Here is a 219314-nt window from a genome sequence, read left to right as displayed (position 1 = left end):
GACTCTACAACCCACACAAGTGGCTCAGGTAGTGCAGCTCATCCAGGATGGCACATCAATGTGAGCTGTGGCAAGAAGGTTTGCTGTGTCTGTCAGCGTAGTGTCCAGAGCCTGGAGGCGCTACCAGGAGACAGGCCAGTACACCAGGAGACGTGAAGGAGGCCGTAGGAGGGCAACAACCCAGCCGCAGGACCGCTACTTCCGCCTTTGTGCAAGGAGGAACAGGAGGAGCACTACCAGAGCCCTGCAAAATGACCTCCAGCAGGCCACAAATGGGCATGTGTCTGCACAAACGGTTAGAAACTGACTCCATGAGGATGGTATGAGGGCCCGACGCCCACAAATGGGGGTTGTGCTCACAGCCCAACACCATGCAGGACGCTTGGCATTTGCCAGAGAACACCAGGATTGACAAATTTGCCACTGGCACCCTGTGCTCTTCACAGATGAAAGCAGGTTCACACTGAGCACATGTGACAGAGTCTGGAGACACAGTGGAGAGCGATCTGCTGCCTGCAACATCCTTCAGCATGACCGGTTTGGCAGTGGGTCAGTAATGGTGTGGGGTGGCATTTCTTTGAAGACCATCCATCATCTCATCAGGAGCATGCCCAGGCGATGTAGGGAGGTCATACAGACACGTGGAGGCCACACACAATACTGAGCCTCATTTTGACTTGTTTTAAGGACATTACATTAAAGTTGGATCAGCCAGTAGGGTGTTTTTCCACTTTAATCTTGTGTGTGACTCCAAATCCAGGCTTCCGTTGGTTAATAAATTTGATTTCCATTGATGATTTTGTGTAGTTTTGTTGTCAGCACATTCAACTTTCTACAGAACAAAATATTCAATGAGAATATTTCATTCATTCAGATCTAGGATAGGTTATTTGAGTGTTCCCTTTATTTTTTTGAGCAGTGTATGTTATGAGTTATCCACAGCTGCAGTTTTAACCCTGCCTTTATTGTGTTTTCACTCTGAGCAGTGGCACAGTTTTTGCAATAATGCCGTTGTGGATGAGGTTCCACTGCTGTATCAATATGCTGTTTTTCCAGAAACATTAAAAACAAACATATTTACATAATAATTGATCTAGATGCATGGATGGAATGGAAGGTTGATTTTGTTAGCAGGGGGTTGAAAGCATTAACATTGACTGCGCATGTGAATAAACAAGATAAATCTCCAGTGCAAAACAGATTGATACTGACTGATAGAAGAAAACTAGGATGGAAGTGAAATGAATGTAAATTAGAACCTCTATATGAATGGATTGGATTGATTTAATTATTTCTATTGTAGATTTTAATCGGACCAGCTTGTCTTGTAATGCCACTCGAAAATTAGTTGTGAATTGGTGCTATATCATCTATCTATCTATCTATCTATCTATCTATCTATCTATCTATCTATCTATCTATCTATCTATCTATCTATCTATCTATCTATCTATCTATCTATCTATCTATCTATCTATCTATCTATCTATCTATCTATCTATCTATCTATCTATCTATCTATCTATCTATCTATCTATCTATCTATCTATCTATCTATCTATCTATCTATCTATCTATCTATCTATCTATCTATCTATCTATCTATCATCTGTCTGTATGTCTCAGTTAACACCAGATTAATATGTTTTTGTTGCTGACATTTCCAATAAATTTCAAAATAAAAAAAAAATTATGTGTAGCATTGCTATTGATAATAGTTCTGTTGAGTCAATGAATATTAATCACGTTTTCACGGACAATTAATATATAATTAAAAACGATCAAAATAAACTTTTATGGAAGATTTAAAAAAAAGTCTGACTCTGCCAGTGCACACTGCAAAGCCTTTTATTTCTTCCAGTGGGTGAAATGATTAATATTCCCCGTTCCGTTTGGCCTCCCCGGGGGCACTTGAAACACTCTCTAAGGACCAGTTGACCCAGTTCGGATCCAGTCCATGCATTTGTCATTATCCCCTCCCACTCTGGGGCAGAGCGGGTCATGTGATTGGCTGCCTGCGCTGTCTGTGCAGTCTTGGCCAGCAGGAGAGAGGAGCATCCTTCAGTTAGGCGCTTACAGAAGGGATGTACACCTGTCGCATGGACTGCCCGCTGTCAGACATGCACAGACCTGGTGGAGACAAGTGAGATAACCCTCCTGCAACGATATTCAGGGTCCACGAGGTAAGAGATCTGATTGTGTGTTTGGTTAGAAATCTTTTATGTGAAATAACTTCATTGCATTTTGTTATTTTTTTGTCATGTACTTGTATAGTCATTGCAATTCGGTTTGTTGTTGCTTTTAGTCTTTTGTATTGTTGGGTGAATTATGAGGATAGAAAACACAAATGCATAAGCATCTATCTATCTATCTATCTATCTATCTATCTATCTATCTATCTATCTATCTATCTATCTATCTATCTATCTATCTATCTATCTATCTATCTATCTATCTATCTATCTATCTATCTATCTATCTATCTATCTATCTATCTATCTATCTATCTATCTATCTATCTATCTATCTATCTATCTATCTATCTATCTATCTATCTATCTATCTATCTATCTATCTATCTATCTATCTATCTCTCTCTCTCTCTCTCTCCCTCTCTGTCTGTCTGTCGGTCTGTCTGTCTAGATATATGCAGGTAATGGGTACACTTCGGGACCTCCAGTTTGCACTGCAGCTAAAGATTGAGGAGCTCCGTCAGAGGGACACACTAATAGATGAGTTAGAGCTGGAGTTGGACACAAAGGACGAACTCATCCGCAGACTTCAAGAAGAACTTGATCGCTACAGGACTGCCCTGTCCCTCCCTGGACCCTCTACAGCCGTTGCAGGTATACAGAAATTGATGAGGACCAACAAGTGCCACAAGCTTTAATCCTGACCTAGATTTCTGACATGTTGAATCTTTTTTTTCTTCTCCTGTAGCTTGTGCAGCTCAAATTGAGGACAACCAGAGTGCAAAAAGGCAGACAGTCATTTCAGAGCCCTTCAATCCAGACCCAATGACTTTCACAGTGCTTTCACACAGAAGCTGTGACAAAAGCCAGGAGTAAGAGCACGCACTGTTCCCTCAATTCACACCAGCTCTGAAAACTCTCACTCTCATTGACTGCTAATCAACAAGTATCATTGTCAGACCTTCTCCAAGCCTCCACCAGACCGTATTCAAGGTGATTAATGTGCAACCATGTGACATCTGTGTCATATCTTAATGTCCTCAGATCTCGAAGGCTGATTCAGGCAGCATTTTTGAAAAATGACTTGTTTAAGAACCATGATGAAGAAGAAATCAAGGCCATCACTGCATGCATGCACCGAACCACCATCAATCAGGGCTGCTTTGTCATCCAGGAGGGGACCTCCGGGGATCAGGCTTTTGTTTTAGAAGGTAGGTAATTTTCTTCTTAGGATCAACAACATTCATCATAATTCAAGTTATTTATCAGGACAGCTGATATTACAGGTGCTCTAGTACTCCCAGAAGTGATCAAATTCTTATCATTTTAAATTTGCATTCTCTTAATGATTCTCACTCAGGCTTTTGATTTGACTGGACTAGATCGAATATCGCTCTAAAGCACAAATACGAGACTGACACAGACCTGTGATAAAATGATATGCAGCCATACTGTTGTTCTGAGTTGAAATGTTCACAACAATTGAAGGAGTCAGCATAAAAAATTATTCATTGCAGTTCCTTGAAGAGGAGCCTACATTTGTAAGGTGGCAGCTATTGGAAATGATCAGCTTCCTGCTATTATTCTAGTCATTTACACCATGTGCTGAGTCTATGTTGCACCTCTCCCACCTGAAGGCAATAGGTTATTCAACACAAAAGCACACAGCAAGTATTTATTTGACTGTTCATAAATAAGGTGTAGCCCTTAAAGCTCTTTCACATTTTGTCACATCACAGTCACAATTTTCAATGTATTTCCATGCGACAGGCCAACACAAAGTGGCACATAATTGGAAAGTTCAAGAAAAGGATAGTTTTGTAAAACATTTTTTACACATACAATTGTGAAAAGTGTAGATTGCATTGATTTACCTAATTAAAATCCAGCATGAACAATTGCCTTTCTTTAGTAATTTGTGAGATAATCGGTAGGTTAGCTAATCTCAGTGGTTTAAACCCATAATCGTTTTTGCAGTTTGCAAAAAGCCATGGAGGGTGGCACAGCAAACATGGGGAAAAAGATGTTCAGGTCAGAGGAGACCAAAAATAAACTTTTTAGCCTACAGGCAAACAATGCTCGTCACTCAGAACACACCATCCCCTCTATAATGCATGGTTTGGTGCCAGCATCATGCTGTGGGATGGTTTTCTTCAGCGGCGACATGGAAGCTGGTCAGAGTTGATGGGAAATTGGATGGAGTTATATTCAGGACAGTCCCAGACACAAAATCTGTTAAAGGCTGCAAAAGGCTTGACAGTGGGTCAGATGTTCACCTTCTAGCAGGACAATGACTTTAGAAATCGAAGCATCAAAGCATATTCATGCGTTACAATCACCTTGTCAAAGTCCAGAGCTAAATCCAATTGAGAATCTGGGATAAGACAAGAAAACTGATGTTCACAGATGCTCTACATCCAATGGGATTGAGCTTGAGTTGCATATATTTTAGAATCTGGATGTACAACACTGGTAGAGACATACCCCGAAAGACTTGCTTACTGCCATAATTACAACAAATAATGTTTCTACAACGTAGTGACTCAGGAGGGCGGAATATACAGGTCCTTCTCAAAATATTAGCATATTGTGATAAAGTTCATTATTTTCCATAATGTCATGATGAAAATTTAACATTCATATATTTTAGATTCATTGCACACTAACTGAAATATTTCAGGTCTTTTATTATCTTAATACGGATGCTTTTGGCATACAGCTCATGAAAACCCAAAATTCCTATCTCACAAAATTAGCATATTTCATCCGACCAATAAAAGAAAAATGATTTTAATACAAAAAACGTCAACCTTCAAATAATCATGTACAGTTATGCACTCAATACTTGGTCGGGAATCCTTTTGCAGAAATGACTGCTTCAATGCGTCGTGGCATGGAGGCAATCAGCCTGTGGCACTGCTGAGGTCTTATGGAGGCCCAGGATGCTTCGATAGCGGCCTTTAGCTCATCCAGAGTGTTGGGTCTTGAGTCTCTCAACGTTCTCTTCACAATATCCCACAGATTCTCTATGGGGTTCAGGTCAGGAGAGTTGGCAGGCCAATTGAGCACAGTGATACCATGGTCAGTAAACCATTTACCAGTGGTTTTGGCACTGTGAGCAGGTGCCAGGTCGTGCTGAAAAATGAAATCTTCATCTCCATAAAGCTTTTCAGCAGATGGAAGCATGAAGTGCTCCAAAATCTCCTGATAGCTAGCTGCATTGACCCTGCCCTTGGTAAAACACAGTGGACCAACACCAGCAGCTGACACGGCACCCCAGACCATCATTGACTGTGGGTACTTGACACTGGACTTCTGGCATTTTGGCATTTCCTTCTCCCCAGTCTTCCTCCAGACTCTGGCACCTTGATTTCCGAATGACATGCAGAATTTGCTTTCATCCGAAAAAAGTACTTTGGACCACTGAGCAACAGTCCAGTGCTGCTTCTCTGTAGCCCAGGTCAGGCGCTTCTGCCGCTGTTTCTGGTTCAAAAGTGGCTTGACCTGGGGAATGCGGCACCTGTAGCCCATTTTCTGCACACGCCTGTGCACGGTGGCTCTGGATGTTTCTACTCCAGACTCAGTCCACTGCTTCCGCAGGTCCCCCAAGGTCTGGAATCGGCCCTTCTCCACAATCTTCTTCAGGGTCCGGTCACCTCTTCTCGTTGTGCAGCGTTTTCTGCCACACTTTTTCCTTCCCACAGACTTCCCACTGAGGTGCCTTGATACAGCACTCTGGGAACAGCCTATTCGTTCAGAAATTTCTTTCTGTGTCTTACCCTCTTGCTTGAGTGTGTCAATAGTGGCCTTCTGGACAGCAGTCAGGTCGGCAGTCTTACCCATGTTTGGGGTTTTGAGTGATGAACCAGGCTGGGAGTTTTAAAGGCCTCAGGAATCTTTTGCAGGTGTTTAGAGTTAACTCGTTGATTCAGATGATTAGGTTCATAGCTCGTTTAGAGACCCTTTTAATAATATGCTAATTTTGTGAGATAGGAATTTTGGGTTTTCATGAACTGTATGCCAAAATCATCCGTATTAAGACAATAAAAAACCTGAAATATTTCAGTTAGTGTGCAATGAATCTAAAATATATGAATGTTAAATTTTCATCATGACATTATGGAAAATAATGAACTTTATCACAATATGCTAATATTTTGAGAAGGACCTGTAAATGCACAACCCACTTCATAATAATGGACCACTTTATGTTGGTCCTTCATAAAAATTCTTAAAGATAAACTTTCTCGTGTGTTTGTAACATGACAAAATGTGGAAAAGTTCAAATGTTGGGAATATTTTTAATATGTTTATTTTGTTGGCAGAAGGAAGACTGGATGTGACAAAAGATGGACAGAAAGTGCTCACTTTTGAGCCACAGGACATGTTTGGAGAGGTGGCGCTTCTCTACAATTGCACCTACAGCTACTCTGTCTCAGGTAAGCATTGTGTTGACATCTCAGTTTTAAAATTAAATACATTTATTGCTCGAACAATGCCATACGGAGACCTGATGGGGTCTTATTTTGATTTGTTTTGATTTGGATGGAATATAAAAAATTATTGTGAAGATCACAAGCATGCAGAGTTCTGGTGTGGTGTGAGACAGAGGACGTCTGTGGAATTTAAAATCAAAGATCCTTTTGAGATCATAGACACCACTGCAGATGCTCATGTTTTTTTCTCAGGGATGTGGGGAATTTCAAACATGTACTGCTTTGCTGCATAAGCTAGCAGTCTTTTCACTGCAAGCCTACATCAGTCAGATCATGTACAAATAATGTGCTCTCACAACATCCTTAACACCCATGTTTTAAAAAATGTGAGCAATTCCCTTTCATTTCTTCGTCCCATCCGATTTCATAGCCCTGTGGGAAAACCTTTTCAGCTGTCACCATGGATATCTAGCCTGGTTTCACAAATAAACATAAATTAGCTGTGGGTAAACAGGCTGTAAACACGGCAAGGATCAGTGTAAATGAGAAAAATATTACTTTATTTGCCATCACTGAGCTTCTAATTCTCTCTTCCAGCTGCTTTCTTTATCTTGAGAGCAGCCAGCCATTCCAATTTACCACTCTCCGCTATCTGTCTGCTCTCTGGTAACAATACCCAGCTCGCAGTGACAGCCTGTCCTCCTTTGTTCCCTGCCCATTATTGTCATCCCTTCCCTTTGGATTCGCTCAGGGCTCACCATGCTTATCTCCTTCCTGACCTGAAAATAGTTTCTCTTGGCGTTTGATGCTGTCAGCGAGGCTTTGGTGTAGTGATATGGGAGCAGGTGATCCCAGGAAGGCATACAGGTATACTATGACATCTAAAAGTATTAACTTTTTTTACATTTCGTCACATTATTACCACAAACAATGTGTCTTCATGAGATTTTCTGTGATAGACACAAAGTATTGTAGAATTGTGAAATATACAGAGAGGCATTGTACACTCCGCCTGTCTGTCATAGAGACACAGGACAAATAATCACACACACACACACACACACACACACACACACACACACACACACACACACACACACACACACACACACACACACATCAATTTTTTGCTATCTTTATATCTGTTCAGTAACTTTCATTTCTACAGCCTAATCCTGACCCTAACAATTAGCAGTGCATACCTAACCATAACAAAAAATACAATTTACATCTTAGTCCTAGGGGGATGTCATCCTGACTCTAAACCCACCCTAACTGAAGAAAAGCATTTAGTGAGGACCAGGAAAATGTCATCACTTTCAAAAAATGTCCTCACTTTGCTGGTAAAACCCGAAAAATGGTTCTCATTCAGCAGCAAGTACAAGTACACACACACACACACACACACACACATTTAATAATGTTGCCTGTGGCCTGCATTCATATTCAACCTCACTTGGTCAATGCCTTGTGGAGCCAACCTTTCTCTGTAAATTGCAGCTGTAAGTTGTTTTAGTGTATGTCTCTACCGGCTTTGCTCATCTGGAGAAATAATAAGCTTATTTCAATATATAAACACCATCGGTGAGCATCACTTTTTTACTCTTGCCACGGATTCTCAATTATGTTTGGACTTTGACTGGGCGACTTGGTGGTATGTTTGGGGTTTTGCACTGGCAGGGTGTGAATTTTTCCCCCTGTCTGAACTTTTCTGCAGACTATAGCAGGTTTTCATTAGGTATTAATGTGTATTTAGCTTTATCCATTCTTCTTTCAAGTTTGAACAGCTTCCTTTTTCCTGCTGAAGAAAAGCATCCCCACTGCATGATGCTGCCCCCACTATGTTTCATAGTGAGGATGGTCTGTTCAGGGTGATGTGCGGTGTTAGTTTTCTGCATTCAGGCCAAAGGCTTAACCTTGGGGAGGGGCCCTAACCCATCTTTGTTTTATTTACGTGTCCTTTTGCAGCATTTCAGGCATGCTATATAGAGAAGTTAGTTACCGATATTTTCCAGAGCGAGAAGCTTTAGTCTCATCTGATCAGAGCACCTTATTCCTGTTTTGTTCCATACCTTGTTTCTGGCAAACCAGGCTTCTTATGTCTCTGTCATTTTTGAAAAAATGCAAAGCAATGGTTTCATCCTCAACATATTCCCCTGCCTGAGCTACAGAGTTCTGCAGCCCCTCTAGAGTTACAAAACTTCTTGGTTGCTTCTTTAATTAAGACTCTCCTCTCCTTGCCCAGCCAGTCAGCGTAGGTTGGGAATGCATGTCTTGATTGAACAGAGCTCTATGAGATGTTTAAAGCTTGGTATATTGTTTTATATCCTATCCCTGCTTTAAATTTCTTCACAGCTTTAGTGTGTTCCTTGGTCTTCATGATACTGCTTGCTCACTAATGTTCTCTAATAGTCCTGTAAGGCCTTCAGAGAACAACTGGGTTTATATTGAGTTAAAATTACACAGATGTGGACTTTATTTACTATTTTATGTAGGAGCATCAGATTAAAGGGGCCTGAACAGAACCTAATTTCTCTCTTTTCAGATATTTACTTGTAAGACATTTTAAAATTCACATATATTTTACCCTCCTCTTCACAATTCTGCGCCAATCTGTATTTGTTTATCATACAAAACCCATACAAAATAAAATACATTGCAGTTTGTAGCTACATTGTTGCAAAATGTGAACAAGTTCAGGAGGTATGAATATCTGCAAAGCTTTGAAATGAAAAACAGTAGAGATAAAGAAGATGTCACATGGTGATAAATTAGGAGCAGACAGAGAATATTAGAACGGGGAAATTAAGATATCAGGGATGCACCATCTCATTAGATACTGGATGTAATTAGAGTGTCTCGAGGACATCTACTTCCGTTTGCAGGAAGCTTCCGAGAACCAATCAATATGGGTCATTATTAATTTACACCACTTTCAAACTCTATCATAAAGAAAGAGGGTATTTATGGTAGAGGGAATTAGATTAGATTTATCTTCAGTGTCATCTGTGAGGGAAAAAAAAGGCAGACATTTTTAATGCAGCCTTGACCTAAACTGTCTGAGTGAACGGATGAATCTCAGCTCCTCAGCCACAACCACTGCAGGCAGTATGTGGGTCTTTGTTTCTTTCTGTAGTGTTTATATCCGATCTTTTGTGTCACTTACACAAACTTTATCATTTCCTCTTGCCTTTGTGTTTTGATCTGCAGCACAAACAGACAGCAAGCTGTGGACAATAGACCGCAAGAGCTACCAGTGTGTGCTCACACAATGTTGCCTCAGCCGCCTTTCTCATTCAGTGGAGCTGCTGAGAAGGTGAACATCAGACTGATACACTAAATATTGTCTGCTCCTTTTTTATTCTTCCTGGATCTCTATTGTTATTTTGTGAGACAGGTATATTTTGGGACTTTTTTTATTAAAGTAAAATCTTATTTTTTTAAAACTTGTTATTGTGTCTTCTTTGTGTCTGTGTGCAGCATTCCCTTCCTTCAGTCGTTACCAGACGATGTCATCAGGAAATTGTTTGATCATGTGGAAGAGGTACAAATTGGTTTCTTTAACAAAATCCAGTAATATTTTCAATTTTGTGCTTTCTTTGTGTCACATCTGTGAAAATGCAGGTGCAGCTATTGCCTCAAGGACATCACATTTTCTTTTCTTTTCTTTATTTTTACTTTTGTTTTACTATAGGCAAATTACACAGATGGTGATTACATCTTTCAACAGGGAGCCATTGGAGACACCTTTTATATCATTTGCAAAGGCCAGGTAAAGTAAAATGCCCTCTAACAGCTTCTCAGATCAAGAGAGACTTTCAGAGAAATAGATTTAGACTGAGTCCAAATGTCAGAGCAGCTATAGTAATAATTTTATGATGGGGATAATAGACTATGCCCATTTTCTGCAGTCTTCATCACCATTTTCTCTTTAGGTGAGTGTGACAGAGAAGAAGCCAGGCCGTCAGGAGCAGATAGTTTTGGCTGAGCTCAATGAGAGACAGTGGTTTGGAGAAAAAGCTCTTTGGGGGTAAGAACAACACAGTGGTATTTTATTAACCATGACAGATGTCAGTATATACATAAGGCAAGGCAAGGCAATTTTTCTTTATACAGCACATTTCAGTAGAAAGACAATTTAAAGTGCTGTACATGAAAAAAAGAGAAAGAGACATAATAGGAAAAGTATATTACAGTGGCATAAAGGTAATTAAAGGATTACGAACACAAATAATTAAAGAGAATAAAAATTAATGATTAAAATGATAAGATGATAATAAAAAAGATAAAAAATGAAAAATTAATCATACAATGATTGATAAAAAAATGAAAGGAGTGATGGACTGAAAACTTTACTAATAATGTTTAGATAGCAGAGTGAAAGGCCACTTTAAATAAATAAGTTTTAAACTTGATTTAAAGTAATTTAGGATTTCAGCGCTTTCACAGTTACTAAAAGCTGCTTCTTTATGTTTGGTTCTGGTTCTGGGTATGCAGAGTAGATTTGAGCTAGAAGATCTGAGAGGTCTTGATACACTGACAACAAGTCTGTAATGTATTTTGGTGCTGAGCCATTCAGTGATTTATAGACTAACAAGTATTTTAAAGTCTATTCTCTGAGCTACAGGGAGCCAGTGTAAGGACTTTAGAACCGGGGTGATGTGCTCCACTTTCTTAGTTCTAGTGAGGACGTGGGCAGCAGCGTTCTGGATCAACTGCAGCTGTCCAATCAACTTTTTAGCAGACCTGTGAAGACACTGTTGCAGTAATCAATTCTACTAAAGATGAACACATAAACTAGTTTTTCAAGGTCCTGCTGAGACATTAGTCCTTTAATCCTGGAGATGTTCTTTAGGTGATAGAAGGCCGACCTTGTTACTGTCTTTATGTGCCTCTGAAGGTTCAGGTCTGAGTCCATCACTACACCCAGATTTCGAGAAACTGCTGATCCACTCGAATTTTCATGCACAACTGTCTTTCAGATTTACAGAGAATGTTTAAAAAAGGGGCTGCACGGTGGCGCAGTTGGTAGCACTGTTGCCTTGCAGCAAGAAGGTCCTGGGTTCAATTCCCATCCAGGGGTCTTTCTGCATGGAGTTTGCATCTTCTCACTGGGTCCTCCAGCTTCCTCCCACAGTCCAAAGACATGCCTGTTAGGTTAATTGGTAACTCTAAATTGCCCTTAGGTGTATGAATGAGTGTGTGCATGGTTGTATGTGTGTTGCCCTGCAATGGACTGGCGACCTGTCCAGGGTGTACCCTACCTCTCGCCCATAGACTGCTGGAGATAGGCACCAGCTTCCCCGTGACCCACTATGGAATAAGCGGTAGAAAATGACTGACTGTTTAAAAAAGAGAAAGTATTGTCTTTACATTTTCACCATGTGGACAAAAATGCCTTGTTCAATTCAGAGCTCTGAGGAGAATGGACAGACTGGATAATAAGAGGTTGGAAAAATGTTGCCTGGTCTGTTGAATCTCAATTTCAGCTGCAGCACTCAGATGGTTGGAGCAGAATTGGGTTTAAACAAGATGAAAGCATGGATCCATCCTGCCTTGTATCAAGGGTGCAGGCTGCTAGTTGTGGTGTAATGTGTGGGGGACATTTTCTTGGTGTGAACTTGACAATGGCAACATCTGATTCCAGTAGAACACATTTGTGATGTGGTGGACCAGGACACTTATATCATGTATCCACAGCCAACAAATATGCACCACTAGATGATGATATCACATCCATATGGATCTCTGAACTCTCTGAAAAGTGTTTCCATCACCTCCCAACACTTGTGATATGTAATCAAGATTTGTTTTGTTAACAAATAGCACCTGGAATAATTTTGACTGGATATATTTCACCACTCCTCTTGGCAGAATTAGTAAAGTTCATTTGTTGCTTTAAACCTCTTTATCTTAAAGAATTGTTCACAAATTTTAATAGGGTTAAAAACTGCGCCATTCCAGAAACTCAATGCTAAGATTTTATTTATTTGGGATAATTGTCCCGTTGGAACATTCAGTTGTGCCCAGGTGTCTAGCTTTTCCTTTATTCCATCCCCTTTTTGCTAAGCACCAATACCACTGGCAGGAAACCAGTCCCACAGCATGATGCTACCATTACCATGCTTTGTAGTTGGTACTGTGTTATTAGGTTTGTGAGCCCCACATTGACTTCTCCAAACACTTTTCTTGACACATGACCAATCTTTGTTTCATCTGACCATAAAACCTTTCTCCAGACAAGTTTCCAATATTAGTGTGAATATTAGTGTGAGTCTACTGTTTTCTTTCTTTTACTTTTCTACTGTTTTGAGTATTGGTCAATCCAGTGAATGCTGTCAAACAAAGAATTTTATCCCGGCAAAGACAAACTTCCAGTAGCTATCAGCATTGATAACTAATAAGAAAAAGGCCTGGCCTTGTCAAATTTAAAAACATCCTGGAACATTCAAAATCTCTTGTTTACAGATATTCTGCTTATATTTGAGGTCCTCCGGATCATTTTGAGCCTGTGTGGAACATCCAGAATAAATTCTAATCTTAAAAATCATAAAACCCTAAAGATTAATTAGACATTCCTGCTGGTGCCTCAACTTTTGAACCTAAATATAATTAAGGTTAGTAATGGAAGTCTTATGATTTTCTTTCATTCTTTCTGCCTTCAGAGAAGCCATTCGGCCTGTAAATGTGATGGCTGTTGGAGAAGTGACATGTCTGGTAATAGACAGAAGGTAAGCTGACTATCTGGACTCACAAAATAAAGTGCATTTTGACTGTATTAACTTCAGTTTCTATGCTCGTATGAGTTGTATACCTACTGTGACTATTTTTATCCAGAATAATGAAGAACATTCACTGTTTGTGTTTTAGGACCTTCAGAGATGTAATCGAAGGTTTAGGATCTGACAGCCCTCCAGAGTTGCAGCAGAGCAATGAATCAAAAGTCGAGTGAGGAGCAATGCAGCACCATCTTATTCTACGTCCATAAAAAACAGGAAATATCACTTTGTCTGTGTTTTCCTCCTCAGACATAAGGAGGATCCTGCCTGTCTGGCATCTTACACCATAAGCGATTTCCAGATTATTCGTACTCTGGGAGTTGGGGAGTTTAGTCACGTAGACTTGGTAAAGGGTTGATCTTACAGCAACTCACTCATAATCACATGGATCCCGGGACTCCAGCCTCATTGATATTCCTTGTTTCCACACCACTATGTGTTGATTTTTTCTCATTGCTTTCAGGTGCAACTAAAGGGCAACATCAGATGTGTTTTTGCCATGAGGGTCCTCAAGAAGAAACTGATTCTCAACAGTGGTCAGCGTGAGCACATTCTGAGAGAGCGCAGCATCCTGATGGAGGCCCGTTGTCCATTCATTGTCAGGTATCTCTCATTCAGCAACAATTTACAGTGTCTTCCAAAAGTATTTAAACCCTTTAAACCTTTTCACACTTTTTCACAGTACAACCATAAACCTCAGTTTATTGGGATGTTTTGGGATAGACCAACACAAAATTGCACATAATTACGAAAACATACAAAAAGGTGGTTTTCAAACTTTTTTATTCATAAAAATTGGAGTTCATTTGTATTCAGCCCCCTTAACTCTGACACCACTAAACAAATCTAGTACAACCACTTCCCCCCAAACGTCACTTGATCAGTAAATAAAGTCCACATATGTGTAACTTAATCTCAGTTCCAATAGTTTGTTCTATGAAGGCCTCAAATATTTGTTACAGAACAATAGTAAACAAGAGGCATCATGAAGACCAATGAACACAGCAGACAGGTCAGGAACAAAGGTGTGGGGTTATGTAAAGCAGGATTAGTTATGTTAATATCCTGAGCTTTACACATCTCAGGTGCTTTTTTCAATCATCTGAAAGTGAAAAGATTATGGGGCAACTGCAAACCTACCAAGACATGACCATTCACTTAAACTGACAGGCAGTACAAGAAGAGAAACAGCCAAGTGGCGCATGATAACTCTGGAGGAACTGCTGAGATCCACATTTCAGGTGGGAGGATCTAACCAAAGGACAACTTGTAGTAGTGCAATCTAAAAATCTGGTATTCATGGAAGAGTAGCTATAAGGTAGCCATTGTTGAAAAAAAAACTAAAAGAGGTTTTGTTTGCTGTTTGCCACAAACCTTATGAAATATGTATAACAAGTCCTCTGGTCAGATCAGACCACTACTGAGCTTTTCAGCTTACATGCAAAAACATGTGGCAGCAAAGTAACACTTCACATTGCCCTGAAAACGCCATCCAAATCCAAATTAAAACATGGCTGTGGCAGCATCATGCTGTAGGGGTGCTTTTCTTCAGCAAGAACAGGAAAGTTAGAGTTGATGAGAGGATGGATGAAGCTAAATACATGGAAATCCTGGGAGAAAACCTGTCAGAGGCTGCAAAACACTTAAGACAGGCTTGTTCAATAGGACAACGACCTCATATATAGAGTCAGAGCTGTAGTGGTATAGTTTAAATCAGGGCATACATATATGTCAGAATATCCCAGTCAAAGATCCAACCTAAACCTGTTAGAGAACTTTAAAACTGCTGTTCACAGACTCTTCCTGCAATTAACTGAGGTTGAGCTTTTTTGTAAAGGAAAAAAAAAAAAAAAAAAATATATATATATATATATATATATATATAAAATAAAAATGGGCCTAAATGTGCAAATCTGCCAGTTACATACCCCCAAAAAGACTGTCATGAGATGTGGGATTGGACTCAAGAACAGACAGGAAAAAGGCTGACTCATATTGATGAGGATGATAATTTATTATAGTAAAACTTACAAAATAAGAAACAAGCACGAAGGGAGCTGGAGGACCCACAAAAGGAACAATGAAGAAACAGGAGCATTGGAAAACTGGCATAGATGGGAGGATCTGACAAGGAGGGAATGCAACAAATGGAGGTGATTCAGTGAAAAGAGAACCAAGTGAGATTAATCAGGAGAATGCAGAGCCGCAAAACTGAGAAGCAGAGAGAAGCAGAGAGAAGTGACAAATTAACATAAATAAACACCAAGGACACTAAACAGGAAGCAAAGGGATCTAACTAAACCAAACGCTTAAGGCTAGAACACAGAAAGAAAGTAAGAATCTCAATACAAAGGACTGAACACTCTTTTTATTTACAAAAATAAACAACACAGTATAATTCAAATATAAAGCCAAGTGACAAACAAACCACAAAGACCCACAGATCATAAAAAACTGTAAAAGGTGTTTTTACAAAGTGTTTTCCTTCAGGTTCACAGTTATGCACTGCTTGTGGTTGTCTATCACATAAAACCCAATTTAAATACGTTAAATACAAGTCAATTAAAGTGGTTGTAATATGAAACAATGGGAAAACATTCATGGGGAAAGGCTACTTTGCAGGGAAGTTTTAACAATTTTCTATACTCTGATTACAGACTATACAAAACGTTCAGAGATGCTGAGCATCTTTATAATTTGACAGAAGCTTGTCTGGGTGGGAATTTATCTTGTCTACTCAAAGAGAAGTAAGTATGTTGAAGTACATTAACCTGACAGTCAGGTGACTTTTTTGTTTGTTTTGTAGTCTGCTGTTTGCTTTGCTCTACAGTTCTGGAATGATTTTAAATATTTTTAAGGTTTTTGACTTGTGCTTCATCAGTTCTTTTGTTGCTATATTTAATGTATGCGGCTTTGGTCAATGACACTAGTTTTGAAGATATTTTATAAAAAGATTGACTTGACTTTTATTTCCTTAACTTGAGAACTTCTCCATTATTTTTCAGAGGATATTTAGATGACAGCAGTGCCAAGTTCTACACAGCTTGTGTTGTCGAAGCGCTGAGTTTTCTTCACTGTCGAGGAGTCGTCTATAGAGATGTCAAGCCTGAAAACGTTGTTCTAGACGAGCAGGGTTATGGCAAACTGGTAACGACAAACTGATTCAAGCTCCATGTTTTGTCTGCTGAATTTTATGGGTGGGTGATGCTGATTGTAAGGATGTCTACTATAGATTGGCTCGAGATGTCTGAGGAGAGTTGAGGTGGGTAAGAAGACATGGACTTTCTGCGGTACATTGGGCTACATGGCACCTGAAGTCATCCTGAGCAAAGGCCACAGTACATACGCAGATCTTTGGTCACTGGGTGTTTTTATGTTTGAACTTCTCAGCGGTAGGTAAGCTATTAATGTTGGAGAAGTCATGCTATGTTTAACTGTTGTTAAAGTAAAGTAATATGGAGTATGCTTGTCAATAGAGTTTTTCACATTTGGTCAGAATGCAACCACAAACTACAATGTGCTTTGTTGGTGGAAAGTGGAATGTAAAGAATACATCCTTTTACATGATTTTACAAAGAAACATTTAAACTTCTGGTTATGTATATATATTCAACTCCTTTACTCTGAAGAACTGAAAATAAAATCTGGTGGAACTTTACAATTAGTAAATGAAGTCCACCTCTGAGGTATGTTAGAGAACATGGGCCTATGAACACAGCAGACAGGTCAGTGATTAAATTGTGGAGAAGATTAAATGAGGGGTTGGTTTTAAAACTGTTTCATTATTAGTTATCCAAAAACAGGAATGGTATTGAACAACTATAGGTCTACAAAGACTTGGTCATCCACCTAAAGTGAGATGAAAGCATGGATCTCCTCTGGCCTGGTCAAGGGCTGCATCATGCCGTGAGGATGCTTCTCTTTGGGGGAAACCTAATAGCTTAAGAGGGCAATGCTAAAAAACTGTTGTAGGCTAAAAAAGATTTGGGACTGTGGTTGGGGTTCACCCTCCAGGAGGACGATGATAATAAACATTCAGTCACCACAATGGGGTGGTGTATATGAGAAAATATTAATGTGTTACAATGTCCTAGTCAGAGTCCAAGCCTCAATCAAATTAGGAATCCGTGGATTTGAAAATTGTTCATGGAAATTCTCTATCCATTCTGACTGAGCCTGGACTATTTTGCAAAGAAGAAATAAAGCAAAGAAATGTAGTAACATTTATCAAGCAAGGCAGGTTGTGCAAAGCTGGTAAGCATACCTCAAGTTGTATTTACAGCAAAATATAGTTCTGGAAAGCATTGACTCAGGACTGAACACAAATATCAATAACCATGTATTGACTCTGTTTCCCGTTATTATTTTGCACCACTTTTTTGTTTTTCTGTCACATGAAATCCAAATAAAAAACACAGAAATTTGTGGTTGTAACAGGGCAAAATGTGGAAAGGTTCAAAGGGGCATGCATACTTTTGCAAGACACTGTAGATTGAAGGTTCCTGACTTAATTGTGTTTTTTTCTCCAGGCTCCCCTTTGATGGCTCTGATTCGTTGAAGATTCTTACTGCAACTGTTCATGGCATCGATGAAATCGAATTTCCAAAATCATTCTGCAAAGATGCCTGCGATCTCATAAAGAATCTTTGCAGGTATAAGTATGACCCAATAAGGCTAGAAAAACCAAAACCAGTCACTATATTGTGATGAATTTTAGCGTTTCTTCATCTTTTCCCCACTTACTTGAGGGCAGGAAGCAAGATAATTTATTCAAAGTTTGTTGTATTTTTGTTTTGCTTTCCATCACCCAGGGGCAAACCTTTAGAGAGATTGGCCAGTCAGAGAAACAAGGCCAAGGCCATTCAGAAGCACAAGTGAGAACAAATTTATTTAAAGATTCTGAACTCTGGAAACACTGTTACAGATTATTATACTGTTAATTTTCAGGTGGTTTGATGGATTCAACTGGGATGGACTTTGCAAAAGAAAGCTGACCCCTCCACTTATTCCCAAAGTATGACATGATCACGTTAATACCATTAATTTTATGTTTTGTGATTAATCTTTAGTTTTTATTTTACATTGCTGTATTGCCTTGCAGGTTAACCTTCCTCTCCAACATGCTACATGTGCTCTTTATTCTGCAGAAGGAGTGGAGCTGTGCACTAACTGGGAGGATTTCTGATCACAGTGTTCAGGCAAAGACCCATTTTTTAGAGACAGTACCTCCCGAGACATTAACTGCTCTCCTACACCCTAAAGCTTAGACTGTTTCAGAGTTATAAAACCTGTATCGATTTACATGCATAAGAAGTCAGTGATTTTGCTGCAGTCCAAAGAAAACCAATAAACAATCAGATAGTTTGAGATTCTCATTCTTTCCCTCTTCAGTGCTTGCAGAAACATTCGTGGGGTGGTGTCTTCCTAAAATGCACAAGTGGGCTCAAGGGCTGACGTTTGCTCCTGCTCAGTCTTGCATAAAAACTCCAAAAGCAAGAAAAAGGAAATTTGCGTTGTAACTTCAAAATAAAATAACGCAAGGGCAAGAATTGAAGAATGCGCGATTTAAGATGAATTTATCCTAAAACGTGTCTTTTTATTCTTTATGTTACCTTCATTTCCAACATACTGGTTCTTCTGTTAAAACAAAAATGATTGAACAAACGACAAAAAACAAAACACACAACCCAAAAAGCAATGCATATGAATGTTATATTGCAGAGAGATGCAGTCACTATAAGTCATGCAGATTTTAGAAGCTTGAAGAATATTCCGGTTTACTTTGTTTGATGTCAAGCCAAAAACCTTATAGATTTTATTTGACTCAAACCAATTAATTTGCATGTAAAGTTCCTCAGCATAACAGAAGTGCAAAGATTACTGAAGACAAATTTGTCTCCCACTTATGATTATTATTTGTCATTGGATAATTAGATATATAATGCTGAAAGTTATGTATATATTTTTAAAAAGCAATAAATACATACATTTATCTTCTATTTTGTTTATTGTTATTTGACAAAGCAATCATTTCTGTTATATTCTGCAGCTTATTGCAACTGCCAAAGGACCTTTACTTTAAAGGTTTAACCGGAAATACATGCATTTTGTGTCTTACCTTGACGTGAAAAAAATCCGATGGAAACCCTGCAGGAGCACTGAAAGTCACGGTGCAATCAAAGTTCCTTCAGGTCTGCTTCTCACCCAGGTACGTCTCCTCTGCAGCTTCGCACCTTGTTGGCTTGTATTTAGTTTGATAAATACACGTTAACTTTTATTTTGGAGGCTCCGTTTTCCAAGCAGAAAAGTTTTGCAGCAGCAGAGTGCCAAGACTTTTCCCAGACTCCGGAGCTGAGAGCCCGTTGAAACTTTTAGATCTCGTCGGAGATGAATGGACCTGTGTGCAAACGGTCGCATTAGGTGTACATAAACGCGATGTAGGGTCAGATTTTTAGAGGAATCAATTCTTTCTGTGTTCTTATATTTTAAGTATTTATGGGGGTGCTTTGCTGAAAAAACACCGTAGTTGTAGTTTATAATCCTGCAGAAATATTTAATTTATGTCAGATGTTGGTTTTCCTTTCCTTATCCTGTTTTGTGTCTTTTTGTGAAAAAATAGCTTTTTTTTTTAAACATGAGAAATAGTTTTTTTTTACCGATAAACATAATCATCCACAAAAAAAATCTTAAGTAAATACTTTAAAATCATAACATTTTTGCTTTAATATACTTAAAGATTTGAATTTATTTCTTGTTTGGTAATTAGTTTATTTATAGGCTTTCTTTAGTGAACAGCTAAAGTTTTTTGTTTTTAATAAAAAGAATAGAATCGGACCGTTGTTTTAGATTTAAATTCAATTCAAAAATACTTAATTAATCCCAAAGGGAAATTAAATGTTGTTGTAGATCATTATGAAGGTTTCTTCAAAGAGCCGTTGTAGATGCTGATGGCTGTGGGCAGGAAGGATCTCCTGCTCACAGTCTAACAGACTTATAGAAGATATGCAGCATCTTGCTGCAAACACCAAAGGACCTAAGCTTCCTCAAGAAGTACAGTCTGCTCTGCACCTTCTTGTAGATGGCTTCACAGTTGCATCTCCACTCTAGTCTGTTGTCCAGGTGAACACCGAGGTATTTATACTCCTCCACCACCGCCACTTCTTCTCCCATGATAGAAATAGTTTTTGACTTATTCCTGTTTCTCTTAAAATCTACAATCAATCATCTCCTTTATTTTAGTCACGTTCAAGATGAGATGGTTGTTTCTACACCATGCCACAAAGCGGTCCACCACCTTCCTGTACTCAGCTTCTTGTCCATCTCTGATCCACCCCACAACTGCAGAATCATCCCAGTATTTCTGCAGATGACAGGAGTCTGTCTTGTACTGGAAGTCTGAGGTGTACAGAGTGAAAAGGAATGGTGAGAGTACAGTCCCCTGTGGTGCTCCTGTGCTGCTGACTACCTAGTTAGACTCATAACCCTTCAGTCTCACAAACTGTGGTCTGTTTGTCAGGTAGTCTTTGATCCAGGAGATTATTGAGGCCTCCATCTGAGTCTTCTGGAGTTTCTAACAAAGCAAATCAAGTTGGATTGTTTTAAATGCACTGGAGAAATCAAAGAACATGATCCTCACAGTGCTGCTGGCTTTGTCCAGATGACAGTGGGTTTGTTGAAGAAGGTGTATGATGGCATCTTCAACTCCAACTCCACAGAGATAAGTAAACTGAAGGGGGTCCTGATAGTTTATTGTTTGCTTACTCAGGTGGGCCAACAGGAGTCTCTCTAGGACCTTCATGATGTGGGATGTCAGGGCAACAGGTCTGTAGTCATTGAGGACTGATGGGTGAGTTTTCTTTCGTACCAGAACAAGACAGGAGGTCTTCCACAACACTGGAACCTTCTTCTGGGCCAGGCTAAGATTGAAGAGTTGCTGCAGAATCCCACAGAGCTGCTCTGCACAGCCCTTCAGGACTCTAGGGCTGACATGATCTGGACCTGCAGCCATATTCCGATTCAGTCTCTCCAGTTGCATCTTCACCTGACTTCTTGAGACACACAGGTGGAAGAGGGAGGCAAAAGGAGCATCAGTCTCTTCTGATATGGTTGAAGGTAAACATGTAGAAGCAGAAGGGTCTAGAGCTGAGGTGGAAGATAAAACATTTGAGGTGTTACTGGGCAGCTGTGGGTCCTGTGGGTCAAAGGAGGGTGGGATGTCTGTTTGGCTGTGAGCAGGAGAGGAGGATGCTGAGCTTGTTTCTGAACTGAACCTCTTGAAGAATGTGTTCAGTTCATTGGCTCCATTCAGACCTCCATCTGTCTGATCATCCTTCTGCTTGAAGCCTGTGATCTTCTTCATCCCTGTCCACACATCTCTGATATTGCTTTGCTGGAGCTTGCTCTCCAACTTCTTCTTGTACACCTCCTTGCTGTCTCTTATCTTGACTTTAAGTTGCTTCTGTAAACTCCTCAATAATTCTCTGTCTCCCTCTCTGAAGGCTCTTTTTTTCTTGTTAAGCAGGTCCTTCAGGTCACTGGTGATCCAAGGTTTGTTATTGGGGAAGCATCTCACGGTTCTGGTGGGGATTATGTTATCCACACAGAAGTTTATGTAGTCGGTTACACACTCAGTCATGGCATTGATGTCCTCTCCATGTGGCTGGCACAGTGCGTCCCAGTCTGTAGCCTCAAAGCAACCTTGCAGAGCTTCTTCAGCTTCCTGTGACCATTTTCTCACAGTCCTCTTTATTAGAGGTTGCCTCTGAACAAGGGGCTTATATTTCGAGCAGAGAAAAACAAGATTGTGATCTGATTTGCCTAGAGGAGGTCTTGCTGTAGAGATGTATGAGTCCTTGACATTTGCATAAAACAAATCCAACGTTTTGTTTTCTCTGGTAGAGCAGCTGACAAACTGTTGAAATGTTGGAAGTGTAGCAGAGAGTGAAGCATGGTTAAAATCACCCGAAATTGCCACAAAAGCATTGGGGTTTTGTGTCTGTAGCTTAGCAACAACTGAGCTGATGGCATCACGTGTCGGCAACAGCGGAAGGTGGAACATAAACTGTTGCCAAAATAACACTGGTGAACTCTCTGGGTAAATAATATGGACGAAAACTTACTGCCAACAGTTCAATATCTGGACTGCAGAGATGACACTTCACAGTAACATGTCCTGGATTACACCATCTGTTGTTCACAAGTACTGCCAGTCCACCTCCTTTACATTGGCCGCTCCTCTTTAAATCTCTGTCTGCTCATATGGTTAAAAAGCCCGGCAGAGAAACGCTGGAGTCGGGGATATGATCCTGCAGCCTTGTCTCAGTAAAACACATAATACTGCATTCTCGGTACTCTGGCTGGGTCCTTTGTAGGACTTGGAGTTCATCCAACTTGTTTCCCAACAATCTCACATTGCCCATCATAATCGACGGAAGAGATGGTTGGAACTTCCTCCTTCTCTCTCTTCTCTTAGCTCCTGCTCTGCATCCACGGTGTCTCCTTTTCAACTCATCAGGGATTTGCGGTTGTAGTTGAAGTATTATTTGAGCTTTTGAGATATTAATCAGCTGCCCCCGGTTGTAAGAAACAACCCCATTGCCATGGCAATGCCTCATAACAAATGTCCAAAAGTAGAAAAGTATTGGGAAAAATCCTCCAAGCTGCACAGCATTCGACACCAGAGAGGACAGTTGTCCAAAAAAAATCAACTGTATCCACCACAAGAGGAATAGTTCCCAAAAAAGAATCGATCAGAATCAAAAGTAACAGAGCTACACCAACCTCCTGCCACCTTGAGCGGCGCAATTCTATAATAAAAGGAAAACAATTAATAATAAAGTAATAAATAATAAAATAATAAAGAAAAAAACAATCTAACAGAAATAAAATAAGAAGCTAAGTTAGGATTGAAATACTTGCTGTTAGTATTTTTTTCAAAGTTCTTTGAAGTAGTAACTCCCAAAATCAAATACATTTGTCATTTTTCCCTTTCCAACTCACTCAAGTCAGATCAGTTTTATGGCTCAAGCGTTTTTTCTTAGCTCTGTGATCACTGTACATTGTCAAGTTAAATTGCTTTACCATTCAAGCTAATTACTGCCATCTCCCCTGATCTTTTACCTGACATTTAGCTTTAAATCATTGGTGCTAGTGGAAATGTGCTGGACCAAATTAAAGTTCATTGTTGGTTTGCTCAAAGATTGGACATTTGTCACTGAAATTCACTTTCTTCCAATCATCCACAGCTTGTGGCCACTGAAACTTGTCATTTCACCTGCAGTAATAAGTTCAATAATTTTTCCTGCTGTTTTAACTCATAGCTGTCTTGCTGGCACCCTGCTTCCTGCTAATTGGTCAGAAGCAGCTTGTTAAGATCTATCAGCACTCATGCACATCTGTACTGATAAAAGTATTTGTTTCAGGAATAGAAATCACACATGTATCCCATATTTTCTCGCCTCATATTTTCTTTATTTGCCTTGATCAGTAGTCACTAAAAAATATTTTCAGTAAGTAACCATACCCCCTAAACTTTTCACATTTTCTGACATTACAACCACAAGCTTCAAAGTATTTTACTTTGTCTTGATCTGTTACCAAAAAACCAAGTAGTAAATCATTTTAGCCGCATGAGCAGGAAAACATACTCTTTTCACTACAAAAATCTAAATATTGTGGCATGCTATATACTTAGTCAACCTGCGACAATATTTTGTAAAAAACACCTTTTAAACTTAAATTTTATCAAATTTGTTTGCATCCTGATTAGATGGAGAGCATCTGTGAACGTCAATTTTCAGGTCTTGCCTTAGTTTCTCAAGTGGATTTGGGTTTGTACTTTGAATAGACCCTTTCAACACGTGAAAATGCTTTGATCTAAACCGTTTTATTATAACTCTGACTATATGTTTTGGGTTATTGTCCTGTTAAAGACAAGTATACCCACAGTATGATGCTGCCACTACCATGTTTCACCTTGTAGTTGTGCCAAACTCGGTTCGTTTTCAGACAGTGGATTGAACACTACTGGGTGAACCGTTGAAATTGTGTTATATAACCTAACCCTGCCTTTAACCTCTTCACAACATTCTCCCTGACCTGTCTGCTGTGTTCCTTTTTTGTCATGGTGCTTCATGAGGAATTCACAGAACAGCTGCATTTATACAGAGATTAAATAACACACAGGTGGATCCTATTTATTTATTAGGTGATTTTAAAAAAAAAATACTTGGTTGCAATGGCTATTCTTTAGGGGTATTATAGTAAAAGGGGCTGACCACAAATGCACGCCACACTTTTCAGATTTTATTTGTAAAACAACTGAAAACCATGCATTTTGTACTTTCCAATTATTTGTACTTTCTCACAATTATGATGTACTTTGTGTTGATTGCATTTATAATATAAAATTCATTTTGGGTTTGTGGTTGTGACATGACAAATTCTGCAAGACACTGTATATATTCTGTCAGGTGAAGAGCCATTACTGGATTTTCAATTAATTTCAACTAAATTTAAGCTAATTAAACATCGAGAGCCCACTCCATATACTGGCACAAATTAATAACCTGCAAAATTAATATAGGTAGACAAAAGAGCCAGAGAACAAAATCCACATTGTATTTAAAACCAAGAACATGTTAGTTTATGAAAGCCCTCTCATTTTGACCATATAAAATTTTTTGCTGCAGTCTTTGTTGATGACTCTAAAATGTGCATTTTGTTCATATAATCACTTCTAACAAGACGATCACTTTGCTTTTGGGACTCCTTAGGGAAACATGTAGAATGGTTTTGTTCAACGTGTTGTTTGTTGCAGTAGTGGAAGTAATTTTAGTTTAACCACTTATTCCCTAGAATGTAAGGGCATGGCAGATTGAATCGTGAACTGCTTTGGCTGTGGGGAACTCGGCAGGTACTGTGAACATTTAGGGGTCGTGTGTTTATTCGTCATATGTAAATGCATGATATTTTTACATTATCGATGTTAAATTTCTGCTTGCTGTTTCTGCGCAGACCTGCAGCCTGTCTTAATGGAAAGACTATGTAGAGTTTTCCATGACAAGATATGAACAATATATGCATTGTATTTGAGTGAATAAAGCTATAGACCAGATATAAATCTTCTGAAGCTGCGGTTGACTTATTTTTTTGAATGAATGACATTTAGTTCCTGGCCTCACTGCTGTATTACTTACATATATCGTTTTTCGGCCTCATTGTGCATCGGGGCATTGGTCCTTGTAGAGGGTTTGTTTGGTGCATTGACTTCTATCTAGTTTTACTGTGAAGAAACTGGGTGTTTGTAAAGTCCAGAATGTCCTGATCTGCACAAAAAGCCTGTTTAGGTTTGAAACATTTGATCACATTTACTGTGGCCTTGCCTCTGGCTCAAAGTTCTATATCTGCACTGTATGTTCTAATTGTGTAACCATGTTGATTGCAACTATTTCTGGTTGAATAGCAAGTTTTCACATGGTGGCCATCAGTTTTAGTATTTATTTATAAAAATTAAATCAATTTAATTGGAAAATCGTCAGCTTTACAGTAGCCTTTTCTAATTCATCTGGAAAAATGTTATACAGGTCCTTCTCAAAATATTAGCATATTGTGATAAAGTTCATTATTTTCCATAATGTCATGATGAAAATTTAACATTCATATATTTTAGATTCATTGCACACTAACTGAAATATTTCAGGTCTTTTATTGTCTTAATACGGATGATTGTGGCATACAGCTCATGAAAACCCAAAATTCCTATCTCACAAAATTAGCATATTTCATCCGACCAATAAAAGAAAAGTGTTTTTAATACAAAAAACGTCAACCTTCAAATAATCATGTACAGTTATGCACTCAATACTTGGTCAGGAATCCTTTTGCAGAAATGACTGCTTCAATGCGGCGTGGCATGGAGGCAATCAGCCTGTGGCACTGCTGAGGTGTTATGGAGGCCCAGGATGCTTCGATAGCGGCCTTTAGCTCATCCAGAGTGTTGGGTCTTGAGTCTCTCAATGTTCTCTTCAGAATATCCCACAGATTCTCTATGGGGTTCAGGTCAGGAGAGTTAGCAGGCCAATTGAGCACAGTGATACCATGGTCAGTAAACCATTTACCAGTGGTTTTGGCACTGTGAGCAGGTGCCAGGTTGTGCTGAAAAATGAAATCTTCATCTCCATAAAGCTTTTCAGCAGATGGAAGCATGAAGTGCTCCAAAATCTCCTGATAGCTAGCTGCATTGACCCTGCCCTTGATAAAACACAGTGGACCAACACCACAATCTTCCTCAGGGTCTGGTCACCTCTTCTCGTTGTGCAGCGTTTTCTGCCACACTTTTTCCTTCCCACAGACTTCCCACTGAGGTGCCTTGATACAGCACTCTGGGAACAGCCTATTCGTTCAGAAATTTCTTTCTGTGTCTTACCCTCTTGCTTTAGGGTGTCAATAGTGGCCTTCTGGACAGCAGTCAGGTCGGCAGTCTTACCCATGATTGGGGTTTTGAGTGATGAACCAGGCTGGGAGTTTTAAAGGCCTCAGGAATCTTTTGCAGGTGTTTAGAGTTAACTCGTAGATTCAGATGATTAGGTTCATAGCTCGTTTAGAGACCCTTTTAATGATATGCTAATTTTGTGAGATAGGAATTTTGGGTTTTCATGAGCTGTATGCCAAAATCATCCGTATTAAGACAATAAAAGACCTGAAATATTTCAGTTAGTGTGCAATGAATCTAAAATATATGAATGTTAAATTTTCATCATGACATTATGGAAAATAATGAACTTTATCACAATATGCTAATATTTTGAGAAGGACCTGTATATGTACAGTCAAAAGTATTTGCTCACCTTTCCAAATCTTTTTATTAAGGTGTTCCAATCTCCACAGGGATAGGAAAACCTAGGGTTACATAAACATTTTCAAATGAATGGGTTGCTCAAGTTTGGAAACCAAATGCCACATGTATGAAGTCAATTTCGTAATAACAATTATCAGGAAAGGGCTTCAAATTTAAACTCTAGTTTTAATCTCTAGTTTTAACTCTAAGATGTTAATATTGAGATTTATTTTCAAAACCTGTCCTAAACACTAAATTCCCTTAACAATTAAATTGCGTTTCTTAAATAGCAATATAGTGATGAACAAATCCCATTAGCAGCACTTTTTAAAAGTGCAAGCAGAAAATGATGCAAATCAAGTTCACACCACTGTTTGTAATCTCTTCTCCATCTTGTAAAAATGCTTAAATAATGGTGGCTCCACATGCTGCCAGTTGGCCCCCATTTACTGCCTGTCTTATTGAATTTTAAAGCCTATCTTAATCATTGTTAGTGACATTTAATGTTTCTCTATGAATGATTAAAATTGTTTTATTGCCAAGTGGAACTAATTTAAAGTCACCAACATGAGAAGAAAGTTGAATGTAGGCATATTGTACAATGTAATGTTAGAATCTGGTTCTTTTTAGTTGCGTGAAAGTTAAGATTAATGTTTTAGAAGGAAAAAAGGACAAATGTTGCATTGTTTGTCCTGAATGGTTTCAAGTGAATTTGTGACCCGGAGAGACCCGGTTTTGTCCTTTGGAATATCAAGGAGCAAGATGTAAAGCCTCCCTCATTTAATCTTCCTCTTCCTTACCCTGAAGAAGAAGAAAATGGCATCATTATGATGTACATTTTCCAGATTAGGTTATGTGTGACTGGAGATCAGTTGACAGCAGCGTGATCGGACCGCTTGCCTCTCTGTCTGCTTGTCCTGTTGTGTTGCTACAGAAAACAGTGGTGTTTCTCTTTCCCTTTTAAAAACCTCTCCCTCCTCATGTCACCTCCTGGAGCTTTCTGGGTCATTCCCTGCTGTTGCTCAGATCACCGCAGAAGCTTACTTAGCTGCTGCACAAAGCGTTTATTTACACTTCATGGCATTCGTGTAATGATGAAAAAGTTTGTTTCAATGAAACATAATTAATTCACCTAAAACATCGCTGCTTTGTTTCTGTTTGCCAGTGAAAATAAGTTTTTCTTTGTAAGGCATGCAATGTGTTAAAAGTACCCTTAAGTGTTTGTTTCCTCACAGTCTTGTTGAGTATTTCAGTATTTGAATAATTTACAGCTGCCTGTTTTAAATGGAAGATGGAGTTTAAATTAAACCGACCCACCTTTTGGAAGGTTTTACCATCTCTTTTTTTCCTATTTTACAAGCTTTACAAGCTGTTTCACAGATGTTGCCCAAAATACATTCCAGAGTCTGCTGACAATAATTATCTCACCACAAAACACGTCTGTGGTAAAACTTTTTCATTAATGAGCCAAAAATATTTGTTTTAGAGAAAACGATCAAAGAAAACTGATTTAAAGTGCACAATTATCATACAGAAAATTCCCTGCTGATTGGATGATCTTGTGCACTGTGTGTGGGGTCGTCCTGTTACAATCTAAGACCTTCATGACATTTTTAAAGCTTTTGGGCCTGATTTTAAAAAAAGTTTAAAACTATCTCCAAAGTATAAAAACAACACTCTGCCTTCAAGTGGTGGAGATTTTAAATAGGCAAGAAGAAACTATTGATTACGTCGTGACATAGTGATGCACAAGCTTGCCTGAACATGGAGCCTTTTACCTCAGGGCCTAATGTCCCAATGTCACTTGTCCAGCTTCTATTCATTCCATTTTGAAGACACAAACTAAGTAGCCCGCCTGCTGTTGTCTTTTCTTTGTCACTGTGTCTTCTTCTTTGCATCATTGGTGGCTGTGGCTCAGGAGGAACAGTCATCCCGCACACAGACCTTGATCGTTTCGATCTGGACCGTCCACAGCCCACATGTCGATGTCTCCATGGACAGGATGGCATGGAGTACCAACGTGTACTCCAGTACACAATGTGTTCCTCATGTGTCAGCCTTGATTACCATGGGTAAAGATGTGTTAAATTCTTCACATTTAATAAGGTTGGAGCGAACATGGAGAGGGATCTTTGAAGATTCATCTTTGCGCAATTTCTTTAAATTATCCCGCGTCCTGGTTTTTCTCTTATATGCCCCCTTCTCTTCTGCTAACTGAACAGGTTTCCTATAGGATTTAGGTCTGAGGACTGAGGTTGGCATGGGAGAAGGTTGATTTTGTGTCTGTTGGACCATTTCTGTGTTGATTTGGTCATATGATTTGGATCATTGCCATATTCAAAGACAAAATTATGATCAATCTTTTATTTTTTGTTAGAGTCCATCATTTTAAGTTTTTTTTTTATGTCTTGGTAGTTTGAAGAACAGGCCCAGAGCATCACAGATCCTCCTCCGTACTTAACAGTGGGCATAAGGTGCCTTCACACTTCTACATCTTTGTTTTAATCCTGATCCATCAGGAGTATGTGTAGCAAAACGTCTCAATCTTAGTGCCTTCTGACCAATAAAAGCACACAGGTCTAGTTAAAGTCCTAGAATAGTTTAGCAAACATAAAATTCCTGTTTGTGATGGTAGGACAGAAAAGGTTGGCAGGGAGATTTTTTCTACCTACTTTACCATCCTCTTCATTGTGTGTGGTGTTGAGATAAATATGGGTACTAGTCCAGCCTGCTTTGTCACAGATACAGGTGTTTTAAAATAATTATTGCTCTGACTGTAGATACGGGCATGTTTAGACCTGAAAATGTTTTCTCGAACCTGTTTCCTAACTTTTGTAAACCTTGTGTCTTTCCTATTTTGAAGAGTAGCTAAGAAAAAAGTCATATGTATACCTCAGCAGAACAGTGAGTAATAAAAAACGCTTCAGTTAAATTTTTTTATATACAGGTCCTTCTCAAAATATTAGCATATTGTGATAAAGTTCATTATTTTCCATAATGTCATGATGAAAATTTAACATTCATATATTTTAGATTCATTGCACACTAACTGAAATATTTCAGGTCTTTTATTGTCTTAATACGGATGATTTTGGCATACAGCTCATGAAAACCCAAAATTCCTATCTCACAAAATTAGCATATTTCATGCACTCGATACTTGGTCGGGAATCATTTTGCAGAAATGACTGCTTCAATGCGGCGTGGCATGGAGGCAATCAGCCTGTGGCACTGCTGAGGTCTTATGGAGGCCCAGGATGCTTCGATAGCGGCCTTTAGCTCATCCAGAGTGTTGGGTCTTGAGTCTCTCAACGTTCTCTTCACAATATCCCACAGATTCTCTATGGGGTTCAGGTCAGGAGAGTTGGCAGGCCAATTGAGCACAGTGATACCATGGTCAGTAAACCATTTACCAGTGGTTTTGACACTGTGAGCAGGTGCCAGGTCGTGCTGAAAAATGAAATCTTCAACTCCATAAAGCTTTTCAGCAGATGGAAGCATGAAGTGCTCCAAAATCTCCTGATAGCTAGCTGCATTGACCCTGCCCTTGATAAAACACAGTGGACCAACACCAGCAGCTGACACGGCACCCCAGACCATCACTGACTGTGGGTACTTGACACTGGACTTCTGGCATTTTGGCATTTCCTTCTCCCCAGTCTTCCTCCAGACTCTGGCACCTTGATTTCCGAATGACGTGCAGAATTTGCTTTCATCCGAAAAAAGTACTTTGGACCACTGAGCAACAGTCCAGTGCTGCTTCTCTGTAGCCCAGGTCAGGCGCTTCTGCTGCTGTTTCTGGTTCAAAAGTGGCTTGACCTGGGGAATGCAGCACCTGTAGCCCATTTCCTGCACACGCCTGTGAACGGTGGCTCTGGATGTTTCTACTCCAGACTCAGTCCACTGCTTCCGCAGGTCCCCCAAGGTCTGGAATCGGCCCTTCTCCACAATCTTCCTCAGGGTCCGGTCACCTCTTCTCGTTGTGCAGCGTTTTCTGCCACACTTTTTCCTTCCCACAGACTTCCCACTGAGGTGCCTTGATACAGCACTCTGGGAACAGCCTATTCGTTCAGAAATTTCTTTCTGTGTCTTACCCTCTTGCTTGAGGGTGTCAATAGTGGCCTTCTGGACAGCAGTCAGGTCGGCAGTCTTACCCATGATTGGGGTTTTGAGTGATGAACCAGGCTGGGAGTTTTAAAGGCCTCAGGAATCTTTTGCAGGTGTTTAGAGTTAACTCGTTGATTCAGATGATGAGGTTCATAGCTCGTTTAGAGACCCTTTTAATGATATGCTAATTTTGTGAGATAGGAATTTTGGGTTTTCATGAGCTGTATGCCAAAATCATCTGTATTAAGACAATAAAAGACCTGAAATATTTCAGTTAGTGTGCAATGAATCTAAAATATATGAATGTTAAATTTTCATCATGACATTATGGAAAATAATGAACTTTATCACAATATGCTAATATTTTGAGAAGGATCTGTAGATGTGTGATGGTGTTAATAAGTTTGACAACAGTGATGTTGTTGAAAGTAACAAAATATGAGTTTTTTTCCCCCACTGAATGAATGCACTCAGATTTAATGTCAGATTTCTTTACATGTCTTTTTGGTTGTTAATAATTGTGGAGGGTGCTGTAAATGTACAGATGTAAATGGAAATAAGTTTGTCACAACCAGTTTTGTTCTTCAGGTGGAACTGTAAAGTTTGGACAACTGGGTTACCTGTTTAATACAACTCCTCTGGAAAGTAGACCGTTGGTCCTATCTGACGTTTTGAGTATTTTATGGGACCCAAAATTTAAAAAAAGTCCAACAACCCCCCAGCTCTCAACATTTGACTGTTACTTTTTATGCCATTGTTGACTGCATTCCAAGTTTTTCTTAAAACCAGTTTGTGGTTGTGGATTTTTCCACCTGTCTCTTACTAACTCTTAAAGGCTGTGTTTCTGCTTGTTACCTTGTGCATGGACATGCAAACTGCCTCTGGCTTTAGATTACATACCTGCCTTCGTCCTGTGATCAAGATTCTGCTGCTTCACAGCTTTCTGGGTGCACTCCATAGTAGCATGTTGGCTAACTTTCAGATTATCCTAATTAGAAACCTCTGTTTTTCTCAGCTGGGATTGTTTAAATCTCTTCTCTAGTTGCATAAAAATATTTCTTCTCTCTAACTGAGAATTTAGTGATTTTCTAAAACTTTGAAGTCTTTTTTTTTTTTTTAGCAAAAAGGAAAAAAGCTCACTTTTGTTTTTAAAAGTGTGTTTGTCACTTCTTTTGTCTTATGCCTATGGGTTGTGAAAGAGTGTGAGCACAATGGTCCTTGTCTGAGCCTCTATGAAAGCCAGTGAGAGAGGAGGGATGGGGGTTGAGGATAGACAGAAGGGGGGGCTGCAGGAAGCTCTCTTTGCTATACACCATCATTTTTTATGTCACATTCTGTCAAGTCTTTTGTTTTCCATTTGTTTACCTCATGAAAGCCCTCAAGGGGATCACGAGTGCTTTGCTGCTTCAGCAGGTGTAAAGTGGAAACTAAACGGCTTTAGCTCGCATAAATCGCTGCTTTTGAAAAGATTATAAATCCTCTAAGGGACAAGTGCGGCTTCACTTTACCCAAGAATAGGAAAAGGAGCGGCGCAGCACAGGGTCTGGTGAGAAAAGAGAGGGGAGGGAGGAGTGAGATGTCACTGGTACTCCCCTCCGCCCCCTGATTGGGTATTGGGGGAGAAAGTAGGTGAGAGGTTGAAGGGTATTCGAGAACCGGAGTCAAAGTGGCCGGTGGAGGGATTTATTCAGTGAAATTAATGTGTTTTCTGGTGAAAGATTAAATAATTTTGCCAGAGAGGGTGACATGATCTTGTTGTTTGTGAACACTGTTATAGAGATTGAGTGTAATAAATCAAACTCCAGTCACCTTTCTGTTATTCATTCAGCTTTGATATGAGCAGTGGAGCCTGGCCATGAATCATTAGGGTTGAACCTTGTTGATCCTCATTTGTCAGCTCCTTACTACTGTACTCACCCTCATTTAGGTTTTTGTTTCCTCTCTCTTTCGGGTGAAACAGTGGCAGAACATGACTGAGAGTAACCTCAGCGCCTGTTTCTGTTGAGCCAATCATTATTACTTCCTGATGTCTCTCCACCAGCCCTCCCTGAGTGTGCCCAAGCCTTTTCTTCTCCTCCTCGTCTCTCTCTCTCTCTCTCTGAACACTGCCAAACCTGGGTGCTTAAACTCTCTGACCACATTGTCCAGGCTGGATTTGACACTTTCACATTTTCACCTGTTTATTTATTTATTTTTGTCTATTTAAGGAAGGTGAAATGATCTTATTTAATCCCATGTTCTCCCTCTGCACAGTCAGGTTATGTTAAATGGCTTTTTTAATTTGGCCTTGGGGGCGTGTGTGTGTGTGTGTCCTATATGTCTCTGACCTGCCCCTGTGAGGGACAGGAAACCTGTCCAGGGTAAGTATTAGCCAGTATGACTTTGATACCGTGGCATTTTCATTTAAGGTTCTAAGTATTTCTCTTGTACTCTCAAACGTTTACACAGCTCTGTCAAATTGCCAGGTGATTGTGATAAAAGATAAAGAGACCAGGATACGTTATTTTAAAACCCTTTTCACAGAAAATGTGATGTTTGTTCTGAACAAGTTGACTGGAAAACCAAATAACTCAGTTTGCTGCAGCATCTTGGTTATGTAAGTGTGAACACCCTTAAACTGAGACTTTGTTAAAGCACCTTATGATTTAATTTCAGCCTGCGGTCCTCTTGGTAGGAGTCTGATGGCATCCAACAGCTTCACTTAACAATATTTCCCTGCTTCAGCTTGCAAAAGCTTTCCAGATCTCCCAGATGGTGATGACAACTCTTCCAAAATCTTGATAGCTTCCAAAATGTTACTGTCATGAAGTTATTATTTTGTTGATTTTGGTTCACATTCACAGAGAGGCTGAAATAATTATCTGTTTATCTTCCGTTTTCTAGCAGATACCTGAAGGTTTTGGTCCCAAACTGACTGATATTTGGTCTGTTCATAACTTCATCTGCCTCAGCATAAACCTCAGTCCTTTTTGAAAAGTAACACCAGAGCATGAGACTGCCTCCATCATGCTTCACTGTGGGTATGGTGTTCTTTTGATGATGTGCAGTGATGTTTTGGATTTGTGGCCAAAAGTTTGAAAAAAATCTGGATTCATCAGACCACAAAAACCTCTCCCACAAGGTTTTAGCATATTTCAGCCATGTCTATATGTTTTTTTATTAGAAGAAAATGATTCTGTCTTTCAGCTTTCCTTTAGAAATTTAGAAATAGGAGCTTTTGTTACACCTGGAACTCTGGAACCAGCACTAATCAGAAATCCCTGCAACTCCTTTGCTTTTGGTCTCTTGGCAGCCTTTTTGACCGACAATTGTTGAGATTTAGTAAATTCACTTTTGTCTCCATATTCTCTCCAGTTGTTGGTGAGAGCCTTCACTCTGTCACGATGTCTTTCTGTTGAGGTATTGATATTTTGTTTATTTCTCTTGACTGGTTTGTACAATGAGATCTTCTCCAGCTAAACAATGCAAAAGAGCAGGTTTTAACAAAAAAATGGTGTCCTCCTTGGACACCGTAACCTAATCATTTTGTTTGTGGGGCAGCACATGGGGTACCAGTAGAGCAGGCAACCATATCTGGGGACATTTGGTCCTCAACGCAACAGTCCAGGGTTCGATTCCTGACTCTTTTGATGCACATCTTCCCTTCTTCTCTCTCTGCTCATTTCCTGTCCGATTACTGTGAATAAAGGCCAACAGCGCCACAAAAACCTTTAAATGAAATGTTGTTTCTCGCCTTAATTGTACAGGATAAGTGTCACATTATACCTGGAAAAAATCTTTTTAAATGATTTGTTATGGTGTAATTTTGTTTTACATCGCAAAAACCTGACATTTGAACATGTGTAAAACTTTGTGACCGACTGTACACAAAAACAATAACAATGTCTACAACATCTCATGACTTTGATTTAAAACAGAAGAGCAACATTTTCCAACACTGCTAAAGTACTTTACGTTATTATTTATTACAGTTATTATTAACATTTAAAACATTCAGTTATTATCATGCATAGACTTTTGATGCATAGACTTGAGCAACAATATTGAAATGGGCACCTGCTAAATTCAGCAGTTTTAAATGCTTATAATGAGGAATGTTGTATTGTACTTGTGTTCTGCTCTTTATAGAGTAACACAATTATAACAAGATCATCTTATCTGGTTAATAAGTCAGGCTATTTGCTCAGGTAACCAGCCTGCATTTGGCTTCTTAACATAACTGTTTTAAAAGCAATAAGTGACGCTCCTTTATTTTCTGCAGTCATGGCTCTGTGCCTTTTTGTGACTGAAATCTTTTTTATTTATTTCAAAAGGCTAAACATGTATTTCATGTAAGCAAGGGAAAATTGTTGTAGCCTTCTTTAAACCAGCTGATTGGCGGTGTGCAGCAACAGGTTGGGAAGGGGCTCTAAACTGCTAGAATGAAAAGGTTTGCAGTTTTGAAACCTTGGTATGGCTTGAAAGTGGAAATCAGCCAATGCCTCATCCATCTACCTATCCATGGATGGATGCAAAGTGTTAGCATTAGTGTTTACAATTCTCAGAGGATGTAGTTTAAGATACAGCATCTGAGAGTGTGAAATTACAAACAGGTGAATCCAAAAATGTTTGCATCTTGGGTGTCAAAAGCACCGGTTTTAAACATGTCAACATATTAAACGATTAATGGTAAACTGACAAAAATGTAACAAATGTCATTAATTTCTGAAGAATTACTCTTTTAAGTGAATTCTTCTGCAACAGACATCATGCTTTATGAGAGTGGCAGCAGTGGAAAAAGGCTTAAAACAATGGTGTCCAAATCTTTTGCCACATGTGCCAAATCAAAATGAAAGTGCGACAAGACACAGAAGAATTTTTTTTTATAGTTTTTCCAAATAAAAATGCTAAATATTTTTTACCTGTTCAACAAAAAGCTAAAAAAGTCATATTTTAATGAATCTAGCAGGTAGTTTGATTTTTGTAGAAAAGGGACCTGTAAATCAACGTAGATCTGAAATATAAAATCGATTGGAAAGCATTGGATGTTTGCCTTATTGAGAGAAAAAAGTACAATTTGCACATTATTTGGGGTGTAGATTTTTATTATTATTGTTTCATCAGATTAGAACAACAGGAATGGGATATAGGTCACTGTTTCTTTGAAAACACCTGCTGTTTTTAACCAAGTGAGCTTCCAAGTCTGCTTTTGAGTAAATACTTTTTGTTTTACCCAAAATGTTCCGTTTTAAGAATACTGTTAGTCGGTGAAAATCGGTGGGTGGGTAGGTAGGTTATTAATCCCTTGAGGGATTAAAAACGCCTGAGGGATTAATAACGAAATATAAACCAAAATATAAAATAATATATAATAAATAACAATTGGAAGGATCAGCCTGTGGCTGAAAATTTCACCCTAAAAAAATGTGCTGCCGGCGCTGGCGGGACAAATTTCTACCGTTGATTTGCAGGGAGAGGGGGTAACGCACAAAATCATTCCAAGGGTTGCAAATGACCTCGAGGCTGAATATTGGACAACCGTTCTGTAAAATGTTCTTGTGTGGACTTGAGCCACCAATGGATCGTAGAGGATGTTACCTTAGTGCATTTATTTATTTTTATTTTTAGTACATCACTAATGTTATTTTGAAACATTCATAAATTATATATTTCTTACAAAAAAAAATTAATATTTTACTATAATAAAGCACATTACATAAATTTTAAGGCTTTTTGTTAAATTTCGCTCATTTTCTGTGCTACACAGACACTGGGGACAGGGATGAAAGTTACATCAGAATAAAAAAAAGGGCGACTCATGGACTACAGTGAAGTCAAATAAATTACAAAATTGCCTTCGTCTCTGTGTTTGCTATCGTGTGTTCTGCAGCCGAACCTAAACCTCTGCTTGTGCACCCTATCATTTTCTTGCTTGTCTCTGGTGCATTTCATTTTCTTCTGTTCTTCCTCTTCTCGCAGCTATGCAGCTCCCGGAGTGGTTGCGTTCACTTTGCTCCCATGCAGGACTCAAAGGATCTGAAGCTGAGGAACTGTGGAGTTTCCTGCCGTCCCTCTCCCTGTCGACTTCCTCTCTGCTGGGTTTAGGAGCGCTGGCGTCCCTTACTGTGTACTGGCTGCTGACCCGTCCTCGGCCCGTTCGTCCTCCTTGTGATCTACAAGCCCAGTCTGTTGCGGTTGATGTGAGTGGCCTACCATTGACATTTAAGCAGTTGGATATGTGTTAATGTCATCATGGTGGCAGAGAGTTCAGTCGCTAATAATTATTTGATCTGTATGCAGGGAGACCCCAGCTGCAGGAGATCTGCTCTCCTTAAAGATGACAATCTGCTGGAGTTTTACTATGACGACATCAGGACGGTCTATGAGATGTTCCAGAGAGGTCTGAAGATCTCAGGTGATGGATAACAGAGATGTTCCCACGATGCTTTGCTAAATGTTTTTATTATGATTTTGTGTGATGGATCAACACGGAGTAGCGGATTTAAATTGTGTTCAAGGTCATCAAAGTGCTGCCCCAGTCTCAAGTATTTCTCAGACTCTTAATAGGTTTTTCTTTGAAAATTGCCCTCAATTTAGCTCCATCCATCTTCTCATAAATCTGACCAGCTTCCCTGTCCCTGCTAAAGAAAAGCATCCCCCCTGCATGATGCTGACACCACTGTGTTTTATCGTAGAAATGGTGTGTTCAGCGTGATGTGCAGTTTTCCACATCTATAATGTGTTACTTGCAGGCCAAAGAGGCCACATTTTATAGAATGCAAGACAGTTGTCCTCTTAACAGATACTCCCACCTAAGCTGCGGATCTTTGCAGCTCCTCAAAAGGTAACATGGTCCTCTTGACTGCTTCCCTGAATAATGCTCTCCAAGGGCAGCCTGTCAGATTAGGTGGACTGCTGTGTCTTGGGAAGGTTGCAGATGTGTCAAACGCTTCCCATTTTCACATGACTGATTGAGCAGAACTCTGTGAGATGCTCAAAGCTTGGGATTTAGTTTTAGAACCTAACCCTGCTTTAAACTTCTTCACACCATTATCTCTGACCTGTCTGCTGTGTTCCTTGGTCTTCATGATGATGTTTTGTTCACTAATAAACCCCTGAGGCCTTCACAGAACAGCTGGATTTATACTGAGATTAGACTTTTGGCTCTATTTACTAATTTGGTGATTTCTGAAGGCAGTTGATCACATAGTTTTTATTTAAAAGTATTGGATTAAAAGGGGTTGAATAACATTGCACACCACAGCTTTCAGACCTTTATTAATTTTCTTTGAATTAGTTTATTTTATATTTAAAAATTATGAATTTAATTTGTAGGTTTTCTTTTACTAAGCCGTTTTGCTATATTTTGTGCTGCTCTATCACATAAAATCCCAGTAAAATACATTGACATTGTATAAAAATGTTTTATGAAGAAAAAAACAATCAACATGAAAAGCAAACTGATCTGGGAAAAGCTGGTCTTTTGTAGGATTACTGTGTAATGCTTTAGTTAAACCTGTAACGTTCAGATAGAGTACTACCACTGTTACATAGGTCTTAACTTACTTGTGGCCTGCAGGCGATGGTCCATGTCTTGGCCACAGGAAGCCAGGCCAGCCCTACGAGTGGATCTCCTACTCTGAGGTTAGACTCAGCTAAAGTTTGATCTCTCTGTCACAGTAACCCTTCTGTGTAATTTCCCAGTCTTTACTCTGCATTGATTGAAGCTCTCCAATCTTGCAGGTGGCTCAGCAGGCCCAGTGGATGGGGAGTGGCATGATTGCTAAAGGTTGCCAGAAGTTTGTTGGGGTTTACTCTCCTAACAGGCCAGAGGTAGGAATTCATGTTTTTTACCTGAGCTTCAGGAAACCTGCTATTCAGGGTAAAACCCAAATACTCTCCAATGACAGCATTTAGTCAACGTTTAATCCCTATAGGGATACATGATAAAGAGGTGTGAAATTGGGAATGATCTCACAGAAGCAGTTGTTACACCCCTGCAAACCAGTTTCAATTCAGTAAAACTATTCAGAAACGGAACATTTAAAACTATTCTCCCAATGGCAGGTTCACCTAAAGGTCAGAGAGTGCTCAGAGAAATAACCTAAAAGCTTCATTTAAGGCTTTACAGACCTTCGTTGACTTCTTAAGGGAAGAAGTCTGAAGAATTTTGTAATAATTGCTGAAATAAATCCTTTCAACATCACTTACCTTTGCAAAGTAGCAATTAACAACACTTCTGGAAAGATGTCCTGCGGACAGATGTGTAAAAACTGTTCGACCATGACAGACTGCACTTTGATAAAACAAAACACTTCAGCACAAACACCTCATCACCTGTAAACCATCATGGTGGTTCGGGCTTAAAAACATAGGTTTTTGTATCATAAAAAATTCTGTCTTTTAATTGGGGTCGAACAGGAGCTACCACCTTTTTGCAAAGCAAGTTAGATTTAAAATAAGAGCTGACACCAATGAAATCACCACATAATTTACAAATCAGCTAATAAAAAAGACACTTATGCATGAGCAGTTACAGTATTGTCTGTCTGAATTAAACACCTTTATTTGTCTTCCCCAGACAGTCATCTTTAAGAGATTTCAGTTGGGGAGATTATGTTTATGTAGCTGAAAACAGAAGCTGATTTTTATTATTATTTCTTTTTTTAAAGTAGCCATCGTTGGATCTCTTATTTCTCATGTATACAAAAGTAACACATTACTTCAGTGAGATACACAGATATACATTATCAGATCAACATTGTATTTAATGATGAAGAGAAATTAATATTGATAAATTATAATTTTTTTTTTTTGTCAGATTTTTTCCTTTAGGATGCTGCATTTCCCCTTGTTTGTGTAATGTAATAATGAGATGACATAAAATGTCTTTGGCTGTTTTTGACTTGAGATTATATTTTTCTTCATAAACCTCATAAACTGTTATTATGTCGTGGAAATGTCAAATCCTTATTATTGAAAGAACGTGGGATTATTTATTAATATTTATCAATCATTATTTATCACTTTGGTTTACTTCCTGACTCCTATTTGTGTAAAATATAGCTCCTTATTTTATATATAGCAAAACATATAAATGAACAATATGCCTTTTGTATAATCATCTACCATAAATGCTCATCAATGTGTGAAGCTGTGAGTTGGTCTAACCATGCTGCTTTGTCTCCCTCTGCTGGTGACAGTGGGTCATCTCAGAGTTGGCCTGCTACACCTACTCCATGGCACTGGTGCCTCTATATGACACGCTGGGGATCGAGGCGATGGTCCACATTCTCAACCTTGGTGAGAAATTGTCCCTGAAACCTCCAAGATTGATTCACATCCCAAACCCTGAGTCTTTATTGGAAAGGAAGAACCTTAGCAGAACAAACAAGATATAGTCAAAAAACACTTGCAATTAAAAATATGTATGAAGTGTACAAAAACAAATTGTTCATTAAGCGAGCACTGAAACATCAGCTTGTGCTTGATAAAAATAGTCTGGGACCTTTCCTAAAATCTTTGTTTGTTTAAATAAACTGTTCTCTGTTCCCCTCGTTGGTGGGACTTGAGCATTCCTACTAAATTTAAATGTTTTAATGTATGTAAAATTTGTGGGCTAACTATTAAAAGGGTGACTTCACTTTCTTTAAAACTTTAAAAAGAGGAAGAAAAGAGCAGCTACAGCACAAGACATCAAATCAGCTGAAGTAAATATAAAGTACAAACTGGTTTACTTCTGACGTTCAACTAAATTCAGTTCCTTTCACCTCTTGGTCTTTTTCTAATGGCAAAAAATGAATAAATAAAAACCTGAAAAGTGATGTTGTCCATTTGTATTGAGCCCCGTTTACCCTGACAACCCTTAATAAAATCCAGTGGGACAAATTGCCTTCAGAAGCCAACTGTGAGTCCAACCGTGTGTAATGTAGTCTCAGTATAAATCTAGCTGGTCTGTGAAGGCCACTGAGGTTTATTAGAGAACATGAGTTAATAACAGCATCATGAAGACTAGAGAACACGGCAGACAGATGAGATGGATAAGACCGCCCACCTTAACTAGCAAGTCAGGCAAGGACAGCATTAATCAAAAAAGCAGCCAAGACGTTCATGGTTACTCTGGAGGAGCTACAGAGGCTTACAGCTCAGATGGGAGAATTTTTTGATGGGAAAACTACAGTTGTAAATGAACAAATCCAACTTTTATGGAAAAATATGCTAATAGAAAGCCAATTTTGAAAGAAAGTCCTGTTTGCACAGTTACAAAAAGCCATGTTGGGGATACAGCAAAGACGATCAGATGAGACTTGAGTTTTTTGACTAACGTGAAAAATGCTCTGCGTGGCAGAAATCTAACACTATACATCATCCCGAACACACCATCTCCACAGTGAAGCATGGTCTTGGCAGCATCATGCTTTTCCTCAGTAGGGACAGGAGAGCTGGTCAAAGTTGATGGGAAGATAGACCGAGGGTAATCCAAGAAGGAAACCTTTTCAAAGTAGGAAAAGACGTGAGACTGGAGAGGCGGTTGACCTTCGAGCAGAAGGCTCAATCAAAGTAAAGGACCTAAATCCAGCTGAAAATCGGAGGCAAGACTTGAAAACTGATGTTGAGGTGAATTATATTCAAGGCTGTGTTTATGGCTCCATTCCATCTGATTCAGCTTGAGCTGTTTTGCAAAGAAGAGCAAAAACAGTCAATCTCTATTTGTGCAAAACTGTTAGAGGCCTACAGCAAAACACTCAGCTGTAATTACAGCAAAAGGTGGTTCTAATCAGGGACCTGCATACACTTGCATGCCTTTTTAGAGTTTTATTTGGATATTTATGAAAAAACGAGAAAGCCACTTTGTGTTGGTTTGTCACATAACATCCCAATAAAATACATTAGGCTCAGAATGCGATCATTTTCAACGGGAAGAAATATTTTTGTAAGAACTATTGAGAACATTCTGGTATGAACCGTTTTGTGTGTGTCCGTTTAGCTGAGATGTCCCTGGTTGTCTGTGACCGAGAGGAGAGGGCAGCGTTGTTGCTGGAGTGCAAGGAGAAAGGCATGACTCCGAAGATCTCCTGCCTGGTTCTGTTTAACGACTTCAGCCAAGCCTTTGGAGAGAGGGCGAAGAAGTGCGAGGTGGACGTTCTGAACTGGGTGCAGCTCATGGTGAGTGGGTGCAAGCACTAAATGGAGACTTTTTACAATATACATGCTTTTCAATTGCTCTAGCAATGATTATGTGTAAACTATGAACATTGTAGGAGCTGGGAAAGCAGGACCTGAAAGATCCCGTGGTGAGTTTGTCCTCTCAGCTGCAACATCACCGCATCAAACTGATTCATAATTTCCTAAATACCCGCCTGATGGTTCTGTCGTTGCCCCTGTCCAGCTAGATATCATTAACACTCACTTATAAACCAGACCGAGGGCTTCCTCCTCTCTAAAGCTGAGTCATGTTCTCATATTTTTTGCTGCAGCTGCCCCGGCCTCAGGATCTGGCAGTAGTTTGCTTCACCAGTGGAACCACAGGTACGTCTGATCTCAGAGGTCTCTGGGTAATTATAGCCCGTTACCATCATTAGAGGAACGTCCCTCACTGCCCACTTACAGCCCTTCTTTGTGGCACCGCTGTAGGTTCCTTTTGCCATGCAGGGCACTGCAATAATTTCATGTTTATTTATCCAGGGAAGCCCAAGGGAGCCATGATCACCCACGGGAACATCGCCTCCAATACTTCCTCTGTCATTAAGATCCTGGAGGTCTGTCTACACTTCCACCTCTTTGTCTAATTGAGAACAGCCTTGCAGCTAGCGTTGCTGTCCCATCTGCTTGTATCCCCTCCCTGCTGTGTTTAATGACATGATTAATAGGATATTTGATTGCCCCTGTCGCTGTGAGGTACTTTAACTAATTGCCCCTGTCTAAAGATTCTACTGTCTAGCTGCGGCTAAAAAAGCGTGTTTGATTGCCAGTGGGGCTTCGCCATATCCCGCTGCCTGAAAGTAATGTCTCCCCCGAGGTTTGCTCATCTTGTTTCCCGTTGTCTCTCAGGGTTCGTTTGTGATCCAGCAAGAGGATGTGTCGATCTCTTACCTGCCTCTTGCCCACATGTTTGAGAGGATGATCCAGGTGGTTTGTCCTCTTCACAGATGTTTTTCTCTGACTGTTTCTTTGTCAGCAGCAAGTAAAATCCCTTTCTGTCACAGCTCACAATGTACTGCTACGGAGCCCGAGTGGGATTCTTCCAGGGGGACATTTCTCTTCTTATGGATGACATTAAAACCCTCAAACCGACCCTCTTTCCTGTTGTGCCTCGTATTCTTAATCGCATCTACGATAAGGTCAGTGAAGCACTCGTTCTTCTCATTCTGCCCAGCGCTGACGAGGCTGCTGAGAATGTGTTTCTTATGTCTTACATTTTCCTCGAAGATCCTGGGTTCTGTGACCTCTCCGTTTCAGCGGGCCCTGCTTCACTACGCTGTCAGGAGAAAGCAGGCCGAGCTCTGCAGAGGGATTGTGCGGAACAACAGTCTGTGGGATAAACTGTTGTTCAACAAAATTCAGGTCAGAGTCTGAAAAACATAAGCAGCTCCTCTCTCAAGTCAGTTTTCTGGCATTTTTTTACATCAGGGTTTTCACTTATTACATACAACAGTAAAGCAGTCTGAAGAGTGTTCTGTTCATGGGTTAAGGCAACATATGTTTAAAAGTGTGCTGGATTAATGCTACAGGTAGATCAAGGTGTTATTTAAATTGTAAAGTCATCATATTCTTTTCTTTAGAAACAATAAGTGATTTTCTCTGCCTTCATTTATATATTTATTCTAACTAATGGTGTCACATTTTATATTAACATGCTATGGTGCTATCTGTACATTTTGTCTTGGTATTTTTTCCACTTAGGCCGACCCATACAATGACATTACCACCTTTATGCTTCAGTGTATCGACAATAAAGCCCCTCAGTGTGTTATTCTGGATTTTACTTTAGAGACTATAACTTTTTGCTCTTTATGAATTTATTTAAGACTTATTCTGCCTGTTTATATTAACATGATTTGGTGCTATCTGTAAAATTAGTCTTAGCCCCTGTCTTGACAGTCATAATATTGACATATTACTATAGAAACATTATAGATTTTTTGGGAATTTCACAATTATTTACACTACAGTGCTGTCTCCAATATTAGTCTTAGCATTTCCTGCTGTCAGGCTACCCCATATCATGACACTGCCACCTCTGTGCTTCTGTGTTAAGAATGTAGGGACCTCAAGGTGTTCTTGTAAATTCATGGCAGGCGATACAAATGTCATAAAACGTAATATTTTTCTTTAGCAACTAAAAATAATTTAGTCCGTCTTCATTTATGTGTTAATTCAAGACTCAAGGTATGCCAGTTTATACTGATATGATATGGTGCTATATGTAAAATTTGTGTTGGCATTTCTTCTAATCAGGCTGTCCCATATCACGACACTGCCACCTTTGTGCTTCAGTATTTAACAATACATGCCCCTCAATGTATTTTGATTTAAGTGATTTGTCTGGCAAGGTTTTAGTTCTAATATTTTTTCTTTAGAAACTGGAAATATTTCCCTCTGTTTTCATTTAGGCATTGATTTAAGACTCACTGTGTCACATCTTCTATTGGCGTTCCATCTATGGTAGTATCTGTAATTATTTCCTGCAATCAGGCTGTCTCATATCTCTACTGTGTTTTATAGTCAAAAATAGGCTTTCAGTCTATAGCGACAGATTTTCTGTAAAGTTTTTATCAGTTTTATTCATTTGTGTATCACTTACATTAAATCGCTTAGTGTTAGTGTTTGTATTACCTGTGAACAAGTAGCCCCTCAAATCGCACCAATTCTGAATCCAAGCTTTTCAAGAGAAGCACAATTGTTCCAGAAGCTGATGCCAAAAATCACCAGCAACATATTGGACCTGTGGGAGTTTATTGAAGAGGCATTCACACATGCAACGCAGAAGTGAAAGAGTTTGGCTTGCTGCATCGATTCAGATGGGAAACTGAGACCAAGGGTGATAAAAGTTCAAATGGAAATGAGCTCAGATCCACAACACTTTTAACCATTTTTTTTTATGTAAAATCCCTGTGTTCTACTTTGTGTTTCAGGCCAGCCTAGGAGGTAATCTCCGGTTTGCCTTGACTGCCTCAGCACCCATCTCCTCCACTGTTTTGTCCTTTCTCAGAGCCACTATGGGCTGCATGATATGCGAGGGTTATGGACAGACAGAGTGCACTGGAGGCTGCACTTTCTCTTTGATAGGGGACTCCAGCACAGGTTTGCATATTATTTCACATCATTTAAAATGCCTGTGTAGATTTTTCTTTTCTCAGCAGATAAGTGAATGTTTCTTTTTTCAGATCACGTTGGCGCGCCTTTACCATGTGCCATGGTGAAGGTGGTGGACATCCCTGACATGAACTACTTTTCTAAGAATGGAGAAGGAGAGGTGAGCTTGAGGAAAAAGGTTCAGTCATGCTTCACATGTTCCCAGCATGCATGGAGCCTGGAGATACCTCGCTGTCCTTTGTCTTGGTAGATTTGTATCCGTGGCCCCAGTGTGTTCAAGGGTTATCTGAAGGACCCGGAGAGGACAGCAGAGGCCTTGGACAGTGACGGCTGGCTCCACACTGGGGATGTAGGCCGGTGGCTCCCAGTAAGATTGAGAAATAATCAGACTATGGTTGAGGGACTCCGAAAAGAACTTTTCATGTTTGGTCTCAACAAAATTTTTGATTGCGCAAAACAAAGTAGTGCTTAGTTTTGAAGTCGAGGGAAAAAGGTACATGTTTTTCTTTTGGAAACAAAAATCTGAAAAGTGAGGCTTGCATTGGTATTTAGCATACAGTCACCTTTTGTTTCGTTTACAGCTGAAAGTCCTTTTTGGGTATGTCTATCTCATGATTATCTAAACCATCCCGATTATTGTCCTGCTGGAAGATTAGAAGTTGTGCCTCACTCTTTCCTTTTTCAGATGATGGCTTGAGCAGTGTTCCACGAGATGTTTAAAGCCTAGGATGTTGTTTTATGACCTAACCCTGCTTTAAACATCTCCACAACTTTGTCCCTGACCTGTCTGCTGTGTTCCTTGGTCTTCATGACGATGTTTGTTCACTAATGTTTTCTAACAAACCTCCGAGACCTTCAGAGAACAGCTGGCTTTACACTGAGATTAAATTACACACAGGTGGACTCTATTTAGGTAATTCTGAAGGCAGTTTTATTTCAGGGTGTTCAAGTAAACAGGGCTGGATACAAATACACGACTCACTTTTCAGATGGTTTTGCTTTTTCCTTCCACTTAACAATTATGTTCTACTTTCTGTTGGTCCGTCACATAAAACCCTTCATTGAAGTTTGTGGTCGTAAGCCGACGAAATGTGAATAAGTTCCAAGGTTACTTTTGCAAGACATGTATGTGAAATAAATGTTTTGTTTAAATAAGGAAAGGTTTGTGTAACTACATCTCTTGCATCAGAATGGCACGCTGCGCATCATCGACAGGAAGAAGCACATCTTTAAGCTGTCCCAGGGAGAGTACGTCGCTCCGGAGAAGATAGAGAACATCTACCTGCGTTCTGCTCCTGTGCTCCAGGTGTTTGTGCATGGAGACAGTTTACAGGTAAACCACTTCAGCAAAAATGAGGTTGTTAGTAAAACGCTACCATGGGCGCATGTGAAATGTTTGACTTTCTGTTGTTTCATGTCTGCAGTCCTATGTTGTGGGGATAGTTGTGCCTGACCCAGAGGTGTTTGTTGAATGGGCTAAGGAGCGGGGCTTTGTGGGGTCCTACCAGGAGCTCTGCCAAAACCCTGTATGTCAGATTCATCTATTTCAAATGTCTTCATCTAACAACTAAAAAAGGATTTTAAAAAACAGTTTATTTTCCTCTCCAACAGGATGTAAAGAATGTAGTGTTAGAAGACATGAGAGCTGTGGGGAAGGAAGCAGGGCTTAAGTCCTTTGAACAGGTGAGCTGTTTGCAACATTAAAGCTGATCTCAGATCAAGTTTAACAGCAGCAAAGTACACAACAGTGATTTCACCCTTGTGTCTTCCTCAGATGAAGGATATCTATTTACACGCGGAGATGTTCAGTGTTGCCAACGGCCTTCTCACACCCACCCTAAAGAGCAGACGCTCCGACATCCGCAGTGTGTTTCAAGAGCAGCTAGCGAACATGTACAAGACTCCAGTTTAACTCCAAAACACCTTAGGGTCAGCAATGTCTGCAAAGGGAAATACTGTCATTTTACTTAGATGTTTTGTGGCAACTGTGTATCTGGTCAGTACATCCAATCATTAGCCTAAAATGTTCTTTCTTGATCTCACTGTACCCAGAATTCATTGCAGATTTGTTTTTGGGAGACAAATATAGAAATACAAATGTCATCTTCAGAAACAGAGTGGTGCATTTTTTTTCACGATGCACTTCTTTCCAGGAGATTTTAAAGAGACAAAGTATTCTGTGGCGACTGTGGCTCGGTAGGAAGAGTAGTCGTCTTGCAATCAGAAGGTTGTTGGTTTGATTCTAGCTTCCTTCCACCTTTTTCTGTCGTCAGTTTTTATGGCATTATGGACATTTGATTACAAAACCCCACATGTCATGAAACAACATTGCAGAAATTGTCATCAGTCATAATCTATAATACCAAGAAAAATATGGACGGCATTATGGTAGATTAAATACATATAACTTCATTTTAATCATGAAATTCATTTCTTTGTTTGACATCTCAACGAAACTCATTTTAAGAACCTTGGGTCTATTTAACACTCTGAAGTAAATGGTTCTAGAAGCTTATCTGCATTTATCTGTTGGAGTCTGGACATGTAAACATTTTCCATATTGAAATTTCTTTTTTTTCCCCAACTTTATCCAGATTTTGAAAATGATGAAATCAAATTCAGTATTTTTGCCAGCTTTTTCAGACTGTGTAAGGAACCTTGAGAGTAGTGCGTAACTTTGAGGTAAAAGGAAGATGATACATGGTCTTCATTATACAAAGAAAATCTGAAAACTTTGGTATGCATCTATATTTTGCTGCAATGTTCTGAATACTTTGCTTCAACACCTTTAGCTATGATTATTCTTTGGTTTTTTTCTGCCAGCTTTTTGCTCCTTCTTTGTAAAATAACTTCAACACAGTCAGATTGGATGGAGAGCGTTTGTGAACATGAGTTTTAATGCCTCTCCACAGATTCTTAATTAGATGTAGACCTGGACTTGGACTAGGCCATTCTAACAGATGCGTGTTCTTTGATCTAAACCATTCCATTGTAGCTCTGGCTGGATCGGCTTGTTGCCCTGCTGGAAGGTGAAACTTCGCCAACGCCTCTAACAGGCTTTCTTCCAGGATTGTCCTGTGGTTCAATCCATCATATAAAATGAGCACTTTGCATGTGTACCTTAAAGAAAAGCAGGCCCACAGCATCATGCTGTCACCACGGTGTTTCCAGATGGGGTTGGTGAGTTTAGCGTAATCTGTCTTCTAGTTTCCTCCACACCTAGCGTTTTGTATGTAGGCCAAAAATGACAGGATTTTATTTTATTGGTATTAAATACTGAATACATACACACACTTTACAGATTTGTAATTTTTTTTAAATGGCAAAAATATAATCTAACTTTTCTTGAGCTTTTCAAATATGGAATATGTCATATTGATGTATCACAAAAAGCCCAGTGAAATATGTTATTTGTGGTTGTAACTATGAAGGGTTTAAGGGGTTTGAATACTCGTTCGAGGATTTTCTCAGCTCAGTGATCACACCTATGAAGATATTTTAAGCTAGACTTATTTGTTAGAAATAAAAGATAAATGGTTAAACTTGTGTAGCTTTCATGAAACACTTTTGTTTACACTTGTAGACAATAAATGAGAAAGCAGCTGGTTCCTCTACTCAAAGTTCATTTACTTCATTGAGATCAACATTTGACAACAGTAACATTGCAATAACAATCCTAAGAAAGACAAAGAATCCCCTTAGTTGCCTTCATAAAAAAAAATCAACCATTATAAAATTATTTAACTGCTGATTAGGAAAAGCACCTTCATTTCAAAAAGTATTTCTGTGCAACATAAAACAGCCTACATGGCAGAACAAAACTAAAAAAATATATCAAAAACAGAGTAAAAAACATCCTAAGATACACAGTAAAGAAAGAAAAACAATGTGTGTACATAACTGTATAGTTTAACGTTCATCCCAATAGAGAGAAAACAAAGCAGTACAACTTCACCCAAAATGAAAGGAGGCCAGAAACAGAAACTGGCTTCCAACCCTGGTGCTGAGGGTGAAGAGAAGAGACTTTCTAGCATGCCAACAATGTGTGAGGCTCTTCGCTAACACATACTCTCACCAACAATAGAACAAAGGATGGGTGCTGTGAACAAAAGGAAAGTGGGTGCTGTGATTAGTAATGCCCACTAGAGGGAGTACAAGCATCTTTCTTGGTGGAGACTGTTCATCTGTCCAGTCTGAGTGGATAACCTTTCAGCACCTTAACGCAGGTATAGGCTCCCTTTCAGACCTTCTAAAGTCAGGGCAGAGTAGAAACATTATACAGAAGGGATGTTAAAAATGTTTCAAGCCAAAGGAAAAGCTCTCATTCACGACGGAACAAAAGTAATTTAAATATCACGAGAACATAGTTTTTAAACTCTGTTGTGGTTTCAGTCCTGCAGAGTAAAAAATAATTTACACTATTGATTACTAAAACATTTCTGTTTAAATGTAGCTTTATACAACAAAATAGCTCTAAAACAACGTACTATAACCTTATAATTAGCCCAACAAAACCCCATTCCATTACTAGAAGAAAAAACATAACATATTGGCTTATAAAGTTGCACTTGGCTGATGGCTTGTTAACATGGCATTCAGCTGATGAGTTACTGTCTTTGCACAGAGAAAAAACCCATTAGGACGTAGTGCAAATTAAGTGGGGCTGCAATGGAAGAAACTGTCAATCATTTGAAGGCCATGGCTGTCCGTCTGAACTCCTGAGGAGCTTGGAGAGAGTAAAATCCATTCAGGGAGGCATGAAATGAGCACATCCCAATCCTCGGCGTTCCTGCCTCAGTCGTCAGCGACAATGGACAGAGAGCGCAACTCGCTGAGCTTGGCCTCGGTCTCCCTCTGCCTCTGCTCATCAGTCAGCCCGCCTTGGTCGATCTGGTCCGTTAACTCGCTGAAGATCTTGTACATTTCAGTGAAGTAGACCACCTGATGGGCAGAAAACATACAAGAAAAGATTGTGTCATGGCAGGAAAAATGTAATCCCATCATTCCTCACAAACAAATTTATTCAGGGGTCAATCCACTGACCTTTGTTAACCATTAAAAGCGCAGTCTAACCATTCTTTAACACAAATCTGAAGCTGCTAGTCTCATACGTCTCCTAATGAGGAGCGATCTAAAAAGAGGGAGCCTGCAGAACTCAAACAACTCTGACAAAGCCCCTAAACCCCAGCACTTGAGTGGATAGTGACCCTGCTTTTCTCTCCCAATCTGAACAAGAGATAGTGTTCACTGAAAGCTTTCTTGACACTTCCCACCCCTTCTTCTTCCCCCTTAGTGCATGAGTCAGGCTCCCTAGAGAGTTGCTTTGATGATTAATAGACTTTAATCACATTACAGGACTCCAAGAAGAGTAGGCAGAGAATAAAAGTACTGGGAAATGAAACCCCCTTGTAACCCACAAGCATATCTCAATATTTATTCAAACAGCAATGCAAACAATGCCACGTTCTTGAGGGGACGTATAAGGTATCTGTGAAACAGAATATATTTTCCACTGCAGACGGACGGGAAAGGATTTACTTACTAAATCGAATTATTTGTTGACTCTGAGCTTTGTCAGAAGTAGAATAAGGATTTCAGGCCAAAAGGAATAATGTCAGGTCTCTTAACCACTTTACACAGGCTCTTTTAAGTGTACAGTCTGAAGGACATTGCCTGTTTACACCAATCTGTGCCACCTAAACCACATGAGTGGGCTCTAAGTATTGAGTTACAGCTGTTTGTAGGGGGAAAACGGATACACTTTTTTCCCCCCAAAAGTGATTTGTTGAAAGGGCACATCGGAAATGTCCATAAGAACAGTGATGATAGTATACCAGATCACTGTACCCTCTGCGCCCTAAACCACCATCACAATTACTCCGGTCACTGCTGGGAGGAAGCACAGCCACACCATAACTGTGGCTACTTAGGACACAAAGACTTTACCCTGCTTGGAGGACTGCAGAACTTAAAAAAGAAAATGCAAGAGAATCCACAAAACTAATGCAACTGGGATGTGCCGATATATAGTTTATACTTTGTGAAAAATTTAATATTGGGCCCAGCATTGGTCATCCTGCCATAATAAAGTTGTAATAAACCAATAAAGACAAAGATATGGTTGAGTTGATTAAGTTTGCTGTTAGAACTTTATATGTACTGCTGGACCCCTGTTGGCTTTAATAAATCCTATGTTTATATTTCAAAATATCGTGGAAAACAACTCCTGGGTACTATTTCGCTGTACAGTTTCCTGCCAAATAATGGGCAGGTATATTCCTACTCCTAGCTATATGCAGCTGTATGACAGATTTGTAGCCAAGAAGACATAGAAAAATTACAAAATACCTTTTAGTGACATTTTTATAGTCATCATAATAATTACAACAAAATACTGTGATAAAGATTTAAGTCCATCGCCCAGTTCAAGTATCGCCCATCTCTAATCTGGAAGTAACAATTTGTAAATCTCTCTCTGCATCTGGTATAAGTGGACAAGCAGCAGCTCATCCTAAACTGCGCTGGCTACCGTTACTAAGGTTTGAAAAAGGTTTCAAAACCACAAAATATGCAGTTCCTATGGTTTAAAGCCCTTTTAATGAGACACCAGAGAAAGTGCCAAAGGTTAGAGATGTTGGCTTTGATATAAAAAATTAGGATAAGCTTCGAGTTTATTCATTTTCTGTTGGAATTAAAAGTAACCGTTAAAGAACCCCCAGCAGATCTTTTCTCTAAAGTGTTATAGTCATAAGAAAATATAAGTGGAACTGGATAAAATGGGAATCCCCAGATTGAACCGAAAGGAAAACCAGAAATTTGTGTCAGGCAAAAAAAAAAAAAAAAAAAAAAAAAGCCTGATGGGCGCATTTCAAACATTTTTAGGTTATTATAGGTTATTATTCTGTGAGAAGCTTTTACTAGGCTTTGCCTTCTCTGAAGTTGATGGTGCACAACAAAAGCAGCCTTAGTGCCTTTATCTGACACGGCGGAGAGGAAGAGAAGCTCAGGATCAAGTCCACCTATCTTCCTTCTGTGGGTGCTTGTCTAACTGTTGGCTCATAGCTAGCATCACAAAAGAAATAAAAACATGTTGAAATATTTTAATTTAATCTCATAAATAAGTCATTTGTGTATATATTGTTTGTTGGGGGTTGGTTTGATGTTGCATTTGCAAGTTCAAAGTGCATCAGCAAACTCCTTAATTGCCAAATAAGTCTCAGATAATCCAATTTACTCATTTGCAGTGCTAGTGACTGTCCCAAAGAGGAAATGACATCGGCCAAGCAGGTCTGTGCTGGGGGGGAGGGGGATGTGGCGGCGCTAACTTCAGACACTCAGCTGCTTAAAGGCAAGCTCCAGGTTGGAGGAAGGCCTGCAGCGGAGCCAGACAGATGAGGCCTTCCTCAAAGCAGTGTGGGCTGTCACTGGGGGTTAATCACATTAGGACCACAGAGAGGGAGACAGACTGCCTGAGTTAAACACACCCATCATCAGACACTTTATCCACTGTTAACAGCTCACTGATGGAAGGGTGTGTCTGCAGCTGCAAGAACCTTCATGGGCCTGCGTTTCTGGGGAGGTTTACTAACCTGCGCCCGGATGAGAGCCTCAAAGCTGGGCTGGAAGTAGTCGATGCGACTCTGGTAGAATTTGGGCATCTCGTCCAGCAGTTGCTTGTTCTTGGACTCGAAGTCCTCCTTGACTGGTCGCAGCTCATCTTTCGCCTGGAGTGTCGAGGAAAGGCAAAAGAAAAAAAAAAAAAAAACACAAGTCAACTTTGGCCTGCCCTAAATGTAGAAAATACAAGGTTCTTGCACCCTTTTAATGCTGCAAATTCCCAGAGAGTGAAGTCCTTTCTTTCTTGTTTTTAAATTATAAATACAAATGCTCACTATGAAAGAAAGGGACATTTTTCTGTAGTAGCCAGGTTTGACATAATGGAACCTTAAAAAAATACTTTGTAAGATGGACGGATCAATGAATAAATGAATGAATTTCCAGAGTTTTCCAGATTGTGTATGAACCCATAAAATGGTACATCAGTGTCGGTGCACATTCTCAATCACTCTTTCAAGAAAATATATGCAGGTTGCAGATCAGTAAAACCAGTGCATGCACACCCTGACACAAGTTAGTTTTGATTAAATCCATTACTTGAGCTGCCATGAGTGATATTTTTCTTATTGTTATGAAATATATTTGCCTAATTCCCACGGAGATGCAGTGCAAAAAAGGCTGTAATCACGACCACAGTGAGGAGGAGTGGGTAATGTGGGCAGACTTGGCTGTGAGTGGACTCCAGCACCACTGATCTCTGTGTGAATGTATTAGTGGGTAGTCTGCTGTAGGCATAGAGTTACAGAATGCACAATGAATAACTGTGAGAGGGTGAGAACTTTTATTAAGGGGGACAGGGGGAGTTGCAATAATCATACAGTAACATATTGTTTATTTGCTGCATTATGATAAGTATGTCTCGCCCCATTGAATTTGCAACATATGCCTGTTGAAATGGCCAACAAACGTTGAGTGTTGATCATTTCTTTAAGTGTGCAGGGATTCAAAGGGCAGGGATGTTGGGCCTCTTCAAGGCTTTGTTCCCCTGACAGTGCTTTTCTCAGTGTGTGTGGGTGGCTCACCATGTGAGGATGTGTTAGAGGCAATAGCATAGGCAGAAACTGTAACATTATCTGTGAATGTGCACGCTTCTGTAGTGGCCTCGCGGTGCGTGTATGTGTGTGTCTACAATTCTCAATTACGTGCCTGTAGAAATGCAGCAGTGCCTTTTTTGAAAAGACAACTTGAGAGAGCCTGGCAGCCTGCGTGGGTGAAGGAGTGCACATGTACTGTATACATGTGCTAAACTACTTTATTCATATCCAGTCAGCATTTGTGTCTTTTTACTCTTATGAAGCTCCATTCTCAGGTGAACCGTCCTCCTCTGAACTTGAACGAGAGTTTCAGAGAACCAACATGTGCATTGATGCAAAACCAACAGTACCTGGCATAGTTTGACCATAACCGGCCCAGTTTTCTCTTTCTCTTCATACTTCTCCACTTTGGATTGCAAGCGCTTGTAGTCCTGCAGAGCCTGTTCCCGGCGCTTCACTGCCATGTTGAGGCTTGGGAATACACCGCTGTACCTGAAACAAATCGGCAAACAGACACATGAAGCAACTAGGCAATACTCGTGATAAGAAAACCTTTTCTTTTTAGATTTTCAGCAAGACTGAAGGAACGGTAACTGAACTTACTGAAAACAGTGCACTACATCATAAAAAGGCGTTATGATTTAATAAAATGGCGCTCCTCAACATCCTATTGTAGAGCTACTCCCCATCCCCCAGAGGACGGCTCTGGATTAAGTTTTCTCTCATCTATTATCTAATTACTATAGTTCAGGGTGGCATGAAACAATTCATTTTGTGACAATTATCATATTTCAAATGAAAATGCATTCTTGCAACAAGAATCCTGGACTTGTGCACTAAAAATAGGAAAACATTCATCTGTAACTTAGCAACAGGAGTCTGAGCTTCATTCTGTGACTTGTTGCACTGGTTGTGTTGCTGCTTTTAATGGAAAACAGGAATACTGTACACAAATATCTACATGTCAAGCCTCATAATATTTTTTGAAAAAACTAAAACTTGAACTAATGAGTAAATAAGTTTTTTTTTTTACTTTTGAAGGTATAAATTTGCTAGATCTAGTTTTAAATGACAGCATAGTGTGAAACGGATGGAAAATTTCAGATTAGGTTAAACTTCCAGCCATTTCTAAGGCTAAACCTAAACAACAACCAGGGAAAACTGCAGGCTGGATGGAAATAAAAACAGTAATAAAAAATTTAGATAAACCTATTCTGAATGAGTCATTTACAGCATTTCATCAGCTGTGTAGGCATAATACTACAATCGCTTTTTTAACGTGAGCCATTAGGTGTAGCGTTATTAGCTGCAAATTGTGTGGGCTACATAATTTGTGTCGCTCTCCATGCCAACCCTTGCCCTTCTATGTGAAGCAGATGAGGGAACCACTGAGACCCTGTAAACGGGTTGTGAAATCCTAGATTAGAACTCTGTCTGGTGCTGCGCCTTAACAGAGGCTGCCTGGTTAAAAAGGGGAGGCGCTGAGGATCTCTTTCAGACAAGCAGGGATTGTTTCCAACAGGAAGTTAAGCAAGGAGTGGTCTAGTAGTGTTTGAGTGACATCACGCAGCCCAGCCCAGCCCCACGGCCCACGCTCTACCACTATTTATAAAATCCCACTTTGGCCCAGTTTATGGCAGGGGTGGATGCCGATCCTCAAGTCTACTATCTGCTCCAGCGTGCACGTAATTCAAGTGCCAGGGGATTATGTAACTGGCCTCAAGGCATGAGTGCTTTCCAACATAGTTCTTCTGGTTGATGACAACGCAGCAGCAAACCAGCTTCACTGTGACACAAAGGCTAATAGAACATTTCCCCGCCGCTGTTCACCTGGTACCATTTTCTTCTGCCAAACAAAAACAGACTGCTGCTTGCAGCCAGGGATCGGACAGTGCTGCTGTCAGCACACAGAAAAAAAGTAGACATAAAAGCAGATTCTCACCATTCCCATTCCTGTTTTTCCTATCCTAGATGCTGATGCTTCTTTGTAGAGTTTAAGACTAGGGGCGTTCAACCTGCATCTCTACAGCCAAAGATGGGCCTTTAGGCCCAGCACACTGGCTCTTAATCACTTACAGATGTATCTCAATAAATTAGAACATCATAAAAAGTTAATTTATTTCAGTAATTCAATTTAAAAAGTGAAACTCATATTTTATATAGACTCATCAGTAATTTAAGGGTTTATTTTTGTTAACTTTGATGATTAGAACTCACAGCTAATTAAAAGAAAAAATCTGTTTCTCAGAACAGTATAACAAAAATAATATTACAAATGACAATAAGGGAAACCGATAAAAAATGAGTTTTAAAACAGAAATATTATGACCGCTGACTTGACAACTGTCCAGCAGATAGTGACTGAAGACACAAAAGAAACTGTCTGCTGAGTGCTCCATTAAATTAAAATAATGGAAAGTTAAGTGGATGGAAAAAGTGCAGTAGAAAAACAGTTAAATGCAGCCTCGAGAAGATTGTGAAGAAACACAGAAATGACACAAAACACTTGACATATTACCCCATATGAAATGAATCTGTACACAAGTTTTACTTCTTTAAATTGAATAACTAAAATAAATATACTTCTTGATGAAATTTAATTTTTTTTCCTTTTATGCATAAGTAACTGTCTATTCAAGATCATTTTGATTCTCTTTTAGCAAAGGTTTTATAATTTTAAATGTTTTACGACCTTAAAAAAAAAAAGATTCTTTAACAATTAAACAAGCACATTTGACATAAATGGTGGAACGTTTCCCTTGATGTCCCAGTCTTGGCTGAGCAGCTAATGGTCAACCAGACAAGGTCTGCATTGCATTCCTTCTTGATGGCTGGATGCTACATGAGGGCCAAGGGCACGCCACGATGCATGAGACCGGTCAGGCTGTGGTGAACAGGCTGAATGGAAATAGCTTATAGAGCAGAGTGTGTTTATGAGCAGCTGCCAATCCACAGGCAGGCCAGTCTGAACCGTCAGCCAAGCCTAAGTCTGGTCTAGACTTCCTCAGTTTGGGAGGCTTGTTCTCATTGACTTTCACAATCACATAACTCTGCTTTACCGCTGTGAAGAAGATACAGAAATCAGCTGAGAATATGAAAAAGTGAACTGTTCCCTCAGAATTTATGACAATGTTGAGAGCCATAAACCATGGGAAATCGGAAGTGGTGCACCTGCAGACTTTACACTAGAGCAGGTGTCTGTCCACAGTCTTTACAATCCAAAGAGCTGCTTTTCCTCTTGCTCCTAGGGCGCAACAGTGAAAGATGTACTTGTTTTATTGTTAGGAATCTATTTTGTTTCAAGGAAAAAAAAAAACATCTAATTTTTACAAAAAGAGAACGAATACATCTTGAATTTTACACAAAATTAGGGGAAGAAAGCACATACTTTGCTGCCAAATTTACAAAAAGACTGAATTAAAAAAGCATTCCTTGAACCATTACTGTCAACATGTTGAGATTTGTAGAAATGAGCCCCCTTACGTAGTTCTTCTGTTTTTGCTTTTTTGTCATACTTTTATGTTTTAGATCATCAAATAAACTTCAATATTGGCTGAAGATAACCTCAACAATTACAAAAAGCACTTTCAATTGATGACTTCATTCCTTAACTGGGAAAAAAAGCTATCCAACCCAACCTGGCAACCTACGAAAAATTAATTGCCCTCCTTGTTAAATAAGGAATTAACTGTGATTAAACTCAATTTTTTAGAAAGCTGAGTTCAGTTTTACAAGCCACACCCAGGCCTGATTATTACTTGACCTGCAGACAGAATATAAAATCATTTAAACAGAACCCCGCTGACAGCTGAAAGATCTTAAAAAGCAACACAGCATCTGAAAAAAATCGGAAGAAAAATAAAGTCATTGACATCTTTCAATCTGGATAGGGTTCCTAAAGCCATTTCTAAGGCCTAGGGAGGCCTTTGCTTCTCTAATGGTGCGTTCATACCGAACGCGGATTCTGCAAATTTTTCGCATCAATTGTGTGCTGTTGCTCACTTGACATTTTGCATGCAATCTGCGTGGCCAAATGTCAACAAACGGCAACGCTTCGCCGCGTCATCAAATAGGAGGAGCTTCCATCTGCTGCTTGCTGGTTTCAACTGAACATGGCGGACATGGATTTCACGGAAAATCACGGTGTTTTACATGTGGAGAGCCGAAAAAACGCCGCCAACGTCCCACCGGATTCTTCAGGGACAGGAACAGTTCGGAGAGTACCACCACCACCTACGCCAGGAGCTGCGTCTGGATGACGGTCGATTTCAGCGGTACTTCCATCTATCCAGGACCCAGTTCAAAGATCTGCTGTTGGGAGACGAATCAGCCTCCGGGACACCAACTACCGGCGCTGTATCCCCGCTGCTGAACGCCTGTCCATCTGTCTTCGGTGAGTAAATAAATCTCAGCCAGTTAGTTGAGTCATACCACTCTGGCTTGCCGCACACTGAAAACAGCTTCTTCTCCGCTGCAGTCCTTCACCCTACATCACAGCCACATCCAGTCCCTGATTGGTTGACGTGACGCGAATTTAGAAAAAAGTTCAGATTTTTCCACTCGTCCATCGCTCTCGCTTCGCTCGGCGCGCCATTCGCACCGCGTCCTTTGTACCGCTCCGCTCCTGAACCCACCTCTACATAGGGATAACATGTAAATCGGCCGCTCCAATCGGTGTGAACGCACCATTATTCAGTGAAACACCCTACATTCCTGCACTGCATCCCTATCCCTGTCACAGGCCCAAACAAATACCACATGGCCGACACACACCCCAAATCAATCCCATCATACGGGCAGATTCCAAGTCTGTTACATACATAATAATTTCACTGCAGTTGGGATACAATACAGTCATATTTGGTTCCACTGCAACAGGACTCAGAAAACTGATTTAGGGAAAAAAGATCTGTTTCTAGCATTTTGTTAATCCGCATTTAAAACACTCACAAAGCTTTGCTCTGCAATGCTCTTCACAAAGTAGGGAAATTACAAACATGTGAAAGCTTTACAGTCATAAAAATTCATGTATGGCCCCAGCCGTCTTATAGTCCCTCTAGCTTGAGCCCTTAGACCTGCATCAGGAGGCTCTTCCTATGATACAGAGGGGTGATGGAAGTTTTTCTGTTCAGTCCAAGCACAACCCAGGGCAAAGGTCTCCAAACAGGCCTGACTTTTGTCTCGCCCAAAACAACAACAGAGCAGAAGGGCTACATTAGGGAGCCCTAGATAACAAATGCCTCCATGCCCACGCACTCCCCTCCCCCCACACAAACACAGTGATGTCACTCAGTGACCCTACTGAGTGGATGAAACTTCCAGGCGGCTCTGAAGGAAAGAAAAGAGACGGCTGAGGGTGGAGGAGGGCTGTTTTTACATTTGTTTTTGGTGCAGTTTACGAGACTAAAGGATAACGGATGGATGCCAAAAACTTAAACAGCAGTTACAGAAGGACAATGTTGAGTAAGCTAACAAAGAGTATACACACACACACACACATATTGGTATATATATCGTTGTGAGGACGTTGCTTTGACTTCGATTAATTTTCTATTGATTTCTCTGCCCTAAACCTGAACCCAACCCTGAACTTAACCTAAACTCAATTCAGACCTTAGCCCAAAACCTAAACAGCGTTGGTCTACTGTCAAGTTTTGGTCCTCATAACAATGACTATACAAACACACACACAACAACTACTAAGTGAGTCTTCCATTAACATTACAATCATATTTTTAAGTTTTTGCCAAATGTATTTAGAATGCCACAAGATCACAATCAAAGATATTCAGAGACAAGTAAACAAAAAAATTAATGAAGCACTAATGGAATCCTAATGGAAGCTTTACACGGGGTTTGTGTCTTAGCTTTTCTATGGACAACACCATTATAAATTAATGACTAGAAATGCTGCCTTTTAGGGAGAGTAAAAATTAAAACAGGGAGGTCAGCTCACTGGCACTGAAATTAAAACTTGCTTCCACTGCTCTATTTTAGAATCATGTTAAAGCACAATTTGCTTAGCGCCCCACCCTCTAAAATCTGGGCTGCTGTCTGCATGCTTGTGTGAGAGTGTGTGCTGTCCTGAGACAGTTCTCTTACTCAACCAATCTACGGCTCTGGGCCCAGGAAGCTGGGCCTGTGCCATATTCTGGGCCTACCCACACGTCCGCCTGCCGCCCACCAGGAAGAGGAAATTAGAACCATTCCATCCTGTCATTGCTCCGCCACCGGAGCACAGGGGGGAGAGAGGGATGCACATACACTGACACTGACCTAACCTAGTCATGTTTTCACAGCACACTCACTTCAAATAGGCGATATCCCCCCTCCCCGAAATGACATCTTTATGGGGGAGAAAGGTCAACAAAAATTTGCTGTAGAAAGAGTCTGCTTATGTCCTCTTAGCACATGTTTAAAATAATGGGAGGTGCTAACAGCAGGAAGCAATGCCTTAACTAGCAGTCCGGAAGTTGGCTGGGATAACCCAGCCACTCCTTTTAGTAACTTTGCATTGCATTCATGTGTGCATGTGTGTGCACATGTGTAAAAGTAAGCAGAGGGAGGTTTAAGAAATGGAATAGCACTCACAGCATCTCCAATGGGGGCGAATATTAGGAATGGGAACCAAATAAAGTTTCTTCCAGACACCTACTAACCACAGAAGCTCTGCTCATTCCCCAGTTAATTTTTACAATCTGTGTTGTTGGGCTGAAGAGCTTCCTTTGGTACTGCATAGCAGTGTTATTTTCTATCCTGGAAGAATGAGGCAGGTTTAAACAATAAAACTGGTTACGGCACTCGTCCTAAATGAACGAGAATGGTGAAGGAGTTTGCAACCTATGAGAAGCCACAAAATGAAACCTGATTTCCCTAATAATACTTTGAAAAAAACTAGCATATTGTAAAACAATTCAGCCTCTCAAACCAAATTCACTACACTTATTTCACCCTGAGCTAGAAAAAGAAAACTTGAAAGCACTTCAACACAGAATAACAAATAGAAAAATGACCCTTACTTTTTTAGAGGGTCGATGACGGTCTTCTGAATCTGGTTAACCTGTAATAAAAACAGGACATTGTTAACAAACCAATACACAACATGGTAGAAAATGCCATTCATCATCAATTGGATGGATGGATGGATGGATGGGTGGATGGATGGATGGGTGGATGGATGGATGGATGGATGGGTGGATGGATGGATGGATGGTCTAACAGATGTGTGAATAAATGAATCCTGGAATGACAAATATTTTTCCATACTCTGTTTCCCCATAGCTATCCAGATCTAGAAACTACATAAATCAAATTCCAGACTTTTCCAGACTGCATAAGAACCGTGAACTGAAGTCAGACCCAAACAGCTTCTACAGCTTTTCCTAATTAGTAGCAAAGTAACAGTGCAACACAAACACCAATAACTCTGTGTAGCTCAAAATGAGCAAACAAAAAAAAAGAAAAAATAGGGGAGGGGGGCTGGCAAAGAAACTTTCATGACGTTGACTCTTTTATTGTACGCAAGCCCTGAGGAGAAAACCCTGAATATTCATTGAGTCTGCGATACAAAAGGATGGAACTGTCAGGGGACGGACATGAAAGCAAAGCCCAACTGATTTGAAATCCTGTGCAGGGTGGGCTGCCTTACAAGATGAAAGTTCTTAACAAACAAACATTTTAACAATAACAGTTTATATTTTCAAGCATTCTCCTTCTGCTTGTCAGAACCGACAAGGGAGGGAAGGAGGGGTCGGGGGTGTTAAATGGAAGTAAACGAATAACACATTATAAGGCCTCCAAGCTGAAAAAACCAAGTCTCATCAACAGAAGTTAGTGCACAATTAATGAAGTTTTAGCATTATTTACATTGAAGAAATAAAATGACTACTGCTGCAAGTAAGGTAAGCATAATGGAGCAGTGCCAGCAAGGTAATCAGCTCAAGTGGCGAGCATGCTAGTAACAATGAAGAGGGATTAAAGGGAGATATGTGAAATGACAGCTGCATGAGAACAGTGAGCTGCTGCAGTAATCATATGTTCGCTTTCTATTGGAAGGACAGTCAATCACACAGCAGCTAGGAAGCAAGATCCGAGCTGTGCTTTGCAAAAGTGTCCTGGTGATCTCTGAGAAAACACAACACACTGCTTCACACAGGCAACTACAAAATGGTTGATAGTGGTTTGAGGGAAAACAGAGAACCAATAACAAATATGTACATGGGAATTCACATTTTCTTTGTTTTACATATTCACATCAACACCCCTCCCCTCCTTGACTTGAGCTACGCTGCTGCTTTTAGGGTGAGAACATGCAGTGAGGAGGGAGAATACCAGTAGCAGATTTGCTTAAACATGCTGATGCCCTCTACCCTCTGCCCCTTCCCACAGTGAGGAGGGGTGGGGGGGAGCAGAGCAATTCCTTGGAGGCCCCACAAAAGCCTGAGGCCTGATGCTCAAGCAGCAGTCTCCATCAGTGAGTCACGGGGCAGAGGCCATCCTGGCACACAGGGCTCCCAAAAATACACACAGATCGCTGAGGAAATCAATATCCCTCCAAACGGAGCATCCTCCACTGCGCTGCAGCCATCTACGCTGGGGCTCGGCTTTGGTAGCTGTGTGCCGGCGGGGCTGAGCGCCCTCCTCAGCCCCAGAAATAAACACACAGACCTGGGCCACTGCTGCCTTCATTATCGCTGCACGTTTTATCTGCTGGCTTTCTCACTCGCGGGCCCTGCGGCGAAACATCTCGTCTCAACATGGAGAAGAGCAAAGGGTGGATGCTTTTGTGTCTGTTTTGCTTGAGCAACAAGGTTTGCTGTTTGTGCCGTCAGAACCAACCGGCAGCTTGAAGGGAGAAGTCAGAGTGGAGATCTAGAGAGCTGCGCTGGATTATAAACACCTTGCAAACCTAGAGGTGATGCACACTCTGACTGACCAGAAAGTTCTCGCTATTTTGCCTTTAGCTCAGTTCCAGGATCTATTCAAAAGAGTAGACAAGCAGCTCCGGTGCAAATCTGGAACACAACCATGACATACAGTATGGATTTTCACTTGTTGAGCAACATAGACAATAATACAACTGTGCCATCAAAATAACACATTTCACTTTTGGGTTTAAATAACATAAAAAGAATTAAGTAAACATCACTTAACCTTTTCAGTAATTAGTTAGTGCTCATATTTATGTTAGAAATAAAAACAAATGCAGAAAAAATAAAACTGTCATATCTTGGCTGAAAAATAAAACCTTAAGTACTTTGTTTTGAAAACGGTCCCAAGCAGGAGTGCTCTCCAGGGCTCTCTACCAAGTCGAGTCCTGGGACGTTTGCACATCGAGATCACAAACCACACTCTTAGTCCAACCTACATTTTACTTTGTCTAGTCACTCAAAATGGCTCCAGTAAAGTTTGATGAAGTGTGAGTATGGGCTGTCTAAAAGACTAGTATGGGAAAACTGAAGCAGCAAAGATGGGGACAAAAGTGACAGCCTCAGAATAGTTTGTATTTCTGGTGTCCCCACTTACTATCTACATGTTTAAAACAGGGAAAAAACGAAATGTTTTCGTTGTAACACTGGAGCCACTTCTTGTTTATTTGGAACCAAATAAACCAAAGAAACAATCGTGACATTTTGACATTAACTTTGGGTTGCACCTAAAAGTTAAATCACATTACTCAACATGCTATGTGACGCAACTCCAGGGTTTCTGCAGGTTTTACTAACTTTAAAAGAACCATTTTAACATCAATACTACTTAAATTTAAGACACAAGTTAACCTAGTAATTATCATTAGCTTGTTAACTTAATATCTAATTTCTATACTTCATTTACTCGCTTATCTTAAGGAAGATTGTTGATGAGTAACAATAACAAAAACTGGTTTTGGATATCATAACAAAAACATTTAAACACAGAATATGTCAGCTTCATCGGCTGGTTCGCTTGGAAGCTACAATGTCTGTTGAAAAATGCTTTCCTGCATCTTTTATTTTGTCAAAAAATAACACCTGAAGTCTTCAGTCACAACTACAACACACTTCATGCACAAATCCAGACAGCACTTTTTCCCACAATAATGCCTATACAGTTGTTTTACTGTCTTTTATCTTAATGAGTGTAGTTTATTATGTTTTATGAATCAGTTTCCCTCTTAGTAGTATCTAATCTTATCAGTTACTGTGTAGTTGTATTGCTTTGATGAAATAATACTTTTTCATTCTTAATTTTGTCTAATTATTGCTGTACAGCAACTGCTCATGCAACTATTTTTTGTTTAAAGTGCTAAATAAATGAAATTGATGCTTTTTAAGGCCTAAAATTAAAATGATTTAATTTTTGCATTTTTAAGATTTTTAAGGTCATGCAGAAACCTTAAATTACAGAAAGAACTTCTAAAATTAAAGTGTCTGCTTTGTAGTACTGTTCTGTTTCCCTCAAATATGTCATCATTGGTTTGGTCTTTCAGAAACTAAATCAGTGGGAGAACAAATGCACCAAAAATACATTGTACCATGCCCTCAAAAGCAAATATGTACATTTCCAGGTGACATATGGGTCTGTGGTTCTTGTATTACGTGATGATTTTTTTAGTAAGAATTAAATTATCCATTATCTGCAAAAATATTTTATTTCTCCCTGTGGTTTTCCACTGCAGTATGAAATCATTGTGGCTGACAGTAAAATATGGAAGAAAAAGGAAATATTTTAAGATAACAAATATGAAAAGCCCTGAACACCTTCTGGCTGGGCAACGAGTCAAGAAACAAAGCTTTAAAAAAAAAAAAAGTCAGTCAGTATATACCTTTCTGTGATCTCCCCTTTTCTCCCCTGTATTGTTAGCTGTTTAAGTGCCTACCCTTCAGAGAGAACTGCCTTAAGGATGCACACATGCACTGCTACAATGATTCACATTATAACTACCTGTGGCAATGATTGTAATCACAAACCGGAGAACACCAGGCAAATATACTGGAGAGGTCAGTGGAAATAAAACTGTGGAAGGGCAAACGAGAGGACTCTATATGGTGGAAAGTTAGCTATCTCCAATTAGCTGTGAAAAAACTGAATACAGAAATATCGTCAGGATATAATCTAAAAGACAACGGTTCAACAATGTTGGCAAATCAGGTCAAAAACTGCATGAGATTTGGATTTGTTACACACCAAGCGACATTTATTTCTGTATGTTTAGATGATTGAGGCTTACAGCTAATTAAAACTCAATTTCTCAGAAATGACTATTATAAAGGACCAATACAAGTTTAATACAGAAATGCTATGTTAAGGCCTAAAGCAATTTTTGTCCAGCAGGCTGTTCACCAAAAACCATATCCAAATATATCAATGGAAAATTAAGTGGAGGAAAAAAGTGCAGTAGAAAAAGTTGCACAACAGAAATAACTGGAGACATAAAAAGATTGTAAAGTAAAGCCCATGTATGAGCTTAGGGGAAATTCACAATGTGTGGATTACAGTTGGAGTCGGATCTTCTGGAGCCACCACACACAGATGTGTTTAGTACATGGAATACAACTATTGTACTCCCTTGTTAAAGCTACCACAGACAACATTGTAGAGTCTCCCCTGGGCTAACAAAAAAAAAAAAAAAAAAAAAAGGACTGGCCTTTTTATCAGTGGTCCAAAGTATCCTTAAATACTGCATCTCTTTAGGATATCAAGGTCCCAGTTCCTGAGGAACAGTGGAGAGGCATAGATCCCAAGTTGTTTGAGGTCCAGTATGAAGTTTGCACAGTCAGTGATGATTTGTAGAACCATGTAATCTGCTGATGTCGGACCACTGTGTTTTGTCAAGTTCAAGTTCGTCATCTACCAGGAAATCTTAGAGCACTTCACACTTTCCTCTACTAACAATCTTTGTGGAGATGCTGATTTCATTTTTTAACAGATATTGGCACCTGCCCACATTCCAAATATCTGCTTTAAAGACCAGCAAACCAGCTGACCTAGACCTGGAGTATTATTAAGAACAAACGTGTTGATGAGATGAAGGCTGCTTTTAAAGCCACCTTAACATCTCAGCAGTGCAGCAGACTGATCGCCATGCTACCCCACATTAATACAGTAATTCATGCTGAGAGAATATACTGTACAGTACCATAGGGGCAACGGTGGCTCAGCTGGTAGAAGCGCGCTCTCCCGCTCCATCCGTTTCAGTCATTGTGTCCTTTGGCAAGACATTTCACCTGCTTTGCCCAGTAGCGCCGATTATATGGCAGCCTCACTTCTGTCAGTCTGTCCCAGGGCAGCTGTGGCTTCAACATGGCTTACCACGGTCAGTGTGTGAATGGGTGGATGACTGACTGTAGTGTAAAGCGCTTTGGCTAGCACGCCATTCACACAGACATACTTTTTATTAAGCTAACAATTATATGTTAAAATTAGTTTTATTTCTCTTATTTAATAATGTACTTTTTTGAGGAACTGAAATTTGAGTTTACATTAGCTGGGAGCCATAATTACCAAACTTAACCAAAACAAATGCTTGAAATAGAGCACAATGTGTGTCATGAATCTATGAGTGTTGCACTTTGAACTGAGTTACTAAAATAAATTAACTTTTTGATTGCATTTTAGTTTATTGAGATATACCTGGATGTTGACAGAAGCTACAAATCTGCACAACATGGAGGAAAAATGAAATTCTGCCTGTTCCTCTGATTTTACAGCCTAAACTTCACTATTTTTTTATTTAAGGCGATCAAAATTTTGTAACCTATTTGTTGGGTGAAAAGGTTCTGGGTGTCTAACAGATTTTGGGCATTTTACAAATTACTGCTCGTTACAGCTCTACCTGTGGAGCAAGCAACCATTAAGTTTAAACTTTATTCTTTACTTTGGGTGAATAATAAATACAAAAACAGGATTAAACAGAAGCCAAATCTATCTAAAACAACCTTAATTAGCAGTGAATATCTCAAATTAGTTTAGTAGCAGGGAGAGTTCCCCTCTGGACAAGGCCCCTCTGTTGTACTTGAGTTATTTTGGACACCAGTGATTCACAAACACATCAGTTTCACAGTTGATAACCAGCACCTTGAGCTTATAGAGCAAAATACCACAGATGCTTTTTAAAAAACACAAAAGGACAAAGAAATAGTTTTTAGTCCACAGGCAGCACAATACTGATAAATGTAAAAACATCTAAATTCAGCAGAATGTTGCCTAGTTTTCCCCTTTGTATTTCTATCTAACACACTACACCTAATATCACTGTAATTTCAATAGTGCGTGCCAAGAAAAAGCTGCAAGACAGGCAAATAAAACAATAATACTGTTAATTGTGGGAATGAATCTGACCTTTTCCTGGTTAAATGCATCCATCCTTTTCATGGCTGTATCTAAAGCAGTCATGGACTCGAGGAAGGCCTGGTCCTGCTCACACAGCGGGTTGCTCAGCAGATCTGCAGAGATCTTCACTGCTGCTTTAGACATGGCTGAAAGCCATAGATACACATAACAGAGAACACTGTTAAAGCATTGTCAAATAACTGTAAAAAGGCTTTAAGCATTTTTCAGAGTATGAATCCCTTATGTGGGAGGGTATCTGAAGGCTTCAGCAAAAGAAAGGCAGCAACAATGCTGCCCCCCATTGTAAAATTCAGAGAGGTTGGCAGGGCTGCCTGCCTTTCTGAATATTCACCAGTACACCAAGAATCTTTGCCATGTTGTTTCACACCAAAATGTACTGGTAATCTGCACACATGGCACTCGGTTAAGACACAGAGCACATTTCAGATTAGGGCTCCTTTTAAGGTTTTTCCACCAAAGAGGCTCCAGTGCTAAACCAGGACTGGTTAGCCAGTTCTTCACCGGTTACATAAAAGAACCAGTTAGATTTTTCAAAGCCAAAGAACCAGCATGAAGCCAGATTATCGCATCACTGAAAATGTCTCTTGGACTAAATATTTTATCCTCCCACGGTTATATTTTTGTTTTTTGTAAAACAAAAAAAAAAACAAATTCAAAGTGCAGAGAGACAGTTTAACAAAACAAATCACGATTTGAGTTTATTACTGCTGTTTAGTACAACAGCATTTTTAACATGGAGTCGATGATAATTTCTGGTGATATTAAAAAACCAATAGTGTTAAAGAACGTAGACTGAAATCGTGTGTGAAAAATAGCAACTGTTAGCGCAGATCTATGCAGCACCCCGTCCTAGATGATGGGTGTTATCATAACAGACAGTGGGCAGAAAAGAGACAGTGAGTCTATGTTATCCACTGCTAAACTTTTTAGTAAGCTTTGTGTTGTATTGTTGTTTTTTTTACCCTAAATTACATAGATGAACAGCAAACTGAGGAGTTGAATATGGCGCTTGCAATATTTTCATCACTTGGCCTCCACAAGGCCGCCTACGGCTTCTGGGAAAATTGTTTCCTTCTTCTGGCTCAAAAGTGAATAAGTTGTGGAGATAGCAACCATTTCTTTGGTGTCAGGGATGATGCTTGCAGAGGTGGAAATACAAAGAAGTGAAAAGCCGGTTTGGTACTAGAACTGGTTTGGTCGCACACACCCGCTCTGAAAGGATGACCTGCACTGAAACCAGCTATTTGGTGAGTCTGGGAAGGTATATGGTGTTTTCTGCTCAACTGAGATTCTTTTTCTAACATTTGTTAGAGACAATTTGTTTCTGTATAATTTACCAAACAAACACCAAATAATTACTTACTTGGCAGTTCTGAGACATTCTATATAAGGGTCAAATCAAAAGGTGACCTGAGAATAACTTGAGCAAATAATTAATTTTCTTTATAAAAGAAATGTTAGAATGGGGAAAAAAAAACAACAGTTCACACAAGGTGCTAGATGTAAACATTTTACTGTCACGGCTAACCAGCTGTCACTGCCCTGTTATTTTCCCTTCTAGCTGGGTGGCCAGGTCTCCATTTTGGCAATCCTCCATGTTTATTTATCCGTCTCCCTACTGAGTCACTTGCTCCATGGGCAGACTCAAATACAACCACCTCAGACTGCAGTTGGCAATGGTAGTCCAAGTTCACAGAGTATGACAAGAACTACCGGTTGAACAGCAGGTCAGCAGAATTTGAGTCTGTCTGTGGAAAACTGAGTAGAGAGACATCAGGCAGTTACCAGTTTAAATTGCAATTTACCAACCTGCATGTAGGGAAACATGGGAATAAACTGGATAATTAGTGCCTTGCAAAAGTATCCATACCTTATTAAACCTTGCCATGTTGCAACCACAAACCTCAATGTATTTTACTGGAATTATGTGTGTGAGACCAACACAAAACAGCACATATCATTTAGCTGAAGAAAAAGCATAGAATTTTTTTATTATTATTTACAAATAAAAACATGTTGCATGCATATATATTTAGCCCATTTTACTGTAATACCACTACCTAAAAACAAGTGCACCTAAATGCCCAAAGTTGTCACTTGGTTGGTAAACAGGCCAACATTAGGGGAAACAGTACACTTAGAAGAAGGCACTCCTGTCAGACAAGACTAAATTTGACCTTTTTAGCCTACATGTAAAATAGAATAGGAATGTCCTTTATTGTCCCACAGTGGGGAAATTCATGTGTATCAACAGCAAAGTGAAAGGTAAATGGAAGCATGGAGATACACAGATGTAAAAAATCTAAAAACAAATGAAAAAAAAAAGAATAAGAGATTGTGCAGTAAAGGAAAATTTTTAAAACATAAAAAGTATATACTACAGTTATTAAAAAATGCATACTGAGCAACTAATTATAGTGATTCTGAAATTGTACAAAATATGCATTTATAACTGCATAAAAAACAACAACAGACTATCTACAAGAAATAGAAAAACTGCAAATAACAGCAGGGATGTAAATGGTTATTAATTTTGTTGGGAGCAGTGATAGTTATAAAGTCTAAAAGCTGCTGGGAGAAAGGTTATAACACTTCTTTGTGCACCTAGGATGCAGCAGGCTGTCACTGAAGGAGCTCTCCAGTTCTGCAACAGCTTCATGCATGGTGGTGGGAGACATTGTCCAACAGTTATGTCATTTTTGCTAGAGTCTTTCTGTCTCCCACCACCACCACCACCAACATGATATGAGCAGTGCAAATGTGACACTGCACATCATCGTGAACGCATCATCCCCACCGTAAACACGGTGGTGGTAGCATCAGCAGATGAGGGAGAGCCTGGAAGAAAACCCATTAAAAGCAGCAGAAGACTCTAGACTGTATTCACTCACTTGAGCAGAATTAAAAAGTATGCCACACTTTTTACGATTTAATTTAGAAAACATTTTCTTAAAAAAAACCTAGTTTAATTCTTCTGTCATTTCATAATTATGCACCAATTTGTGTTGGTCTATCACACACAATTCAAATAAAAAACCAATGAAGTTTGCTGCTGAAAACATTCAAGGGGTATCAGTACTTTTGAAACTCAATTCATTATTGCAACTTAACCGGCCTTTAAAAATGTAACTGCGGTAAACCCTAGAAGTCTTCATGATTATATATGTGTGAACAAAGCTTAGAATATCACTTCTTTTGACTCAGAAATGATGGCTAACATAACCAACAGCCATCTGTTTATTACGGTGCTGACATTCATAGAAGGTCCAGTTCTTTGCTGGGCTAACAGTTGGTGGAGATGGGACCTGGGTAACACATGGAATCCATTAACAATAATGAGGCCCTGACAGCTATGACACTTTGATGATGCAAACATCCATATTCCAAAGCACAAAGGAGAGGAAATGAAGGAGGTTCTTGCTTCTCTATCCGTTCCCGCTCCTCCACCCCCACAACCGACTTCTTACCACAGGCCATTTCTGCTGCTACTTCACAAACACACAAATCCAAAACCAACTAAATAAAGCAAATACATGTTAAGTATACACGGTTTCTGTTGCCGACAAGTGCAAAAACAAATGACTACAAAGACAATATACAAATCAAACCTTAACTGAGCAGTGCACAAAAGGTAAGGTGAAATATAACAACAACAGGAGTCTAGAAGGGCTTGATAAGGAAGATTTAGACGCAAGCTCCTTTTACCGTTTTGGTCAAGTCATTCACACGCCACCAAAACAAACATTTGAATCTTACAATCCTGGTTAAACCTGCTGAGCATCTAGTATGTTGGTTAACAAGTGGATCTGAATGAATAATCTAATGATAAGAGACGTTTTTAGCAGAACACACCTAAATCAGCCTCTGTGCTTTTCTTCATGTCTTTATGAAGCTTCTTGGTCTGATCCTCAAGCCTGTTGGACAAAAAGAAAAACAATTTTCACATAACACCTGATCTACTGCATCAAAAAATAGATATGGAGTCATGTGTGAAGAAGAAAAATCCATGTAGAAAAGAAATAATGTTTATGTTGTTCTGCATACATACATTAAATTAAGACAGTCAGAAGTGGAACAAGGAGATGAAACACAAAAGATGAAACTAATTTAAAACAAAATAGAGTTCAGAAAAAAAAAAATGTTACATTCCATTGCCTCCACATGAAATCTGTTGGCTAATTACTAGTACAGGAAATGTTTTTTAACAGTGTAAACTACATTTCTGCTCTAAAATATTAACATCTTCAATCATTCCACTCCACATATTGCACTGATGTTGTTAAAAAGGCAATTACCAGACTAGTGAGTATGAAAACTCATGCCATTCATTCTATCAATTAAGGAAAAAATGGGGTTTAGGAGCTCCCAAGAGACAGCTATTATATCACCTCTCTTGGTTTGACAAAAAACATGCAATGATGTATCTTTTTGAAGACTATATCATAAAAATAAAGAGTGCCATAACTGTTATGCTGGAAAATGGGTTTCTGGTGTAACAACTACAGAAGAGATACAAAGACTTGGGAAAATTGAATCCTAAAATCTGATTCAACTATTTTATAGATGCAAAGAAAGACTTAAAGGTTTAACACATATTGTAATCTACTTATTGTAAATCAACACATTTAAAGGTGCATAATATAATCATAAAAGATAGGAATGCTTAAGCATCATTACTAATTGATCATTATTTCATTCATTCATTTATTGTCAATGTTGTGTGAAAATATGTGACATTTCTTCTATTTTTGCCTTTATTATCATACTTATTTGTTTCATATCAGACAAAGAAGGGAAAAAAATCTAATGTTCTTTGGTCGGCATGTGTGCCAATCTAAATAAATTCAAGAACAGATGAAAAACACCATTGATATCCATCTACCTGGAAAGGGTTACAAAGGCTTCTAAGGCTTTGGGACAACCAAGAACCACAGCAAGAACAATTATCTACAACTGAGTAAAATGAAACAGAGTTGGCCCTTCCCAGGAGTGACCACCTTATCAAAATGACTCAAAGAGTTCACTGACAACTCACTCAGAAGGTCACAAAGCAGCCCAGAAAAACATTTTATCAATTTAGCTGTATTTGCAACCTCTGTAAAACACTGCGATATTCAGCAGACAGACCTGACTGACCTGGTTTAAATTTTGTTTTTGCAAAAAAAATACAAAACTTCTGTTAGTAATGAAAATATGACCTGCAGATGAGAATAAACTAGGACATGACTAAAATAAATTGCTGGGGATGTTCAACCAGTTTGAAATTTTTAGCATCCTCCCACCACAAAGCTGCACCTTCAGTTCAGGGTCTATCCAATAGCGATTTTCCATTGAAGAAACTCTTGTTTTTGAACCAGTTGGTTCTCGTACCTCTGAATTTCCGTGTTTTGTTGAGCACCGATACGCGTTTCCCTCAGTTTTGCAAACCAAACATGAGTCATCAACAGTGGGCATTTTAACTACACTTAATACGGAAAAGGAGACAGCTACTTCCTGCAAGAAAAATATTTTCATTTGCATATGTTCAGCATCCGCGAGTGTAACGCAAACAAGTAGCTATGAAAGGCGTGTTTAGTCTATTTTGGCAAACAGATAAATAATGCTTATACTGTATGTTCTTCGTCTTCACCGCCATACTTGTATCTTCTATTGTCTGCAGCTTCGAACCGCCAACGAGTGACGTTACGGTTCATGCAGAAGAACCCGTTAAACCAGAGTTCATGACCTGGAACCTCTTTTCGTAGGTGGAAACACGCGTCACCGGTTTGAAATCACGTTCGGTAACCACAGTGGGCTCTGAACCACGTTGGTTGAAAAGAGGGCACAAAACTATTGTTGCAGTGTTACATTAGGGTTTATCTAATATATTTTACATGTGCCTATATTTATGGCTTCAATGAATGTGGCATCTTAAAACAAGATTTGTCAGTTGTTAACAGCAAGTCATTTAAGGATTTCTATATCAAATTTACACAACAAGCTTACTAAAATGTTATAATATAAAAAAGTAAAACAAGATGATAAAAAAAGCATATATAATATTTTGAATGATAACCATTCTTCACAAAAGTTGCACAAGGCACGTATCTCTTGCCACATTTAAGAAACACACAGCACGTAATGCCAGTGTGTTTTGCTCGTACGCCACAGATGCAACATGATGTGTTGATATGGATCTCTAGGGTGGGGAACCTAAATGTCTGCACATGCCCGCTGCTCTGACTCATCTATAAGGTTTAATGGCACCACACCTTCCTGATAAAGGGCCCTCCTACTCAACAAAACCTGAGTGGAAAACTGTGCTCCCACTCATTTTTCTGGGCCCACAGGGAGTTTCTACATGCTGCGATGCTGAGATTTTAAGTGTTATACCTCTCTGTCTCTTGAGTTTCATAGAGACACTGAAATAGCAATGGACACTTAAAGCAAAACCGCCAACTTGTCAGGCAACAGTGTACACAACACAAAGATTTGGATGCTACTCTGGATATTCTTTGTTTTAAAGATATTTTTTCGGCACTAGTGGCCTTTATTTTTCCATTTTTGACAGTAGGTAGACAGGAAAGAGGGGGAGACATTCGGTAAATGTCGCCGGGTCCGGGACTCGAACCCGGGACAGCCGCCATTTGAGGACTGTAGCCTCTGTATATGGTCGCGTGCTTTCGCCCCTACACCATCAGCGCCATGCCCTACTCTGGATATTCTTAAAGACTTTATACTATAATGACAATATTCAGCCCGTGGGTGTTCATACTGAAAAAAAGGAACTCTAATAGTAATTTTAATAGAAATATTAAACGAAAGGAGACAGATTTGATGAGCTTAAAATAACAAGTCATGACATAAATGATTTATGCAACCAACATATTTTAGTGCAAAGCAAAACTTTTACTAAAATAATTCACTTCAAATAGATATAAATGCTACACATAAAATATCAGTAACGTTCTCTATTAAAAGTGATCATCAAGGCAAACTTACTTTTGGAGCTTTTCATATTCACGCTCAAAGTCTCTTTCAACCTAAAAAAGAAATAAAAACAGCCAAGTTAAAATGGAAAGCAAACTCATAATTTTATACATTATGGATTAAAGCCAAAGACAATAATTCATTGCCTCTAAGTATTAATGAATGTTTGACCCCTTTTTTGCACACGTTTAATCTGGGCATGGTGAATATGCAGAAAATCAATGGGAGGAATCCAAGTGTATTTCTTCATCGTTACTCCTTTGATTTAGTAACTGAGGTCCTTGGTGAACTAAACTCCTTTCTGCATGTTATGTGTTAGACAGTCGGTGCAGCAAACCGCTGTAAATTATACTGATTTTGTTAGTCAAAAAAATTTTTTTGTTGGTTTTTTGTTACTTTGTTCACTCAGATAGTTTAGTGGTTAACCAGGGTATGCCCCTCCACAGCATGATGACTTGACTTCATGACTTCACTCAGGTCACTAAACTGCCTGTTTTGTTAGTGACCCTGATCATTAAAAGTCACATTTGTTAGCAACCGATTTATCTTAATGACTAATTTTCTTCCAGAAATCAAATGCAATGCTCTTTTGAAAATTGGATTACTTTTTTTTACAATGAACTCTTCCATTCACTGCAAACAACAAAATAAAAAGTAAATAAAGGGTTAACACTCTAAAGTATGAAACATATGCATATCATGCCACTTCCAGCATTAGAAAAACTGAACAAATCCTGAGTGCTATTCACAATGTTAAATACGATGAGTCCAAAAGGGAAATAAACAAAAACTGGCCTCAGTTCAGTCATAAGTGCAACTTTAAAGGAAAAAAATTATGTTTCTACTAAACCCTTTACTTGCAATGTAATAATGGAGACAGTAGCATTTCCATGTAACATGCATATAATTTGTGTTTATTACCTGTATTTATTACTTATGACTTTTTTATTTATTTAGATGTAAAAATTATCTACACAATGAGTGATTAAAATGAACTGAAGAGAAAGATCTCTGGTCGGCTGCAGAAAGTCTGCACAAGAACACATGTGGGCAAAGTGTTAGCCAAGCAAGCTAAACCTAAAACCTCAAGCATTTATTCACTACAGAATGTAGCAGACAGATAACGTATCTGATTTCGAAACGGGCATTTAGCGGCTTTAAAAAACTTAAGAGTGTATTGTAATTTCTGTCTGCTCATCAGTAGCCCTTGGGGGTAATCACATCATGTGGTCATCCATGGTACTTGTGTTACTGTGATTTGCAACAAAGCCTTACAGAGTGTCCAAAGCCTCATTTTATCAGCTAAATTAAAGTACGGCCATATTTTAGGAAGATGCTTTACCCACCATGGTTGTTTTGAATGAACAATGAATGAACACAAACTGATACGAAGCGTGCACACAGATTACAAACACACCAGTGCTGCTGCAGCGTACAGCCAGAGGCTTCTATGCACCTACAGCAGGTTGGAGGTAAAAAGCTGCTAATATGGTTAAAGGATAAAAAAAAATTTAAAACCGATTGATTCAATGAAATAATGTGTCTGCCAAAAATAATGATGTTGACAAACTAACAAATAACAAACCTATAACAGGTCAGCTACAAATAATTAACAAAAATTGCAGTGATGTGGTGTAGTGAGTTTTGAGATTACATCAAGTATCGAAGGACTTTCACTCTACTGTATTTAGTTGCATTTACCTTTTATTTACCTTTTAAGATATGCTCCAATCTCTTTCTAAATGAACCACTTTTTATGTACAGACGTAAGTGCACATAAAAACATTCCATACAAAACTCAAAAGTGACGGTTTTCCAGTGTAACGCCCTACAAAAGGCCAGATTTCTCTAAATGAGATGTTATGATGTTTTTCCGCACAGACTAAATAATAATGCTAGCTCTCCTGCGTTTCTGCACTCCAGTTTGTTATCTTTCAGTTAGCTGAACAAGTGAACAGGCAGGCACAATTCGGCCGTCTGAATTCCAGTAGGTCCTCCCTGTACTTTTTTTGGCCTACTTTGTTGTTTTTTTCAAACTCCAAATAAAACGAGCCAATACATCCTTCGTTAATGCAAATGCCATGGTTGCGATCAGTCTTGTGAAATCATCTGGTGCCATATCTTTATAAAGACTGTCGTACATGTATTATATAATGATCAATAAATAAATATGGCATTTAAAATATGTTAGGTTTATTTAGTTTAGATTATGAAGTCATTTTAAACATATATAGCTCTTCAATTTTTCTATTCTAGAGCATTGGAGATGCCCACTCTAAAAAGAATGGGGCAGTTTAAAAAGACTCTTTTAAGGCTCTTTATCGGAAATCATTGTTTACATTTATTTAAAAAACATATTGATAGATTAATTTTAAAAAGGTTTTTTTTTTTTCATTTGTTAATGTGATGACCTGAATTGAATCTAGTTTCAAACACTATTAAACCTGTAAATTAAATTAAAAAAAAGGTCCATCTAATACTGCTCTATTTTGTTCTGTCTCACTTCTGTCTAAATACTATTTCGATGGTTGTCTTACCAAAGCCAGACAGCATTGTAGAGGAGGCCGGACGTACAGGAAGGCAAATAAGTCTTAATTAGGCATTAAACAGCTTGTCCATCGTCACTTTAGAACATGCTGAACAAGTTACAGAACCGTAATAACTCCCTGTCTTGTGGTTCTGTGGGCTCCTGAATGTAAACACAGGGCAAAAACAATACAGGAAATAGTTCACACAAAGTCACAAGTGAACCATCTGAATGGGCTGCATGTAACCCACTCCATGGTTTTTACCTAGGATGGCACAGGAAGCTGGAAGCCCAGTCTTAAAGGGACTGCTGGGCCACAGACCCATTACAGTGGAAGTGGTTTTTGTTAGTAAGGGGAACACCCACTCACTGTCACTTCAAGGTAATCACCTCTGCCCCCTGAAATGGCTCAGACAAATTGGTTTTTCCAAAAACTCCTTTGGCTCCGGCATAATAGTATTTATAGTGTATTTTTTTTAATATAAAAATTAAAAACTACCTATAAACATAAATACCACGCTCAAGTTAGGTTTACTGATTGAATAGAAGAAATGTTTGCTTTAGTGACTTACAGTTTTAGAGACAATCGTTTTTTTTGGCTGTCCAATCTTGAAGTGAATCCTGAAATGACACAAAAGCAATGAGAGGTGACAGACACAAGCAAGTGGAAAATGCCCACCAAAAAAAGGTGAGATTATTGAATGCTAAGATTGTCATCAGCGACATGATGTCTGAGCAGAAGGTCAGTACTGGTCGTAAGATTCTGTAACGCAGACAGTAGGAGGCTGTTCATCTCAAACATGCAGTCCATGCCATGTACATTAACTTCATGTCATCGCTGATCACATCTGGCTTCCATTGCAAACGGATATCACTCAACAGAAGTGGTTGTACCCTCTTCTCTGTGTGGCTGCGCTGCATGACCCCAGCTGGCAATCAAACACAGATGCTTTATTGTGTATCAGTGTAATATGCCTTTTCCTGAATGTAATGCAGGAACCCATGAGCTGCTACTCAAAAAAAAAAACACAATGGCAATTAGCACCAAAAACACCATGAGATCTAGTGTTTCTGCACAATGAAGGATGCAACTTTCATTATAAAATTAAACTTTGTATATACTTGTGATGAACCACACAGAGATCAGTGCAACTGCTTTTGGTAAAAGAAAAAGAAACAGAAGCCTTCTTGGTGAAAACACAATTGTTAATCCACAGTTCAAACTATGTCTTTGCCTTAACAAGCTGGTGCCAAGCATAGTGTTACTGATGTTTATAAAAGAAAAAAAAACACATTTTACAAATGTGTTTGTCTGCACACAGTCACTGATATGCAACTAATTGCCTGAAATCTACACTAAATGACGGCCAGTAGCTGGTGACAGGCGGGGAGAGGCAGCAGCTGCGTCAAAAGAAAGGTGAGTAGACTAATGAGAAGGCAAAGTGAGGGTGTGATGTAGGGCCTCATTGTGCAATCAGAAAACGCTTCTGTGTGAGAAAAAGCTTTCTGAAGACAGCTTTTGTCACATTTCAAAGGTCAACTTGGTCAAACAATAGCAGAGTTATTGCAGTGAAAAATAAATAAAAACAGCATGTCATTAGTCATTAATGCTTAAAGTATGAGGACATTATTTTATTTTTTTATTTTATGGTTACATTTGATTTTATTTGTTTTCCTCATGTTTTTAGTGACATTAGTCATTTTACTGTGAACATATTTTAGTTTTTATTTGAAGGAATGTGGGTTCACTTGCATTTGGCTGAGCCAACATGGAAAAGAAAACTACTGAAATTAGTCAACTACATTTTATATGACTCACATTTTACTGATCACCTGGAAGACATACAACAACGTCATATTAGTGTAGCCGCCTGTGAGATTTATACGGGATTCCTGAATACAACAGCTACATAATTCTGGCAGAGTGTAAACTTTGGCTGGGGACCAAATAGTGTTTCCTCTCGAAACTAGTGATAACATCGACCTCCCATATTTCCTTACTATGTTGCAATAAGCTTTTCCAATAGGAAAGATTAGGATAAACTGCCATTTGGGAATCCCACTGGTCCAGTCCGACATTTGCTATAATTGCCAAAACATAATTCTAAAACTGGTTTACTACTCGTTTTTCAGAAATCAACTGATGACAGTTTCACCACCTGTATTTAAACTACTGTTTGTCAAATGTCACCATAAATTATGAGAACCTTGTGGACATTTTGTTATCTTTAATAAACTATAAATTCACTCATGACCAACGGTTATATTTAGATATCTGCAATAGTTATTGATACTCATACATAGGGACAAATATAGAAGCAACAGTTGTTATGTACATTAATGCTTCCATGGAAAAGTGAATTAAAGTAATGCTTCATCTGGGTTAGAACAATGTTCTGTGTTTTACATTTAAAAATATTTAGAACAATAAGCTGTGTGTAAGAGCTGATCCTCTGTAATACATAGCCTCTATAAAGTAACAATCATAATTTTACCTATAATGACATAAACTTTGTGGTTCCACAAAAGCTAAACTAAATGTTTATAAAAAGGCATTTTCCTGTTGGATGACTGTTTTGGATCTAAAAATATTCATTGCAAAAATAAATTTTCTCCTTCTCCCTGCTCCTCCTGTATAATGGCAGGGGAAACGCTGACAGCTCATATCTTTTAAGCTACAATGCTTCCTTGGACAGGTCGGGCTTGGGAATGAGAGCCTGTGTCTCAATGAGATTTACTATACAGGTCCTTCTCAAAATATTAGCATATTGTGATAAAGTTCATTATTTTCCATAATGTCATGATGAAAATTTAACATTCATATATTTTAGATTCATTGCACACTAACTGAAATATTTCAGGTTTTTTATTGTCTTAATACGGATGATTTTGGCATACAGCTCATGAAAACCCAAAATTCCTATCTCACAAAATTAGCATATCATTAAAAGGGTCTCTAAACGAGCTATGAACCTAATCATCTGAATCAACGAGTTAACTCTAAACACCTGCAAAAGATTCCTGAGGCCTTTAAAACTCCCAGCCTGGTTCATCACTCAAAACCCCAATCATGGGTAAGACTGCCGACCTGACTGCTGTCCAGAAGGCCACTATTGACACCCTCAAGCAAGAGGGTAAGACACAGAAAGAAATTTCTGAACGAATAGGATGTTCCCAGAGTGCTGTATCAATGCACCTCAGTGGGAAGTCTGTGGGAAGGAAAAAGTGTGGCAGAAAACGCTGCACAACGAGAAGAGGTGACCGGACCCTGAGGAAGATTGTGGAGAAGGGCCGATTCCAGACCTTGGGGGACCTGCGGAAGCAGTGGACTGAGTCTGGAGTAGAAAAATCCAGAGCCACCGTGCAAAGGCGTGTGCATGAAATGGGCTACAGGTGCCGCATTCCCCAGGTCAAGCCACTTTTGAACCAGAAACAGCAGCAGAAGCGCCTGACCTGGGCTACAGAGAAGCAGCACTGGACTGTTGCTCAGTGGTCCAAAGTACTTTTCTCGGATGAAAGCAAATTCTGCATGTCATTTGGAAATCAAGGTGCCAGAGTCTGGAGGAAGACTGGGGAGAAGGAAATGCCAAAATGCCAGAAGTCCAGTGTCAAGTACCCACAGTCAGTGATGGTCTGGGGTGCCGTGTCAGCTGCTGGTGTTGGTCCACTGTGTTTTATCAAGGGCAGGGTCAATGCAGCTAGTTATCAGGAGATTTTGGAGCACTTCATGCTTCCATCTGCTGAAAAGCTTTATGGAGATGAAGATTTCATTTTTCAGCACGATCTGGCACCTGCTCACAGTGCCAAAACCACTGGTAAATGGTTTACTGACCATGGTATCACTGTGCTCAATTGGCCTGCCAACTCTCCTGACCTGAACCCCATAGAGAATCTGTGGGATATTGTGAAGAGAACGTTGAGAGACTCAAGACCCAACACTCTGGATGAGCTAAAGGCCGCTATCGAAGCATCCTGGACCTCCATAAGACCTCAGCAGTGCCACAGGCTGATTGCCTCCATGCCACGCCGCATTGAAGCAGTCATTTCTGCAAAAGGATTCTCGACCAAGTATTGAGTGCATAACTGTACATGATTATTTGAAGGTTGACGTTTTTTGTATTAAAAACACTTTTCTTTTATTGGTCGGATGAAATATGCTAATTTTGTGAGATAGGAATTTTGGGTTTTCATGAGCTGTATGCCAAAATCATCCGTATTAAGACAATAAAAGACCTGAAATATTTCAGTTAGTGTGCAATGAATCTAAAATATATTGATGTTAAATTTTCATCATGACATTATGGAAAATAATGAACTTTATCACAATATGCTAATATTTTGAGAAGGACCTGTATTAATAAAGGCGAAGAAATAACTTTTAAATGAGTAAAATTTGCCTTTTTTTTTAAACAGTGATGGTAGTTGCAATGAGATAAACATAGAACCACAACATGAAAAAGTTGAGTAGTAGTTCCCACTGTTACTGTTCAAATGTTTACAAGGTAGCCATCAACCGCTGTATAATAACTTAACAGCTTTGAAAACTCCGGTTTCCAAAACAAGCAAATATGTCCGGGGAAATTCATCTCGATTATCAACTGACTTTTTTTTTTTAAACAAAAATTTGGACATCAAGCATAAACAGGTGCATAAATATTCGACAAACATGTAAACATGAGTAAATTAGTAATACATGTTATTGGTCACTGGTGCAACTTTTTTTCCAGGCACAGAAAAAAAAAGGTTAGAAATGTTTCTTTGATTCCTTTTCAGTCATTAACAAGTTAAACAACAAGCAATTAAAGAGGTATCTGATCTCTGCTGTAATAGGGTACACGTCACCGGCCTCCCGTAAGCACGTAGGCAAGAACAAAGACATTACAGTCTTTTTTATTAGGGACAAATTATGTACTAGCTGGAGAAACCAATGGCTTTTCACTAAAACTGCAAATTTGTACACCATTAGAGAGATACGGCATCATTTGACCTATTCCATAGAGCACAGAAGGCTAGTTGAAGATATTGGGAAGTGGAATTGTTTTGATGATGACCCCAAAGTCAAACCTCTTACGTCATAAAACCTAGTGTAGAGGCAAAGCTGGAATGCATTAGTCAGCAGAGACAATAAAAGGCCCTTTTCAGTGGCGGAGCTCTCCACTCTTGACCTTCTGGTTGGCAGTACATGATGGCAAAAGTCCTGCTTGTCAGCCATTGCTGCTGGGCTGAACTGAATGACGGCATCTTGCTTATGATCTCGCTTTAAAATGACACCAAATGTGTAGAACATTGTAAAACAAGTTAATATTCATACACGTCATACATGTGTTGAAAAAAGTTAGTTTCTCTTTGTTTTCTCTTGTATAGAATTCATGAATAATGAAAAGGGAATAACACCAACCTCACAGGAAGTGTAACATTGCTGACCAGTTCCTTCAATGTTAGAAACACAGTTCCATTCACATGTACTGAGATCAGTGATGCAGAGAGGCATTGAACCCTCACAGTATGTAATAATTTAGGTTTAACTGCATTCACCTTCTGCAATCCAACGTTATATTTGCATGCACTCTTCCTGCCGCTGATGCTTAAATCTGATAAAGACCGAGATGCTGCAACAGACAGAGTGGTGGCGGCATTAGCCCCGTTTCCACTGAAAGTCCCGAGATTTAAATACCTGGAATTTTGTTTACCCAAGTAAGAGGAATGCTGGGTAGCTTTCTGTTGCTACTACTCTAAAAGGCAGCGGAAATGTATTTAAATCAGCCTATTGATGAATGCGGAAATTGTGAAGAAAACTGCACTATACATTAATTCCAGCGGGTGGTGGTAATAAGAAACCAAAGGCCAAACAATCAAAGCCTGACTGAGAAGCCCGTATCCCTTTTGCTAGTGGTGTTGTACCGCATTGTAACTGAAACCCAGTGATCTGCAAGGGAAAGAAAAGCAGGTGATTGCCCGAAGACAGCGTCTTAGAAGACGACAACAATCCGCAGGTCCTAAATATGACGGGTCAGAGAAAGTCAGAACACTGCAAAAAAGGGTTCACCATTCATCGTTGCTCTGCACATAACCCCGGCACTCAACAATCCCAGGGTAATCTGAAAGTCATTCCCCCAGACCAGAACCTTTTACCTGAGAAAGTGCGGACCCGGGATATTGAAATTACTCGGCTTAAATTGCAACAAAACACATGGAGGGCTTTTAAAATCCCAAGTTATGGCTAAAAGTCGCTGCATTGGAAAAGGCTGCTATTGTGATAATGGAAAAGAAAGAGAAAAGTGAGAAAAATGTGGGTCAAACGTACTTGACATAGGCATCGTAATATACACACTCCCTGGTAAGGCCTATGCCAGGGTATCGGAGAGGAGAGTCCGGCCGATAGTCGTACCTCGGCTTGAGGAGGAGCAGTGTGGTTTTTGTCCCAGCCGTGGAACACTGGACCAGCTCTATACCCTCTACAGGGTACTTAAGGGTTCATGGGAGTTTGCCTAACCGGTCCACATGTGGACCTGGAGAAAGCATTCGACTGTGTCCCTCGTGATGCCCTGTGGGTGGTACGGAGTCGGGGGCCCTTTATTAGGGGCCATCCGATCTCTGTACGAGCGTAGCAGGAGTTTGGTTCGCATTGCCGGCACTAAGTTGGACCTGTTCATAACTTTTATGGACAAGATTTCTAGGCGCAGTCAAGGACCGGAGGGGGCCTGCTTTGGGGACCAGTGGATTTCGTCTCTTCTTTTTGCAGATGACGTGGTCCTGCTGGCCCCCTCTAGCCAAGACCTACAGCATGCCCTGGGGCGGTTCGCAGCCGAGTGTGAAGCGGCTGGGACGAGGATCAGCTCCTCCAAGTCCGAGATCATGGTTCTCGACCGGAAAAGGGTGGCTTGCCCTCTTCAGGTTGGAGGGGAGTTCCTGCCTCAAGTAGAGGAGTTTAAGTACCTCGGGGTCTTGTTCACGAGTGAGGGAAGAATGGAGCGGGAGTTTGACAGACGGATCGGTGCAGCTGCCGCAGTAATGAGGGCGCTGTGCCGGTCCGTTTATGGTGAAGGGAGAGCTGAGCCGAACAGCGAAGCTCTCGATTTACTGGTCGGTCTACGTTCCTACCCTCTCCTGTTGCCATGAACTTTGGGTCAAGACCGAAAGAAAGAGATCCTGGATATAAGCAGTTGAAATGAGCTTCCTCCGTAGGGTGGCCGGGCACTCCTTTAGAGATAGGGTGAGGAGCTCGGCCATCCGGGAGGGTCTCGGAGTAGAGCCGCTGCTCCTCCACATCGAGAGGAGCCAGTTGAGGTGGCTCGGGCATCTATACCGGATGCCTCCTGGACGCCTTCCCCGGGAGGTGTTCCAGGCACGTCCCACCGGGAGGAGGCCCAGGGGACGGCTGGAGGGATTATTTCTCTCGGCTGGCCTGGGAACGCCTTGGGCTCCACCCGGAGGAGCTGGAGGAGGTGTATGGGGAGAGGGACGTCTGGGTGTCTCTGCTGAGTCTGCTGCCCCCGCGACCTGGTCCCTGGTTAAGCGGAAGAGAACGAGTACGACGAGTACATCGTGATATTCAACAATACCTCAACTGCATGTTTTATGCAGCTGAGGTATTGTTGAATATCATGATATTGCTGATATACCTGATATTGCACAGCCCTGCTTTTGGTTGCACATGCAGGAAAGGTCGTTGCTTTTTGTTGCAAACCAAACAACAAACAACGCACTAAATGTGAAAAATGGTAAGAGATTTAAACGACAGAAAGTTAAGTCTTATTGTTCCCCAATTTAATACACAGAAAGTTTGTCTATATGGCACATTCTATTCATTGTAGGTCTATGCTCTTGTTCAGACTCAAAGATTAAAATGTTCTCCTTTTGTCTAAACTAAGAAGAGGAAATGTTCACTTGTTTTAATAATTAACATGGTGCTAGAACAGTATTATTATAGTGAGTTGAAAATACAATTACCTTAAAATTAAATATAGGCCGCTATTGATAGCACCAATACAGCAAACCTTTACCGTAAGTGCAGGTATAAAGCACTTTGAGAGTGTTAGTGAGCGAATGATACAATTAATGGGCTGCACAGTGGTGCAGTTGGTAGCACTGTTGCCTTGCAGCAAGAAGGTCCTGGGTTCGTTTCCCAACCAGGGGTCCTTCTGCATGGAGTTTGCATGTTCTCCCTGTGCATGCGTGGGTTCTCACCGGGTACTCCGGCTTCCTCCCACAGTCCAAAGACATGCCTGTTAGGTTAATTGGTCACTCTAAATTGCCCTTAGGTGTATGAATGAGTGTGTGCATGGTTGTTTGTGTGTTGCCCTGCGATGGACTGGCGACCTATCCAGGGTGTACCCTGCCTCTCGCCCATAGACTGCTGGAGATAGGCACCAGCTCCCCGCGACCCACTATGGAATAAGTGGTAGAAAATGACTGACTGACTGATACAATTAATCTTGGTAACATGGACGCCAAAGTTAAACTAATAATGAATCGTCACACAATAACCATGACATAAATTTTCCTACAGTTACATATGTATTAAAAAATTAAAATTCAAAATACGTTGTTTTGAGTAGGACAAAATAGTTTGTGATGGCTTAAAATGAGAACATATTCCTAAATGTCAACGGTGCATGACAACTTTTGGCAAAGTTTGTGCAAATTGATTAGAATATGGTAAGAAATAATCTTACCCCAAAGTTATGGCATGTTGTGTTTCTTTCTTTAAAATCTTGTGTAGGGGAATAGCGACAAAATAATAAAATTGTGATATATTTTGCCATATCACTTAGAATATCACTACTTAGAATTAGGTGGCCTTTAGGTTATAAAGATGTTTAACTTAAATCAGGTGTGTGGGAGAAGGGATTCAACCTGTTTGTCATTAGCATCAGCACAAGTTTGTTAATCATAACTCAATTCAAATCAGGTGTGTAGAACCAGGGGACCTCTAAAACCCACATGGAAGTGGATTCCAAGGACCAGAATGAAACAAAACCGCTCTGAATGTCTTCGGAACCGACCCTGCTGCCCTAACAACTAGCTACAACAAATGCCCATGTTTTAGAGGAACTACATGAACTTCTTTAAAATTCCTGAAACCTCAGCTAGCAGTAGACGTACCTTCAGCTATTAGTATCATAGTTTATATAGGAAATTATTATTTGTCAAGCATAAAGTTGCCAGGAGTTGGAACTGTTAGCTAACAAATACTGTAATAATACGTGGTTATATACTTATTCAAGCATCATTTAGTTCAGGTTTACGACTCTAAATGTCATCAGAAAATGCCTTTTCAGAAACAAGTGAGTTATGTGCTTAGTTTAAACTACCCAAAGTCTAATTTACAAGATACAATTCAATAGAAAAGGTTATATTTGTGAGTCACGTAGTTTAAACGCTAAGGCTAACTCCGTTGCTAGTGCAGTTTGGTTAGCCATTCCAGGAACTAGCCTGAGCCCCAGGCGATTAGCCGCTCCTCTGTAATTTCAAATACATTGATTAAACTTACAATTTATTCACAGACAACACAACTATTATGAAGCAGAGATACATACCAGCTCATTTTGAGATAACTTTTATGCCGTTGCCCCTGAGTATAATGTTATCTTCCCAGAAACATCGCTTTCTGTCACTCCATACAGGCGAGCGTCCAACAGGAAGTTACTTCAGCCGAGCCGCTTCAGTTTCCTCTAAGGTAATTTTTTCTATGAAAAGAGCTAAACAAATGTCCTAGAAGTGGCGTAATATGTTAATATTAACACATAAAATATTCCTCTTTTGTCATTAAATGGTAGTTTATGATGTTCTTTTAATTTTGTGTGTTTGCAAGAAAATGAAAAACTAGGCAAACAAAAGGAAAGTTATATATTTCTTTATTCAAGTACTTACATAGAAATAACAAAACATTTGCATTACAACAAACTGAAGTGCCAGGTAAACAGGGGAGCACATCTCCCTATCACAAAGATATAGTAAAATTAATTTAAATATTCAGCTCAGCATAAAATGACCTTATTATAAGGTAATAAAACATTAAATAGGCAAAAGACATCCACAACACTTTGAACAAGACCCCTTTTCTTTAACAAAAAAGCCAACAGAACAGTTATCCCAATGTGTGTTTCCAGTTATCCATCTTGCATTGTTGTTAGGTTTGTTCCTTTTCACCCATGTGACTTTTTTCATGCATAATAAAAAAAAAGGGAGTACCACCACCAGAAAGTGTGGGTGGCACTTTCCGTGCACATGCAAACGTGAGGATATTCTGTTAATGAAAGGAAACACAGCACAACAGAAAACAGTGAGCATCGACTCTGTTTTAACACCAGCGTCACTGCTGAATCCCTGACGCCACCCTGTAGTCCATAAGATGACATGAGTTGCTTAGAATAATATCTACATGTTGCTGAAGTCATGACTAGGTTTTTTTTCTGTTTTGTTTTAAAAAAAATTGATGACCATGAATTGCCATAAGTGAGCCAAGGCTCAGTGCCTTGCACAGGGCCGATTTCGTGAAATCTGAATCAAACCGTTATGCAGAAACATTAGCACAAGGCTGCCTTCAGCTGCAAACAGACGAGGGTCACGTTTATGATTTGTTGCTCCTGTGGAGTTCCCACCATGTATTGTTTTTGATCAGCCAACCCTGCAACCCAGTTCAGTGCAATGATGGCTGCCGATGTTGGCTCGAATCCAACATGGAGCTGAGGACCTTTCAGCCACCTACTTTTGGCCAATAGAATATTGAGCACATATGATAAGTAATTCATAGAGGAAAGTAAATACATTATAAGGAGTTTGTTTGGAGTTTAACAGGTCAATCATGAATGCTTATGGCATCCACATATTACAATAGTTAGTATTCAGAAGACGGTTTTGCACCCTGTGCTATAATATAACAGACAAACAGTACTGAGGAAGCAAGTGGTGGGCTGGGGGCAAGGGATAATATAAATTTTACAAAATTTACAAAAACATAAAAAATAAAGCGTAACAGACACTGTGAGGTTGAGGAAATATCATTTCTAAACTTGTAATTACATGGCTTCATTTGGATGTTGAAATATTTTGCTGTTATCCTCGCCTTACTTATCATCATTCTTCAACACAGAGCAACAGGAACATAATGTTCTCTTCCTGGAGAGAAAAACTTTTGGTAAAATAAGGTCTAAATGATCCACAGTATGTACTTATAACATCTAATAAGTCTAGAAATAATTACAGGCTGTAGTTTTCTTATTATCTTTCATGTTGTATCTATTCTTTTCCTTCTGATCCATATAAGGGTATTGCTTATTGCCAATTTCAACCTGGTCCATGACAATTGTATAGTGAAACAAATTAGCTGTTGAACTCATTATTTGATACTGGAGATTTGAAAGTTAGTTTAATAGTTCAGTCTGCAAAATCAATTTTGGGGTTATTCAGGTTTTGTATTTCAGTTGCTGGAGCAGAACTTGAATTTGTCATTGCCCAAACAATGCGATGGGACTACAGGATTCCATGCCACAAGCCTATTGAATTACAGCTATTGGCAGTCAGAACTTTTAAACTTTTTACACAAGTGCAAGGAGGCATGCTCATTTAACCATGTAGATGAGTTTAGAAAGGACCCGCTGAGGCCAAATTAATTGGAAAATAAGTGGATACTTGCCAGGAAGCAGAGCAGTGAAAACTGTTTCAGGAAAGAGACCGAATGGCCTTCAGAGCTCTTTTACAGCGTGTACTGGTTTCTATGCGGCACTGCTCGTCTAAACCTTTCCTTTGGCCTTTGCATTAGTCAGTTCCTAAACTCCTTTAGCCCAGTAGTTGTTTGTGCTGATGGGTGCAGTATTTTTTAAAGCAGCTTTTTCCCATCAAATAGTACTACAAATGAGGTGATAAAAGTATATAAAAACACAGTCAAGCAAAATTGTAAAACTTGTTTTCTTTGGAATGTAAAACAAATGTCTGGCACTCAGCCCAAAATGCAATCTTAAATGTTTTTGCTCTGTAAAAGTAAGGCAAAACTGTTTCTCCAGTAAAACAAACTTTAAAAAAAATGTAAATGTGCTTTTGTTGTGATAATAATTAACATAATGACAATATACTTGGATCCAAGTGAAGCCATCGATAGCCTACACGAAATGTTGCTAAAAGATAAAACAAGTGCCTCCTTCTCTCACTGTAAAAATGAGGAAAGTAAGTGAGGAGTCATTAGTGGGAATTATTTGCATGATCCGTAATGTATTTTGTTTATGAATAGGTTCAGTCATTTGGGGAAGCGTCTTACGAATAACCAGTGTTTTTATACAGCTGAGAGGCTTTGGTAATTAAAATGACCAATATTTATTTAATGGACATACACAAAATAAAAAAAACAAATAGCAGTTTATTCAAAGAACACATTAGTGCTGTTTTTAACTGGTCTCCACTGTAAAGCCTTTAGATGGTGTTGTCTTTTTATTTTTTGTCTTTGTGAATTTTCTTTGAGTGGAAGATAAAACAACATATTTGGCACCACTGCTGGGATCTATAAACATTTTGACAATATAATATTTTGTTTTACTGAAAGCTTTAAGACATGTTCCGCACAAGCATTCAGTCAATTGAGAGTTCTTGTTTATGCAGACGTTTGTATTTACATAGTGTGCATGAAGGAATGCACATTTATGCACAATTTAACACTGAACTGTGGTGCATTTGACATTTTAGTACAAAAAGTGAAACTTCTACTGTAGCTACCTGCATACATATTTGTATACTGTACAAAAAGAAGAACACATACATTTGCAGTCCAGTCTCTGAATTAGAAATATGTAAACATGGATCTTTTTTTTATTCTCTTACCATTTTCTGCTCATCTTTTGGTAGTTTAGATGTTACAAAATAAGAAGACATGCCGAGGCCCATATTCGTCTTCTCTTTAACATACTGCTTGTTGGCAACCCAGTGTTTTTTAATTAAATAGTTCATTATCTATAACGGTGCTCTAAGTTAAGTTGATTTGCGGGTTAGTGGCATATGTCTGTACTCAATTGCATATTGCAGAAGTCATGAAAAATAAACAGTATTATTGAGCATTTATAAAAAAAAAAGAGCAACAGAAAGTACATTTGGTAACACAATGGCAAACCAAGATTTAAAAAGGAGAAAAACAACACACAGGATGTCTCACAGTGAGTAAAAATAAATAAGTATTGGCAAAGGCATCAGTTGCTGCAGACATGTTTGTGCACGTAACACGACAAGACATTGGGTTTTGCTTTATAAGACCTATTCTGCAAAAATCTTGATTCAAACAAACTGTGCAGGTTTATCTAAATCTGCTATGTGGAATCTGATCTTTCCATTGTCTCCACAGCTGTGCTAAGCTGATGCCACTCTTGGGTTAGGCAAATGTCAGAAACAAATATAAGGAATGTTGGCTGCATCACTGCAATACATTTGGCACATTCTTTAAAAATAATTCTTAGAAAACAACAAAAAGAAAGAAACATTCAAATATAAAAAAACACACCTTAACAAAAATAACAACAAAAAAAATACAGTCACGTGCCATCATTAAGAAAATCATGACGATACACAAATATAACCAATTGCACTTTTAAACAGCCTAATAAAATTAATGCATACACCCCAGACAAAACGCCTTCTCACTGAGCTCTTTTTGTCAGCTTCAGCCTCTCTCATGCATTCTGGCTTTCTTTCAATGAAAACAGTTTCTGTAAAATGACACATCCACCTCAGAACCTAGTGATACACAAAGACCTCTGCGGCAGAATGTGCTGAAGTGTCCATCTCTCTGTCTAAACTATGTTACAGTAACTGAGGCTCTGAATTGCTTTTAAAAAACAAGAGGAAAGCAGCCCTTCCCCTCTGACTTACACTAAAGACGTCCATCTCAAAATAGAAGGAACTGAAAGGAGCCGGAGTGTAAACAAAGAAGAGAATCACCTATTTTTTTCATAGTGAATGTGATCCTTTCTTCCTAAGTCTCTGTATGGTCTCTGGCTAGGGTCTAGTCCATGTGCATGTAGTGATGGTCATGATGCTCCCACCGCTGGGCCACCGCAGGAGCTGGGTGGCGAGCTGTGGCTCCCAGCCACACCACTGCTCTTGTCCGCCTGCTTCTTGTCCTTCTGTTTCAGGTGAACCTTTGCATGTCTCTTTCGCTCGTCACTCCTGGCGAACTTGCGTCCACAAAACTCACAGGAGAAGGGTTTCTCACCCGTGTGTGTGCGGATGTGTGTGGTCAGGTGGTCACTCCGGCTGAAGGACCTCATGCATATTCGGCACTGGAAGGGCTTGTGACCAGTGTGGATGCGGAGGTGACGTGTGAGCTCGTCTGAGCGCGAGAAACGTCTGTCACAGTTCTCAGCAGGACAGGCGTGTGGCCGTTCGTGGACAGGAGTTTTGCTTGGGCGGTTGGGGTACTTCCTGGGACGGATAGGTTTGAGGGTGAGAGTCTGAGGCGGCGGGTGATGCTGAGGCGGGTGCTGCTGCCCACCAATGAATCCTGGGTGGATTTGCTGCTTGTCTTTGAATGCTCTGATGGTTTCCAGGGGTGTGATGGGTGGAGGGTTGACTCTGATGGGGTCCATGGTCTGGAAGGGCTTATGCTCCATGACACCAACCTCTCCCTGATGATGAAAAAGGTTGTAGTCAGGGATCATGGAAAAAAGGCTGCCATCCATGGGGGCTTTGGATGTGGAGTGATATTCATTTCCAGGGTAGGCAAGAGCCGTGCTGGTGGCGGGGCTGTGGTGGAAGGAGACTTGATCCTGGTACAGGTCACTGCAGGTGGAATAGGCAGGCAGCGGAGGACCATATACCTGCTCCATGTCTGATGTCTGTCCGCCCATGTTTGCTGCAGAGGATGGTGTCTGTGTCGTTACCGTGCTGGGTGATGGAGAGACGCCCAAGATGCCCGCACTGACGAGACTTATAATGTTGTTGTCGGGGCACCAGCCAGAACCACTGATGCCACCTGAAGGAGGAGTGTCAAAGGCAAACTTCCCCAGATATGTGACAGTCTGCCCGCTGCGGTTGGACTGGAAGCCGGATCCATATTGTATCTCTGAGCTTGTCTTCTCGCTTCCCATGCCTAGATCCATAATATTATCTAGATAAAAGAAGATTTAAAAGACACATGAGCAAATTATCCTCCTGGTTTCTGAAACATGAATTTAAAATGCAGTCATTTAAGAAGAAAAGCTTGTGGAAGCTGAAGAGAAAACTATAGATATTAACTTTATTTTCCTAAACAAACTTATAGAAGCAGTCCTTGGTTTGTCCCAAAATGAAGCCTATTTTGCATATTGTTAAAAAAGTGACAAAAGATAAAAGAATAATAACAAAAAATCCCATACAGTCAACGAAGAAACGTGAGTCCTGTCAGACCTGGAAGTTAAGTGACTTGAGTGCTGCCTCCTGAGAGAGTGGTGTCTCTCTCTCTCTCTCTCAGATTCCACAAGCTCTCATAAATCAAGACCTAAACACCCCCTTTGATCCAGTCATTGTGTCCCTTAGGAGGACAGCCAAAGAAGAATGGCAGGATTTGATGTCTTAACAACAGGGAGGATTATGAGGCAGACGCCAAATGCAGAATGCTCAGGAATTTTAGACACATTTACAAAAAAAAGAACATCTGGAAGAATTTTTTAGTGTTTCCTCATTATGTTTTTCATACTTTTTACTATTATATTTATTCTAGCATCATATTTACAGACACACACTCGCTTGTGCTCATTTATTATTATTTTTTATCCATGATGCTATGAAAAACAATTGCAGATCTATCAATAGTGATACATTTCTGGGACAGTTGTGCTCTAAAGGCTAAACATGTAAGAGTTTAAACAGAATCATTTAATATAAAGAGGTTAAAATTAACATTTATTTCCATCTGCAGAGAACCATATAGGGGTGTTCGTATTTGGTCTCAGCAATTACAAGCCACTGAAATTTGGCTGGTGAATCATGCAGCAATAAGGCAATACAAATGTCTAGAAAATATTCTTTTACACGTGAAATCACAGGAATCTTTTTTATTGTTTGATTTGAAATTTAACAAACAAACCTTCACAGATTTTGTTTTATCATTAAGTGTATAGTTATTGAAATAAAATTTTAGACACAAAAAAGTCAAACCTCCTTTCTTCATAGTGACACCCCTGTGTCTCCTATTAAATCACAGCAAATTTTTATTTCCATTCACATCAAATAAATACCCACTGGTAACCATTTTAACAGTGTATGATGTGAACTTTAACGAGATTCAACAGAAATTTCACAGAAACGCTCTGCTAGCTGTGATTTCTTTTTCTAAATCAAAGCCAGTATTAAAGCACACTCTTATATAGCATTACCTGTATAAATAAAATGTAGAGTGGTCATGCACGCCGTGATTGGCTTGTGTTTGATTGACATTAAACATAATAATATGCTTATTTTAAGACCTATAGTGCATGGATAATTCAAACGCACACATCTGGGATAAATTAAAGAGCGTTATCTCTTCGAAATTAAAACTATGTGGCTTTTCATTATTTTATGGGCAGGAAAACTTTAAATTGAAAAACGCGCGTGTAAAAGTCTCCAAGGTGAAAGATTATAGAGTAGAGAATTGGAGATTTTGTATTTTTCTCAGCAACAATCTGTCTCTTTAAGAGATTAGGCTTTGAATGACTATTTTATTGCAATTTTATTAGTCTGTTTAGGGAATCAGCTTTAAAAACAAGAGAATAAGGTACAAAAAAAACCCCTAAACGTTTAATATTAATTTGGACTAAGCGAAAGCAATTAGTAATGCACCCGCTGTTGTAATTTCTTTAAATATAAGGTGGCGCATGGGCCATGCGCTTTGAGCGTGTTTCATGTAGGAGAATGCACCCACACACGCCTACTAAAACAGTGTTAATAGAGTTGTGAATGAAAGTCATTGTTTTAAGTAGTTGACCCCCGCTTTGCAAGTGGGTATCAAATCTGAGGCACTTTGATCTAACCACACACTGCCACACTTACCGATTTTACTCAGAGGGTCAATCCACTTTTCAATAATCTATCTCAGAAACCTTTCAATGGAAAATATTTCTCAGCTTTTGAGAATTAAAATCACAACATGACAGTTTTTAACACTACTAATCAGCGTGCGTTTAGTTTTGAAATGAGTTGGATGCGTTTGCGTTTTCTCGCTGTGATTCAAATTCTGACGCTTCGGCAACGGATAATTGACTCAAAACAATCAAATAATAAAAAATAAAAAAAACAACAGAAAACAACCACAATGCCATCACTAGGCCTACTTATATCTACATTTCAACAAGTAGGCAAACTGATGTACACACCTGACGTCTCTAAAGTGTAGGTTAAGAATCTGCCTTTGTGCGCAACAGAGTGAGAGCGCAAACAGGTGCTCCAAGCCCGAAGACAACTGTTGCCGTCCCCGCTCATCGCACTTTTAGCCACTTTCAACAGAGCGAGTAAATTTAAGAAAAAATCTTACCTGTGTTCATCTGTGAATAGTGGTTTATAGACTCCGTGCTGGTGAAAATATTCATAGAGGTGGGGATGTCCTCCTCCGGGTAGAGACTGTCGGGGATCGTGTTTATTAAACTGCTCATGGTAAGAGGGATCTTGTCCGCTAGTTTCCCTGTCATAGCAGTTATTTTCAGTCCGACATTTACAGAGGACAGCGCGCAGGTATCCAAGTAACCACACGGAGAAACGCACAGGTGCTGCTCGGACGGCGGGAAGCAAGAGACAGGAGCAGGATGGATCCCGGTGCTGTACCTATCCAAAGTATCCCGCGGAGGACGGCTATCTCCCCTCTGAGCGCTCACAGCCTATTGTTGGTATTAATCTGATCACTGTGGAAGCTGACGGGCTGCTTGTGAGGGAATTTGAAGTCTGTGAATCAATGAAGGTGGAGGAGGAGATGATGGTGGTGTTGCTTGAACAAGAGGAGCAGCTCTGCTTGCTCTATTGGAGCTGGATAGGGGACTCCAGTTTACCCGTGTTAAATAGGGGGATGGAACATTTGTATGACGTAGATGACCATATATGGACATGGACGCCCATGAGCAGGCTCTCCGCGCGTCAGTGAGTGGAAACTACAGTGGAGGCAAAAGACTCCGAGAGAGATATCTAAGTTTAAAAAATCGAGATAGCACACACAGCTGCGTCCTTCTTCTATTCGTTCTCTGTCCTTGTGAAATAAAGTCAGCGCCTAATCTTGATTATTTTCAGTCCTTGTGTTACTTTCTGTAGAGTGTTGTGGCTATAAAGCCGTTCACTCATACAATACACTTTATGCCATAATTTACAACTATATCCCAACAGTATATTCTATTTAGATTTTAAGGCATTTTTGTGTTTACAATCAGGCCTCATCTTGTCCTGAAAAGTTCAGACAGGACTTTGGACAATGGTGTTCCCATTTTTCCCCCTCTCTCTCTTTCTCTCTCTGCCTGTGAATTTGCACGCACTTTATGCGCAATATTGCAGAAAGCTGCTTCCAGCTTCCTTTTCAAGCAGCATCATTGTCAAACAAAGACAGTAATTGACGGAGTTAATCGCTTGTAAATATTACATAGTTTGCACAGGCTTGCTTTGACTTGGAGGCCATGTAGCCGGTCGAGTGGAAACTCCAAATAAGGCAGTGTCCGGCCCCGCCCCTCCATGTCTGTATTTGGACATGTGGCTTCCGGGTGAAGTTGTAGTAGTAGTAGTAGTAGTAGTGGAAAAGTAGTCGGAAGCCACAAACGCTAAAAAGATGACAGTGGACAACACGTCATGGTTCGAGTTTTAACCAGCTTGCAAATCGTATTCTTGTTGCCTCTTACAAAAATAACCCCTATAATTTAGATGGGTACACAAAAAACAAAAACAAAAATACATTTTGTGTAACAAACAATCAACATGATAATTTAATTTTATATGGAACAAACTTCATCATAGCTTTTAGCATTACCCGTCATAACAAATAGTTCATGAAACCTTTTCCCAATTTTTAATGAAGTTACTGTGTTCTGTACCTGTAGCTAAGTAAAATAAAACAAAGGCCTTTGAAATATTTTCAGAAAATACTAAATGGCGTGTCAGTGCTTGCATACAGAGACCCGAGAAATTAATTGTACTCAATGAAGCATAAGTGTAAACAGAGTGTGTGGGAGAATTAGTCTGAATCATGCTTGATGTTTGGGGCTTACACACACAGAGCAGTCGCTGATCCTGCATGTTTCATTACCAAACACAAGTCTTTAAGCTCAAGTGTGTCTCTTGTAGCAGCTAAGTACAGTCTGATCACTTTTGATAAGAAAGGGCAACAATGAAGTTTTAAAACACTCAGATCTTTTTATAATATTCTGACTCATTACATAAATATGGTTTTTTTCACCCAACCTCAATGACTTTTAATACTCTGCTCAAAAAACTTAAAGGAAGACTTTAAAAACACATCAGAACTCAATTGGAAAAATGATCATGCTGGATATCCATACTGGTTTGGAATGAGTAACATGTTATGAACAAAACGACGCCACATTATTTGATGAAAATTAAAATGATCAACCCACAGAGGGCTTAACCTGTCACATACAAATGTAAACTAAAAAACTGATGCTGCTGGGTAGTCTTACTTGCCGAAATGTCACTGCAGCAACTCAAAAAAGTACTCAGTCGTTTGTATGGCTGCAATGTGCTTGTACGCATGCCTGGCAATGTCGGGGGATGCTCCCGTTTATATGACGGATGGTGTCTTTGTGTATCTCCTCCCAGATCCTGACCAGGGGTATCATTGAGCTCCTGGACAGCTCAAGGTACAACCTGGTTGTGTCAGATGGACCTAAACATGATGTCCCCAAGACATTCTGTTGGATTTAGGCCAGGAAATATGCCTTCCCAGACCAACACTGGCCCACCACCAAACCCATCAAGCTGAACAACGTTGCAGGCAGCATAAGGTTCAACGCAACCTCTCCAGACCCATTCACGTGTGTCACATTAGCTCACAGTGAACCTTCTCTTGTCTGTGAAAGAACAGGGCACTAGTGCCGAACATGCCAATTCTGGTGTTTTCTATCAAATGCGGGCCAAGCTTCACAGTGCTGGGCAGAGAGCACAAGGCCTACAAAAGGACGTCGGGCCCTCAGGCTTCCCTCATGAAGTCTGTTTCTAATGTGTTTGATCAGAGACATTCACACCAGTGACCCACTAGAGGTTATTTTGTAGGGCTCTGACAGTACTCATCCTGCTCCTCCTTGCACAAAGGAGCAGATACTGGTTCTGCAGATGGGTTTAGGACCCCTGTCCAGCTCTCCAACAGTAATCTTCTGGAATCTGCAGGAATCTCCTCCATGGTCTTGAGACTGTGCTGGGAGACACAGCAAACCTTCAGGCAATAGCACAAATTGACGTGCCATCCTGGTAGCTGGACTGACTGTGCAAGTTCTGTAGGGTCCAGTTATCGCCTCATGCTACCAGTAGTGACACTGACCCTGGTCAAATGCAAAACTACTGAAAATCCATCAAAAACATAAGGAGGGAAACATGTCTGTGGCCTCCACCTGCAAAACCATTCCTGCTTTTGGGTTTGTTTCATTGTTTCCCCTTTAGTGCACCTGTTGTTAAAATCATTAAGACCTAAACAGCTGACACTTATTAACAAACCAGATCAACATTCCAGAAGATTAAGTGACTTATTACACTTTGAAACTATAAACTATTATTTTATTTAAGCAACGGTCGTAATATTTGTTTTTTTGTTATAATGGATTATGAGACTGTGATACAATCAAACCATGGTATTTTTACTACCATACTGGAAAAATCAAATTGCAGCCAATGAATTCTCACGAGTTTAAGCTAATGTGTTTGCATATGTAAAGCCTAACTGATATTACTAATTTCATATCAATATATTTTTGGTATTTAATTTTGTCTATTTGACTCGGTGTATTATAATATAAAACAAGACCATCCCTAATTAAAACTGTATTTAAAATAATAACAAAACAAAAAGACCTTGTTTGAGAGCAGATAATAAAAAAGCTTTACAATCTGATGCAGAAAAAATTGCATGATTTGTGTATTTTAGTGTTTTCAGCCCTTAAAGTCATTATATTATGCTGTCTGGTCTTCCTGTTACTTTATTTAAATTAGTATTACCTGATCCATACTGTGACACAGCTTTCTAAACAGCAGTGTCCTCTGTCATGTTTATGGATGCAAAACATCAGAGAATCCCCAGGTGTGGCCCAGGACTCCCTGCACCATGATGTCTTTGGGAAGGGGAGAGTTTGTGTGTCTCTGCGGTTGGAATGTTGGCTGCCCCAGCTGGAACACTTAGGGTACCTGTTGCAGGCCTTTTTCCTCGACTGTGAGATGGGTAACATGGGGGATGGCCTTTGTTGTCAATGGCTCGTGGCGTGACTTGGCTCATAGTACAGCGCCCAGATCTTTTGCATATTGGAGTTTCATGGAGGCATAGGCCCTTTTTTAAGCACTGTGGAAAACCTCCCAGGCACTTTAGATGTATAGTCAAATTAGTTTGGCTTTTTCTTTCCATATATAATCAGGATGGTTAAAATTATCCCTTGTTGTTGGTGAAACAGCTAGAAAAATAAAACATTCCTGGCTGCGCAAACAATGGAGCAAATGCCTTTTAGTGTTATAATGACTGAGTACATGGTAATAAGTTCACACTATCATCTAATTAAAACTAATTACCCCCAAGAAATTGTTTAAAAGGCTGACTAGCATAATCAACGACTGTATTCAGAGCATAGAATTTGATTTAAATATGGAGAACATACATTCAAAAACTCTGAAATCATTGCATACAGTGGATTTTCTCCTTAATATTTAGGTTTCATTCATTTCATAAAGATTTTGTGTGATAATTCTCTCAAGACCACTGTTATACCTGTTGCTGGTGCATCTTTTCCTACCACAATTTTTCCTTCCACTCAACTTTCTATAAATATGCTTGGATGCAGCTTCTTTAGCTATTGTGGCTTACCCTTTCAGTGGAGGGTGTCAATGAATGTCTTCTGGACATCTGTCAAGTCAGCAGTCTTCCCCATAATTATGCAGTCTACTGACCTAGACTGCAAGACCATTTAGAGCAGTGGTGCCCAAACATTTTGAACAGTGGGATAAAATTGGCAAGTTGAAAGTACTCAAAAACCATAAATCTTTTTCCAATTAAAAATGCAAATTCATTTGTGAATTATTTTCTTTTTATCTGATAAACAAGCAATATTATAATGAAACACAGTACAAAAGAACAAATTAATGTTGGTCAGAAAAAAAGGGGTCTCAGACATTTGCCTTAATACAAGTTTATTGGATGTGTCCAAGTCAGCGACTACACCACAACGGACCCATCTGTGAAATTCCTGAAGTTTGCAGATGAAACCACTGTTATTGGTTCTGATTCAGGGGAGTGATAAGTCTGCATACAGACAAGAGGTGGATCAACTGGTACACAGGTGTGGTCAGAACCACCTGGAACTTAACCCACTCAAGACTGTGGAGATGATGGTGGACTCTCAGAGAACACCACCCCAATGTACCCTCCTCATCATCCTCAACAACACTGTGTCTGCTGTGGACCACTTCTGGTTCCTAGGAACCACCATTTCTCGAAACTTGAGATGGTCCTTTCACATAGACAATGTTCAGAAGAAGACCCAGCCGAGACTTGCTGAGCCAACTCAAGAAGTACAACCTTCTACAAGAGCTTCTGCTCATCTTCTACACTGCCATAATTCAGTCTGTCCTGTCTTCATCCATCTTAGTGTGGTTTGGCTCATCCACAAAACAGGACACATCCAGACTGTAATGAACAATCAGGGCTGCAGAGAATCATCAGAACTGACCTTCCCTCTATCCAGGACTTATACAGGTCTAGGGTCAGGAAAAGGGCAGCTAAAATCTCTGCAGACCCCGAACACACCCTGCGCACAAACTGTTTAAGTCACTGCTACAGAGCACTGTCTGCTAAAACCAGCCGCCACAGAGACAGTTTCTTCTCCGAGGCTGTTTCTCTGATGAACACTTGACAGTCAGAGTTCCAGAACCACACCATGCATACTTGGACTGATTTTACATCATATTCTGTTGTAAAGTCAATTGGGTATATATATACATTTATAAAATATATTCTTTATTATTGAGAGCAAAGTGTACCCGAGTTAAATTCCTTGTTTGTCTGTACGAACGTGGCAAGAAAACTGATTCTGATTCTGAGTAAAAAGTCGCTGGATGTTTGTGGGTTTATTTACTACACTCAATGGCCACTTTATTACGTACACCTGTCCAACTGCTCGTTAACGCAAATTTCTAATCAACCAATCACATGGCAGCAACTCAATGCATTTAGGCATGTAGACATGGTGAAGACGATCTGCTGCAGTTCAAACCGAGCATCAGAATGGGGAAGAAAGGTGATTTAAGTGATTTTGAACGTGGCCTGGTTGTTGGTACCAACGGGCTGGTCTGAGTATTTCAGAAACTGCTGATCTACTGGGATTTTCACGCACTACCATTTCTAGGGTTTACAGAGAATGGTCAGAAAAAGAGAAAATATCCAGTGAGCGGCAGTTCTGTGGGCGCAAATGCCTTGTTGATGTCAGAGGTTCAAAGAGAATGGCCAGACTGGTTCGAGCTGATAGAAAGGCAACAGTAACTCAAATAATCACTCGTTACAACCAAGGCATGCAGAAGAGCAGCTCTAAATGCACAACACGTCAAACCTTGAGGCAGATGGGCTACAGCAGCAGAAGACCACACCGGGTACCACTCATGGGAGCTAAGAACAGGAAACTGAGGCTACAATTCGCACAGGCTCACCAAAATTGGACAATAGAAGATTGGAAAAACGTTGCCTGGTCTGATGAGTCTCGATTTCTGCTCCAACATTCAGATGGTAGGGTCAGAATTTGATGTCAACAACATGAAAGCATGGATCCATCCTGCCTTGTATCAATGGTTCAGGCTGGTGGTGGTGGTGTAATGGTGTGGGGGATATTTTCTTGGCACCCTTTGGGCCCCTTAGTACCAATTGAGCACCGTGTCAACGCCACAGCTTACCTGAGTATTGTTGCTGACCATGTCCATCCCTTTATGACCACAGTGTACTACCCATCTTCTGATGGTTACATCCAGCAGGATAACGCGCCATGTCATAATGCACGAATCATCTCAGACTGGTTTCTTGAACATGACAATGAGTTCACTGTACTCAAATGGCCTCCACAGTCACCAGATCTCAGTCCAGTAGAGCACCTTTGGGATGTGGTGGAGATTCGCATCATGGATGTGCAGCCGACAAATCTGCAGCATCTGTGTGATGCTATCATGTCAATATGGACCAAACTCTCTGAGGAATGTTTCCAGTACCTTGTTGAATCTATGCCACGAATGATTAAGGCAGTTCTGAAGGCAAAAGTGGGTCCAACCAGGTACTAGCAAGGTGTACCTAATAAAGTGGCTGGTGAGTGTATAATATTAAAATGAAAGCAAAAAATTATGGCTAATAAATAAAATTGTGTTGTATCTAAAATATTTGTGTTAGGGTTATTTAAGAATATTCAAATCTGTCATTGAAAATCTCACCCTAAACAAATGACAAAAAGTGTCCATCTGCATCAGCTCCATCTGCTGGAGGGCCAAATTTGTGCCAGTCTTCAATTACAGTCAGGGGTCACACAAAATTGCTCCAAGGGCCATAAATGGTCCCAGGGCTGCACAATGGACACCCCTGATTTAGATGCTCAGGGAACATTACAGGTGTTTAGAGTTATTTAGCTAATTAGGGTGACAACACAAGTTTCCAATATTTAACTTTTTCACAATATTCTTATTTTCTGAGACACTAAATTTAGTTTTTTTTATGTGCATGTCATAATCATCAAAATTACAAGAAATAAAGGCTTGAAATATTTCACTCCATGTGTAGTGAATCTATACAGAGTAATATCTATAATATAAGTTTTAGGAGATTCTAATTTTCTAAGATGTACATGTACAGTGGTTTAAAAAAGTACTCTTACCCTTTAAATGTTTTCACAACAAAGTAGTGCATAGTTATAGAAAATAAAACATGGATTTCAATATTTTTAAATATAAAAAGCATTGTGTGTATTTGTGTTCAACCACTTTTACTCTAATACCAATAAATGAAATGAAATGAAAGTATTAACAACAGCCTTCAGACGATATATAATTAGTAAATAGAGTCCACCTGAGTGTAATTTTAATTCTCAGTTGATGAAGGCCTTACACATTAGCTGGAGAAAATTATAGAACAAACAGCATCATGAAAACCAAGCAACAGAGCAGACTGGTCATGGATACATTTGTAAAGACGTTAAAAGCAGGGTTAGGGTATAAAACAATATTGCTCCTCGCGGGACCCGGCCAGGCCAAGCCCGAACGAGAGACGCAAGGCCATCCCCCAGTGGGCCCACCACCTGCAGGGGGAACTGTGAGGGACCGGTGCAAAGAGGATTGGGTGGCGGACGAAGGTGGAGACCTCAGCGGCCCGATCCCCGGATGCTTAGGCTGGCTCTAGGGACGTGGAATGTCACCTCGCTGGGGGGGAAGGAGCCTGAGGGAGGTCGAGAGATATCGACTAGAAATAGTCGGGCTCGCCTCCACACACAGCGTGGGCTCTGGAACCCATCTCCTTGAGAGGGGTTGGACTCTCTTCTACTCTGGAGTGGCCCACTGGGAGAGGCGGCGGGCTGGGGTGGGTTTGCTAGTTGCCCCCCAGCTCAGCCGTCTCGTGTTGGGGTTTACCCCAGTGGATGAGAGGGTCGTATCCCTGCGCCTTCGGGTTGGGGACAGGTCTCTGACTGTCGTCTCGGCCTACGGGCCGAGCGGTAGTGCGGAGTACCCGGCCTTCTTGGTGTCCCTGTCGGGGGTGCTGGATAGTGCCCCTCCCGGGGACTCCATTATTCTGCTGGGGGACTTCAACGCCCACGTGGGAAATGACAGTGACACCTGGAGAGGCGTGATCGGGAGGAATGGCCTCCCCGATCTGAATCCGAGCGGTGTTTTGTTATTGGACTTCTGTGCTAGTCACGGATTGTCCATAATGAACACCATGTTCAAACATAAGGGTGTCCATCAGTGCACTTGGCACCAGGACACCCTAGGCAGGAGGTCGATGATCGACTTCGTTGTCGTATCATCAGACCTGTGGCCGCATGTTATGGACACTCGGGTGAAGAGAGGGGCTGAGCTGTCCACTGATCACCACCTGGTGGTGAGTTGGATCTGCTGGAGGAGGAGAAAGCCGGACAGACTTGGCAGGCCCAAGCACATAGTGAGGGTCTGCCGGGAATGCCTGGCGGACCCCTTGGCTAGGGATGTATTCAACTCCCACTTCCGGGAGAGCTTTGACTAGATCCCGGGGGATGTTGGAGACATAGAGTCCGAGTGGACCATGTTCTCCGCATCTATTGTCAATGCTGCTGCCCGTAGCTGCAGCCGTAAAGTCTGCGGTGCCTGTCGCGGCGGCAATCCCAGAACCCGGTGGTGGACACCGGCAGTAAGGGATGCTGTCAAGCTGAAGAAGGAGTCCTATCGGCTGTGGTAGGCTTGTGGGACTCCTGAGGCGGCTGACGGGTACCGTGAGGCCAAGTGTGCTGCGGCCCGGGCTGTGGCAGAGGCAAAAACTCGGGCCTGGGAGGATTTCGGTGAGGCCATGGAGAAGGACTACTGGTTGGCCTCGAAGCGATTCTGGCAAACCGTCCGGCGCCTCAGGAGGGGGAAGCAGTGCTTCGCCAACACTGTTCATAGTGGGGGTGGGAGGCTGCTGTCCTCGACTGAGGACATTATTGGGCGGTGGAAGGAGTACTTCGAGGATCTCCTCAATCCTGCCATCACGCATTCCGTGGTGGAAACAGAGGCTGGGGACTCGGGGTTGGACTCTTTCATTACCCAGGCTGAAGTCAGTGAGGTGGTTAAAAAGCTCTGCGGTGGCAAGGCTTCAGGGTTGGATGAGATCCGCCCTGAGTACCTCAAATCTCTGGACGTTGTTGGGCTGTCATGGTTGACACGCCTCTTCAACATTGCGTGGCGGTCGGTGACAGTGCCTCTGGACTGGCAGACTGGGGTGGTGGTCCCCCTTCATAAGAAGGGGGACCGGAGGGTGTGTTCCAACTACAGGGGGATCCCACTCCTCAGCCTCCCTGGTAAGGCCTACACCAGGGTATTGGAGAGGAGAGTCCGGCCGATAGTCGAACCTCAGCTTCAGGAGGACCAGTGTGGTTTTCGTCCAGGCCGTGGAACACTGGACCAGCTCTATACCCTCTACAGGGTGCTCGAGGGTTCATGGGAGTTTGCCCAACCGGTTCACATGTGTTTTGTGGACCTGGAGAAGGCATTCGACTGTGTCCCTCGTGATGCCCTGTGGGGGGTGCTCCAGGAGTATGGAATCGGGGGCCCTTTATTAGGGGCCATCCGGTCCCTGTACGAGCAGAGCAGGAGTTTGGTCCGCATTGCCGGCACTAAGTCGGACCTGTTCCCGGTGCATGTCGACTCCGGCAGGGCTGCCCTTTGTCACCGGTCCTGTTCATAACTTTTATGGACAGGATTTCTAGACGCAGCCAAGGGCCGGAGGGGTCTGGTTTGGGGACCAGAGGATTTCGTCTCTTCTTTTTGCAGATGACGTGGTCCTGCTGGCCCCCTCTAGCCAAGACCTACAGCATGCGCTGTGGCGGTTCACAGCCGAGTGTGAAGCGGCTGGGATGAAGATCAGCTCCTCCAAGTCCGAGGCCATGGTACTCGACCGGAAAAGGGTGGCCTGTGCTCTTCAGGTTGGAGGGGAGTTCCTCGGGGTCTTGTTCACGAGTGGGGGAAAAATGGAGCGGGAGATTGACAGACGGATTGGTGCGGCTGCCGCAGTAATGGGGGCACTGTGCCGGTCCGTTGTGGTGAAGAGAGAGCTGAGCCGAAAAGCAAAGCTCTCAATTTACCGGTCGGTCTATGTTCCTACCCTCACCTATGGCCATGAACTTTGGGTCATGACCGAAAGAACCAGATCCTGGATACAAGCGGCTGAAATGAGCTTCCTCCGTAGGGTTGGCCGGGCACTCCCTTAGAGATAGGGTGAGGAGTTCGGCCATCCGGGAGGGGCTCGGAGTAGAGCCGCTGCTCCTCCACATCGAGAGGAGCCAGTTGAGGTGGCTCGGGCATCTATACCGGATGCCTCCTGGACGCCTTACCCGGGAGGTGTTCCAGGCATGTCCCACCGGGAGGAGGCCCAGGGGATGGCCCAGGACAAGCTGGAGGGATTATTTCTCTCGGCTGGCCTGGGAACGCCTTGGGCTCCACCCGGAGGAGCTGGAGGAGGTGTCTGGGGAGAGGGACATCTGGGCGTCTCTGCTGAGTCTGCTGCCCCAGCAACCCAGTCCCGGATAAGCGGAAGATGACGAGTACGAGTACAATATCCCAAACTTTGTACATCTCAGAGCATATAGATGTGTAAAGCTGGTAGAGACATCTCAAAAAGACTTACTGCTGTAATTCAAACAAAAAGTTTTGGTTTTGGCTCAAGGGGCTGAACACAAATGCACAGACACTTATACATTTTTTGTTTTTAAAGATTTTGAAAACCATGTCTCCTTTTCCCTCCACTTCAAAAAGTATAAACTATTTGAAAATTATTTTGTGGAAACTATGTGGAAAAGTTAATTTAGTAGGAATACATTTGCAAGGCACTGTATGAAAGGTGCTAAACTGAAGCAGGTCCAGAAGCAGGCTACCCATATGTATCTTCAAGAGACTTTTATAGACAGACCTAGTCTTACGTTACCTAGTAGCTTGTTCAATTATTGTCTTACAAAATGAACCAAAGTACTTTTCTCACAAAAGTAATGAAGTATAGAAGTTTTTGGCTTCATTTTGTGTTGTAACCTTCCAATAGTTTCATCAGAAGAGAAGTTAAAGGTCACCTTCTACATGAGGTTTATTTTATAATGCGATAAGAATAGCCGTTTAGGTGAAAAAAATAGAACAGATTTAGTTATGTCCAAACATGGGTAGATGAAAGAATTTTACTCTGAGATAGGACTAAGATCTCCTGGGGAATTTAAGCCGCATCTAATATTTGCAGTTAGATATGCAAATACAAACTAAAGAAACATTGCTGACATTTAACTGAACAGATTTCGCACTTGTATTTTATCACAATTCATGCATTAACGTCAGAAATTCTCCAGTGAAATAAATCTTTAGCATTGTCTTGAATATTGGATTACTTTTTGCAAGTTAGCAACTGAACTGATTATGAAAATTGCAAATTACAATAGGTTTGACTTCATTAAAGAAACTCTTGAATGCCTTATTCATATCATGAGGGGAAGTGAGAAGCTTCTATACTCTGCAGCACTGAACTATAACTGTCAATTTCTCTTAATCATAACATTTAACTTCTGACATTTGGAGTAAAAATAAACACGTTCAGGGAAACCGAGTGGCAAAACCCAGCTGTTTTGGCAGGATATTTCTAAAATATAAAGGAGAAAAAAGGCATTTGGAAGTGCATATCTTGGCATTTCAATCCTGTACTGATGGTTTCAAGTAGGTGGTTTTTGGAAGAATGCTCTCCTACTTGGCATGCTTCACAATGAGTGTGGAATTATCCTCCACTTGCCAGTTGTCAGAAAAGTGATTTTATAAGTCAAATAAGATGAGCAAATCAAGGTCATGAGCAACACTCTAACCGATGGGTACGTAACATGCATTCAAAAGCAGTGGATTCTTTCACTCACTGTGGGTCCATGTGCATTGTTTTGGTAGTTTTGTTTGTGAACTCGGATGCTTTGACTGCTAAGTCTGGGAGGCAAACAAAGAACATGCTGGACAATTGATCAATGATCTTCCAGAGTTCATGGAGAGGGCACATTGGGGGTTACCATGCCTGGCTTATCCACCAAAGGAACAAAAACCTCCTTTACCTGCTCCTGCCTATCCCACTGATGAGACACCAAACTAGGGTCAATAAAACCACCAACTAAAGATTGATTATCAGAACATCAAAGTCACTCATGTAAATCCACCCTTTTTCAGACATCTGGGGTATTGATACAAACAATCCCCAGAGGAGAGTTGTTGGTTAGAAACCAATATTCCTCATGGGGGGCTACTCTTACCCACCCTCTACTAAGACCAGTAAAGTCAGTAAAGCATTTTATTGTGGATGGGTTGAAAAGTTTACCCACACCATCCTCTGCAGACCTGCCAGGTGAGGCTCTTATGCAACTCTCTCAAGTTCAAAATGGGTTCATTGTCCTGAAGTTATACTAAAGGACACATCTAAACAGAGCAACTTTTACTTCAGATAAATTAGTCAGATACCTGAAAGTAGCTCATTGTTTCCAGTCGGGGTGAGAGTGGTCAATGGAAATATGATAAACAATGACACAAACAGCAAGTTCCCTTTATTTGGTGCATGACTGCCTCGACATCCCCTCCCCCTTGTCCTGTCACTCTACAGAGTATTTTGGTTCAAGTTCCACTGCAGCATCCGGCTGAGCTGCGGTCTTGGTTTCACCTCCCACTTCCTTTTTTTGGCCCTGACGTGTTTCCGGCCCCTGAATTAGAATAACTCTTTCCACACTAAGTTGTGATATCAGGGCCGTCTTCCTTCTGTTGTCGAACATGCTCGGAAACTATTAAGAAATCCCCAGTGAAGTTGAAATCTATCTCCCGAATCCTGTGCTCCAGACCATGTGATCAGAGATATGGGGTGACATCAAAAACCCTTCAGCTAGTGCAACACAGAGAGGAAATATCTCTTGAACTCAGCGATAAGATAGAAGCTTGTGCAAGCTTTGAAGAATTTCTGCTGTTTAATGCATGGAAAGCATGGAAACAATACACATCAAGAAATATTCTATTTTGTATCACTATACTGTGCTATTCTTCTTCTGGTTGAAGCATTTGAGCATCCTTCAGTCCTTGAAGTTCTGGGTGAGAAACTGCAAGGCAGCCACAGGTTCCCCCAAATTAAACCTTTTGATGAAGGCCGGAAAATCCCATTTACCTGGGTGTGCAGAAAGACATAAAACACAAATTTTCATTAGTATTTACAGGTCCTTCTCAAAATATTAGCATATTGTGATAAAGTTCATTATTTTCCATAATGTAATGATGAAAATGTAACATTCATATATTTTAGATTCATTGCACACTAACTGAAATATTTCAGGTCTTTTATTGTCTTAATACGGATGATTTTGGCATACAGCTCATGAAAACCCAAAATTCCTATCTCACAAAATTTGCATATTTCATCTGACCAATAAAAGAAAAGTGTTTTAATACAAAAATCGTCAACCTTCAAATAATCATGTACAGTTATGCACTCAATACTTGGTCGGGAATCCTTTGGCAGAAATGACTGCTTCAATGCGGCGTGGCATGGAGGCAATCAGCCTGTGGCACTGCTGAGCCCAGGATGCTTCGATAGCGGCCTTTAGCTCATCCAGAGTGTTGGGTCTTGAGTCTCTCAACGTTCTCTTCACAATATCCCACATATTCTCTATGGGGTTCAGGTCAGGAGAGTTGGCAGGCCAATTGAGCACAGTGATACCATGGTCAGTAAACCATTTACCAGTGGTTTTGGCACTGTGAGCAGGTGCCAGGTCGTGCTGAAAAATGAAATCTTCATCTCCATAAAGTTTTTCAGCAGATGGAAGCATGAAGTGCTCCAAAATCTCCTGATAGCTAGCTGCATTGACCCTGCCCTTGATAAAACACAGTGGACCAACACCAGCAGCTGACACGGCACCCCAGACCATCACTGACTGTGGGTACTTGACACTGGACTTCTGGCATTTTGGCATTTCCTTCTCCCCAGTCTTCCTCCAGACTCTGGCACCTTGATTTCCGAATGACATGCAGAATTTGCTTTCATCCGAAAAAAGTACTTTGGACCACTGAGCAACAGTCCAGTGCTGCTTCTCTGTAGCCCAGGTCAGGCGCTTCTGCCGCTGTTTCTGGTTCAAAAGTGGCTTGACCTGGGGAATGCGGCACCTGTAGCCCATTTCCTGCACACGCCTGTGCACGGTGGCTCTGGATGTTTCTACTCCAGACTCAGTCCACTGCTTCCATAGATCCCCCAAGGTCTGGAATCGGCCCTTCTCCACAATCTTCCTCAGGGTCCGGTCACTTCTTCTCGTTGTGCAGCGTTTTCTGCCACACTTTTTCCTTCCCACAGACTTCCCACTGAGGTGCCTTGATACAGCACTCTGGGAACAGCCTATTCGTTCAGAAATTTCTTTCTGTGTCTTACCCTCTTGCTTGAGGGTGTCAATAGTGGCCTTCTGGACAGCAGTCAGGTCAGCAGTCTTACCCATGATTGGGGTTTTGAGTGATGAACCAGGCTGGGAGTTTTAAAGGCCTCAGGAATCTTTTGCAGGTGTTTAGAGTTAACTCGTTGATTCAGATGATTAGGTTCATAGCTCGTTTAGAGACCCTTTTAATGATATGCTAATTTTGTGAGACAGGAATTTTGGGTTTTCATGAGCTGTATGCCAAAATCATCCGTATTAAGACAATAAAAGACCTGAAATATTTCAGTTAGTGTGCAATGAATCTAAAATATATGAATGTTACATTTTCATCATTACATTATGGAAAATAATGAACTTTATCACAATATGCTAATATTTTGAGAAGGACCTGTACAATAAAAAAATGGATAGAAAAAACTTGAGGTTTGTTTTCAGTCCAGCAAAACACTCCAAAAATGAGCTGTACTCTGAGTGCACTCTCTGGTGCATTACGAGAGCATTTCTTCTGACCACTCGGTCTGTGTTTAAAGGATCTGAGGCCTAACTGAGCAACACATGGCTCTGGGATGTGAGTCACTGAGAACAGCTCTGCTGAAAATAAAACATGTTGCTGTAATGATGGAGGTGGGAACGCAAGGACGTATTGGCAAGAAGATATGATTCAATCGCCTGGACTGTTTTTTTCTCTTCCCTCCCCTTTTAAACAAACACCAGACGGCCATCCGGCTGGTATGACAATATCACTTCTAAGATTTTGACAACCACTGATTCCCTGCAGTTTTCCCTCCCTTAACAAAAAAAAAAGAGGACAAATTCACAACTATGATTCCAAGAAGAAAACCCTGTGTGCTTTAAACTTGCAAACTTCAACAGATTCCACAAAGAAAGAGTGTGTGTCTGGATCTTCATATGTCTGCATGTGCATTGGACAATGCTTTGATACTTTGTACTATAATCCAGGGAATCAGGGACATTCTGGTATTTCCATGTGTGCAGTAATTACACTAACAGCTGTTCAATGATTGCACTGGGAAGTTGAAAAAGCCAGCTTCTGAAATGGTCCAAATCTATAGAGAGAGAAGACTCACACATAGGGGTCAAATCTGAATATGCCTGGATTCAAAAAATACTCTCCCTTAAACATCTTGCTTCAGCTGATAAATACAGTGCCACGTTTTTGCTATCTGAGAGCAACATGCAAAAGAAACATTCTGATTATTGACAGTTGAAATATGTGTCATTGATTATCTTTAATACCAGAACCTGTTCGTGAATTGGATATATAGATTGAACCATATATTTACATACACTGTATAAAAATACACCTAATTCCTTTTTTTCTCAATGGCTAGCAATAAATCAACTTTTTTTGGTCAGTTAGGATTACTAAATTATTTGTGTTTCCTAAATGCCATATTAACGTGAGATCATTTTGCTTTACTTTCCTCAAATTAATAAATTGACATACATTTAATTAGTATTTGGCAAAATTGCCTTGACTTAGGTCAGAGATTTTAGGTATCTTTCCACAAGCTTCCCCCAATAGTCCGCTAGAAAGTTTGGCCCATTCCTCCTGATAGATGGTAAAACTGAATCAGGTTTATAGGCCACCTTGCTCGCACACACCTTTCATCTCTGCTTAAAAATGTTTACATTGGACTGAGACCAGGACTTTGTGATGCCACTGAGAAACATTGGCATTGTTGTCCTTAAGCCATTTTGATTAGGGTCATAATTTATATGGAAGACTCATTTGGGCCCAAGCTTTAAAGTCCTGGCTGAGGTCTGGACATAGTACTACAATATTTCCGCACAGTGTTCTACCCTCATCATATATTATGTTTTGTGAAGTACACCAGTCCATCCTGCAGCAAAACACCCCCACATAATGATGCTGCCATCCCAGTAATTCACAGTTTGGATGGTGTTCTCAGGTTTGCAGGTTTCCTCCTCTTTCCTCCAAATCTAACAATGATCATTATTTCCAAACACTAGTTTTAAGTTTGAACAGCCCACAGGACACGTCTCCAAAAATGTAGGATCTATATTCCTCTATGCATTTAAAAACTGTGATCTCACTTTTTATGTTGTTTTTGGAAAAATAACTTCTTCCTGCCTGAGCTGTCTTTCAGCTCATGTCGGTACAGGACTCGTTTCACTGTAGATAATGACACTTTGGATTCAGGTACTCAAGGATTTGAGCAAGATTGACAAGAGCTACATTGTAATGGCTATGTGACTGCATTAGACCATCTCCAAAACTGCAGCTCTCCCTATTGGGAAGCAGCTTTGCAGCCTACTCGCTAAAAACACACAAAATAAAAACACAAATACATAATACAAAAGAAAAGAGTCCAGGTTTTATCAGTCTGTGGACAAGAAAAGTCAAATTTGCAGTAGTATGAGCAGCAGACCTTAAGTGTTTTAGTCAGAACAGTAGCAGCAAGGACTAACAAATGTGATTTGCTTTGGATTGTATTACTATGTCACACTTATCTTGTGACTACTTTGCGAGGTCAATCAGTGGTATAATATGGGAGCATTGACTTTCTTGCTACTTCGAGTAAAATAACAAATGTCTCTGTTCTTGTAGAGTATGTATTGACCTTTATACTGAAGGCCTGGGAGAAGAAATAGTAAGATCCAAGCATAGCAACCGAGGAGGTTACCGTCCTCAGCATTTGCTTATCATTCAAGTCCACAAGCTGGACCTGACTTCTCCCCGAAATCCTATCTGATACTTTAACTAGGCCACCAAGTCTGGTTTTAATAATCAGATACAAATGAACAAACCAGGCAGTGATACAAAACATTGAAGAAATTCAATAAAACTTTTTAAAAAGGGGCCATTATGCCAGATTATACATTAAAGGTCTTATTTTCCTTAGGAAGTATAGCCATTGTTGGACCTATTGTTGTTGTAGCAACAACATCTGAATAAAACAAAAAAAGAACTGCTCACCATATCACTAGCAGCACCATTTATCACTGTCTGTGAAGGTTCAGGAGACCCACCAACAATGGGCGGAAAGTGATGCTTTTTCCCATTTAGAAAGCTTAGGATGACTGTATCATCCTCAAATTTAATGAAATGTACAGTATGTTTTCCTGCGTATTATATAGTGGGATGGGATCACAATCTTGTGTTTCTGGTCTGCATTACTCACAATCAAAAGTGGTTCAAAGGATGAACAGCTGTGAGTCATGGGCATGCTAATGCAAGTGGGGAGCAAAGCCTGGCTGGGTCTGATCTAACAGACGAACTGCTGTAGCTCTTATTGAAAAATAACTTAATGTTGATTCTGGCAGAAAGGTGTCAGGATACATAGTGCATTGTAGTTTGGTGCATATGGGGCTTCATTGCTCCAGATTAGTAAAAGGGCCTATGTTGATCCCTGTTCACCACTGGAGGAACATTATTTAAATAATATTCATTTTCAGCATGATTAAAAATACACTGTAGTTGTTCAAAATAACCATAAATGTACAAAAGAAAAATAAATTTAATTTATCTTATAGAAATAAAACAAGTACATGCACCATAAGAACATTATCTATTTGAAAGAGGAATAGAATGAAAATGAGTTTATTATATTTTTCTAGCCCTACACGAACTGCTTAATAGTTTTGAAATACAATAGTTGAAATAACATCAGAGCAAAGTACCTGCCTTTTTTATTCTTCTTCTTGTATATCTAGTGAACATCAGTCCTTCTGTTTAATAATTTTGAACTGCAGCATATTTATTTTGTTTGAGTCTCTCTTCAGTACTGTTTCATATAATGACCCTACAGAATGAAAGTGTGGTTTGAGCAAAACTATGTTTCATGTTTAAGTCACCTCTTAAATTATATCCACATTTTCTTTCTGTGAAAAGTCTTTAATTATGATGAGGTAGTATTTTTTTTATTTGCTCCGTGCATGGTTAGTAAAGCCCTAGATTCAATTAAATATGTAAGCTTTAAAAATCTGTAAAATTGAGCAAAGGCTTTTGGTTTGTTTACACTATCCAACATGGTTTACCATCCTTATGGCTCACTTTTGTAGTGTACTTTTACATCATGTTGTTGGCTGGATACATGTGTGTTATCTGGGGAACACATTACACCAGGATGCACTATACGCAGAAGGTAAGCTGGCTGACCTAAAGGATCTGCTGCAGACATCTTGGTGCCAGATACCACAGTACGCCTTCTGAGGTCTACTAGAGTCCATGGCTTGACAGGTTGGGGGTGTTCTGTCATCAAGAGGGGTAATAACACACTATTATTCTGTTGAATAAGATCTTTTAAAAATAAACTGAGTTTATATTTTGGAGCTATAGCTAAACGAATTTTTCGCTGATCTTCCACACTTTTAGTTTCTGAAACTCAGGTCATGTTCTGAGCTCAGCTGGGGAAAGAGGATGAATAATAACTGGGAGATGAGCAGATGAGTACCTGAATCTCAGCAGGTCATGTGAATGAAGACTGCCAGCAGAGAGGCCACCGATAATCACGTGAGGGCAATGGAGTCAAGTGACCTGTCTGCATTATAGGGCATGGCCTCAGCAGACCCTCATGGGCCTGTGCTTCAATCTCAGATAATGCACCGCCTCTGCAGTTCCCCAAACTCCTCGGCATGTCCACGACAAGGTCACTAACCCTTCAGCTGTTACAAAGGGTGAGGCAGCTCAGAGATTAACTTTACATTATATACTGGGACATATCTGACATGTCATGTAGCAGATTTGACTATTACAACAATGATGTTAATATACTTTTTCCTTTGCATTTTTGTTTTTTGTCTTACAGCAGTGTCAGGCAACATTCCCTATAAAAGGTATTGGAGTCAAAATAAGCCAGTGTTTGTAAGGCTCTACACATAATCCTGTCTAAAGCTGTGCAATCAAAGGGGCTCTTTCCAAAACGAAGCAAATTCTCAGTATCTGCTGCTATCGCACTGGCTGGTACCCTGCAAATGTCTAGACTTACAAGTGACCTTAAAATAGGCTGGTGCTTGTTTGTAGTGCAGAGACACGTTTCCGCCTCTCCCATCTGCACACTCATGGGAAGGACAGATAGTGGGGAACCTGAGGGCGATGTTAAAGTCTTCCTGCCTCTCCTTTTGTTTCCACCTTGCATCTCTGCCTGGGTATGGCAGAAAGATCAGGACTGCTGCGAGGTGACAGAGAACTGCTACATTTAGTGGTGTGGGCGGTGTCCCTGTTAAACCTCTTACACTGTCTCAGATATACTTAAAATCCAGTAATCGTTTTTTCTCACAGCAAAGTCAAAGGAGCCATATCAGGGTAAAAACCGTAGTGAGGTTCTTCATATAAAAATAGTTGCAGGAATATTGCGATCATTATTTCACGATGAGGAACTTTGCTGCTGTTAGGCTCGGCCATAGAACAATGTCTCCGGACATGTGTCCTGCTTACCAGGGCTTCACCAGAGCAGAAAACTGCTGGAGAGAATTTCACTTAATATTACCCAACATACCTGTTGATTTTAGCTCACAAAGTATTGTAAATATAATGCTGGGGAATATTAGATCATAGAAAGATTGGATACAGCTGTCAGCTACATTACAGGACGTTTTAGGACATAGTTCAGAAACTAGCAACAAGGAAAAGTACACACTCATTACACAAATCTGAATACAATCTGCAAAATGTAGTATTACTGAATTAATTTAAAGCTCTGGACAAACTCTGTGGAGTTACCACATATTGGTTTGTGTGTGTTTGGTTAAATTGCTGGTACCCCTAACAATCCCCTTAAAATAAATATCACAAAATCATGCTTTTAAATTTTGGCTTTTACTTTGTTGATTTTCTTGGAACGTCCATTAATTTCTGTTTCCTTGGGAGTATAAATATGGTGTGACACAAAAGCCTATTTCTTTTAGCTACTATGCTAGAAGAGGACTCAAGTTTATCTTACTACCACACATAGTGAGGAGCATTGTAAGGAAGATAAAAAATGTTCAAAGCTCACTGTTAGCTCATTTTGGTCCACCAAGTCCCCAACTGTATCTGTATCTGTATCATCAAATATAACCATATGGTGTTTGCTAAACTCTACTGGAATATTAACGGGAACTGTGTGCTCTGGTCAGATTAGGAAAAAAAATTTACTTTTTGGCAACAAACACTCCAAGTGGGTTTGAGGTCAAACAAATGTGGAAAAACACCTCAGGCCTTCTGTTGGTAAGGTGGAGGATCTGTGATGCTGATGACTTGTTTGTCTTCTACAAGCTCTAGGAACCTTTTTATAATGCATGCCATAATGGTTTCAACAGGTCCTGTCTTGGCATTTGAGGAATACCATATAGAGAGATGGTTGACTACTTGTGCTGGGGTGCCTTTGCTCTACAGAAAGGAAATCTCAAGATGGTATCCTAATTGCTGGAATTGTTGGAATTTATTAAATCAAGACTGCATGAGGCATCACAAGAGTCATGTCAATAGGCATTAATTGAATTGGAACCTGTGTTTGTATGACCTTAGACCATCTAGGTTATTTGGTGGGTGGTGGACATGTATGTCTGTGTGTGGATGGGTATGTGTGCAGACGTAAGTGTATTTGCTTTGAGTGTGTGTGTGTGCCTGGTGTGTGTGTGTGCCTGAATTTGTCCCCTGGAGGTGCAAAGTTGTTACAATCGTAAGAATGGTAGAAACCTTGCAACACTGAATGCCCAAGAGCAACAAAGGACAGCTAGACTCCTGAAGACGGCAGCCGACCCAGGCAGACAGAGACCAGGCCACAGAGACACAGGAAGAGAAGCAGGTCACCAAACTAATAAAGGTAAAATAATAAAAATAATAATATAATACAAACTATGGATACTTAAAAGTTAGGTTGCCTTTATGGAATTTCCTCACTACTATGCAGGTTGTCTTTGAATGCCATTCCCAAGCAGATCTTGTCACTAAAAGATGCCAGTCAGGAAATCTAAATAGATCTGTGCACAACACTGACAACTGTCAATAAATGCATCTCTAAGAACACAACGTTCCTCCAAAGCTGATGGAAATCGAGGAGACAAGGCTGCCAGGAGGGCTATGGCAGCACTGAAAGAGCAGCAGGACTTTCTGGCAAACATTGGCTGCCCATATAATTTGACAACAATCTCTAACATGCATTGTATATCTGAGCTATGGGGCAAACTTGCGGAACCAAGTCTTCTTGGGTTAAAAAAAAAAAAACCTTTTAGCCCTGCCAAAGCAACAAATAAAGATAAAATCACTTTTCAATATGAGCTAAACAAAACATTCTGTAAAGTTTTAATTGGAGCATAACATTTTGATGCAATTTCCATAAGGTATTTTGGGAATAAAGGCAGCACTGCATAAAGCACAAAACAACTAAACTCTTTGGTGAGGCATCTTTCGCTGCAGATGAAGCTTCAAGTCAAAGTATTCATACCCCTTGAGGCTTTATAGTTTGTCATGTTACAACCACAAGTTTTAAATGTGACAGACCAACACAAAGCTGTACATATTTAAGTAGACAAAAAATAATTTATGCTATTCAACAAAAAAGAAATCAAAAAAAGTGTGCCTACCTTTTATACTGATACCCCAAAATAAAAGGCAGTGCCTTTAGAAGTTCCCCAATTAGTACTGTCCACCTGTGTTTGATTTAATTTCAGTATAAATCCAGGTATTCCGTGAAGGGCTCAGAAGTTTGTTAGAGGACATTAGAGAACAAGTTGCATCATGAAACCAGGGAACACAGCAGACAGGTCAACAGGGATATTTTGGAGAAGTTTAAAGCAGGGTTAGGAATAGGGTGACCAGATGTCCCAAATTTGAGTGGGACTGTGCCACATTTTTCACTCCTGTCCCGGTGTCCCTCAAACAGAAACAATGTCCTGCATTTGACTAGGTCAAATTCTGAAAAGTCAAAAAACTGTTCGAATGGAGCTTTTCTGAAATGTACAGAAAGCAGAGCTGCAGTTATCATCACAGAGCCGCATTAGTTGTCAATGAAAATACCAAGTAACAATTTTTTTTGTATAGATTACATCAGTAGGCTATACAAAATATAATGGAAAGTATGTCATGGTTAAGAAAATGCAGCTACAACAAAGACTGGGAAGTGGTTTGTTACTGGGAGAGGCCAGTGAAAGGTGATCTCTGAGGGATTTTTGTGAAGTTTGCCAAAGTCATTTTTCAATTTCACACAGAGGGGAGCACGATGTGGAGACAATGTAAAAGTGAGTCGCTCAAGAAATGCACACCTGAAAAAGCCGTGTGCTGATCTATGGGCTCATTTTTACTCAAACCCATAGATGCCTGTCAGACAGACAAGGTAGCTGAGATTACCAGTGTTAAACTTTGAAAGTTTGAAAAGTTGTTTTTTTTCAAACTTGTGCTAATTCCTTGTTGTGCGTTAATAGGCGAAGCAGGGAATGATTAATGTAATGTGAGACCTTTGCTAAATAAACATTTTTGACGTCATCTTAGTGTTGGTAATGTGTCCCGCTACATCCCTGATAAGCATCCTTGTTGTCCCGCCTTCGGTTTTTCATATTTGGTCACCCAGTTAGGTATATTGTTTATAGGTAAACATTATCTCAAGCTTTAAGTATCACAGGGGCCCTGTTCAATTGCTCATCAAAGAATTTTAGAGAATGGCACAATTGCAAACCTATGAAGATGTGGTCATTCGCCTAAACTGACAGACTGGGCAATGAGGGCATTAATGAGAAAAGCAGCCCAGAGGCCCTTTGGAACTCTGGAGGAGCTTCAGAGATCCAACGTTTAACAGGAAAAATCTTTCAACCGGACAACCTTTAGTAGTGCACATGGTGGCTGTGGTTGCAGCAGCATCATGCTGGAAGGATATTTTTGCTGCAGGGTCAGGAAAGCAGTTTAGAGTTGATGTAAACACGGGTGAAGAAAGATTAAAGACTTGATACTGAGGCAAAGGTTCAGCTTCCAGCAGGAAGACACCAAACATACAGCCTGAGTTACAATAATGGTTTGGATCAAAGGATATTCATGTGTTAAAATGATCCAATCAAATTCCAGATGTAAATCCAACCGAGGAATTTGGGGCAAGAAATTAACATTTACAGATTCACACAGACATACCGAAAAAGACTTGCAGCTGTGAAAACAACAAAAGGAGGTGCTACACAATATCGACTCAGAATGGCTGAATACCGATGCTTGACACACTTTTCAGATTTTAAAAGATAAACTTAAAAAAAACCCAAAATCATGTATAATTGTCCATACACTTCACAAATGTACACTAATTGGTGTTGAATCACATTAAATCCTCATAAAAATAGGATTGTAACATGAACAATGTGTAAGAATTCAATGAATATGAATACCTTTCCAAGGCACTATTTCCCCTTTTTTAATTTCTTGTTATTTCATCTTGCTTGTTGTGTGGTATATTTGTTTCTCATGTGAAAAAGAGGCAACAATTCTGATAAGACCTAAACTGATGGATTTTAAGTCAGAAAATTTTAAACAGGGATCTGTTTCCTTGTGCAGATCAGCTTTAGTGGAATATAAATTTTTGCGTACGTGAATATTTTCTTTGGGTTAAAAACAGGAAGAAAAGGAATATGATGGAATGCTTTTCCTGATGAGTAATTGTTTCAGATCAAAGCTATGCACACGAATCAAAGCACCTGAACATTTTAAACCAAACTTGTCACTTCAGAGGTGTCAAGATGTCTCTTTAAAGCAACTGACTCTAGGCTAAAACTTGGGCCTGCTATAGCAACCAAATCCTGGCTTTCTTGACTCCTCACAGCTCTGATTAATGGTAGAGGCTGTGGGTGGGTGGTAGACATGGATCTGCCCATTACCACACTACAACATTGCAAATGGCTTCAATTACTGTGGAGTGTGCTGAGCTGGCAGTAAAGGCTCTGGGAAGCAAGATGAACAACGGGTACGATCCAGCAGCTAACTCCACTCTGATCCATACTTTTACACGTCATCATCATGCTCGTTTTTACAGCCCACCAGAAATAAATGGGGGAAAAACTGACCAAAGCATTTAGAACAATGTATTATTTTCAATTTTCTTCCTTTTTTCAAAACAACTTGAACTGCTTTTGGAGATTCGTAGTGTTTCATCTACACATTTAGAGAGGCTGCTAAGGTCAGGAGATGGACCGCTGGATGTGTGAACAGTGTATGCGGAGTGTATTTTGTAAACTGAAACAACACTAGACAGCCTCTTTCAGGGCCTCAGGGCTTCCCTCCCGGCATTGTAACACTGTTTCCCACGACAAACTGACTTGTCGGCACCAAACAGTAGCAGGACATATTAAGGGCTTGCCAAGTGCCTGACAAGTATCATGAGGGCCTAGGCACCCATGCCTGCCCCCCCCCCCACACCCCCCACCCTGGCACAGGGGCAGCCTCCAGTCAGGGAGAGCCTTCCTGAGCCAGAGCAATGGGGATTCCCTACGATAACGCCCCTGTGCCCGGTGCCAAGATTGCAGCCCCCCTGTAGATCCTTATGTAACAAACCAGCTGTCTCTGTCAGTTCACTGACCCACATTCATAACCTTAACCCTGGAGCCAAAGCAGACTCCCACGGTTTCTCACAACAGCCCCTGCTCCACCTCTAATTGTTCTGCCCCCTCTGGCCATCACTTATTACTTAACTAATGGTCAGAGATGAAAAGAAAAGAGACGGCAAATCAGAAATAAAATTGAGTCAATGACTCCACTACTGGAAGTGGAAAACGATCATTAGGAGTCCTCCACCCACGACTAAATGCTCCCCTTCACAAATCACGTCAATTAATGTCATCGGTTATGATGAATCTACTCAGTGTCATTCCACATGGAGGGAGGACAGATGCTAATAAGTGAACATACTTATCGGAGGAGGTGGGGAGACATTGGATTCCCTTCGTTTTTCTTGTCTTAGTGTGCATACAGTGCAAATGGCCATAAAGGCCAATGACAATGCAGCAGGTAAAAAAATAGCTAAGCATGTAAAAGCAAACACAGGTGCACCTCATTGGGACATAATTGAATATTTATTTGTTGCAGTAATTTTATTCAAAAAGTGAAACTTTTGTAATATACCAATTCATTTCACACAGAGTGATATATTTTAAGAGTTTGTTCCTGCAAAATTGATGGCTATAGCTTACACTTAATAAAAAACCAAAATTTGATTTGTTTGAAAATTTAAATAATACATAAAACAAATATTTTTTCATATATTTTTTAGAAATGTCAGAGGAAAAGTATGTGCACGTGTTGTACAGTATGTGCACTCAATAATCCTTTAGAATGAATCACTGCATCAATGCAGTGTATTGTCCATGGAGGACATCAGCCTGTGGATCTGCTGAGGTGTTAAAGAAGATTGCAGCTTATTTGCATTATTAACTTTAGTGTCAAATCCATCTCTTGACAATCCTCCACAGATTCTCTATTGGGTTCAGGTCAGGCCACTTTGCAGGCTATCAAGCACAGTAATGCCATGGTCATTGAACAAGCTTTTAGTACCATTGGCAAAATGGGCAGGTTCCAAGTCCTGCTTGAAAATGAAATCAGCATCTCCATAAAGCTTGTCAGCAGAGGGAAGCATGAAGTGCTCCAAAATTTCCTGAAAGATAAAATACAGTGGACCTACACCAGCAGATGACATGAAACACCAAACAATCTATGACTGTGGAATCTTCAAACTGGACCACAAGTTACTTCTGTGTTTCTCCAGTCTTCCCCTTGACTCTGGGACCTTTAAAAAGGACTCTGGACCACAGAGCAACAGTCCTTCTCCTTAGACAAGGCATGGTTCTCCTGACATCTCTGGTTAAAAAGTGGCTTAACACAAGAAACGCCACAGTTGTCGCCCATATCCTAGATATACAGTAGGTGGGTGTTATTAAACCAAAGACTCCAGCTGCAGTCCACACTTTGTGAAATCGCCTCAAACCCTAAAATGAGCTTTGCTTTACAATCCGCTGAAACCTGCAGTTATCCCTGTTGCAACTTTTTCTACATCTTTTTTCTTTCACTTTGCTTTGCAGTAAAATGGTTCTATCTGTGAACAACCAGCTTGTTTAGCAAGGAAGTTCTGTGGCTTTCGCTCCTTGTGAAGGGTGTTAAAAACTGTAGGACACCTGTCAAGTCAGCAGAATGCCCCATGATTGTGTTGACCACAACATTTATATAATAAAAATCTGTAAAATTGGTGTTATGTAATATTCAAATTTTCTTGCAAATTGAATTTGGGGATTTCACTAACTGAAAGCTATATTCTTTAAAACTAACATAAATAAATAAATAAAACTGATTTGACCTTTTTGATGAGCTTCAAATTTTTGAGATGCATGTGTAAAACATGATTTACCTTTATTTTCCAGCATCTTATTCCATTACTGTCTCCATAAGGGCAGTTATTCTCCCAAGAACCAACCCTTCAAATGAAACATTTGATTATCCAAGCGTAAATTTCTTAACTAAATTTCCCTTGAATAGATTTTGCAGGGGAGAGGAAGCGCTAACTCATACAGTAGATTAAGGATGGGTGGATCCACTAACGTCAATTGCTACCAAGGCGGGAGGGGGGCTTCTTACCATATTAGAACTACAGGCAGAACATATTGTATTTTTTTCCCAAATTTTATGATAAAATATTCTGGAATTCATGATTTTTGTTTCCTTCATTTTAATAAGTTGTGACACAGGATACTTTAACACTGTGATGAAGGATTACCTCAAATTGCCTCAAATGTGACTTCTACATGAAACAAATACAATAAAGTTCATTTCTTCTGACATTTCTTTTCTCAAAACCTTTAACATCAAACACACCTCAGCCTAATCTGCTTGGAGTGTTTGCTGACAAACCTGTCAAAACTTCAAACAGCGGAGACTGGCAGCTACTTTTGTTCACCACCGCCGTGCTTGAAGGTCTCAAACCGCCCTGATCTCCCCTCAAATCACCGACTGTGACCCGAGTAGAACAGACAGGGAGACACGCCTCCTGCGAGCTGCTGCGCTGTGCATCTGAGTGCTGCTTCGCACCTTCCCACAGACTTCAGACAGTGGAAAAGTTATTTTAAAAAAAGAAAACAAAAGCTCTGTAACACAAATAAGGCTGACTTCTGAGAGTCAAAAATCAAAGCTATGGTAATGATATCAACAGTAAATAACTGTTCATGTGCACAGACATCGCTGATTAGGGATTTCAGGTTTACCAACACACGGTCAGGAGGGCTCGCGCAGGTGTGCGTGGGAGCCAGTAATACTCGTCTTGACCTGGCGGGCATTAGCACAGCCGCAGACTTGCTCACTAACCTTATTAACATTTTCCTTGTTAGATTCAATCACTTGGACAAAAACTGCCCACCAAAAATAACTCCAAATGATGCAATAAAACCTTACAGTTGTGAAAACAGACAAAGCTGGTCCACTGATATATCTGATCCAACACATTTCTTTCATCAAAGAACAATAATTGATTTGATATGGTTACTTTGAGAGGAGATGAGGAGTTTGAATGTCTTGCTATAATCTTCAGTAACATTTTAGCATTTACTGGTATTTTTAGATATTATTGGAAAAAAATAATACTGATTCTGAAAGCTAGAGAAAGCTAAAGATGCAGAGTGATTACCACGGGAGGACTCCTTTTCAGTGAGTTTTACATTAGTGTGAGGAGGCTGCTCAAATAACATGAACTGGTAACGGTGGAAACCAGTCTTCCATGGTGGCGTCGGTGGATGATAATCTGCAAAACAAAGAACCAGAATCAAGAGAGCTGGCAGTGGTGAGCTGCTATATCAAATATAAGTCGTTAACAACCCTGGCAAGGATGTTGTTTTTAGGTAACATTACACTAACAGCAGCTATATATCCGGAAAATTGTGACCTTGAATTGTGTGGAATTTTCTCTTACTCGGGTTATGGCTAATACGTGGGCTGTTAGATTTATTTTTACAAATCAGCAAGGGTTGTGTAAAACTCCTCATATACATCTAATTTATAAAGGATAAATAGAAACTAAATCTACTTGAAGGATGTCAAAAAGCTCTAACATAAAAGTGAACCATTTCTATTTAAAAAACAATATAATGTTTTATTTACCTCTCAAACTTAATGTTACTATAAATAAAACCAACGAATAAACCCTATTATTCCAAAGTGACATAGCAGTATTTCTAAAAAATATATATATATCTAAAAAACATTTTGATGATTACAGCATAACTATGGCTAACTAATAAAAAACAAAATATTATTTCTCAAAAATATGAATATTACATTAGATTGATAAAAAAAATAAATAATAATAATATATATATATATATATATATATATATATATGTATATATATATATATATTTACTTTATAGATTTACAAAATTTACAGAAATGTCACCCAACTGAAAGGTATGTCCATGTTCTGTACAGTATATGCACTGAACACTTGGTCGGGGTTCCTTTTGCACTAATTACAGCATCAATGCAGAGTGGCATTAAAGCCCAGGATGCTTTAATTGTGGTTTTCAGCTCATCTGGAATGCTGGCTCTGGTGTCTCTCATCTTCCTCCTAAAATTACTACACAGATTTTCTGTATGATTTAAGTCAGATGAGTTTGCTGGGTGATTAAGCACAGTAATACCATGGTTATTAAAGCGGATGTTGGTCATTTTGGCAGTGTGGGCAGCTCCCAAGTCCTGCTGAAAAATAAAATCAGTGTCTCCACTGGGGAACTTTGTAAAACTCCCCCAAACCATTAATTGTTGTTCTGCTTGGCATTGTTTTTTTTTTTTTTTTATCATTTTGGTGTACTGTTTTATAGTTTCATGTGTTTTCTTGTATTATTTTTCTACTGAACGTTTTTGTCTTTTATGTGAAGATTAGGGTTTAACAATTTGGTCAACTATGTTTTTTAACGTACACAAATGATGTTGAACTGATTTCCACCAAAGCTTTTCTTTCCACTCTGCTTTCACAAACGTATTTAGCAATAACATTTTGATAGTGTCAATGACTGTCTGCTGGACAACTGTCTTCAATTATCCCGATGAGTCTGTAGACCATAAATAGAACATAATATTTCTGGAACATAAGCCATTTGTTTATTCATTTTATGTAATTTTAAAATTTGATTAGAAACAGAATTAGGTTTTTTTAAAGCTGTAACCCATGTTAATCAAAATATGGAAAATAAATGAAAATTCAAAAATAGAACCATCACTTTGTGTCAATCTATGAGTGTCCCCTTTTTTACTTAATTTGCTAAGCTAAATTAGTTTTTTTTGTCATACCAGTAAGAGTGTTTCCGTGTATTTCTCCATTCTCCAGTGAGCAGCCCTGTTAACACAAACACTGAGTCAGTCAGGCAAATCATAAAGAAAGAGATCCTAAAAACTAATGCTTAGGTGCTGATTGACAACTGGCAGTTAAATGTTGTTTGTAATATAAAAATCTATTTACTGAAAACGCTCCTAGAGAATAGCATTAAATTGCTTGGTTATTCTAAGTCCAAAATATAAATGTTCTTGTTTTATAAATATCTAAATATGAAGAAAAAAACTATAGAGAAAAGACAGTTCACAAGCACATTTAAATCAGTGAGGATTTCCAATTCCCCATATTATTAATTGTACATTAACCTCCTGTTGCTTAGAAACAGACATCTTATTACCCGACGTGAAGCTGAGGTAAATTTCATAAGCCTTTTAGATTTTTTTTTCACTATATATTCTTCATGTTGAACTCCCTCTTTTTCAAGAAGAACACAGACAGTCAGGCCATTCACACAGCAAAATTTACACTCAGACACGTTTGTTTAATAAACTTGGTTATTTACTACATGATGGCTGCATCCTTGAGTGGGAGTAAATGACTAAATATGTTGTCTGTGAAATGGCCCCAAACCCACTTGAAGCAAGAATGGAAGTCCCCATCACAAACGAGGAGTGTGTGGTCTCAGCACCTATTTGTGTCCTCGTTTCTCTGCACACAGGCTCCCCCTACAGGGTGACCAAGATATTGTGTTACCAGACAGCAATCTGGAACAAAAGATGTGTTATAACGAAATATTTCTCTCGTTTCACATTTCATTTTGTTTGATGACTTTTTAAATTAAATATGTATTATAGAATATAGGAAACATAAATTAGTTTCTCTTAAATTAGTTAGACTAAGAATACAGTGCAAAAGGCAACAATACCTTTTTCATTTTGGTATTTTTTTGGATTTTACATAGTGGAAAAGATTTTAAACACTAATTCAATAAACAGACATATTTAAACACATTTCACAGGGAAAATTAATATTTTATTTCATGATTTCTAATTAGACAGTAAAAATTATGACTTTGGCAGATAACATATACTGAAACTTTGCATTAACATATAAGCAGTTGTAGTAGTTCAGTTTTTAACTAATCTATTGTCAAAAAAATAAGCAAATATGACCTTATAACTTCGATCAACATCAGAACAGTTTAAATGAGTCTGGAAGTGTTTCTGAGGATTTCATCAGTACTCAAGCATGTGCCCTTCATTGCGAACCATCTTATCTATAATCCTATAAAGGCTTTTGAGGATGTTTCACAGAAAGTATCAAGTGTTTACTCCAACTGATACTATTCAGAAGATTAGCTTCAGCTGTGAGTATCTTCATCCAAAGATCAGTGCAAAGAAAAAAAAAGCTTTATTTAGAAACAGCAAGAGTCCTGCAGCCTGCAGGATCCAAACCCATTGCCATAGCAACAGGTAGTCAACATTTTCCCACATCTTAGTGCTCGGCTCTCGCTCGTTTTCCCTGGCACCCCTTGCCCTTTTAATTTCTGTACAGAACTTGGAGTTTAAATAACAGTAAATGAAGACAACATTGAATTTCTGCCAATTAATAGAAGACAAATCTTTAGTAGGCAGCAGAAATATGTCTTTACTTATTCTGTGTCATGTTTGTTAAGGAGAGAGTCTCTAGTGCAGGCAACAGTCATGGACACCAAGAGATAGTTTGAAAGGTTTATTGGTAAATGTATTCCTATGAGATGATTCTTCCAGGTTAACGGCTGCAGTCCAGGATAGCACTAGGAGAAGAGGTAAGTGGTAAATGTCTGTGATCTGGGATGATTAAGATAATTTAGTAACGAAGTGAAAAAAGGTTTCTTACTGACAGAGGACAAGATGGTGTTCCAGAAGGAGGTGAGTTTATCCACAGTAGCTAAGGTTGACAGGGGATTGGTGAATGGGGTTTGTTGGCGATTGTCTCTTTGTCCCATTTCCAGGTTGGAGTGGTGAAAGTTGGAAGGTGGACAGGCAGGTGAGTGAGCGATGGGAAAACCAGGTAGGTGGTTCCAGGAAGACGGCCAGGGGAGCAGTGAGGAGATTCACAGAGGGAGTCCTGAGGAGAGTTCAACAAGAGAATGCAACTTTCTGTGGAGGAGAGACAGTGAAGGTGAGAAACTTGAGGAGCATAAAGACACAAGATGTAGAGAGCCTGATTACCAGTCGTGAGCAAAATAATCTGGCATCTGCCTCAGGTAACCAACTCCTCTTTAAGTTCTTCCTGACTGTCTTTGACAAGCTCCAGGTGGAGGACGCACCTGCTGGTCACACCGTGTAATGAGAGGAGGTAAAGCACACACACCAACCTGCTAACAGCTCTGTGGATATCATATGAGGAGGGCTTCACACACATCTCCAGGACACTGGGACTTTGTGGGTGGTGGTGGTCCTGTAGTTTTGTCAACTACAGGATTTAAATCTACTTCTATGTTATTTATCTTGGTAGAAAATCTTTGCATTTTTCATTCATAGCTGAGGATTTTGTTCAAAATAAAAGAGACAATGACATACACTTAAAAATCAGTTAAAACAAATGTTTACAGTTTGATTTCACTAAATTCATTTTAGAAACCTATTTGTTTCACTTATTAAAGGTGTTTTATTTATACCTACACCTACTGAAAATCTGTTGATTTGTTTCACTGAACCTAACAATGAGGTGGAGTGTAAGCAATTCGAGCTAAATTTCATGTAAGAGCCTCTGTCTGCTCCAGAAAGGACTTTGATAAAAGTACCAATTTACAAACCAGCCAACAATCCCAATATTTATGAGTTTTGCAGTATTATTAAACAAATGCAAATGAATAGATATGCAAAATGTTTTACACTGAATTATCCACCCAGACATTTTCTATAGCCTCTTTATTTTGGAGGATCAAGGGGCGTTGCTGTCTCCACCAACTTATATGTGAGAAGCAGCAAACAAAATTATGTGAATATATTTTTTCTTTTCCTTCATTGTCCATAGCCCTGAAGCTGTTGGGCTTACATATATATGTACAGTACAGACCAAATGTTTGGACACACCTTCTCATTCAAAGAGTTTTCTTTATTTTCATGACTGTAAATATTGTAGCTTCACACTGAAGGCATCAAAACTATAAATTAACACATGTGGAATTATATACTGAACAAAAAAGTGTGAAACAACTGAAAATATGTCTTATATTCTAGGTTCTTCAAAGTAGCCTCCTTTTGCTTTGATTACTGCTCCGCACACTCTTGGCATTCTGTTGATGAGCTTCAAGAGGTAGTCACCGGAAATGGTTTTCCAAGTCTTGAAGGAGTTCCCAGAGATGCTTAGCACTTGTTGGCCCTTTTGCCTTCACTCTGCGGTCCAGCTCACCCCAAACCATCTCGATTGGGTTCAGGTCCGGTGACTGTGGAGGCCAGGTCATCTGGCACAGCACCCCATCACTCTCCTTCTTGGTCAAATAGCCCTTACACAGCCTGGAGGTGTGTTTGGGTCATTGTCCTGTTGAAAAATAAATGATGGTCCAACTAAACGCAAACCGGATGGAATAGCATGCCGCTGCAAGATGTTGTGGTAGCCATGCTGGTTCAGTATGCCTTCAATTTTGAATAAATCCCCAACAGTGTCACCAGCAAAGCACCCAAAGACCATCACACCTCCTCCTCCATGCTTCACGCTGGGAACCAGGCATGTAGAGTCCATCCGTTCACCTCTTCTGCGCTGCACAAAGACACGGTGGTTGGAACCAAAGATCTCAAACTTGGACTCATCAGACCAAAGCACAGATTTCCACTGGTCTAATGTCCATTCCTTGTGTTCTTTAGCCCAAACAAGTTTCTTCTGCTTGTTGCCTGTCCTCAGCAGTGGTTTCCTAGCAGCTTTTTTACCATGAAGGCTTGATTCACACAATCTCCTCTTAACAGTTGTTCTAGAGATGTGTCTGCTGCTAGAACTCTGTGTGGCATTGACCTGTTCTCTAATCTGAGCTGCTGTTAACCTGCGATTTCTGAGGCTGGTGATTCAGATGAACTTATCATCCGCAGCAGAGGTGACTCTTGGTCTTCCTTTCCTGGGGCGGTCTTCATGTGAGCCACTTTCTTTGTAGCGCTTGATGGTTTTTGCGACTGCACTTGGGGACACTTTCAAAGTTTTCCCAATTGTTCGGACTGACTGACCTTCATTTCTTAAAGTAATGATGGCCACTCGTTTTTCTTTACTTAGCTGCTTTTTTCTTGCCATAATACAAATTCTAACAGTCTATTCAGTAGGACTATCAGCTGTGTACTGTATCCACCTCCTGCACAATACAACTGATGGTCCCAACCCCATTTATAAGGCTTGAAATCCCACTTATTAAACCTGACAGGGCACACCTGTGAAGTGAAAACCATTTCAGGTGACTACCTCTTGAAGCTCATCAACAGAATGTCAAGAGTGTGCAGAGCAGTAATCAAAGCAAAAGGAGGCTACTTTGCCTCCCCAACCATCAAAGCAAATCAGGTTGTATTGTATTAAATGCACTGGAGAAATCAAAGAACATGATCCTCACAGTGCTGCTGGTTTTGTCGAGATGACAGTGGCTTTGTTGAAGCAGGTGTATGATGGCATCTTCAACTCCAACTCCACAGCGATAAGCAAACTGAAGGGGGTCCTGATAGTTTATTGTTTGCTTACTCAGGTTGGCCAACAGGAGTCTCTCTAGGACCTTCATGATATGGGATGTCAAGGCATCACCCATCAGTCATTGAGGACTGATGTTTTCTTTGGTACCGGAACAAGACAGGAGGTCTTCCACAACACTGGAACCTTCTTCTGGGCCAGGCTAAGATTGAAGAGGTGCTGCAGAATCCCACAGAGCTGCTCTGCACAGCTCTTCAGGACTCTAGGGCTGACATGATCTGGACCTGCAGCCATATTCCGATTCAGTCTCTCCAGTTGCATCTTCACTTGACTTCTTGAGACACACAGGTGGAAGAGGGAGGCAAAAGGAGCATCAGCATCTTCTGATATGGTTGAAGGTAAACATGTAGAAGCAGAAGGGTCTAGAGCTGAGGTGGAAGATAAAACATTTGAGGTGTTACTGGACAGCTGTGGGTCCTGTGGGTCAAAGGAGGGTGGGCTATCTGTTTGGCTGTGAGCAGGAGAGGAGGATGCAAAGCTTGTTTCTGAACTGAACCTATTGAAGAATGTGTTCAGTTCATTGGCTCTGTCCAGACCTCCATCGGTCTGATCATCCCTCTGCCTGAAGCCCGTGATCTTCTTCATCCCTGTCCACACATCTCTGATATTGTTTTGCTGGAGCTTGCTCTCCAGCTTCCTTTTCATACACCTCCTTGCTGTCTCTTATCTTGACTTTAAGTTGCTTTTGTATACTCATAAGTTCCATGTCTCCCTCTCTGAAGGAGACATGGATTTTTCTTGTTAAGCAGGTCCTTCAGGTCATTGGTGATCCAGGGTTTGTTATTGGGGAAGCATCTCACGGTTCTGGTGGGGATGATGTTATCCACACAGAAGTTTATGTAGTCGGTTACACACTCAGTCATGGCATTGATGTCATCTCCATGTGGCTGACACAGTGTATCCCAGTCTGTACCCTCAAAGCAACCTTGCAGGGCTTCTTCAGCTTCCTGTGACCATTTTCTCATAGTCCTCTTTATTACAGGTTGCCTCTGAAACAAGATTGCGATCTGATTTGCCTGGAGGAGGTCTTGCTGTAGAGATATGAGTCATTTGCATAAAACAAATCCAACGTTTTGTTTTCTCTGGTAGAGCAGCTATATATACAGGTCCTTCTCAAAATATTAGCATATTGTGATAAAGTTCATTATTTTCCATAATGTCATGATGAAAATTTAACATTCATATATTTTAGATTCATTGCACACTAACTGAAATATTTCAGGTCTTTTATTGTCTTAATACGGATGATTGTGGCATACAGCTCATGAAAACCCAAAATTCCTATCTCACAAAATTTGCATATTTCATCCGACCAATAAAAGAAAAGTGTTTTTAATACAAAAAACGTCAACCTTCAAATAATCATGTACAGTTATGCACTCAATACTTGGTCGGGAATCCTTTTGCAGATATTACTGCTTCAATGTGGCGTGGCATGGAGGCAATCAGCCTGTGGCACTGAGGTCTTATGGAGGCCCAGGATGCTTCGATAGCGGCCTTTAGCTCATCCAGAGTGTTGGGTCTTGAGTCTCTCAACGTTCTCTTCACAATATCCCACAGATTGTCCATGGGGTTCAGGTCAGGAGAGTTGGCAGGCCAATTGAGCACATTGATACCATGGTCAGTAAACCATTTACCAGTGGTTTTGGCACTGTGAGCGGGTGCCAGGTCGTGCTGAAAAATGAAATCTTCATCTCTATAAAGCTTTTCAGCAGATGGAAGCATGAAGTGCTCCAAAATCTCCTGATAGCTAGCTGCATTGACCCTGCCCTTGATAAAACACAGTGGACCAACACCAGCAGCTGACACGGCACCCCAGACCATCACTGACTGTGGGTACTTGACACTGGACTTCTGGCATTTCCTTCTCCCCAGTCTTCCTCCAGACTCTGGCACCTTGATTTCCGAATGACATGCAGAATTAGCTTTCATCCGAAAAAATACTTTGGACCACTGAGCAACAGTCCAGTGCTGCTTCTCTGTAGCCCAGGTCAGGCGCTTCTGCCGCTGTTTCTGGTTCAAAAGTGGCTTGACCTGGGGAATGCGGCACTTGTAGCCCATTTCCTGCACACGCCTGTGCACGGTGGCTCTGGATGTTTCTACTACAGACTCAGTCCACTGCTTCCGCAGGTCCCCCAAGGTCTGGAATCGGCCCTTCTCCACAATCTTCCTCAGGGTCCGGTCACCTCTTCTCGTTGTGCAGCGTTTTCAGCCACACTTTTTCCTTCCCACAGACTTCCCACTGAGGTGCCTTGATACAGCACTCTGGGAACAGCCTATTCGTTCAGAAATTTCTTTCTGTGTCTTACCCTCTTGCTTGAGGGTGTCAATAGTGGCCTTCTGGACAGCAGTCAGGTTGGCAGTCTTACCCATGATTGGGGTTTTGAGTGATGAACCAGGCTGGGAGTTTTAAAGGCCTCAGGAATCTTTTGCAGGTGTTTAGAGTTAACTCGTTGATTCAGATGATTAGGTTCATAGCTCGTTTAGAGACCCTTTTAATAATATGCTAATTTTGTGAGATAGGAATTTTGGGTTTTCATGAGCTGTATGCCAAAATCATCCGTATTAAGACAATAAAATACCTGAAATATTTCAGTTAGTGTGCAATGAATCTAAAATATATGAATGTTAAATTTTCATCATTACATTATGGAAAATAATTAACTTTATCACAATATGCTAATATTTTGAGAAGAACCTGTATATATATATATATATATGTATAATCTGGGGTGTAAATTTGACAATAAATGAAGAATGCCTTTGAATTTAAACTCATAATTTAATTAAGGTCTATCAATAAAGGGAAAGGCCATTAATTACAATTTATACTTAAAAATAATCACCTGTCAGTCATACTGAAAATTAAACTATTAAGGATAATTAAATGTGTTGAGTTTCTTCTCAAAAATGGGGGTTCTTGCTTTAACTAAAGAAATTATACAACATGTATAAAAGCAAATAACTATAAAAATAACTCAGGTCACTTTAAGGTTGAGGTGTAAAAAAACAGATGCCTTAATTTTGCATGTCAATAAAAGTAAAACTAGCTAAAACATTCTCACTAAATTTGGTTTTCATCAGAGGCATCGTCTGATTATTTCAGGCTAAACCCCGACAGACCCAGACAGAAGACAGGTGAGAAGAGTTTGCCAACGGGAGGAGGTCAGAGATAACACACAGCCTGGAATTCATCATATTCTGCAGATTCAGTGACTTTAGTCGTAGGTTCAGTCAATATTTTTATCTTGGAACACAATTAATCTGCCAGAAACCAGTTACAATGGGGGGAAAATAAATAGGTAAAGATTCATACAAAAAAAGAAACAAATAAGCCTAGTAGTTTTTTCAGTTACAAATCCTGCTCAAAATTTTTTTTGCGAGGGTGATTTTTGCAACTACATTTACTTCCAAACTCATTCCTTCCAGGCTGTTAGATTGATCCTGTTCGAAATTCAAGAATATCCATTGCTGGATTGGTACCAAAAGCAAAACACCATCCTGGCAAATCGCAAAAAGGTTGAAAACAACAGTTGTGAAGCTGTGCATCTCAGGCCTTGGACACTGTAGGGCAGCCTCAGTTCTTACATTCAAATTAATTGAATAGCATACTGCCGTAATATGTCATGCAATTTTGTTTTATTAAATTTTTTTTTTTTTTACCGTGTCCTGTCCAGCAGAGAAGCACTCAGAATTGTGTGAGTGCCAGGAAAATGCCCAACAGATTTACTTTCACAAGTGGAGCATTACAGCTGACACTTTAAAGCTCTGCTTGATATTCATAAAAATAAACTTTATTAGAAACTTTTTTGGGATTATTTCAATTGTTACGGACACGGAGACAGAAATGGAAAGGAAAAAAAAGAAGCACGAAAGAGAGAAAGGGGGGCAAAAAGTAAAAGGGGAGAGAAGGAGAATAGAATGGAGGAAAAAAAGAAGGATGAAGAGAATACAAGATAACACCCTGCTTGCTTCTACACCTGCAGAAATGTTCATTTTGCCAGCCTTTTTACTGAAAGGTGCACGCTACTTATGAATGCAAGATGTATTTAGTGGTAAATGCGGCTCAATATTGAACATTTGTGTATCCGTTAACACCTGAATCTAAACACCTGTGGGTCTGAGTGTGATTGTGCACGTGCATACAAGGTTTCTCCATAAAAATATGCAATAGTGAGTGTGAGGAGCCACAGACCCACCCCCTGGACCTGGGACAGACACGGAGGAGATCCAAGCCACAGACATCCAAAGGCCCTCCAGAGCACAGGAGAACCACCGCCGGGACTACCGTAACCCGCGTTGTTGTAGTGTGCATTTAAAAAGAAAAATGGGTGGGGAAGAGGGTCTGCCACCCCCCCCTACATATGAATGTCATGAAAATGTTATAAATGAGTATCTAAGTTGTACAACAAAATTGGGGCATGCCATGGAATTGCATGCCATGCAATTTTAATATTTACACATCATGTATAGCTGCTTTAACACTGATTTTATAAAACAGATTGCTTCTCATTACAAATGAGACAGAGCATAAATTACTTAGATTAAGTTCATGTATTAGGTATCACATATAGGGGAACAACCTTTTTCTTCTAGCCATAATAGACTGATCTGTGTGGGAGGGGCATGCAGATATATAAGCAAAAGCATCAATGTCCTTTACATTGAGGTATAACAGTAAACTGTTTAGGAAGACACACTGTATAACATTGGGAAATGAACGAATGAATGAATGGTGAACTGCAAACAGAAATGGGGAGAAACATTGCCACCTGATATAGGCAGATTCAAGCCTAATTTCATCACTTCACAATAAAAAAGGCAATTCTATCCAACCATACAGACTGATTCCAAGTCAAGTGAATAGTTTCCAAATTGATCCTAGTTACCAAACAATGCCTACAAATTCAGTTTTTTATTCAAATTGGTTAAAAGGTTTTCTATCTAAGGAAACCCAGCCGATTGCGCCGAGTCCTTGACTTGCAGCAATTACTTTCCTGGATGAGCATCTAGCAAAGGTGGACAGTCGCTACTATTGTGTCGTTGACTTTGCAGCAATCCCTCATACTGAGCAAGCACGTAGCTTAAAATATTTCTGGGGTGATCTTTCTCTAACATGTTAATTTTGACCTAGATATTAAACCTGGAAGTAAATCTGCTCAATATTAATAGAATACCTGGACAACTTCATTTACATGAGGCTGATCCAATTGTGACAATGAGTTTTCTTGAAAAGTTTGAAAAGGGAAGTTAAAAGGGAAATATTAGTAAAGATTAAAACTTAAGCCACTGAGATTGAGAGTGTGCTGTGCCAGTTGTAAAATGTCTTATCTTGCCATGAAAACACACCTTACATGGACTTAAATGTGCTTTGTATTTATCGTGTACTGGTATGAAGAATGTAAAAATACAGAACAGTGTACTACTGCCTCAGGGTGGAGTACATTACATTTACCATATTGTCAGTCTAGTTTTATTTGTTATGTTTTCATACTTAATGATCTGGTGATGGAAATCCAATCCCTTATTCACCATCCCCAGAGTGCCCCCAAGTGTTTAAAAGATGCATTTATCAGAAAATACGCTGGACTGGTATGTGTTGCAGCCACTTCCAACATTCAGTATCAACTGAGTGAATCTTTCCCACCGCAGACAGAGAGTCTGCTTAGCGTTCCATGAGATTAAATAACGGTATTATCGGGTCATTGCTGCAAAATCTTGTAGCACTTGACATTGATTCTCTGGCAGTGGCACATATATTGGTTAAATGTGAGTTTTGATGTTTATGCCACTGAATATTAAAATGTGTCCAAAACAACTGTCAGCCTCACTTAGGTACAAAAGCCAGTACTGGCCATGTATAAAGGTAATGCCAGACAGATATTTACCTAAAGCGGGCATCTTCCTACAGCACTGAAGTGCAAGGCCAATATGCCATAGTGTGATGGAAGGTATTACAAAAGCACACTTTGGTGTATGTGATGAGCCTGACTCAAACTACTAGAAGGTGATGAGGGGACTGACAGCATAGTTTATAACAAAAAAAGCAGAAAGTGATCAGAGGGGGTTAGCTTAGCAAACTGTAGGTCTGCAAATTTGCATCCCTACTGAAAAAGTTGGGATGCAGTTGTTCTACTTGCGCCATTGACAAGGCAGCTATGCTTTGCTCAACACACTACAACAGGACGCATGTTTATTTGGAAATTGCTTTTGAGATTACAAGACTCTTGCAAGCTGTTGTACATCTGACCCAGACCTCTGAGCTGCTTGAGATGAGCAATCATAGAAAACAGTACCATGGAGTCAATATGAAAATAAGCAATACAAAATATAGATCGAATCTATGCTTTGTGGGTTGATTTAAAGATTTTTGTTTCCCCAAAAATGTATTTCTTAGTCTATATTCTGTTTAGTGTAGGTGCAACCTATTCAAATACCACCGTTGTGGCTCCAGTTGTGGCGTTACACACATTTTATCTTGCCTCTGTTGCTCATGTCTGTTGCTGCTTTCATGTCTTACAGACTGTTTCACACTCTGACTTCAACAAAGCCAAAAAGATCCAAAACAACCAACACAATACGAGCAATGAATAATGCTTAAAATCTAGAAAAAGCTATATGGCATGTCTTTTTTGTGTCACATAACATCCTGACACAAACCAACAATATACAGCGATGTCATATTCATTAAGGGGTATCAGGACAATACATATAATATATCAGATATAATGAATAAGACATTCAGGAATATTTTTAATGACAGAAGCACAGACAGCTAGTCCTTGGTTGGATAACTAGTTAAAGTTGCTTCCTGTATGAAAATAGACAAAATACGTTACATGACTTGGTAAAAAGCCTCAATTTGAGACCGGAAGAAGAGTGGTGTGTTTGTATAATGTGTCAACATTACTTCCGTTAGGAATCCTCTGACAGAAGCCAGTAGGTAGGAGTCCACTAAGAGGCGGTGGGTGGGTGCAGGGGTGCGATTTCAGCAGGAATACCCACTTGCCCAAGAACCCTTCTATTTCCTTGTGTGGGTGCGTGCTTCCCTTTGTCAGCAAGAGTTACTCATGCACCTCCTTGAATATCCACCACTTCTCCCTCCCTTGCTTAGCCTGTAAACCCACACCTACGACAATCAGCACCCACGTTCTTCTAATGCAGTTCTCAGAGCATCATTCTCCCTTTTACTTGCAGTCAGGCTAACAGACGGGGAGAGAGAGCATGACAGATGGTGTTCACAGCTCTATTTCTGAGGCTGGACTTGTACTGCCACAGCCAACCCCCACCACCCACCCCCCTCGCCTATTCCACTCAAGCCAAGTGCTTATGACTACCTCCTCTTCTCCTCGCTGTAATCAGCCCATTCATTTGCAGGGTTATTGTGAATTAAGAGCCTGTGTACTGAAAAGAAACCTTGGGGCATGTGGGTTAAACACTGATGATGACAGAGAGAAATTGTGTGACTTTCTTTTGATAATAAAAGGAGAAAGTGAAGATTTATTATCATAAATTTACAAGCAAAACATGCTAGTCGAAACTGCCTAAAGATATTCACAACTTCTTCAACTAAAAACGTGTGATTGAATGTCATTACAACATGATGTAGCCAACTGAGCGCAATCAGAGCACATAACTTTCCAGATGGCCTTTTGTCACTTTAGCTCCTCATTCTGATATCTGCACACCTGCATAAATTTTTACAGTATTTAACAGAGTTTGTATGATATCCTGTTGGATATATTTGCTTAAATTCACTCAGACAAACACTGAATGCTAATGAAACTGCCAATTTGGTATCCAGCAACATGAGTTGTCCGCAGGTTCACATTTTATGAAGATTAAACTCACACACACACACACACACACACACACACACACTGGTAAGTCAGCAGCTAGTATTTGGTTGTAAAGACTATGGATGATTTTACTGACGGCTTTCCGGATGGCCACATGTGTCTGTGAGTATGATGGGGTGCAATCCTGGAATCGTCAATAATTATGCTGTACACGCCATAGATTGATGCCAACAAATCTGACTTGTGAAAGCATTTATACTTCTTGAACATTTTGTCACATTACGAAGTTCAATGTATTTTATTGGGATTTTTGTAAAAGCCAAGCATAAAATAGAGCATATTTGTAAAATGGAAAAGAAAGCATATTTGCTTTTCAATTTGTATTTTACAAATAAAAGTCTGAAAATACAACCCAGTGCAACTTAGTGCCTTTAGAAGTTGTCAAATTACTAAATACAGTCTGCCAAAGTGTATTTTATACTCAAGTATAAATCCAGCTTTGTGCATGCTGCAGAGGTTTGTTATATAACATCAGAAAGCGAACAGCAGTAAAACAGCAGATAGGTCAGGGATAAGGTTATGGGGAAGTACAGTATAAAGGAGCAGTGTTAGTTTATTAAACAATATCCCAAGCTTCAGACATCTGTCAGAACACTGTTCAATGCCTCATCTGAAAATGTGAAGAGTATGGCCCAACTGTCAACTTACCAAGACATGGGCATCCACCTAAACTGACAGGCTGGGCAAAGAGAGCATTAATCAGACAAGTAGCCAGTAGGCCCATTATAACTCTAGGGAAGCTGCAAAGATCCAGACTTGAGGTGGGAGAGTCTGTTATAAGGACAAGAACAATATTTGCTCATGTACTCCACAAATCTGCCCTTTATGTGAGAGCTGAGAGAACAAAGCCTTTTAGAGAGCCAAAACTAATACTGTACATCAGTTTGGACACATCCTCATAAAACATGGTGGTGGCAGCATAATGCTGAGGTAATGCTTTTGTTGTGGCAGGGACAGATAAGTGGGGGGTGGAGTCTTTGGATTTGGTCGATGGGAGGATGAATAGAGCTAAATACAAGAAATTCTGGTTGAGAATGCAATAGACTTTAGCATTGTTGTGGAGGTTCAACATCTAGTCGGACAAAGACCCTTAACATACAGACAGAGCTTCAAAAAACGGTTTAGATCAATTAATATTCGTGTATCAGATGAATACCCAGACATTTTAATACAAATGCACATCATACTATTCAAATTACTTGTAAAAATAATTAAAAATTATGCATCTTTTCTTCTATTTCACAATTATACAACACCTTCTGTTGGTCTGTCACATAACAAATCCCATTAAAATGCATTCAGGTTTGTTTTGATTCGTCAGAATGTGAAAAAAAGGATAATGACTACATTTGCAAGTCACGGTCTATACAGCCTGTTAAAAAGTGTCTTACACCGCAAACAAATGACAGTAATTAAGATGCAAAGGGTTACAGAGAGTGCTCGAAGCATTGTATTGACTGATGTCACCACCAATATTTAACAAAAAATAGCATAGCCAAATGATTCGCCAGTATCATGCAGCCATACCATAGAGATTTTGACAAGAGTGTGAATAAATTCAGACAGAACTATTAAACTATAATAGGTGTTTGGCCTAAATTTAAAGTGGTTGTTTTCAACCATTGTCTGAGACAGTATAATCCCTTTGCAAGATGTTCTGTAGAACAGACCAAGTTTTCCTTTCTTTACGTCACTTTCCAACGAAAGATACTGAATGACTGGGAAGTACACTTCTGCCCCAGGCATATTTATGTATCTTGATCTGCTCATTATCTGGGAAGGGATTTTGAAACTTTTTTCAAAACCACTAGAGCAGAACATACCGTCAGGCAATGGTGGCTCAGGTGGCAGCAGTTCGTCCTTTAACGGGTGAGTGGGTGCCGAGTCGAACCCACACTCCATCCGTCTCAGTCATTGTGTCCTTGGGCAAAACACTTCACCCGCCCTGCCTGCTCATGGTGGTCAGTGGTGTCGATTGTATGGCAGACCTACTTCTGTGTCTGCCCCAGGCCCCCTGTGGCTACAATGTAGCCTACCATTGTTAGTGTGTGAAGTGTTATTATGAAAGTGTTGGATGAGAAAGACTGGCTCAATGCCTCTGCTCTAATGCACCTAAAGGTGACCTCAACCATGATGACTGAGGTCAGGCCTCTGTGCATCATGATCATTATTTAGATTTTCCAAACATGTATATACTTACACTTTGTATCCCTGAATAGGTTCAAAATAATCCACAACAGACTAGAACAGATCAGCTGGGCAGGGTAAAATGATCTAAGCAGGAGAGAATAAAAATCAGTGGGGGAAGTCACCCTTGATCTGCTTCAATGGGTCAACAAATTAACTCACTTAACAATAGCCTGCTGGACTAATGGCTTCCCAATAGAAACTCATTTGGCTTTGGTAATGAACCCAAGTTGGAAACAAAAACAGCCCAGTTATTAACTCTGCAGCTCAATGACATCGTCTGACACACCAAACCCACATTCCTTTAGTCAAGCTAATTAGTCCGAAAGGATACTATCACTGGAATCACTGACTTAAGAAAGTAGCTACCCAGACTCATTATCTCAACCATCTATTCAGACTAATTTACATACATTAGATATTCGGCTTAACAAAGTCCTTGTGCTGGTTTGGTCATCTCATCCTCAGAGAGCAGATTGGACCCAACAGGGCAGAGAACAGGCCAAAGTGAGAACAGTCTACCAAGCTAATTTTCATCTAACTTCGGTGGTGCTTCGTTTACAGTGTGTGTAAGAGAGTATGGGTGCTGATGAGTCTGTACTTTAGTACTGTTGAGGGAAGCCCAAGCCTGAGTTCCCAAGGTAACAGTCTGTTTGAGTGGGGGCTGGCTGACTCATTTGAAGGGAATCCTGGAACCTGAACAAGGCTGCCCACTCGCCCCACCCCCAGCTTCATCAGCAACAACAAGCAAACAAGGCGCTGACATGTCCCCAAATAGGGCTTCCCACTAACGGGGGTGGCAGTGGAAAATCCCTGCCTGAGTATATCGTCGCAGCACACACACACACACACACACACACACACACACACACACACACACACACACACTCAGACACACATCTTTACCATGGCTACAGCGGTTTCTGCCTGCAACATGAGAAATCCACATAGATTGAAAATAAGATGGTGAACACAAACACATACAGGATTTTGATTAACACATACAGGGATGGCAGAGATGTGAGGGGGCAGGAGAGGAAGTTTAAGCTTATTAAATTGTCAGTGACTGTGAATTGAAATAATACAAGGTGTGAACATTGACACTAAGTAAATGAGCATCAATATTTTGTGGGTTTGTCTCTGACGTAGAAGGAGGAGAGAGGTGGACGAGGATCAAAAAGGAGTACGAGTAGGTGGACAAGAGTACGAAATCTTTGCCTACTCAATTAATCTAATTATTAGGAAATTAAAGGGGATCAACAGCCGTGTAATTAAGCACTTAACTGTTCCAAGGTGAGTCTGTTACCTTGACTTTGAAAGGAATGTGAGCCTGGGTGCTAATAACTCTATGTACAGGGGCTTGCAAAAGTATATGAACCCCCAGAAACTTTATCACATTGTGTCACTTTACAACTACAGACTACAATGGTTTTTACTGGAATTTTGTGTGAAAAACCAACACAATGTGGCACATAATTGTAAGGTGAAATGAAAAAATGCATGGGTTTTAACTTTTTATACAGAAAAATCCAAAAATGTGGCATGCAAATGTATTCAGCCCCTCTAAATCAATTGTTAGTACAGTGGAGAAGTACTTTCTGTTACAATAACAGCTTGAAGTCTTTTGGGGTATCTCTTTACCAGCTTTGCACATCTAGAGGATGATTCTTTTTCCATTCTTCTGTGCAAAGTAGCATAAGCTCCATCTGATTGAATGCAGAATATGTGTGAAAAAAAATATTGTCACAAATTCTCAATTGGACTTAGGTTTGGTCTTTTACTTCACTAATTAGATGACTTCTGACAGTAATTTGTTACACTTGTTTTATTTAGGGGTATCAGAATAAAGGAGTCTGAATAAAAATTCCAGCTACAGGTTTTAGACTTTTATTTATAAAGATTATTGAGAACCATGTATCATTTTTTCCCACATTACAATTATGAAGTATCTTATGTTAGCTTATCACACGATGTTCCAATAAGGAACATTTTGGACTATTTTATGCTCCCAGTTTGTTTCCTGTTCAAACACTGCACACCAGCACACAAAGGAAACAAGCTCTTCACAAATGAGCTTCTTAAAGAATGGTCAAAAATTCCCATTAACACACTCCTAAACATTGTGGAAAGCCTTATGGATTACGAATGGGATGTCACTCAACTTAACACACTTATGTGTGTATGAAGGCTGGCGAATGAATACTTTTGGCAGTATAATGTAGATGTGTGTTTGTCATATAGAACAAAAGCAACATTTCCTAAAAATAACGTAATAATGATTTTGGACATAAAACAAAAACTGCACACATTGAGGCACCAACCCTGCTGTTAAGTGTAGCTATTTGATTTGCTCCAGTCCAGTTACATCTGCTGATAACTCTATAGTTCATTCAGTGTCTTTAGTCATTAACAACTGAGAGCTGGTACAAAGGGATTTAAGAGGTAGAATTACTGTTTTGAATTGTTGGATGTTTAATTCTTCTATTATAATTGAGGCAGCAGGGAGACAGAGGTTATAGTAACTGCTGGAAACCTGTCCCACTTCACAGAAAGGTTAATGAACCTTACAAGTCCTATGGGAGATGGAGTATGCTGTTAATTTGACAAACGTGGGAAATAAATGCTTTTATGCTTTTATTGACGGTGACCAATAGCGGCCTTTGCTGGAATGAAAGGTTTTAGTCTTTTAGGTGCTTTGCTATGAGGCAAAACAATAACGTGGAATGCATTTGTTGGAAGAAACTAAGTACATAATTGTTTGAATAGCAATTTCAGGCCAAAAAGCATCTTCATTATTAATTCCTACTTTTAGGGAACATATACTGTGCAGCAATGCACAGTAACTTGATTTGTGTTATGAAATGTATGCTTTTGTTCTGAATGCATTTGCAGAAATGTTGGATGTTTTAAAAAGCGTTTAAAATCTACATATTTCAGCGTTCCAATTTATGCACCACTGGTCTGGATTTCATTTTAACAGGTCACAAAATGCATAATGTACTATCAGCTGGAGTGAATAACATGCAACTCTGTCAGCAGTTTCCACAATTACAAAGTGTGTTACAGTCAGTCAAGGTGTCAGGGACTTGACCACCCATTGTGCAAGCAAAATGCAAAGTGACAGAAGCAGCAATCTGGGTTCATGAACTAAACTGTCACAAGTTTATTTTCCAAACTGTGTTATATTAACTCCCCTAAATTGTTAGGAGTATAAGTTAAATAAATGTTTTAATTATTTCTGAAAAATATTACAAATGCACACCACAGGTCATGCAATTAATTAGTTGGCCAGTTGTTATAATATGCAGTAGGTGATTATTTTCTGGCATATGTGCCTGAATTCTGTCCCAGCAAGACAAACAAATGATGCAGGAGTCTTTTACTTTGGATTACATGGTCAGGTATGTAGTTAATGCATTTCCTGTCTTGAAGTAATTGTTCAGAACACAGCAGCTCATCCGTTAACCGGAACAAAAAGGTGTGAACACAACTCTGGTCTTAGCAACCTCTCACTGGCTTTTTGACAAATGGTAGTAATATCCCTTTGATATAGTGCTTTGTAAATCACACTAATGATGCTCCAAAATAATTTTTTCAAATTATACCGATAATTCAACTCTAATGCCAGACAATACACTATATTGGCAAAAGTATGTCTTTCTACTTTTGAACTACATGAACTTTGATGACACCCTTTTTCTTAATCTATAGGGTCCAATTTGTTGATGCACCCACCGTTTAACTATCCTGTAAACATTTTCCACAAGGTTCAGGAGTGTGTTCATAGATTAGAAAACCAGAATTGCAGCTCCCGCTCTAATTCATCCCAAAGGTGTTCAAGAAGGTTGAGGTCAGGTCTCTGTACAGCACAGTCAAGTTTCTCCACACCAAAGTTTATACACCTGCAGCCATGGAGATGATTGGAACACTGAAATTCATTGATTCGGTGGTGTGACCCAATACTGTTGGCAATATAGTGAATATTTATATATATTTTTTCACATTTACGGTGGTTATTTACCTACAACAACTAAATATATCACTCATCTATTTGATGCAAAGGTGGAGCAGAACAATTCTTGTTTAGCTGTGTTGATGGTAAAAATGTGAAACATTTGACACTACTACCTCATGGCAATCAAACAGCTACAAGTAGCTCTCAGAGGTTGATCAACTGGACACCAGTTGCTGTGTGCTGCTCAGTTACAATCTTGCAAAAGTATCTATGAACATTTTCATAATGGTGAAGGGGAAACATGGCATAAATGATAAACTGATTACATAATTTGCTACATACAAAAAAAAATTTTTTAAAGTGAAACGTGGATTTATATTTACAACCACTTTCCACTGCAGTTATAGCTGCACATTTTTTGGGGTATATATACATGGTGTAACAAACCAAGAAACTGAAATTGTCACTGAATCTGTTTTGCAAATAGCTTAATTTCTAGTCAGATTGGAAGAAGAGTGTCTATGAATGTACATTTTTAATGCTTGCCACAGATTTTCAGTTTGATTTAGTTTTGGACTTTTACTGGGCCAGTAACACATGAATATGTTTTGATCGAAACATTCTTTTGTAGTAATAATTTGTTACACTACCGCAAGAAACTTCAATTTTGGGCTTATCTCCACATGATTGCTGCGCCCCTCATTGTGTTACTACTGAGACTTTTAGCAACTTTTTTTCATCAATAACTTTTTCTTGCCACATTTCCATAAGGCCAGATTTGTGTATTACTAAAATTTGTTCTGTCAGCAACTCAGCTATTGATCTCCACAGTTACAGCAGAGTTACCATGGGCCTCTTGGCTGCTTCTCTGATCAATGCCCAGCCTGTCAGTTTAGGTTGACGGACCTGTCTTAAATGGGTTGCAGCTGCACCATACAATCTCCATTTTTGGATGGTGCATTGAAAAAAAACTCAAAAGTTCAACGTTATATATTGGAATATTGTTTTATATCGTAATCCTTCCTAAAGATCTACAACTTTATCTCTGACATATATGCTTTGTTCCTTAGTCTTCATGATGCTGTTTGTTCTCTAACAAACCTCAGAGGCCTTAACAGAACACCTGGATTTATTCACAAAATGCATTAAACACTGGTGGACTCTGTTCATGGACTGAATTACCTCTGATGGCAGTTAGTTGCACTGGACTATTTGGGACTATCGGAGTAAAATGGGTTGAATAAATATGCAAGCTACATTTTTCAGATTTTTATTGGGAAAAAATCCTTTACCTGAGACTTCATAATTATGCACTACTTTGTGTTGGCCTTTAAAGCCTTTAATTCACTGTGGTTCAGTGAGAAATGAGTCTTGCCAGGCAGTGAGTCTAAGAACAGAACTGATCTTATCTTCTGTACTGGGGAATCGCTCTCTTTCGAAGAGATCTGGAAACGCAATGCATGAGTTACCTGAGAAGTTTCAACAGTAAAATAAAAATGATTGAATATCAGCTGCTGGGATTTCTAAATACTGGCTTTGGCAAAAAACAAAAAAGCCAAAAACATATTGTTTGACCTCTATATTCAACTGAAACCAGCAGTTCAGAAACATTATTGCTAATGTTTAGTTTGCATAAAAGGTGTTAATTTGGTGAAAGAAAACCTGAGCTGTTTCTTTAGGAAGAGTTAAAAGCTAACAAATCCAACATTTCTGAACATTCCTGATATTTTTTAAAAAACTGATTGAATAACTAACCAGCATTATCAGCGACAATCTGTGCAGCTCTTTAAGGACATTGATGTTAGCCTCTACTCTTGCAGAGCTCAGCAGGAAATAGAAGTTAAACTAAGAATGTTCTAACATTACAGTATACAGTAAACGGACATATCTTCATGTAACCAGAGCTTGCCTTGTTGTTGTTGATAACCCCTCTTATAGAGAAAACTCAGCTCTCTGTCTCTCACCCTTACTTTCTCCCAGCTACACTGTCGGGCACTGCTTCCCATGTCTGTGCGTGCAACATGCTCGCCACAGGAACACACAACAATTCGCGCTCCACAATCCCTCTTAACCTCTGACCTCAGCTTATTGTTACCTGTGAGCAGCACTGTGGCAAACATGTTGTACAAGTACTGCACAGCCCTGCAAGCTGTTTGTGTTCTGCAAGTATGGAGGGCAGGGGAGGAGGAAACGAAGAGAGGGAGCTATTTAATCCCCCCCAAAGGAACTCCCCTCTCAACCCATATCGTGAACTCGCAGGCAAATCACGTTGCTGGAAGGCACACCACACACACACACTGCTGTCTTTTTAATTTCATCAGCTGAAAGAAATCTATACAGTGCTTTGGAATCTGACTGAGCTGCGGAGAGAAGTGAACTATACAGCACCCTGAAATGTAAACAGGGTTCTTACCAAGTGTAGCATAAAAATACAGCATAGTAACAAACCCTGTTGGCTATGATAATGGTCAATAGCAAGGATCAGAGGTCTTTTTTTTTAGGTGCTAGTCCGACAGCATATCAATAAGCACAAGATGAACAAATCCTGAGAATAATTTAGAAGAGATTTTCCAATCTTACTTAAATTATGAAAGCCTAACATGGATAAAATGGTTGCTTTATAGTGAAAAAGGCTTTTTTCTTGCTATTTCAAACAGCATCCAGGGAATAGTAGGAACTTTATCACCAAATTCCTTGCAGATACAGACTGTAATGTGCAAAGAACTGCAACATCTATTGTTCAGTGTGAGTTATTGTTACACACGTGTAGCATTCAAAAAAATGGGCACATTATTTAATAAAACTAACACTAAGCCAAGCATTGTTATTTGATTTGTATCCATATCAAAAACCTTACAGCAATGCACACAGAACCAAATTACATTAGCAGATAAATATAACAATTGTTCTTAAAGTGAGAATGCTTTTATTTTCATTATACACAATCTGAGCTGTTACAAGTTTAAATTTTAGTCACTTTATAAACTATGCTATTCAGCCTCTGCTGCATTTTGGTATGTACTTTACTTCAATATTACTTTTAGAATCCAATCATAATCCGCACATGAAGTTAGACAGGCCACCATAATATCTGCCAACTTTGTATTCATGGCTGTCACACTTAATTAGCATGCCAAAACACAGGAAAATATGTTGGCTTCAGGAGGTCTTTTGTCAACTCTTTGTTTTGTGTACAATTAACTGGCAAGATTTGCTATATACTTAAGTAAGGGCTATTTTAGGTGAGCATAATTGTTAGTGAGTTGTTTTTATCAGCATGACTCAATCCCCTTTGCTGCACCATATCAAGAGACACCCCGAAGAGGAAGTGTTTTCCAAAGCCGCAGCCCCGGCAACCCCCTACTAACCCTGACATTTGTTCATTTACCTGCCCATTTCTACCCCATTCCAGTTCCTGTGCCCACACCTTCCAGCACATCTGTCAAAGTTGACCACTTTACAGGAGGAACAGGTAGTCTCACTCCATAAACATCCCCCTCCTTTTCCCTCCCAACCCACTGCTCCCTCCACCTGTACCCTCAAAACACAAAAAAATTAGCACACGGGGCCGACTGCCAAAGATCCTGTTTTCCTGACTGAAATGGAGGGGAGGGGGGTATGACAAAGACGACAGCTTGTGTGGGGGAACATTGTCTGCGGCTGTGACTAGAAATCTTTTCAGGAAAAACAGGATTTTATACACAATGGCCGTGGGTGTGAAGAAAGGGGGCACATATTAAAAGAAGTGCCTTTATGTGTACAGAGCGAGTGATTTTTTTTTTTAACTGCTCTTTACATGGATAAGGTCCAACATGCTTTTTTCCCCCTACTAGGCTTTAGTGTGACAGACTGGATCAGAGAGGGCTTTCCAGGTTGTCGTTGTTTTCTTGGAATGTAATTGTTATTCTGTATATCCAGGAGAGAAATAAATGACGCACAGTAAACCGACCAGTTTAATTAAAATAAATCTGCTTTCTTTAGGAAAAAGTCTGAAATCAGTCAGCAAAGTCGGCAGGATTTTAGGTTCCTCGAACACACCATCAGACTTTATGTAAAAACTATAATTTGTGTGTGATTTTTTTTTTGCCTGAACCCTGATCAGCATTTCCTATTTTTAATTGTAAACCACAGCGGCTCATGCTCTCTGTGCATGAAACCTCTCCAATAATCTCACCACAGTGAGCAAAGCAGGGAGGTCAGTTTTTACAGGGATGGCAAAAGGCTTGGAAGGTTATCTGTTCCTTTACAGCGTTATGTGTGTGTAAATGTGTACGTGCGCTTGCATTTGTAGTATATGGACGAGGGATGGAGCTGACAACTGAGCGGAGGATTCTTATGTAATTCTCCCTTTAGGTGGCAGAGAACAGTGAGAGCAGCAGCCCACACTGAAGCAGAACCTGTTTGTTAATAAGCTGCGATAGCTCGACAATGTTACAAGAGGTTTGAGCAAGGAGTTGCTGGGTGGTGGGTGCCCAGATACCAGAAAGTGGCTGACAAGAAGTCCTGAGACATGACTGTCATCTCAAAAATCAAAGATAAAAAAAACGAACCTTGGATCCAGACACATTCAAACATAAATGGATGTCTACAACTAAAAAAGGCCAGAGCTAACAAGCATAAGCACATGAACAGCTGTGAGGTAAGTCTGATGAGGTTTAATGAGGAACGACTTCCCAAAGCTGAACTCCATGTAGCACAACCTCTGACATTTATCTGGCTGTAGTTGACAGGATGAGCACATGCTCCAAATGTTAAGCACCTCCAGCTGCGCTTTAGTGTTAAGGACCATTGTTGACTTGTAACAAGGGAGGGTTCAAATTGTTTAAAAAAATAAAGTACTTGCATCTAAATTTTGTCACAGTCAATCTAATTTAAGTTACAATATAAAAATTTTACACTTTAAATGCTAACAAGTGACCATTTAAGCTCCAAAAACATTGCCCTAAAGTGCCTTGTTTACTTTTTGCCACGTTACAACCAGACTTCAATGTATTTTATTGGGATTTTATGTGACAGACCAACTCAAAGCATAATCATGAAGTGGAAGTAAAATGGTACATGGTTTTCAAAGGTTTTTACAAATGATATTTTCAAAACAGTGGCATGTATTTGTATTCAGCCCACTGGGTCAATACTTTGTAGAACAACCTTTCATAACTGTAAGTATTTTGAAGTATGTCTCTACTAGCTTTGCACATATACAGACGGAAATGTTTGCACATTCTTTATAAAATAGCTCAAACTCAGTCAGACTGGATGGAGGTTTAGTTTTTGAGGATCGGTTTTGGATTGAAGATTCTCAGTTGGATTTATGTCTGGACTTCAGCTGGACAATTCTAACATAGAAATATGGTTTGATCTAATCCATTTAATCTAGTCTCAAGGCTAAAAGAGTCTTACACAGCCTGTAACACATTTTCTTCCTTCACTGCCCTGTATTTACCTCCATCCATCTTCAACTCTGACTAACGTCTTTGTTCCAGCTGAAGGAAAATACATCTCCAAAGCATGATGCTGCCAACACCATGCTTTATGGTGGGGATGATGTTGCCAGGGTGATGTGCAGTGTTAGTTTTCGGCCAAACATAGTATTTTACATTTTGTCTTATCTGACCAGAGCACCTTCATCCACATGTTTTTAATGTTCTCCTTGTCTAGCCTGTCATTAAGGTGAATGGTCATCTCTTGTAAGTTTGCACTTCTGCCATTACTCTTTCCATGATGTTACAACCTAACACTGATTTAAACCTCTCCACATCTTTATCCCTGACCTTCTTGCTGTATTCCTAAGGCCTTCACAGAACTAAGATTTTTAATTACACATGACTCAACAAACAGATCAACACTATTTACTAATTTGATGACCTCGGTGAGTAATTTGTTGGACTAGATTTATTTATGGGTATTAGAGTAAAGAGGGGTCACTAAAAATGTACCCCACTATTTTCCGATTTTTAATTGTAAAAAAAGGAAAACCATGTCCCATTGTTCCTTTCACTTTGCAACAATGAACTACCTTTTGTTGGTTAATTACATAAAATCCCATCAAAACACTTTGGGGACGTTTGGCAAAATGTGAAGTTCAAAGGGTATGAATAATTTGCAAGGTTCTATACATCTACAAAAACTTTACACTAGTTTCTAGCACCACCCATAATCAGTTAAACAGGTTTATTAAATTTGCATGTATGCTAATTAAAACGATATGTTTGGAAAAGGTGTTCATTTTCTAAGTTTACATTTAAACAAAAGACGGCAACAGGTGCAGTCAGTGGAGTTTAGATCTGATGCAGTTGCATCACATGATTCAAAGCAAGGAGGTAGGTTTGTGTAAAAGTTTGTGAAACCATAAACAACCAAACTGTTAACCTCGGTTATGAGCATGTTTGGCAACTTTGGGAGGAAAAATAAATCACATTAAAAAGAAAAATTGTTCGCTTGCTTTGCGCCCACCCCCTTGTCATAAGATATGGATGTCCCGTAAGGTTATTTGTGCTTGCTGGGGATTGAAGTGCTCAACTGGATTAAAAACATACTGCATATGTTTGGAAATCTGTTTCCCTGGGCGTATGAGTGGAGTGAGCGAGCGTGAAGCAGCAGCTTGCGTCTCCTCCAAGAGAGAGGGCAGACACTCTCATCATTAGCCCGGCTACAATGTGCTCCTCTACCTGCTCCAATCTGCACAGCCAGGCTCCACTCTGACGCCAGACAGATGTTCCCAGCACGAGGTGCAAAGTATTTAGAGGGGGAACAAGAGTGAGCAGGAGAGAGGCAGAAGCATGGAAATATTCAGCAGAGCACACAATAAGACTTTAATTATGAATAATACTATTGCTTCTTTGTTCTCGCAGTGCAGCTAGCAATGGTTCGACTGGCCTATGGGAGACTGTTTTTGGCTTCCATATGGGGGCAGCTGTCTGTCAAGAAAATTACCACAAATCATAACATGCCAGAAGATATGGCTACAGGGTAAAGAACAATGCAAATATGTATAGGTTGTTTTGCAAAAATAAACTCCAAGGCTTTTGCAAACATTCAAATTTTTATTCTATCGTTTCATGCTTATAAGATAGCATCGACTCACAATTTAGACTTTTAAAAGTATCACTTGTGATAGAGTGATTTACACGAGACAGTTTTAAATATGCAAGATGGTTCTGTAACAAGAAAAAGAACATGCTAAAAGGGATATGCTGGCCCCATTTTATTTATTTCATTAAATTAATAAAAAGACCCAAATAAACTAAATTGTATAAATAAAAAATTGCAATTCTAGAGCAATGGAAATGAACAAAATCTGACACATTCTGATCATTATTAATCACACTGAAAAGTATTGTTGTTTTTTATTTTGGTGGATGGGAGGTTTTGTCCTTAACACAGATCGGTTTATAATAAAACTAAGAGACAAAACAACCAAAGTGTTATCATTTCAAGAATTTAGCACCAAATAAAAAGCTGTAAAGAGGTTACACGTCTAATAGTTAGCAGTTAAAGGACATGTTGAGGTGTGGAGCAGATGATCTCTGCAGGCCGCAGAATTCACAAACACAAAGCCAGCTGGTCTAATACAGTCACAATACTCCACTGTTAGTGTTTGCTTGAGTTGCAGAAGAACACAGGCTCCTTCCTCTTTTGGGAGCAGCAACAATAGATGAGGATGTTAAAGCATGCATGTCCCCGGTGCATTATGATAATCAGATGTCCATCTGGCTTTCAATAATCATATGATTGCTTCCCATTGATAGATCATATGGGGGGGTGGACTTAAAATCAAAACTTATGCTGCCAAACAGGACCTTAAGTGACCTTATCTGGAACTGATTAGGAGTTCTCAGCTTGTATAAACAGTGAGTAAAACCTTTAAAGGATAACCTGAAACTATACGCCAGTGTTTAACAGCAGTGAATATATTTTGCTTTCGTAGAGTATGGAAATAGATTTTAAGTGTTTTAAGAAGAAAAAGTAACTCAGAGTGCTGTATTCATATATACTGACTCCATTTGGATTGAAATGATTTGTTTGTTACAGTAATTATTACTGCAAGTTCTCACCGGAACATCTGTATTGCTATAGACTCCAGGAGAGCAGAGAGAAGGAGGGAGAGGCTCACAATCTGGAATTTGACTCTGAGAGCGAGAGAACAATCTGTTGTACGCTTATTTTGGTAATTGTCCATAAATCATGTGAAACACGGGTGTGTGTTGAAGAAGATTTTAAATGACTGTTTTTGTAGCTTAGAGGGTCAATCACAATAGGCAGCTGCATTGAAAATGCATATCCATCATCTAATAATATTATTCTAAACGCAAGTGGACAGCTGGTGAGAGAAGACAAGACATCCAGGCACACAGTTTACACTTAATTGGTGGAATATATTGTTCTTGGCAGACCAAACTAAAGATGTGAAAAAAGACTTAACAGCTGATATAAACATAAAATTATGATTGTTGTTATTGTTTATAACGTCTGCATTGTTATTCCGCATGTTTGTAAAGACGTGCTGATGCTGATATTTATGACCTAAAACAAGAAACTGAGACAAGGGACCAAGTAATGGTGACAGATGCAGAAGTAACAATATGCAAAACGTAGGTTTAGCATTAATATCTTGCTTTTTTCTTTCTTTTGTGGGGAACATTCAGATTTTTTGTTTAGTTGAACAGAGTATTGTATTAACACTAGCTGCATGTTGCAAACACACCAACTAAGCTTAAAGTTTTACCTTGAGCTTTGTTATTTAGTGAATGATATTGATTAGGAAAGTAATTATCATCAAAATATACTTTTTTTACCATTAGGTCAGTGTTGGAAGCAAGTCACAAACATATAAAATACGTTATCATTAGTTCTAGTGAGAAATTTCTTTAAATTGTGGCTCTTCCATCGAACTCGTCAAAAATTATAGAAAGTCCACCCGCTGTGTTTTTACTTCTTGAATAAAATGTTATCATCAGAAATGTACAAAAAAAACTCAAAAAACTTTGCTCTCTTTCTTCTACGGGATCACTGTCAAGTTTTTTGAAGCAGGTGCATTTTTTTATTCAAAGCAGCTAAATTAGTTAGACCTTAAGACCAAAACTTATTCATACACCTGGCAGATTGAGATTTAAAATGTTTCTCAGGAAACTAAGGCAATTGTGTTTGATAGAAAATGAGCTAGGAATCCTTGAAAAGATGATAAAAAATTTAAACAGTGTAACAAATTCACTTCAAAAATTGCTTACATCCTTCTAAATAATCAGTGGGAAGATATGTCCTAGCATTACAGCAATAACACCCTTTTTCATAATTGCTGAGCGGCTTTTTGCATGTTTCCACTGGTATTTTGATGATTTATCTTTGGTGATGAACTCTAAGTCCTTAAGGTTGGAAGGTTTTTAGATCCCTCTACAGATTCTCCATCAGATTTAAGTCCGCACCCTGGCTGGGTCACTCCAAAAATTTGAATATTACTTCCAGTTAGAAGAAGACTGTTGATAAAATTAAAACATTATATAATATTTTATTATATTATGTTATGTTATGTTATATTATGTTATATTATATTATATTATATTATATTATATTATATTATATTATATTATATTATAAACTTAGATCAGCCCAAAGGCCGGAATTATTTCAGGCTTAATTAAATATTGAACATTTATTAATTCTTTGTCATTTTTCTAAATAATTTCCCTCCCATATAAATAAATCAATGGCTTGCATGATGTGTTTTAATGTAAAAGAAAACTCTAAAACTAAACTAAAATTCTCTGTCATATTTTATTAATCACCACTTTTTACCTGTAATATCCCCCAAATAGCAGTTTTGGATCTATTGTTTGTACATCTTCAAATTTAGTCAGTTCACTGGGCATACAATTAAGACAGCATGTCATGTCAATAGGTTGCTTATTTCATCAGGCAACAAAAAAGCTGACAGGAACGTTTTTTACAAGTTTCCTTAAGGAAAAAACTAATTGTAATTGTTGCAAAAGAGTATCAACATATCAAAATCAGCCCCCTCAAATGTTCTTATTTAGTGAAAAGTGGCCCATTAAACCTTCCTATGTCAGGAAGCAATGACTGTCTTCAATCTGCTTTTCACACAGCTTCATATTGCTGAGGATAAACACTGTGTGAGGCACAGTACTGAACCTGGCAACAAATATTCAAATATTGCAAAGCCTGCTCTCGAGAGAGTTCAGGCATGGCTGACATAAATCAAGGAGATCCTCATCACATGTTTTGTTAAGTGAAGAGACATGTGTTGTATTGGTACTTGGAGCAGAAGCAAGCAATGCACCACCAGCAAGATACTTTAGTCTGTCCTTGTTGTGTTTCTTTTTCTTCTCTAATGAGACTTTAACAGAGGAATCGGCTTAAATCTGCTGTGGCTTGCTGCTCAGTCCAGGCTGACCTCACTTCGCTTTCGGCTGAATTATGGAAATCCTCATCTTTACAACTCCAAACAATACACGGTAATTATGGATACATCTGCAAACCAGGGCAAGGTTGTATGACCCTGGACCCATGAATATATATGAACAGAATATAGCTGCTGCAGCTCATATTATTTGACTCGTGAAAAAGTAAACGCCGATCTATTTGACCTCAGAGTTAAAATCAACAAACATGCCAAGAATATTATTGCACAACACTCTTTACATTTTTAGAGATGGAACTAATTATTCTTTAATCAGTACATACTCATTAGTTTGCTGAATTACATGCGTTCATTCACAAACTCAAAAGACCCAAGCTGGAAACAAAATCTGACACATTCAGATTGACACTTGAAACAAAATGGAGGTTGTTTCGTGTCACCTAGCCAACCTGGTCAATTAAACACCTCCCACTACAGCTGCCTTCACTCAAAAGGCTCATTAACCCATCTGACCAACCACCAGTCACAATCAGGAAAATATCCCGTCATATTGGACAATCCAACATGGGCAGAGCAGGTCAACACCTACACAAGTGACAGGGAATTGAATTGCTTGAGAGAATGTCGTTTTTCTGAAGGCTTGAAAGACATTTGTTTATTCACAGTTGGTGAATAAAAATTACAGGTGATGCTTAGTAAATTTTTATCAAGTAGAAATTGCTATTCTTTATTTAGCTGTATAATGTACTTGTCTCTCCTTGATCTGAGATAAATAATAGTTACTACTTAGATGTTTCCATAACTTAGATCAAATCCAGATTATATATATATATATATATATATATATATATATATAGTCACTTTCAATAAATTAGAATACAGGTCCTTCTCAAAATATTAGCATATTGTGATAAAGTTCATTATTTTCCATAATGTCATGATGAAAATTTAACATTCATATATTTTAGATTCATTGCACACTAACTGAAATATTTCAGGTCTTTTATTGTCTTAATACAGATGATTTTGGCATACAGCTCATGAAAACCCAAAATTCCTATCTCACAAAATTAGCATATTTCATCCGACCAATAAAAGAAAAGTGTTTTTAATACAAAAAAACGTCAACCTTCAAATAATCAGGTACAGTTATGCACTCAATACTTGGTCGGGAATCCTTTTGCAGAAATGACTGCTTCAATGCGGCGTGGCATGGAGGCAATCAGCCTGTGGCACTGCTGAGGTCTTATGGAGGCCCAGGATGCTTCGATAGCAGCCTTTAGCTCATCCAGAGTGTTGGGTCTTGAGTCTCTCAACGTTCTCTTCACAATATCCCACAGATTCTCTATGGGGTTCAGATCAGGAGAGTTGGCAGGCCAATTGAGCACAGTGATACCATGGTCAGTAAACCATTTACCAGTGGTTTTGGCACTGTGAGCAGGTGCCAGGTTGTGCTGAAAAATGAAATCTTCATCTCCATAAAGCTTTTCAGCAGATGGAAGCATGAAGTGCTCCAAAATCTCCTGATAGCTAGCTGCATTGACCCTGCCCTTGATAAAACACAGTGGACCAACACCAGCAGCTGACACGGCACCCCAGACCATCACTGACTGTGGGTACTTGACACTGGACTTCTGGCATTTTGGCATTTCCTTCTCCCCAGTCTTCCTCCAGACTCTGGCACCTTGATTTCCGAATGACATGCAGAATTTGCTTTCATCCGAAAAAAGTACTTTGGACCACTGAGCAACAGTCCAGTGCTGCTTCTCTGTAGCCCAGGTCAGGCACTTCTGCTGCTGTTTCTGGTTCAAAAGTGGCTTGACCTGGGGAATGCGGCACCTGTAGCCCATTTCCTGCACACGCCTGTGCACGGTGGCTCTGGATGTTTCTACTCCAGACTCAGTCCACTGCTTCCGCAGGTCCCCCAAGGTCTGGAATCGGCCCTTCTCCACAATCTTCCTCAGGGTCCGGTCACCTCTTCTCGTTGTGCAGCGTTTTCTGCCACACTTTTTCCTTCCCACAGACTTCCCACTGAGGTGCCTTGATACAGCACTCTGGGAACAGCCTATTCGTTCAGAAATTTCTTTCTGTGTCTTACCCTCTTGCTTGAGGGTGTCAATAGTGGCCTTCTGGACAGCAGTCAGGTCGGCAGTCTTACCCATGATTGGGGTTTTGAGTGATGAACCAGGCTGGGAGTTTTAAAGGCCTCAGGAATCTTTTGCAGGTGTTTAGAGTTAACTCGTTGATTCAGATGATTAGGTTCATAGCTCGTTTAGAGACCCTTTTAATGATATGCTAATTTTGTGAGATAGGAATTTATTGCAGTTAAATGTTATTTAACTGCAATAAACTCTCCACTCGCAAAAACAATCTTCCACTTGCACCTGCATCTGATGACATCACATGAGGCAATAGGCAGCTGATGAGTTTGAGAATGACCATTCATATTTTTCTTGTTTTCTCCCACTTTATTTGGATGTCTTTTTAAATGTTTCAATTATATGCAGGAAAAATGCAAGTTTTTCAGGAATATTTGGCAACATTGAAAAGCAGAGAAGTGTTTTGTGAAGAGGACCAAGGCAAGACGGGAATAAAACTTGGCTGTTGCTGTGGTTAAAACCGTATATATACATACACTGTTTGACAACTCTTTTTCCTCATTGTCTGACATTAAATCAGACTAAATCTGTACGCAACTACAAACAGCATAGGAGTATCCAGCAATCATAATGTTCAAGATGGAAATGGTTTCTATCTACCAGAGATTAACATGTTTTGGTGAGAAATCCACATAATGAGGAAAGAATATGTGAAAATATCGAAAGAAAAATAGATAGGATAGTAAAACGTGGACTCAGTGGTCTTTTTCAAATGGATATCTCAAAACAAACAACCAAATTAGTTACAAAGTGGCTTTAGGACAATAAAGTCAGAATTTTGAGTGACTATTGAAAAGCCCTCATGTTCTTAGTCCCATAGAAATATCTGTGGGCAGAGCTGAAACGGTGTGTCAGCTGGACAGCCTACAAACATGACTCAGAGACATCTCTTCTGGCAGGAGGAATGGGCCAAATATTCAGCTAATTATTGTGAGAAGCTGGTAGAAGGATACCCAAAATGTTTGATCCAAGTCAAAGGCAATTCTACCAATTACTATGAGAGGAAAAAAAATTCTAAATTTGATGAAAGAAAAAAAAAATCTCCTTTAATTTTCTGGCATTTAGCAAATAGAAATAATTTTAAGTTATGTGTCTTTTATACAATGCTAATATGAGTCAAATGTCTAAAAGGTTGCTTGTGCACCATAGTGTTTACTAATGCCAACTGATTTGAGGCCTCTTCCAATCAAATACACACAAAGCAGAATTATCAGTTTATTTTCCTCAAGAGTGTTTCTTAAAAACTTTATATTTAGTAAAATCCCGCAGTGGGAATACATACTTCATTACTTAGCTGGGTTTTTATTTTCAGTGGACATCTTTTAGGAGAAAATATACACCCCAGGGTATGCCTTCAATGTACTTGCAAGCAAAGAGACACATGGCTGCATAAATATTTTCCTAAGAGCAATTTTTTTAAAGAACAAATCACAAAACGTTGATTTTATACCTGTTGTGAGCTTATCACAAATCCAACACATTTGGATCTTTGAAAAGATGTGTCAGTTTAAAAACCAAGACTTAAAACAAAAAATTAAAAGGGAGCAGCGATACATCTCTAAAGCAGCTTTGTGATCTCGCTTTTCAGACCACTAGTTTCTAATCTACTGGGTTGATCTCCCAGTTCTCAAGGGATTATAAAAAATGTCTGCAAACCTCAAAATATTTGAGGCAATCAACAACTCAACATGCATTTGGCGTTAGAATGCAAGAATGCAAAAACACACAAGCGAATGGATAAAAAGGAGTGAAATATGAAGAGAAATAAGGGGATCGGAGCCGTGCCCATTTCGGGGGTGTAAAATATGGAGAAGTGTGGATCATTGGGGGAGCTGCTCTGCCTGGGGGAACAGATGAAGGGAGGACACTCTGCCAAGATCTCTCCACTAAAGGGGGAGCTGAGGGACTGGAGCACTATGGGAGGAAAAGTGTGCACCTCGCATGCTGCTCTCCCCAATCTCAGTCTCACACGCTCACATTGACACGTCCCAGGCACTGCGCAGCAGAGGGAAATTGCTGCTGACAGGGCCTTGCAAACTTTCACAGCCATTTAGAAAGACTTACTCCCACACTTTTGTCACAGGCATTTATTGCACAAGAAACATGATATGAAAAATGTACATTTTCAAACTTGGCATCGTTTTTTTCGTAACCAAGTAACCAAGTAAAAAAACCATTCATAATTTTTCGGCTTTACAATCGGCCCTGATGCAGATGTAAACACAAGACGTGCCAAGTGAGACCACGAGATTATGAAAATGCACACTTAAAAAAAACAAACTACCAAACACAACTTTGTAAATTTATATCATACAGTATGACTATCTAATCCAATAAAAATAACTGTCTGTGTCATCATCGCCAAAACTGGTGAGATGAAGGAGCAGAAGTTCTGGGGGACTTACTGTACCTTAATGTTCGCAACCAACCAGTGCCTCCAGTAAGCAGGGTGCTGGGAGCGTCTAGGAGCATCAGGATCAACCATCACCAGGACGTACATCTTTTTCTTCATGTAAACATAAAGACATTCACATGTTAATTACATTTATTATAGATTTTACATATTAAACACACTGCCAGACATGTTTTTATTGGCTTTAAAGGTAGCTGTAAAAGCTGCTTTACCTGATCTCTTTGGATTTTTAAGATGTGCCATGTATACATAATGTTACCAAAAGCTTAACAGTAACCTGGCTACATTCTTGAACAGACGCTCTCATTCAATTTATGGCCTTTATTCTTTCCATCTAATGTTGTGATATGATTTTAGTGTATATCAGTTATTTGTGATTTAGTTTTTGTGTTTCTTCTTGAGTCATTAACTTTTTTAAGACGCACCAATCAATCAACCAGAGATTTTCATTTGTTGTTTGGCTCTGATTGGTCATTGGGATATGTTCCAAATCATAAAATGCAATCAAAACTAGGAACTTCAACCATCTTTAGTCTATAAAAATATTAATCAACAATTTGCAAGATCATGCACTTTTTTGAGTTTAATAATAAACAGATCAAGATGAGAAAGGCAAGCTTTGATGGGGATGATCTTGTAACTGCTTCAATTTCTATTGGGTTCAAAACTGCTACCTCTATCAAAGAACCTGTAGCATTGGCTTTTCTCCTTTATGTGTTTATAGGCCTTAAAGGAAAAAATCAGAATTGGTATTGGCTAGGAAAAGCAAGATTTGTGCATCTCTCCAAAAGCTCCCAAAGTAAGGTTTAGGAGTTTCCTTTTCAATGTCCTTCGATTTGAATTTTAACTGTCAAGGTTAAAATATTATCAGCATAAAACACCAAACTATTTTAAAATTGAGAAATATATGAGAACATCAATTGTAGCCGATCTTCTTATTCTTTCCTCAAACAAGCTCTTTCCCTTCTGTTATTACTTACACTTAATATCCTTCCTGTGACATAAACAAAATGACAACGTTTTGGACGCGACACCAGAATCGTCTCGTTAACATATTCACAGTAACTTTCTGCCATTTACCAAGTATCTTTATACCCCTCAATCTGTCAATGGAGAGAAAAAGCATCTTAACTAACACTTGATCACAGTTATTGGACGATGATTTGGCGGCTTAATTGCCGGAAAAAAAAATCTTCATTCTGTCTGTCCCTAAAAGTTAGAGAATTATGAGAGCAGATTGAATTATTGCAAGAGCACATTTGTCATCCCTGGTTCGGTGCCCAAAATCTGCCAGACCATATGATGGGCTTTTTATTATTTTGTTCACTTCCTCTACAAACAGCGACACAGTGTCCTCTTACAGTGTACTTTCAATTGAAGCAAAGACCATAATGCTATCAGCCTGAAAACATAAAAAAACAGGTGCAGCTTTTCTTACGTTCTAATGCCGACTGCCAAATAACACTGTTGGCGGTGTGGTAAAACATTTTCAAAGGATCAAATGCTTCCCTGTAAACATAAATCTTAAATTTCTGTTTGTTTTGTCCTATGAAGACATTCTTACAGGCCTCAGAAAATTATCCTAAGCCGATGTACTTGAAGGAGATAAAGAAGTAGTCATGTATTTTTCTGCAGATACTCATTTCAGAAGGATTCTCTGCCTACCTGACAAGCAGTAATATGCATAAACAACTAAGCCTAATAATAGGATAATACTGTAGTCTCAGCAATAGTGCCTGCAGGTAACATCCAGACACACCAGTAACAATAGAGCCTCCTCCACAGCCTGTCAAAAGTGACTCTATATCAGTGACCCCCCCGGGCAGCTTACCAACCATGACCTGTTGCCTTCTCCAGAGTTGTAATCCTCATTTTTGTATGTTTGCTACCAGGCAGAAAAAGTGTGATAATGTAGTTATACTAATATCTAAGTCAGACCCCGATGCATTCAGAAATAGCACGGTTTCAAACAACAGCACACGCACATGCATCCTAAAAGGCAAATTAAGCATTTAAATTAAAAATGACCTCCAGTCACAATTACTATTGAACAAAATTGCACATTCTTGGATGTTTCACGAAAATTACCCTGCATGCAGATACGTGATAGGGGACAGGTTTAGATTTTTGTGCGTCTAAACTCAGCACAATATTAAGAGCGTTTCACATTAATTTCCGACTGTAACAGGAGAAATAAACTCCACCAACCTATTTATGGTGGTCGCTGAATTTCAGTGATTTCTGCATATATTTAAAGCTTGAATTTCTACCTGTAACATTTCTCTAGCAGCTAGTCCAGCTGGCATGGGCAGCGAATATAATACAAGAAGCTCCCATCAAGCTTGCACTTCACACATTGTGGCATGTACCCTTCTCTCTTATGCGGACATTTTTTTTTCCCTCCATCTGTCAAAATTCACATTAATTACACACAGATATGTGTGAAAGACTCCAGGGAAAAACAGATGCATACTCTGCCATCTGAAAAAATGTACCAGGGCTTGAACAAACTAAATGTATATCAAAACACTCTATCCTAGAAGGCACACAATTTCCTCTAAAATGTGGAACTCGTTTTGCTGTCCTACTCGTCAGTATTGTTAACTTACACTGGGGCTATTTAAAACTATTATTCATAATTTACTTTAGCTTGGAAAATGCCCATATTTCTTGGTAACTACTTAAAAAGCTGTGTGTCTAGTAAAGGTATTTACAACCCTTTAAACATTTTCACATTTTTCCCAGTACAACCACAGACACCAACATATTGTATTGGGATTTTATTTGATAGGCCAACATGGAGTGGCGCATAATTGTGAGGTGGGAAGAAAATTACAGTTTTTAAAAAAAGAAAAATTATGTGTTTTTGCATTCAGTCTCCCTAAATTAACACTTTGCAGAACCATCGTTCCACACTTTAATTGGATTTAGGCTTGGACTTTGACTAGGCCATTCTAACACATGAATATGCTTTGATCTAAACCATTCCATTTTAGCTCTACCGATATGTTTTTTCCTGCTGGAAGGTGAACCTCAGAGCTACAGTTAAATCTTTTGTAACCTTCAACAGGGTTTTTTCCAGGATTACCCAATATTTATCTTAATCTATCATCCCATCAGCTGTGATTAGCCTCCATGTACTTGCTGAAGTATCCCCACAGCAATATGCTACCACCACCATGTTTCACAGTGTGGATGGTATGTTCAGACTGATGTGCAGTATTCGTTTTCCTCCACATATAGCATCTTGTATGTGAAAGTAAAAGTGTTGTACTCATCCGAGCACCTTCTTTGTTGCCCTTACATGGCTTGTGACAAAACAACGAATGCAATGGCTTTCTATTTCCCACTTTTCCAAAAAGATAAACTTGTGGTTCCCTTGGCTGTCCTGTCAGTTTTGGTGGACAGCCATATCTTGGTAAATTTTCAGTTGTCCCGTACTCTATCTTCAAATGATCAACATTACTAATCAGTATATTCACATATGCAGTTCATGTGAAAAGTATTTGCAGCGCTTAATTTTTTAAATATTTTTATTATCCTACAGCCTCATTCCAAAATGGAATAAATTCCTTTTTTCCACTCTAAACTAGCACACACACTAAGCATGTACACACACGGAGATACATATATGGTCACTCATACATACATACATGTATTAACTGCATATGCCCTTATACTGATGTCTTATTTTTATCACATCTTTCATGTTTTAAATGCTCCACAAGAGAAACATAATTGTGTTACAATTTACAATAACAATAAAAGAATCAAATTCATGATGTTGTTTGTTCGTTATTGTCCACTAATAAACCTCTAAGGCATTGACAGAACAAATGTATTTTTACTGTGATTAAATTACACACAGGTGGACTCTAATTACTAATTACTAATTAGGTGACTTCTGAAGGCATCTTATTTCACTGGATAGTATTTAGGGGTATCAAGATAAAAAGGGCTTGTCGATTTCTAGGCGCAGCAAAGGGCCGGAGGGGGTCTGGTTTGGGGAAAGTGGATTTTGTCTCTTCTTTTTGCAGATGACGTGGTCCTGCTGGCCCCGTCTAGCCAAGACCTACAGCATGCGCTGGAGTGATTCACAGCCAAGTGTGAAGCGGCTGGGATGAAGACCAGCTCCTCCAAGTCCGAAGCCATGGTTCTCAACCGGAAAAGGGTGGCTTGTCCTCTTCAGGTTGGTGGGGAGTTCTGCGGTCGCAGTAATGGGGACGTTGTGCGTTGTGGTGAGGAGAGAGCTGAGCCGAAAAGCGAAGCTCTCAATTTACCGTTCGGTATACATTCCTACCCTCACCTATGGCCATGAACTTTGGGTCATGACCGAAAGAACGAGATCCTGGATATAAGCAGCTGAAATGAGCTTCTTCTGTAGGATGGCAGGGTACTCCCTTAGAGATAGGGTGAGGAGCTCGGCCATCCGGGAGGGGCTCGGAGTAGAGCCGCTGCTCCTCCACATCGAGAGGAGCCAGTTGAGGTGGCTCGGGCATCTATACCAAATGCCTCCTGGACGCCTTCCGCGGGAGGTGTTCCAGGCATGTCCCACCAGGAAGAGGCCCAGGGGACGCCCCAGGACACACTGGTGGGAATATGTCTCTCGGCTGGCCTGGAAATGCCTTGGGCTCCCCCTGGAGGAGCTGGAGGAGGTGTCTGGGGAGAGGGAAGTCTGGGTGTCTCTTCTGAGTCTGCTGCCCCCGCGACCTGGTTCCGGATGAAGCGGAAGACGATGAGTATGAGTACTAGTACGAGTAAAAAGAGCCTGAATACAAATGCACATTGACAAATGAATATTACTTAACATTTCACTTCACAATTATACATGAGATCGTGTTGGTCTATAACATGAAGTCCCCATAAAACACATTAGTTTGTGGTTGCAATATTACAAACTGTGGAAAACTTCTAAATCTGTGAATATTTTGCAAGACATTAAATGTCCAGTATCTGTGTTCATTTTGCTGTACATCTCATATTTAATTTACATGTCTATAAAAAGGCTAAAGGTCAACACCCTAATCGCTAAATGTCATAATAATCAGAGAATCTGAAGCAGAAGTGAAATCTCTTCAGGTACCACAGAACTCTGTTGGGTCATTATGCAGCAGGGGATGTGAGAGCCTTGGGTAAAAGCTGGAGGCGGGGGAAGATTGAGCCTGCATTCTCTTGGGATTAACCTCCCACTGCCTGCTGTGATCACAGCAAAACGGTCCACTAAGACCACACCTCAGATGCCGCCGGCTCAAATCAACCCTGCAGTAGACTGGGAATCTCTGACACTGCTACTGCTTGGTGGTAGAAAGGAAAAAGGAATTGCTTTCCTTAAAAAGTGTCAGAATATTATACTTGTTCTTCATCAGAAAAGAACACAAACATACATTTCTTTACTGCTGCATTTGAAGTACTTCATGGCAATACAATCAAATAGATAAAGCATCTGCTGAAGATGAACAAACACATGAACCAAAGAACAAAGGCATGAGGAAACCAGTGCCTCGAAGGATGGAAAATCTACTTGATTACCTTTGTGTGAACTCTGCTGGGGATGAGAATGAGAGACATGGCTAATCGCTGCTCTTGTAGAGAAGCTCTGCAAACTGATGACACCATGAAGGGCGAGGGTGAGTTAGTGAGAGGGAGGGAGGAAGAAGTGGCCCCTCTGTGAGTTTACAAGTTCATGCTTTATTCATGACCCACCACCAAACTATGTCATCTGTACAGAAGCCCATTAATATGCCTGTTGCTTTATCCTGTGTCTTGTGTAGCCCCTGTACACAGAGCAAACCATGTATAATTTGATGGTCAAGTGTTCTCATTGTTGAAGCCGGAGCGAAACAATGCATTGATCCCAAATCCCTGTTTAAGTAGCAAAAACATCTGAACTGCTTTGGTAATTAACAGATATCTGTTGTGATTAAGAGACGGTCAAGGCTTAACAACCGTCTACTGCAGCTTAGAGTGAGGTGAAAGATCAATCTGGTAACACAGAAAAATGGGAACTCTAAAACAAAAGCTCAAGTATATATGTCTGAGAAAGAACAATATGAGCAACAGTTTCTATGTTAGGATAACTGTACAGGTCCATCTGAGTAAGCCAAAACATAATTAACAAGTTAATTTATCATAGTAATTAAATAAAAAGTGAAACTGATTCAGTACACAAATTTATTACGGCATTTATTTTGTTAAATTTGTTGATTATGGCTTAGAGCTAACGAAAAACCCAAATTCATAAATTTTATGTTATGCCTAGACAGTCATGGGGACCACTTCTGACCTGACAGTTGTCCAACAGAGAGTCCGTTGAATCTTCCACAAGGAGGCTATTCACACATTGCTCTTGTCAATCATAATAATGGAAAGTTAAGTGGAAGGACAAATTGTGGTTGAAAATGGTGCATATGCAAACGGGATAACTGCAATCTTGAAAGAATTGTTAATTGTGAATCTGAGCCCATTCAAGGGCGAAACCGAACTGGACTGTTGCTCAGTTGTTCAGTGTCCTCTTTTTAGACTGAAGTAAATTCAGCATTTCAAGAGGAAATCAAGGCAAGGTAAGTTTATTTCTATTGCACATGTCAGCAACAAAACAATTTAAAAAGCGTTTTATTCTGAAAACATAAGAAAAGTACATTAATAAAGAACATTGGACTAAAGACTGAAATTAATTATGTTTCAATTAAAAGTTTAAATAGAACAGTCAATGGCAACTCCAAACTCATAAGTTTTTAACATTGATTTAAAATAAGTCAGGGTTTTCTAGGGATTGATCCAGATCAGTGGACCGGAAAAACTGAAATAAATAAAAAAAACTTTGATGTTCTAAATGAGATACACCTGTACTAAAATAATTTTAAATTTCTAAATAAGTTGTGATATGAAAAATATCCACAAGAGGTGACCATTTTTACATTGTTGACAAAATGACAACCTGTTAGTTTAGAAGCAGGAGACAAGTGAGAGTGGAACAAGATCGCTTGGTCACAGAGGAAGTTTAACACTGTCAGGGTCAGAAGATGAGGTTAATCGTGGTAAAAGGGGGGTCAGAGGTCAGCCTAGTAGCAGTAATTGAATCCAGAGAAGAGAGTAAAAGGACGATAGACCCAGAGATGAGATGAAGAATGCAGGGGGGTTCTGTCACTCAACCAGAAGTCATCAACGTTCAAGGTGTGAAGGTCCTCATTGCCATTAATAACATCACATCCCCCACAATTCATCTGTAGCACCTTAGAAACCTTATTGCTCCTCAGTGCAAGCAGTATTACTGATATGTCAATTTTCTGCATTTTAACAAGCAGGGTGAATATATGGAAGAAACTAAAACCATTAGTTAATTGTTATGATTTTATGTCGGATTGCACATGGGCTGTTGCACTCTAATTAAAAAGTTCATCTAACTGTATCAGAGAAGAACGTATACACCAATAAACCACCATGTAATCAAAAGCTGCATGTTTGGTCAGGGACAGTAATTAGTTGGCCGTTGTGTCAAGTAAAGTCCATTGGCTTTCTAGAGAAACATCAGACTGTGATTTATGATCATTTATTGGCTACAATGACATTGCCCAGTCAAAGTCCAGACATAAATGCAGCCTGAATCTGCAAGATTTGAAGATTGATGTTTATAGACACTTTCTATCCAACCTGAATTACCCTTTACTATTTCGCAAAAGAAGAGGCAAATATTAAAGTCTCCATATGTTCATCTTTGGTAAAGACATACCGTAAAACACTTGTACTGTAATTGCGGCAAAATAAATTGATAAAGGCATGCCACACTTTTTAGAATTATAAAACAAAATTTGAAAACCATGTATTTCTTTCCTCCACTTGACAATAATGATCTACTTTGCAGATCATAATTGGTCTGTCTCATAAAATCCAAATAAATGACATTAAAGTTTGTGGTTGTCCTGTGACAACCCTTTTGTTTGGAATCCTTTGCAATTTAATGGAGGTAATTCTACAAGAATCAGTTGCAGACCCCGATTTATCATTAATGTTGTTCAACAAGATCTAAAATAAATGGCATTTATAGAACGTACCAATAGTTCAGTGTTTTGTATCAAGTGCTTTAGATAGTGTGCTGCTCACTACCTCCAAACCTGCCTATTTTTAAACGGAGCTTCCTCCCACACAGGGATGGAGTGTGAAGTGGCTTATAAATCCACACTTTGAGGAGCCACATGGTCAGAGGAAAGTCACGTGTGGATACAACTGCGTATTCTAGGGCTACACAGCTACTAGATTTCTGCTTGAAAGCCAAACAGAAGAGCGGGTGAGCTATGAAGAGGCAGCAGTTCAAGAGAAATCAGAGCAGAATTCAAACAGAAGTTTACATAATAACATGATCTTTTTTTCTTTTTTATCTTAAAAAATTTAAATATGTTGTATTTTAATCAAATTAACACATGACAGAAGGCAAAGTGAGACTATAGAATACATTAGATGGCCTATATATATTTGGTTTTGTCCCTAACCTTCCGAAGCACCGCTCCTCGATTAACTTAGTTAACGGTTAGATACAGTTTCTCCTGAACTTTGTTTTTTAAGTCTTGCACTTCTGATCTGTAGTTTGTAACTGTAGTAAATCCACTGCTAACAGAAAGACGGTTCACAGTCAGATTGAAGCTTGAGGGGGTGAAGGAATTAGTAGCAGCCTGAGGAATGGTTTCTGCATTTCTCTCAACATTGAAGACTTCTTTCAGCGCACCATGTTTGCGAACACAGCCGTGCTCATGTTAAGCTTATTAGTCACCCTGGATGCGATCTTGCTAGCTGAGGCTTTCAACACTTTCTAGTGGTGGCTTTACACACATACACCTACTCACTACCGTGAAAGCATTTCTGCAAAATGCACATGCTTAGACAGAGTAACTACCACTAACAGGTACACCGAAGTAGCATGCGATCAGGTGCTGGGAAAGTGATCCTCCGTCTGTGCTAAATGAGGCAAAAGGGAAATATTTGTGTCGTATAGTTTGACTGCTGAGAACACAACAAAGTCAAACAGGGCAAATTGCAGCTCTAGATTCATATCCATAATTAATCTGTCAGCCATGTCACACACCGGGAGTCAAAGATCTGCTATTTTTCTGTTATTTTACCACCAAGATGGCTGTAAAAGTTAAAGTGTGAGCACATTCTCACTTCTGCATTATATTTGGGACTTGGGGTTTTTGTGGAGGCAAGCAAAGTTAATATCTACTCAGTTTAGCAAATGTGCCTTTGAAGACAGCAAGTTTACATAGGAAATGAGAAAAATTAGTTGTGTTGTGAAATTAATCTAGTCTTGTTTGTCACATTTTATTTTGGCAGCTACTGAAGAGTGAAAGATAGAAAACAGTCTCATTTTGACAGACTGTCTACGATTTCACTTTGTGCGGATAAAATAAAGGAGTGCGACAGTTACACTTTGTGGAGCTGTCGTAGAAAAGCATCATGAAGCAGACAGTTCTGAAGATGAAGGGAAACATGCTGCCATGGAGGGAGCTCGGTTGTAAGCACTCTGACACCATTCCTATTTGGCCATTGGAGCTGTTAAAGGTGTCAGGGCTGTTCACAGGCACTGCGTGTTTCACCAGCCAAGATGGCTTCCACCTTTTTTCTATCATGATTAATTATGGTTTCTGATGGTAGTACAGTGAGAAAGTGTAAATTATTCCCACATTTTCTTGTGTGCCCTTCGTTCAGTCACTTTTGTGTAGGAAGATGCTATTGACGCCATCCTTGGACGCTGACCAAAAGGCATCTACACGGGGTGGAAAACTCTTGTGCCTATTAAAGGGGTGGAAGTGGTGGCGATGGTGGTGGGTCCCTGTCGTGTGGGCTGAACCTAGTCCAGACTGCCAGTTGAACGGCCGGATTTTCCAGTATGGAAGTCTTATTTCAGTGGGCGAAGCTGGGTGTTGAGAGACTGGGAGAGAGGACAGCCCAGGGCTTGGAAGCTTGAAAAAGAATATTTCAAACAGACAAGCACCGTCTGTGTTCCAGTGTCACCAGCCCACCCGTCTGACAATTGGGGCCATGTTATCACGGGTTCTGAGTAATTCAAGAAGCACTTAGGAAGATGTGGTGATTTTAGACGTCAGTGATCCCAAAAGCAGAAATCGCACTAAAGGATATACAACATGAATGAAGGTGTAGTGTGAACCAAACTCTGAAATTTGACTTTTTGGCAAATTTATGACACTGAAGTCCTTGAAGATGGCTGATCGCTGTTATAAATCGCAAAAACACAGTAAAATCATTTACCTAAAAGTCTGTACAAAACGAGCATCAACAGTAGAGGTTGGTAAAGCGCAATCACAATACTGAGCTCTACTTTGAAGCCTTAACAAAATCCACAATATGTTGCATTGAATACAAACACGGCAAAAAAAAATCCTTAGTTTGGAAAACAGGCTGAAATAAAATGATTTGTCTGACAGATGATTTTGTGCACGTTGTTATATTTAGTGCTGTCAGAGAGGACATGACAGAGAATGGCACTTACATCACAATGCAAAAACTGTTATCAGAGGAGGTACAGGTTTATGGTTCAAGGGCTCGTCCATTCATTGAGAACAAGCTCAGCATCTCTGCCTGACACACTGATCAAGACAGCACAAATAAAAAAGCTCTGCAGCTCCATCTTTGCCTCTCCCCAAGGGAATAATAAAGCACTCATCTGAATGTGGCACATATTGAATCAATTCCAGCGTTGATGATTCATTTGAATAAATCACCGTTTTATTTTTTTGCCAACTTGCACTGATACTGAAAAAAGGGAAAAAAACAACTGCAGCAAAATTGAGAAGAGGAGAGGCAGGTGACAGTAGTGTAAAGCACCGCTAATCCTGATTTTCTTTTCAACTAGCAATTAACGACTACAGAATTAATCTTCGTATATATTTTGTTGCAATTCCTTTCTTTTTTATGTCAGCCAACCTGCATAACTCAGGCAGATCAAATCCAGGGGGATATGCAGCTGTAGGCACAGAGGATCTTATCCTGTATTTACACAGATTAATGTATAACGATAATTTAAGTAATGGAAAGGACAGATGCTGTGTTGACCTGTTATGAATTCTTTATCTGATCACTTACTATTGACTAAACTTGGTGTGGCGAGATTGATTTTTAAATAAGGCTCATCCATGAAAAAACTCGCTATTAACGCTGAAGAAATATCAAATATTTTAAGAAAAAAATAAAAATTTCTTTTTTGGCACATCTGAAAAATTAGCAGCTTGTGCGATGAAAGGGTTATATCCGTATTCAAGCTAAGAGACATACGCTAACATATACAGACACAAATCCTGTTGAGCAGAGCTGAGCACAGATACCCTACCAGCCCTCCGAGGCACAATTAGGATTTCATGGTGGGGGGGGGCATCTACATTCCTGCACACATGAAAAAAAAAAAAAGTAATTTTTCAAACCTCACAATAATATAAACTTTTTTCTCAAGGAAAAACCTGGAGCACCACTTAATAGGATTTGGACAAAAAAATTAAAACATGAAAACAAAGGTAGGAAAAAGACAAATCTAAAATCAAACTCTAGTTTTTGACCAAACAATCGTAGGAAAACCAGTGCTTCTATTCTCTACTGTATAAAAAACCTACAACCACTCATAGTTTGTTTGAAGTGCTTGACTGTGAGGTGTTGTGCTTGGTTCAACAGCATTTTGTATGTACTCCCTCAGCGTATGATTACCAAACCTGTCAGACATTCAGTCCAGTAAAAAGAAGTCAAGTAGCTGCCAGTTTCTATAAGACAGCGCAGAGCACCTACATATCATTTCATGATGTGAATTAATAGGAACACTACATTGTGGCAAAATGTGCTGCAGTGCATACAAACAAACAAATGTTACATGTGTAGATGTTATCCATGCTTCAGTTTTAGATGCAACACAGTAATTTATTTACTTTGTTTAGGTCATTGACATATGAAATAAAACTATATAAGTATTTTCTTCAAGCAGGTGTGAAAACTCATCTGACAACATTTCAACTTTGTGATGTTCACCCCTGGTTATGTGGCCACATGTAAGGTGAGCAAGCTATGGATAAAACACACTGTTTCATGTAACAATAGAAAAATTAAAGAGGCAAAAACAGGGGCAATGTACAATAAAGATAAACAATGTCGTAGTTTAGAGGTCACATTAAGAGGTACATGACATTTGGTTTCGGTTGATAGAAGGATTGATTATTTCACTTGGTAGCAATGAACAAAAAGGCAATTTCTAAAAGATAGCAACTTTTATCTGTATAAAATTAATAATCTATCCCATTTTCACATTTTGCCATGCTACAACCGTGAACTTCAATGTATTTCATTGGGATTTCATGAGACAGACCAAAACAGACTACTGTAAAATTGTGAAAAGGAGGAAAATAAAACATGTTTTTTTACATATACAAATCTGAAACGTGCTGCTTATCCCATGCTTTTATCATCTGATGGAGCACTGTTTAAACCATCATCTTAAAAAAAGAAGAGAATAAGAAATAAATGCAAACCGACCAAGGTTTTGCTGTCCACCTAAACTGACAGGCTGTGAAAAGAATGTGTTAATTATAGAAGCAGCCGAGAGACCGTTGGTAACTCTGGAGGAGCAGCAGAGACCCACAGCTCAGGTGAGAGAATCTTGACTAAATAACTATTTGCCATGCACTCCAGAAGCCTGGCATTTATGAAAGAATGGCAAGAACAAAGTCATCGTTGAAAGAAAAGAAAGCCATAAGCCATCACCCCTAACCCCGCTTTGAATCATGGTGGTGGCAGCATCCTGTGGGGATCCTTTTCCTTGGCATGGACAGGGAAGCTGGTAAAAGTTCATGGGAAGATAAAGCTAAATTGATTGCAATCCTGGAAGAAAACCTGTTAGAGGCTGTAAAAGACTTGGGACTGGAGCAGAGGTTAACCATTCAACATAATGACAACCCTAAACATACAGCCAAAGCTACAACTGAATGGTTTTGATCGAAGCACATTTATGTGTTAGAAATGCCTGGTTCAAGTCACCACCTAATTTAAATTGAGAAACTATGTGAATACTTAAAAAATAACATTATCCATCAAATCTAAGTGAGCTTGAGCTATTTTGATAATAAGAATGGGCAAAACTTTCAGTTGCTATACTGTTAGTGCAAAACCGGTAGAGACATACCCCAAAAGACTTACAGTGGGAACTGCTGCATAAGGCGATTTTGTTAAGGTTGAACGAATACAAATGAACAACATACGTTTCAGATTTCCTTCTTTTTTGTGAAAACCATGTATCGTTTTCTTCCCATTTAACAATGATGTTGTAGTTTGTGCTGGTCTGTTACATTAAACCCTAATAAAATACATTATATTTTGATGTTGCAGCATGACAAAATTTGAAAAAGTTCAAATGGTTATGAATACTTTTGGAAGGTTCTGTATGCCTCTGGCACTACCACACAGTCTATGAATCCATCAACTCAGAAGTAAATTGACAGATGTTAAGCTAACTACCATGATTATTATAAATGGCTACAAACTGTGGCTACAACGAATGTCTCCATCTGTAAATCTACAGCTCTGCTGATGAAACCAGGCAAAACTAATGCCCCGAGGTGCATTCTTAGAGTTTAATGCCAAATAGGGACATTTCCAGCACTCGTGTTTGACCAGGACCTTTTAGCTGCCCGGCATGTGAAGTGATGTTTTAAAGAAAACCACACTGTAACTGTCACAACTGATTCTCAGATTTGTCTCATATCTGAGGAAAAGGTTAAGCACATCGTCTGTCTGAAAATGCCAAATTCTGAAGTCGGGCACAAAGTTGGCAGCCAGATAAATTGTGCTATCACAGTGCTTCAGTTTTCTCATTATCCATACCTTTCATGACATTCACAGAAAGAAACAAAGCATCATGCAAACACCTACTCTGTGAGAGAGCTCTTTCAGTTCAGCTCAAAAGCTGAGAGCTCCAAACCTCCACACCACAGTGTGGGCAGTGCTGGCACAGCCATGTGCCTAAGAACCCTGACTGAGTGCAACAGTTGGACTAATAACAACAAAAAAGTAAAATGGACACACAGTGAGGACAGCAATAGCTCCACAGCTAAGAAGCATGTTGACTCCTGCCCACCTTTTTCTTATTCACGTGCGGAGGGTGTCCACAATGCCTCTCAGGTCTTAGTGCCATGAGGGGTGGTGAGCTCTCAAGTTCAGCCACTTCAAGGTGAAGCAAATCATTTTAATATGTTAAGAAGATTAAGCTGGATAAATGTCTAGATAAATTTTTTGAAAAGCCACGTAAATCTCCAGTGTTTTTATTTAGGGAGGGGCGGCATGTGAGTCAGTTGAGACGATCAACACAAACCCACCAAAACGCAATGCGATTGGCTCGAAAAAATTGGGCTTATTTGAGATTTCGCGTTCTAAGCTTCTTGAATCTAAGACCATCCCACCTCTTCCTTATTATTTCAAACACTATCCTTTGGGACAACAAAACTAGGAAAAAAAAAAAAAACACTGGTCACAATTTCATCTCCTCTCTCAGCTTAGACTCATCTGTATTATCCTGCTTTAGCTTATTTTATAGCTTTAATTGTACAGGTCAATGTTTTTCCCAGCTGTTAATCTGCTATTTGAAGCTCGGTGGATAATGCACAAATAAAAACAGCTTGAAAGTTTGAGGTCTCAAAAGTAGAGAACTTTCAGAGCTCCATCATCAAATTCAGATTAATTTCCTGAAGAAATAAAAAACTATATTCAGAAATGTAGGATGAGGATTCTCTGTTTGGATCAAAAAATTTGCAATCTGAGGGTGTCTGCCCGTCAGCCTGCTGTGCAAGAAATTGAGTGTGAAATGTCAGGGCGAAGTGAAACAAATATTGTAAACAAATCTGAAAATAATTTGCATACCATTTTGGTGTTTCCAAACTACAGGATCAGGAAACTAACAAAAAGAAAGGAGTTTTATCTTTCCCTTAGATCAGTTAACATATCAATAGCGCTGATCCCTTCCACTGTAAGCTGCCTCTTAATGTCAATATGAATATATTTATTGAATATAATAAAACACAAATAATGCACACTGATAAGGGAAAAAGATTTTTCATCAAGGGTGAGAAACATATTTCAAAGAAAACTTTAACAGGGTCTACACTTTAAATATGCTTTATTTTCACACTACCAAGCATGCATTAACCTGTTTTTCCTTTCTTAAACCCTGTTTCTCCATGCAGAGTTAAGACAATAAAGATGAAGGGGGATGGCATTATGGAGAGTTAAGCATTATGAGAAGCCCTGAAGCTGTTCTTAGTGAAGGTGAATCAGAGGATTGGGACAAAACTGGAACTAAACCCTGTGCCGGACCACAAATGAGAAGCACAAAACATTTTGGGCAAAATGCCATTAAGCCAAGCATCTGGTTCTTAGGAAAACTTCACTTGAACACAAAACTTCAAGATTACTTAGTTTCAAAACAAAAGAAACTGTAAAAAAAAGCCAGTTACCTCAGCTTCCAGCCTAAGTACCTCAGTAATTCTGTCTGTAAACTTCAGCAGAGCTTGTTTCCCATTTAGGGCAAAAGACACAACAATCGAATGGAAACCAATATTTGTGCAGAAGTGCTTCCAGTGTTGATTTTAAAACGAGGTACTGTTTGGATGAGATAGACATAAACTTGAATTTTATCTCTTTAAAACTGTTGCATTTGTGTCTATGGCAAAGTCATCAAGCCAAATAGAACCAAATAGTGAATCTCGGCATATAAATCTTCCTCACAGAAACAAACAGCTCAAAGTGAAAGATACTTCACTGATACGAGTGCTAAACCTGTAGTGAATCATCAATTCAATTCAATTCAATTCAATTCAATTCAATTAAATTCAATTAAATTCAATTCAATTCAATACAGTTTTCCTTATATAGCGCCAAGGCAAGGCATTTTATAAAGTCAGTTTAATAGAATCATACAGATTTCAAGTCAGGTGCATACATTTCAATTAATCCAGTGCAGTTGGATTCGGTTTATTATTCAAAATGGTTAAAAGGTTTGCTATCTAAGGAAACCCAGCAGATTGCATCGAGTCAGTGACTTGCAGCATTCACTCCTCCTGGATAAACATGTTGCGACATAAACAAGACTCCACGCTTAGACATCACACAAGTACTCATGACTAGTTTCGAATTAGATTTTACATACCCCTTTAAGCTTTTGCAAATAGTCTTATTAAAACCTCATTAAAAATAGACTGCAGTAATAACTGCGAAGTGGGAGAAATAACACATGGTTTTTAACAAGTTTTACAAAAGAAATATATTGAAAGGCCCCTTTACTCTGATACCCTTAAATAAAATCCAGTGCCATCAGTGGTGTTCTGAAGTTAGTTAATATGGAAATAATAAACACAGTCGGCCTGGATGTAATTAAATCTTACTGTTGCCATAGCTGCTCTTTGAAGCCCAAGGGGTTTGTTACAGAACATTAATAATGAAGATCTGGAGAGGGTTAAACAATATACCAAGCTTAAAACATCTCACAGAGCAATGTTCAGTCCATTAACTGAAAATGTAAATAGCATGGCACAACTTTAAGCTTTGCAAATTGTCTGAGAATAAACCCAACAGTATCCCATCCTTACAACATGGTGGTGGCAGCATCATGCTGTGGGGATGCTTTTCTTCAGCAGGGGCAGGGAACCGGCTCAGATCTGATTGGTAGTATTGATAAAGCTAAATACAGGGCAACCCTGCAAAAAATAATCTAGAAGATAAGAAGGGCTTGAGAGTGTGGTGAAGGGTTGCCCTCCAGCAAGACAACAACCCTAAACATAGACCAAAATCCAATTAAAAACATGACTTTTAAATATAATAGCTTGAAAAGTGCTTCTAACAGGTGCTGTGCATTTAATCTGACAGTACTTTGAGAATTTTGTAAAGAAGTTGCAAAAATGTCAGTGTAGATATGAAAAACCGCTAGAGACATACCCCAAAAGACAGCTACAACTGCAGTAAAAGGTGGTTCTGCAAAGTATAAACTGTGGGGATCGAATTTTAAATGCAGGCAAATTTTCTGATTTATACCTGTAAAAAATATAAAAACACTGTATCAAAATGTGAAAACGTTAAGCGATATGAATACTTTTAACACAAAGCACTGTAAATGTAGAAAACTTTGAAACTAGGATAATCCAGTCTGTAGATAACAGTTTTAGCTAAAGCTGTTAAATTGATTAAAAGGTAAACAAAAAAAAAATCTTAAATGTGAATGTAAGCTTGTATTTTTCTTCTCCTCTCTCCATGCTGATCTGATAACATCACAAAAAAGGTGCAGGCTTCTTGCTGTACCAAAGTACGACAGTCATCTCCAGATCTCGCAGTGATTCTCTAAGAATGCTGTAGCTCATATAAATAGAAATTTAATCTTGTGTGTTTGTCTAAGTATCTAGAGAAGCACCTCTCATGCAGATTATGAATCTCTGTTTAAACAGTTCATGCAGTCAATGTATATGAACTGATAAGAGAGAGTTTGAGTGAATACTGAATAATAATCATGAAGCACAGCTTGAAGTGGTATTTTCATTAAAGGAACTGTCATGTCTATAATTCCTCTTGGAAGTAGATTTAACCATACTGATGAATTTTGTGATTGTCATCTATTGAATTGTTTCTTTCACAAAAATGATTGACTGCATTTTTAATAAATGGCTAATAAATGATGAGAGAAAAATTCTACTTTGCAATTATTAGTGTAGGAAAACATGCAGCTTTAAGTAAATAATACTCTTTCTACACATCTTTCTACACCTCTGATATTGTAGCATTTGCAATTTCATCAATTTAAGCCTCAGAGTTTGTCAAAAAATGACATGGAAGGAGTGTCACAATTCAGAGCTGCCATATTTACTGCACATAGGTACCACTGCTATGCAGTTAACACAAGTACTACTCAAATGTTACAGCAATGAACCAATAATAACATTATAATCATGCTACGCTATGCAGATGCTCTGTCTGCACTAATGAGGATTCACTCAGCTCGGTGTGGCAATTACTACTTGCTAACCTATTTTGCAGTTCAATCCGCTAATGATTATCTGACCACTAGGCGGCAGTCATACAGAGTGTACAGTGCATTGAACTTTCATCCCCACAAAGTCAGGCGGTAATTAAATATAAAAAATCTGTGCCAAAATGGCCAATGTATCTTACTTAAACCTGATTCAGTAACAACTCTATACTTAACACCCTATCTCTCAATACGATTGCACTAGACAAAACAAAAGAATCTCATAAACGATACATATACATTATGGATGCGGTAGAACTTGAAGTTGAATGCACTTTATTCCTTGAAGTTTAGACCTTCAATAAATGCGAGGCAGTTTCATGTTTTATTTAGTGGTTCTGCGTTTCGATTCTCCTTCTTGTCAAAACTGTGCAAAAACTTTTCTTTCCACAATGTTGTTACTGGCATATAAACTTAACGGTTGACATTTAGAAAACATTCCCAGAGCATTTCTAAACTGATTTTATCCTCCCATTCATACAATATGTTTAAATTGTAAATTAAATCATCTATATTATTAATTATCTACAATTCTACAAAGTAAAACTATTGCTGCCTCCCGGCTTTTTTGACCCTCTGGGGTCAAAGGGTAAAAAGAATGTGTCATGTTACAGCTCACCAAATAAAATATATTGTGATCATATAAGACACATACAGTATGCATCAGTATGATGAGAAATGAAAACAGGAGAAAAAAAAGTGATTAAAAAATGAAAGTATAAAGGCACTTGTTATAAATAAAAGCTATATCTCTTTTATCAGATCTGTGACAGACTGCAGGAGAACCTCAGGGCACCATTTGGAGGCTTTACGAGGGGCAAATAATAGTTTTCCAATCTGAGAAGATGGTGGAGGTTTATTACTTTGGTAGCAAGAGGTTGTAATTCTTCCCTCTTCAGGAGCTCACATGAATCACATGCGTTATATAGTAATGGGCCCGGATTGAATGGAGAAGGATACTGGTCAGCTTAGCACGGTGCTATGATGACAAAAAAGGGAACATTAGCTAAGGAAAAAAACTCCCTGAATTCCTGCCAAACATGCCTCTTTAATCCATCAGAGCCAAAAACACCCACTTAATGACACTGAATATGCAATTAGATAGATATTATAGAAAATATTTTTACTTCTTGACCCATGTGTGTCACAAAAAGGTGCAAAAGGAGGCCTTGTATGTTATTTCAGAGATGAATACTTGACCCTGGGCTGATAAAGGGCTACCACCTGCTAGAAAAGAAATATTTCTCTGAGTTCTCCAACATCTCTGACATGAGGACCTGTCAGGAATCCTGCATGGGTGGACATGTAGGCTTTCCTGGGAATGACAGGGTCTGTTAGAGAGGAACCCCACCCTCGCTTTCTCCAGCATGCCAACACAGAGGAGAGTGGGCAGCGCTGAGACGGCAGCCTGCCGTGGGCACTGCCAGGCTTAAAGCTGCCCTGTCGTCATCAGAGGCTTGCAGAGAAGAACACTAAGATTCACCAAAAAAAAAAAGAAAAAAAGGGGAGGGGGATCGTTGCATTTAAATCCTCTCTCAACGCCCCCACATGTTTTAGCAAAGCATAAAAATCATTCACGGAGAGAGAGAGAGAGAGAAAGGGAAAAAGAAAAAGATGGAAGGAAATAGAGACGAAACAGCTATTAACAGCAGTAAGCAAGCTCAAGAGATCATAGAGAGGCAGCTCTAATCGCAGTAATGGTTTAAACCCTCATTCCATCCACCAGATACAGAAAGTGTCTACCCCAAAAAACAAGGCTTTGAAATCCCCCATGTCTAAGAATGTGCCCCGTGGCTACAGTCTTTGCTAAGACAGAAAAAAAAATCTCATAAAATTCTTTAATTTTGGAGTATGTGGCAAAGGTAGCAGCACCGGGGTGAGTGTCATTTACACAAAACTGCATAAATGCAAGATGACCATCAGAGGACATACTTAAAATAAGATACATGCAGAATCTTAGTGAAGATCACTTTTTTCTGAGCATCTAGATGACATGCACAAACATGAGGTGTTTGTATTCCTTTCTATAAAGAGCTTTTTTCTTTCATGTTTCCGTTTCTTTGTTCAGCTGCCTGACTTTATTTTAAAGATTTTTTTGTTCACAAGCCAACTTTGATTGCTTTCCAAAGAGCCTCTAGTTACATGATGAACTCTCGTGTCTATTTACTGTTGTGAATCTAAATATCCAAATAAACATTTGGGATAAAAAATATATGAAACCGAAAAAAACCTTCTAAAATATGGAGAATTTTGTTTCTAAAACAAAGAGGACATTTCTGATCACAACCAGGCATTTCTGTGAAAGCCCATGCATTATCTAAAAGTCGAGATGTTACACTCAAACCTTTTCCTGGATTAGTACCGATCAGTGATCAGCAGATAAAATACAGAAAATCTGATATTTTTTCCATTTATTAAATACATCAAAACCAAGAACTAATACAATTTTCAGTGTATAAATTCATCAAACAACTATTTGATCTACTTTTTCAGGTTTATTAAAACATCAGAAGAAGAGGATCCCTTCATTTTCTGTTAGATTCAAAACTAATACCTCTATGATGCCACGTGCAGCACATGGTTTTGCTTAATGAGAAATAGTCCTTAGCAAAATAAGACAGAACTAGCCAAATTCAAAATATGTAGGTCAGATCTCAAACAAACCTCGGCTGGGGAAAGGCCTGATTAGTTAATCTCTATCTAAAAGTGTTAAACGTGTTTGTACTGTCATACATACGTTTTCTTTCAGTAAGATTTATGCAACTGAGTAAAAACAAATAAAAAAAATTTATGACTTTTACGAAATCAAAGAAGTTTAGAGCAGTCCGTACTTCCATCTTACAACAATGAATCCCAAACATGTCTCCTTTAATCTACAACTGATTAACACAAGGTACCTTTGCTTATGAAACTGTAATCAAGCCATGTTCTTATGGAGTTTGGGCTCATCAGCCAATTTGTATCCCACTCACCTCAAACTGTAGATAATTTTGAGGTATTTGAGCATAAGAACATTTTTGTAAAAAGCTAACCAAGCTCACACCAGGTTTCTGGAACATAGAAGTTGTTATGCTGAGCATCAGTTGTGAAGTTTAGACGTGGACATCTGCAGCCACTGCGGCCCTTTGCTTTTGTTTTTGGTCACACGTCCATATTTAGAGTCAGTTTTATGGGACTGCCGCCCACTGTGTTTTATTACAATTACTCAGCAGGCACGCATCCCGTCCCAGTAATGAAGTGGGTGTTACAGTGGGTGGATTTAAGCGGCCACTGTTCTAGATTCCAACTATTGGGTACGAGGTCTAAGTGGCGGAGAGAAACCAACAGTGCTGGCAGCATGGTGCGTGGACAGAAAGCACGGTGGACAAGAAGACCAATAACAACCTGAACCTTCAGATAGTGCGTCTTTACATAAGTGTCAGGGAAAATGGAGAATTACATTTCAAAGCCCAGTAAATAAAGTTTGTATTGATTAAATCTAACATGTAATCTGTTTTGCTGTCTGACACTGTTTCTGGCTCTAAAAAAGAATCCTGTAAGACAGCATTATAGATAATACGACCATAGATCAAATGGAGTTTGGGCAGGAGAAGGGCAATAGATCATGTTCGGACCAGACTGCTTAGCTCTGGAATTCATAAAACTAGCTCCTAAATCGTAATGGCTTTCAATTCAAGTTTTTCACTTGAGGGATGTGGGATTTTCTGCATGATTTCAGTTAACTGTGCAAGTGTTTCTCTTTCAGTCAGCAACTCCAAAAATAAAACTTAGCAGTAAAAATGGTAAAATATAAAAAGATTTCATTGCAAGAAATATACTCCACCAAATTTCTAAAAAAGACTATCTCATGAGGACATGTCCAACCGTGTCTCTTTAATTAATAACTGAGATGCAGGAGTGTTAAAATCCTGATAATCTGCAGCCTTTTTATTTACCAATCACAACCTGCAGATAAAATTCTGATTTCTTTTTACCTTGTCTCAGGTTTTGGAAAATTAAATAATAATTTATTCTTAATCTAAATACTATTATTTAACACCTTTAGTTTGCAGCTGGTTTCCTCCAAGTTGGATAAAGGTTGTGTTACTCATTCAAAACCTGTTGAGTAAATTATATTAAAAAAGATTCACAAACACATACAGTTTTATTATCTGTTCTCTGCACTTCAAATCGAAAACTGCAAGATCAAAAAGAACAAATTTTTTAAAATCTGTAACAAAATGTTATATGCATGTAAATTAACTTGAAACAGACTACTAGCATTATCCTCTATGTTACATGACATTCTTCACTGTAAAAACTAAAGTGTGCATCCAACGTAACCTTTGTTCAACTAATAAGATACATTAGGAGCTTAAAAAAGAGCCGCTAGTGCCACCTTCTGTGAACACTGGTTACTTTAGTTCAATAATTAGTCAACAAGAGTAGCGCGTAGGTTGTATAACTTCCGCTGTTCAAACAAGAAGAGTAGTTTTAAATTTAAACTTACATTTTAAAAAGATATTCTTTCATGTCTACAATTTAGGAAGTTGTTCAAAGTATTTTTATTACTTAGTCAGTAACCCCTACATTTGAGGATGAGGAAGATGTTGCTTGTTTGATGCATTACTGCTCTCCAGTGGTTGGAATATGTAATTGCAAATGTGCTAAAACCTGTCTTGATAAACATCTCAAAGTTTCAATTCACTTTATTTATATAGTCCCAATTCACAAGAAAAGTCGTCTTTATGGAATTTACAAAAAACATCTAATTTATGAACAGAAAGTAAATTCAATCCAATCAAACAGACAATGAAACTGAAATGCACAATTAAATACATTTCAATTTGGCATTTCGGCCATTTCATTCAGACCAGGAACAGGGACCAGAGACTGACCCTTGAGGACTAGAGTTTTAGACCTGTGGACTGGAATAAATATCCCACGAATGCTTTCTTTACTGTGACTGTGAAAGTGCTGTTTTATAAATATTTATTGCTATTTAGAAATTATATCCCTGATGTAAATGCCTCTTAGGGTAACTGTAGCTAATATGTTAAAGCAAACTCAACATAAATTTGCTACTCGAATGGAGTACTGTACTTTTGTGATAACTTTCCAACGTATAACCCTGTTTTCACAAAATGTTTTAAGCATGTTTCACAATTTGTACTTAATCACTAACTACCACTGTTCCAGGCCTTCTAGGATAATTTGACAACTGATGCTCTCAGATGCGTAAAAACACACACACACACACACACACACACACACTCACACACACACACACACACACACACACACACACACACACACACACACACACATCTTACCTGTGCTCTAGAGAAGTAGATCTGTGGAGCTTTCCAAACAGTGCTGATTTTCTCTCTGAATTTGTGGGCCTTTGGAATGATGAGGCATTTATTGATGTCCAGTTCTGGATAGATTGCTTTCAGCCCACCGCTTTATTGATAATAATAAGAGATATTTATTTAAAAAGACATTTTGATGATCTGGTGAGAAACCACATACTCACAAGAACACATATTATTCATTTATAACAAAACTGCCTTAAATAAAAATCAAAACAGTTTTTAGTAAAAATGGTTGAAGCATCATGGCAATTACTCTCTTGGAGACACCTGGTGCTACTTACTGACAGAAAGAAGCATCCAGAGGGTCCAGAGTGCTTTGTATTGTTTCTGCCTTGAAAGACTCCAAAAGGAAGGCAAATAACACCAAAAACAAGGTGAGTAAAGCCTACAGAAAAGCATAGCCTTGTTAAAAAGTCAGGAAATTATTATGCAATTCAGTTCAAAAATACTTTATTAATCAAAAGTAGGGTTAGGGTGAGGGCTGTAGGAGCTCTCAGTGAGCTGCTATTCTTTATTGCTTTTATCTTTCAAGATATATTTTGAAGTTATATTCTTCTTTTTATTGGTCTCATGTAATTATTGGTCTCATTGGTCTTTAATTTTCAGAAATGTGTTTTTTTGGTTTTCCTTAATTGTAAGCAATTATCAAAAGAATTAAATGAAATAAACAGTTAGAAATATATCAATGTGTATAATGAATCTAAAAAAAATATTTTTTATTTCTGAATGAAATTAAAGTAAGAAAAATAACTTTTTATTGATATATGATTTAGCTGAGATGTACCTCTACCTCTCTAAAGATATGAACATGTGTTTTATTAAATTCCCCACACTGAAAAAAATGTAACTTTTGAATATTTTTTGTTAAAATTCTGATCTTATTGGCAGGCTCAAGACTGTTAGTGTGCTGCATCTATTAGCATGGCTGCAGCTATTACCACGGCTGCAGCCAGCACACCCGCAATTTGGCTGGAACGACATTACGCAGTGGTGGTTCTAGACCAAATTTACCAGGGGGGCCAGGGTGGGGGTGTTTTTTCAGGGAGGCACAGAACCTAAAAACATTCCTCTGAGATTTTAGTCTATATTAACATGATAGCATTATAGAGTTGCTTCAGATTTGTTTGCTGCACACCCATGATGCACATCTCTCATTCCACCACAATGCAAAGGTGTGATATTGGCATAATATCTGATTATTTAAGAGGTCACTGGACCCTGCTGGAAGTAGCCATCAAAAAATGGCTATGTTGTGCTCATACAGGAATGGACATGGTCAGCAACAATATTCTAGTCGGCTGTGGCGTTTGAGCAATGCTCAGTTTGTACTAACGGGCCCAGAGTATACCCCCAACACTATATTACACTACCAGCACCAGCCTGAGCCACTGATATATGGTACGATGATCAATGCTTTCATGTTTTTTTTTGTTTATGCCAATTTCTGTCCATACGTCTTAGTCTTCTAGCTGAAATTGACATGTAGTAGACCAGACAATTTTTTTTTCCAATCTGGTACCTTTCAGAGACTGTGTGTAAATTGTAGTATCAGTGTTCTTATCTAAACTGAATGGAGTGCCATTTTGTGTTCTTCAGCTGCCTTAGTCCGTCTGCTTCACGACTTTGCAATTTGTGCATTTACACATTTTTCAACAGACTTTGTTTATATCGAGTGCTTTATTTAAATAGGTGTCTTTCTGTATTATTCAACCAGTCTGCCTAATCTCCTCTGACTTTTGACTTCATAAACAACTGCCACTCACTGTATATTCCCTCGTTTAAAGTCATTTTATCCTCTTGCTTCCCATTCTGAACTTCAGCAATTCGTTTTCACCAAGTCTAGGTGTCGACATGCATTTAGTCGATCACAGGTGATTTTGTTAACAAGCAACTGAACAGATGTACCTAATAAAATGACACGTTGTTAAAATAGAAACTGAAATTTAAGGGGTTGCCATACTTGCCTGTTTATAGTTTAAAACGCCCCTCCTAAACATGTTGAGCATAAAACCTTAGGAACAACCCAATGAACATGCAATAAACATCGGATATAGTGAGGGTTTACAGTTGTTAACGTCACTTCCTGTTTCTAAACTAAAATTAGCGCATTAATTACCTGTCTATTGGTCAGGCGCGCTGTATGCCAATGAGTTTATTTGCTCTGCTTCTGTGGGATGGACACACTTCGCCTCTTGTAATCCTTACTTGACATTATTTAACACAAAATGACTTAAAGTTTTAACTGAAGTCCTCATTAGCTTTAACGAACTAATGACAACATCAAAATTAGGATATGTTGCTTTTATTTTTGTCGCACTTTACACTTCGACGCTGAGCAATTTAGGAAGTGTCCGCGAAACCAAACTTCAGTGAGTAAGCAAAGCAAACAAACGCACCCCAGTCTCCTGTAGCATTAAAGCATTTATATTAGTTTGCTATAAACATTACCATCAGTTTAAAGCTGTGTTTGTCCGCAGGTTTCCTCCTCTCGGGGTCAGACGACAGACGCTGCAGAACGGCAGCTGCTTCTGCGCATGACGTCTGGAGCTGTAGAAGTTTCAGGTGTCATCATAAAAAACAAAAAACAGAAGACAGCCGCAATGTCCGCACTGAACATGTGCACATGTAGGTCTTTGTTTATTTAAATATTATATACACTCTTTCAAGGACACATGCTACAGATTATTTTTAGATTACAGTTTATAAACCATAAAAACAGCTCTTGACAGCTAATATTCACCTGGAGATCACATAAAATGCCATCCAGGCTTCAAACACTGAGGAAAACATTCATATATGTTGATGTATTTTTATTTTCGCTTCTTGTTTCTAATTTGTCCTTGTACCATTTCTGAAAGAGGGCCTCAAAAACTATGCAGTAGTGATTGTGCAGCATATACTACATATTTCTGGTGCTGCTAAAGCTCCCTTTGGTTTGTGCTTCTCTGTAACTGTAATATAGCACCCAAACATATAGGGCCCCGGTGACAGCCTCTTTGTAATTTCTTAATCTAATCTTTTTATTACCTGATGCTCATATACATAATGATGTTGCAATTTTAAGAAAACCTGTTGCTACAAAGCAGTACAAGTTTGCATTTTATTATGCATAGTATAAAACAGGGACTGCTTTAAGCTGCACTAAATTACGCTGTGCAAAATTTGAATTGCAGAACGGATATTTATATATTTCAATTACTGTCTGCATATTGTTTTAACATTTTGTACCAATGTAGTGAAATAGGAGCTTTTTAAGGAAACTTTAAAACTATGAAATGAATGTGAAATCCCTGCATTCATTTCATGGTCACTGTCACGATTTGGTGATTTGTCATTATTGTAGTCTGGCCTTGGTAAGCAAAGTTTTTAAGTAGATTTATATATATGTTTTTAATACAGCAATATTTAAAGCAAACTAATCAAACTTCAAGCAAATTGATAGACACAAGAGAGCAGCAGGCAGCTTAAGATACAGCAAACAAGTTGGTGACCACATTTACATTGCTTTACATTTGATACCATACTCTACAGTTCACTGTACATTAAGGCATGAGGTGTTGTTGATGCAAAACATCAACAGAATAATCACTGAGAAATGCAATGCACAAATGTATGTCTATGAAAATTAGCAGCTACACTCTAAAGGCAAATCATATACAATTGTAGACCTTCCAGCAGTTAACCTATTAAATATAATTCAAATATACTGAGAGCATTCAGAATTACTATAGTTTTTGCTCTACAATGTTTCTAATAAAGAATCTGTGCCAAACATATTTTTAGATTAATAAAAATGCAAAGAGCTATTTTAAATTAGCATTAGCAACATTTACTTAAAAATTATATAAAGTTGCTGCTTAGAGCACCAGCCAACTAAATCTTACATTTTAAAAGGTATCAAACATTCTATTTTGACAATGTGTTTATGGTGTTTATTTATAAGGTCAGTGATACACACAATCAAGGTTTTATTACCAAGTGAATAAAGAGACATTATTTTATTTGGTTTTTTTGTGGGGATCTAAATATACAGTGCCTTGAAAAGTATTCATACCTCGTTAACGTTTCCGATTTCTTTAAATTGAAACCATAAGTTTCAGAAAATTATATTAACAGTTTTGTTGACAGACAAACAGAGTGCAAACAGTTGCTATCGAAATCCAATCCAATCTCGGTATAAACCCAGCTCTTCTGTGAAGGCTTCAGAGAATTGTAAGAGAACATTAGTGAACAAACAGTATAATTAAGACCAAGGAACACAGCAGACACGTCTGGGAGAAATTTTTAAAGAGTTTAAAACAGAGCTATAAACTCGATCACCTTACAGAGCGCTGTTCAAGACATCTAAAAATGGAAACAGTGTGGCCCAACTACACACCTACCAGAACATGGTAGACAAACTGAAAGGAGGGCATTAATCAGAGAAGCAGCCAAGAGGCAAATGATAACTCTGCAGGAGCTGAGGAGGTCCACAACTCAAGTGGGAGCATCCGTTGACAGGAAAACTATTAGTAATGCACTAATCTGACTTTTATGGAAGACTGGCACGAAGAAAGACATAGGAAGTCTTGTTTACAATTTGCTCTGGTTCAGTTTGAATTCAATTTGACCAATGTGTTCCACCACAATGCTATGTGTGGTGGAAATCTAACACTGTACATCTTCCTGAACATACCATCCCCTCAGTAAAAGATGATGGGGACAGCATCAAGCTGTGGAGATGTTTTTCTTCATCAGGGACAGGAAAGCTGAGAAGATGGATGCAGTTAAATGCAGGGCAATCCTAAAAGAAAACCTGTTTGAGACTGCAAAAAGGTGGAACACCTTCCAGGACAACAACCCTAAACTTACCACCATAGCTACAATAGAATAGTTAAGATCATAGCAAATGTATGTGTTAGCATGGCAAAAAATTCTGTTTTTAAATTTGCAAAGCTTTGAGACAACTAGTCTAAAAACCTGCAGTTGTAACAGGAGCTGAAGGTGGTTATACAAAGTGCTAACTTAGGGGGGACTAAATACAAATGCACATCACATGTTTAAAAATTTTAATTGTAAAACAAATTGACAGTTTCTTTCCACTTCAAAATTATGCACATGGTGGCCTATCACATTAAATACCAATAGAAAGTTTTACAATTTGTTGTAATGTTACAACATGTGAAAAGGTTAAAGGGGTATGAATACTTTTGCAAGATCCTGCATGCCTGGTCAAACACAAAACCCAAAAAAACCCCCCGAAAAAAAAAAAAAATTTGTACAATATTAAAGAAAGCTTTTTAAAATTTACCCTAAAAAATCTAATTCTGCAATGAGAAATCTGTTTTTATATAACAACAGCATGGTTTATGGATGTACCATACACATTTATGATATAATTTATATATGCATATTTCTACTTTACTTTGAAACTCTATTTTACACGTAATTCATTGTTAAATTCACCTGCCTATAATGTGCCTGTACACTAAAGTATGTAACAGATGTAGCTTGAAGTCAGCAAAATAAGTGTTCAGTTTTTTTCAACAACAGTAGCTGCACAGAAACTAAATACAATTTTGATCAGTCCATTTTCAATAATACTGTAAGATTTTACTCACTGCCAGCAGTGTACAATATTAGGTAACAGTAGCACATTATTTAGTTTATCTGATATTTAATACAATTTACAATACTACTTGTCCTCTGAGCAGCATGCCTACAAATCTGAATCATTCTGCAGCCCACCGTACAATCAAGAGCAACAGTAGATGACAATCTTCAATATGTGATACGGTGAGGTGTGCAAAACAATCCACAAAGATGATTTGATATTCACAAAAGCAATGGACACACTTTAAATGTCTTGGACTTATCTCCTCTCCTGTCCCTCTTGACATAGCACAATATAGTGTAATGCTGCCACTGGAAGTTCATGTGTGTGTCTCTGAAGTCCAGAAAGTGTTTGTGGTGATGTGAAGAATAGGGATTATATCGGTTAGTTATAAGCCCGCCCCCCCCCTCAACTTCAATAAGAAAAATCTCTTCAAGCCAAGTTACCACCAGAGACAAATACAGTAATAAAGGAATAGTTATGACCATACAATCACTTCAGCTCTCAAAATAAATACATTATATTTTGATTTTTAGGATGAAAGCAGTCAAAATGATAGAACTGTTTAATGCAAATGTCTAACATAGTTTAACATGTGTGCTATTAACCCACCTTGAGCAACTGATTTAGAATAGTAGTGGTGATGTCTGCATTCCGGGGCAATTCAAAGAAAAAAACATCTTGATCAGGAATCCTTTGTGTCAGAGGACTTTGAATGCATTCATGGGAACTTAAGCCCTTTTGTGACAAAAAGCCACAGACCAAAAGATCACGATATGTAAGTGGTAAGTGTGTCAAGAGATACCAGTTTAAGCTGTGCAAGCTTACTGTACAAATTCTGCAAAGTTGAATAAACATACAAAAATAACTGGAATAGAAGTGTTGTTTTTTACAATGTTTGTAATAAACATTTCCAGAATGAATGACTTCAGTTTTCTCTTTCCAGGCAGGCCGTGTGTTTGTTACATCCTGTTTGTGAAATCATAATCAACGTACAGTTTGGCAGATTGTACAAACACTTAAGGTCAAAGTGTTATATCTCTGAGACTTAATTAATAATAAAGTGTTGAATTGCTGGTTGTCACAGCTGGTAAGCAGCACTTAGTTGTCAGCTCAAGTTATCGATAATAGTTATAACCACAGGTGGAAAGTTCTGCCTCAGTGGAGTTGTATTACTTAAGCTTAAAACTCCAATATATAACAACCCACAAGATCTGATATTTGCACTTGTTACACTGTGCCATATGTCAAAATAGTTTAAATCACTGAGGTTTGAATTTTACGTGTACAGAGCTGAAATTGTAAGGAATAAAACCTTAATTTTTATCACGACTCGGAGCTGACTTAGCAAACCTGGAGTGCCCACACAGGCAGGAGGAGAAACAGTCTGCCTGAATGTTTGGGGTATACTAAGCTATCAGTGCTTATCTTCTATTGTATCATTTACAACTTGCAAACACACAAATGCACTCCAGAGTGGACCCGGCCCTTACCACCTGGTCAAATGACGGCAGATGATCCAGAGGATGAGTTTGAGTTAGGGGAGGAAGGAATGTTCCAGAAGAGCCACTTGCGTTTACACTGTCGTCTCTGGTACAGGTAGTCCTCTTTTTCACGCTCTTTGCGTGCTCTTTGGTAGTGGTCATCTTCCTTTAAGTACCAAACTGGTGGCCAGCGATGTTTCTCAAAGTATTCTTGATTCTCTGCATCAGAATTAATTGTTTAAAAAAATCATTAAATGGCAGTCAATTATAAATAATTTAAATTTTTCAGTAAAAAACAAACAAAATAACACAATAGTATTGGATTTCTGATTAAAAATATATGCAGTTATCTTTAATTTTGATTAGAGATGCACCAAGAACAGTACTGGTAACTGAAATCAGCTGATATTACGTGTGATAGACTGGTTGAAGTCTAAAATCGTATACTTTTCTGGTCAGTGAATGCACCACACCAAAGTGATAACAGGTTGTGACAAAAACAACTCTCTTCGGTGTTGAAGTTGCTACAGAGGAAAGAAACTTAAATTTGGCCATTTTCAGTATTAGTGAGATGTTTAAACATTATGGGTCAAATGATAACTCTACCGGAAAAACTCAGACAGTTGTTTACATTTATCAGTGCCACTAGCAGCATTTAATGTTAATATCAGATGCTACAGTGTGGCATTGCATTCTGTTCTAATATAAATAATTAGTGATCAATCGGTAACTAAAGGCTGCTGTATAGTTACAATAAAAAGAAGAATGATTTCAGGTGATGCAGAGCAGACAGGTCTGTAACTTGGGTTGTTTTTAAGAAAAACACTTTTTTGTCTTACTAGAAAGGAGTTTTGGTTTATTGAAAGAATAGAAAAAATTTGTTTTGTTTAAATGTATGGTTAAACAGGAATTGAGGGCCTGGCAGTGGTGCACGGTAGAGTCTTGTATGGAGGCTACGGTCCTCAATGCAGTCGCCTTGGGTTTGAGTTCCAGCCCGTTGACTTTTGCTGCATGTACTCCCCTCTCTCTCCACCCCATTTTCTGTTGGTCAGCTTACAAAATAAAGGCCACTAGTGGCAAAAAATTAACAAAAAAAAATAAACCAATTAGCTAAAATCTTAAGGTATCCTAAGGTCAGAGTTTTAAAAAAATGAGATTGGTAAAATCTGCCACAAGATCTCTGATTGGTGCATCTCTGACTTTAAGACTTTGCGCTTTTCCAAATAAAATTTTTTAGGTGGGTATGTGGGTAACAACACCACTTGACATCACCAAACAGCAGACAAAATCTTTCATAGCATTTAATGTTGCACTTCAGCAGCTTTCTTTGCGCTATTTTATGTCAGAATCCAGTTTATGCAACAAGAGAACATACACCATAGACAATATATAGCAGAATCTAAATGTGTTACCTGTGGACTTGGCTTTCATTTCACGGGGAAACTTGCGGCAGACACTGTTGTAATTGGTGCAAATGTGGTGCAGACACCATCCAGTTAGCTGCTGGGCTCCATGGAACTGTCAAGATCCAAAGTTATATTGGTATTTTTGTGCAGCATCGGTTGTTTTGAACAAAGAATTCTAACATTTTAGGTGGAGCTTAAAAACTTAACAATCTTTCTTCTTGTGTAATAGACGTGCAATTATGAGATACTTGAATCTGATAAACTGTTTCTGCATTTGGTGCAGTAGACAAGGTTTAACACTTAGACTTGATCAATAATACTTGATTATATTTCGGAAATATATTAGCTGAAAACACTGAGCTTTCACATAGCTGTAAAATAAAAGTGTAGCTTTTGCCTTGTTAGTAATACAGCTTTCCAGAGGTACAGGTCATGACCAAAGAAATGCAAGAAAAAGCACAGATGGTTCTAAATTATATTATTAAGCAAACCACTGATGTGGACGCCTGTTCTATAAACAACAATGGTTATTTATTAAGCTCAATATCATAATTACAAATTGTTTATTTAGCACCACCTAGTGGTTGTCAAGATTATTTTATCCTCACCAACAGCTGGTACTGAGAACTGACATAATTTATAAAGATCTAATTTGCAACAAAAGAAATGATTCAATCCTTATTTGACATCACTGACAGGTAAACTCACCTGGGCCATATCCAGGTACATCAGCACATCACCATCAATATCCGTCCCCATCATCGCCGACTCTGTCAACACTGTTACTGTGTAGAGTTCTGAGAAGAAACAAAGCCTAGAGCCTGAGACTAATTTAAAAGCATACAGCTTTTACTAATGAGATACTGTGCTATGCTAGGAAATAAGTAACATCAAATGCAATACCTGTGAGAGCCACCAGGTGGGGAAGGCAAAGACGATTGGCAAGAACAATGAGCTCCATTGCATCCAAGTCAGGCCGAGAGCAAAACCTACCCATGTAAAGATATTCCAGCACAGCCCTTATGCAGCTACGGGTTGTGTTGGGAAGCAGCACCTTAGAAACAGTAACACAGAAGGGAAAAATTTCTTACATGCTCAGATTTTTTGTTGATTTGAATTCCACAAGCTCATCTGCTATGTGAGGATTTCATTCTCCTAAACTCTCTATAGACAGAATGTCAGAGGTCGACAATAAAACAGCTATTTTTCTCCTAAACTACCTGAAAGATTGGTTTGCAGGCTTATTTTGTTTTCACCAATCTACAACCTTGGAATAAAACTGACTGGTCCTTTCTAGGAAAAGGCCTTTAACGAAATAAGAGCAAAAATAATAATGTTTCACACAGAGGATGACTGAGGAGGATACAAACATGCAGAAAAAGAGAATATGTCACAAAAATATGCAAAGCTACTAGTTTAAACCCAAAAATAAACGTTTCTTGGGCATAAGACTAATACAGGTTTGTTAAGAAAGTTTTGAAATGATTGATAATTTGCATTTCAGTAATTAAATTCTATGTAAAATAGAAAAAAGGAAATGTAGTTTTTATGTTATAGTTTGGACCAACATCATACATACCCCTTGCAGATGCAGGTTTAGGTAATATTTTTTAATTTTACCAAAATATTTCTTCTGGCTGGAGGTAATACAAGTACATCACAGAAAAATAAATGTCATGAAAAAGTTCACTGTTTTTGACACACATTTCAGAAAGCGCAACTCAAATGTTATATAGACACAGAGTGAAATACCTCAATTTCTTGTAATTTTGATGATTATCGCTTACAGATAATGAAAACCCAAAATTCAGTGAAGTTCAGGAAAATTTGAATATTTTGGAAAAGTTCAAAACACCTGCAAAAGTTTCCTGAGACTCTAAATGATCTCTCAGTCTGGGTGAGGTGGCTACACAATCATTAGGGAAACTGCGGACTTGACAGATACCTAGTTACTGATACCCTACACAAGGAGGGTAAGAAACAAAAGGTCATTGCTAAAAAAACAAAAACTAGTTGTTCACAGAGTGCTATATCCAAACATATTCATAGAAAGTTGAGTGGAAAGAAAAAGTGTGATAGGAAAAGGTGCATCAGCAGCAGAGATAATTGCAGCTGTGGGAGGACTGTCAAGCACAATCCATTTAAGAATATGGGAAGCTTCACAAAGAGTGGACATACTTCCTTTTGCTGACAAGCTTTATGGAGGTGTTGATTTTATTTTCCAGCAGGACTAGGTACCTGCTCTCACAGCCAAAGGTGCCAAAAGGTGACCATGGTGCTACTGCGCTTGACTGGCCAGCAAACTAGTCTGACTTGAACCCCATAGAGAATCTTTAGTGCGCTGTCAAGACGAAGATGAGAGACTCCTCATCCAACAATGCAAATGATCTAAAGGCCTCTATCAAAGCTACCTAGGCTTTTACTACACCTCAGCAAAACAACCTGATCACTTCCCTGCCACGCTTCATTGATGCAGTAATTTATGCAATAGGGGGCCCAACCAAGTAGAGTGCATAGAAATGAATGCTCTTTTCATAAAATATTTCTGTATCCTTTTTTTTAAGATTTTTTGCTGTAATGCCAATGAAGATTTTTCCGCTGCCTATTGAGAAGGCTATAAATAATTTTTGACATGCCATTGTTTAGTAAAAATATAAATGCAAATAGATAAATCTTTTTTTTCTTCCAAACTGACACTCCTTTTACTTTAATTGGTTAAATGACAATCACTTTAAATCTAAATCTGCTAGGGGTATGAATAATTTTGGGCTTAACTGTATGATGTATTTAGCTGCAGGAGCAGTAATAAGAAGCAAAAAAGGGGAAACATCATATCTCTTAAGCGTTCCCAAAGCTGATAATTGGTCAGTGGATCTAAAAATACCTTCAAGTAATCCAGTGTTTTTTTTTTTTTTTAAGTAAATCACTATTATTTAGAGTCAATGTAGAGAAACAAAAACAAACCAAGAAAGATCTCACAGGGATTTACAGTATGTTTGGAACACAAAGCCAGTTTAATTGTATTAAACAAGATTTGGAGTCCCCTAATTGAATTACTCATCACATTGCCTTTGCTTTGGAGTTCTGCTAATTCCAGCATACACTGCCTTGAAAAAGTATTTATACTCTTTTAAACGTTTTGCCATCTTACAACCACATACTGTAGTGTTTTTTATTGGGATTTTATGAGATAGACTAACACAAAGTAGAACACAATTATGAAGTGGAAGGAAAATGTCACATGGTTTAAAACCTTTTTCTTTCAATTAAAAATATAAATAAAAATAGTGTCGTGTGGACTTTATATTCAGTCAATACTTTGTAGAACCCCCTTTGACTGCAGTTACAGTTTTAGGTTTTTTAGGGGTTGACTGAATTTTGGCACATTCTTGTTTGAGAAAATAGCTCAAGTTATGAACAACAATTTTAAAATCTTGACAAGATTCTTCATTGGATTTTTTCTAGACTTTGACTAGGCAATTGTAACACACAAATATGATTTGATCTGACCATTCCATTGCTACCCAGCTCTATGTTAAGTGGTTTCCTCCTACAAGGCTGTTTTCCACCAAAGTATCAAGTCTTTTGTAGGCTCTCAGGTTTCTTTTCAGCATTGCCTCGTATTTAGTCTCATGTATTTTTCCATCAATTCTGAGCAGCTTCCCTGTGCATCTCCACAGCATGATGTGGCTTTCATTTTCTTTCATTGTGAAAGTGGCGTACTGTGGGTGATGTTCAAAGTTTGTTTCTAAAAGCACATGGCGTTTTGCATGTAGACCAAAGAGTTAAATTGTAGTCTCATTTGACCAGACCCCCTTCTTCTACATGTTTGCTGTGTTCTCTGCCTGGTTTGTGCCAAACCGTCAACAGTATTTCTTCTGTATTTCTGTTAACAGTGGCTTTCTTCTTGCCAGTCTTCCTGTTAATACCATTAATGGACTTCACAACTAATAATTGTCCTGTGGACAGATTCTCCCACTTGACCTGTGGGTATCAGCAGCTCCTCCAGCTTGTCAGTTTAGGTGGAAAACCATTTCTAACTAGGTTTGCAGTTGTGCTATACTCTCTCCATTTTCAGGTTATGAATTGACTACTGTTCCAGGAGGTGCTGATATTGTTTTATATCAAAGAAGATGAATTTGTTCTATCTCACAAGGGTACAAGAACAATTGTGTCATTTAGTCTCTGCTCTTGCAGAGTATGTTCAAGACCTATACAGAAGAGCCTTATTTATACTCAGGTTAACTTACACAAAAAGTCACTAATTAGGTGACTTTTTATAGCAATTGGTATAACTGGATTTTATTTTGGGGTACCAGAGTAATGGGGTCTGAATCCATATAAATGTCACACATTTCAGGTTTTATTTCTAAGAAATGTTGAAAACCATATTCCCTTTCCCTTAAACTGAACAATTGTGATTTGTTTTAGGTTAATCTATCACACAAAATCCCAGTAAAATACATTGAGGTTTATGACTGTAATGTACTTTTACAGTGAACTGAATTTGTTGATCTTTGCAACATCAGTGTGCTTTGGTTTACTACTGTTCCTTTATCCTTCTCACAAGCTTTAAAGAATGTCTAAGATGTGGTCTGTCCTTTCCTCACCTCTTTGGTGCAGCTCTCAACAAAAGGTCCACCAAACATAGCTGCCATCCAGTCACAACTAGAGATGAGCAAAGGCTTGTGAGCCATGATCGTCCCATCATCCAGCTTGAATATCACATCTGCAGCATCAAAATGAAACACTGGTAAGACCTAGTCATAACTGTATGAAATGCAGTGAGGAAGCAAATATAATAATTTTCTCTCACCAGAAAATGCGCCTTTAGCCAAGCACTCTTTCACTCTGTTTGTGCGGCGTACATGGAAGGCTTTGGTGATTTCCTGGTTCATGAAGGCTTCGTTGTTGAGTATGTTTGCCACCATCATCCGCAGATCAAAGACCTCCAGAAGCTCAGCAATGTGTGCAATCTGCATAAGTTCTTTCTCATTCTCATCCAGCTGACCGGTGTACAGGTAGCGAAGCACTGCTCGAAAAGAGCCAAGCTGGATTGACTGGTCCATGTGTACTACAGTCATGAATCTGGGGGTGTACGTCACAGGGTCGTCCACCAGCTCCTCCTGAATGCTGATGAAGGCTCGACTCCATGAGGAGAGCAGCCTGCCCCGCCGGGCCCCCTCAGAGACCTTCAACGTCCCATCACTAGTGCATGCCCTCAAGTTAGCCCTGTCTCCATCATCGGTGCTCTCACAAACATCAAAGCTAGCAGCACGCATCAGCAGCTCTCTGCCGGAGAGAGGGCCACGAGGAGGCCTTTCAGTTTCCTCATTTTGTGTGTCCATACTAAAGAGGTCATAAAACTTTGAGGAGGATGTGGCCAAATAAATCTTGTGTGCAAAGATTTTCTGTCGCTCCTGTAAGACCAGGATAACATCAGCACAGTGTGGGTCCTCCAGAAGACCAGCTGGGTGCTCTTCTGTTGTGGAGGGGGGAGGTGGCACAGTGATAATAGGTGGGGGAGGTTTCGGCGGCAAAAAGGGCGCTTGGAGCAGAGACCGCTGGACATTTCTGAGATGAGATTTCCAAAACTGCAAATGGCGGCGAGAAATGAGAGCAGCTCGGATAGCATTGTCAAAGACGTCTTTGACACCAAACTGAGCAACAACACTGGTTTCATAATACGGGACACCCAACTCTTTGGCCACCTCCCGGCCTCTTTCTGGTGGAAGAATCTCATTGGATTTTATAGGTCTGAAAATGAGAAACAAAATTTAAAGAGAAGAGGGAAAAGAAAAGCTGACTTATTTGCAGATGAAACCAGATATTTACATACACATGATAAAAAGACATACTAGCTTTTTTCTCACTGGCCCATTACTCCTGACAGAATTGGTCTAACAGAGGTGTTGCCTATAAATACATCCGCAGATGTGCCACTGTTTAACTTAATATACTCATTTGGAGTTTTTAAAGATATTGCAGTCTCACTGAATGTAAACTTCTGAAATCAAAGAAGGTAATAAAACTGCTCTAAAAGTTCTCTCATTATTTTGCCATTTAGAAAATATAAATAACTTTAGTAATCCTAACAAATCAAAAACAGAAAGCCTAGTTTGATCTAATGTCAGACAGTATGTCCTTTTGTGCAGTGTGTGTAAATATCAGGTTGGTTTCAATTGTATCTCTGTAACAGTAAAAGCTTGCATGCAAGGAAAGATCGTACGAGTAAGACTCAGTACCTGGCTAAAGGCCTCCGGGCCCTGTTAACTGCCTCCAAATCTGCATAGCGCAGGTCCAGCTGACAGCCTACCAAGATGACAGGAGCCCGGGGACAGAAGTGCTTGATTTCAGGGTACCACATGGTCTTTACGTGGTACAGAGAGTTGGGGTTGGCGATGGAGAAGCACAGTACCACAACATCAGACCTGCAGGGTGCCCCAAGTTATTTTTTTAACTTGGATTGGATAAGAGAAGCTGTTGGTACACCAACATCTGCTTTAAGTGTTTCTCACCTGCCATAGGCAAAACGCCGGTCCTTATGATGATCTCCAAAAGTATCCCATAGCCGAAGAGACACACTTACATCATCCACTACATCTCTGGAGCGCTCTAATACCTAAGCAGGCAAAAAACATAAATATTCATCCGTTTCAGTAAATCATATGAAACACCAAAGGCACCTAAAAGAGGCTATGCTGTAGAAAATTAAGCTTTCTTACTCACCTCTTGGCATACTCTGTACTGATCAATTGCCCAAACTGTGGGCACATGTGTAGCAAGTAACTGGTACTGAGTGAGTGTGGCATTGCAGGCCCGGGCGCAGATAAGGCGGGTCTTTCCGACTGCATTGTCTCCCACCACCACGCACTTGATAGTTTCAACGTTTGGCCTCTCATAGTCCATATCAGTGTCTGTCAACTGGGACCTGAGGAAATTACAAAAGCAGAACAAAACAGTGCCATAAGATCCAGAAGTCTATGGCATCCTGTATGTTAAAGGAACTTGGGTGTTCACTCTCGCTCTGTTTCTCATCTGCACTGCTCAGTCAGGTTGCAGAGCTATCAATGAATGGTCTCGTGACTTCCCTGTGCTCATTCACAAGTTTTGTGTCACTGATTCTTAAAGTGACCAGCAAACAAACATGGGACACTTTACCTCTGACGTTAAATGTAACACACACAAAACCTATTTTGAGAAGAAGATTATTATAAATAATCTACTTTGCTTGGGGTTAACTTTGTTATTCGAATCTAATAGTAACCTTGACTACAATCAGAACAGTATTAATATTGATGCACAATCATCACATGATAAGAAGGGAAATAATTGCCTGGTTTTCAAAACTGTAATCTATGTCTTTTTAGCTTCAGAAAATTCTCTATGTGTTCCATGATTACTAAAAAATATTACAAATGTATGTTTATCAAAGAAAAAGTCATATGTCATTGTTGTACATATTTAGAATCAAATGGTTAAATTAGCCTGTCATCATTTTCTAGAGGGGCCTGGTAATGACTTATTTATTTCAGATAAAATGGCTTTTAAAGTTGCAGGATATCGACCCCCAATGAAAGACGTCCTTGGGTTTAAATGCTTAATGCCAGAATAATTTTGTAAATCTGTGATAATTACAGCACCGGGAATTAGCGACCTTTAATCGGCAACAATATTTACAATATTATACTGCCATTTTATGAATGAAGTCAGTCAGTCCGCCCTTATACCCCCGCATCTGCCTGGACTCCAAGACAGGAATAATCCTCTTCTTAAAGCATCACTCTGGGTCACTGACTCTTCAGCCAAAAGACGACTTATTTTTATTTATTTTTAGCAAAAACTGCATATTTTTGCATGCAATGCTCCACTTCCAGTGTCAAAGCAAGGCTACTAAGGTTTTAAATGAGTTTTAAATCACTCATAGCTCGTTGTCATTCATAAAATAGGCTTCATATGAGCGACACAAGCTGCAGCCCTGCTTGACTCATATCTACTAACGCATACACACATAAGAATTTGACCTTAAGCTGGGCCTTTATGAAGATACACCGCCTGTAATCCTGTAATATTGATCTACGATATGCCCTTCCTGTAATAGCAAACAGTACAATGCGCAACTCTCAATTTAATTAATCGTTTTTAGAAGGTCGGACATTACACACAATTCACAATGCAAAGAGTCGGTCAACAGAAATGAATAGATAGGTTTGCATCCTTCGCCATCAGATATTAGGAGAATAAAATAGATAATTTCCTACCATGAGGAGCGAACTGTCCCTCCACCACTGAGACAAACTAGTCATGAGGCTTTGCTGCATTACACCTTATGTAACGCCCCGTCACTGACTCCTGAGCCTGTTTATCCGGCTCCGAGAGACTCCAGTGCAAAACCAACGATTAAGGATTAAAAGCATTTTTATTCTACTGCCATACTAAATGCTGTACAAACCCTCCTTACCGCAACAAAAGGAAGTGCTGCATTAGTTTGGTCGTTGAGCGAGTCGGAAAGCACGGCTCCATCGGATGCTGCTCGCACCTGACGGCTGCTCGTATTCAGCTTCATTTTCAGGGCAAGGTGAAACGAGGCTTGGAAAAAAGCGGACCGAGCTCTGATGTTTTGTTCAAAAGCCCCCCTGGATAAATGCAATAAAGGGAAATGAGGTGCTAGGAGCCTGAATGTTGCTCTGACGTGCGCCGGTGTCGGTTGCAGAGCTGCAGCTCTGACCGTCATGGAGCCACTTCCACTTACTTACTACAAGGCCTCCAGAGCTAATAATAGGCAGGCGTACTGGGAGAAAAAAGACGACCCTTACAAAACACTGATCCACTTTAAAGTCGCACAAATCTCATTCCTCTGCTACGAAGTAGTCCTGACAGAGTCGGTCCACCGTCAATGTTTTAAGGAAAAAGAAAAACATGTGGATTACTTAGACGGGATACAGGCATAGTGTTAGAAAGAAGCTATAACACCTACAAGGTTGTCTTTAAGAAGAAAAACAAAATAAACGAAACGCATAGCCCAAAGATACATACAGGCAGAGGCTTTTGATATGAGCCATATGGGCAGTTGCCCAGGGCTGCATCAGAAAGAGGAGAGCACAAGCACCACATTAAAAAATGTAATTGTCAGCTATGCTATGAAAATCTATTCTAATGCTTTTATGCATGAGCAATAAAGATGGAGTTGGAATCCTTGTGTATTAAGTAGTAAATGCCCATTCTATGTTTATAAGCTGATTCTATGTTGTTACCAGTAATGTCCAGTAGAGGATGATGTAGCCTAGTTCGTAACGAGCTGTGACTTTAAAAAACCGGAAAAGTACTTGAGGCTGAATTATCCTGCAGACTAGAGGAAGAGGAGGATGTGCTTCATCTTTGTGACTCTGAACTAGTAGGGCTCGTTTGTCAGAAAACAGCTCAAGGCTTCATAGCGGCACAACACAGACTTTACCAGCATAAACACTTTGCATCCCTTGGACAGCGGAACGAGGTACATGTTTAGAGTTGTATTACTTTGTGAAGTCTGCACTTATGTTATGTATCTATGTTTTGTGTCAAACAAAAGTACCTAAGATGTATTTTCTTTTTCTTTTTAGTTTTCACGGTGTATTTTGGTGCATTCCAACTTGGTTTCGGATGAAGTAAATGTGACTCTAATGCACCCGTCGAAGTTCTCCGTGTGTTTTTGGTTCTGAGGGATTGCTACAAGAGGTGTCTTGCTTGCTGGGAGACAAGCCTTTACCTTCTTTGTTTTTACTGACCCTGAATCTTATTTTCTCATTATTCTCATAATTATGTCTTTGGTTTTCCTTGTTTTTGGCAGTAAGAGTAAAATGTACCCACTTCCTGACGAAAAAGTAAACATTCATATTGACAGAACACCCCCCTGTATTTGCATGAAATGGTTTGTTCCTGCTTTATCGCACTGTTTAGAGCAGAGGTCATGGATTAGGGGACCAGGGTCTGGATCCGGACCCAACCTGATTTAAACATTTATATGTTACTGCATGTTGTCCAACATGTGTAACTTCACTTGCGCCCCATCTCATAATATGATATAGCTCTGCGGAGTGTCTGGCCCTGGGCTTCACATGATGGAAGTCTGGCAATGAGCTGTTTCAGTCAGCTGCTGCTGCTGCTGCTGCTACCCTAACCACAAATCATTTTCTCATTTACTATGTAGATATAAAAAAAAAATTTCCTGACGTGCGACGGACAGCTATGTAGGTCAGTGACATTCTGGTCCACACTCCAAGCCAGCTGGTGTCAGTAATGCACCACAAAATGCCTTCCACTGACTGGGAAATGATCAAAGAGTGCATGGAAGCTGTGGCAGGAACACTTTAAGATGGAAAAGAAGGACAACAACTTCAGGAAAAGGTTAACCAGATTACCATGCCTGTCACAAGCACAAGGAGAGCAGAATTATACCAAGTTGCACAGAACCAGCTCGACTGATCCATTCAAAGTGTTTTATATTGGTACTTAAATTGGATTTCTCTTTACTGTTCAGCATATGATTTCATGGGCATATGAATAATTGATCAGTAGTTAAAAAAAAAAAACCCTCTAGTGTTAATTAAATGTTAAATAAAGATGAAAGAAAATATTTTTGTCTCTTGATTTAAAAAGGTAAACTTCAAAAGACTGATTAATGAATTTGCTAGCTAGAAGACTTCATTTCTGCACTTGGTTAGTCAGGCTGAGCAAGGGCAGTGATGGCTATCAAATGGCATTTTTAAGAGAAAGATTTGGGTTTCCAGGAGTTCTTTGTTTTTATCTTGTTCAAAAATCAGCTGTTTTGGTTATTTTGAGATGGTGAAGTTAATATATTAAATTTATTTTAAATGAAAAGTTATATAAAGTTATACATATTATATGTCATAATTCTATATGTTAAGAGTTGTAGAATTTTAAAAAGTTTGTTTATGCATCTTTCAAGAATGCCAAGATAATTTTTTATTTTGAACTTTCTCAATAAAAATGCACAGAGACTTTGAAATATGGCCTTTAGCAGATTTATTTTAATGTCTGCTTTGAGTTTAGCATAAAATAGTGAATTGCATACTGTATACAGAGTGTTGAATATACAATTCATTGGCAGTATATATTGTGCTTGGACTCGTATTGAACTACAGGAAGCAAGATAATTGCAAGATTTTAAAGTTAGTTATGTAAACCTTTTTATGGGTCAGTTAGATTCTAGAGATGTGGTGAGCAACTGTGTGAGGGGTCCAATTAGATTTTTTTGTCATGGGGCCCATAGTTTCTGGCTGTGCCCCTGCTTGAGAGGTGCAGCACAAGGTGAGATTCAGGGAAGAACTGCCAATGCATACAAATGGATCTCAATAAATTGCAATATAACTGAAATGTTCATTATTTTTTATTTGAGTAAAACACAGAATAAGCAAAAAAAGTAATTAATTTAATTAGAAAGTGAGAGATTCACATGGGAGTACTGTTGCTTCTAGACCCACCACACACATATGAATTTAGGGTTCAACTGTGGCATTCCTTGTGTTAAGCCACTTCTCAACCAGAGAAGTCAGAAGCGTCTTACTAGTAGAAAGGAGACAGTGGAATGGACTAATGCTCTGTGTTCACACACATTTTCACAGTCAGTGACAATCTGGGGAGCTATGCCACCTTAAGGTCCAAGTCAAACGTCAGGTCATCTATGTACCAGGAAAGTCTAGAGCACTTCATGCTTCCCATTGCTGACATGTTTTATGGAGATTCTGATTTAATTTTCCAGCAAGAGTTGGTACATGGCCATGCTGCCAAAACTTCCAAAACCTGGTTTGATGATGGCATCACTGTGCTTCACTGGCCAGCAAACTCAACTGAAATGAAACCCATTGAGAAACCATGGGATTCAATTCATTACAGTTCACATCTAGTTCATTTCATGGCTCTAAAACCGCCATGATAGTCATTTGGTTAAGAATGTATGGAGCAAAATTGGGGCCATAAAGTTTGTTCAAACGGAAAAAATTTGAACCTAAAAAATAAATGTTTGTTCAAAAGAAAAAAAGTTTAAACCTGAAAAATAAAAGTTTGTTCAAAAGAAAAAAATTCAAACCTGAAAATAAGTTTGTTCAAAAGAAAAAAATTCGAACCTGAAAAATTATTTTGAACCTCCCTCCAAAAAAATGTGAAACTGGAAAAAAAAGTTAAAAACTACTTTTCAGATTCAATTTGTTTTTTTGAACTTGCAGATTTTTTTCTTCAAACTTTTGGCCCGGCCTCAGATCACGGGGGTGTGGAATCATGACACAGCTCAACACAGCGGCTGAACAACATATTCCCAGCTGTTGTGTGATTGGTTTTGAAAGATAACATGCTTCACCGATAGAAGCAGCTTACGTGAATACACGACGCGCATCTCAGAGGAGAAAATATGATCTCGACAGATTTGCACAGCATTTTATGTCCGTGTTGGAGATTTCCCATGCTCTCATCATAAAGCAAAAGAATCACTAGACTAAGCGACAGTATGAAACCAGAGGCAAAATTTATTAGTATGGTGTAGGGCCTCCTTTTGCGGCCAATACAGCGTCAATTCGTCTTGGGAATGACATATACAAGTCCTGCACAGTGGTCAGAGGGATTTTAAGCAATTCTTCTGTCAGGATGGTGGCCATGGCACTACGTGATACTGGTGGAGGAAAACGTTTCTTGACTCGCTCCTTCAAAACACCCCAAAGTGGCTCAATAATATTTAGATCTGGTGACTGTGCAGGCCATGGAAGATGTTCAACTTCACTTTCATGTTCATCAAACCAATCTTTCACCAGTCTTGCTGTGTGTATTGGTGCATTGTCATCCTGATACACGGCACCGCCTTCAGGATACGATGTTTGAACCATTGGATGCACATGGTCCTCAAGAATGGTTCGGTAGTCCTTGGCAGTGGCGCGCCCATCTAGCACAAGTATTGGGCCAAGGGAATGCCATGATATGGCAACCCAAACCATCACTGATCCACCCCCATGCTTCACTCTGGGCATACAACAGTCTGGGTGGTACGCTTCTTTGGGGCTTCTCCACACCGTATCTCTCCCGGATGTGGGGAAAACAGTAAAGGTGGACTAATCAGAGAACAATACATGTTTCACATTGTCCACAGCCCAAGATTTGCGCTCCTTGCACCATTGAAACCGACGTTTGGCATTGGCATGAGTGACCAAAGGTTTGGCTATAGCAGCCCGGCCGTGTATATTGACCCTGTGGAGCTCCCGACGGACAGTTCTGGTGGAAACAGGAGAGTTGAGGTGCACATTTAATTCTGCTGTGATTTGGGCAGCCATGGTTTTATGTTTTTTGGATACAATCCGGGTTAGCACCCGAACATCCCTTTCAGACAGCTTCCTCTTGCGTCCACAGTTAATCCTATTGGATGTGGTTCGTCCTTCTTGGTGGTATGCTGATATTACCCTGGATACCGTGGCTCTTGATATATCACAAAGACTTGCTGTCTTGGTCACAGATGCGCCAGCAAGACGTGCACCAACAATTTGTCCTCTTTTGAACTCTGGTATAGCACCCATAATGTTGTGTGCATTTCAATATTTTGAGCAAAACTGTGCTCTTACCCTGCTAATTGAACCTTCAGACTCTGCTCTTATTGGTGCAATGTGCAATCAATGAAGACTGGCTACCAGGCTGGTCCAATTTAGCCATGAAAAATAAGTGCCACTGTTTGTTTTAGAATCTCGGTATCATAAATTGCTTAGATAGTCGAATTAGAACAAAACCAGAGGATGAAACAGACTCAGCACACAGGATAAGACGGTAAATGAGGTTTATTTCTACTGTAGACTTTGTTTAAGGAATCTTGAGTTGGAGTTGTCCAGAAGCCAGAGGAGGAGGAGGTAAACCCAGGAATCCAAGGAGAGAGAGAGAGAGAGTACTGGTGATGAGAATATTTACAGTGCAGTCCTTAGGAGGGAGTATTACCAGATGTTGGCAGGCAGGTAGGCAGATAGGCTGGTCGACAGGCAGACAGGCAGGCAGACGGATAGGCAGACAGACAGGAGTCCACATAACTGAGGTTATGTTCCAGCAAAGGTCTGTATCAGCAGCTACCTTAAGAAGCCCATGAGCTCATTAGGAGAATGCGTTGTAGCTGCAGACAATGAGCTGCCAGAACCAACCAGAAGGGGAGGAGCAGAGATCCTACAGTACCCTCCCCTCAACGATTGCCTCCAGGCAATCCAGAACGCTTTTCAGGATGGCGTTTGTAAAAGGACGTGATGAGAGCAGGGTCCAGGATGTGAGAACGGGGAACCCAGGTTCTCTCTTCAGGTCCATATCCTGCCCAATCCACAAGATATTGAAAACCACGCCCCCTACGCCGAACATCCAGGATACGATTGACCGTATATGCAGGGTGGTCATCAATGAGTCGAGCAGGAGGAGGGGGCTTGGTGGGAGGACTCAGGGGGCTTTCCGAGACTGGCTTGATCTGGGAAACATGGAAAGTAGGGTGAATGTGCATGGAAGATGGTAGTTTGAGTCTCACCGCAGATGGGTTGATGATCCTCTCGATGAGAAAAGGGCCAATGAAACGGGGGGCCAACTTTCTAGAAGTATCTTTTAATTTAATACTCCTGGTGGAAAGCCAGACTCTCTGATTGATGCGGTAGACAGGTGCAGCAGAACGGTGACGGTTAGCGAACCTCTTATTTTGTTCCAGGGTGCGTAGGAGGGTCCTCCTGGTCTGTTGCCAGATCCTACGACACCTGGAAACATAATGCTGAACAGAGGGGACCAGGATGTCAGATTCAACACTGGGAAACAGCGGGGGTAGATAGCCCAGTGAAGCCTCAAAGGGGGACAAACCAGTAGCAGAGGAAGTATGTGTGTTGTGAGCATATTCGATCCATGTGAGATGTTTGCACCAAGAAGAGGGGTTGTCATTTATTACGCATCTCAAGGCGACTTCAAGTTCCTGGTTGCACCTTTCTGTCTGTCCATTAGATTGGGGGTGGTATCCAGACGAAAGACTTACGGAGGCACCAAGAGCTTTGCAAAACTCCTTCCAAACTTGCGAGATGAACTGCGGGCCTCGGTCAGAAACAATGTCCAAAGGCATGCCATGGATGCGGAAAACATGGAGAACCAGGAGTTGGGCAGTCTCCAATGTAGACGGAAGCTTAGGTAAAGGAACAAAATGGGCTGTTTTAGAGAATCTGTCAACAACAGTAAGGATGACTGTGTTACCATCAGATGGCGGGAGACCAGTGATGAAATCAACGGAAATGTGGGACCAGGGGCGGCTAGGTGTGGGCAGAGGTTGAAGAAGACCAGCAGGGGGTTGATTAGTGTTCTTGTTTTGAGCACATGTGGGACAAGCTGCAACAAAATCTTTAATGTTGAGGTTCATAGTCGGCCACCAGAAATACCTTTTGGTAAATGTGATCATAAGAGTCACCCCAGGATGACAAGTCAATTTATTGTTGTGCACCCAATCCAGAACTTTATTGACGACAGAGTTGGGAACGAACAGCTTGCCCACTGGGCCAGTACCTGGGTCAGGTTCGGACCTCTGTGCCTCCCTGATGTCCTTTTCAATGGCCCAGGTGAGGGCGCCCACAATACAAGAATCCGGTAGGATGGAAGCTTCAGTCTTGAGTTGGTCAGAATGAGAGAACTGGCGAGAGAGAGCGTCAGGCTTAATGTTCTTGGAACCGGGTCTGTAGGAGATAGAAAAATGAAAATGAGCAAAAAACAGAGACCAACGGGCTTGTCTGGGGTTAAGTCTCTTGGCATTTTGAATGTAGGAGAGGTTCTTATGATCAGTCCAAATGAGAAAAGGGACTTCAGTACCCTCTAACCAATGCCGCCATTCCTCAAGCGCCAACTTGATGGCTAACAGTTCACGGTTGCCCACATCATAATTTTGCTCTGCTGGAGACAAGCGACGAGAAAAATAGCCATATGGATGTACCTTATCATCCAGAGGAGACCGTTGAGATAGAATAGCCCCTACTCCAATGTCAGAAGCATCAACCTCTACAATAAATTGTGCACATGGATCAGGATGGGTCAATATGGGTGCTGAAGAAAATAGAGTCTTTAATTCCCCAAATGCCCTTTCTGCCTCAGGAGTCCAATGGAACGTTTTCAGAGAGGAGGTGAGTTGAGTGAGAGGTGCAGTGACCTGACTGTAGTTCCTTATAAACCTCCTATAAAAATTTGCAAATCCCAAGAACCTTTGAAGTTGCCTGCGATCAGTTGGAGTAGGCCACTCTGCCACTGCCTTGGTTTTCTCGGGATCGGTTCTGTACCTGCCTGCCTCAAAAATAAAACCCAAAAAAGACACAGATATGACACTGAATTCGCACTTTTCGGCTTTAACAAAGAGTTGATTCTCAAAAAGCCTCTGGAGAACTGTTCTGACATGCTGGCGATGTTGTTCTATGTCCTAGGAAGAAATCAAAATGTCATCCAGATAAACGAAAACAAAGAGATTGAGAAAATCATGAAGAACATCATTAATAAGAGCCTGGAAAACAGCGGGTGCATTAGTCAACCCGAAAGGCATAACCAAATACTCAAAATGTCCTAGGGGGGTTTTGAAAGCTGTTTTCCACTCATCACCCTCTCGGATCCGTACCAAATGGTAAGCATTGTGCAGGTCGAGTTTAGTGAAGATCTTGGCAGAATGTAATTGTTCATGTATGGAATCAATAAGTGGTAGTGGGTATTTATTTTTAATAGTGATTTGATTCAATCCTCTATAATCAATACAAGGTGTTATTGTGCCGTCCTTCTTACCCACGAAGAAGAATCCGGCACCAACAGGGGAGGTAGACGGACGAATGATCCCAGATGCTAAAGAATTCTCAATGTACTCTTTCATGACCCTTCTCTCGGGTCCGGAGAGTTTAAAGAGTCTGCTGGATGGTAGCAGAGCGCCTGGGAGGAGATCAATAGGGCGGTCATAGGGGCGATGCAGAGGTAAAGAAAGAGCCCCTTGTTTGCTAAACACAGGTGCGAAATTGTGGTATTCAGGTGGAACTTTGGACAGATCAACAGGCTCAGAAGGTTTGAGTTGTTTGATAGAGTGAGAGACAGCAGTCTTTAAGCAGTTCTGGAGACAGAGATTACTCCATCTCTCTACTCTGCCCTCCACCCAATTAATAACGGGATTATGTTTCTGCAACCAGGGAAACCCCAAAACTAATTGTGGAGAGATGGAAGAGACAACAAAGAACTCACCCCATTCATGATGGTTACCAGAGGTGATGATGTGAAGCTGAGGCACTTTAAATCTCACTTGAGACATGGTTTGACCAGTGATGCCAGTGACAGAAAGGGAATTGTTGAGAGGCTGAGAGGGTATTTGAAGTTTATCAACCAGATCCGAGGAAATAAGATTCTGTTCAGCACCAGAATCAATAAAAGCGTCAACAGGAAACTTCTCTTGGCCAACAATAATAGTGACCGGAAAACACAGACGAGAGACAGGGGAAGAATGGGATATGCTCATCAAAGTCCCCTGACCTATTGACGAGCCCTCTCTTTTCCCTTCTTGGGGCGCTCGCCCTGCGTCTGTGCAGGGCGGTGGGCCGGTGGTTCAGCTTGTGGGCCAGTGGTTCACGGGCTGAAGTGAACCACCGGCCCACCACCTTGCATCTGTGAAAGGCGGTTATTAAAAGCTAAACATTCACAAAATAAGAAATGCCTAAGCCAGCGGTCCACCGGGGGATTTCCCCGGTTGTCCCGTATGCCAGTTTGCCCCTGGCTGTGAGTCACTTCACTAAATGAAGACCAGAAACCGAAACCCGAGTCCAGTCCATGTGAAAACAAGTCCAGACTTAATTATGCAAGGATATTCGGAAAATACCGGCTCGTTTTGGATCTGGTTTCATACTGTCACTTAGTCTAGTGGTTCTTTTGCTAGATGTTGTGAGCATGGGAAATCTCCAACATGGACTTAAAATGCTGTGCAAATCTGTCAAGATCACATTTTCTCCTCTGAGGTGCGCGTCGTATATTCACGTAAGCTGCTTCCATCGGTGAAGCATGTTATCTTTCAAAACCAATCACACATATATAGAATATTGATGATGTATTAGAGATAATTCCAGTTCACACGGTCCTTGAATGCAACAGCTGGGAATATGTTGTTCAGCCGCTGTGTTGAGCTGTGTCATGATTCCGCACCCCCGTGATCTGAGGCCGGGCCAAAAGTTTGAAGAAAAAAATCTGCAAGTTCGAAAAAAAAAATTTGAATCTGAAAAGTAGTTTTGAACTTTTTTTTCCAGTTTCAAATTTTTTTGGAGGGAGGTTCAAAATAATTTTTCAGGTTCGAATTTTTTTCTTTGGAACAAACTTATTTTTAGGTTTGAATTTTTTTTAGTTTGAACAAACTTTATGGTCCCAATTTAGCTCCATAAGATTGCTGTATGTTTACAGGAACATTTCAAAAGATTAGAATATTGTGAAAAAATGAATTATTTTGTCACTCATTTCAGAAAATGAAACACCTACATAATAAAAATTAACATCACTATAAAAATTAGATCAATTTAAAAAAGCACATTTTAACCAGAAATGTCAGGCGTCTGAAAAGAATGTTCATTTCTATTTCAGTTCTTGGTTGTGCCTCCTTTTGCCTAGATTCCAGCATCAGGAGAGTTTGCTGACCAATCAAACACAGTAACACCATGGTCATTGAACCAGCCTTTGGTACCTTTGTCAATGTGGGCAGGTGCCAAGTCCTGCTGGCATGGTGAATTGAACATCTTTTAATAATAAATAGAACAGCAAACTCACAAAGCAGATACTTGCTTATTAGGGCGTGACACCATGAGTTTCCAATCTTTGACCTTTTCACAATATTGTAGCTTTCTAAGACACACAATTTTGGGGTTTCATTGTCTTTAAGACATAATCATCAAAATTACAAGTAATAAAGTGTTGAAATATTTCACTCTATGTGTAATGATTTGTTATAATAGGAGTACAAAAGTTTCACTTTCTGATATGTCAAAAATGTTAAACAATTTCAAAATACTCTGTTTTAAGCTGCACCTGTATGCATCCAGATACAAGGCTAAATAAACAAAAAATATTAAATACAGAAGTAGATCAAATAAATTGTGGTATAAACTATTACACTTAAGTTTACTGAAGAGATAAATTATCTTTTGTTTAGTTTGCTTGTGCATGGCTTTACAGCCCAAAGACACTAACTTTTAATAGGGCAGACATATTCTATAGTCTAAAATACATATGAATCAATGTGTGATCAATGACAGTGTAAAAGGAAATTTACAAAATAAGAATGTGACATGGGTCATGACCGAAAGAACGAGATCCCGGATACAAGCGGCTGAAATGAGCTTCCTCCGTAGGGTGGCCGGGCACTCCCTTAGAGATAGGGTGAGGAGCTCGGCCATCCGGGAGGAGCTCGGAGCAGAGCCGCTGCTCCTCCACATCGAGAGGAGCCAGTTGAGGTGGCTCGGGCATCTATACCGGATGCCTCCTGGACGCCTTCCTCGGGAGGTGTTCCAGGCACGTCCCACCGGGAGGAGGCCCAGGGGACGGCCCAGGACACGCTGGAGGGACTATGTCTCTCGGCTGGCCTGGGAACGCCTTGGGCTCCCCCTGGAGGAACTGGAGGAGGTGTCTGGAGAGAAGGATGTCTGGGCGTCTCTGTTGAGTCTGCTGCCCCCACGACCCGGTCCCGGATAAGCGGAAGACGACGAGTACGAGTACGAATGTGACAAGGCGGTTCAGGGCTCAATGAAGCCTTAAACAAAATTTGATATGGAAACTCTCCAACTATCATTAAGCACCACAGATCATGTAATACTCTCTATATATCACCAATGTTCCAGTATATCATATGTCTAATTCAACCTTTATTAAATATTATTGATAGCTCTTGGGATAAAGTGGGCATGTTTAAAAATGTTAAATCCTTTTTAGTTCTTTAGTGCTTTGGCTTTTAGGGCCCATCAGGATATACTGATGGCAAAGAAAAGCCACTGGGGCAAACAACAAATGCATATATACAACAATATTACCGATTAGTACATAGTCCTAATTAATACAAGATGTATTTAGTAGCAACCGCAGCTCAATATAGAGTGTGTCTGTATATCTGTGTTTCTGTAAACTTGTGTACTTGTGTATTTAAGGTTTCTCCATAAGAATATTCAATAACAGGCGTGACAATCCAGAGACCTGCCCCCCAGATCGGAGCCCCAGATATCCAAAGGCCCCCCAGAGCCCAGGATCCCTCGGAGGACCACCACCGGGATCACTGCATCCTCCCAGAGAAGAGCAGAGGAGAGACCCGGGGGAACCACCCTGCAGTGACAGTGCAGAAGCCGCAGGGAGCTGCAGCTACGAGCCCACAGGCTCCGCCGGCTACACAGCAGCAGACCCAGCCTCGGACACCGAGAACCAACAACACACTGGCATGCAGAGACACTAGCCATCTGCGGGAAGTATGACCGGAGGTATTAGGCCCCACATTTGATGGGGGGGCCTAAGATGATCCAGGAGAGGGGGCAGCCCAAGACCGAACCTGACAGAAAAACAGGCACACACAATCACAATCACATGGAGGAGTCCACCTGGTCCAAACAAGCCAGCCAACCAGAGCCATTCCAGGACGTAACAGTCCCGACCACCCAATAAACTCCAATCTCAACCCCATGAACCTCCCAATCCCCCAGAAACCCCAAAATGAATTTCCCCACAGGGCCACCCACAACCAGGATACAGAGCAGATGGCTGACTACATGTGCCAGGGCAGTTTAGCTCTACAAAAAGGACATCTCAACACAGTATCTTAATTGCGTTATCTGTGGTAATGTGAAGTGTTGTGATAAATGCAGATGAGTATGTCTAAATTGCATTAAAAGTGGGGTTGTGGCTGCGGTGCACGAAACATCATAAGGCACATTACAAACCAGCCCATTTTACATCCCATTATATTGAATACAAATCACTCCAAATTCAGTTTATATCAGTCCAAATATATAGTCAGATTCAGACCCAGAGTTCAGTCCTAATTATAATACTGGACCATTAAATTAAATTGATCATACACTGTTAAGCCTAAACTGGACCAGGATTCTATTTACTCAACAACTTTGACCATTACATCACATCACACATTTTTAAGTCTCCCACTGTTTTAGATTGTAGCGTTTACTCATTATTTAAGACAGGAACAATAAGCTGTTTAAGTCACAATGTTTTGCTGAATGATATAAAACTGGTTCTTTCCACTAGAAAGGTAGGTAAACCAAACAGTAAAAAGCTTTGCAGTGGCAAACTATCATTTTGTGAAATATTGATGTTAAATCTGTACTTCACTTAGTTCAGCTTTACATTCTTTTTTCAGGATCCATGCCTATGAATGTTTTAAAAAGTAATTGCTAACTACTACATAAATAGAAAACAACTTACCACTCCTGGGTACTAACTGCCATTGTAGAAAGATTTGAGAGAAAAATAACCGATTGAGTTTTATTTGTTGGTCAAACAGCACAACCTGAGGCTCGACTCTGTCTGCAACTTCATGTGCTGCAGCTTAAAATGGTCCTTGCTGCCATGAAAAACCACACATCTGAAAAGTAAATATGTTTTTCTGCTTGGGTCTGTTTGGGTCTCTTTGAATTACTCCTTTCAGATTGCAATCACTGACTGAAGTCTGGCATTTGTACATCTCAACTGTGTTCTAGGACCAATAGTGTCACGGTGTGACATTTCGGACTTTGTTTTATTGTCTCTTGTGATGGTTTCTTTTGTCTTGAGGTTTCTATTTTGGTTTTTGTATCATGTTTATTAGTTTAATTTGCTTCCTCTACCGCTTCCTGGTGTTTTGTTGTTTTCCTCCCTCAGGTTTCCTTTATGGTTGTTTCCTTATTACTTTGTATGGTTTTATTATTATTATTATGGTTCTTTATTCTCCCTGGGTTCTTTTAGTTTAGTTCTCATTTAGTATTTCTGTTAGGTATTTGTTCTCTCTCTCTCTCTCTCTCTGTTTAGTCCTCAGCTTTGTTTCTATAATTTCATCCTTCCTTTTTAGGTAAGCTCTAGTTATTGTTTACGTTTATTCCAGTCCTCGTTTCCTCCTTTCCATTCTCAGTTTGTTCCCGTAGTGTTACTTAGGTTTGTTTACTTTTATAGTCTGGGTTCCCTTATGGTTTCTATTTTGTTTAGGCCTTAGGTTGTTGTTCTTCTGTTCCCTCCAGTTTCTGTTTCCTAGTTCTTTGTTATTCTGGATTTCTTATGCTTTTGGTTATCTTAGTCTATAGTTTTGCTTAGGTCTATGTTTCTCTTTATTGTTTATTAGTTCCACCTGTCCCTTCTGCCTCCCTGCCTCCTTGTCACACCTGTTCCCTGTTTCTTTGATTACCTGCCCTTGTTATCCCTCGGTATATTAGTTGGTGTTGTGTCATTGTGTGTTGCTGGTTCCTCTCCGTTACTACCCCTGATTCTGTTTCGCTACGTTTTCCTGCAGAGAACTCTTATGTAAGTTTTGTACTGGACTCTTGTAGTAACTGCAGGGATTTGCTATGTGTTTGTAAAATACCTCTGAAAATAAATTCTGAAGACTTCTTACAACATGCGCTACCCAAGTTCTGGTCTACATTTTGGTCTGACTCAAAATCAAACCTTGACAGAAGGAACCAGCTACAAGGACCAAGCAGACAGAGCTAAAGAGTTTAAACAGTGGGTTAAACAGCAAGAGGAGACGCTACGGGCTTTGTATGGGGTGGAGGTGGAGAATTCACCCTCGTCATTGTTGCTGGAGGAGTGCTTCGGTGAGACCGACTTGGCTGCTATGGATTATGTGCTGGATCGGAACCGTACATCTCCAGCATGTTCCTCCTCCAGGCGACGACGCCCCCGCCGCAAGCGCTCCACCCCAGCTGCAGCAGCTCCAGCCGAGCCTAACCTGCCCACAGCGGCTTTGCCAGAGCAACCCACGCCTACAGTGGCTCATGCCGAGCCATCCCCATTGCCACCAGCCGCTGCAGAGTTCTTGGCTGAGTTCTTCTCCTGCCCAGGACGACGTCATCGTCGGAGGGCAGTTGCCACCGAGAATGTTCGGGTGGGCGCCTCCAATTTCTCTATGGAGGGTCCATCCGCCATGGCCTCCTCGCAGCTGTCTTCCCCGGAGTTCGTGGGCGGTCACTCAGCGCCCTCTGCAGGTCTTCAGTCGTCGGTGCGGTCTCCAGTTCCTGCATGGGTTCAAGCTAGTCTAGAGGCTTTTAGAAGGAAGTTAATGAAGTCACGTTGTTGCAAGTTTGTGCTTCATTTAATGGATCATCCAGATGATTTGGACTTGGTGCACTCTGTTCTGCAGGCTGAGTTCCTTGCAGAGGGATGGCTAGACACTCCAGTTCCTGTCTTCGCTGGAGGTCCCTTCAACCCTCTTCTCATTGCCATTAAAGCAGCACAGAGCCCCAAGCCTTCAGAGCCTCAGCCGGCTGCCACCGGGTCTACAGAGCCTCAGCCGGCCGCCGCCGGGTCTACAGAGCCTCAGCCGGCCGCCGCCGGGTCTACAGAGCCTCAGCCGGCCGCCGCCGGGTCTACTGAACCTTGTCATGTCCCGGAGGAGCCCGAGGGTGGGCTGCCACAATTTCCAGGTCCTGAGAACCTTCTCAGTTTTCTCTGGGGGGTGCCCACGGAACTCAAGCCTAACTCTGAACACGACTTCAGACCACCGGACGCTAGGACTGACACGACGCCTGACGACTCCACGCTTGACACACTACATGACACACCTCAGTCTGACACACCACAGCCCGACTCTGACACCGAGTCAGACTCACCACAGCCCGACTCTGACACCGAGCCTGATACACCACTGCCTGAATCAGGGCCTCCAGGGTTCTTCCGAGGTCTTCTCCCTGACCTAGCTACTGGAGGGTCAACTATCCTGCTTGGCCAATCTCCTGCCGGGGTTCAAGCCGGCCCCCAGGTCCAAGCCACCAAGCACCTCGCTTCGTGGGTTTGCCTGGCCACGTCGCAGACCTCCGAGACACCTGCTTCTACGTCGCAGGCCTCCGGATCGTCAGCCCCCTCATTGGCTACTTCGCCACCGGCCTCCCAACCATCAGCTGTTTTGCCGCTGGCTTTTTCTTCTCTGGCCTCCTGGACTTTGTTTTCATTTTGTTTTGGTCTATGCATTCTGGTTTTGCCCCTTATGGACAAGTTTAGTTTTTGGACCTTTTGCCCTCCTTCCGATCCTCCCTCCACCCGCCCTGGTCAAGTTGTTTTGTTTTTTCTTTTTGGGACTTTGGCGTTCTGGATTCTAAGAGGTCACGCTTGACACACTACATGACACACCTCAGTCTGACACACCACTGCCTGACTCGGGGCCTAACTCACCACAGCCCGACTCTGACACCAAGCCTGACTCACCACAGCCCGACTCTGACACCAAGCCTGACTCACCACAGCCCGACTCTGACACCAAGCCAGACTCACCACAGAAGGTGTGAATGAGAAGGTGTGTCCAAACTTTTGGTCTGTACTGTACACCTTCAATAGCCTGGGTGTAATGCATAGCTGACAAATATTCAGTGGGGATGAAGTCGAGGTCCCTCCCTATGTTTAATGCCTCTCATTTCTTCTAAAACCAGCTTCAATGTATATTTGGGATCATTGCATTGTTGGAACAACTGATTGTCGGAACTGTGTGCTTGTTGATCTACTGTGATGCAAGACAATTTTCAGAAATAATGAACTGTAAAAAAAGCTGTAACAAAAGGCACAAAAAGTGTGTTTCTTTTCAGCTTGCTAAAGGACGTACATTCAGGAATTAATGCGGGTGTATGTGTGTTGCCTGTGTGTCTAATTTTGACCCTGCTTGGTAAATTAAGCAAGACATTCAAACTAGTGTACAAGTACAAGTCGTTGAAGTTTTGTGTTGAAAATATATTCCACCCTTGAAATTTTTTTTTAAATGCATCATATCAACAGCCCTAATTAATATGATATTCATGCCGATGTTGAGGAAATTTGGATTCCTGCTTAATCTTTTTGTGCACCTATTTGCCTCTTTTATTTACATCCATAATGGTCAATACTAGCAGTTGGTTGTGAAATCAGTTCATGGAAATGGGACTGAATGGAACTAGAGATAGCTTTTAAAGTTTCCCATTTATTTCATTCGTTCTTTTTATTATTTATTCATCTAGCTGATGTGCTGAGAAAGAACACCAGCTAGAAGATTAAAGGGCTCTCGCCAATATTTATTAAACGTTAAAATGAGCACAAAAGTTCAATGGGGCCTGCCATAGCAATGCATGGCAGGCACCTATTACTATTCACCTGGTCAAAACCTATCTCCGTTAATGCGGCCCGAACCGCAGCGCGCACCCCCACAATACAGGTCCTTCTCAAAATATTAGCATATTGTGATAAAGTTCATTATTTTCCATAATGTCATGGTGAAAATTTAACATTCCTATATTTTAGATTCATTGCACACTAACTGAAATATTTCAGGTCTTTTATTGTCTTAATACGGATGATTTTGGCATACAGCTCATGAAAACCCAAAATTCCTATCTCACAAAATTAGCATATTTCATCTGACCAATAAAAGAAAAGTGTTTTTAATACAAAAAACGTCAACCTTCAAATAATCATGTACAGTTATGCACTCAATACTTGGTCGGGAATCCTTTGGCAGAAATGACTGCTTCAATGCGGCGTGGCATGGAGGCAATCAGCCTGTGGCACTGCTGAGGTCTTATGGAGGCCCAGGATGCTTCAATAGCGGCCTTTAGCTCATCCAGAGTGTTGGGTCTTGAGTCTCTCAACGTTCTCTTCACAATATCCCACAGATTCTCTATGGGGTTCAGGTCAGGAGAGTTGGCAGGCCAATTGAGCACAGTGATACCATGGTCAGTAAACCATTTACCAGTGGTTTTGGCACTGTGAGCAGGTGCCAGGTCGTGCTGAAAAATGAAATCTTCATCTCCATAAAGCTTTTCAGCAGATGGAAGCATGAAGTGCTCCAAAATCTCCTGATAGCTAGCTGCATTGACCCTGCCCTTGATAAAACACAGTGGACCAACACCAGCAGCTGACACGGCACCCCGGACCATCACTGACTGTGGGTACTTGACACTGGACTTCTGGCATTTTGGCATTTCCTTCTCCCCAGTCTTCCTCCAGACTCTGGCACCTTGATTTCTGAATGACATGCAGAATTTGCTTTCATCCGAAAAAGGTACTTTGGACCACTGAGCAACAGTCCAGTGCTGCTTCTCTGTAGCCCAGGTCTGGGGAATGCGGCACCTGTAGCCCATTTCCTGCACACGCCTGTGCACGGTGGCTCTGGATGTTTCTACTCCAGACTCAGTCCACTGCTTCCGCAGGTCCCCCAAGGTCTGGAATCGGCCCTTCTCCACAATCTTCCTCAGGGTCCGGTCACCTCTTCTCGTTGTGCAGCGTTTTCTGCCACACTTTTTCCTTCCCACAGACTTCCCACTGAGGTGCCTTGATGCAGCACTCTGGGAACAGCAGAGAATTTAAGTGCACCCTTCCATCAAACATTTTGACAGGTGGGCGGGACTTCCGGTGAGGGCGGGACTTCCGGTGGGGGGCATATGGGCGCCATGTGGTTGCCATGTGGGCAGGGGGGTGTGTCCAAGGGGCGTAACAGTGGATGTTGATTGGTTGTCGTCATTAGGGGCGATACCTTAAATGAGTCAATTAAAACACAGGGGTGTGTTTAAGGGTGTTACGGGGAAGGCCTTAAATGAGCCAATTAAAACACACAGGGGTGTGTTTAAGGGTGTTATTAATAATCTGTATGTTTTTTTCAGGCGTTAATACATCTAAAAAACAAAACAACAAAAAAAAAGACATGCATCCTTTTATATTTTTAAAGGTATAATCAACTTAATGTTGACCTATCACATGAAATCCTAATAAAGGAACTGTGTAACCTGACAGAATTGTAAGTTAATTTTTGCTTTACAGCAGGACCTATTTGTTGAATATATGAGCCAGTCTAAATCCGTTCAAAATAGAAAAGACCTAAAAAAGTAAATAAAAAAAAATTGTGCTTCACTACATCGATGGAACGAGAAAAACCTTCAGCTTCTGCGTCAACATACTGGAAAAGCAGCTGAAAATAGGTAAGACGAATATCAGATTAACAGAAAAAAAAAAAAGAACATCAGTATACTGTTTCCAAGTTACAAATTGACTAGCAATGATGTGTTTGTTTTTGAATCATGAGAGACTCCATTTTAGGAAAAAAGGAATGATAATTTAAGTTACCTGTAGCTTTTCTAAAAAACATTTTTACTTTTTCATCTTAGAGTTACAGGGGGTTACAACTGTTAGGGGCGATGTCAGGAAAGGGGCAGTTACGTCTGTTTCTTAGATAACATATCACCTTTGAACTCAAGAAGGGTTTTGGTCTTAAAAACATAGGCAGCTGAAATAGGTAAGACGAATATCAGATTAACAGAAAAAAAAAGAACATCAGTATACTGTTTCCAAGTTACAAATTGACTAGCAATGATGTGTTTGTTTTTGAATCATGAGAGACTCCATTTTAGGAAAAAGGAATGATAATTTTAGTTACCTGTAGCTTTTCTAAAAACATTTTACTTTTTCATCTTAGAGTTACAGGGTTACAGTTATTCTATATCCCAACTGTTAGGGCGATGTCAGGAAGGGGCAGTTACGTCTGTTTCTTAGATAACATATCACCTTTGAACTCAAGAAGGGTTTTGGTCTTAAAAACATAGTCTTTGCAGTTGAGATAACACTGTCATGTTCTGGTATAAATACTGTGTGTAAATGTTGGGGGCTCTGTTTCACTGGCTAACCTCAGTGTCAGGGTCTTCAAATGCTGAATGTCTTTGAACCATAACACTTGTTACATTGAAAAATACCAGTACTGACAAGAAAAAATGTCGGTAAATATTTCAGGAAACCCAGAAATTGTGGCTTCTTCTTCTGATAATTCACAAAAGCACAATGACATCTTAAAACGTAAGTAAGTAAGTAAGTATCATTAAATGCATGTGAATGTTCTCAATTTTTGTTTATATATATTGTTTATATATATATATATATATATATATTTTTGTTTCTTTGTCATAGAACCCACCGCTGATGACCTTGATGATTTCATCTTGACACAATCAGATTATGGTAAGTAAATGTTAAATGCAATAATATATATATATATATATATATATATATATTATAGTTAACCCTTGACAATGTTTCAATTTATAGATTTGATGAGAGAGGTAAACCCGAATGATCAAGTTGGAGGATTCAGCGGCTGGAATAGACACTCTAAATTGAGAAGGCGAATTATCTCCAAACAAGAAAAACTCGCAACTACATCTGAACTTTCTTCTAACACAGAAATTACGACAGATTCTTTGAATACTCCTCCGCCAATTATCATCATTTCCCCTGAAGACACACCGGATAAGTTACCGGCACCTCCAGAAAGTAAGTCCTAAGAACTAACTGTTTTTCTTTGAGAGTGAATGTATTTTATTTATGTGTTATTAGAGACTTTTGTTTTAAACCTCAGATAAAACTGTTTACAGATTCGACTGAGAGCTCTGTGGAAGACATAGTTGTCGAGCAGGAGCAAGGTAAGGAAATAAAAATTAAATAAAAACAATATATATATATATATATATATATATATAAACAATATATATAAACAAAAATTGAGAACATTCACATGCATTTAATGATACTTACTTACTTACTTACGTTTTAAGATGTCATTGTGCTTTTGTGAATTATCAGAAGAAGAAGCCACAATTTCTGGGTTTCCTGAAATATTTACCGACATTTTTTCTTGTCAGTACTGGTATTTTTCAATGTAACAAGTGTTATGGTTCAAAGACATTCAGCATTTGAAGACCCTGACACTGAGGTTAGCCAGTGAAACAGAGCCCCCAACATTTACACACAGTATTTATACCAGAACATGACAGTGTTATCTCAACTGCAAAGACTATGTTTTTAAGACCAAAACCCTTCTTGAGTTCAAAGGTGATATGTTATCTAAGAAACAGACGTAACTGCCCCTTCCTGACATCGCCCCTAACAGTTGTAACCCCCTGTAACTCTAAGATGAAA

The 219314-nt window shown here is 39.7% G+C and overlaps 6 protein-coding genes and 1 long non-coding RNA gene across 13 annotated transcripts; 2 read left to right on the top strand and 5 right to left on the bottom strand.

Annotated features, from left to right (window-relative positions):
• The first annotated feature begins 2039 nt into the window (after window positions 1–2039).
• Window positions 2040–18771, top strand: prkg1l (protein kinase cGMP-dependent 1, like). 3 transcript variants are annotated; one of them, XM_047381957.1, is made up of 20 exons: window positions 2041–2183; window positions 2644–2846; window positions 2941–3064; window positions 3237–3403; window positions 6518–6631; window positions 9839–9944; window positions 10109–10172; window positions 10323–10400; window positions 10564–10658; window positions 13294–13359; window positions 13499–13576; window positions 13657–13753; window positions 13871–14010; window positions 16065–16154; window positions 16413–16554; window positions 16640–16803; window positions 17937–18059; window positions 18219–18281; window positions 18355–18421; window positions 18555–18771. In XM_047381957.1, exons 2-20 carry the CDS (start codon window positions 2648–2650, stop codon window positions 18672–18674), a joined length of 2097 nt encoding a protein of 698 aa, XP_047237913.1. In that variant the 5' UTR covers window positions 2041–2183; window positions 2644–2647; the 3' UTR covers window positions 18675–18771. The 3 variants fall into 3 exon arrangements, with proteins under 3 accessions (XP_047237915.1, XP_047237913.1, XP_047237914.1); XM_047381958.1 differs by having other exon boundaries at window positions 18509–18771; XM_047381959.1 differs by lacking the exons at window positions 16065–16154; window positions 16413–16554; window positions 16640–16803 and having other exon boundaries at window positions 2040–2183.
• Window positions 18772–19524: 753 nt separating this feature from the next.
• On the top strand, window positions 19525–48064 carry acsl2 (acyl-CoA synthetase long chain family member 2). 2 transcript variants are annotated; one of them, XM_047380761.1, is made up of 21 exons: window positions 19564–19615; window positions 34706–34750; window positions 37310–37530; window positions 37631–37745; window positions 38910–38974; window positions 39074–39163; window positions 40534–40633; window positions 42318–42496; window positions 42592–42624; window positions 42808–42859; window positions 43016–43089; window positions 43382–43459; window positions 43537–43671; window positions 43760–43894; window positions 45466–45634; window positions 45718–45806; window positions 45897–46013; window positions 46836–46979; window positions 47071–47172; window positions 47258–47329; window positions 47421–48064. In XM_047380761.1, exons 3-21 carry the CDS (start codon window positions 37312–37314, stop codon window positions 47556–47558), a joined length of 2106 nt encoding a protein of 701 aa, XP_047236717.1. In that variant the 5' UTR covers window positions 19564–19615; window positions 34706–34750; window positions 37310–37311; the 3' UTR covers window positions 47559–48064. The 2 variants fall into 2 exon arrangements, with proteins under 2 accessions (XP_047236718.1, XP_047236717.1); XM_047380762.1 differs by lacking the exon at window positions 34706–34750 and having other exon boundaries at window positions 19525–19615.
• A 1188-nt stretch (window positions 48065–49252) lies between these two features.
• Window positions 49253–86797, bottom strand: bin3 (bridging integrator 3). Its single transcript, XM_047380763.1, has 9 exons — window positions 86665–86797; window positions 77698–77746; window positions 74611–74651; window positions 71482–71543; window positions 67618–67754; window positions 61317–61357; window positions 54648–54789; window positions 53236–53370; window positions 49253–50587 (listed from the first exon to the last, which is right to left on the bottom strand). Exons 1-9 carry the CDS (start codon window positions 86670–86672, stop codon window positions 50441–50443), a joined length of 762 nt encoding a protein of 253 aa, XP_047236719.1. The 5' UTR covers window positions 86673–86797; the 3' UTR covers window positions 49253–50440.
• A 168-nt stretch (window positions 86798–86965) lies between these two features.
• Window positions 86966–95053, bottom strand: egr3 (early growth response 3). Of its 2 annotated transcripts, none has more exons than XM_047380231.1 (2): window positions 94596–95053; window positions 86966–92213 (listed from the first exon to the last, which is right to left on the bottom strand). In XM_047380231.1, exons 1-2 carry the CDS (start codon window positions 94747–94749, stop codon window positions 91135–91137), a joined length of 1233 nt encoding a protein of 410 aa, XP_047236187.1. In that variant the 5' UTR covers window positions 94750–95053; the 3' UTR covers window positions 86966–91134. The 2 variants fall into 2 exon arrangements, with proteins under 2 accessions (XP_047236187.1, XP_047236188.1); XM_047380232.1 differs by lacking the exon at window positions 94596–95053 and adding an exon at window positions 92461–93070.
• A 12883-nt stretch (window positions 95054–107936) lies between these two features.
• LOC124878322 (phosphatidylethanolamine-binding protein 4) lies at window positions 107937–184230 on the bottom strand. The gene is made up of 7 exons (XM_047382208.1): window positions 184153–184230; window positions 181986–182089; window positions 181663–181792; window positions 158299–158394; window positions 124664–124709; window positions 123006–123119; window positions 107937–108149 (listed from the first exon to the last, which is right to left on the bottom strand). Exons 1-7 carry the CDS (start codon window positions 184153–184155, stop codon window positions 108058–108060), a joined length of 585 nt encoding a protein of 194 aa, XP_047238164.1. The 5' UTR covers window positions 184156–184230; the 3' UTR covers window positions 107937–108057.
• On the bottom strand, window positions 126231–126962 carry LOC124878323. Its single transcript, XR_007040717.1, has 3 exons — window positions 126860–126962; window positions 126529–126787; window positions 126231–126441 (listed from the first exon to the last, which is right to left on the bottom strand). It is a non-coding gene; the product is annotated as an uncharacterized LOC124878323 (long non-coding RNA).
• Window positions 184231–184305: 75 nt separating the features above from the next.
• On the bottom strand, window positions 184306–199202 carry LOC124878566 (rho-related BTB domain-containing protein 2-like). Of its 3 annotated transcripts, none has more exons than XM_047382569.1 (10): window positions 198649–199202; window positions 196917–197118; window positions 196706–196809; window positions 196433–196618; window positions 195004–195944; window positions 194798–194916; window positions 191091–191241; window positions 190896–190984; window positions 190194–190299; window positions 184306–189000 (listed from the first exon to the last, which is right to left on the bottom strand). In XM_047382569.1, exons 1-10 carry the CDS (start codon window positions 198708–198710, stop codon window positions 188798–188800), a joined length of 2163 nt encoding a protein of 720 aa, XP_047238525.1. In that variant the 5' UTR covers window positions 198711–199202; the 3' UTR covers window positions 184306–188797. The 3 variants fall into 3 exon arrangements, with proteins under 3 accessions (XP_047238525.1, XP_047238527.1, XP_047238526.1); XM_047382571.1 differs by having other exon boundaries at window positions 199004–199202; XM_047382570.1 differs by lacking the exon at window positions 198649–199202 and adding an exon at window positions 198449–198503.
• Window positions 199203–219314: the final 20112 nt, after the last annotated feature.

The sequence above is a fragment of the Girardinichthys multiradiatus genome, chromosome 12, assembly GCF_021462225.1.
Source record: "Girardinichthys multiradiatus isolate DD_20200921_A chromosome 12, DD_fGirMul_XY1, whole genome shotgun sequence".
Taxonomy (NCBI): domain Eukaryota; kingdom Metazoa; phylum Chordata; class Actinopteri; order Cyprinodontiformes; family Goodeidae; genus Girardinichthys; species Girardinichthys multiradiatus.
This window is presented reverse-complemented; position numbering and strand designations above follow the sequence as displayed.

Coding starts and splice junctions, on each gene's coding strand:
- bin3 (XM_047380763.1), bottom strand. Junction 71,544..74,610: donor GAATATGAAAAGCTCCAAAA/GTAAGTTTGCCT, acceptor TTTGTCCAACAG/GCTTGAGGATCAGACCAAGA. Junction 67,755..71,481: donor AAGCACAGAGGCTGATTTAG/GTGTGTTCTGCT, acceptor TATGGCTTTCAG/CCATGTCTAAAGCAGCAGTG.
- LOC124878566 (XM_047382569.1), bottom strand. CDS start 198,710: ATGGAGCCGTGCTTTCCGACTCGCTCAACGACCAAACTAATGCAGCAC. Junction 196,810..196,916: donor AGTACAGAGTATGCCAAGAG/GTGAGTAAGAAA, acceptor TTGCCTGCTTAG/GTATTAGAGCGCTCCAGAGA. Junction 190,300..190,895: donor TGTACCTGGATATGGCCCAG/GTGAGTTTACCT, acceptor GGATCTTGACAG/TTCCATGGAGCCCAGCAGCT.
- egr3 (XM_047380231.1), bottom strand. CDS start 94,749: ATGACAGGGAAACTAGCGGACAAGATCCCTCTTACCATGAGCAGTTTA. Junction 92,214..94,595: donor CTATTCACAGATGAACACAG/GTAAGATTTTTT, acceptor TCTTTTATCTAG/ATAATATTATGGATCTAGGC.
- prkg1l (XM_047381957.1), top strand. CDS start 2,648: ATGCAGGTAATGGGTACACTTCGGGACCTCCAGTTTGCACTGCAGCTA. Junction 16,804..17,936: donor TTTGAACTTCTCAGCGGTAG/GTAAGCTATTAA, acceptor TTTTTTCTCCAG/GCTCCCCTTTGATGGCTCTG. Junction 18,422..18,554: donor CCCCTCCACTTATTCCCAAA/GTATGACATGAT, acceptor TTTATTCTGCAG/AAGGAGTGGAGCTGTGCACT.
- LOC124878322 (XM_047382208.1), bottom strand. Junction 124,710..158,298: donor GGTTGGTTGCGAACATTAAG/GTACAGTAAGTC, acceptor TTGTGTTAACAG/GGCTGCTCACTGGAGAATGG. Junction 108,150..123,005: donor TGAAAAGGAGTCCTCCCGTG/GTAATCACTCTG, acceptor CTGCACACCCAG/GTAAATGGGATTTTCCGGCC.
- acsl2 (XM_047380762.1), top strand. CDS start 37,312: ATGCAGCTCCCGGAGTGGTTGCGTTCACTTTGCTCCCATGCAGGACTC. Junction 38,975..39,073: donor AGTGGATCTCCTACTCTGAG/GTTAGACTCAGC, acceptor CCAATCTTGCAG/GTGGCTCAGCAGGCCCAGTG. Junction 42,497..42,591: donor TGAACTGGGTGCAGCTCATG/GTGAGTGGGTGC, acceptor TGAACATTGTAG/GAGCTGGGAAAGCAGGACCT.